This window comes from Pinus tabuliformis, chromosome 2_1 (assembly GCF_031772625.1).
Source record: "Pinus tabuliformis cultivar Carrire ecotype Pingquan chromosome 2_1, CPIR1, whole genome shotgun sequence".
NCBI classification, from domain to species: Eukaryota; Viridiplantae; Streptophyta; class Pinopsida; order Pinales; family Pinaceae; genus Pinus; species Pinus tabuliformis.
Genome location: NC_142299.1, coordinates 991,764,104 through 992,052,461, shown reverse-complemented (window position 1 = coordinate 992,052,461; position 288,358 = coordinate 991,764,104). Strand labels below are relative to the sequence as shown.

Here is a 288,358-nt window from a genome sequence, read left to right as displayed (position 1 = left end):
CCGGTTTTCCAGAGCGCGGGTCCCGCTTTTGTCCTTTAGCACTTTTTGTTTCTTCGCTCGCAGTTCTTCGGCTCCCAACGCGACCGAGTGCTTAAGGCTCTTCCATTTTTGCCCTATTTGCCCAGCGTAAAGTGCTAATCACGCATCAAAATCGCCTCCTTTTCCCGATCCGGGGCTCCCAGGGGCTACTTTGACCTCCTGCGCAGTCTCCATGGGCCTTGGTCAGCGCGCTTTGACCGAGGTCCTCGTCATTTTACGTTGGTGGCCATTGCCACTGGTTCAAGGCGTTTTTGATCGCTGTTTTGGAATTTTCAATGATTTGTTCAACTCGATACAGTCAAGGTTCTGGACAGTCTTTTGTGGATTCGATTCGGATCAAAGAACCTGAAGTTAAAGGCTCCTTCAAGTTTGTTCTCACCCTTGATTTAGTTAGACATCTTCCTTGAATATAATAGACTCCTTCCTTGAGATAGTTCCCTTGAATGGTTCCTTGATCAAGTGCTTGAGATTGCCTTTTACTTCCTTCTTCACCAGAGCTTTGATTCCATGTTAGAAAATCAGAAAGGCAGAAATATTTTCTTGTTCTTGATAATTACTTGTGATTTTTCTTATTGTTACGATTCTTTATATATTAGTTACTTTTAGTTCATCAAGCAATTACCAAAGCAGCAACACATGAAACAATAGACACCAGATGTAGGCACATGCCAGGGCAAAACCCCCTTTGAGGGGAAAACCCATTCAAGATAATTCTTCCTTTCAATAGTGTTCTTTAAGACTCTTCACCCTAGGCCAAGACCAGACCTTCCCTCCACACCAAGTCAGCCTCCCAGAATTTTGACTTCTTTCTAGAAACTTCGACTAGGTAGTAGCTTACGACAACTGGAAGCTTCCGACAATAGTGAAACTTGGAAGACTTCGATCTCCCAATCCAGGACACAAAATAGAGAAAGAGAAACATCAAAATTCTGATTTTCCTTCTCTCCTTAGACTTCCCCAAACTCACATTCACTCGGCTCTCTAGTAGCAGACTTTACACCTTTTCCCATCTACAAGATATTTTCACACTTCTTCCCAACTACTAGAGAATTCAAACTTATGTGTGAGAATGATACTCCAAATGAATTCGATGAGCTTCCTTTTATAGGCTTCATGTGGGGTTGAATAGGGTCCTTAGGCTGACTTGATATTCCTCTAGGCCGACATGGTGTGGAGGTTACACAATTCATATTTGACTCAATACTTAACCTTTTTACATGATTCAACAGCCCAAGAAGGATCTCTTTAAATGTACAATGACTCTATAGACTCAGAATAAATACTAAAAGTTCTCAATGGGAATTTGACTTAAAATAGGGTGACCCAAGCATGAAACCCATGCTTTAATAAGTCACAATAATAATAATAAAATTTATTTTCTTTATTCTTTTGACAAGTACATTACATGATGACTCAAGTACATTATTGAAGACCATACATAGTTACATTTTCCAATAGGATTACGATGAGAACAAATTTGTTATGCTTCCTCATGAAGAGCTAATTATAAAATTTGGTGAGGATATGGAAGAAAATAAAGTTTTATGGTGTAAAGAGTTGGATACCAATTAAGAAAGCCAAAAAATTGCCATATTGGCATGTTAAAAGAATATTCCTCGGGTTGGCAAATGTTACACCTTACAATGAATTCAAGAGAAGTTTCCTCAATTAGCAAGAGAATTGGTGGAGACCAACAACTTATAAAAAGAGAGGTTTAATCTAGAAAAGACTCAAAGGTTGATTGAGTCGTTAAGTGAAGGAGACATGTTAAGACAATTTATCCTAAAAAATTGATTATGAATGTGTGAATCACATTGTTAGCTTTGGTGTGTATTACAATGATAATTTAGTAGTGTTATTGAATGTGCATATCTTAATTGCATAATTCCAATAGTGTGATCCAAGCACATGCCTATGAGTTTAGGTGTGCAAAACTTAGATGGATAACTAAAAAAATTGCTATAATGTTAGCATGACAATCATAATTTGTCATTATTTTCTTTCTCTTTTGCCTCATGATCTTCCTTACAATTATACAATAGTGTATTGTTAGGTACAAACATATAAGGTGCATAACACTTTGTATACCATTGATTTTGTTATTCATGCACATATCTCTAATTGTATTTGGGTTAGTGTAATTAATTTCATTCCTTTGGATTATAGTTGGTGTTAGTGATATACATATTTTCCTTAGTTAATATTAAGATTCATGTATGTTCATAAATCATTATTATTCGAGATAATTCATATTTGATATTCTACCCAAATATTTATGATTATGCATATGAATATCTATGAATTATTTTTTCATATTCTTTGATTTTTTAGTAATTTTCCTTGTCAAGGTTTTTAGTTTGTGTTTGCAAGTAAATACATTACAATTGTTTTTGACACAAAACACATTGGGATCACAATGTCTTAGCATACTTTCAAGAATGTAGTTGGTTGAAGAATTTTTTGAGCCAAAGTTTCAATAGTTACAATCCACATGCTTTAACCAACAAACAACTTTCCTTTGGCAATATCAAGGTATGGATAATGATAGATTTTCAATCATGAGCACTAATAATAAAAGTAAAGAATGGCTCTAAAATGACAACTTAAACCTTCTATCATTATGCCTCTACGGTCCTTTTCTATAAATATCATAATTAATTAATAAATATTATCCCATCTCAAATATTATATTAGAAGCCCATATAAGTAAGGCCAAGTTTCCTCTTTCATATAAAGAAAATATAATATTAGAAGTCATAAATGAGGCCAATACTCTAAATGCTAGATTACAACAAGAATAGTAGTAATGCATTAATATTAGGGCATTTGCAAAAGCCAACTAAAATATATGAATGTCCTCCTGGTAGTATATAAGTGAGGAATAACAAATAGTATCTCATTACCCATGCCAAAAGCATGCCATAATAGAAAATTCAAGATGATACTAACATAAAAACACAAATATGCATATGAGAAAAAAGCATTATGTGCCATTAGGCAATTCCAACATCTATATCATGACAAAAGACCAAATAATAAATGAACTATATGTCAAATAAGGCATCATATATAGAAAGAAACATGGCTATATGCCCTCAATATTTTTATTTCTAGTCCCATCCTTAATCCATCGAGAAATGTTGTCCTTTAGCTTCACTTTGCATTCACAATGTTCTGACATTGGCTATTATATGTGATATGCATATCTCATCAAAAGCAATATATTCATATTAAAATAGAATTATATTAAACCTTGAAAAACAAGGATTCAAGAATACTCCACCACAAATTTTAGATCTATATCTCATAGTGGATGGGCCCATAACACACACACAACTTTCTCTTTTCAAATATTTGATATATGCCACAATTATAGTAGTGTTTATATTGTAATAGAATGTGAACCACCATAATTTCACATAAAATGAACAAGAGATTTCTACTAATTAACAATAATAGATATTGGATGTTCATGAATATAAACAATATTTTCCATATATTATGCCATTGAACATATCAAGGATATCCCCATACTTCATATGGATGGTTGAATATTGGAAAATGTAATGAATTATAGTAAATTTCATATTGAGCAATAACAAACATGAATACCAAGCATTGTTGTTGTTAAGAAGATCATATTTGACCACTACCCATTATAATCATGAACGAAAGAAGAACATAATCATAGATCCTTTGATCATTAAGTCCTGTGAATTAGCTCATTTTATTTGAATTGACTAGATTCAAAGGAAAGTTCGCTAACAGATCATCAGTTCAAGTTAGTAGAATCCCTCTAGGTTAGGAGCACATGTACCATAATAGAATAAATGTCCTCAGACACACAAATTTTATAAATAAGGAAAATAAAACTACACAACAATATGCAAGAGGTTACACACAATCACTCAACACTCTTGCAAGAGGAGAACAACAAGCTTTAAATAAGCCTGTGACCTAAACTAATTTAGTTATGGATCACTTGTTTCATGTGACAAGTGTCATTTACATTTAATGTAATCCTAACAATTCTCTTAACAAATTTCCTAATTTAATTCCTAAATAATGACACCTTTCTAGATGTAAAATCTATTATAACAAATAGATATTCTAAGAAGACTCTGTGACTCTAAATAATTAAATAAATATTCTAAGAAGGCTCTAAATAATTAAATATTAATTTATGTACTTTGGATCATATATTTAACATTCCCCCCTTTGATCCAAAAGTACAACAACGTATACCAAGTTCTTCCCTAAAATTAGTAAATTGATCATGCCAAGTGGTTTTGTGAAAATATCTAAGATCTGGTCTTCTAAAGGACAATATATCGGTTTGATGACATCCTTTGCAACAAGTGTCCTAATGAAATGATAATTTGTGTCAACATGCTTTGTTTTGGAATGGAAAACTAGGTTTTTTGCAAGTTCTATGGCTGACTGATTGTCGATGAATAAAGATGTAGCTTTTGCTTGAGGAACACCTAAATCCTGCAAAACACTGCACAATTAAACAATCTCATATGTTGCTTCCCAAACTGATATATATTCTTCTTCCATCAAAGAAGTTACCACTGTGGCTTGCTTCTTACAACTCCAAGAAACTACTGCTAACCCCATGTTCATAAAATAAGTTGATGTTGATGCCCAATCATCCATACTTCCAGCAAAATATGCATCTGAATATCTACCAAGTACAAAATTCTTAGTCATTTTGTAAAGAAGACCAAAATCTTTCATACCCTGGATATATCTAAGAACCCTTTTTTTTGCATTCCAACAACTTTCCCTTGGTTCATGCATAAATCGTGAAAGAATACTAACTACATAAGATAATTTTGGACGAGTGGTTCTCAAATGATCAAGTTGCCAATCAATTATCTGTAAGTTGTACTGTTTACTAATTTTGAACGTTTGAAGATTTGCACCAATGGGGTGAGAACATACTTGCAACCTTGCATTCCAAATATTTTCAGTAGCTCAGATGCATATTTTCTTTGACTAATGAAAATTTTATTTGGATGTTGGAATACTTCAACTCCAAGATAACAATGAAGTAGTCCTAGATTAGTCATCTTGAATCTAGCCTATAATTTCGTCTTCACCTACATAATATGATCATTGTTGTTCCCAATAATGATTAAGTCATCCACATACATAACTAGAATCACCAAATTTTTACCCTATTGGTAGACATATAAGGTATCATCTAACTCATTATGTTTAAATCCAACCTTGTGAAGATACTCATCCATTTTTTCATACCAATCCCATGGAGTTTGTTTCAACCCATATAAAACCTTGATTAATTTGCAAACTTTGTGTCCTTGTTCTTCGAGATCAAAACCTGGAGGTTGAGTCATATAAAAATTTTCCTACAATTCTCCATTGATGAAGGAACTTTTGACATCCAATTGATGTGTTTTCTAACCTTTTTGAGTTGACAATGCAAACACCAATCTGATGGTGTTCCATTTCATTGTAGGTGCAATTTTTTCCTCATAACTAATTTCTTCTTGTTGTGCAAAACCCTTAGCAACAAGTCTTGCCTTATATTTGTCGAATTCTCTATTTGGGTTATGCTTGATTGGATAAACCCATTTGAATCCAATGGGTTTCACATTTTTAGGACAATCAACAAGTTTCCAAGTATTATTTTCCATCATTGACCTATATTCTTAAATCATTGATTTTTTCCATTCTACATGTTTTGCTACCTCTTTGAATGTGGAGGGATTAGTGAAATCATCTTTGACTAAGGCAAAAAAAAATTCTTTTCTTTGTGAACTTATTATTCCTGTTTTGTTTTGTTTATCCAACATGACATCCTTTAAAACTTGAATGGCCCATTTAGGAATTTGATGTTGAATTATTTGTGGATCTAAATGATCACCATCATTATAAATTGAATTGATATAATTAGAGGTTCTTCAATCATCTAAAGGTTCAAGGGGTGGAGATTCATTGTTAGATGAACTAATTCTAGAAGATTTAGATGAACTGCTAGAAGATCCAGATGAAGCAGGTGAATTGGATGAATCATTTTCTGAAGAAGGTCATTCAATCTTATACCAATGTTGTGTACTTGGTTGATTTTGCATTATGATTTTCTTTTTATCACCCCAAATTTCCAATTTTTGTAGAAGGCTTTTTATCTCTATGGCACTCTTGCCTTCAGTTTCATCAAATATAGCATCTCGACTGACAATCAACTTTCCATTGGATAGAAGACGATATCCCTTCTTTTCATCATAATTTCTAATCAATGTACACTTCAAACTTCAAGAATCAAGCTTAGTTCACTTTTCTTTTGGAAATAAGGCATAACATATTGAAACAAAAAATCCGAGATGTTTGACTCAAGGTTTGAAACCAAACCATGCTTCATATTGTGTAATTCCATCCAAAGAAGCAGTGGGAGACATGTTCCTTAAGTATAATATTGTATGTATTGCTTTTTCCCAATATGAAGGACTTATATTTTTTAAATTTAGCATAGATCTCACCATCCCTAATATGGTGTGATTCGTTCTTTCTACTATTATGTTCCGTTGTGGAGTGTAGACATTTGTAAATTTTATTTTGATACCATTGTCCCTGCAATAAGCTTGGAATTCATCAGAAGTGAATTCCCCTCCATTATTTTTCCTGAGAGTGTTAATTTTTTCTTTAAATTCATCTTTCAAAAATAAAACCAAGTCATTCTACTGAAATCATCAATGAACAGTAAAAATTATTTACAACCTCCTAGAGAAGCTTGCAGAGGTACACAAATGTGATTGTGAACCAATTGCAAACACATGTTCACACACCATGAACTTGTTGGAAAAATATCTCGAGTTTGTTTCTCGTAAATGCAAGCTTCACATCTTGCATTTTATTTCTTAAAAGTTGAAATCCCTTTAACCATTCCCTGATTTTGAAGTTGAGAGAGACTTTCTAAGTTTAAATACCCATATCTAACATGCCATAACCTTATAGGTGAAATACCTAAACTTATTGCTCTTGCAAAATCAAACTTCCATGGAATGATTGTTCCTTTCATCCTTAGAACTTTTCCATCTTCATATCTAGTCATGATTGTCTTCAAGTTCTATATGATGGAATTGATTTTCACTAAGCCATCTTCCATAATGACTTGATGTCTTGCTTGTCAAATCATGATTAATGACAACATATTCTTCTTGAATGTTGGCACATACCAAACATTCGATATTAGCTTTTCTCCAATGCCAAGAAGATAAAATTTTACTGTACCTTTTCCAAAAGGAGTATGTGTCATATCATTTGCTAGAAATTTTGAATTGATTTGACACTATTGAAATGTCCAAAAAAGGTCACATCGAAAAGTCATATGTTGTGTAGCCCCTGTATCTAAGATCCAAACATCTTCATAATCACTTTTAAGATATGTGGAGACCTATAAGACTGTTGATTCTGAACTTTGAAGTGTAGTAACGACATATTCTAAAGCATCATCCTCTTGATCATTAGCAAACTGTACCAAATGTTGTTGAAACTTCAGGTATTTTTCAATAGGAGTTTGGGAATTTTTAGCACAATGACGAGCTTTGTTGCATCGTCTAGAAACAACTTGATTGAAATCTTTTTCGATGCCTTAACTTTGTCCTCTGCCTTGATTTCTTCCTTAACTTTGTCTTTTTCCTTGATTTTGTCCTCTACCTTGATTGTTGTCTCTATAGGAATTGTTGTCTCTACTTTGACTGCGACCATGACCTTGTCCTTTGTATGCTCATTGATTTTGATTGTTGTGCCCTCTGATTTTCATTTAACTTCCTCTTACTTTGGAAATTTCATTTGAAGATTTAATCGTGCTAGCTTCTGTAAAAAAATACATCTTCTCCAATCTGTTTCTTCTTTCTAAAAGTTTTGTCATGTTGAGATCAAATTTTGATTTCTCTAGCTTTCCGGTCATCTGTGAAGTTTCCAAGAAATGACTATATGAAGAAGGCAAACCAAAAATCAAAATAGTAGTCATGAAGTTATCTTCTATCTCTTGAAAACCAACCTTTACTATTTCCTTCTTGATGTTCTTTAGTCTCGAAATGTACTCAAGTACATCTTCCCCTTCTGCCAGTTTATATTGAAGCAGTTTCAATTGAAGATCAACTTTCTTTGACTCTAGTTGTGTATCAAATGAATCTTTAAACATTTTCCATGGAAACCATGCATCAAAAGCATTTCCTGTATGAATATACATTTCATCCTTAATTGAAGATTTACTTAAAGCTAATTCCTTTGCATTTTTGGAAAATAAATTTACCAGCTTGGGCATTGTAAAGATAAATGTAAATCATGTACCACAAAAAGAAAAAGAGATAACCCACCACACATCAAGGCTTGGCCTTGACCCTCGTATAATAGTTTGAAAAATAAAAATTGATTGAGTTTTATAATTGACTCAAGTAATTTTTTTTGCATTTTTACAATAAGACTTTCAAAATTTAGCTCTCTACCTATATTATTTCAAAATTTAACTCTCTGCTTATGTTATTTCTTTATAAATATAAATATGGAAGAAATATTTTTTAAATTCCAACACAGTAAAATAATTACTTCGAGTTACAATGAAAAATGAAAACACATACCCTTCCCCCTTCTTCCTCCTTTGTTTTACAAAATAATGGGTTTAAACTTTTGGTAGAAATAAAATTTCAAAACTTAACATTACCATTACCTCTTGAAATGGATAGCCCACCGACTTCTCATTTGCCCAAACTGCGCACAAAACATAATTTCCTTTGCTATATCCTCGAAAGTAGATACATTCGGGTCATTCCACGTCAGGTTGTAAATCCAAACTATGTTTTCACTGAAAACGTCATCAACATGCAGACCCATACATTCAAAAGAGAAGATAATTCAACGATTGGATCATGAAACGAGCATAGAGTCTGTCAGAAATGATTGAGATCAACATGCAGCTGCTGCAAACGCTTCTACCAACAAACGTTTCTGCAAACTATTGAGCACAAATCGAAACCATAATCAAGCCCCTGAATATTTCGGTTAGCAACAGCATGGATGCTATCAACGCCAAACTCAATTCATTAAAAATTGAGGTTCGGAAATGGGAAAGGAAAAAAAAAGGATTTATTCCAGGAACTGATTGACATAGATTGTGCTATAAGGTGATTAAATGACCTGTTAGATTTCTCTGAGATTACTAAGAAGAAAATGTTGGATTTAGAATCGAGAAAGAGCCAGATCCTTAGGAGGAATGGAGGTTGAAGAGCAGGGCTAATTGGGTGGCCGAAGGAGACAAGAACACCAGATTATTTCATAGACATGCATCCAAAAGGAGGAAGGATAATGCCATTTAGGGCATCAGGGATGAAGAAGTAAATTATGTCACTTCACAAAAGGAAAAACTTTTCAAAACAGATGGAGTTCATTCAACACATTCCTCGTATATTTGAAGCATAGGATAGTGACTATCTGAGGAGTCCGACCACAAAAGAAGAATTGACAGAGGTCTTGAAGGCATATGCCAAGGAAAAAAGCCCCGACCCAGATGGCTGGTAGGTGGAACTTTTTATACCATTTTTCTAGATTTTATGATTACCAATCTTCTGATTACAAATCTTCTGGAAGTGGCAGAGGAATCACATACTCTTTGTTCGATTTCTGTTTCTATTAATGCAATGTTTATTACTCTTATTTCAAAGATTCCCGAGCCTTCTACTTTTACGGATTACATGCCCATCTCACTATGTAATTCTGTATACAAAATGATTTCCAAAATTACTGCCAACTCTGTCGAAGCACATATCTCCGGAGCAATTTGGTTTTCTTGACCAGAGACAGATTCAAGATGTTGTTGCAATCACGCAAGAATGTCTACACTACATTAAGTCCTGGATCTGGTGAAAGCATATGATAGTGTGGACTGGGAATTTTTACGATTAATTCTCCATAAGACTGGGCTCTGGGTTCAGGTTGTAGATTGGATTATGGGATGTGTAATCTCGGCGAATTTTATGGTTATTATAAATGGTCTCCCTTCAGATTTTTTTTAAGGCATCGAGGGGTCTGTGCTTTGTCTCCTCTTTTATTCTTACTTGTTATGGACGGATTGAGCAGGTGGATTGGTGATGCCCACTCTATGAGTTTTATTAAGGGTTGTAAGTTGTCTAGACGAATCATCATTTGACATTTGATGTTCATGGACAATGTACTCTTCTATGGAGAGGTCTCTGTTACAGAATGGCACACTTTTGACCAGATTCTTATTTCTTTTGGGGAGGTTTCGGGGTTATTCATGAAAAAGGACAAATCAACTTTGATATTGGCTTCCAAAGACGAAGCTGTGATCAACAAGATCTCTCGTATCTTTGAGGTAAAGATGATCCCTATGGATGAAGGTTTTCGATACATTGGCTTCGTGTTGAAACCTAACAATTATAGAAATCATGATTGGGATTGGCTTATTAGAAATTTTGAAAATAAATTGTCTTTGTAGACGATTAAATGGCTCTCCTGTGTGGGGCAGGAGATTGATTTTAATTAAGTCAGTTTTACAAAATATTTTAGTGTTTTGGATGCATCTCTACATGCTTCCTAATGAAGTCGTTCATAAAATAGATGCTATCATTGCCAAGCTCCTTTGGGCTGGGCCTCGTCAGCTGAGGAAGATTCACCTTGTACGTTTGGCTATGATTTCACAAAAGGTGGAGGCAGGCGGATGGGGTATTAAGGATACTGAAGGTTTTAGCTTTTAGCAGGGCATTATTTAGCAGTGCATTATTGATTAAGAATTTATGGATGGCATTGAACGACAATGGTTTATGGCAACAAATCATCAGTGAGAAATATCTTAAAAACAAAATTTTTGAATTGTGGATCAAAGATGGAGCATAGATTAAAAAAAACAAAGAAAATCAGCATCATATATTTGGCGGAGTATGATGCTTGGAAGCCTGAGATGGAAGGTAGGTTCGAGTGCAAAGATAGAGATTGGATTGGATTGGATGCGATAAAAGTTTGGTTGGTAATCATACACTATCTGCCCCTCTTCTTCGACATTTATATGATATTGGTATTTTATTTCTTAATCATATTTATGTGGACTGTAATACATTTTCTAATTTTCACTCATGGCTCAAGGTTGGTGAGATTGGAATTATAGGGCTTTTAGTTGCAGAATGGGAAAACTACATTTTACGGTTAAGTTTGGCTGGCAATTTTTTTTCAGAGCATGGGGATCAATTGATTTGGAATGGCCGCATTATTTAGGGTCAGAGTTCAGTGAAAGAACTATATAACATGGTTTCTCCGGTTTATAACTTGTTGGATAACATGATATGGTTTCAGAAATCATGGAAGTGGGATATTTCCTGAAAACTTAAATGTTTTTGTTAGTTGGGTTTACATGAGAATCTCTTGAAAAGAGGTTTTTTGGTACCGGGGAGATGTGTAATTTGCATGTCTGACTCTGAGGATGTGGGTCATCTATTCCTTAGTGGTTGCTTCACAACTTCGGTGTGGTTTGGGGTCATTTAATTATTTAATCTTGATGTGGTTTGGGTTAAGAGCTTGATTGAAGAATGTCTCTCACACTGGTTCAGAGAATTCAAGGAATATTGCACGTTTACATTTTATATTTTTTTGGGGGGCATATGGAGATGTTGTAATTCCAAGATACTTGATCAGGATGTTGCAGATGTGAGAGGAACAGTTATGAAAATTGTTTCATATTTTGAAGAGAGTGGCTTTAGAGAAAATCAATAAGTTAAGAGATCGTTCCAGTATAAGGAGGTGTGGCATAGCTTCTTTATTCGTTTTTTATGGGGCTTCAACAAAAAGGATATGTGGATGTGGTGCTTATATTGTAGTGTGGTCTGATAAGTATTATCATTTTTAGTGTATATGGCGTTGGTACCAATAGTCATGTCAAACTTATTGCTCTGGGGCGAGTCCTTATTTATGCCAAATAATTGGATATTTAAGAGCTTAATGTGTATGGGAATTCAAAAAAATCATTGACTGGGTATTAAGGCTTTCACATTTGGATCTGCCTTCTCTTTCAAATAAGATGTGATGTATTAGAACCGAGAAAAAACCTTCCTGAAATTTCTTTTGTTCACATTTTCAGAGAGCAGAACCAGGTTGCGTACTACCTGTCAAAGGAAGGAATTTCGACAGCATCGGGCGAGATCAAATTTTCCGCTTTTGACTATGGCACTCTGAAAAACTTGGAAAGTATCATCATCATATAAAAATCATAGAGCTTGTCCACCGGGTCATTGATGATACATGTTTTGTTTTTTTTGTTGATCCTCAGATCACGATTTACATGTCATTGAAAGAAGTATGATCCATTTTTGTTATAGAATGAATCTAATGATGATAGATTATAGTTTATATTATAAAGTTTTCATGAGATATGAGGGATAAATAAGCAGATATAATGTTAAAATAGTTTTTTTTTTTTTTTCTAAGAGATTTTGTGGAGATAATGTGGGGAGAATAGTGACAAAAATATGAATTCGTAATTATTTTTATCAATAAAAAATTATTGTTTTTTTTTAAAAGAAGAAAAAAAAAAGTGGAAAAAAAAGTTTAAAAAAAAATTGGGCTTGGAGTATGTGCTAAAACTGTTTTTGCTTGGGTAAGAGTTAGTTTTAGATAACGAAATGTGTTTTTGGTTGGGTAAGAGTTAGTCTTAGATAACGAAACATTTGGCAGAGTGAAAACCTGCCCCTTTACGAACCACCAACCATTTATTTCAGGTGGCATGGTTTTCCTTGAATAAGGGTGATGAGTCAGTCTGCATTAGCAGATAAGAACTAGAGATGACTGTCCTCACTATTGATTTGCCACTCACTATTGATTTGACAATTGAATTATGATAGATTTTTCCACCTATAAATAATAATAATAAAAGAAGATCAAAACCTAAATCAGAAAACTAACACAGGATTTTCAAATTTGGTTTTGGATGCAAAGGCTGATTTGAATGGGCCAGACAATAATCAAATGTCGCAATGCATAAATAATGCCTATTAGGTGAAAGCACTGTCCATGCACTTCTCTTGGCGGCTTTCACACAATTGCTTCTCCTCCATACAATGCTTCACGGGCCTCTACAGTACCTCGGCTATGCTCTGATGTGGGACTCGCTTATCTTCCGAGTGGTTACTGTGGAAATACTCAACGCAGATTTCCTATCGTCAAATGATCAAAGTCGTTGGGGTCGATTTTGTTTTCGTGGTCTGTATCAAATTCATCAAAAACAGGGTTGTAAAGAGCTCAACTTGCCGCCCCCAGCAAGTGGAAGCTCTCCAAAGCCTCAATTCAACTCCCACAGCTTTCAGTACGCCATTGGTTGCAGTCAAAAACTATTTTCTCACAATGTTTGCTGCTTTTCAAAATAATCGGACATCACATAAAACAAAAGAGCGACTTGCAGATTTTCATACAACAGGATATGTATATATACATACTTGCAAAAATATATATATATATATATAATTTCAATTATTTTGGGTTTTATTAATATTTTTTTAGAGTATATATAGTTGAAATTACAACAGGATATACACAGAAGTATTTTAGATTTTCATGTTACTGGATATATATATGGGGAAAACCCAAAATAATTGAAATTTTATGATATATTTTATAGATTTTCATATATGTATATATATATATGCAGATTTATATATATATTTAAAAAAAAAATTAAAATAATTAAAATTTTATGACCAGAATTTTAATATCCAGATTTAAAATCTGAAATTAATAACCGAAATTGAAAAATATTTTATTTAACTAGAAATTTTAATAATAAGCTTATCCATAACTGTCGTCCAATTTGATGAGCTCCAAAAAAAAGGAGAAAACCCAATATAAATGAAATTTTATGACAAGAACTCTAATATCTAGATCTAAGATCTGAAATGAATAACTGAAATTCAAAAATATTTTCCTTAACTAGAAATTTTAATAATAAACATACCCATAACTGGTGCAATAATAAACATACCCATAACTGGTGCAATTTGAGGGAGTTTTCCTTGAGTTTTTAATGCTGGAATCTCCTTCTCATGCCAACTACATCATTGTCACTGTGGCTCTAATACCACAATAATAGCAAAAGTGTCTGCCCCACACAAATTTTATTAATAAGGAAAAAAAATAGATAATAATATGCCACAACTTCCATACAATTACTCAACACTCTTGCCAATAGAAAGATATATGTTTGCATCTTAAATCAATTTAGGTATGGATCACTTGTTTCAAGTGACAAGTATCCATTTAACAATTTTCTTAACAAATTTCGTAATTTAATTCTTAAATAATGACACATTTTTTTTATTGTCAAATCTATTTGTTATATTCTAAGAAGACTCTATGAGTCTAAATAATTAAATACATATTCTAAGAAAGTTCTAAATAATTAAATATCAATTTATGTCCGTTGGATCATATATCTAACATACTATTGCACCATTTACTTTAAGTATCATTCACAAATGTGAAGAAGCACTTAAAGAGTTTCCTACTCAACTTTTCTATTGAAATATATATATATATATATATATATATATATATATATATATATATTTATCGAGCATCGAGTTGAATCCAATTGACCATATGGTGTTTGCCACAATTGTTTAATCGTATATTACAACAAAATGAAATTTAAATAATCTTCAAAGTTATTTTTCTTGAGTTTTGAGTTAGGAGGACTCCTTCACAAGTTCCTATGATTCTTTCTCATGCCTCAACTTTCAAGGATTCATGAAAAAATAGTCATTTTTTACTCAATCTCTTAAATACATGGATTTTTTTTTTATCTTTTAATGATTCCAAGTGTTTTATGAATAATTTAAAGTTGATGTCTCCTTTATTTGCTATGTAAGTTGATGGTAAAAATATCATGTTAATAATTCTATGATTGAGTATCCATAGTGCATTCAATATAAATATATGTACAAAATCGTTAACCGTCAAGCTAGCTTGTCATCCCTAATCTTAGGGATTAAGCCTTCCACAATAGGACAAAAGATTCAGACTCTAACAAAGAAAATATTCATCCATCAAGACAAAGTTCTTAAAATGGTTGAGCTATTTTATTTGGCTATATCTCATCTTGCTTTCAAGAAGATGACCCTACAAAGTGTTGTTGAGGTACAATCAACTTCGTCAAGTAATTATTATTATCAAGAGCCACTCTTGTGTTGTATGGGCCAATTTTTTCAAAAAATAATGAATTGTGACATAAGTCATAACAATAACTATAATATATAATTATAACTTGTAATAATATTTTATAAAGTGTCACTATGTAAAATTTATCTCTTAAATTGTTTATAGCAATGTTCTTTGCTATATATATGCCAATTTCAGTAGTAATGTCATATATAAAATTAACTTGATGATTATATACTCTTAATCATGTGTGCCATAACATGCCCCATATTTAAACATAAAAAGAAAAAAAAAAGACGAGACAACATGTGAGCTTTGACATGAACCTCTAGATAATCAAAATTTTGCTCAAAATTCTTGCATTTGCAATTTGAGCAACTACTTCGATTTTGCAGGTTAATAACTTACAAAAAACAAGTTTTAGTGTAGTTAATCCTTAGCAACTATATTAATAATTGTGATGAGTCCATGGGGCATTGAATAGACGGTGATGGGGTGTATTGTTAAGGCACTCTATGATGTGAAGGTCACTAGTTCAAACTTTGTGGGAAAAAAATCATTCATGTTAAAGGTTGGTGTGGCCCAAGCAAGGTGCGATCCCTGGGTAATTTTGATGACTTAGATGCCTCTAGGTCACAATTTCTCAAGCCAAAGGTTAAACATCCATTCGTCTCAAGATTCACACAACTTAGCAAAAAAAAAATGTTATGAAGTGTTGTGTGCATTAGCATTGTAATGTGTTAATTTTAGTTAACAATGGTATGTTCTATGCTTAGCACAATTACTTCAATGTTCCTTTAGTATCCCAATGGAAATTTCCAATTTAGTTTTCCAATAACAATCACATTAACCACAAATCACATTGACAGTAACTGCAGATAGAACATAAAATAAAATGCAGGAGACAAACCAGAACAAGAACACACTAGGTTTGGTGGTTACTAGGGAAAAACCCCAATGTGGAGAAAACCCTTTGATCAATTCTTCTTATTATTATATCGAATGTTCAGTAGAGAGAGAGAGAGTACAAAAAGTCAAAATTGACTTGTCAAATCAAAGTCAAAATAGGCCTGATAAAATCTGCAGTCAAACTCAGCCCTAACTAGAAAGTCAAAGATGATCAACACAACAATCAAACTTCTCCTTTGAAGCTTGGTCAAAGGAAGCTAAACTCGGCCTCCAGCAGTGGTCAAATTCAACCCAAAATAGTCATAAAATCCGTGGTCCAACTTGGTCAAACTTATGTTCAAACATGTCTACGATCAACGCAAGTCAAATTACTCCTTTTGCCTCAGTTTTAGTGGCAAAAAATGCGGCGTTCTGGGATAGAAAATCATCCTGAAAATAAAAGTCAAAGGATGCCTAGAAAGTCAAAGTTAATATCAATCAATGCTGGTCAAACTGCAAAAAATTATGAAATTTTCGGCCTTGTAATTCTGTCAAGAAATTCAACCTCCTTTACCACACTTGTGAGAGAGAGAGAATGCCTAATAGTTGTACAAACCAATGAGAGAAGGAGAGAGAAGAATGTGTGAGTGATGATGATGCCAAATGAGGTGATAGGTCACTTGTATTTATACAAGTCGTTGAGGATGAAGTCATATGTCTCTTGGGCTTCATGAGCCTACATGATGATGTAGCCGACCTTGACAATTTACACATGTGTGGGCATAAATTCAAAAACAAACTTCTCCTTGTCCAAATTAGATGATCTTTAGATCAATTTTGGTCCTCTCGAAAAGAGGAATTTAATGCAATCATCATCTCCATCAAGTGAGTTGTCTAAAGTGGAATTTGGCCCTAGTTTCCAATTTTAACACTCCCTCTCAACTAGGGAGAATTCCACCTGCCAATCGATCCATCATCATCGATCATCATGCCATCATGTCGTCATGAACCATCTTTGTATATCATCTCATCTCTACTCTGCTGAACAATGATATGAATAATGAAGTGTAACAACCCTGGTAAAAAATTCATGTAAAATTTAATAAAAGTAAAATAAGACCTTGGTCATGGGACACATATTCCAAGTTGAATGTTGGCTAGAAACATAGTGATGGGTATCACTTGTGATTAATTAATGGCTATGGAAATTGCCAAAGACAATGGCTAAGGCTTTGGAAAGACGAAATAACATTTATTTATGAAAATAATGGAAATTAGGAGAAAATGAAGGTGAAAGGTCACAAGTTGCATGTGAGGAGGAAAATGAAGGAAAACAATGGAAAAATGAAGAAAACGAAGGCCTCATTAATAAAAAGGCTTCTAAAGATCAGTTCATGGCTTTTGATCAGTCCAATTTTGGAGCTCTCATTTTCTTTCTCTCTCTCTCATACTCTTGGACACTTAGAGTTTTCTTGGAGCACCCTTGGAGGAGTGTGGCATACTTGGGATTTGGAGAAAGAATGCAAATGAAAAGAAGGAAAGCGCAAGAGGACATCAGGATCAGCAGCTATAAGGGATTTAGGTACCGAGTTGCATGTATGATTTCCTTGCTAGTTTTGGCATGCGTGGCATATGTATGTAATTATTTGGTTATGATCTGTCATTGGCATGGAGGATTGCTTGGATTGAAAATGGTTTTGTCTAGCCTTGCCATTTCCTAGATAACCATGGTGTTGTGGGTTTTACTTTTGTTTTCTGGTTAGTTTTCTTGTGCCTTTGGATGTGGGTTGAGTTATTAGTTCCTGGAAGCCTTGGTTGGACAAACGCTCTGGAAGCCCTGTAACAACTTGGGTTGAGCTACTAGTCTTGGAATCCTTGGTTGGAAAAACGCTCTGGAATCCCTTGGTGAGTTGAGTTACTAGTCCTGGAACCCCTGGTTGGACAAACGGTTTGGAAGCCCGCTGACAACTATGGGTTGAGTTATTAGTCTTGGAAGCCCTGGTTGGAATAAACGCTTTGGAGCCTTGGATGACTTCGGTAGAGATCAATCTGGTGATGGTTATTAATGTTCAAATGTGAGGTGGAATCACTGGTTGAGGGTTTCAGGTGGTTTGGACTTTGGAAGCCTTGGATTGTTTTGGGTTGATTTGTTTTATGAGATCCCATATTCATGCTTGGAATATGGCACGAGGGTGACTAGCTGAAAGAAAGATTTGGTTCAACCTAGTCTACCGCTGGGTGGTTCATGGAAGTCCGATATCTGGTCAGCCTATGCAATCATCAATAATATATCTCTTTCTATTTGGTATTTTATGGGTAAATATACTTGTTTATATGTGGCTATTATATCCTTGATATTTATGTTGGTTATATGTTGGTTATGAATGAGCTTTATGACAGTGAAAATGTATGTCTCTCATCATGTTTTGGTTAATCACTGAATGTACAATGAATATGTGGCTTAATAGAAGGTAATGTAGTTATTGTGATGAGGAAACAATTCTTCTTAGTGATTATCATATAAGCTTGAGACCCCTATGTTAAAATTTGTTGTTTAAACCTGTTGGATGCATATTTGTGACATGTTTGACGATATATTTGTCATGGCTAGTAGGGGTCCAATCAAGTCGTTGTTCAAGTATTTGCATATGTATCATTGTTTCGATATTATTTTTCATTTCTGGAAGTTTCATGGAGTTCTGGGCATTTACCTTAGTCATGACCCTGAAAAAGTGGCACAAAATCTGGAGTCATTAGCAAAAAACTACCTGGAAAAGTCCTCAATCACATGCATGCCTTAATGTGGGAGCGACTAGAGGGTCCTCATTGCATGAATACCCATGTCAAGGGAGCGACCAAGGATTTAATGCAACAAAATGTCAGTTGCCTCAGGGGCTGGTCACCTGGATGGGTTGGATGGATCCTAGGGGTTCAGTTTCATGTGTAGAAGGTCAAGTTGGTTGTGTTCCGTCTGTTCCACTTCCTTAACTATTGCATAGGGAGTTGAATCATATCATAGTAACTCTTCATCACATGTTTACCTCGGTTGGCTGATTAGTTGGGTAGAGGTGGGAGGAGGGTCTTACAGAGTGGTACCAGAGCATGGTTCACCCCTTTGACTTGATGGGCAGTGTGTTGGTCATGCATTCATGTCGGTTGCATATATGTGTTTCTTATTCTTGTAGTCTATTTGCTTGTTGCATATGCATGGTGTTGGTCATGGTTACAGTGATGTTGCCATTTGGAAGTTGATGGGGTTGTTTTTGTATGTGGTCGTCATGAATGTATGTTAGTTGTGCATTGATTATGCATGTTAGTGCTTATATATCGCTATGCATACATTGATGTGGTTGTAGTCTTCATGCATGAGGTCATAACATGTGGTTGGTATGGTCATGCATTGATGACTGGATAATGATTGAAATGATGAATAAATGTTGATATATATATATATATATATATATATATATATATATATATATATATATATATATGTTGTGCTAATCTAGTTGGTATTGCAGACGAGATATCCTTCCCTAAACTACACTGAGGTACGTTGGTTTATTTATATTTTGCTTTAGCTGACATGATATACCTTGCAGGAAGAGAAATAACAAAGATGACTAGCAAGATGGTAGACTACTATACCTGAGACTCTCCCTATGGATCAGATGGGCAACGTGGTATTGGGCATTCTTCTAACTTAAAAGACACATTGAGAAGTTTGAAGGCAGAGATAAGAAGTTGTAAATCATATAATGATGGAATCATGCAGGCACATGAGAAACAAGAAAAGGTTAATGATGTGTTGTAGTACTCAACAACCCCCCATTTAAATTTTATTTTAGCCATATAATAAAATTATGGGGACCCTTTTTGCATTGCATGTAGGCTTTGAGTGTGATTACTTCATTTCAAGTCTAATTTGCCTTTTATTTACACTTGTTTTATTTTTATATTTTGCCTAAGTTGGATTAAGTTTGTTTGTTAATAAACTTTGTAAATAAGTTTTTCTAAACATCTTAGATTAATGAATAAAACATAGCCCCCGAGACCAAGATCTTCATTATTATTATTAGTGACTATATTTTCCAAATAGTGGCTTTGGCTTATATTATAAAGCAAATGTGTTATTTTTATAAAGTGGTTGCGACATATCGGAATGATATCGGAAGATCCCTCTTTAAATCCCCGATATCATAAGTCCTAAGCTCATTTATAAAGTGGTTGTAGTTTGTTGGAGAAAGGACCCATATACCACATAATCCTCCTCTGCTCCCGTATATCGGAGATTTATTATGTGTCATATGATCTTCGATCTCCAATTTCCACTAATTCCGATCGTTGATATCCCTAAAGGCCTATGATCTTTGATATACGATAATCCAATGTGCTTCCAACCTCCGACTTCCTATAACCATTCACCTCTGATCTCCAATCTCCAACATACTATTCGCTCTGATATCCGGACCTAATATGTGTATTAACGTTGATTAATAAGAATATCGTGTTCGCTTGTATAATCAGAACAATTGTAAAACCTCCAATATTAAACTGTTGATATTCTGGACCCAATATAGTTATTACAATGAGTTTAATTATGATTTCACATCTGCTACATATCAGAGCTACCTAATATCGCAAATATTTTGTGTTGTCTCATTTCAAAAGTTGTGATGAGATTTTCTCCGATACCACTCAGCTCTGCCACGTGTCACTCCTACTCTGGTCACTATTATTATTATTATTATAAAATTCCACTTAATTAAAATTAAAAGGTATTAGCATAATTAAAAGTCATATGTGTATTGAGCTTTTGTTATTTTTAATGGCTAATTTCGATTTCTCTGTTACAAGGAAACACTTGGGCCAAATCGAATAGATCATTTGATCAACAACCACTCAACCACATGTCGAGATCCAAAGAAAAATAAACAAAGGAAGTCAAAGCAAAAGCCTAAATGAAGACTAATACCATGAAGAGCATGATCTTGTCGGGCAATCTACTCAATGGTTATCAACAAAAAATAAATCGAACTCAACAACAAGCTACACTGGGAACTTTATCAAACAAAGGCGATCTAGATTTTTCCTATGATTCAACAAGAAGTATACACCTAATTTAATTGCTTTTATTATTATCTCGGTTGTTGAGAGATACATGGAGTTGTTGTTATTTTCACGATTTCACCTTAAGCTTTGTATAAATACAATCTCCTCGACAAGAACAAAGGGGATTCAAATCCGAAAGAAAAGAGGCAGAGTAATGCTTGGGCTTACAACCTATTTGTAAGGAGGGAGTTTGTGATTCATTTACACTATTGTAGTGAGAGTCGATCCATCTTTGCAGGCAAGGAATCGAGTTTAGAGGCAACAAACGACTTGCACTATTGTAACTCTCTATTGTTTTCTGTAACTTGATTCATCTTTATAATAATATTTATTTCTGTAATTGGTTGCATAGCACTACTGCTTGCTCTGTTATTGGAAGTAAATGCTTTAATTTTCAGATATCATTTCTGGTGTATGAGTATGTATGTGGCTTTTCAGCACTACTGTTGACTGTTTATTGAAATGCTCATTTAGAATATGGTCAAGTTATCTTGCAAGGTTAATCAGAAATGAGATTCGAAATTGAACTTGTATAAGGACAGACCTTTATCTCCTTGAGTTGCTAGCTATCTAATAGTTTAATCTTATAGATGTCCTGCTTCATACATGTCATGTATTTGAACTATTTCAATATTGTGGCATGAATATTTTGGTCCTTATGCATATGTTGTATTAGGAGTTGGAGTTATTTACAGTTAAGTGTCTAGTAACTACTTATTATGCATTTATTTGTTCTAATTGCTTTAACAAGGATTAGATCTTGTGAACTATTTCCTTGGTCTAGTTCCTTCATTTTATTTCAATTCCTATACGCTTCTTTTCTCATCCTTTTAGCTTTCTCTTGATTGAGAGAAGGACTAATGTTTCCTTCAATCAAGATAGGTCTAGGATTAGGTACATCTTAGATTATACTTTGCATTTAGTTCTATTTTCTGCATTATAGAAGTCCCTCATACAAGGGAAAATTTTAGTTTTGGCTTCGTTGAGCCCTAGATCAACTTAATGATCATTTTCTTGCCTGATCAACAAGAAGATTGATCTAATGTCTCTTCTCTATTGGTAGGTGAAAGTCATATTTTAAGCTAGTGTAGATAGAGAGAAGGAAATTGGGCCTGGTTTATCTAGTAGGAACCACCATTTCAACGGAAAAAGGGCTACTCTAAGTTCTCGACTAGGTGGTCTCCCTTATAATGTTGTAGGCAGAGATTTTCGAGCCTTCAACATTTTTGGCGCTAGAAGGAGGGCCAATGAATTGTTTTTCTATTTAATATGGACCCATGTAAAATACTTCCTTGGAGTTGCTTTATTGGACCTCATCCAAAAACCACTCCAGTAAAGGCAGTCAAGATCCTGTCTCAGGTAAAATATAATGGTAAGACATCTTCTTTTAATCATCTCCTTCAATTTATCTTAAGTTGCAATAATTTCAATATTGACGAAGATATTATTGGCATAATCTTTACTCTAACTTTGATGAGAAAAGCCAAAGGCTGGTGCTTGTCACTTCTAGTTGCCTCTATACGTAGTTGAGACGAATTTTCGAAGATTTTCCTTCACGCATTTCAGGAATATGACTACGAAAAGGTGTGTGATCAGTTAAAAGAATTGCATAGGATGGAAGGTGAGACTTTGGATATGTTTTATGTTAGATTTAAATTAACTTTAATGCAGTTTCAGTCCAAAGATTTTCCTCCTCAGTTCCAATTGATTGGATGGTTTAGGCATTTAGTGTCTCTATCTTGTAATAAATATCATGAATAAGAAAGTATAGCATTTGTTGATAGTGATACACTTGCTCAAAATGAAAATTTCTATTCTTCACAAATATAATTACAAATGATAATGCCAAATTTACATAATGTTGATCAAGTAGAATTTCAACAAAATGCACAAGCTATTAGCAACAATCAACAACAACTAAATCAACCAGAGAATGTCGATAATGCACAGTCTACTACTGAAATTAATTCACAATCGGCTAATAATAAATTGCAAATGATGGAGTAGCTCAGCAATTTGCAAATCGATCAAATATATGAAGAATTTGAATTGTCTATTTTGGAAAATTAGAAATCATCTACGCATAGAGAAACCTTCAGGTATATATCTTCAACTTCCTATTTTTCTCTCTACCCATATATCTTTAACAATATTAGTTTAATTCATAATCAATCAACAATTCCTTTGGATACAGATTTAGTATTAGAAAACAAAGGAACTGATTTTAATAATGAATTATTAATTTCTGATATTGGTAGAGAAAATTTAATCAATAGTTCAATTAATAAATCTGAATATTCTCTTAACTCGAATCACTTACCTGGTTCCAAAATATTTAATTCAGAGGAAAATAACACTTATGAAGTTACTTATGATGATAACTTGGAAAATGAAAACACTCAACTTCTTTTCTCTTCGGAAATGATTTTGTCTAATTCCTTAGGTGAATCTATTTTTGAAGATAAAAAGAATTTTAATCAAGGATTTATTCCGATCCATTCTAATTTTCAAACATTCAATCATCCTATTAATTTTGGCATTCAAGAACCTAACCCAATTTTTGACTCCTATGATAATGAAATGTCATTTTTGCATCATAAGCTTGAAATCCTCCCATTCCTGCAAAAGAAAGCAAACAATGAGTTTAATTTTATAATTTCTATTGATTGCTCATGGGAAACGAATCTTCGCAAATGAATCCCAGCCATGTTGTACCATTACTTGTAACATTAATGTAAACTTGAATCCGCTCTGTTTTCAGTTCCCTCGATTTGAATTTATTTTTCTTTTGAATCTCATTTTTGAATTTCTGAGCACATTGTACTGGTATTTTGAATATTCAAACTCTAGATACTCATCAGGTGCATTAATAAGCATATATGAATATCAATTCAAGAGTTTTAGGCAAGGACATGAGTTTCTTTTTATTTTGAAATTTTATTTGTTCATGCTTGACCAATTTATTTCTGATTTTCAAATAAGTTCATCACAAATTTTGACACCTGAGAGTGCACCATTTCATTCTGACCAGCAATGGGACACTTATGGAAACCTTTTAAATGTTCATCTTTTCGTTATTGATCCATTTGAAAAATATCTAGAATTTCCAGTGCGCAATAATATTTATGACTTTGCTAGTGTTCGGCAAGCTTCAATAATTAAAAATGTAACATTCAAGTCTCACATGATGTTTCTTCGAACTTCGAACTTCTTCCAATCATTCGCTAACATTCATTCTATTTTTTATTGTCCTGTAAACATTTGGTTGGAAGAATTTCAAGGTAAGAATTTTGTATTTATTTCGCTAAATTTGTTAATTGTGCATAATAGGCTGAAATTTTCTTTTTATAATTTATTTTTAGCTTTACTCCTATTGTTTGACCTGTACATACATGTAGGAATTAAAATGAGAAAATTGTTACATTGGAAGTATGACTATACCTAGTCATGTTTCCTTTCATTCAGTTAGCAATAGGAATAGATTAGATTAGATTAGATTACTTTTATGTTTGCATTTATTTCATTATTTCAGATTTTCAATAAGTAATGAATCCAAGTTTTTCTTGGCATCTCTTTTCATTTTCTCGCAAAATGTCTTCAAACATGTTGAAGTTCTTATATAGTCAGATCATATACACTTGTGATGTGTTTAATTGCATTTCTTTTGCAAAACTTCATTGCTTTCGTAATGAAAACACATATCAAGAAGTTTCAAGGAATTACTATGACTTGGCAATTTTGGATTCACAGGTATCTCTGAAGGCTTATTTTATCACTTTGATCCTCCAATGAAAATTTGAAGTGGATATGATTAATAATTCATTACTTAGTATTTTAAATTGAATAAATTATGGTTTTGGGCCAATGAAAATTACATTCAAAGCCACTTTTTCATGCTTTTACTTCCAATTAAAATAAGATGTTACTTTGGCTGGAAGAAAACCTTTTTCTCAGGTAAGATCAAACAAATTCTCCAATGGTATGTTTCATATGCCCATTCTCATCCTTTTATTTTCTGCATTTTTTCCTTTTGCTTGAATTCCTTGTTTCTATTTTCCCTTCCAGTCATATTCCCTTATCCTTGTCTCCTATGTTTCATAGGTTTTCATTGGTTTGAGGATTTATTTATTTTTTTAGTAAAATCAGTTAGGAAGAACAGTCGATGAGTTTCATGAAGTTTCCTCTTCCATTTCTTGTTTCTGATTTTTTTTCTGATTGATGGTATTTTTCTTAAAACAAAACAATATTTAAAGAATTTCAATTTAAACTTGTAGAACGGGATTTGTAAAAGGAGAAAGTCCCCATAAATGCACATCAATGAGTTATCATTTAATAAGCTTCAATTAACAAATTTCTTTACAAGATAAAATCTCTAATCTTGACATATTTTTTATATATTGTAAAAAATTTGCGCAAAGTTCATTATCCCGGTTGGCTTCCATACTAATTTGCTAACATTTGGTGCTTGCTTTTTTTATTTCATTTTCACACAACCATATGTATATATCAGAGTGTTTTCTGTTTGTTGAAGTAACATTTCTTTTGTTTTTATACTTGAGCTCTATTTCCATCCTTGTGATCCAACGAAATTCATTCCAAAAAGAAGATTATTAAAAGAAACATCATTATGCTATCTTTCAGATTTTCACTTCACTATAATCTCTAACTACTTAATCATCATTTTGCTAAATGATCTCTAAACTTAACACTTTAAGGGTTAATTCTATCATATGATAAGATATAACATATTTAGCTACTAAAGTAACAAAGTTAATCAATAAAAGTTTAGCATCTTATGACTCTTCCTATCATCCCGATCTCTCAAGGAGTGGATTTGTCTCCCCATCCATTAATAAAATATTTTTAGAGTGTAATTCAAAAATAATAAAAGACTTGAAAGATAAAGGGTCTCACCAAGAGCCAGCCTACCATGATCATAGGCACTGGTTACCAAGCCAGGATAATGACTTGTAGCCAAATGGTTATAAGGCAGGATGTCTCATCACGAGGCGACCTGTTCGCTATTATTAGTACTGGTGTATGGCATTGTCAATATCTAGTCACCAAGCCAAGACAATGACTTTCAAAGTAAAATAAATAAATAAATAAATTATTACTTATTCCTCTAAAGTATAAACTAATGGATGGGATATTGATACTTCCAAGGGTTAAAAGGTGACCTTGTCGAGGCTATGGATACATGCTGACAGCAGTGGCACCACCTGTGACATTCGAGTATATCTTTAAGATGAACTCATAAATAAACTTTGTTTTCTTGAGTTCAAGATAACATCTATACATAGTTTTCTAAAGTATGATTATACTCTTATATCTAATACAAAAGATTTTATGCAGATGTTGAATTCTAAATGGTTTTTACAAAGATATTTTTAAAATGAAAAGTTGAATCCTAGCATATTATCTTTATTCTTTTTTCTTTGAACTTCCTTGGTATTTGCCCAGAGATAATTGTTTCGCCCAATGTGTTGCCAATTGTTGTAGTATTCAACAACACCTCATTTAATTTTTATTTTAGCTATATAATAAAATTATGGGGACCCTTTTCGCATTGCATGTATATTTTGAGTTTGATTACTTCATTTCAAGTCTAATTTGTCTTTTATTTACACTTGTTTTATTTTTAAATTTTGCCTAAGTTGGATTAAGTTTGTTTGTTAATAAACTTTGTAAATAATTTTTTCTAAACATCTTATATTAATGAATAAAACGTAGCCCTCGAGACCATGATCTTCATTATTATTATTAGTGACTATATTTTCTAGATAGCGGCTTTGGCTTTTATTATAAAGCGGATGTGTTCCTTTTATAAAGTGGCTATGACATATCGAAATGATACAGAAGATCCCTTTCTAAATCCCCAATATCATAAGTCCTAATCTCATTTATAAAGTGGTTGTATTTTTTTGGAGAAATGACCCATATACCACGTAATCCTCCTCCGCTCTCGTATATCGGAGAATCCTTATTAGAGCTTTGTTATGTGTCACGACTTAAAGTTCCGATAACCATTCACCTTCGATCTCTTATCTCCGATTTCCACTTCTTCCGATCACCGATATCTCTAAAGGCCTCTGATCTCCGATATACAATAATCCAATGTGCTTCCGACCTCCGACTTCCGATAACCATTCACCTCCAATCTCTGACATGCTATTCACTCCAATATCTAGACTCGATATGTGTATTAACGTTGACTAATAAGAATATCGTGTCCACTTGTCTAATCGGAAAAATTGTAGAACCTTTGATATTCTGAACCCGATAAACTTATTACAATGAGTTTAATTATGATTTCGCATCCACTACATATCAGAGTGACCCAATATCACAAATATTTTGTGTTGTCTCATTTCAAAAGTTGCGATGATATTTTCTCTCATAACACCCAAATCTTGCCACGTGTCACTCTTACTCTGGTCACTTTAATTATTATTATTAAATGCCACTTAATTAAAATTAAAAGGTCTTAGGGCATAATTAAAAGTCATGTGTATTGAGTTTTTGTTATTTTTAATGGCTAATTTTGATTTCTCTATTACAGGGGAATGCTTGGGCCAAATCAAATAGATCATTCGATCAAAAACCACTCAACCACATGTTGAGATCCAAAACAAAATAAATAAAGGAAGTCAAAGAAAAATCCTAAACGAAGACTAATACCGTGAAGAGCATGATCTTGTCGGGAAATCTGCTTAGTGGTTATCAACAGAAAATGAATCGAACTCAATAACAAGCTACACTTGGCACTTTATCAAACAAAGGCGATCTACATTTTACCTGTGATTCAACAAGAAGTAGACACCTAATTTAATCACTTTTATTATTATCTCGGTTGTTGAGAGATACATGGAGTTGTTGTTATTTTCATGATTTCACCTTAAACTTTGTATAAATACAATCTCCTCGAAAGGAACATAGGGGGATTCAAATCCGAATGAAAAGAGGCATAGTAATTCTTGGGCTTACAACTTGTTTGTAAGGAGGGATTTTGTGATTCATTTACACTATTGTAGTGAGAGTCGATCCATCATTGCAGGTAGGGAATCGAGTTAAAGGCAAAAAAAGACTTGCACTACTATAACTCTCTATTGTTTTATGTAACTTGATTCATTTTTATAATAATATTTATTTTTGTAATTGGTTGCATAGCACTACTGCTTGCTCTGTTTTTGAAAGTAAATGCTTCAATTTCTAGATATCATTTCTAGTGTATGAGTATGTATGTGGCTTTTCAGCACTATTGTTGATTGTTTATTGAAATGCTCATTTAGAATCTAGTCAAGTTATCTTGCAGGGTTAATCAGAAATGAGATTCGAAACTGGAACTTGTATAAGGACAAACCTTTATCTCCTTGAGTTGCTAGCTATCTAACAATTTAATCTTATAGATGTCCTGCTTCATACATGTCATGTATCTGAACTATTTCAGTATTGTGGCATGAATCTTTTGGTCCTTATGTGTATGTTGTATTAGGAGTTGGAATTATTTACAGTTAAGTGTCTAGTAACTACTTATTAGGCATTTAGTTGTTCATAATTGTTTTAACAAGGATTAGGTCATGTGAACTATTTCCCTGGTCTAGTTCCTTCATTTTATTTCAATTCCTATACGATTATTTTCTCATCCTTTTATCTTGCTCTTCATTGAGAGAAGGACTAATCCTTCCTTTAATCGAGATAGTTCTAAGATTAGATACATCTTAGATTATACTTTGCATTTAGTTCTACTTTATGCATTCTAGAAGTCCCCTCATACAGGGGAAAACTTTAGTTGTGGCTTGGCTGAGCCCCAGATCAGCTTAAGGATCATTTTCTTTCCTGATCAACAAGAAGACTTATCTGATGTCTCTTCTCTATTGGTAGGAGAAAGTCATATTTTAAGCCAGTGGAGATAGAGAGAAGGTAATTGGGCCTATTTTAACTAATCGGAACCACCATTTCAACGGAAAAGAAGCTGCTCTAAGTTCATGTCCGAGTGGTCTCCCTTATAATGTTGTAGGCAGAGATTTTCAAGCCTTCAACATGTTGTAATCCTTCAGAGTTCGTTACAGCTACAGAGACAGGGACCACTTTGGATCAGCTATGGATAGGAGGACAGAACTAATGGGGCATATGGCAATAGGTCTCATGGTGGGTACATGTCAGATAGAGATGACACGATCAAATATGGAAAGTTCTTTGATACTCCGGATAAGAGACGTGATTGACACAAGTGATATTCTAGTTTTGGTTCTGACAGATATCATGGTCATCATCGTTATCATCCTTACAGGAGAATTCATAGGGTATATTTTCCGGATGAGTTCAAGAAAGCAAAACCACTTACATTCGATGGGGAAGTGAAGAAAACACATGATGCAGAAGCATGGTTTATTGGAATGAATAAGTTCTTCAGATTGCACGATTATTCAGAGACATGAAGGCCAAAATAACTACATTCAGTCTTAAAGATAAAACAAATATTTGGTGGAAATATGTAAAGAACGTCATAGATATTTATGAGGAGGATTTGACATGGAGTGAATTTGAGAAACTATTTAGGGAGAAGTATCTATCGAAAAGGTACTATGACGACAGGGCAAAATAGTTTTATGAGCCAAGGATAGGCTCTATGAATGATGAGGAGTACACTAGCATATTTTTAGAGTTGTTGAGGTATGTGCCTTACCTCAAGGAGGAGAAAGAAAAGATTCAAAGATTCATCAATTGGTTTCCGATAACAATCAAATACATGATTGAGTTTGATGATAATTCAAAGACATTCCTCGCTAAGAGGGAGTGTTGATTTATGGTAGCATCAGATGTTCTCTAAGCCTCAAAATTTGTAGGGAGGTTAGGGAACATGTATTCCAGAATACCCAGAAATCGCTTTGGGAAATTCCACCCAGAGACCATTTTATTAAAATAATTAATTATTTTTAATGGATGCCTAAGTCTAAACATAGGAAATTAAAATAATTAAATGGTATTAATTAAACTAGGGGTGAAACTTTTAGAAGAAGATGAGGATCAAGTCAAAATGATCTGAGCCATTGATTAGAATCTAATCTAGGTTTCTGATTAATCAACAAGAATATTATAACAAGAGGTTTGATGGGCATTTGGAAAACACATCAAATGAGATCAAGAGATCGATTTCTCAAGAGAGCAGCGCAACAGTTGGCTGAGAAGTCATCAATAAGATTTCTTGCAGTGAGGGGTAGGGATAGTTTTCCGGTTGGAGAGTTTCCTGATCCAGGGATACATTGTAGAGAAGGCAGAGAGAGATCCAGAAGAGGTAGCGCAGTGCCATGTAGAGGCAGTAAAGATCTTCAGAGGGAGTCTGAGAATCAATTGGGAAGTCGAGCTCCAGAGCCAGAAGTCGGGGTGTGAGACCGAAGGGCCAAAGGAATGAAATTCCAGACAACAGAAGATATGTGGAAGAGGTGATGCGGACCCTAGAGAGGCTGACGTGGATCTACGTAGGCTAACACAAAGGTTGCGCAGAACCAGCGTGGGTCTAGCCATCCAGGGCTTGGATCAGTGTCAATTCACCAGTGATAGTGTGAGGTATTTCTCACTAATTTCTCTGCCAGTCAAATTCTTTGTATCAGATAGCCAGTAAGGCATCCAAATATTGTATTCATAAACTATTGCATAATAATACAAACCCTCAATTGCTGCACCAATTTTCCCGCATTGGTTTTTTCCAGGGACATTTGTCCAAAAATAACGATGTCACTTGTGTGTGTTGTATCTTCTTACACAATTCTTGTTTCCGCATATTATATATGTTGTGAAGGCTGTAGTTGTATTTATTTCAATGTTTACTATGTAATACTGTAAATAACTTGTAAGAGAATTAGCAAGCAGGAGAAATAACGTCAGATTGTTGCAGTAGGGATTTGGGTCACCAAATTTTCACATGGTATCAGAGGGAAAGTGAAGCAAGAGAGCAAACCAGAAGAGCCCAACGTTGAAGAGAAGGAGGGAGATCGAAGTGCTACATAGGAAGAATATCGAATCCCTAGAGGGATTGCGCAGTCCAAGCCATGAGGGCAAGATTCTCGAGGAAAATATCTCTCTAAGTGAGTTGACAGAGAGGTAATATTTCTAGTTTGTGATTTTTCAGTGGCAGAGGACGTAGCGCAATAGTAGATCCAGTGTTGAATAGTATTCAGGTGGGACGCATTTTTCTACAGCAATTGTTGGGACAGAAAAACATTAGAAGAAGGAAGAAGACATTTTTTGAGGGAATTTCTTCCTCAGTGAATTCTGAGCCAAAGAATTATATTTCTCAATTGTTGAGCAACAGTATCAAGGAGCGGATCTACTAACTCCAACAGGGAGTGTGTAGGCCAGCCTAGCAGCTGCGTAGAGGAGAGAGGGAGTAATTCGAATTTTTATTGGCAGAGATGGAAGCTAATGGGATAAGAGATCAAGATCGATTGGACGGAGCATCCAACTATGTGATCTGGAAGGCTAGTATCACTTGTCTTCCAGATGAGAATGATCTCAAAGCCTATGTCGACAGTTTGGTAGCTGAACCTGCTGATGTAGATCCACTCAAGAAGTACAAGGCTGAGATTACGAAGGCCAGGCGGTTGATCCTCAATGGCGCGAGGGATCACATGTATATCACATTAATGGCAAAGGGATGACCAAAGAGGTGTGATGCATTGGCTAAGTTGTATCAAGGATCTTCCGAGCAATGGAAGATGTACTTGGAGGAGAAAATGAGATCTGCGAGGATGCAAAAGGGGGAACACATTGATTTGTTCCTATCAAAGCTTCAGGAAGTCCGAGATCAGTTGGAAGTTGTAGGTTCATCACCTCAGCCTACATAGATGGTGAGGTTGGCCCTGAATTCAGTCTCAAAAGAATGGCAAGTATTTTTCCAAAGTATCCTTGACAAATATAAATTGTCGGATTGGGAATGGATGTGGGCCACTCTTCAATAGGAAGAGGTGAGGTGAGACTTAGTCAAGTGCAAACTTGATGGAAGTAGTAGCAGTGGGACGAAGCCCAAGGAGGAGGAGGAGAATGCATCCCTTGCATCAAAGGGGCACTAGGAGCAGCGGAGGCGGAAGAAGGACGTCTCAAAGATCAAATGTTTCTGGTGTGGTGAATTTGGTCACTATGTTACATAGTGTCCTCTCAAGAAGAAGGAGAATGACAAGAAACATGATCCACAGGCTGCAACCACAAAGATTGAGGAGGAGGAGTTTTCCATGATTGCCCAGATACCTCCAGGGGAGAAGTGGGGTGATCTAGTACTGTAGTTCGAAAGAACTAAAGATGGGCATGATCCTTGAGCAGTCCACCTCTTGGATCAAGACCTTGCTACAGGAGCCCATAATCAGCAGTAACAAGATGGACCAGTGTTAGGTGGTGCAGTCAGGTGCCAAAGTGACAAATACATTGGCTAGTAGCTGTCAGCTACTAAGCAACGCAGAGCTAGTGTTGGCAACAGTGCAGTTGGCATAGAGAAGAGTCAACAGTAGTGTAGAGACTTCAGTGACAATGCAAAGGTTAGCATCAGTCAGAACTCAGACGAAGGATGCATCATACTGAACACAATTGGTTCAATATTTTGGATGTTTTTTTAGTTACAGTTGTTGCAGAAGGCAACAACAGCAGTTGGAGCAGAGTTGCAGTGCAGATGCAGTTGGCAGCATCATGCAGAGTCAACAACAACATGAATGCAGCATTTTCACAGTAGTTGGTGGGCGGTGATGTTAGACATCAGCAACGCAAAGGGAGATGTTACATATTCATGGTGATGCTTCAATAGGTTGCATTACTAGAGCACATTCCTCACTAAGAGGGAGTGTTTATTTCTGGAGGCATCAGATGTGCTTTAAGCCTCAAAATTTGCAGGGAGGCTAGGACATATGTATTCCAGAATACCCAGGAATTATTTTGGGAAATTTTACCTGGAAACAACTTTATTAAAGTATTCAATTATTTTTAATGGATGCCTAAGTCTAAACTTAGGAAATTAAAATAATTAAAGTGCATTAATTAAACTGGAGGTGAAACTTCTAGAAGAATACGAGGATCAATTCAAAATCATCTGAGCCATTGATTAGAATCTTGTCTGGGTTTTTGATTGATCAACGAGAGGATTATAAGAAGAGGCTTGATGGGCATTTGGAAAACACATCGAGTGAGATCAAGAGAGCAGAGCAATAGTTGTCAAAGAAGTCATCGAGGATATTTCTTGTGGTGAGGGGCAGGGATATTTTTCTGGTTGGAGAGTTTCCTAACCTGGGGATACATTGTAGAGAAGGTAGAGAGAGATCCAGAAGAGGAAATGCAGAGCTTCAAAGGGAGTCTGAGATTCAGCTCGGAAGTTGAGTTCCAGAGACAGAAGCCGGGGTGTGAGACCGGAGGTCCAGAGGAACGAAGTTACAAACAACAAAATATATATGGAAGAGGTGAGGTAGACCCCAGAGTGGCTGACGTAGATCTGTGTAGGCTGACACAAAGGCTGCACAAAGCCAACGTAGGGCCTGGATCAGTGTCGGTTCACCAATGATAGTGTGAGGTATTTCTCACTAATTTCTCTTCCAGTCAGATTCTCTGTATCGGATAGCTAGTAAGGCATCCAAAGATTGTATTCATAAACTACTGCATAATAATACAAACCCTCAGCTGTTGCACCAGTTTTCCCGCATTGGTTTTTTTTGGGGACAATTGTCCAAAAACAATGGTGTCACTTGTGTGTGTTATTTCTTATTACTTAATTCTTGTTTCCGCATATTATTTATGTTGTGAAGGTTGCAGTTGTATTTATTTCTATGTTTACTACGTAATACTATAAATAACTTGTAAGAGAGTTAGCAAGTAGGAGAAATAACATCAGATTGTTGCAGTAGGGATTTGAGTCACCATATTTTCACAAGGTATAGGTATAGGTACAGGTGCAGGTACATGTGCACAGGATGTGGACTATTGTCTCACAGCATATGACTTGATAAAATTTAGGGACAGGATATATGTGTCAGATGATAGTGAGCTCAAGAAGCTTACCTTGAGAGGGTTTCATGTGAAACCATATTCAGGTCACCCGGGATATTAGAACACATTGAAAACAGTGAAGAAGTTCTACTACTGGACGAACTTGAAGAAAGAACTGGTAGATTTTGTGGCTAGATGCTTGGATTTTCAATAGGTAAAGGAAAAATATAAGCATCCAGGTGGGTTACTATAAACGATCTCAATTCTATAGTGGAAATGGGAAGTAATATCCATGGACTTCATCACAAGTTTACTGAGGACATATAGACAACATGACTTAATTATGGGTGTTGTGGACATGTTGATCAAGGTAGCGCACTTCCTTCCAGTGAAGTCTACTTATTCAGGTAATGATGTAGCACAGGTATTCATCAGGGATATAGTGAGTTTGGATGGTGTACCAAAGAAGATCATATCAGGCAATGATGTCAAGTTCTCTTCTAGGTTCTGGAAATATTTATTTGCAGGTTTGGCTACAGAGTTGGCCTTTAGCACAACTTATCATCCAGAAAAAGATTGATAGACAGAGAGGGTCAATAGGATATTGGAGGATATGTTGAGGATGTATGTGATGCATTAGCAGCGAAAGTGGGAAGAGTATCTTCCACTGGCAGAGTTTGCCTACAACAATGGGTATCAGGAGTCTTTGAGGATGAATCTATTTGAGGCATTGTATTGGCGGAATTGTAATACTCCCATCAGTTGGAGTGATCTAGTTAACAAGGTGTTGATTGGACTGGACATGTTGACAGAGATGGAACATGAAATGTAGGTAATAAAGAAGAATATGAAGGCAGCACAAGATAGTCATAAATTTATGCAGATCGGAATAGGTTGTTTAAGGAGTTTCAATTTGGGGAACATGTGTACTTGCGCATCAAGCCCAAGAAGATCTCCTTGAGGATTGGATCATGTGCTAAGTTGGCAACTCGGTTTTGTGGACCTTTCAATATTATTGAGAGGATTGGAATAGTAGCTTATCGACTTCACTGCCTCCGACAGTGAAAGTCCATGATGTTTTCCATGTGTCATTTCTTAAAAAGTATGTTAAATATGTTGATCATATAATTTACTAGTATGTATTGCAAGTGGAGCCAGAAGGAGAATTCCAACCAGAACCTCAGTTTATATTGTAGAGAAAGATGCTCATGCTTTGGAATCGATCAATCGAGCAGGTTAAAGTGCAGTGGAAGCACTTTGGGCCCAATGAAGCTACATGGGAGATGGCAGATCAAATGCAGACTATGTATACGTCTTTATTCACTGGTTAAGCGAATGTTTGAAATATGTTTGGTATATGTTTTTGTGTATGTACATGTGTATATGGATGTAAATACCGCCACGAGTTTTGTTATAAATCTCCAATAAGTGGTATGGGTGTCATGTCAGTATGGCTTTCATGTTGTTATGTTGTCATGTTGGTTTGCTTATTAGCAGGTTGATCATTGTAAATACTGCAACGAGCTAAGTTATAAAGATCCAAGGGAATATGTTTTGTTTACATCAGTTTTGTGGTTGTAGGTGTCGTTGAACATCGAGGACGTTGTTCCCCTAAGAGGGAGGGTTTTGTAACAACCCTGGTAAAAAATTCATGTAAAAATTAATAAAGGTAAAATAAGATCTTGGTTATGGGACACATATTCCAAGATGAATGTTGTGAATAAACATAGTGATTTGGATCACTTGTGATTAATTAATGGCTATGGAAATTGGAAAAGGAAATGGCTAAGGCTTTGGAAAGGAAAAATAGAATTTATTTATGAAAATAATGGAAATTAGGAGAAAAGGAAGGTGAAAGGTCACAATTTGCATGTGAGGAGGAAAATGAAGGAAAATAATGGAGAAATGAAGAAAATAGAGGCATCATTAATAAAAAGGCTTATGAGGATCAATTCATGGCTTTTGATCGGTTGAATTTTGGAACTCTCATTTTCTCTCTCTCTCTCATACTCTTGGACACTTAGAGTTTTCTTGGAGCACTCTTGGAGGAGTGTGGCATACTTGGGATTTGGAGCAAGAAGGTAGAGGAAAAGAAGGAAAACGTAAGAGGACATTGGGATCAACAACTACAACGATTTTTCTTGCAGGTACCGAGTTGCATGTGTGATTTCCTTGCTATTTATGGCATGCATTGAATATGCATGTGGTTATTTGGTTATGATTTTTCATTGGCATGGAGGATTGTCTGGATTGACAATGGTTTTGCCTAGCCTTTCCATTTCTTGGATAGCCATGGTGCTCTGGGTTTTACTTTTGTTTTCATGTTGGTTTTCTTGTGTCTTTTCCCATGGGTTGAGTTATTAGTTCCTAGAAGCCTTAGTTGAAAAACGCTCTATAAGCCCTATAAAATCTTGGGTTGAGTTACTAGTCTTGGAAGCCTTGGTTAGACAAATGATATGGAAGCCCTGGTTGGAAAAACTCTCTGGAAGCCCGACGATAGTTATGGGTTAAGTTACTAGTCCTAGAAACCCTGGTTGGAGCAAACACTGTGGAGCCTTGGACGGCTTTGGTAGAGACCAATCTGGTGATGGTTAGCGATGTCCGAATTTGAGGTGGAATCATTGGTTGAGGGTTGAGGTGGATTGGCCTCCGGAAAACCTGGATGGTTTTGGATTGATTTCATTTATGAAATCCCACATTCATGCTTGGAATATGGCACAATGATTACTTACTAAAAGAAAGGTTTGGTTCAGCCTAGTCTATGGTCGGGTGGTTCGTGGAAGTCCCATACCTAGTCGACCTATGCAATCATCAATAAGAGCTCTATTTCTCCTTGGTATTTTATGGGTAAATATACTTGTTTATATGTGGCTTATATGGTTGTTATATCCTTGATATTTCTATCAGTTATATGCTGGTTATGAATGAGTTTTATGACAATGAAAATATATGGCTCTCATCATGTTTTGGTTATCCACTGAATGTACAATGAATATGTGGCTTAATAGATGGTAATGCAATTATTATAGTGAGGCAACAATTCTTCTTAGTGATTCTTAGATCAGCTTGAAACCCCTATGTTGAGATATGTCGTTAAACCTGTAGGATGCATATTTGTGACATGTTTGATGAAATGTTTGTCATGGCGAGTAGGGGTCTAGTCAAGTCCTTTTTTAAGTATTTGCATATGTATCATTGTTTCGATGTTATTTTTCATTTCTGGAAGTTTCATGAAGTTTTGGGCAGTGGCCCGAGTCCTGGCCCTAAAAAGGTGGCACAGAATCCAGAGTCACTGCAATAGAACTACCTGGAAAATTCCCTAGTCCCACACATGCCCTGTTATGGGAGTGACTGGAGGGTACGAGTCACATGCATGCCCATGTCAAGGGAGTGAATGAGGCTTTAATGTAGCAAAATGTTAGTTCTATCATGTGCTAGTCACCTAGATGGGTTGGATGGCTACTGAGGGTTTTGTTGGATGTGTAGAAGGTTAGGTTGGTTGTGCTCTTTCGGTTCTACTTACTTAAATGTTGCATAGGGAGTTGAATCATACCATAGTAACTCTTCATCACATGTTTACCCCTGTTGACCAGTTACTTGGGTAGATGTTGGAGGAGGGTGTTACATGAAGAAGAATCGATCGAGAGTGAGTCACAAGACCTTACCACTCTCCACTGAGAAAAGTCAGTGCAGATGTAGAACCTCAATCAAAGTTGATCCCAGATCAAGTTGTTGAACACCGTGTATCTTATACATAGGGATTACGACAGCACATGATGAGTCCATTAGTAGTGATATGGAACCTATCCACTTTTTCCAACTCATTGGCCAGATGAGAGGTACTTCCCATGAGTCTTATACTTCATGGGTAGGATGTATGTTAGGGCATCAACAGGGGAAGGTGAACCACTTGTCCTACTCATATGCCATAGGATAAGGTGAACCACTCATCCTATGCATATGTCAATCATAGTGGAAGGTGAACCACTCACCCTACACACATGTGTCATCCATCGTAGGGGAAGGTGAACCACTCACCCTACACACATGTCAACCATCATGGGGTATCAGAGGGGAGGGTGAACCACACACTCCATACACAACGCACCAATAGGGGAAGGTGAACAACTCACCCTATAGTCTCTCATAGCTCCAATAAGTACCCCAAGCCCCCAAGATCTCCCAGAGCTCAATGCCCAAATCAAGCGAGAACCTCATTGGAGGGTCTTTCCATGACTCCAAGTCTCTCTTGGAAGGTTAATAATTTTACCTTCCCTAAGGGCTTTGTGAGAATGTCTGCAACATGCTCATCAATCTTGATGTGTTGGAGCCTTATTTCTCCCCATTGTACCATATCCCAGATAAAGTGGTACTTGATATCAATGTGCTTGGAGCAGTCGTGGAACACAGGATTCTCTGAAAGGCAAATCCCACTCTGGTTGTCACAGAATATCACAGTGGTGTCCAACACATGCTCAAACGACTCACTAAAGAGCTTCCTCCACCAAAAAATCTCACAATGGGCCATACTAGTTGCAATGTATTCGACCTCGGCGATGCTTAGAGAAACCGATTTCTGCTTCCTGCTCATCCAATAAATTGAAGCAAACTCCAATGAGAATAAACATCCAAACTTTCTTTTACGATCCACCACACTTCCAGCCCAATCAACATCAGTATAACCATGTAGCCTCAAATTCCCAATAGTGTATCTTAGTCCATAGTTGATTGTGCCACAGAGATATCTCAAGAGATTCTTAGCAACGATCCAATGTATGTGATGAGGCTCAACCATAAATTGACTCAACATATTCACAACAAAGCATGTGTCAAGAAGAAATTTTACCAAGAACATCACGTCCCCCACAAGTTGTCTATATTCAGAAGGGTTTTCCAATTTGGGCCAACAACACTACCACGTAGCTTCTTGAAGTTGAGTTTCATCGAAGTAGACACAAACTTGCAATCCACCATCCCACGTCTCTTGAGAAATTTCACAATGTATTTTCCTTGAGAAAGGAAAATCTCACGTGGATTTTTCCATACCTCCAAGCCTAAGAAGTAGTGCATCAGTCCTAGGTCCTTCATCTTGAACTCGAAAACCAACTCCCTCTTGCATTAATAAATGAGAGGTTTTGCACCTATCAGAAAGAGATCATCTATATAAAGGACCAAAATGAAAGGAATGTCCTTTTCAACCTTGAATTATAGGTTAGGATCAACATCGCTCCTCGTAAATCCCAACCTCATAAGATAGCTATCAATCCTCTCATACCGAACCCTAAGGGCTTTCTTCAAATTGCATACGTGTGTCCTTCAATCTTGTACTTCGAACCCCTGAGGTCATTCCAAGTAGGCTTCCTCTTTAAGCGAGCTATGCAAGAAAGCAGTCTTAACGTCCATTTGATGTTGGTTCCATCCTTGAGCGGCTGAAAGAGTAATAATATATCATATAGTGGTATATCAGGAAACCGATGCAAATATTTTGTCATAGTCCACTCTTTCCTTTTGAGAGAAGCCTCGAGCAATGAACCTTGTCTTGTATTTCTTAGCACTCCCATCTGCTCCATGTTTGATTTTGTATAGCCATTTTGAGGTGACCACGGACTTGTCCTTCGGTCTAGGCACCACATCCCAAACATCATTTTTCATGATAGATTCATACTCTTCTTTCATCGCATCCTTCCAGACTTGGTGATTTACAACTTCTTTAAATGTGCATGGCTCAATGTGAAAAATAGTACTCATAGTAGCTAAGTTCCCTTTGTACCTGTTCGACATATTACTTTCATGAAATGTCCCTCTTAGAGAAATATGTCTTTTCTAAGCATCTTTTAGAGTATCTTTTAGACACAAAGTCATTTCCTTGAGGTAGAGGGATAACCAGGAGGTGGAGGTTCATATGTCGGAGGTTCATACTGTTTTTCTGCAGCATCATCATTATTCTTCCTTGGAATGGGGAGATCCCTAGCTTTCCCAAGGGCAGTGTCTTCATCGAAGGTAAAATCATGGCTTACTTCCACATCTCTTTAACCAGACACATAGATTCTATATGCCTTTGAATTTTCATTGTAGCCCACAAATGTACCTTTCTTTCCAGATTCTTCCAACTTGTTTCTTTTCTCTTTAGGCACACGAAAATATACAAGACAACCAAATATTCTAAAATGAGAAACATTAGGTTTCTTACTAGAGAATACCTCCTAGGGAGTTTTTGTAGAGGCTATAACCACCCTCCAAAATTTTGGCCTACACTTAATTTCGGAGCCTCCCTTGGGAGCTTCTCTTGATGACTATGCACCCTCAGGTTCACTCCGTGAGCCTGTGGGAGACTTTGCATCTGCCTTGCTCGTTCATTCCACCCAAGTTTCTGCATGTTAGTGTTTAATCCATGCTTGAGACCATGTTCTGGTTATGCTCAAGGTCTTCACTTCGTGTGTACTTGTTTTTTTCGCTATGAAAGCATCTTTCGCACTCACACATAGAGTCACATTCACTGTCGCACAAGCGTCGTAATGGTCGATCAATGATCAATCACAAGTGTCGTGCTTGTCGCTTGCACTATTGATCAGTCATGTTGAACATGTGTGTCTGGATGTTTTGAGTCGTTTCATCGTCGAGTCATCGTTTGAGTCGTTTCATCGTTTGAGTCATTTTGTTTCATCCTCCTATCTGACAGTCATCATCCCACCATCGACTCGATCAACTTTCACTTGGAACATAACAGAAGCACCAAGCAAGTATTTCCAAGCTACACTGATCGCAAGAAATCCAATCAGCTTTCATGCTGACCACCCAGACGGTCGGACTCGACAGCCACCCCGGGACTCACTCCCCTCAAAAATTGTGCAGAGGCTATTGACTTTGCCCATTCTGCTGACTGAGTAAATTGTGCAGACAAACTGGACAGACGCCAAGTTCCTATCCCTGTCTCCCTCAGAAAATTGCGTAGTTTTCCCAGTCAGTCCTCCCGACAGCCGACCGACTGCTCATCCAGGAAATTGCGCAGCTTTCATGAGCAGACCTTCCAATAGATAGCAACCCGCTTAGCTCAGAAACTGCGCAGAGATGATCATCAAGCCAACCTGTCAGTTGTAGTGCAGTTTTCCTCACCAGTAGCTCCTAACAGCAGACTGCCAGCTCCCTCCAAGAATTGCGCAGTTTCTACTGTCAAGCACCTAGCAGCTGACTGCATGTTCCCATTGGGAATTGCGCAGTTTCTGCTACCAGTGACCCAACAACCAACTACCAGTTCCCTCTGGGAATTGCACAGTTTTGACTGCCAGGCTCTCGGCCAATTCCTTCCAAAAACTATGCAATTTATGTCTATCGATCCTCTTTGCAACCTGACTTATTCCTCCAGAAAATTACCAAATTTTCCTTCCAACCCTTACTGCCCGCTTGTTCCGAAAACTGTGCAGATTTTGCCTACCTTGCCTTCCTATAGCCCAAACTATCCCTCCCAAAATTTGCACAATTTTTCCTTCCAGCCGAGTCGAACCTTGCGGACAGTCATTGTTGACTTGGATTTCCCATCGTCATCACTAAGTGACTCTTGCACAATTTTCATCAGCAATGCCTAGAGCCATCATCTCGCTTCGCAACCTTGCTACCTCTCTCGGTCACCTGCATCCGAGATGATCATATGTCATGGTAGACTAGGAGGTTTTTGGATTTGATGTCATCTCGTCATGAGTGATTGTTGGCACAGGTACACTAACAAACATGGCGCGACAATGAAAGGGATGAATGAAGGGAGCACATGCAGAAGGACAAGTTCACCAATGGATGAACGAATGATGCATGCGAAGAGATGTTCGTCTGAATGCATACTCATGCAAAGATGTGTTTGCAGATGGACGGGTGAGAAAACATGCAAGATGTGCTCACGGACGGACAAACGAACGAGCATGCACCTTTCGCAAATAGATGAGCCTGTCAAGCCTTCCAACATGCAAACAAGGAACAACGTGCCAAAGCATCATCAAGCTAAACAAAGACCATCGAAGACTCCATACACTTTGCCATGTGAAGGTGAATATGCACTACACCATGAAGACATCCATCACCTAACAAAATTGTAGCTCGACATGCACTCCAGCAGCAGCGCGAATGTACCATCATTATCATGTCGAGTCATGTCATGAGTCATTTCACCCACATCTCTACTATGGATTATGTTTTCGATCAATGTAATGTAACGTGGAAGTCCAAGAGACCCACTTGTTGTACAAAGAGTCATGCAAATTCAAAAAGTCATGGAAGTCAAACAGTCATAAGGGTATTTGAACAACCACAAGAGTCAGTTTCACCCTTGGCTATAAATACCCCCCTCATTTGTACATGAAAGGACTTTTCACCTCAGCTCCTCCCACATAGCCAAGAGAGTCTGTAATCTTTTCTTTGAGGAGTAAGTAGTGGCTCCAATGCCCCACTCATAGGGTTAGTGATGTATGGTGTAATGATGTGTCTTGGAACTTTCACTTAATTCAAAATCCTGCTAGCAGGCCAGCACGTTTTCACACATGTATTGTAACTGTTGTAAAACTAATCTTGAACACTTGTAATGCATGTTGGTTTACCCTGTGTTGAACACTTGAACTATTTCACTTGTTGTAATACATAATCTGTTAATGGAAATGTGTTGCATATCATGTTAACGTTGTCTCGCCCATGGTGGCTATCTCCCCGGACATCAAACAGACCTTTCCGATAAAGCTTGCTATAACAATTGTTGCACCCGTTGTGACTGCCGCATCCGTGTGGACTACTCCTCTGGAAGCTGTGCATGTCCTGTTGTGTTGTGTGTTCCTAGTCGAGTTGGGAATTCATCCCAACCAACTTGGGACTCACTCTCACCCTCTCCCCTTACAGTGAAAGAACCATTGACACAAGTACACTAGAATTCACTAGGCATGTAAACCTCACTTCTTGAAGGAAAAGCAGACCACTCTCTTGTGCTGACAAGCAAGAGTTGAGGCAAACCCTTAAGATAATGGCAACTGGGCCATCATACCAGATGGGACTCCCACACTAAACGATGTGAGGTCTATTTGGGACTTCATATAGGGATGATCCCATGAATGTTGGCGGGTCCAACACCATCAACATTTCTGGGGCTACAAGGAGGGGAGCCAATTGTATATGGATGAACATCCCCTCACACTCATTCATAAACCATCTGGTCAAGGTAGTAGCTCGCACTCCCTCTCACCTACACGTGACTCTGTAGTTGGTTACTCCTCACCTCCCAGGATTGAACACGAGATTTTGTATCATCAACTTTGCTCTATCCATCCCATCACTTGCCAGTTCGCGAAAGCAGTCAAATTTATCCTAGGCATACAACATCTTTCGTATGCATTAAGGAAGCCAAAATCCACTCCCACAGGAGTTGTTGTATCATCAGTGGAAGAAGTAGTCCTTGCCACACTTAAAGGTCTGGAAGAAGCTATTGAAGATGAAGAGGAACCTCTGGTCTTCCGGCAAGGCGAACAAGACTCTTTTGTGATCTTGGGATTAGACTCTGGTACAGGAGGCGGGGGTGGAGACAAAGCGATAGACTCAGAGACGGAACCATAAGACTCTGAAAGAGAGGAAGAGGGTGAAGAGGAAGAAGAGATGGCTGACCTAAATATTGAATGGATGACTCAGTGACCATTGGCTCTCCAGGCTGTTTTGCACAAGATGTCGAACTGAGCGGAGATAATGAACATCAAGTTCAACCCTGACAGTGCGATGAAGGTGGAAGACCACTTAGAAAACTTCTACCTACAGCTGCAGACCCTTGAGGTACGGTTTGACGACGTAGCATGTAGATTTTTCCCATGTACCTTGGATGGTCGCGCAGTTGCATGGTATCACAACCTTCCACTGAACTCTATACAAAACTGGGGTGCATTCAAACGCATGTTCCTTGAGAAGTTCGTTGACGACAAAACCCCAGCCATGCTACTTAAAGATTTGGGAAGCCTCAAGATGGAGGGAAAATAAAAAGTAAAAGTATTCAATCGGAGGTTTACACTTATCCTAAACAAGTTTGCAGCGGACACTAATCCTCATGACTCCATCATTGTTGATTACTACACGTTCTCACTACCAACCAACATTTTGTAGTTTTCCAAGTGAGTTGCGAAACCAATAGTCTTGGAAAGCTGTGAAGAGGCTACTGTTGTTGAAAAAGACCTGCGCGCAATCAGAGTCATCAAGGATGAAGAATCAACGAAGGAATCCAAGGATGCGAGCAGGAAGCCCCAAGCAATGGTGAGAAAGGGTAGTGAAAAGGAAGCAACCGATAATGAGACCCTCACTCGCCTTGTCAAGAACTTGACTACGGAAGTGTCCGAGCTCAAACAACGGAAAACAAACACATTTGCAAGCAGCCATCTGCCCAGACAAAGACAGGCGAGTAGCTCATCAAGAAACAACTAGTTTGCTTCAAAAACTGCGCAGAAGCCTGTGTTCCAAATTGAACAATGCGCAGATCCTAAGTTTTGTTCCTTCCACAAAGAGCACCACCCAGAGAACTCTTGTTCGGACTGGAAGCGATTCATTAGATCTATCTTCAGTCATACACTCAATGCGGAAAGAAATATGCAGGAGCAGCCATAAGAAATTGATGATGACGAAGAGGTTGCACCTAATGAAGCATCAAGTTCTGGGCATGTGATAAATGCATATTGTGCTTGTAAGTAATGTCGAAGACGAATGCCGAGAAGCAACCCCAAAAGCAAAATGATCGTTACAATCTTAGGAGTAAAGGGGCTCCCCCCACACTTGGGGAAATGCAAGAGAAGGTGAGACTAATGAGGAAGGTCGATCCACCGGCCGCCCCAAAGTAGAAAACAATAAGCAAGTTCAGGAAGACAGCGGCAAACAAGAGTACATCCATGAGAAGCAAGCTTCAAAACACTTCCCCGAATAACACAAACATTCGTTACACCCCGTAAACCTCGGTGAGTCTACCACCTGTAGACTATAACATTGTTGATGACATGAAGAAAACTCGAGCGAACATCAGTTTTTTCAAGTTAGCCAAGGTCTAGAGTCAACGAGATATCCTGCTACGTGCAATAGGACAAACAACAATGGAAAATGCAACCTCTATCGGCAAGGGAGCAAGCACACCTCTCGAATCACTTTCCACTGTGATTAATACACTCCAGATGGAAGAAGAAAACTCAGGTTGCCCCCCATTCCTACTTTTATTTCAAGTTTTTAACTACAATGTTCACAACTGCTTGGTTGATTCTGGTGCGGCAACCAATGTCATGATGCTCTCCATCGCTAGGAAGATCAATGCTCAATGGAGCGAGACATCCAGGTGAATTATCCAACTTGATCGGACATCAATACCAGCCATTGGTGAATTGCAAGACATGATCATCTGATTATCTCATGATAGTCGAGTCCACCAATGCATCAACATAGTCGTTGTGGACATACCATAGGCATATGGTCTATTACTCAGTAGAGACTAGTCCAGCAAGCTAGATGGATATTTTTCTACAGACTAGTCTCACATGTGGCTTCCGTACAAGGGAAAATGCAACCAAATCCGGGTGTTATCTGAGAGGTATATGAAACACAATTTCACTCCCCTTAACGGCGAGAACGAACCATTGGCCTTCGCAGAACTCATGTTTGGCAACTGCCTTCTAGAAACAACACTCGAGTGTTATCCTGCATGGCCAGCTCCAACCTCATCAGACACATAGTTGGGACTCCTTCCTTGCCCAACTAATGGTAATGAAACATGTACAATTCATTGTACTAATAGTTGCAGTAGTAGCAGCAGCAGTAGTAGCATCAGTACAAGCATGTCAAACGGTCCGTGTATAAACAAGTTGTGGGCCATGGATTTTGATGAATCAAAAACATATGATGGCTCAAGGATCGGGTATAGCTCAGTTGCCCAAAACAACAAAAAATGCATGACTTCAAGCTATTTGAGGTTCAAATGCACAAACAACATCGCTGAGCACGAAGCACTCGTGTTGGGATTACCAAGAACCCTCAGCCTCAACATGGTCGCACTCAAAGTAGCACTACACTTCGCGAACAATGTTGATACTTTCAAGAACATAACAATTGATGAAGGTAAGCACGAGAAATCTCTGAAAACTGCAGCTAAGGGAAAGAAAGGCAACCCCATCCCCGAGGGGTTGGGTTCTATCAACAAGCTCTATGATTTGCAAAACTTTGGTCAAGGACCAAGAAATAGTAGAACCCACAAGCACGCCACTACGAACGAACAAAGCAACCTGGGGACCAGTCACAATTTGAAGATGGTGAATCTTGGTACAAACTGCGTGCCACAGTAGTGGTTAGCTTTTGACCACCTGATCAAACAGTACCAGGATGTGTCCACGAGGGTAGATGACGACCTGAGTACATACGACACGCAAATAACCCAACACGGGATTCCAGGTAAAGGAGGAGCCAAACCATTGTAGCAAAATTTAGGTAAAACACATATGTCGTTTGAACTCCTTATACAGAAAGAATTGACTAAATTGTTGGATGTTTGGGTTACTTGCAAATTTCATTATCATACTTGGGTTTCTAATTTAAATTCCGCACATAAGAAATCCGGGAAAATCCGCTTATGCATTGATTTCAGGAACTTGAACCGTTCCCAGAATAAAAACAACTACCCTGTTCCATCATCCGAGCCTATGTTGTATGCAGTACCTGAAGCAGTGGTGTTGTCTTCACTTGAAGGTTTCTTCGAATACCACCAGGTTCCGGTAGCAAAGCCCGATGGACTTACACTGGTCCACGAGAATCTTGGCCCACACACATATCATCTGCAATCACTTGATGGGAGGATTGACAACCTTCCTGTCAACGGCCAAGATCTCAAGCATTACTTTCAGTAGGTCGGGCCGCGCCCGTGCCATGTACATAGTCTGCTTGCTTCTTGTTGTTTTCATCTTGTTTGCTTTGCTTATTATCTTTGTTTTTACTTTGTTTAATTCTACTTATTATTTTTGTTTACGTTTGTTTTGTCTGCTTGGTATATTACTATTTTTGTTTCCGGAAATAAGTGTTACTGACTACTACGTTCTGGATTTTGAATAGAGTATGTGGCTGAAATTTGAGGAGACTTGTGACACTACAACACTTGGCTAGTCTTGTGTCTGCCTTCTCTATGCTTGGTTGAAACCTTTGGCCGATGGAGTCTTAACGGAAAATACAAACCATCTGCAAGGGAAGTTTTGGTCCAACCATGAACCTATGTCCACACTGGGAAGCCCCATGCATGTACTCAGCCTTCTATGCTGTGTGTTCAAGCTCATCCAACTAGTATAAACGAAGAAGGGGAAAATCTATACAATCAAACCTATGTCAGGGTCGTACATGCTTCTCTGAAGGAACAACCTCTTCTTCTCTAAATAAGTTGAGATCCCTCTTCTGCCCCAAAAATAAATAAGTGCCTATGCACAGTCCTCTTGAAAAATACAAAGGCAAAAGAAGAGAAAGGATTCCTGCACAGAGAGGTGAAGCATGCAACTCCACTGGGGTACTGTCCAGGCTCGCTGGAAGTGAAGCAATGTGTGTGTTCCTGCGTGACTCCGTCGGGGTACTGTCCAGGCCTACTGGCAACAGAGCAACACCAGAGATGAAAACTTGTACTCTGAAAATATTCAACTCGAGAGCTAAACTACCCTTCCCAGATTTGAAACACTGAGATCCAAGCTGAACTTTTGATTTTGTTTGATTGAGTTTGCAAAGGGTGAACCATGTATGTCCATGGGGTAAGTGGGGAAGCCAAATTAACCCGTGCAGCGATTCAATACTCCCCGAAAGACCAAGGCCCTGTGCTATCAATGAACCAAAACAGAGAAGCTGGAGTTCTACCAGTGTGTCACCAAGTGTTGTAGCGGCTACAAACACCCTAAAAAAATTTGGCCCACAACTAATTTCGGAGCCTCACTTGGGAGTTTCGCTTGATGACTATGCACCCTCAGGTTCACTTTGTGAGCCCATGGGAGTCTTTGCATTCGCCTTGCTTGTTCATTCCACCTAATTTTCTGCATGTTGGTGTCTAAGTCATGCTTGCGACCATGTTTTGGTTATGCTCAAGGTCTTTGCTTCGTGTGTACTTGTTGTGTTCACTATGAAAGCATCTGTCGCACTCACACACGGAGTCACATTCACTGTCACACAAGCATCGTCACGATCGATCAACAATCAATCATGAGTGTCACGCTTGTCGCTTGCACTATCGGTTAGTCATGTTGAACATGTGTGTCTAGATGTTTTGAGTTGTTTCGTCGTCGAGTCATGTGAGTGTGTGTTTGCATGATCACCTATGCATCTTTCAATCGTTCACACACTTAATCATTTTGCTGAAGTTATGACGACCATGTCAGGCCAGGCAGTAACTCCTCAAAGAAAAATTGATTCGTATATCTTATTCCTTCAGGTTGGTCTTCATTATATACATGAGGGAGAGACTGTTCACTTCATCTCCTGATGACTGTTCATATTACATATTTATTTATTTACATTATATTCACCCAATCCTAATGATTAGGTGTCAAAATTCCCCCCCTTAATATGAAGGGATGTTGGTGAGTCCAAGCATCATTCTGAATCGTTCAAGCTTTTCTCTTCCAAGCGCTTTGGTGAAGATGTCTGCAATTTTCTCATTAGTGGAACAATGACGAAGATGGATTGTTTTGGCCTCAACATGATGTTGAATCAGATGATATTTAGTATTGATATGCCTCGTTCGATCATGGAACTTTGGGTTCTTGGCCAACTTTATTGCAGAGGTATTGTCAATCATGAGTGGAGTTGATTGTACTTGTTTTACCTGCAAATCTTCAAGAATTTTCCTGAGCCACACAATTTATTTTGTTGCTTCAGCTGCTGCCACGTATTCTGCTTCTGTTGTAGAATCTGCCGGAACTGATTGTTTGTGTGATCTCCAGGAGACAACTCCTGATCCAAGACTCATAGCATATCTTGAAGTAGATACCCCAGTTTCTTTGTCTCCATCGAAGTCTGAGTCAGAGTATCCAATCAAGCTGAAGCCGTCCACCTGTGTATACTTGATTCCAAAGTCTTGAGTTCCCTTCAAGTACCTTAGAACTCTTTTTGCAGCAGACCAATTTCCCTCACAAGGCTTTTGCATAAACCTGGAGAGGATTCCAACAACAAGCGAAATGTCTGGTCTGGTAGTAGTTAGGTAGTTGAGACTTCCTACAAGCTGTCTATACTTTGTTGCATCCTCAAATTCTTTTCCTTCAATAGATTTGAGCTTTAAGTTTTGTTCCATTGGAGTAGTAAGAGGATTTCATTCTGTCATGCCAAACCTATTCAACAAATCTCCAATGTATTTCTTTTGAGAAAGAAATATGGACTTCGGATGTTGGGTTACTTCAATACCAAGATAGTAATGAACATAGCCCAAATCAGTCATTTCAAAACTTTCCCCAATTCCTTCTTTATGGATGCAATGTAGCTTTCATTGTTCCCTGTCATTAAAAGATCATCTACATATACCACAAGATATACAATTGCTTTGCCAACTTTCTTGACAAATAAAGTTGCATCATCAAGATCATAATGTTTGAAATTGAGTTTCAGAAGATGCTCTGTTAGTTTTTCATACCAGGCTCGCGGTGCTTGTTTGAGGCCATACAAGGACTTCACAAGTTTGCATACTTTATGTTCATGTCCTTTCACAGCAAATCCTTCAGGCTGGGACATAAAAACATTCTCTTTTAGATCTCCATTCAAGAAAGCAGTTTTTACATCCATTTGATGGACTTTCCAACCGTTCTGAGTTGCTAGGGCAAAGAGTGTCCGGATGGTAGCCCATTTTGCTGTGAGGGAAAAAGTCTCCTCATAATCGACCCCTTCCTTCTGTGCAAAACCTTTTGCCACAAGCCTAGCTTTGTGCTTGTCAAGTGCACCATCAGCTTTATACTTGTTCTTGTAGACCCACTTGCAGCCAATTGGTTTGATTCCTAATGGAGGATCAACCAGCTTCCAAGTGTCGTTCTTTATGAGGGCATCATACTCCTTTTGCATTGCTTCTTTCCATTCATCATGAGAAGCAGCTTCTTTGAAGGAAGTTGGTTCAAAATCTGTAGACAAGTTCAATTCATAATCATAAGAAACATCCATATCAACAGGTGAATTAGAGTCATCTACATCACCTCCATTTTGCCGGTTTGAATTTCTAGTTCATGTCTTTCCAACCTCATCAGGATGAACACTTTCAAGTGTCTTTGTCAACAACTTTGGGGGACCTTTCTCAAATGGTCCAGGCTACTCCGTTGATTGAGTTGGGACTGAATCAAGATTGAGTCTCCCAATTCTATCAATCACATCACTTAAAGCATCATCCGTTGTTGGATTTTCATGCGGGGGAGAGTGTTCTTCAGAAGAAGATTCCACATGTTGATCTAATATAGGAATCCCCCCTTCAAGGTGTGGAATCTGATAATCAAATTCTTAAAATGATTTCGCTTTTGCGAATCTATCCAAGTGATCAAGTTGTCGCTCAACAACATTGTCAATTTTGGATGATTCAAGAAAAATTACATCTCTAGATACAACAAACATTTTATTTACTTCATCATAGAGACGGTATGCTTTGGAGGTATTTGAATACCCCAGGAAGATACACTTACGACTTCTTGCACCAAGTTTGTTTCTATGTACCTTTAGTATCAAGGCATAACAGGTGGAACCAAAGACCCTGAGATGCTTTACCGAAGGAACATGTCCATACCACATTTCATATGGAGTCTTGTTTCTAATAGCATTAGATGGACATCTATTCTTTATATATGCAACACATAGAACAACATCAGCCCAAAACATTATCTTTACATTTTTGAAGAAGAGCATGGATCGTACCATATTTAAGATTTTCCTATTCATTCTTTCAGCTACACCATTCTGTTGGGGATTATAAGGTACAAATTTTTGATGTTTGATCCCATGTTGGCGAAGATAGTTTTCAAATTCATTTGATGTGTATTCTTTTCCATTATCAGTGCGAATAGACCCAATATGAGATTGTGAATCATTTTCAATCCATTTATGAAAGTTCTTGAATGTTTGAAAAGCATCATATTTTTTCTTCAATAAATAAACCCAACACATTCTGGTGTAGTCATCAATAAATGTCATCATATATTTATTTCCATTTGCAGAAGGAACAGGCATTGAACCACATAAATCTGAATGAATGAGTTCAAGTTTTCTATGTGCTCTTGAATGTGAACCATGAAAAGCTTGTTTGCTATGATTTCCTAGAATACTAGCATCACATTGCTTAAATTTCCTAGGAATCGTAGGCAAACCAACAACACCATTTTTCTTCAACAAGCGGAGGTTGTCATAGTTAAAATGTACAAATCTAGCATGATATAATAAACTTGATGGAAGTGTACCTTCTTCATAATGAGAATTGTATGAGAAATGTTGTGCACGAGCAGAGGTACCTTGCAACTTGATAAGCCTTTCTTCTTCTATTCCCCTCATGACAAGTGAGTGGTCAGATGCTTTTCTCACCTCAAGCTTGCCATCAAACATATGAATGGAGTGACCTTGCTAGCGGATGTGAACCAAGGACAACAAGTTTCTCTTCAGTTGTGGGAGATATAGAACATGGTGCAAAAGAAAGTCTGGAAGACCAGGCAATTTAAGCCTAATTGTGCCAAGCCCTGATGGCTTGATTTTTGATTGGTTTGCAAAGTATACTGCTCCATCAACATTGTCAATAAATTCTTCAAAAAAATCTTTTCTAAGAGTCACGTGGCAAGTTGCTCCTGAATCAAGCAACCAATCATTTTTCCAAGAAGCAAGTGAAGCATTAAATAAATCTTCATTTACTCCAATATTACATTGTGCCACAACATAATGAGTAGATTCAGGTGCTTTACCTTTGTCTGTATCATCAATTTTACCTTTATGTTGGTTTCTTTGCTGCTCAATTTTGTCCCATGGTAACTTGCATGTAGAGGCATCATGTGATCCATTTCTTTTGCAACGTATGCAGTGCAAATCTGTCTTTTCTCCTTGAGAGTGTCTGCCCCCCTACCTCTGAAATATCTTCCTCTTCCTCTTCGACTACCTCTTCCTCTGGAAGAATCTTTAGCATGATTTTTTTCTTTATGAGCAAGGCACACAACCTCTTCAGACGATTCAGGGGCTGTTTTCTTTCCAAAAGCTTTCTCTCTTTCAGCAAACTTTTTCACAAGAGAGTCAAAGGTGATATCTTTGAGATTTCCATTTGCTTGCAATGACTCAAGATAATTGGAGTAAGTAGAATAAAGTGCCTTGAGAAAAGCGATAAGAGGAATATCCAATTCAACCTTAGTGGATTTGATAAAATGCATTATAGACTTTACTTCAGATGCAAGAGTAAGAGAATCATTATTTTGCAGTTCAAGAGTGAAGAGTTTAATCATGAGTTGAACAACTTCAAGTGCAAAATGTGAGTCATAGAGTTATTTCAGCTTTTGTAAGGCTTCAGAAGCAGTTGGAGAAATATGGCGACTCACCTCTTCATTTATAGATGTTGCGATTAATGCATAAGCTTTGTTGTTCTTGTTTTCCCAAATGACGAGCTCTTTGTCTGATGTAGGTTGTCTGGCTCCTTGTCTCCGTCTCCAACACACACTCCTTTCCACAACTCATTGAAAATGAGTGTGTGTTTTATCATCCAGGACCACTCAGGATAGTTCTCTTTGCCAATGAGAACTATTCCCACGATGGATATGATTGAATGCATACTGTAACAAAAAAACTTCTGCTACAAAACTCTTACTCTTAATGGGAAAAAAATATAGTTCTGATATGACTGGACAGAAAACTCAACTTGACAGCAAATGTCAATACTCAAGACATATATATCGGCACTATTCAAAATATATATTAGTTTCTTTTTACATTGATCACCCAATGTAGCCCTTTGAAAAAAAGTTTAACACACAACGGAGATTTTAAAATATGCTCAAAATCAAGGCTCAACTCACATCATAGGACAACACTTCAAAGGTAGCGTACCAAAACAGTTCAATATGCCATGTATATTCAACGCATGGCTCAACTCACATACGCATTTAACATATTTTACATGCCATGAACAGCATACCAAAACAACGTTCAACGTATGGCATTAATCACATTTTACAAGCCATGAACAGCATACCAAAACAGCGTTAATACAATGCCAAAAACCTCAGCGTTATAGTACCAGCGTGAAGATGCTAGCCAACCATTCACAATTCCATGCCAGCGTTAATATAATGCCAAAAACTTCAACACATTGGATACCATGTCAGCGTAAATACAATGATAGCAAGTCGGACCAGCTTTACAATGAAATCACCATATCAGCATATCTTGTCATGTAAAATCGATTTAAAATAAAAATCATACCCCTAGATCTTTAGTCATAAATTCTGTGGATATAGAATTAGGTTTCTGGCAAGGGAAGGCGAAGCAGTTACGAAACATAACCTGATCTCTAAATCTTTAGAATTTTTTTCGGCTTTCACCACAGGATTAGATTTCTTGATCTCCAGATGCCCGGCCTCCTTGTAATCAAACGAGCATCCATGCTTGTCCGAATATCGGTGCAAAGAACAGAAAACATAACCGCACTCACACTTGAAACCCGTCAATCCCACACGCTTCCTGCAAGATTGGCATCGGTTCGGAGCCCTCACCGGCTCTTCGGAAGACACAGAATTCCCATCATCTGAGGATGACCCAACAACTTCAGCAAGGTTTCGAAGGGTATAAAGGATATTTTATTCGGAGCTGCATTCTCTAGGCGTTCACCACAAGGGTTCATTCAACGCAGAGAAACAAAGGGCGGAATGGTTATGCGTTAGACAGTGGCAGCGATTATGCGTTAGATAGTGGCAGCGACTACAGAGTGGCGGCGACTGTGGAGGGGACAGAGAGCGCAGTAGACAGTGGACAGAGAGCAGTTGGCAGAAGGGAGTTACAACTATTTTGGGAGCTCGCTCTGATACCATGTCAAGCCAGGCAGTAACTCCTCAAAGCAAAATTGATTTGTATATCTTATTCCTTCAGGTTGGTATTCATTATATACATGAGGGAGAGACTGTTCACTTCATCTCCCGATGACTGTTCATATTACTTATTTATTTATTTACATTATATTCACCCAATCCTGATGATTAGGTGTCAACAGACCAGACTCCCCTCTAATAGCCGGACCATCACCCCGCCATCGACTCGATCGACTGTCACCTAGAACAGCGCAGAAGCACCAAGCAAGTCTTTCCAAGTTGCGTTGATCACAAGCAATCCAATCAGCTTTCAAGTTGACCACACAGACAATCGGAGTCGGCAGCCACCCTGATATTGACTACCCTAAAAAGTTGCGAAGACGCTACTAACCTTGCCCGCTCTGCTGACTGAGGAAATTACGCAGACAGGCCGGACAGACTCCAAGTACCCGTCTCTGTCTCCCTCGGAAAATTGCGTAGTTTTCCCAGTCAGTCCTCCCGAAAGTCAACCAGCTACGCATCAAGGAAATTGCACAGTTTTCATGAGCAGGACTTCTGCTAGATAGAAATCTGCTCAACTCAGAAATTACGCAGAGATGATCAGCAGGCCAGCCTGTCGGACTTAGTGCAGTTTTCCTCACCAACAGCTCCTAGCAGCAGACTGCCAGTTCCCTCCAGGAATTGCACAATTTCTACTGCCAAGCACCCAACAGTTGAATGCTTGTTCCCCTTGGTAATTGTGCAATTTCTAGTGCCAATAACCCAGCAACCAACTGCCAGTTCCCTTTAGGAATTGCGCAGTTTTGACTACCACGCTCCCGGCGAGTTCCTCCCAAAAACTGTGCAATTTCTGCCTGCTGATACTCCTTGTAACCTCGCCTGTTCCTCCACACAATTACGCAAATTTTGCCTTCCATCCCCTATTACCCGCTCGTTCCTGAAACTGTGCAGATTCTGCCTACCTTTCCTTCCTACAACCCGGATTGCCCCTCACAAAATTTGCACAATTTTTCCTTCCATCCGAGCCGGACCTCGCGGATAGTCACTGTCGACTTGGATTTCCCATCTTCATCACTCAGTGACTCTTGCGTAGTTTCATCAGCAGTGCCCGAAGCCATGATCCCTCTTTGCAACCTTGTTGCCTCTCCTGGTCACTTGCATCTAAAATGACCATATGTCATGGTAGACTAGGAGGATTTTGGATTTGATGTCATCTCGTCATGAATGACTACTAGAACGGGTACACTAACAAACATGACGCGACAATGAAAGGGATGAACGAAGGGAGCACATGCAGAAGGATAGGTTCACCAACGGACGAATGAACGATGCATGCGAAGAGATGTGTTCGCGAACGGATAATCATGCAAAGATGTGTTCACAGACGGATGGACAAGCAAACATGCAAGATGTGCTCATGGACGGATGAACGGACGAACATGCACCTATTGTGAACAGATGAGCCTATCAAGCCTTCCAACATGCAAGCAAGAAACACCGTGCCAAAGCATCATCGATCGAAACAAATACCATCGAAAACTCCACACACTTTTCCATGCGGAGGTGAAAATGTGCTACACCATGAAGTCATCCATCACCTAGTAGCATTGTAGCTCGACATGCACTCCAACAGCAGCACGAATGTACCAGCACTATCATGTCGAGTCATGTCATGAGTCATGTTTCCCACATCTCTACTATGGGCTAAGTTGTCAATCAATTTCATGTAACGTGGAAGTCCAAGAGACCCACTTGTTGTACAAAGAGTCATGCAAAGTCAAAAAGTCATGGAAGTCAAATAGTCATGAGTGTAGTCGAAAAACCACAAGGTTCAGTTTCACCCTTGGCTATAAATACCCCCCTCATTTGTACATGAAAGGAATTTTCACCTCAACTCCTCCCACATAGCCAAGAGAGTCTATAATCTTTTCTTTGAGGAGTAAGTAGTGGCTCCAACGCCCCGCTCATGGGGTTAGTGATGTATGGTGTAATGATGTGTCTTGGAACTTTCGCTTAATTCAAAAGCCTGCTAACAAGCCAGCACGTTTTCACACATGTATTGTAACTGTTGTAAGACTAATCTTGAACACTTGTAATGCATGTTTCTTTAACCTGTGTTGAACACTTGAACTATTTCACTTTTTGTAATACATAATCTGTTAATGGAAATGTGTTGTATATGTTGTTAACGTTGTCTCGCCTGTGGTGGCTATCTCCCCGGAAATCAGACAAACCTTTCGCATAAAGATTTCTGTAACAATCATTTTACTCGTTCGGACTCATCCATTGAGTGTTGTACGTGTTATCTTACCTTGTGTGTTGTGACTGCCGCATCCGTGTGGACTGCTCCTCTGGAAGTTGTGCACGTCCTATTGTGTTGTGTGTTCCTAGCCGAGTTGGGACTTCATCCCAACCAACTTGGGACTCACTCTCACCCTCTCCCCTTACAGTGAAAGAACCATTGACACAAGTACACTAGCATTCACCAAGCACACAAACCTCACTTCTCGAAGGCAAGCAAACCACTCTCCTGTGCTGACAAGCAAGAGTTGAGGCAAATCCTTAAGACAATGGCAACCAGACCATCATACCGGATGGGACTCCCACACCAAACGGTGTGAGTTCTAGTTGGGACTTCATACCGGGGTGATCCCCTAAATTTTGGCGGGTCCAACACCGTCAACAGGAGTCTTGAAATCCAACGCTTGATGCGGGCTCCTATTTTGAACATACATGACAATGTTGGAAACTTCTCCCCATAAAAACTTTGGTAGACCTTGATCATGGAGCATGGAACATGTGGCTTCCATGATTGTTCAATTATTCCTTTCAGTAACTCCATTTTTCTCAGGAGTGTATGGAACGGTTGTCTCCCTATCAATGCTAGCCTCCCTGCAAAATTCATTGAATTCATTGGATTCATATTTGATTCCATTTCCGGTCCTCAATATTTTGATATTCTTCCTTGTTTGATTCTCCACCAAGGATTTTAAAGAACGAAACCATTTGACCACTTCATCGTTCTTCTTCAAGAAGTAGATCCATGTTTTGTGAGAAAACTCATCCACAAAAATTGCATAATATAAGTATCCTCCCAATTATGTTCCAGGAAACATACCAGATAGGTCAGAATGGACCAATTGAAGAATATCGGTAGTTTGGATTTGACTTGAAGGAATGGTCTAGACTCCCTATAAGTTTCCCAGGTGCACAACCCTGACAAACTCCTTCATGGTTCATGGTCAAATCCGGCATACCTGTGACCATCTTCCTTACCCTAGGTAGGCTTTGTAATGAAGGTGGGAAAATATCCAGTGCCATAAATGCGATTGAAGTGAAGCATCACAAGTTAAGGCTCCCAAAGGACTTCCTCCAACTTGATAGAGACCATAAACCCCAAATCCACGTGTAAATGCATCTTTAGGGTTTATTTTCCAAATACGTACCTTTTCATCAATGAATGCTACCTTGAAGCCTTTATCTTCCATCGCATAAATAGACACCAAGTTATCCTTTAGTTTGGGTACATACATACTTCTTGTAAATGAATTGTTTGACCTTGATTCAAGTGAAGAGTGACAGTACCTATCCCTTTCACATGGTAGGTGGCATTGTCTCCAAGTATGATCTCCAAATTAGTTTTCTTTTCAATCAAATTTGAGAGGGCCTCTTTGTACCCAGTGAAGTGCCTTGATGATCCACTATCAATCAACCAATTATCTGGAGGAGAGGCAGTAGATAGAGCAGAAATAAGATAAAACTCATTTTATTTTTCTACAACATTACTTTCCTCATATCCGAAAATTTTCATCCTTTTGGTAGGTCGACCATTTCCTAATCGAGCAATGGGAGAATTCCTCTTTCATTTATTGTTGAACTTGTTATTCCTTTGATTTCCATTGCCTTTGAAACTATTGTTGTTTTTATTATCGTCATCCCTTGGATAATTCTTCTTGCGAGGACAATCTCTAGCATAGTGGCCAAACCTATTACAATTGTAGCACCTTCCTTTCCTTCCTTCTTTGAATCCTTGCTTGAATCCTTGAACCTGTCTCCTTATACCAACATTATTTTTCCTCTTAGAATGAACAAAGAAAGAAGTAGGTTCATTTCCATTTGAATGCTTATCTCTCTCCATCATTCTCGTCTCCTCTTGAGTGCATCTAGCCAATAATTCATCGAAACTAGGAATTATTTCATCGTTGAGAATGGTGGTGTTTAACACATCCCATACTCTTGAAATACCTCCAAGTGCAATGAGAGTGAGCTCCCTGTGAGTAATAACTTCTCCAATAGATATTAGGTCATTCTTGATTTGTGTTATTCTCATAAAGTAGGATTGGATAAACTCAGGTTAATCCATCTTGATGTCCTTCATCTTGTTCTTGAGAAAGAAGATTTGATTTGCATTGTTTACTTTGAACATTCCAACCAGCTTATCATACATCTCCTTAGATGTTCCCAAATCAGAAATATAGGCAACCAAATTCTTTTGAATGGAGTCTATGATAATTGTTTTAGCTTTGAACTCAACTTTCTTATACTTTGCCTTTGCAGCAGTCGATGCATTTGAAGGAGACTCCACCACTCTTCCTTGCACATAGTCCATGACATCATGCTCTTCCAAAGTTAGGTCCAAAGTCATCTTCCATGCATGATAGTCATATTTTTCATTGAGCGTGTTCTCAGTCTTGAAGTAGGATGAAGAATCCATTGAAACTTGTCCAATAAATCTCTCTTAGTGATTGCTTTTCTCTCTCTTGCTTGGGCTTTGTATTCACCTGTGCTTTGATACCATGTTAACATTGGTATGTTCTATGCTTATCACAATTACTTCAATGTCCCTTTAGCGGCCCAATGGAAATTTCCAATTTATTTTTCCAATAGTAATCACATTAACCCTAAATCACATTGACAGTAACTGTAGATAGAACATAAAATAAAATGCAGAAGATAAACCAAGACAAGAGGACACCAAATTTGGCGGATGCCGGGGAAAAAGCTAATGTGGGGAAAAACCTTTGATCAATTCTTCTCAATATTATATGAAATGTTCAGTAGACAGAGAGAGTACAAAAATTCAAAATTGACTTGCCAAGTCAAAGTCAAAACAACCCTAACAAATCTGCAGTCAAAATCACCCTAACCAGAAATTCAAAGATGGTCAATGCAACAATCAAACTTCTCCTTTGAAGCTCAGTTAAAGGCAGTCAAACTCGACCTCCAACAATAGTCAAAGTTAGCCCAAAACAGTCATAAAATCTGCGGTCAAATTTTGTCAACCTAAACTCAAACTTGCGGTCAAACAGGCCTGCGATCAACACAGGTCAAAGTCCTTTTGCCTCAATTTCTGTGCCAAAAAATGAGGTCTGCTGAGACAAAAAATCACCCTAAAAATTGAGTCAAGGGATGCCCAAGAAGTCAAAGTCAACACTGGTCAAACTACTGAAAAGTCTGAAATTTTCGGCCATATAATTTTGTCCAGAAATTCGACCTCCTTTGCCACACATGAGAGAGAGAGAGAGAATGCCCAATAGTTGACGAACTAATGAGAGAAGGAGAGAAGAATGTGTGAGTGATGATGCTGCCAAATGAGGTGAGAGGTCACTTGTATTCCTACAAGTTGTTGAGGGTGAAGTGACATGTCTCTTGGGATTCATGAGCCTATATGATGATGTGGCCGACCTTTGGCAATTTACACATGTGTGGGCATAAATTCAAAAACACACTTCTGCTTGTCCAAATTAGATGATCTTTAGATCAATTTTGGTCCTCTCGAAAAGAGGAATCCAATGCAGTCATCATCTCCATCAAATGAGCCATCTAAAGTGAAATTTGGCCTTAGTTTCAAATTTTAACATTATGTATGTTCAGTAGCGAGAGAGTACAAAAATCAAAATTAACTTGCCAAATCAAAGACAAAACGACCCTGACAAATCTGCAAGCAACTGCAGTCAAAATCAACCCTAACCACAAATTCAAAGATGGTCAACGCAACAATCAAACTTCTCCTTTGAAGCTCAATCAAAGGCATTGAAACTCGGCCTCCAACAACAGTCAAAGTCAAACCAAAACAATCATAAAATTTGTGGTCAAACTTGGTCAACCTGAAGTCAAACTTGTAGTCAAACAGGCATGTGATCAACACAGGTCAAAGTCATGCTTCTGCCTCATTTTCTGTGCCAAAATATGTGGCCTGCTGAGACAAAAAATCACCCTAAAATTTGAGTCTAGGGATGCCCAGGAAATCAAAGTCAACACTGGTCAAACTGCAAAAAAGTCTGAAATTTTCGGCCCTGTAATTCTGTCTAGAAATTCGACCTCCTTCGCCACACATGAGAGAGAGAGAGAGAGAGAGAATTCCCAATAGTTGTACGAACCAATGAGATAAGGGGAGAAGAATGTGTGAGTGATGATGCTACCAAATGAGGTGAGAGGTCACTTGTATTTATACAAGTTGTTGAGGGTAAAGTGACATGTCTCTTTGGCTTCATGAGCCTACATGATGATGTCGCCGACCTTGACAATTTACACGTGTGGGCATAAATTCAAAAACACACTTCTACTTGTCCAAATTAGATGATCTTTAGATCAATTTTAGTGCTCTTGAAAAGAGGAATTCAATGCAATCAACACCTCCATCAAATGAGACATCTAAAGTGAAATTTGGCCCTAGTTCCCAATTTTAACATTATGTATGTTTAGTAGAGAGAGAGAGTACAACAATTAAAAATTGACTTGCCAAATCTAAGTCAAAACAACCCTGACAAATCTGCAGTCAACTGCAGTGAAACTCAACCCTAACCAGAAATTCAAAGGTGGTCAATGCAACAATCAAACTTCTCCTTTGAAGCTCAGTCAAAGGCAGTCAAACTCGACCTCCAATAGTAGTCAAAGTCAACCCAAAACAGTCATAAAATCTGTGGTCAAACTTGGTTAACTTGAAGTCAAACTTGCGGTCAAACAGGCCTGCGATCAACACAGGTCAAAGTCCTCTTTTTTCCTTAGTTTCTATGCCAAAAAATGCGGCCTGATAAAACAAAAAATCACCCTGAAAATTGAGTCAAGGGATGCCCAGGAAGTCAAAGTCAACACTGGTCAAACTGTTGAAAAGTCTGAAATTTTTGGCCCTATGATTTTGTCCAGAAATTCGACCTCCTTTGCCACACATGAGAGAGAGAGAGAATGCCCAATAGTTGTACGAACCAATGAGAGAAGGAGAGAAGAATGTGTGAGTGATGACGTTGCCAAATGAGGTGAGAGGTCACTTATATTTATACAAGTTGTCGAGGGTGAAGTGACATGTCTCTTGGGCTTCATGAGCCTACATGATGATGTGGCTAACCTTGACAATTTATACATGTGTGGGAATAAATTCAAAAACACACTTCTGCTTGTCCAAATTAGATGATCTTTAGATCAATTTTAGTGCTCTCGAAAAGAAGAATTCAAATGCAATCATCAGCGCCATCAAATGAGCTATCTAAAGTGAAATTTAGCTCTAGTTTCCAGTTTTAACATTATGTATGTTCAGTAGAGAGAGAGAGTACAACAATTAAAAATTGACTTGCCAAATCAAAGTCAAAACAACCCTGACAAATCTGTTGTCAACTGCAGTCAAACTCAACCCTAACTAGAAATTCAAAGATGGTCAACGCAACAATCAAACTTCTCCTTTGAAGCTCAGTCAAAGATATTCAAACTCGGCCTCCAACAACAGTCAAAGACAACCCAAAACAGTCATAAAATATGGGGTCAAACTTGCTCAACCTGAAGTCAAACTTGCGGTCAAACAGGCCTGCGATCAATAGAGGTCAAACTCCTGCTTTTGCCTCAGTTTCTGTGCCAAAAAATGCAGCCTACTACGACAAAAAATCACCTTGAAAATTGAGTCAAGGGATGCCCAAGAATTCAAACTCAACACTAGTCAAACTGCAGAAAAGTCTGAAATTTTCGGCCCTGTAATTTTGTCCAGAAATTCTACATCCTTTGCCACACGTGAGAGAGAGAGAATGCCCAATAGTTGTATGAACCAATGAGAGAAGGAGAGAAGAATGTGTGAGTGATGATGCTACCAAATGAGGTGAGAGGTCACTTGTATTTATACAAGTTGTTGAGGGTGAAGTGACATGTCTCTTGGGCTTTATGAGCCTACATGATGATGTGGATGACCTTGACAATTTGCACGTGTGGGCATAAATTCAAAAACACACTTCTGCGTGTCCAATTTAGATGATCTTTAGATCAATTTTGGTCCTCTCGAAAAGAGGAATTCAATGCAATAATCATCTCCATAAAATGAGTTATCTAAAGTAAAATTTGGCCCTAGTTTCCAATTTTGACATTATGTATGTTCAGTAGAGAGAGTGAGTACAAAAATTCAAAATTGACTTACCAAATCAAAGTCTAAACAACCCTGACAAATTTGTAGTCAACTGCAGTCAAACTTAAACCCTAACCAAAAATTCAAAGATGGTCAATGCAAAAATCAAAATCCTTTGAAGCTCAGTCAAAGGCAGTCAAACTCGGACTCCAATAGCAGTGAAAGTCAGCCCAAAACAGTCATAAAATCTGCGGTCAAACAGGGGTGTGATCAACACAGGTCAAAGTCATGCTTTTGCCTCAGTTTCTGTGACAAAAGATGCGGCCTGCTAAGACAAAAAATCACCCTATAAATTGAGTCAAGGGATTCCCACGAAGTCAAAGTTAACACTGGTCAAACTGTTGAAAAGTCTGAAATTTTCGGCCCTGTAATTATGTCTAGAAATTCGACCTCTTTTGCCACACGTGAGAGAGAGAGAGAGAGAATGCCCAATAGTTGTACGAACCAATGAGAGAGGGAGAGAAGAATATGTGAGTGATGATGCTGCCAAATGAGGTGAGAGGTCACTTGTATTTATACAAGTTGTTGAGGGTGAAGTGACATGTCTCTTAGGCTTCATGAGCCTACATGATGATGTGGCCGACCTTGACAATTTACACATGTGTGGGCATAAATTCAAAAACACACTTCTGCTTGTCCAAATTAGATGATCTTTAGATCAATTTTGGTCCTCTCGAAAAGACGAATTCAATGCAATCATCATCTCCACCAAATGAGCTATCTAAAGTGAAATTTGGCCCTAGTTTCCAATTTTAACATTATGTATGTTCAGTAGAGAGAGAGAGTACAAAAATTCAAAACTGACTTTCCAAATCAAAGTCAAAACAACCCTGACAAATATGCAGTCAACTGCAATCAAACTCAACCCTAACCAGAAATTCAAAGATGGTCAACGCAATAATAAAACTTCTCCTTTGAAGCTCAGTGAAAGGCAGCCAAACTCGGCCTCCAATAGTAGTCAAAGTCATCCCAAAAATTTCTTAAACTCTGCAGTCAAACTTGGTCAACCTAAAGTCAAACTTGCTATCAAAAGGGCATGCGATCAACACAGGTCAAAGTCCTGCTTTTGCCTCAGTTTATGTGCCAAAAAATGCAGCCTGCTGAGACAAAAAATCACCCTGAAAATTGAGTCAAGGAATGCCCAAGAATTCAAAGTCAACACTGGTCAAACTGCATAAAAGTCTGAAATTTTATGCCCTGTAATTCGACCTCCTTTGCCACACGTGAGAGAGAGAGAATGCCCAATAGTTGTACGAACCAATGAGAGAAGGAGAAAAGAATGTGTGAGTGATGATGTTGCCAAATGAGGTGAGAGGTCACTTGTATTTATACAAGTTGTTGAGGGTGAAGTGACATGTCTCTTGGGATTCATGAGGCTACATGATGATGTGACCGACCTTGACAATTTACACATGTGTGGGCATAAATTCAAAAACACACTTCTGCTTGTCCAAATTAAATGATCTTTAGATCAATTTTGGTCCTCTCGAAAAGAGGAATTCAATGCAATAATCATATCCATCAAATGAGATATCTAAAGTGAAATTTGGCCCCAGTTTCCAATTTTAACATTATGTATGTGATGACCTACCATGATAATCTTTAGTTTGAGAACCAATTTTTGTATCTTTTACATTTTGTATATATTCAATTACCTATTTTGACCATATGGGCCTATGAGTCTACATATGAATGCCCAAATGGCATCCCATGATCATCTCAAGCTACAACAAAATCGGCTCTAACACCACTTAGAAAATATCATAATTGAAAATCACTTGTTAACAAGTAAAATAGAAATATATTGATAAATAGTAAAACAAACTATGATACAATAATACATAAAATTTTGTACATCTATATATAGTACATTAAATGACATGTCGCATCATGTTATTATTTATATTACAACTATCAACAGATGACTACTAAGGAACGTCTCTTCCAAGTTTCCTCATTGCAATGTATCTCTATCATAGGAAAGAGAGACCTAGAAGTGAAATAAGCGATTTGAAGTTCTACACATGTAGCCTAAATTTCTAAAAGTTCCTTCGCACCATTCCATAGGATTAACACCACAAAAAGCATTGGGGATTCTACTACAATCCAATCCTCACAAGCCCACAACACCCTTCGACACCCACCCACCCTTTACACCAAGCCCCTTTCCTTTCAAATGGTAATAACAATCCATTCCTTACTAAACACAAATCCATTAGTGAATATGAAATAGTGCAACCTAGTTTTCATTGCCAAGCTATGGTCAAGTGTCATCAATTCTAAAACTTCATAGTATTTCAAATGCAATGTCCTATTTTAACATATCCATTTATCCTTTCAATATCTTGCACCCCTACATTTAATCAAACGTGTATGTTTTAATTTTTATTTTTATAAACCAAGTTAGACCTCATAGGGAAACTCAATTGATGTTTTTCCCACTCGTGGCTATCAACTCTAGTAAATCCATAGGTGTATACTAGTGCACCTAACATAGCGTTGCGGGGTAACGATCCCCCCCCCCCTTGAACCCACTCCCAAAGCATGCTCCCTTCAGGGGCGAATATCGGGAGCACGCTCTCTAAAAAATATCGCAAGTAAAAGTGACATTCTCATTTATCTTTCATTTTCATCGTTTTACTTAAATTTTTAACATTGTCGTGAAATGATTCAGGATGTTTGAGAGTGGTTCTGACCTCATTGGATTTCATATGGAGAAAGTAGAATTTTAGATCTCACTCAAAATCCAGTAGACTTGTCACTTTTTCAGGATTTCAGGATTTGGGGGATTGCAATGTTTCCATTGGATTTTGTCATGTATTAGGGTATGGAGCTCGTATTTAATCAAGAGCATCAATCCCTCTATGTACCTTGATGTTAGTGACATTGGTTGTCGAACTCCTCTATCATGACCCTATTAAAACGTACCTATCACTCAAACAAAATCTTGACTTTACATGTTATGTTTTTTCTATCTTATGTTAATGCTTAGAGGATTATATAAATGACAAAGACCCCAAGATATGCAATGATTTTGATGATATGTAGGTATTTGTTGTAGCATGATTTGTTTGGATGCCACAGACCATCTAGAGCATGTTTGTTGACATATTTTCAGTTCATAGATGGATTTCACTCTATGTTATTTTGGTTATGTGCACCCTTAAATGCTATATAAATCAAAACTTGTAACTTGTAGACATGTGGTTGATGAATATTGTAACTACTAAATGATTGATGTTATATGGTTTAATCCATGTTTTTATGCTTTGTATAACTAATTCATCATTTTACTTGTTTTTGTTTGTTGAAATTTCTAAGTCTAACCTGTTAGAAATTCTTCCTGCACTATCTGGTTTATTTCACCTACTTGTTTAATTACTTAACAAGTTATTTAACCATATAAATACTGAAAATAAACAAAAGTACAGTCTCAACCATCTACAGATCATCAACTGAAAGAATAGACAAACACACAAGGGACACCGTTATTTTTGGACAATTGTCCTCGAAAAAACCCAACTTGGGAAAACCGGTGTAGCAGTTCTGAGGGTTTTATTATTAAGTAGCTTTCTTGAGTACAACTAGGGTGCCAAACTGACTCACCCAATAGATAAATCAATCTAGTAGTAATACCTCTCCTTGGAAGCAGATATTCAGCAAGTCTGTTCCACGAAAACTCTCCAACACCTCTCTGAGGCTCTGCGTCAGCCCTCCTGGCCTCTGCATTAGCCTAGAACACTCTGCGTCAGCCTTCTGATGCTCTGCGCATACTCTCTGGCCCTATGCATCACTCACGCAGGCCCTGGTAGTCTTTGCGCAATCCCTTTGGCCCTTTGCGTGGCTCTTGTTAGCTCTGTGTAGCCTTCTCTGCCTCAGTGTTGATCCATAGGCACTATCTCTACCTCTCCGTTGTGCACTCACTACCCCTTGCTGCGACTCTAATCATTGGTTTGATTTCTCTCAGGAAACCTCGCTCTAGAAAATTGAATTGACTGATCAATCTTGGTGCATCTCCAATTGACCCTCAAGCCTCCTCTTATACTTTTTTTGTTGAATCTTCAACGACCGAGATTAAATCTCTAATCAACGGCTAAGATTACATTTGGCTTGATACATGTCATTTAGACCCTTCTCACCCAATTTTATGTTGATACCCATTAATATTTTTATTTTCCTAAGTTTAGACTTAGGAACCCATTAAAAATATTAATTATTTTAATATCTCTCTAACCGGGCGAAATTTCCCAAAACCATTTCTGGGTCTTGGATATCTCATGTACTTTAGCCTCTCCACCAAATTTCATGTATAGATCACATCCGATGCTACCCCAAATCAACACTCACTCTTAGCGAAAAATGTGCTCTAGTAATGCTCCACCACTGAACATCACCCTAATCATCCGGCACCGATACCTGTGCTGATGCTTGGCCTGCTGCCCAACATCCTCTACACTACTTCCTCTTGTATTGTTGCCCATGGATCTGCCACTACCACTGCTACATCTGTATTGCATCTCCCTCTGCATCCGTGTTGCTGCTAGTCTTTCCTCCCATCACTGCATCTACACTGCAACTCTCTCTCATCATGCAACATCGTGCTGCCCATAGCACTACCACTGCTAATTGTTCACTGCAACTCAGTTATTGAGAAGTAGGTAACTAATCTACCCAACTACGGACATCCTTGTCACGCTAGAAGCCCTCCTGATGTTGAAGCTCCCTCTGCTGCTATCATGTGCTCCCTTTGCTGCCTCTGTGCTTCTGCAACAACTCTATGCCTCTCGCACTACTGCAAACACCTCTGTGCCTGTCTGCACTGCTACAACCCTCACTGTGCTACCACAGATCCCTACACTCTAGCATTGTTCTGCCACTCCATCCGCATCTTTCTTCTACCAACATCAGTCATCCTGCTACTGTCACTTGAGGCTCCTATAGCTGGATACGATCCAAGAGTTTGGGTACCTCACGGATCCTGCCCCATCTCTTCTGCAGTCCTCCTGACTACAACTCGATGTCATCCCACCTCTTCTGTAGAGGTGCATGAGTACTCATGGCACAGTCGTCATTCGTCTCTACTTCCTTCTCTGCCTTAACCGGCATTACCTTGGAGTTAGAAGCCTCTCCCTTATTCTTCTTCCTAGGACACTGGGTTGCATAATGACCCAGCTCCCCACAATGGAAGCACTTTATCTTGGACATGTTCATCTTCTTCCTCTTCCCTTGTTGTCCCACAGATACCAAAGTTGTATCCTCTTCCTCCTCTTTCTTAACTCGGCCTCCTTTGCTGCTACTTTCCACCTTGGTCAGTCCTCTGATTTATTCTTGGCGAAGAGTTGCCCACATCTCTTCCCAACCTGGAAGATTTGCTCTGTCCAAAATGCTTTGGACGAATATCTCCCACTTCTCGGAGACTGCGTTCATGGCGGTCCTCACCATGAACTCCTGATTTGGCATGGCCCATATGGAAGTAAGTTGGTCCTGAATCTCTTGCAACCTGCTGAGGAATAGATCCATTTGCTCCCCCTTCTGCATCTGATACGACCACAGTTGATTCTCCAATAGCATCCTCCTCTACACGGAAGTTCCTTAATACAATGTTGTCAAGGTATCCCACATCTCCTTTGTCGTATTCTTCTAAGCAATATGCTGAACTACATGATCCTTGACCCCATCAAGGATTATGCACTTTGCCTTGGCCATTGCATCTTCATACCTTTCGTTATTATCTAGGTCAATTGGGATAGCCACGGTTCTCAAGGCGATGGCCTTCATGTGATGTCTATCCAAAACAGACATGATCTTGGCCTTCCAGATGACAAAGTTGGATGCTCCGTCCAACCTGTCATGATCCCTCAGTGTGTTCATTGCCATCTCTGCTCTTCTCTTCAACTCCCTCTCAGTCTCGACTTCCCTCCTGGAAGTTCTCCCTTAGACTCCCTCTGAGTCTCGATTTCCCTCCTGGAAATCCTCTCCTCGACTCCCTCTAAGTCTCTATTTCCATCTAGAAATCCTCTCCTCGACTCCCTCTGAGTCTCGATTTCCCTCTGAAAATCCTCTTGCCAACTATCGAACCGCTCCTCTAATCCCCTACAACACTAATCTGGATTTCTTAGCTAGAAATATGCCTAAGTAGCGACTCCCTCTACCTTGGTCCTGTCCTGTTAGGTATTGTTCTGCTTCGACAGCAACAACACACCACCAGCCTCACAATCCACAATCTGCCCACATCTCCTAGGCCCTAGCAGCGGAAGAAACTGAGCCACTTAGCTCTGCGCAATCCCGGCAAGGCTGAATCGCTCTATTGGCCAACTATGTCACTCCTACCTGGCTGAGCAGGATGACATGGCTCTTCATGAGCCTCTTCTGCCTCTCACTGCTTTTGTGTTGGCCCTCTCTCTGCCTCGAACTGATGACACAGGCCCTCTGCATCACTCCTTCTTTGTTGCTTTCTGCTTAGAAAGAACTTCTGTCTCTCAGGACAGTTGTTTCTGCTGCAAATTTTTTGATTTAGTTGGTGCCTTTAGCTCTCCTGTGATCTACAATGCTCCAATACCATGTTGAAATTTCTAAGTCTAACCTATTAGAAATTCTTCCTAGACTATATGGTTTATTTCACCTACTTGTTTAATTACTTAACAAGTTATTTAACCATATAAATACTGAAAATAAACACAAGTATAGTCTTAACCATCTACAGATCATCAACTAAAAGAATAGACAAACACACAAGCGACACCGTTATTTTTGGACAATTGTCCCTGGAAAAACCCAACTTGGGAAAATTGGTGCAGCAGTTCAGAGGGCTTTATTATTAAGTAGCTTTCTTGAGTAAAACTAGGGTGCAAAACTGGCTCACCCAACAAATAAATCAATTTGGCAGTAATACCTTTCTTCGGAAGCAGATATTCAGCAATTCTGCTCCATGAAAAGTCTCCAACGCCTCTTTGAGGCTTTGTGTCAGCCCTCCTAGCCTATGCATCTGCCTGGAACCCTCTGCATCAACCTTCTGAGGCTCTGCGCAGACTCTCTGGCCCTCTGCATCACTCACGTAGGCCCTGGTAGCCTCTGCGCAATCCCTCTGAACCTCTACGTGGCTCCTGCTGGCTTTGCATAGCCTTCTCTCCCTCAACGTTGATCCTTAGGCACTATCTCTACCTCTCTGTTATGCACTCACTACCCCTCGCTACAACTATGATCACTGATTCAATTTCTCTCAACAAACCCCGCTCCAGAAAATCAAATTGACTGATCAATCTTGGTGTATCTCCAACTGACCCTCAAGCATCTTCTTATATTTTTTCTGTTGAGTCTTCAACGACCGAGATTAAATCTCTAATCAATGGCTAAGATTAGATTTGGCTTGATCCATGTCATTTAGAACCTTCTCACCCAGTTTTATATTAATACCCATTAATATTTTTATTTTCCTAAGTTTAGACTTAGGAACCCATTAAAAATATTAATTATTTTAATATCTCTCTAACCGGGTGGAATTTCCCCAAACCATTTCTAGGTCTTGGAAATCTCATGTGTTTTAGCCTCTCCACCAAATTTCATGGCTAGAGCACATCCGCTGCTAACCCAAATCAACATTGTTGACATATATGAATCAAAATATATAAAAATATATCTTACATAAAAATTCACTCCCAAACCGGAGGTTTTGAAAGTGTCACTCCCTGCTCCCGCTCCCAAGTAACCTCGGCCTAACCTAGGGGGATTCAAACAAGACACCTTCCAACACAATGTTTGCAGCAATTGAATGAGACAACTCCTAGGGTTGTTGAGCATATATGTTATTTAGATGTTCCAGTTAATCTCATATAATTTCTTAGTGTTATAACAGTAGAAGGGATCCCCATAATTCCAATAAGTTATTTCCAAACAAGATCTAAAATGTCAATTTGTGTTCTAATAAATTATATGCTCAAATTGCTCTACACCACTCAAGAAAGGCATTCTTGTTAGAAGTTGGGAGGTGGTGGGATGAATTAATCCTCTGTAATCTAGCAATGGTTGGAACTTTTTATCATACAGATTACCCCAAATTTGGAACCCTCTTCTGAACATCCTTTTATGCATTAAATTAAGAAGACCAACCAATCATTGTTGAAATTCATTACTATCTAAATATGTTTTTTGGTGACATGTAGTTCCATTTTTAGGAATGTGAAAATTTCCCTATAGCTATTTGGATGGTCTCTTTAATGTGTTTGACAAAGGCACAAAAATTATATAAGAGGGGAGCAAGTGCATTTTGTAAAATGGGGTGAGACAATGATTCTTAGGATGGGTTGCTTTATTAATGCTTCCACTTCAAGGAGAATTATATCTATTGTAATGAAATGTCTTGGTTATTCTTCTCATTTCTTTGTGATATATGATTATATACATGATCTATTTTGTTATAACGAGTTCTTGCTTCAAGTTACTAAATACATGTGGGTTCAATTTTTCACATGGTATTAGGGCCATGTATTTTGGTCCTAGGAAATCCAAGTGCTTTTTGTTGTAATTTCTAAGTCTGACACGTCAAAAATTCCTACTACATTATCTGGTTTATTTCACCTACTTGTTTATTCCTTAACAAGTTATTTAACCATATAAATATTGAAAATAAACACAAATGTAGTCTCAACTCATATACAGATCATCAACTAAAATAATAGACAAACACACAAGGGACACGATTATTTTTGGACAATCATCCCCAGAAAAACCCAATGCGGGAAAACCGGTGCAACAGTTCTGAAGGTTTTATTATTAAGCATCTTTCTTGAGTACAACTAGGGTGCCAAACTGACTCACCCAACAGAGATTTCTACACAGCAGTAATACCTCTTGTCGGAGGCAGATATTCAACAAGTATGCCCCACGAAAATCCTTTTTGGCGCTTCCTCTTAGCTCTGCTAGCCACATCGTCACTCCTGAACCCTCTGCGCCAACCTTCTACCTCTCTGCGTCGGCTTTCTGGCATTTTGCGTTACCCACGCAGGCCCCTCAGCCTCTGCGCAGTCTCTAGCTGCCTCTGCGTGGCTCTTGTTGCCTCTGCGTAGCTCTGACTGCTTCTGCATAGCCTTTCCAAGCTTTGTGCTAACCCTCAGGCACTATCTATGCCTCTCTGCTATGTACTCACTACCCCTCGCTACAACTCAGATCACTTGTTCGAATTTTCTCAGCGAACCCCGCTCCAAAAAATCAAACTGACTGATCAACTTGGTATATTTCGAACTGACCCTCAAGTCTCCTCTTATACTTTTCCTGTTGAGTCTTCAACAGTCGAGATTAAGTCTCTAATCAACAGCGAAGATTAGATTTGTCTTGATCCATGTCATTTAGAACCTTCTCACCCAGTTTTATATTAATACCCATTAATATTTTAATTTTCCTAAGTTTAGACTTACGAACCCCATTAAAAATATTAATTATTTTAATATCTCTCTAACCAGGCGGATTTTCCTCAAACAATTTCTAGGTCTTGGAGGTCTCATGTGCTTTAGCCTCTCCACCAATTTTCATGGCTAGAGCACATCCGATGCTACCCCAAATCAACACTCCATCTTAGCAAGGAATGTGCTCTAGTAATGCTCCACCACTGAACATCACCCTTATCCTCTCGCACCAGTACATGTGTTGATGCTTGGCCTACTGCCCAACATCCACTGGACTGCTACCTCCTATACTGTTGCCCAACATCCACTGCACTGTTGCGTCCTATACTATTGCCCATGGCTCTACCACTGCCACTGCTACATATGTACTGCAACTCCCTCTGCATCCATGCTTTTGTTGGTCCTTTCTCCCAACACTGCAACTCTCTCTCAAATGCTGCATCATGTTGTCCATAGCACTACCATTGCTAACTGTTGCATTGCAACTCAGTTACCGAGAAGTAAGTAACTGATCTACCCAACTATTGACATCGTTGTCAGCCCGGAAGCCAACTGATGTTGAAGCTACCTCTACTGCTATCTAGTGCTCCCTCTACACTGCTGCAAACACCTTTGTGCCTCTTGTACTGCTGCAACCACTATGTGCCTCTTGCACTGCTACAACTCCCACTGCACTACCACAAACCTCTACATTCTAGCACTGCCATGTCGCTCCATCTGTATCTTGCTTCTACTGACATCCGTCATCCTGCTACTGTCATTCGGGGCTCCCGTAGCTGGATATGATCCAAGAGTTTGGGTACCTCAAGGATCTTGCCCCTCATCTTTTGTAGTCCTCCTGACTACAGCTCGATGTCACCCCACCTCTTCTCTAGAGGTGCATGAACACTCATGGCACAGTGGTCATCAATCTCGACTTCTTTCTCCACCTTAACCGGAGCTGCCTTAGAGTCAGAGGCCTCTCCCTTATTCTTTTTCCTGGGACACTGGGTTGCATATTGACCCAGCTCCCCACAATGGAAGCACTTGACCTTGGAGATGTCCTTCTTCCTCTTCCCTTGTTGTCCCGCAGATGCCAAAGCCGCATCCTCCTATTTCTTGATTCGACCTCCTTGTTGCTACGTCCCGCCTTGGTCAACTGCATGATCTCTTCTTGGCAAAGAGATGCCCACATCTATTCCCATCCTGGAAGATCAGCTCTGCCCAAAATGCTTTGGACAAATGTCTCCCAATCCTCAAAGACTGCATTCAGGGTGGTCCTCACCATGAACTCCTGATCCGGTGTGGCCCCTATGGAAGTAAGTTGGTCCTGAATCTCTTGCAATCTGCTGAGGTATAGATCTATCTACTCTCCCTTCTGCATCTGATACGACCACAACTAATTCTCCAACAGCATCTTCCTCTGCATAGAAGTGCCCTGATACAATGTCGTCAAGGTATCCCACATCTCCTTTGTCGTGTTCTTCTCGGCAATATGCAGTATTACATGATCCTTGACCCCATCAAAGATTATGCACTTTGCCTTCGCCATTGCATCCTCATACCTTTCATTATCAGCTGGGTCGACTGGGATAACCACGGTTCTCAAGGCAAAGCCCTTGATGCGATGTTTATCCAAAACAGATAAGATCCTGGCCTTCCAGATGAAAAAGTTGGAGGCCCTGTCCAACCTATCATGATCCCTCGGTCTGTTCATTGCCATCTCCGCTCCTTTTCTAGACTCCCTCTAAGTCTCGACTTCCCTCCTGGAAGTTCTCTCCTAGACTCCCTCTGAGTCTCAATTTCCCTGCTGGAAATCTTCCCGCCAACTATCGATCCGATCCTCTTTGCAACTACAACTCAAATCGAAATCCGTCAAGGTAGCGACTCCCTCTACCTTGGTTCTGTCTCGTTAGGTATTGTTTTGCTTCGACAGCAACAACACCCCACCAGCTTCCTAATCCATAATCTGGCCACAGCTCCCTATGCCCCAGCAACTGAAGAAACCGAGCCTTCCAGCTCTGCGCAATCCCGACAAGGCTGAATCGCTCCTTTGGCCAACTCCGTCACTCCTACCTGGCTGAGCAGGATGACGTGGCTCTTCATGAGCCTCTTCTGCCTCTCACTGCTTTTGCGTTGGCCCTCTCTCTGGCTCGAAATGATGATGCAGACCCTCTGCATCACTCCTTCTCTACTGCTTTCTGCTTAGGAGTAGCTCTGTCTCTCGAGACAGTTGCTACTGTTGCAAATACTTCTAATTATCTTGGTGCCTTCATTCCTCCTGTGATCTACAATGCTCTGATACCATGTTGTAATTTTTAAGTCTGACACATCAGAAATCCCTATTGCATTATTTGGTTTATTTCACCTACATGTTTATTCCTTAACAAGTTATTTAACCATATAAATACTGAAAATAAACACAAATGCAATCTCAACTCATACACAGATCATCAACTGAAATAATAAACAAACACACAAGGGACACGGTGATTTTTGGACAATTGTCCCCGTTAAAACCTAATGCAGGAAAACCGGTGCAACTGTTCTTAGGGTTTTATTATTAAGCAGCTTTCTTGAGTACAACTAGGGTGCCAAACTGGCTCACCCAACAGAGATTTCTACATGACAGTGATACCTCTTCTCAGAGGCAGATATTCAGCAAGTCTACCCCACGAAATTTCTTCTGGTGCTTGCTCTCGGCTCTGCGTCAGCTCTGGTAGCCACAACATCACTCTTGAACCCTCTGCGTCGGCCTCCTGCCTCTCTACGTCGACTTTATGGCCTTATGTGTCACCCACGCAGGCCCCTCAGCCTCTGCGCAGTCTATAGTTGCCTTTGTGTGGCTCCTACTGCCTCTACATAGCTCTGACTGCCTCTGCGCTGACCCTCAGGCACTATCTCTACCTCTCTGCTATGTACTCACTGCCCTTCACTGTAACTCAGATCACTTATTCAAATTTTCTCAATAAACCCCGCTCCAGAAAATCGAACTGACTAATCAATCTTGGTGTATTTCCAACTGACCCTCAAGCCTCCTCCTATACTTTTCCTACTGAGTCTTCGACGTTCGAGATTAAGTCCCTAATCAATAGCTAAGATTATATTTGGTTTGATCCATGTCATTTAGAACATTCTCACCCAGCGTTATATTAATACCCATTAATATTTTAATTTTCCTAAGTTTAGACTTAGGAACCCTATTAAAACTATTAATTATTTTAATATCTCTCTAACTGGGTGGAATTTCCTCAAACCATTTCTGGGTCTTGGAGATCTCATGTGCTTTAGCCTCTCCACCAAATTTCATGGCTAGAGCACATCCGCTAATACCCCAAATCAACACTTTTGTCTTGGAAACATTGAGAATTTCTAAAGGGTTCCACAACTTTGTGAGAAGCATGAAGTGGAGACGAGAAGATAAACCCACCATGGTAGTTGAGAGAATGATAGGGGATTGATAAAGATGTGAATGATTCAAATGATGGTCGAGCCCAATATTGCAAGTGTTTCCGCAAAGGGGTTGGAATGCTAACTTTTGGGGAACTGGGGAAAAGATGTTGAAAGGAGCTGCTGAGTATGCAACAAGTGATTCCAAAGATGCAAATGGAGATTGCCCAATGTGATATTGCAAGTAAATGACTTGTAAAAATGGTTGAGAGGACAAGTTTCGTAGGAGACTTAGTAACCATGTTTCAAATTTAATATATTAAAGAGAAGTATTGAAAACATCAGTATTATTAAATCTAGTTTATAGTAACATGATGTTATAATTTTAAGAATGTGAAATATCTAAGTATCTGAAAAGTTCCTTTAAAGTCTGTTTAAGGAAGCATAGAAATTGTATGAACGAAAGTTGGGTGCATTATATTGGAAAAGAAAGAATCGATAAGAGGGCATGCTCTTTGTGGGTTGCACTATTCCGTATATCTTTGGGTCTAATGTAATAACATGTATTATCATTAATAAATAATTTGGGGATATTAATAAATATAGGTTTTCTAATAAATATGAAGATATAATGACCATTATATTAAAACAATTGATTTATTATATTATTCAATTAACTAATAATAATGAATTATATGCTTCTATTAATAATAAAATCAGTGGTTTGACTTTGATCCTCAGGTCAAAATTAGCCGTTGCAATATAGCCGTTGGAGTCTCTGCACACTCTATTTAATCAAGCTAAGCCAGATCAGTTCTTCAACTTGTCCTGACGATGAACCACACTGGTTGGTTCGAAACGCGTCGACAAAAGATTGATTATGTGATTTTGCCGAAGGTTATCTAGACATGTATTATCATTTTCTCATATCTATGTATTTGCCTCTGGTTTTATACCATGTCCATAATATATTTAAATTTTGAACAGATTCCATCATGATAGAAAATAAAAACTTGATATAAATGCAAAATCCCATCCATTATTATGCCCTTTATATTCCCTATGACATTCCTTGCCTAACTCATAAGAGACTACCTCCAATGTCTACGATCACAAAGCTTGAGATTTTGAACGAAGTAGCCCCTCCAATCACACCACAAAAATCAAAGTTCTGATATGCCACCAAAATGAAAAATCAGCAGCTTCACATTATGAGGACATTTCAAGTGGTTTCACCCCTATTATTCATGTCTATCACCCGTCCTAACCCTTGGTCTAAATCTTAACATTACTTGTCACTGCAATTATAAGCTCTAAAATACCATCTACATTAACAATCAACCACCTTGTAACCTAAGAAGTCTAACAAAGAAGGCATATTAGACCAAGAGGAAGAATCATCATTTGTTTAACCACGAATTAAAATAAATGCATATGCAAGACTGCGAGATCTCAATTCATTTTAAGAAAGAAAACAAAATGACGAATGCATAGTGCGACCCAAATAACAAATGCTAAATCACATTGTCATAACAGCATGCATGTATTATCATTGAGTCTAATGTAATGATATGTATTATCATTTTCTCATATCTATGTATTTACCTCTGGTTTTAGTCCATGTTCATAATATGTTTAAATTTTGAACAACTTTCATCATGATAGAAAAGAAAAACTTGATATAAATGCAAAATCACATCCATTACTATGCGCTTTATATTCCCTAGGACATTCCTTGCCTAACTCATAAGGGACTACCTCCAATGTCTACCATCACAAAGCTTGAGATTTGAATGAAGTAGCTCCTCCAATCACACCACAAAAATCAAAGCTTTGATATGCCACCAAAATGAAAAATCGGCATCTTCACATTATGAGGACATTTCAAGTGGTTTCACCCCTATTATTCATGTCTATCACCCGTCCTAACCCTTGGTCTAAATCTTAACATTACTTTTCACTGCAACTATAAGCTCTAAAATACCATCTACATAAAAAATCGGCCACCTAAGAAGTCTAACAAAGAGGGCATATTAGACCAAGAGGAAGAATCATCATGTATTTAACTAAGAATTAAAATAAATGCATATGCAAGACTGCAAGATCTCAATTCATTTTAAGAAACAAAACAAAATGATGAATGCATAGTGCGACCCAAATAACAAATGTTAAATCACATTGTCATAACAACATGCATGTCTCTAAAATCATGGTAAGACAGAGGGGCTTATGTTGAGCTCCCATGGAGGTACATATGTAATAAAGAAGGCATATTAACAATATAGAGAGCATACAAGAAATTGGTAAACACAACCAATAAAGACATAAGAACTATGAAAAAAACTTATTGAGCAAATGGAAGAGGGTAGATGGCCTAAGGTTGTTTTTAGTAACAGATTGTGCAACAGACCAATTACCAAAAAAAAAAAAAAAACACTAAAACTTTGATGCAACAAAATAACAAATGGTTTAGTAAATGGAGTATTTGTTTGAACGCGTGTCCCATAAACAACAAAGAGATAAAATCTTTTGTTATGGATAAGTTCCACAAGCGTACTTGGGATAAAGAACTAGGAAGAAAGAAAAAAATACTATATTGAAGTGTTTAATTGTGTTTAATCCCACTCATAGTCATCAACCAAAAGCATACATAGAGGCCAATATCTCTTGGAGAGCCAAAATTCTTATTGCTCAGTTAAGGACTAATTCTCATCAACTCCGTTGTGAAACAAGGCGCTGGAAAAGGCCAAAAAAAAGTGTTGGAAGAAAGAGTATGCATTTTTTGTTCTTCTGGAAAAGTGGAAACAAAAAAACATTTCATTTTAGAATGTGAGGCCTTCAAAGACAACAAGGAAGGTTATACAGATATGTTTGGCAGCTAGCTCTTGGGATAATCTATTTAGCGAGGGGTTTGTCGAGAAATTGAGAGCATTTATTGTGAAGCTTCACGAAAAAAGGGCTGAATACATCAAGCAGATGAACAAGCAATCTATCCCATAGGCTATCTTTAGCCTCGTGGACGTTAAAATAATTTCTTTCTTTCTCCTTCTCTTCCTCAATGTGGAGGGTGCCTAACATAAGTAGGAAACATCATCAGCAAAATTGAATTTAGTAAGATCGATTCAATTATTCTGTCCATAAATATTCAGAGCCAACCTCTTTTAAGACAAATTTCGGCTGTATGCATGAGTAATAATGCTATATAATGACGTACGCCATAAATCGGGTTTCTTTCTGATATTAAAGTGGAGCTTTTCAATTCATGAAGTGGTATGAAAATTAAACAAATATTGCCATAGTTCTGTAAATATAGATGAAAAACTAATCAACCATGTGAAGCAATGTTTATTACCAAGACAAAAACCCAGTTAAGTGAAAATCAAGTTCTCTTGCAATCTATAACGTACGGTATTTATTACTATGCTTGCTTCCAAGACATTTCATACATCATGTTTTGGAAGACATAATAATGGAGAAACGAAATAAATATCAAGACAGAACCACAAGAAGTCGACTGAAATACCTTATAAGGGATGCTAATGGAAAATAAGTACACCATTTTATGAGTAACATGTATATATTCCATCGAGTTATTTTGTAATAATAAATCAAAAGTGATCCCATCCAGACATGAACATAAATATGTTCTAATATATAGATGTATCTTATCAATTTAGATATTTATTGAACCATTCTAGCATTTTCACATGAGCCTCTTCCGCATTCTTTACAGCAACTTCATCATTCTCATCGTATCTTACAGTCCAACCATGAGCAACCCCGGGATAAATTTTGACAAAGCTATCTACCTGCAACAAGCAACAGGCTAAAGAGTTACCCAAGTATGTTCATCTAACAACCCAGGGGAAGAAAGAAGCATTTTCTGCACAAAAGGAGAAAGACAATGTTGAATGTAACAAATAAAAGCAATGCCTTTGATGACAATAGTTCATTTAAGGGAAAATGTCCAACATAACAAGGATAACATGAAAGAATCCATATAGGTAAAAAAATATACAAGTGATATTGAATAAGCGAGTTGATACAATAGTATGTCACATTGTATATAAACATACATTGAATAGACATGCCTTCTAGAGATGTTCCCTTTGAATACATTATTACTGTTAGTGTTCTATGAACTTATGTTTGTTACATTGTCTTCCCTTTCAAGGATATTTTTTCCTCAAAGTATTCAAAACCTGTCTTTGTTCTTGCATGTAATGCTTTCCCTAATGCTATGCTCCCAATGTCTCATACTAAAAGAAACAAGGCAGTACGCTTTTTGAAATGCTAGACATAATTGTCATATTGTTGAAAGCTTACTCCACCCTAGTTCAATCTTCTGTGGAACTCTGTTTACAGGGTTCATGAATAGAACTTAATATATTGTGATTCCAAGAATCATTGATTGAATTACATTAAAATTGATCTTCTTTGGAATATAGGTTAAATATTTTCCCTGTTTAGAGCAAAAGTGACAGTTCCTGTGATTAGGGGATGTGGAAAAGGTTTCCTTGTAACTTGAATTTTCTTTATCATAATTTTAGTTTTTATTAATTCACTTTTGGTATTATATCTTCTACATACAGTTTTATCATTTTGTTGATCATTGAAATTATATTGGTAGAAACACTTTGATTTGTTAAGGTTTACTATATCCCATGTTTGTACTTAAACATTTGAAAATATCCCAAAATCAACTGGAAACGACACTGTTTCCTTGTTGATCAAAGAACATTTGTTGGTAAGTTGTTCCACTTTTTCTTGTTGCATCCTCTCTTTTTTTATTAGCTTCTTGATTTGCACAAGCAAGCTTTGACTATGATTTCTGAGAGAAGAAATTCCTTCAATTTTCTTTGGTAGATCATTGATGAATTTCTTTTTGAGATCTTGATTTTTCTGTTGAAATTGCTTTTAAGATTGATATCTTGTTACTTCACATTTTAATTTATCAATTTATGTAATGAAAATTTGATTTGAATAAGCAGGCAAAGACTATTATCCTTAAGATGAGAATTTTCTTTACCTTTATTCACCAAAACCTGGTCAAAATTTTCTTGGAGTGCCTGCATCTTCTAAAGTGACCTTTGATTATATTGAAGGATCACCTCTGGTTTATCTTTCAAATCTAAAACCAAAATTGTGTTTGTCATAACTTGAGCATACAGATTCAGATGGCACTGACAGTTCAGGGGTCCCTTTACAGTGACAGTTTCCATAAAAATACCCTTGAGCTTAGGTTTTAAGTTTTGGTCTTGAATGAGGAAATTGGCAAAAAAACAGCTTTTAGAGTATGAGACCATTGTCTCTACCTACAACCTGGTTAGATGAAACTTGGACAATAAGGAATTTGGGCAAGCACGATAAAACTATTTCATGGATGAATTCTGGGTGAAATTGTAAAAATTGGGCTAAATTCTCTATTCTGGGACACTCTTTGACATTTTAGAAGCGTATTTTCAGGAAAAGTGACCCAAGACCGCACTGTGGAAAAATTATTTCAAGCCAACAACTGGTTATTTCAATAATCTAGGAAACCTTGTCCATGTAGAAATTTTGTTTTACACTTATTTCATCCAAGGATAAGTATTGCAAAAAGTGATCAGTTGTCATTTCTCAAAAGAGGCAAAACCTATTCCAAACGAGAATAGTGAGCAAGATTCAGTTTCAAGAAAGTTACTCCTGATTTTTCCAGAAAATGAGAAGAACAGAGCCTGCAGGACTGATTTGACAAAAAATTGTCAATATACATCAGTTCTAGATTACATTTAAAACCTCTAAAAAGTTGTATATGATGAAAGGTTGTCTAATGATGTGTCACATGAACACTTCCATGGATACAACATTGTATTAGAGAGAGTAAAGACACATTCAAAGATTAAGATCCTTAAAGAAGAAAGATTGAAAATACACATCATCCATAAGAGCACAAGGACAATGTTGTGAGAGTGGATGTCAATATTGTTGATTTCTGGTAGCATCAGATGTGCTCTAAGCCTCAAAATTTGCAGGGAGGCTAGGACGCATGTATTCCAAAATACCCAAAAATCATTTTGAGAAATTCCACCAGGAAACAGTTTTATTAAAATAATTAATTATTTTTTATGGATGCCTAAGTTTAAACTTAGGAAATTAAAATAATTAAAGGGTACTAATTAAACTGGGAGTGAAACTGCTAGAAGAAGACGAGGATCAAGTCAAAATGATCTAAGCCATTGATCAGAATCTAATCTAGGCCGTTGATTGATCAACAAGAGGATTATAAGAAGAGGCTTGATGGGCATTTGGAAAACACATCAAGTGAAATCAAGAAATCGATTTCTCAAGAGAGCACCGCAGCAATTGTCGGAGAAGTCATTCAAGAGATTTCTTGCAGTGAGGAGCAGGGATAGATTTTTGGTTGGAGAGTTTCCTGATCCATGGATACATTGCAGAGAAGGCAGAGAGAGCTCCAGAAGAGGCAGCGCAGTGCCACACAGAGCTTCAAAGGGACTCTGAGATTCAGCTGGGAAGTCGAGTTCTAGAGCCAGAAGCCGAGGTGTGAGACCGGAGGGCCAGAGGAATGAAGTTCCAGACAACAGGAGATCCGTGGAAGAGGTGACACAGACCCTAGAGAGGCTGACGCAGAGTCAGCGTGGGGCCAACTATCCAGGGCCTGGATCAGTGTTGTTTAGCCAATGATAGTGTGAGGTATTTCTCACTAATTACACTACCAATCAGATTCTCTATATTCGATAGCCAGTGAGACATATCCAAAGATTGTATTCAGAAACTACTGCATAATAATACAAACCCTCAGCTGCTGCAACGGTTTTCCCGCATTGGGTTTTTCTAGGGACATTTGTCCAAAAATAACAATGTCACTTGCGTGTGCTAATTCTTTCTTGCTCAGTTCTTGTTTCCGCATATTATTTAAGTTGTGAAGGCTGCAATGGTATTTATGTCGATGTTTACCGTATAACACTGTAAATAACTTGATTCAGTAGGAGAAATACAATCAGTTGTTGCAGTAGTGATTCGGGGTTTCCGAATTTTCACATGGTATCAAAGCGCAGGTGTGTTGAATTTTCTAAGTCTACTAGTTAGAAACCTTCCACGCACTTTACTGATTTATTCCTACCTATTTGTTCCGTTACTTAACAAGTTATTTACAAAGTAAATACTGAAAATAAACACTAGTGCGTTCTCAAAATATTACAGATCATCAACTGAAGGAAACAGAAACAATCACACCAAATGACACTGTTATTTTTGGAACAATGTCCCTGGAAAAACCCAATGCGAGAAAACCGGTGCAGTGATTTGAGGGTTTTCCTACTAAGTAATTTAAGAGTACAATCTGGGTTCCAAACCCGACTTACCCAACAGAGAATTTCCTTGGCAGTAGTACCTCTCAGTCTAAGACAAGTGTCTCGGTTGAAACCCTGGATAAACCTTCCGGCAACTCCTTAGCTCCAATATGCCCCAGAAACCCTATCGTTTGCCTTTCTGGACTACGCCAGCCTCTCTCTGCCCAGCGCTGGCCCTACGTCACCCTGAATGAGTCTGCGTCAGCCTCAGGAGGCCCTGCGTCAACCTTCTGGTCCTTTGCGTCAACAACGCTGGCCTCTCTGAAGCACTACGCAACTCTTGGCTGCCTCTGTGTGAGCCCTAGCTGCTACTGCGTCACTTTCTCTGGCTCATGCGCTGCTCTCCCAGCACTATCTCTGCCTCTCTATCTCTCTGTACTCAATGCCCCTCAGCTACAACTCCAAACACTAATTCTATCTCTCTTAGCAAACCCTGCTCTAAAGAATAGAATGACTGATCATCTGGTGTGTTCTCCAAGTGACCCTCAAGCCTCCTCTTATACTTTTCTCGTTGACATATCAACAGCCGAGATTAAGTCCCTAATCAACGGCTAAGATTAGATCTGACTTGATCCATGTCTTTTGGACCATTCTAATACAATTTTATATTAATTCACATTAGTATTTTAATTTCCCTAAGTTTAGACTTAGGGACTCCACTAAAAATATTAATTATTTTAATATCTCCTGAACTGTTTAGAATTTGCCCAAACCCTTTATGGGTATTGGAGATCTCATGTGCCCCAACCTCTCTACCAAATTTCGTGGCTAGAGCACATCCGATGCTACCCCAAATCAACATTCCCTCTTAGCGAGGACTGTGCTCTAGTAATACTCTTCACTGAGCATTACTCTGATCATCCAACATCGGTCCCTGTGCTGATGCTAGGCCTGCTGCCCACCATCCTCTACACTGTTATATCCTGCACTGTTGCCCATGGTTCTGCCACTACCATTGTTGCATCTATACGACAACTCCCTCTGCATCCGTGCTGCCAATGGTCCTTTCTCCCAACACTGCATCCGCACTGCAACTCCTCTCATCATGTTGCATTGTGCTACCCAGCTTCACTGCAACTCAGTTACTGAGAAGTAAGTAACTGATCTCCCAACTCTAACCTTTTTGTTGGGCTAGAGACCCTCCTGATGCTGAAGCTCCCTCTACCGCTGACAAGTGCTCCCTCTCTGACCTCTGCGCTGCTGCAACAACTCCCTGCATCTCGCACCGTTGCACCCCTCTCTGTGCCATCCTGCACTGGTGCAACACTCCTGTGCCTCTCGCACTGCTGCAGCCTACTAGCCTCACGCTGTCTCGGGACTCTTGCACTGTATCTCTCTCTGTTGCTCCATCCGCATCCATCTCTACCCACATCATCTAGTCCTGCTACTCCTCTTCGGGGCTCCCGTAGCAAGGTCTCATCCAAGAAGCTAGGTGCCTCAAGGATCTTGCCCCTCATCGCCTGTAGTATGCCTGACTACAGCTCGATGTCTCCCTACTTCCGCTCAAGTGGTGCGTGTGCACTCATGGCACAGTCATCGTCTGTCAATACTTCCTTCTCTGCCCTTGTTGGCGTTGCCTTAGTCTCGGAAGGCTCTCCCTTACTCTTCTTCCTTGGGCACTGGGTCGCATAATGACCCAGCCCCCCATGGTGGAAGCACTTGATCTTGGACAGATCCTTCTTCTTCCGCTTTTCTTGCTTTCCCTCAGATGCTAGGGCAACATCCTCCTCCTCTTGCTTGACTCTGATCCCCTTGCCACTGCTTCCCACCTTTGACTGTCATATGATCTCTTCTTGGCGAAGCGCCGCCCACATCTCATTCCAAGGTGGAAGTGTCCCTTTGCCCAGTATACTCTAGACAAATACCTCCCAGTCTTCTGAGACATCATTCAGGGTTGTCCTTACCATCAATCTCTGATCCGGCGCGGCTTCTATCGCAGTCAACTGATCTCGGATCTCATTCAATCCTCCGAGGAAGGTGTCAATCGGTTCTCCCTTCTTCATCTGATATGACCTCAACTGATTCTCTAGTAACATTCTTCTCTACACAGAATTATGCTGGTACAATTTCTTTAGGGTCTCCCACATCTCATTTGTCGTTTCCTTCTCGGCAATGTGTTGTACTACATGGTCCTTGACCCCATCTAGGATGATGCTCTTGGCCCTCGCCATTGCCTCCTCGTACTTGTCGTTCTCAGCTGGGTTGACCGGGATAGCTATCGTCTTCAAGGCGAAGTGCTTGACACGATTTCTGTCAAGTACGGATAAGATTCTAGCCTTCTAGACTGCGAAGTTTGACGCTCCGTCCAGCCTATCCTAGTCTCTTACTCCATGTAGTGCCATGATGCTCTTCTACTTCCCTCCTAGAAGTTCTCGATGAGACTCCCTCTGAGTCTCGATTTCTCTCCTGGAAATCCTTCTGTCGATGTCGAGATGCCCCCTACTCTGATCGTCTGTGCAACCGCACCATTGATCCGGATTTCTTGACTAGAAACCCTCGGTAGCAACTCCCTCCCCTTGGCCTTGCCTTATCAGGTGTTGTTCTGACTACAGTACCTCACCAGCTCCACTCTGCAACTTTCCCACAACCTCCTAAACCCCAGCAACCTGAAGGTGAGAGCTCCTAGGCTCTGCTCAATCCCGACACCAGCAACCCAGCCTCCTCAGCCAACTATGTTAGCCCTCCTAGCCTCTACATGGCTCTGCGTGAGTCTCCCTTTTCCACCCTTAGCCTCTGCATTGCCTCTTCTTGGCTCACCCTTGATGACACAGGCACTGCGTCACCCTTCCCTTGTTGCTGCTCCGCTAGAAATAGCTTTTGTCACCTCGGGACAGCTGTTTTTTGCTGCTATTGCTCCGCTCGGCTGATGTCCTCAGTTCTCCTCTGATCTGCAACCACGCTCTGATACCATGTTGAAGTTTCTAAGTCTACCAGTTAGAAACCCTCCATGCACTTTACTGATTTATTCCTACCTACTTGTCCCGTTACTTAACAAGTTATTTACAAAGTAAATACTGAAAATAAATACTAATGCATACTCAACATATTATAGATCATCGACTGAAGGAAACAGAAACAATCACACCAAATGACACCGTTATTTTTAGACCAATGTCCCCGGAAAAACCCAATGGAAAACCGATGCAGCGATCTGAGGGTTTTCTTATTAAGCAATTTCAGAGTACAATCTGGGTGCCAAATCCGGCTTACCCAACAGAGAATTTCCTTGGCAATAGTACCTCTCAATGTGAGACAAATGTCCCGGCTGAAACCCCGGATAAACCTTCCGGCAGCTCCTCAGCCCCAATCTGCCCTAGAAACCCCAGTGTCTGCCTTTTTGGACTGCGTCAGCCTCTCTCTGCCCAGTGCTAGCCCTGCGTCACCCTGAATGGGTCTGCGTCAACCTTCTGGCCCTCTGCGTCAGCAACGCTGGCCTCTCTAAAGCACTGCGCAACTCCTGGCTGCCTCTGCGTGGCCCTGCGTGAGCCCTAGCTGCTACTGTGTCACTCTCTCTAGCTCCTGCACTGCTCTCCCAGCACTATCTCTGCCTCTCTGTCTCTCTATACTCAATGCCCCTCAGCTGCAACTCCGATCACTAATTCTATCTCTCTTAGCAAACCCCGCTCTAGAGAATAGAATGACTGATCATCTGGTGTGTTCTCCAAGTGACCCTCAAGCCTCCTCTTATACTTTTCTCGTTGACATATCAACAGCCGAAATTAAGTCCCTAATCAACGGCTAAGATTAGATCTGACTTGATTCGTGTCTTTTGGACCATTCTAACACAGTTTTATCTTAATTCACATTAATATTTTAATTTCCCTAAGTTTAGACTTAGGGACTCCATTAAAAATATTAATTATTTTAATATCTCCTGAACTATTTAGACTCTGCCCAAACCCTTTTTGGGTATTGGAGATCTCATGTTCCCCAACCTCTCCACCAAATTTTGTGGCTAGAGCATATCCGATGCTATCCCAAATCAACAAGGTGAAGCAAGAGAGTAGACCGAAAGAACCTAGCGTTGATGATTAGGAGGGATATCGAAGTGTTGCGTAGGCAGCAGATCGAATCCCCGGAAGGATTGTGGAGTCCAAGCCAGGAGGTAAAGATTCTTGAGGAAAATCTCTCTCTGAGTGAGTTGACAGAGAGGTAAGATTTCTAGTTCGTGATTTGTCAGTGGCAGAGGGAGCAGCGCAGTAGCAGATCCAAAGCTGAGAAGTCTTCAGGTGAGACACAGTTTTCTGTAGCAATTGCTGGGGCAGAAAAACGTCAGAAGAAGGAAGGAGACACCTTTTGAGGGAATTTCTTCCTCAGAGAATTCCTAACCAGGGAATTCGATTTCTCAATTGTTGAGCAGCAGTAGAAAGGAGCAGAGCTACGAACTCCAGCAGGGAGTGTGTAGGCCAACCTAGCAGCAGCGCAAAGGAGAGAGGAGGCAGTTTGACATTTTGTTTGCAAAGATGGCAGCTAATGGGCTGAGAGATCAAGATCGGTTGGATGGAGCATCCAACTATGTGATTTGGAAGGCTAGGATCTCCTGCCTTCTGGATGAGCATAATCTCAAAGCCTATGTCGATAGTGTGGTAGCTAAACCTACAGATGCGGATCCACTCAAGAAGTACAACGCTGAAATGGCGAAGGCCAAGCAATTGATCCTCGATGGAGTGAGGGATCATGTTGCATGTCACATTACTGGCAAAGGGACTACCAAGGGGATGTGAGATGCCTTGGCTATGTTGTATCAGGAATCTTCCAAGCAATGGAAGATGTACTTGGAGGAGAAAATGAGATCCACGAGGATGCAGAAGGGGGAACGCATTGATCCGTTCCTATCGAAGCTTCAAGAGGTTCAAGACTCATTTGCAATTATAGGATCAGCGCCTCAACCCACCGAGATGTTGAGGTTGGCCTTGAATTCAGTCTCAGAAGAATGGCAAGTGTTTGTCCAGAGTATGCTGGGCAAAGAGATTGTCGAATTGGGAAGGGATGTGGGCCACTCTTTCACAAGTAGAGTTGAGGCGAGACTTAGTCAATTGCAAACTTGATAGCAGCAACAGCAGTGGGACGAAGCCCAATGAGGAGGAATAGAATGCAGCCCTTGCATCAAAGGGGCAGCAGGATAAGCAGAGGCGGAAGGACATCTCAAAGATCAAATGTTTCCGATGTGGTGAATTTGGTCACTACGCTACACAGTGTCCTCTCAAGAAGAAGGACAAGGACGAGAAACATGATCTGCAGGCTGCAACTACTAAGATCGAGGAGGAGGAGTTTGCCATGATTACCCAGATACCTCCAGGGGAGAGGTGGGGTGATCTAGTACTGTAGTTCGAAAGAATTATAGATGGGCAGGATCCTTGAGGAGTCCACCTCTTGGATCAATACCTTGCTACAGGAGCCCATATTAGAAGTATCAGGATGGACCAGTGTCAGTTTGTGCAGAGGAGTGTCAGAGTGACAGTTGCAGTAGCTAGGAGCGCCAGAGACTAAGCAGCGCAGAGCAGAGTTGGCAACAATGCAATTGGCACAGTGCAGAGTCAGCAGCAACACAGAGACTTCAAAGGGTCAGTGCAGAGACTAGCAGCAGTCAGAACTCCAGCAACAGATGCATCATGTTGAACACTTGTTCAGTATTTTGGATGTTTTTCCGTTGCAATTGTTGCAGAAGGCAGTAGCAGCAGTTGGAGCAGAGTTGCAGTGCAGATGAAGTTGGCAGCAGCATGCAGAGTCAGCAACAGTGCAGATGAAGTTGGCAGCAGCATGCAGAGTCAGCAGTAGCACAGATGCAACATTTGCGCAGTAGTTGGTGGGCAGTGATGTCAGACATCAGCGACGCAGAGGGAGATGTTACAAAGTCAGGGTGATGCTTCAGCAGGTTGCATTACTAGAGCACATTCCTCGCTAAGAGGGAGTGTTGATTTCTGGTAGCATCGGATGTGCTCTAAGCCTCAAAATTAGCAGGAAGGCTAGGACACATGTATTCCAGAATACCCAGAAATTGTTTTGGAATATTCCACCTGGAGACAATTTTATTAAAATAATTAAATATTTTTAATGGATGCCTAAGTCTAAACTTAGGAAATTAAAATAATTAAAGGGTATTAATTAAACTGAGGTTGAGACTTCTAGAAGAAGACGAGGATCAAGTCAAAATGATCTCAGCCATCGATTATAATCTAATCTGGGTCGTTGATTGATCAACGAGAGGAATATAAGAATAGGCTCGATGGGCATTTGGAAAACACATTGAGTGAGATCAAGAAATCGATTTCTCAAGAGAGCAGTGCAGCAGTTGCCGGAGAAGTCATCGAGGAGATTTCTTGCAGTGAGGGGCAGGGATAGTTTTCTGGTTGGAGAGTTTCCTGATCCGGGGATACATTGCAGAGAAAGCAAAGAGAGATCTAGAAGAGGCAACGCAGTGCCACGCAGAGGGAGTTTGAGATTTAGCTGGGAAGTCGAGTTCCAGAGCCAGAAGCCGGGGTGTGAGGCCGGAGAGCCAGAGGAATGAAGTTCCAGACAGCAGAAGATCCGTGGAAGAGGTTGCACAGACCCCAGAGAGGTTGATGCAGAGGTTGCGCAAAGCCAGCGTTGGGCTTGCCATCCAGGGCCTAGATTAGTGTCGGTTAGCCAGTGATATTGTGAGGTATTTCTCACTAATTTCTCTACCAGTGAGATTCTCTGTATCTGATAGCCAGTAAGGCATCCAAAGATTGTATTCAAAAACTATTGCATAATAATACAAACCCTCAGTCGTTGCACCTGTTTTCCCACATTAGGTTTTTCCGGTGACATTTGTCCAAAAATAACGGTGTCACTTGTGTGTGCTATTTCTTTCTTGCTCAGTTCTTGTTTCCACATATTATTTAAGTTGTGAAGGCTACAGTTGTATTTGTTTCGATGTTTATTGTATAATACTGTAAATAACTTGATTCAGTAGGAGAAATATAATCAGTTGTTGCAGTAGTGATTCGGGGTTTCCGAATTTTCACAAATATAGGAAATGTTAGATAGAATCCAATGAGCACAGAAACTTGATGGAACCTCAAGATCTTGTGGAAACAATGAGGAGTTTAAGGGTTGAAATCCAATGTTTCCAAGCAGACAATGCAAGAATGATCAAATCTCGAGAGGCAAAACCATATGAATGCTATACTAGTTCCAAGTTTGACTCAAATACAAAGACCATTGCGGCATGGACATGGATCTAACAATGCTAGAGGAAGTAGAGATATCTCAAGAAGGGCATCTCATAGAAGATCCCGTGTATCAAGAAAAGGACACAAAGAATCAGGGAGAACCCCTGGAGATAAGCATATCATCCCTCTTCAACTAAATAATACTTGTAAAGATCCATTGAGCAACTTGGATGTATCTCCAATTAGACACTAAGGAGGCATGACAGACAGATTGCAAGGAGAACTTTGTATGGTTAAACCATCTATTTTCAATGGCAAAAATAAGTTTGGACAAGATGTTGAAGCTTGGTTATTGAGGATGAGAAAGTATTTCTAGTTACTACCAAGGAAACATGAAAGATAAAATTTCCACTTATAATTTACAAGGAAGGCTTCTATATAGTGGGGATCATGACTGGCAAGTAAAGAGGATCAATGAAAAAAATTGAATGTAGATAGTTAAAGAAATACTTTCAACAAAAGTATCTTTGTAAATAAGTTACAATACCATGAAAGGAAGATACATGAGTTCCATGACCTTAAGCCAAGAAACATGACAATGGATGGATACGTAAAAAATTAATGGAACCACCAAACATGTCAAGTAGATCAAAGATGAGGATGAATGCCAACCAAGCTGGGAGTGTTGGAGCGCAATGGAGCATAAGAGTTTCTTCAGCTGCATTTCTCTCCCTCTTGTTGTCGTGAACCAAAGTACCAGTAGTCGTATTGAGAAAGTGCCATGGTGCGAGGCAGCGCCTCCTTGCATTTACTTGCGATTCAATCAAAGGCTCCAAAAGTCCTCGTCTGCAACAAATTGACCCTCCTTTTGTTGTGGTATATCTATAACATCAGTGTTCATAGGAAGGCTGGTGCAATGGGTGAGCCATCAAGCGAGGTTTTTATCCTCTGCAATAGTACCTTCAAACGGATCTGTTTCTTGGATGTCGGAGTCAAGGGTTTTCTTTTCTCAAGATTTTGTGCCCCGTTATCCCCAAATCAGAGTTGATCAAGTTGTGATATGGGATATGTTTTTCATATGGCGGTTTCCTTTTGTATATGATGGGGGTCTTCAGATCTGTGTAAAAAACTAGATCATCTTACACCCAGATCTGGCCAAAAGACACGGCGGGAGTGGGGACATTTTGCAGTGGTCGAGTCTAGCTTGTCGTAAGGGGTTGTTTTCTTACATAACGCTCATTCCCCAGAATCTGGGGCGGCCAAAGGACCAGTATATAGCAGATCTGAAACAATATATGGATATGGCCTATGATACTAATAAACCTCAGAACTTGTCTCTACATCTGCCCTTCTATGGGTCTCCTCTAAGTTTGTTAGATCCATATTTGGACAAAATCTAGGAAAAAAGAGAAAAATACCATATCTTTGTTAAAAATCTAAATGGGAAGGCCATGATGGACCAGGGCACAGATCTCGTGAAACAACTGAAGCAAAGCATATAAAATGATTTAGGAATACCAACAACACATCAAGTATTGATATATGAAGAAAAAGTGCTACAGGACTCCGTGAAAATTTCAAGTCTAAAATCCTATTGCAACAACTAGAATTAATTCTTCTAATTGTTAATTAATTTAACAATTTATTTGCTATGGCAAATATCAAATAAATCACTCTGCAACCTTCACAAATAAAACTGTAGAAAATAATAGCGTTGGAAACTAATAAATACTTTAGCGCACACACATAAAATTGACACAATTATTTTTGGACAAATGTCCTCGGAAAAAACAGAATGTGGGAAAACCGGTGGAGCGGCAGAGGGTTTTTATTATTATGTAGTAGTGAAATTATCCGAGTACAATATGGACGTCGAAAACTGGTAAACTTGCAGAGAAAATATTAGCAAAAATAATTTGAGGGAAATTAACCTCACTCCGAGCAATTCCGGCACTCGACTATCCCTGAAAAGCAAGTCATCCACCTAGCCCTGCGCAGGCCCCGCGTCACCTCTGCGTAATTCCTCAAACACTACAACTTGGAATTTCTGCAAATCAAGTTGTTCTGCCTGCTACTGACTGGGAAACTATTTCTCCGACACTCTAGAAATGTCTTTTGGCCTCTGGAACTGATAACCAGCTTCACCCTAGCAAAATCGAACTACCCTCTGAAGCTTCTGCGCTGCCTCTGTGCAGCCTCCTAGAGAAATTTCGGCCTCTCTGCAATGTACTCATCAGATTTGGAGAAATCTTCCTCCGGCTTCATTGTTCCTACCCCTCTCTGTCTCTCCTTCACTTCTAAATCTCTAACTCTTCCGGCACCAACTGCTCTCTAGAAAAATCGATCTCTATGTGTGTGTGTTCTCCATTCACCCATCAACTTCTTCTTATAATTTTCTGTTGGACCTCCAACAGCCAAGATTAAAACTTAATCAAGGGCCAAGATCATATCGGAGTCAATCCGTGTGAGTTTCTAGATAATTCACACCTTATCTCAATTAAGTCTAATTAATTAATCCCTTTTCCTAAGTTTAGACTTAGGAAATAATTAAAAATAGGCCACTAATCTAATTGAGACACTTCAAGGTGGAATTTCCATATACGATTTTTGGGTTATGGAGAACTCCTATGTTTTAGCCTCTCCACAAAGTTTCGAGCCTAGAACACCTCCGATGCTACAAAGACTAATAGATTCCCTCCAACTGAAAGATTATGACACGGCAAAGGATTAAACCATAATATTAAATCTGACGTTGTGGGGGGGTTATACAACTTTCATAACCCTAATGCAAATACTAGAAACCCTAATGGATCTATCTCGTTCAAGGATGCACTCAAAGGGAAGATTCTTGCTCCAACCAATCAACTCCAAGATTTGTCAGGACCTTACATTGTCGAGAAAATGAACAAGGTACTAGCTATGGATGTAAAACCGCAGGGGTAAAATCATACTTCCCTGATCTACAAACTAAGGCATTAATATTTTAGTTTAATGGTTTCTGGTCGAGACTAGAAGACTTATATTAGTGGGTGTTCTCTTCTTGGACAACAAACTGTGATCTCTACTTATGTTGTAAAGGCTTCTTCAAAGTACAATTTGACACAAGACAAGATATGGAAAAAGTTTTAAATGAAGGGCCATGGTTTTGGGGTAGAGTCGGGCTTTTTTTTACCCCAAGGTTCCTAGAGTTTAATGCTACAAGCATGGTCGTAACAATGATGTCGATTTGGGTGATGTTGCCAAACCTCCCCTTCCTTTTTGGCACCATCAGGTCTTGGAGGCTATTGGAAATACTTTGGGCAAAAACAAAAAAAAAATGGATCTGGACAAAACATCAAAAGGTATCTTTACATTTGCAAGGATATGTGTAGAGATTGACCTTAGCAAAGGTTTTCCTGATCGTTTTCTTATCAAACATGAAAACTTCCAGTGGACACAGGTGTTAGATTATGAGAATATGACATTCAAATGTCGAACTTGTTTTCAAACAAGGCACTTGCAGAATACCTTCCCTCAAGCAAAAAAGGCCCCAAGAAAGAAAAAGAGGCAAGCCCCTGAGCCTGTTACCCACTACCTATGGGTAGCATGCAGAGGAGAAAATTTTCTCCTAGATGGTCTTTAGCCAGCAACCAATAGCCCCTTGCAACCACCGAATAACTCGATGTGCCACTATCTCCGCCAGTTGAGCCAACCATGTGGTCCCTCACCCATTTGTTATGATTATATGTTTGAAGGTGAGCCTCCCGACCCCAAAGGTATGACTTTTCATTGGTTTAGATGAGTAATTTTGTTTACTTATCATGGACACTTGGGCATGGAGTGGTGGGGGGATTTGGCGGAAAGAGTCGGCTAGGTTTGTACTCTTATCTCCTATGCCAGATTTGATGGTTAGCCTTGTATCCTAGTCCTGTGAGATCTTCTTTACTGGCCATTAGCTTTAGGGTTGGCACCACATGGGAAACCCTGATTTTGGTTGTGTGGTATCACTTCCCGACACCATATACATCACTCCCTTCAACTCATTTTAACCTCATTCATCACTTTTCCCATCTGAGTCAACATGTGTCCACTGGGTCCACATAGGGTTAGTCTCCCCCTCCCCTTGTCCACACCTTGGGTCAGGCTTGGAACGATGCCCGGAGGTTGGTGTAGCTAAAAAGAAAAGAAAAAGCATAATTTGGCCACTTACAACAGGAAATGTACCAAAAAATGCAAAAGATGGTTGGGACATACAAATTTAGCATGTGGGCAAAAGCCAAACATGAGCTCTACCCCTCATTCATCGCCATCCAGTGTTATCAGAACCGGTGGAACCAGTCGGTCCGACCATTTTTGGCCCAAAACCAATCTGAACTGGAATAGGTCGGTTCGGTACCAAACCGACCGGTTCCGTGTAGAAAAGTTTTGCCTTTTATTTTTTATTTTTTATTTTTTAGTTGGTTGGCCCACTTCTTACTCTCCCCTAGGCTAGCCTAATATTCAAGCCTATGGCCCTAGTATTGTTATGCAATTCATGGTAATGTTAAATTCTTAAAGTAAAAGTGACATTCTCCTTAAATTTTTATTTTCATCCTTTTACTTAAATTTTTAACATTACCATGAAATGACTCAGGATGTTTGAGAGTGGTTCCAACCTCATTGGATTTCATATGGAGAAAGTAGAATTTTAGATTTCACTCAAAATCCAGCAGACTTAACAATTTTTCAGGATTTCAAGATTGGGGGGATTGCAACGTTTCCATTGGATTTTGTCATGTACGAGGGTATGGAACTAGTATTTAATAAAGAGCACCAAGCCCTCTATGTACTTTGATGTTAGTGGCATTGGTTTTCGAACTCCTGTATCATGACTCTACTAAAAATGTACCCATCACTCAAACAAAATCTTGACATGAAATGCTACGTTTTTTCTATCTTATTTTAATGCCTACATGGTTATATTGATGGCGAAGACCCCAATATAGGCAATGATTTTGATGATATGTAGGCATTTTTTGTAGCATGATTTTTTTGGATGCTAGAGGCCATCTAGAGCATATTTGTTGATGTATTTTCAGTTCATAGATGGATTGCACTCGATGCTATTTTGGTTATGTGCACCCATACATGCTATGTAAATGAGAACTTTTGCAGATTTGTGTATAAATGGTTTGGATTCATATGGATGCACTTGAATATATATGTTTTTCTTTAAAATATGAATATTTTATATGTTTTTGGTAAACCGGTTTTTTTCTAGCTTTTTACCAGTTCCTAGTCCACAAAGATTTCGGTTTGATTCTGATAACATTGTCGCCATCACCGTAGTTCCTATGGGACCTAGACGAGCCTCCTCCATCATTAAGGAACCCATGATTGTCCCAACCCCTGGCAGGAAATGAAATGCCCCACCTCAAAAAGGGATTTCTACTACTACATCATGCTCTCATCCCCTGGAGCCCCGAGCAATTATGAAGAAAAATCAATCAAAGGCAAAAGGCATATGAAGAAAGGTGGAAAAACAAAGGTCGAGGTAACTCATGAACCACGACTTGCTCCCTCCTACACTCATATACCTAGGTGTGGGCTTCCCTTATTATAGTTACCCTTGTACCATGGCATGTGGCTTGGAGCATTCCCCTGACCCCCACTCTGTTCCATCGCTATATCATTTGCCACCTACCACCTGATGGATGTACCATGGACATGTCACCCCCTTTAAAGGTCGAAACAACCTAATAGGGTCCTTGAATAACCCCTTTATTGAGCTTGGAGACAATTGTACATGCCAAAGCCCACTATGGAAGGGCATGCCACCATGAAGTGCCCCATTGATTTCATGAATTGTAAGCTCTTTTACATGATTATTTTAATGATTTGTTGTATTGGAGGGCAAGGGGAGGCATTGGATCTAAAGCAGGATTACAGGTGGGTCTCTATTTGGGCTTGGTCTCCCTATACAGGGTCCTAGCCTTCTATAGAGCCACATTGGCACTTGTAGGGTGAGCGTTGAGAGCCATGGGCCTCCACCATAACAGAGAGTACTTCATGGATCCCCAACAACACTCATTTATTGTTTGTGTTCCACCTTTTGAATGACGGTGATGAACCTCGTTCATTATGCCCAGCGGTCTCCACACTTGCACCATACACTTGACAGATGTTCTAGGGTCCAGATGAAGATGTGTCCCACTGCAGGAGACAACGGGAGGGCTTTTGTCATCATCCTAGCCCTTACAGATGGTTTACAGGCATTTTCAATTCACTTCGAGACCCATGAGGATGTTCTTGTGCCCCCACACCCACTTGGGAGCACCACAGTGACTTGCTTGGAAAACAAAGGGCCAACCCCTTGTCCACTATGTTTGAAGTCCATTCTCTCACCATGGCACACTTTGGCCTTCATTAGGCCTTTTCAATAGCCCAACGACTCATTATTTTGATTATTCTACTTTCTTGAGAGGCTTATTTTTAGGTTATTGAGCTATCTTGGTCGACTTGTCACCAAGGGATGTTATTATTGCACATTATTTTATTATTTGAGCTTAATTAGGCCAAATAGGCAAATTGAATCCATTAGAGATGGTATAAATTAATGAGAGGTGATCCATTTCTCTTAATCACTTGGATTTGGGTCTAGTAGCTACTTGGAGAATTTCGCATTCCCTTTTGGAGAACGAGTTTGGTTTCATGAATGAATTTTGATGTTTCGATTCTATCTTCATGGCCTTGGAGCTTCATTATTGGCATAATTTGATGATTGGATATAGTCACTGTACATGTAAGTGATCTTTTTCATGTTTATTCTTGTTATTTACTGTCACATGAATGTTGCGAGGATTTTCGCTATATAGGTCTGAAATTCACTGCTACTCTATGTGAAATGGTGGAAATTTTGGTCTTTTGAAGTGTTGCATACATTGCATGTGTCATGTATCAATTATTGCATATCGAAGTATAAAATCTTCCGGCAGCTGCTCTCATGCCCTAATTGTCATGCGAAGTTGTCTAGAAGTTTCCTTGATTGGGTATAGTCTCTCCAAATCACAAGTTCACCTTGACTCCATCTCTCCCAAAGGCAAGACATTGATCCAACCATTGGAGGTCACTTAAAAGAATGTTTTTCTCGCCTCCTTCTCTTTCTAGACCTAGCCTTATAGGTCTCCTAGGGCATCAATCAACTTCCATTCTAGCCATCCAATCACCTCGATTTTTGGTCCACTACTGTGTTAGGGTTTTGTCTAGAGGTCCTCCAAGTTTGAAGCAAATCCGATGGTGGAATCCCGAGATATAACAAGCCCTAGCTGCGAGACCAATTCTTGCCCTAGATTGACTTGGGTTAGTATCCACATTAGGATCATTGCATACAAATCTCAAAAGAAAATTAGCCCTTTGATCCTGTTCCCTACTCTAATTAGGTCGAGTACCACATTGGATGATCAACTCCACACCCTTAACCTAGTTTTGGGTCCACTTGGCTCTTTGTGGTCCTGCAACTTTATAAGTTCAACTCCACAAGGATTACATAGAAGCCTCCTATCCTCAAGGATCCCTTGGTATAGTAAGCCCCTTGTTAAGGCATATCTCCCAAACCTAGGCCCAAGAATCCTCTTAGCCCTTCCTAGAGAGCCCATCACCTTGCTTTCAAAGCAAGAAAGCTATCTAATTGAGCCTCTCTTGTGAATAGGCATTAGGAATCACTCCTTATCCTCTTATTGATCCATTCATCTAGTGATTCCCCTTATACTGGGTCTCCTCCCATCGGTGAAAGTCTGTAAAGAGCATGGAGCCTTCGCTGAGGTGACAATGGGCTATCACTCCGTTGTTGCCCCTTGACCTAGTAGTTGCTTTATAGGATCCCCTCCTAGGACCCCTGCTAGTTTAAGTGGTAAGATTTTGGGGTCGTTGCCAGGGAAACGATACATGTGACATATTTCCCTTATGAAATCATTGACATATCATTATTGGGAACTCCATTGGAACAACAAAGCCCTAGTTCTCCATTGAAATTCAAAGTTAATGCTTGTAGGGTGAAGCGAGCATCTATCAAGGCATTTTAATTCACCCTAGCGACTCCATTTTAATCCTAATATGCAAAATCATGAAAAATGACCTGTTGTCAAGAAGAGAGTGCCCGTGGCTCTCCATTTGCAAAACTCAATGATAAAAAACTACAAGAAATTGTGGACCAATATGTTGAGTTTTGTGAAGATTTATTGGAGAACATGGATAAAGAATTCATGCTCTAGTTTCATGGAGCAACGAAAAACGATTCTACACAACAATGTGTGCTTATGAGAAGGATCCTAGCCATCCCTTTGAATTTGCCAACTAAACTTGTGCTTTAAATATTTTCACTGATCTTATCAATGAAAAATATTACAATCAATCACAAAGTCCCATAGAATGTAATCAATTCAGTGATCAGGGTGACCTTGAAGAAAATCCAAGCATGGAGGATCATCATGGAAGTAGGGAATATATGGACGAATGGAATCAATCTAAAGAAGATCGCGATAAGGACCTTCAAGTTAAGGATTGAGAAGGTACATGGCATGAGTGAAAGCCCTATTAAAGCCCATGAGGATGAACACGATGAAGTGGGGACTTTCATTCAAGAACGGGTGCTTGAGGATATGAATATTGTAGCTCCCTGTGAAGATGACATTTTTGATTTCTTATGCATTAATGAGGCAAAATGGGATATGGGCAACCATCATTTTGACAATGACCCTATTTATGATACTGACATAGAAAATGAGGCTGAAATTGATTCTCTTTTCCTCCGGGACATCACTCATAATGATATGACTACTCACACCATTGAAAAGGACGATCATTGTTTATTCGAAATAGTGGGCCCCATTTATGACATCAATGATGACACTATTAGTTTCTGTAGCATCGGAGGTGTTCTAGTCTCGAAACTTTGTGGAGAGGCTAAAACGCAAGGGCTCTCCATAACCCAAAACTTGTTTCTAAAAATTCCACCTAGAAGTGTCTCAATTAGATTATTAACCTATTTTTAATTATTCCCTAAGTCTAAATTTAGGAAAAGGAGTTAATTAATCATAATTAATTGAGATAATCTGTGAATCATCTAGAAACTCACACGGATCGACAAGGAACTAGTTTGGGACCTTCATTAAGTATTAATCTTTGTCGTTGGAGGTCCAACAAAAGATTATAAGAAGTCGATGGGTAGATGGAGAACTTACTTGTGGAGTTCGATTTCCTTGGAGAGTTTTATTTTTCTAAAAGGCCAGCAGTTGTTGGAAGAGTTCGATCTTCAGAACGAAGCAGAGACAATGAGGGGCAGGGACAGTGAGCTAGAGGAAGTTTTTCAGATCCGATGAAGTGCATTGCAGAGAGGCAGAAAGAACCACAGTGAGGCTGACGTCGGGGCTACACAAAAGCCTCTAGAGGCAATTCGATTTTGTTGGAGAGAAGTTGTGTTTTAGTTCCAGAGGCCGGGAAAGTGTTCTAGAAGGTCGGCGAGACAATTTCTCAACCCGTGGCAAACAGGACGGCTAGAGAAGCAGTTGATTTAGGCATAGCATTGAAAGGACTGCACAAGGGTGATGCAGGCCTGCGCAAAGGTTGTTTGGACGGCTCACTTGGAGTTGCAGTCAAAGTCCGGATCGCTAGTGGGAGTGAGGAAAATTCCTTACAATATTCTTGTCAGTATTTTCATTGTGGGATAGCCAATTTTCGGCATCCAGATTGTACTCGGAATTTCTCACTACATAATAATAATAATAATAAAAACCTGTTGATTTAGGGTAGCATCGAATGTTCTCTAGCCATGAAAGTTGGTGGAGAGGCTAAAGCACATGAGATCTACAAGACCCAGAAATGGTTTTGGGAAATTCCACCTTGTTAGAGAGATATTAAAATAATTAATATTTTTAATGGAGTTCCCAAGTCTAAACTTAGGAAAATTAAAATATTAATGGGTATTAATATAAAACTGGGTGAGAATGTTCTAAATGACATGGATCAAGCCAAATCTAATCTTAGCCATTGATTATAGATTTAATCTCGACCGTTGAAGACTCAACAGAAAAAGTATAAGAGGAGGCTTGAGGGTCAGTTGGAGATACACCAAAATTGATTAGTCAGTTCGATTTTCTAGAGCGGAGTTTGCTGAGAGAAATCGAACAAGTGATCAGAGTTGCAGTGAGGGGGAGTGAGTGCATAGCAGAGAGGCAGAGATAGTGCCGAAGGACCAACGCAGAGGCAAAAGAGGCTACGCAGAGCCAACAGGAGCCACGCAGAGGGCCAGAGTGACTGCACAGAGGCTACCAGGGCCTGCATGGGTGATGCAGAAGGCCAAAGAGCCAGCGCAAAGCAGCAGAAAGCTGATGCAGGGGGCTTCTGAGTGACGCAGAGGCCAGGAGGGCTGATGTAGAGCTTCAGAGAAGCGTCGAAGAGATTTTTGTGGAGCAGACTTGCTAAATATCTGCTTCCGAAGAGAGGTATTACTGCCAGATTGATTTCTCTATTGGGTGAGCCAGTTTGGCACCCTAGTTGTACTCAAGAAAGTTGCTTAATAATAAAACCCTCAGAACTGTTGCACCAGTTTTCCCAAGTTGGGTTTTTCCAAGGACGATTGTCCAAAAATAACGGTGTCCCTTGTGTGTTTGTCTGTTATTTTCAGTTGATGATCTGTAGATGGTTGAGACTGCATTTGTGTTTATTTTCAGTATTTATATGGTTAAATAACTTGTTAAGAAATAAACAAGTAGGTGAAATAAACCAGATAGTGCCAGAAGAATTTCTAATGGGTTAGACTTAGAAATTTCAACAAAACCCTCAGTTATTGCACCGGTTTTCCCAAGTTGAGTTTTCCGGGGACATTTGTCCAAAAATAATTGTGTCAATTTTATGTGTGCACTAGAATATTTCTCAATTTCCAACGCTATTTTTCCACAATTTTATTTGTGAAGGTTGCAATGTGATTTATTCAATATTTGTCGTAGCAAATAAATTGTTAAATTAATTAACAATTAGAAGAATAATTTCCACCTGCCACAATAGGATTTCAGACTTGAAATTTTCACATGGTATCAGAGCATGATTGATCAAACAGAGAAGCTCAGAAGCGGAGGCAAAAATTCGTTGTTCAGGACGAATTTCTAGAGGTTGCGCAGAGCCTAAGCCAAGTAGTTTGAATTGTTGGGCAGATCAATTTTTCAGTGCAAATTGGCAGAAAATTTCGGCTTGCTAGGTTCAGTGATTCCAACAAGTAGAGGGAGCAACAGCAGCTCAAATTTTCGCTGAGCAGATTCCTTGTTTGGGCGCAAAGGGTTTTGCAGCAGTTTGTAGAAGCAGAATCAGCGCTGGGTGGAAGAGAAATAGCACGCACAAAGGGAAAATTTATCTCAGGGGATCTCGAGATTTAGAGATCTAAATTTTTGCAGTTGCAAATTGGCAGTAGTTGTGAGCAGAGTTTCTCACTCCAGAAGGGAGTGCGTGTAGCAGACCCAGAAACCGAGCAAACAGAACGAGGGATATTTTCGAGCAAATTCAGAGATGGCCACAGCTAGGCTTAGAGATCAGGATAGGTTGGAGGGAGCCTCCAACTATGTCATCTTGAAGGCTAGGATGTCCTTCCTTCTGAATGAATATGGCCTGAAAGCCTATGTGGAGAATGTGGTAGCAGTACCCCAGGATGTCGATCAGCTCAAGGAGTACAGAAAGGAAATGGTGAAGGCGAAGCAAATGATTTTGGATGGAGTCCGAGATCATCTAGTCTCACATGTGGTAGACAATGGTACGACCAAGGAGATGTGGGATGCTCTCTCCGAGCTATTTTAGAGTTCTTCCAAGCAGCGAAAGATGTTTCTCCAGGAGAAGTTGAGGAGCATAAGGATGCAAAAGGGCGAGAGCATAGATGGCTTCCTCACCTGGATTCAGGAAGTTCGAGATCAACTATCAGTCATTGGGGAGGCACCCGAACCCACAGAGCTTGTACGGTTTGCACTAAATAGTGTCTCAGATGACTGGCAAGTGTTTGTCCAAAGTATCTTGGGCAAAGACACATTGCATAAATGGGATAGGATGTGGTCTAATCTACAGCAAGAGGAGTTGAGGCGGGCTCTAGTGAAGAGTACCATCAGCGGTAGTAGCAGCAAGGGCGTGAAGGGTGAGAAGGAAGAAGAAAATGTGGCCCTAGCATCTAAGGGTCCCAGTTAAAGGCAGGGGGGAAAGAAGAAGAAGAAGGACATGTCAAAGGTCAAGTGCTTCAGTTGTGGTGAGTCCGAGCACTACAGTACGCAATGTCCTCTCCAGAAGAAGGCCAAGCAGGAGAAGTAGGACCAAGCAGCAGCGTCAGCTGAGATTTATAAGTTGTTCGCTAGGCTGGAGGAAGATTCCGCAATGTTTGTAGCTATACCTCTAGGAGAGAGGAGGGGTGATCTAGAGCTTTAGTCCTAGAGCAGCACAGACATGGGTAGGTTCCATTGAGGTGTCCTCCTCATGGATCATTACCTTGCTACCAGAGCCCACAGTATTTAGTAGCAGGATGCAACATTGTCAGTTGATGAAGTCAAATTTCGGAGTGACAGTTAGAGACTAGTTGCAGTCAGAAGTTGAGGAGCGCAATGCAGTGTTGATAGCAATGCAGAGTAAGCAGCAACGCAAATTCTTTAGTGGACAATGTAGTAGCTAGTAACAGTTAGAACTCGGAGACAGATGCATCATACTGAACACAGTTGATTCAGTATTTAGGATGCTTCTCAGTTGCAGTAGTTGCAGTTGCAGCAACAATAGTTGAGAGGGAGTTGCGATGCAGTGTGGAGAGCCTAAAACACAGGGGTTCTCCATAACCGAGAAATCATTTCTGGAAATTCCACCTAGAAGTGTCTCAATTAGATTATTAACCTATTTTTAATTATTTCCCAAGTCTAAACTTAGGAAAAGGCATTAATTAATCAAAATTAATTGAGATAAGGTGTGAATCATCTAAAAACTAAAACGGACCGACAGGGAATTAATTTGGGCCCTTGATTAAGTTTTAATCTTGGTCGTTGGAGATCTGACAGAAGATTAGAAGAAGTCGGTGGGTAGATGGAGAACTTACTTATGGAGTTCGATTTCCTTGGAGAGTTCGATTTTTCCAAAGATCCAACAGTTGTCAAAAGAGTTCGAGCTTCAAAAGGACGCAGAGACAGTGAGGGGCAGGGACAGTGAGCCAAAGGAAGTTTTCCATATCCGGTGAAGTGCATTACAGAGAGGCAAAAAGAGCCACAGTGATGTTGAACGCAAGGGTTGCGGAGAAGCCTCTAGAGGCAATTCGATTTTGCTGGAGAGAAGTTGGATTTTAGTTCCAAAGGCTGGGAAAGCGTTCCAGAAGGCCGAAGAGAGATTCTCAGCCACTGGCAAATAGGATGGCTACATGAGTAGCTGATTCATGCAGAGCGTGGAAAGAACTGCAAGGGTGACGCAGGCTTGCGCTGAGGCTGTTTGGACAACTCACTTGGAGCTACAATCAAAGCCCAGATTGCTAATGGGGGTGAGGAAAATTCCTCACAATATTTTTGCCAGTAGTTTCCATAGTTTTAAAAAACAGCCGTTTCGAAACGGAAACGGCCGAGTTGGTCCGTTCCATTGCCCTCCGGAGTGACTCGGTACAAAAAACAGCTCGGTTGGCCGAGTCAGCCATGACTCGGCCGAGTCATTGAATGACTCGGCGGAGTCATTGAATGACTCGGCGGAGTGACTCGGTACAAAAAACGGCTCGGTTGGCCGAGTCAGCCATGACTCGGCCGAGTCATGGCTGACTCGGCCAACTCGGCCGTTTCCCATACTGACTCGGCCAACTGGGCCGTTTCCCGTACTGACTCGGCCGAATCACAAACAGCGGCCCGTAACCCACTAAAACAGCGATTTAACATTATTTTAATGAAATTTTAAGGGGTTTGCTGATTGGTTTGGACTTCAAGGTGTTTTATGAATTAGCTAAATGTTATTTGGGGTCCATTTCCCCCTCCCAAACCCTATTTAACACACTCAAATGCTCTCTACTATTGATATGCTATTCAAATTTCATGGTAATGTTAAATTCTTAAAGTAAAAGTGACATTCTCCTTAATCTTCATTTTCATCCTTTTACTTAAATTTTTAACATTACCATGAAATGACTCAGGATGTTTGAGAGTGGTTTCAGCTTCATTGGATTTCATAAGGAGAAAGTAGAATTTTAGATTTCATTCAAAATCGAGCAGACTTATCAGTTTTTCAGGATTTCAGGATTGGAGGATTGCAATGTTTCCATTGAATTTTGTCATGTATTAGGGTATGGAACTCGTATTTAATCAAGAGCACCAATCCCTCTATGTACCTTGATGTTAGTGACATTGGTTGTCGAACTCCTCTGGGATTCGCTCCCAAACTAGGAGCTTCTAAAAATGTCGCTCCCGCTCCCGTTTTCGCTCCTGCTCCAAAGTAACACAAAGAAGAGAAACTGTTTGGATCAAAAACGGTTACATGATCTAGTTTATGTCCAATACAACCTCCGGCTCAGACGAAACCATTTGCTGAACAAAAGACCTGATTCAGATCCCATTGTGTTGGAAGACATTGATCCAGCAGAGTTTGATCCTGATGAGGATCTTGATTTAGATTTAGATATCGAGACATCAGTTGAACTTGAACCTGTTGTTCAGTTGAATGCAGATCCCAATCCACAAGCCTCAATCTCATAGCCAGCAAGGACTCCAGTTGTAGGTGCTTCCTCTGCTCAGCCACGACAGAAGCGCAGCCGCATATCTACTCTATCTCAGCTTGCATCTGCTGCAGTTGCACAGCCTGCTAGTGGTACCACTTCTACAGTTGCAGTTGGAGATGATGATGATGATGAGGAGCCATGGGGCCTCTTGTCTGACTCTGATGATGATCCACAGATTGATCGACATGATCTTGGCTCCTCTAGCAGTAGCTACTAGCCAGTAGTTGTAGTACTAGTACTGGAGTCTGGTCACAGTTTACTTTTGTTGTAGAGGCCATTTCTAGCCTCCTTGGTTATGTGTTTTTTGTTTTGAGTCTTTGATCATGTATGACAGTTGACTATGTATTGCCATTGGGTACCATTTTGATATAATGGATTGGTTCATGAGCCTACTTTGATCATATGTTGTCTTCCATCTATATTATAATGGAGTGTGTTTGGAAACATGAATGAAAATCTTTAAAATTATGTTTAAAATATTTAAAATTATGTTTTTTTATAAAAAAAAAAAATATTTATTGTATTTTTTACGACCGAGTCATTGAAATCGAGCCGGCCGAGTCATTACCGTTTCGGAGTCGGAGTCGGAGTCGATCCTCGGCCGAGTCGGAGTCGGAGTCGGAGTTTTAAAACTATGGTAGTTTCTTTGCAGGATAGCCATTTTCGGCATCCAGATTGTACTCATAATTTCTCATTGCTGCGTAATAATAAAATCCCTGAGTTGCTGCACCAGTTTTCCCAAGTTGGGTTTTTCCGGAGACATTTGTCAAAAAATAATTGTGTCAATTTTATGCATGTGTGCTAAAATATTTCTCAATTTCTAGAACTATTTTTCTACAATTTTATTTGTGAAGGTTGCAGTGTGATTTATTCAGTATTGTCGTAGCAAATAAATTGTTAAATTAATTAACAATTAGAAGACTAGTTTTCAGTTGCTGCAATAGGATTTCAGACTTGAAATTTTCACATACACTAACAAAGGCCTTGCTTTCCCATGCCTTCTCCAGGATCCCAATAGCATAGCTACATTATCCATGAACCCTCACCTTAGCCATTATCACAATTATTGATGATCACTTTTCCTCTCCTAAGTATGATGCTAAGGAAGAACTATCCATTAGATGTATTCCTCCTTCCCCCTCATACCCTCAAGATTGTGAATATGATTATCATGAGTAACCAACTTGTTGTGTCTCCCCTTGTCGTCGGTCTCCCTTTCCTTCCAATCATGACCCTATGGTGGTCATAAAGCATGATATTAATGATGGGGACCATAATGGGGATGATATGCCTGAGGCTGCTATCCATAAGAGGTCTATGAGCTTACTTGTTGATATCTCCATCTTTTGATTGGAAGAAAGGATCTTGTGGAATAGATTGCATCCTTTGGCTCCCTCTCCCCTCGTGGTACTCCACGCATGGTCATTTCATTTTCCCGGATCCTGCCCTTGTGACCTTCCATGTTGTCATTCCTACCCCTCCCTTTGGATTTGTTGCATGCATAAGCAGAAGGGTAATTGTTTTCATATTGACTAGATGACATGTTGGTTGCATTGGGTCTATGATTACACTTAGTATTTGGGTAATGTAACATGCATGTTACGGTAGGATGCATTGCATGTTGATTTTCTCATTACAACTAACATCATATGATATTATCATCATAGATTAGCTACATTTTTTTTATTTTATTCTTGATTTTATGGCCTAATATTAAGTATGGGTGATCATAAGACACCACAAAAACATGTTTCCCCGTGTGCTCAGTCTTTGATAAGTGCAGGTAACAGGTCTATGCTCCCAAGAGATTGTTGGTGTTCTCAAGAGCTCCTGTTCGAGTACATTCATGCACCCTTCTGAGAGCTCATGTCCCAGTTGGAGCCAGATGTTACCCACTACCTGTGGGTTGTATGCATAGGAGAAAATTTTCTCCTAGATGGTCTTCAGTCTGAAACCAACAGCCCCTTATAGCCACAGATAGCTCAATGTGCCACTATTTCCGCCACCTGAGCCAACCATGTGGTCCCTCACCCATCTGTTATGATCATATGTTTGAAGGTGGGCCTCAAGACCCCAAAGGCATGACTTTTCATTGATTTAGTTGAGTAATTTTGTTTACTTATCATGGACACTTTTGGGCACAGATTCATGGGGGGATTCGGTGGAAAGAGTGGGTTAGGTTTGTACTCTGGTCTCCTATGCTCGATTTGGTGGTTAGCCTTGTATCCTAGTCTTGTGGGATCTCCTTTACTGGCCATCAGCTTAGGGCTGGCACCACGTTGGAAATCCTAATTTTGGTTGCATGGTCCAACTTCCCGACACCATATACATCACTCCCTTCTACTCATTTTAACCCCATTCATCACGTTTCCATCCAGGTCCACATGTGTCCACTGGGTTCACATAGGGTTAGCCTCCCCCTCCCCTTGTCCACACTTTGGGTCAGGCTTGGAATGATGCCCGGAGGTTGATGCAGTTAAAAAGAAAAAAAAAACATAATTTGGCCACTTACAACAGGAAATGTACCACAAAATACAAAAGATGGCCAGGGCATACAAATTTAGCATGTGGGCAAAAGTCAAACATGAACTATACCCCTCATTCGTGGCCATCACCCAAGTTCCTATGGGCCCTAGATGAGCCCCCTCCATCTTTAAGGAACCCATGATTGTCCCAACCACTAGCGGGCAATGAAATGCTCCACCTAAAAAAGGGGTGTCTACTACTACATCCTAAACATCATGGTCTCATCCCTTGGAGCCCCGAGAAGTTATGAAGAAAAATCAATCAAAGGCAAAAGGCATATGAAGAAGGGTCGAAAAACAAAGGTCAGGGTAACTCGTGAACCACGATTTGTTCCCTCCTACACTCATATACCCAAGTGTGGGCTTCCCTTATTATAGCTACCCTTATACCATGGCATGTGACTTGGAGCATTGTCTTGACCACCACTCTATTCCATCACTATATCATTTGCCACCTGATGGATGTACCATGGACGTGTCACCCCCTTTAAAGGTTGAAACCACCTAATAGGTTCCTTGATTCACCCCCTTATTGAGCTTGAAGACACTTGTACATGCCAAAGCACGCTATGGAACAACATGCCACCATGAAGTGCCCCATTGATTCCATGAATAGTAAGTTGTTTTACTTTATTATTCTAATGATTTATTGTATTGGAGGGCAAGGGGATGCATTGGATCTTATGCAGGATTACAGGTGGGTCTCCATTTGGGGCTTGGCCTCCTTATATGGGGGTCCTAGCCCTCCAAAGCAGTGTTGTTAAAATCGCGATAAAATCGCGATTTTTTCACCTTGCCGATCAAATCGCGATTTTTATACGAAAAAATCGCCTACTTTTTTTTTGCCGATTTTTACTGAAAAAATCGCGCTTTTTTCAAAAAATCGCGATTTTTTCGAAAAAAGCGCGATTTTTAACGAAAAAATCGTGGGGGCTCAGGACAGCATAGTTTTATAACTTTTTTTGGGTTTTTTCATGCAATGTTTTTTGAAAGAAACAAATAATTTTTGAGGGGGTAGCTTAATGATCAAGTCTAGGCCCTAGTATGGATATGCTATTCATGGTAATGTTAAATTCTTAAAGTAAAAGTGACATTTTCCTTAATCTTCATTTTCACCCTTTTACTTAAATTTTTAACATTACCATGAAATGACTCAGGATGTTTGAGAGTGGTTCCAGCCTCATTGGATTTCATATGGAGAAAGTAGAATTTTAGATTTCATTTAAAATTCAGCAGACTTATCAGTTTTTCAGGATTTCAGGATTGGGAGATTGTAATGTTTCCAGGTGACACCAACTGCCCGGGTTACCCCTGCCACCAGTAGAGGACGTGGTCTACCTCCTATAGCTCCTACTTCTAGTTCTTCAACGTCTAGAGCACATCAGACTCCACTGCCATTTCCACCTGCACGGGCACCAGCATCTACATCTAGAGGGAAAGGGAAAGCTGTGGCATTTTCTCGCAAGAGGGGCAGAGGAAATCAATAGGATTAGACTTTCATTTTATTGTATATGACATTATGACATGATGAGATACATTATCATATTTTTTGTTGATATTTTGAGGCTGAGTTGGGACTCAGGAGTCAGGACTTACTATTCAGGACATGATTCAATGTTATGTGTGATTTTAACGCTAGAAATGATATTAAACATCTTATATATTAGTTTTTTTATCATATTTATGTGTCAATGTATTTATTTTATGTTGTAGATGGTTTAGATATTAAAAAAATTGAAAAAAAAATGAATATTTTTGTACCAAACGATTTTTTCCCGCTTTTTTCCGATTTTTTCCCGATTTTTCCGATTCGTTCCCCGCGCCGATTTAATCCCGATCGCGCTTTTAACAACACTGCTCCAAAGGGCCACATTGGCACTTGTAGGGCGAGCGTTGAGAGCCATGGGCCTCCACCATAGCAGAGAGTATTTCATGGATCCCTAGCACCACTCATTGATTGCTCGTGTTCCACCTTTTGAATGAGGATGATGCACCTGGTTCACCATATCCAGCCGGCTCCACACTTGCACCATACACTTGGAAAATGTTCCAGGGTCTAGATGAAGATGTGTCTCATTGTAGGAGAAAAAGGGAGGGCTTATGTCATCATCCTAGCCCTAAAATATGCTTTACAGGCATTTTCGATCCAATTGGAGACCCATGAGGATGTCCTTATGCCCTCACACCCACTTGGGAGCACCACAGTGACTTGCTTAAAAATCAAGGGGCCAACCCCTTGTCCACTATGTTTGGAGTCCGTTCTCTCACCATGGCACACTTTGGACTTCATTAGACCTTCTCAATGGCGCAACGTGTAATATTCTTAATGGAATTAAGGAGTGAATAACTGAAGCATGAACTAGAAAACGACCAAAAATTTTAACACACAAGGCACCAAAACACCCAATACAAATTTTAGAACAACAACTAAGCCATTTTATTAAAAAAATGGAATAAATGGGAGTACAATAACAAGGAACAAGTGCACCTGGGCTTGCATAAGCAAGCTTAAGCAAACCCAGATGAGAAAGATGCCCCAATGAGTAGAAACTTCGACCCCAAAACTGCCTTTGCATTGCCTAGAAATTGTGCCATTGCTGCTATCTAAAAATGGTTTGAATCCCCTGCTGGAATGCTCGAATTGGCCTGAAATCGTTGTTGTAGCCTCCTCTTACTTTTCCCCGCAAGACCCAAAAAGGAATTGGTCCCAATCGTTCACACCGGAAAACCCACAAAATGGTGCAAACTACCAGAGGAGTAATAAAACACAATGCTGAACAAAATGGGATTTTGGACCTGAATACTACCCGGAAAACTATGTAAATTTAACTAGGACATCTCCTCCAAATACCCATAAAACCCAGAAACGTTTGGGCCCAATTCCAACATTCCAAAATTACCCCCAAATAGAATGAGCTCCTCCCTTTGCCGAGAAATTCGTACCATCTAGAATTTTGCTGCAAATGCCCACCAAAAAAAGTTGATAAACCCCTCCAATAATTCTCCTGATGTCCCCTAGCATAATTCACCCCCAATTCCGGTCTATCCTCCACAACGAATGTTGCTCCACTAGTGACTGTGCAGGCCCCTAGTGAGGACTTTTGCACATGCCTAGGAAGATAATTTCGGCCTGAAGTGCTGCCACCAAATCACCCTGTAAGTCCCCTGAAAAATGTTGCCAAATACTCAAGAGGTGGGCCTCTAATTTTACTGGAACAATCTTTGATCTGTAGCTCCCCCCCTCGCACATGTGCATGGTCTTTTCGTATGCCCCACTCTGCATCCAAAATAACACAATTTCACCTGTACAATCCCTCTGGTACAGCCTCAGATGTATAGCAATGCTCCCCTAGGGTGGCACTCGAAGTCCACCGAAGGAGTTGAGATTTCCCTACGGAAATCTCGTTTGTTGAACAACACTCTGTTGACCCAGCTAAACAGCTTGAGCAAACAATAGTTTAGATGTCAAATGAGCAAAAGTCCCCAAAATGAGTGCTCCACCTTCCATTTATAATTTTTGCCCCCTTCTCTTTCCTTGTGGGCTCCACCCAACGAATTTCCTTTTTCCTCCTTCTCTCTCCAAGTCGAGCTCTCCAAGGGGTGTGTATTCCCTCATGGAGTGGCCCCCACCTTCCACTAGCTCCACGATTATCCTTTTTCTCTAAGGGGGTCACTTTCTTTACCCAAAAATTAAAACTTCTTTTGATTTATCCAGCTTTCTAAGTTTTAATGCCAAAATATCTCCCAAATGCTAAAATTGCAAAAATGGAAATTCTTCTTAAAAAAATTAATTAATTAGGGATATTACAGGCCTTCCTACCAAAAATTGTTTGTCCTCAAGCTATGCCTGAACAAGCACCCTCACAGTCAATTAACCCAAACAATCACTGCAAACAATACTGGAGTCCCAATTGTGCCATCGAGTCATCCCAGATCTTTGAACTGTCTTGCCATGGGGAAATCCCTTGACACCGGGATCCCAAGCCATCCTAATCAACACGACACATCCCTCGCTCCCCTCACTGCCCAACCCGGCATGGTCACCAGACACCCTATGCATATCGTCGCTAAGTATAGCGTCATGGTAGAATAAAATCCCTATCATCTCCTCATGAAACTGCTCTACTGAATAGTCCCTCTTGTGCAGTTCAAGAGTTGACTCTTGAAGATGCAATCCAATCCCTGTGGGACTGAGTCCTCGTCCCCCTGAGCTTCCCCTAATCTCCTCCTGCTGACCACCCTGCCATACTGGTGTAGTCCCACACACCATCAACAAATCACTAAAACCCAATGGTCAATCTAGATGACCTTCCCCTGAAGAAACCAGCTCACCTCTACGAGAAGTTGAACTGCTAAGCCTTGCTATACCAAAATCCCCTGCCCGTCGCAGAATGAACCTATCCTGCTGACATTGTGACACCCCGGTCATGCCCAACTGCTCAATATGCTCGTACCGGATCCTCCTCTCCAGTAAAGTTCGACCACTATACCTATCACGATCAACGTTATGCCCAACCTGCCCGTCGCAGAATGAAGCTATCCTGCTGACATCATGACACCTTGGTCATGCCCGACTGCTCAATATGCTCGTACCGGATCCTCCTCTCCAATAACGTTTGACCATTATACCTATCACGATCAACGTTATGCCCAACCTACAAGGGCAACTCAGCAATGCTCAAGTCCACCACTCCACGGCTAGCCTCGATCCATAGCGGCAACTTGTCTCGCCATATGATGCATGTCTCAACAACTCCCCATGTGTTAGCCTAGGAAGGCATTGGATCACCCTCCATTGTAACCCTGCCCATCAAGTAGTGGAGTGATCCACTCACCAATCGGGTCCCTAGATCCCCCAACCATACTAGGATCTCACAACTCCCACTCCTCACAGGTTGCCGCTACGAAGCACTGCGACCCGCTAGAGCCCAACCAACCCTCCTCTCTGACCCCAGTATGTCTACCATAGGTGGACCCCAAGTATCAAGAATTTCTCCCAAAGATGCCAACCAATCCTTCCCATAGTTTTAAAAATCAACCGGCTTGAACCAGAAAATGGTCAAACCGGCCAGTTCATTGGACGACCATGTCAAATCAGCCAAAAAACCCGATTGAGGAGTCCATTTCGCCCAAATTTCACAAAAACCAAACGGAACTAGTCGGTTCCATCATAAACCGGCCGGTTTATTCCCAGGGTAGCTATAAACCCCACAGAATGCAGTTTTGTCAGTCTTGAAGTTGTTTTGAAGGAAATTTGGGGTTGTTTTCCTCCAAAAATAGTCCCTCCAAGAAAAGCCTGCCTACCCTCTCACTTTACTGACACATTTCAACCCTAGAAATGTTGGCAATTAATGGTAATGTTAAATTCTTAAAGTAAAAGGAAAGGATGAAAATGAAAAATAAAGGAAATGTCACTTTTACTTAAATTTTTAACATTACCATGAAATGACTCAGGATGTTTGAGAGTGGTTTCAACCTTGTTGGATTTCATATGGAGAAACAAGAATTTTAGATTTCACTCGAAATTCAGCAAACTTAATAGTTTTCAGGATTTCTTGGTTTGGGGGTTTGCAATGTTTCCATTTTATTCTATCATGCGTGAGGGTATGAGATTGGCATTTGATCAAGAGCATGAAGCCCTTTAAGAACCTTGATGTCGATGGCATTGATTGTTGAACTTTGTTGATGTTGTTGGTATTGATTGTTGAACTCATCTACCATGGCCTTAACAAGAATGTACCCTTCACTCAAAGGAAAACAACTGGTTAGGCATGCTAATCTTTTTCTACCACATTATAAGGTTGGGAGATGAACCCTTCACTCAAACCAAAATCATTGGTTAGGCATGTTAAACCTTTTCAATTTCTATCACATTATCAGGTTGAGCAATCCAAGTCTGAAGACTTTGAGCTAGATGATGTTTATGTATCTCGTTGATGATCCCATTTCTAGTAGCGTTGAATTAATGATGAGTTTCATGTGTGACCATGTTGATCAGTGATTTGTAGTTTTCATGTCTATTTTTGCTACTACTGCTACTACTATTAAAGTTGTAGAGGAGTTTTAGGAGTCCTCAAACTCTAAGCCATATTATTTATGCAGCTCATGTTGATGATCTCTTGTTTAGTAGTGGTGATGAGTTTGATCATGATGAGGAGTGATCATGTTGTTGATCACTGATATGTAGACTTGTAGTAGGTCAGTGGCCCCATAGCTTAGAGCATTGTTTTCGGACCCTAGAGGCCATTTAGAGCCTCATTTATTATGTATTTTCTTGCTGATATGTATTGCACTCGATGCCATTTTGATATATTTACCTTTACATGGTATATAGATGAGAAAACCTTGCATATTTTGTCTCTATTGGTTTTAAATCTTAAAAATAGTTTTTTTATTAAAAACTAATTATTTCATGTATTTTTTAAAAGACCAGCATTGAGATCTGACCAGACAAGGTTTGAAACTCGGTTTATTAGGTGGACAAGTTTGGTCACTGGTTCCATTTTTTAAAACTATGATCTTGCCCCTGTCAGCCCATACAGTGAAATCCGTTATCCCAACTATTGATGATACGCCTGGACACTGCTCAGGGTCTGGACACCCTCCTATAGACGAAATCTACCATCCACTATCCCTCGAGCTCCTATAATGCCTCAGACTGTCTCTCCCAAAGTGCATCATGCAACTCCCTCACAATCACCTCCCCAAGTGTAAGCCCAGAGGTGGAACATATGTTGCCTCGGCAATAAGCCACGCGATCCCTAACCCTATATTCGTAAGCTCGTTGTGATATTCCCACTTAGCAATATTGCTAAGGGAAATATCAATATTTCCCAATTTTGTCTTATTTCACGATTGCACTAAGGAGATGTGGGTTCAGAGGTCCCACATGAATTTTGGGATTAAGTGGGGGCCCAAACATTAGGAAGGAAGGGAAATATTATGGCTCTAATGAAGTTGTGGGGGCCACCCCATGGAGAATTACAGTCCACATGTGGAAGACACTCTCATTGGAGCGAAGTTGGTGGGGGAAATTCAAGTTGGGCCCACATGGGCATCTTGGAGGCTCCTTGATAGATAGAGCAAGAGGCACTCATTTTGGTCATTCATTCATCTACTCAAAAACTTGTTTGACATAGCACGCTTGAGCGGAAGTCAAGTTTGTAAGTGTTGTTTACCACACGAGTGTCTCCGAGCGGAGATCTCAACCCTTGCTTCGATCGACTTCGAGTGCCAGCGTAAGGAGGGAGTTCCATCCTTTTCCAATTGTTCCAGTAGTGGGAGTATGAGTTTGTGTGGGGGAGACACTAGTAGCAGCGCAGGGACTGCGCAGTGCTTGGAGGAGACACACTTGGGAGTTGAGGAGTGAAGGGAGTTTGGGCCTAAAACTTGAGGTGGAGTCTGGGGAAGCATTTTGGGGCCTTTTCCAGCATTTTGGCAAAGCAACAAACGCATCGTTTGCTACAGGTTACATCTTCTGCTTGTGGAGGAAGACCAAGCATTTGGGGTCAATTTTGGAGCTTCAAAACTAGGACAAACCCTTTCTAGGTTTTTGACAAGGACCTCAGAAATAATTTGGCAGAATTTTCTGGGCAGATTTGAGGGGTCAAACAGGGGTCCCAATTCAGCCAGTAACTAGAGGAGCTAGGGGAAATTTGGGCCAAAATTCCGAGGTCAACATTTGGCCAATTCATTCGTGGGTTTTTGTGGGTTATTGGTGGATAGGCCGAGGTTAATTTCCCGAAACTTTCTAAGCACCAAAGGAGGCCCTAGCGGCTATTATTTCCAACCAACCGTGTAGTTTTCACTGGGACAACACAAAATTTGTTGGGGACAGCCATATTGCATGTTAGAGTAGCTGACTTCATCACCTGGATATTGTTAGCCTTGAGCAAGCCTAGGTGCATGCTTTTTGATTTTACCTTTGTACCCAGCAATTATATTAATAAAATGGCCCAGCACAACGCAGTCTATGGAGATTTCTAGTTGTTTGATGTGTTGTAAATTTTTGTATATGTTTTTACTATGTTTGCTTTGTTTATCATTGTAAGTTTCCATTAGAAATATTACAGTGGTATCAAAGCATGATTTTGGCCATCTATGGGTCTAAATCACACAAATGCTCTAGTGTTATTGTGGACTAGAATTTTAGAGGCTAAAACACTAGTCCCACATTATTCTCCGGATTGAACTTATGCCCAAAAATGTCTCAGCTAGAGTAATTTGAAAATGTTACTAGGAGCATCGAGAGACTGGCGAGGCTTCTCGAAGAGTGGCTGTCAGTGAGAAGAAACAGTGGTTAACGACCCGCATATGAAGAAAATAAGAGGTGCATGATTGTTGAACGAAATGCTAGCAGCAATACTGCAGAGACGAAGATGGGAGGCGGAGGTAGTAATGAGATGAGAGAGAACATACCCCTGGAGGAGAGAGTTCATCTAGATACGTTCCAATCGGTTGAGCATGAGGCTAATGGCATGCAAGAGGAGCATGAGGATACACTTAGTGTGACACAGTAGCTACCCCTGTTGGAGTTTCCTTTGGTAGCCCCAGTAGATAGATTGGAGGAGTGAGTTGAGTACACATCGATTGATGAGGCATCCCGGTCTATGACAAAGCTTCAGAACAGCAGCCACCTACAGCTGACTGATGAGCATGTCTTGCAAGTTGGGTTGTCTATGGAGGAGCAGTTGGAGGCTCATGTCGATCCCACGAGGAGGAAAATGTGCAACCATCCTTTAGGCTAGCCATTGATGAGGGGCAACATAGAGACCACACGTTGGGATTCCAACACAATTCGCTTCAGAGGCGCACTGACAGGATCTAAAGCGTTATCAGCCCACCCCTACGCATTGGATTGAGAGAGCCTGAGTTGTCTAGACATACTAGAGGGGATGACCAGATAGCAGCACTATTGGGTCATCCTTGCCCATTGGAGAGAGGGAGAAGGAGCTACCTAGCTAGATCTCATGTGTTGACCTGGATAGCGAGGTGAGACGATCGGAGCTGCACAAGGTGCAACATCTGCATGTCAGGGTTGTTCTATGTGGGGGAGTACGTGCATTCGATCCCTCTCTTGGGGTTGGATGGCGAGAGATTCTGAGTTGTTACCCGGTGGAGTGGATTGGACTCATGGAGATGGTTATAGTTTGGAGTAAAACTCAGTGGGAACTCTTAGACACAGAGGGCACTGGAGGCCCAAGCTGGCATTGAGATCCAGGTGGAGCTCCCTATCCGATATCAGACATGCAGGATGGCTATGGAATTGATGAGGTAGTCGACCCAGTGACTGAGCACATACATTCCCTATGGGAATTCTAGTCGGCATTAGTAGACAGGCGATTTGTGAGCAGGCTCCATGGATTGTATTGGCATCATGGTTGCGCATGCGGTCGCAAGATGATTAACATTCTCTAGCAGGAATTGGTGGGAGGACGTGGCATGGGTAGGCCACCGGACCACGCATTGTATGGAGGCCATGTTCTCCCATTGGGGTATTGGGAATAGGAGTCACTAAGGATCGGCACAACAGAGATATCCCCTCTAGCAGGTGTGGAGTTACGCCGCTCAGGATTACCAGGGCAGATGAGGAGGTGTAGATCACTTCGTGGCAGGTGTACTAGCAACGTGGCGGTTGCAAGGCCACATATGGGATTCCTTATGGTACATGGGGGCATGGCATTGAGCGTTGGTATCCAGTGGGGCATGGAGTTGTGCCACAAAGTTTATCGTTATGCAAAGGAGTGTAGGGGTATGTACTTGTGTGCAGCTGGGCATGATGGTGCACAACAGGCCGTCAGAGTGTTGCTGCCAGAGAGATCTCCTGACGAGGGCACCAGGCACACCATTGGGTTTGGCACACTCATATTTGGAGAACGGGTTGATCACAGGGCCGACCGTGAGCCTCCATTTATCACTTTCCAACATTGCATACTGACACAGGGGACTTGGATATCATCTCTTGATGCTCTCATCACGAGCAACAGGACCCATGAGGTTCATCGGAGACAATTGGACGGGACTTAGTATATTGGGAGAGAGGCTTTCCAATTGTGGAATATGGTTAGGACGCGAGTTGGTGGATGTAGGCTTGGGGGTAGTCCGATCTCCTGCAAAGGTAGCACTTGCACCACCCTTGAGTCCACACTCAGGGTGATACATGATCGCCTTTTGGTGAGACATTCCGAGGTGTCTCTAGAGCATCTACAGAAGTTGGTGGACCTTGCTTACAAGGGGATGTTTGGACTCTATGCAGTATTGGAGAGCACTTTTAGGAGGCAAGACGATAGATCTCACTGTGTGGTATAGTCGGCACAGGGTTGTGTCGCACACACCAGATTAGTTCATGATGTATGGAATTCATATATTGATTGCACGCAAGGGCCTGAGACATGGTACAGGTTGGTACCATTAGCTGTCAGGACTATGCCGCAATCGTTCTGGTTGTGGAATTCAGGGGTTTGGTTGGTCAATTGGACACTCTGTTTTGTGGTGAGTGGGATCAGGACGAGGGATGACCAAGCTCACCCTTGGTTTGACATGTGGGGAAGCATTGAGGCCTTGATTGTATGGCAAGGTTGGTTTTCCTTGTTATCGCTACGAATCAGGGTGAGTGTTGGATGGGTAGGAGGTGACATCATGGATGTGCTTGGCCTAGATGCATTGGGACTCCATAGATGTTTTGTCGTCAGGTCCCAGGAGAGGTGGATACAAGGCAGACTGTCATGATCAGAGTTGCGCAGTGACAGCATAGTGGCACCTTTTTTAGACTAACATGGGATTCAGGAATCATAGGACTTGGCAGTACAGCTACCCTTGGGGATGAGTTGATTTCTACTGGGGAAGATCATTCAGATCTTCCATTGGGCTTTGGTGACTCGTTGATGGCATGGGGGACTTGGCATGGCAGGTGGGCGAGCAGGATGATATTAGGAGAAGCTCATGTGAGCAAGACACTATCTCTGCAAGGATTGGGTAGCATCTTTGAGAGTATACTCATGGAGTGCATGGGATGACCTATGTGGTAGGACAAGTTCACAAGGAGTTGAGCATAATGCCACATTATCATGATCCCCTACTCATTGATAGTATACAGAGGACTTCTGATACTTATACCGGGCGAGGTAGTGAGTGGAGAGAGGGGAGCTTCAGGTGGGAGTCGGGACAGGATGGCTTGAAATCATGGTATTGAGGGATTCTTTCATGTCAGGGCAGTGCAGAGGTCAAGGACGAAGCAGTGGTGCATCCGGGACCCTAGCACATTTTTGCAGTGACAATGGGGAGCAACAACTAGGGAGAGCATTGTTCGGAAGCTACTTAATGACAAGCAATGTTTTGGCAGGGAGGACTATGATATTCCCACTTAGCAATGTTGCTAGTGGAAATATCAATCTTGCCCAATTTTGTCTTATTTCATGATTGCACTTAGAAGATGTGGGTTCAGAGGTCCCACATGAATTTTGGGATTAAGTGGGGGCCCAAACATTAGGAAGCAAGGGAAATATTGCGGCTCTAGTGGAGCGTGGGGGCCACCCCATGGAGAATTACGGCCCACATGTGGAAGACACTCTCATTGGAGCGAAGTTGGTGGGGGGGAGCCGAGCTGGGCCCACATGGGCATCTTGGAGGCTCTTTGATAAATAGAGCAAGAGGCACTCATTTTGGTCATTCATTCATCTATTCAGAAACTTGTCTTTGACATAGCACACTTGAGCGAAAGCCAAGTCTATAAGTGTTGTTTAGCACACGAGTGTCTCCGAGCGGAGATCTCAACCCTTGCTTCGGTGGACTTTGAGTGCTAGCCCAAGGAGGGAGTTCCATCCTTTTCTAATTGTTCCAGCAGTGGGAGTGCGAGTTTGTGTGGAGGAGACATTAGCAGCAGCGCAGGGACTGCGCAGTGCTTGGAGGAGACACTTGGGAGTTGAGGAGTGAAGGGAGTTTGGGCCTAAAACTTGAGGTGGAGTCTGAGGAAGTGTTTTGGGGCCTTTTCCAGCATTTTGGCGGAGCAGCAAACGCAACATTTGCTACAGGTTACATCTTCTGCTTGTGGAGGAGGGCCAAGCATTTGGGGTCAATTTTGGAGCGTCAAAACTAGGACAAACCCTTTCTGGGTTTATCTGGATTTTTGACAAGGACCTCAGAAATAATTTGGCAGAATTTTTTGTGCATATTTGAGGGGTCAAACAGGGATCCCAATTCAGCCAGCAACTAGAGGAGCTAGGGGAAATTTGAGCCAAAATTCCGTGGTCAACATTTGGCTAATTCCTTCGTGGGTTCTTGTGGGTTAGTGGTGGATAGGCTGGGGTTAATTTCCCGGAATTTTCTGAGCACCAGAGGACCTAACGACTATTATTTGCATCCAGCGATGCAGTTTTCACTGGGACAACGGAGAGATTGTTGGGGACAACCATATCGCATATTAGAGCAGCTGATTTCATCACTTGGATATTGTTAGCTTGCCTTGAGCAAGCCCAGGTCCATGCTTTCTAATTTTACCTTTGTACCTGGTATATTAATAAAATGGCCCAGCACAGCGCAGTTTATGGAGATTTTTGGTTGTTTGATGTGCTGTAAATTTTTGTATATGTTTTTACTATGTTTGTTTTGTTTATCATTGTAAATTTCCATTAAGAATATTACACTCATGCATCCACCAAATGTCTCAACTGGAGAGTCTCCTCCCCGCCCATGACACGCGGTGTCTCATCCAACCACCTAGGGTGGGCCTCCCATGTCCTACTGCCTAAACGGAGAGCATCGAGGGGTAGCAACCAAACGCTCTGCGAATGTGAGCAACACTGGAGGATGATGGTTGGGTAGGTCCCCAAGGGTATGATCGAGAGTCTGCAGGGATACTGAAGAGTAATCGTATGGATGACCCTCTCTCCACCTCGGATCTGGTGATAACCCCCTCAAAGACCTATCTTCGCTAAACATGGTGTCCCTAGATTCTCAACAATGTCCTCATCAATCCTAGGTAAGCTGCATCCAATGGTACACCTAATGTCCCTGTCCATAAGTCTCCCTGAAGGCAATGCTCCAAGAGCTTGTTGTGCCGCATCATGTGTCACAACATACCACCAAGTATCACCACACTCCTCGGCATGCCACTATATCCCACAACTTGTCCCCGTACACCACTAGATACCCATGGCTACTACTATACCATCCTGTAGTGTCTCGTGTCCTGTCGGTGTCACTGCACCTGTCACTCCCCCCGTGTACTCAATGTGATGTAAGACACTCCCACTCCACAACACAATCCAACACACTATGACACACCATCATGCATCTCCATGGCCACCTGCAGACCACTGCTCAACACTAGATGCTCCTACGCATCCCTGGATGTGATGGCCCAAAGTTGTGTCAATATGCATTGGCCCGCACCTGACTGACATCATCACCTCCACCATCGCATCACCAAACCCTCTGATGAATGGATCTCCCCTCCAAATCCTCCCTAAGGGACCCAAGAAGTGAATCTCTCTAGGTATCAATAGTGATGCCACCACTACTCTGCTCCTCTGTGTCCTCTGTGCCCCACACAAATGTGGAGAATCCCCAACTCTGTACAAGGCACTGTTTGGTGGCCTACCAATGCCACCTCCTCCAACAAACTCGGGCCAGAGTATGTTGATCATCTTGTGATCCCATGTACAACCATCATACCAAGACAACCCAAGGAGTCTGCCCATAAACTAGTTGGCCATTGGTGCTGACCCAAACTCCCCTAGCGAATGCATGTGCTCAGTCACTGGGTCGACTACCTCATCAATGCCATAACCATCATGTATGTCTAATATCGGATAGGAAGCCCCACCTGGATCCCAATGCCAACCTGGGCCTCCAGTACCCTCGGTGTCTGAGAGCTCCCACTGAGCTTTACTCCAGACTACGACCATCTCCATGAGTCCAGCCCACTCCACCGAGTACCAACTCAGAATCTCTCGCCATCCAACCCCAAGAAAGGGATCGAATGCATGAACCCCCGCACATAGAAAAAGACCTCCATCCTACGAGTGTTGCACCCTGCGCAGCTCATGTCGCCTCATCTCACCATCTTGGTCAACACCCAAAATCTATCGAGGTGACTCTGCCTCTCCCTCTCCAATGCGCATAGGCAACCCACTAGTGCTACAAGCCCCATCTATGTATGTTTGAAGAGGGTTGCTCCGATGCTCTAATGTGCACTCTAGCTGGACCATTAGGGAATCCAATTGTTCCCCAACCTGAGTTAGTTTGGCCGCTGACTTGGCACAAACCTCTTGCATGACCTTCAACTCCTAGTTCTGTTGCAAAATATCCTCTCACACTATCGTGGCCTTCTTCTTCAATGCTAGAAGGTCAACCCGAACTAATGAAACTGTTATGGGCGACCATCATCTAATACCACTGTATCCCCTGGCACCTCATTAATGGTGGACATGACTCCTAGTACCTTGTCAATCTGTTGTGCACTGCTATCACCTGAAAACTCAGACACGGCTCTGGACACCTCACCAATCGATATCTCAACAACGAATGGCACCTCCTCAATAGTGAACACCTATGTGTCTCTGGGCACCTCGTCAATGGATGGCCATATGGGTGTATGCTCTACTTTCTCCTCTAAGATGTCAACCAGAGCGGTCAAGGGAGTCTCCAACAAGGGTGACTCCTGCATCACACTAGGTGTATCTACGTGCTCCCCACAATCTTGTGTGCCCTCAACCTCCTCCTAAACCTCTTGATATCTAAAGCCAGGTCTCCACCAACAATAACACCCCCTAGTCTCACCATCAAACGAGCCTTGTCTTGTCTGCTCCTTTTGAGGAGATCTGGTGCCTTGATTCTGTCGACTCTCCCCACATGGTGTAGATGGTTGCACCCCCATGACCTGTGTACCTCTAGTGTCTCTATTATAAGGATGGGGATGGATTTGGTCTATCACCTTCCTCAATTGGCCCAACCTCTCATCAGTCCAACGGATTCCACCCTAGAATTCCTGCATACTGAATCTCCCTTGAGCCATGGGTTGTGTATGGTTTAACCCCTCACTATGCATACATGCCCAAATCTCCCATGATCTAGATGGCTACCCCACAGCTGGTCAAGATCATCGCTCTAATACCACTGTAATATTCCGAATGGAATTAAACAGTGAATAACTTAAGCATGAACTAGAAAACGACCAAAAATTTTAATACACAAGGCACCAAAACACCCAACACATTTTAGAACAACAGTTGGGCCATTTTATTAAAAATCTAGAATAAATGGGAGTATAGTAGCAAGGAACGAGTGCACCTCGGCTTGCATAAGCAAGTTGAAGCAAACCCAGGTGAGAAAGATGCCCCAATGAGTAGAAACTTTGACCCCCAAATTGCCTCTGCGCTGCCCAGAAATTTTGCCACTGCTACTATCTGAAAATGGTTCAAATCCCCTGCTGGAATGCCCGGATTGCCCTGAAATTGTTGTTTTAGCCTCCTCTAAATTTTCCCCACAAGACCCAGAAAGGAATTGGTCCCAATCCTTCCCACCAGAAAACCCACAAAATGGTGCAAACTACAAGAGAAGTAATAAAACGCACTGCTGAACAAAATGGGATTTCGGGCCTGAATACTACCCGAAAAATTCTGCAAATATAACCAGGACCTCTCCTCCAAATACCCATAAAAACCCAAAAAGCTTTAGGCCTAATTCCAACCTTCCAAAATTACCCCCAAAGAGAGTGAGCTCCTCCCTTTGTTGGGAAATTCGTACCACCCAAAATTCTGCTGCAAATGACCACCAAAAATAGCTAATAAACCCCTCCAATAATTCTCCTGATGTCCCCTAGCACAATTCACCCCCAACTCCGGAATATCCTCCACAACAAATGATGCTCCACTAGCGACTGTGCAGGCCCCCCAGTCAGCCACTTTTGTGCATGCCCAAGAAGATAATTTCGGCCTGAAGTGATGCCACCAAATCAGCCTGTAAGTCCCTGCAAAAATGCTGCCAAATACTTAGAAGATGCGCCTCTAATTTTCCTAGAACAATCTCTGATTTGTAGCTCTCTCCCCCAAATGTGCGTGGTCTTTTCCTACACCCCAGTCTACATCTAGAATAGCATGAATTCACCTGTAGAATCCCTCTGGTACAACTTCATATGTATAGAAATGCTCCCCTAGGCTGGCACTCAAAGTCCAACGAAGAAGAAGGAGATGAGATTTCCCTGCGGAAATCTCGTGTGCTAAACAACACTCTGTTGACCCAGCTAAATAGCTTGAGCAAACAATAGTTTAGATGTCAAATGAGCAAAAGTCCCCAAAATAAGTGCTCCACCTTCTATTTACAATTTATGCCCCCTTCTCTTTCCTTGTGGGCTCCACCCAACGAATTTCATTTTTCCTCCTCTCTCCAAGTCAAGCTCTACAAGCGGTGCGTATTCCCTCATGGAGTGGCCGCCACCTTCCACTAGCTCCACGATTTTCCTTTTTCTCTAAGTGGGTCCCTTTCTTTACCCAAAGATTAAATCTTCTTTTGATTTATCCCCCTTTCTAAGTTTTAATGCCAAAATATCTCCCAATTGCTAAAATTGCAAAAATGGAAATTCTTCTTAACAAAATTAATTAATTGGGGATATTACACAACTCATTATTTTGATTATTCTGCCCTCTTGAAAAGCTTATTTTTATGTTATTGTGGTATCTTGGTGGGCTTGTCACCAAGGGATGTTATTATTGCACATTATTTTATTATTTGGGCTTAATTAGGCCAAATAGGCAAATCGAACTCATTAGAAATGGTATAAATTAATGAGAGGTGATTCATTTCTCTCATCATCACTTGGATTTGGGTTTAGTAGCTACTTGGAGAATTTTGCATTCCCTTTTAGAGGACGAGTTTGGTTTCATGGATGAATTTTAATGTTTGGATTCTATTTTCTTAGTCTTGGAGCTTCATTATTGGCATGATTTATGATTGGATATACTCATTGCATATGTAAGTGATATTTTTCATGTTTATTCTTGTTATTTACTTTGTCACATGAATGTTGCTGGGATTTTCGTTATATAGGTCTGAAATTTACTACTACTCTATGCGAAATGGTAGAAATTTTGGTTTTTTGAAGCGTTGCATACATTGCATGTGTCATGTATGAATGGGTGAATGTTCCTAGAGGCTATCTTTGTTGAAAACACCTTGACAAGTTATCAATTATTGCATATTGAAGTATAAAATCTTCTGGCCGCTACTCTCATGCCCTAATTTCCATGTGAAGTTGTCTAGAAGTCTCCTTGATTGGGTATAGTCTCTCCAAATCACAAATTCACCTTGACTCCATCTCTCCCAAAGGCAAGGCACTGATCCAACCATTGGTGGTCACTTAAAAGAATATTTTCTTGCCTCCTCCTCTTTCTAGGCCTAGCCCTATAGATCTCGTAGGGCATCAATCGAATTCCATTGTATCCATAAAATCACCTTGATTTTAAGTCCACTAATACGCTAGAGTTTTGTCTAGAGGTCCTCCAAGTTTGAAGCAAATTCGATGGTGGAATTTCGAGACATAACAAGCCCTAGCTGCGAGACCAATTCTTGCCCTAGATTGACTTGGGTTAGCGTCCTCATTAGGATCATTGCATACAAATCTCAAAAGAAAATTAGTCCTTTGACCATATTCCCTACCCTAATTATGTCAAGCACCTCATTGGATGATCAACTCCACACCCTTTACCTAGTTTTGGGTCCACTTGGCCCTCTGTGGTCTTTAACTCCACAAGTATTACATATAAGCCTCCTATCCCCGGGGATCCCTTGGCCTAGGAAGCCCCTTGTTAAGGCATATCTCCCAAACCTAAGCCCAAGAATCCTCTTAGCCCTTCCTAGAGAGCCCATCACCTTGCTTTCAAAGCAAGCAAGCTATCTAATTGAGCCTTTCTTGTGAATAGGCATTAGGAATCACTCCTTATCCTCTTATTGATCCATTCATCTAGTGATTCCCCTTACATCGGGTCTCCTCCCATCGATGAAAGTCCGTAAAGAGCAAGGAGCCTTAGCTGAGGTGACAGTGGGCTATCGCTCTGTTGTTGCCCCTTGACCTCGTAGTTGCTCTATAGGATCCCCTCCTAGGACCCCTGCTAATTTGAGCGGTAACATTGCCAAGGGGATGGTAGTTTCTTGACTCTTCAGTAGACGAGCCCGAGCAAAATACTCCAAAAACAGAAGCACAAACTCAATCTGGCAGCTAATTGAATGGCAAAATAGGGGATCAATCAAGAACAGTGGATCTTAGCCAGAAGGATACTAAATCAACAAAGATCATAGTACTAGAGCAGCAGAAAGTGGAAACACTCACTGAAAAGGAATCAGGAGGCATAAAGAGATCCCATGCATCTAAGAGCTCAGACTCAGACAAAGACGTTCCCCCGAAGGTAGATGGTAATCAACTAGCAATAGTAACAGTCGCTCCCAATCAAGGAGTCTAACAAAAGTTGGAAATAAAGAAAGGCAAAATGGGGAAGCTAAGTGATTTTTATCCCAGTTAGCCTCGAAAATTATGTAATTTTTTATAGTTTCTTCTTCTTATTGTGCATCAGCCGACAGGATGACATGATCAAATGCTTATGAGCATCTGCTGAATGTATTTTTGTTACTTGTTTTCAGGTTGAATAAAAATATAATTTTTTCTTCGGGAAAAAAATAGATCAAAGATGAGATGTAATTAACATAATTATATATAAATAACTAGGAACGAAATAAAACTATAATAATAGTAAAGCTAAGAGACATAACATAACTAAGGACATGATGTAACTAAAGGGACATGATCATTGAAGCATTGTGACTGGTCAATGCCTATAAGTATACCATCATATGGCATTGTGTCATTGTTCGACCTATCATATCTTATTTAATTATTTACTTGTTGTCCTTTATGGATTTCAATTCATTTTCCTTCTCATGGTGGATATTCAGTTAATGAACTATCATTCATTACATTGGTATTAGAGCCAAGTCTAATTCCAACCTTTAGCTACAGTTCTTATTAGACCCTGTCTAATCCAACATTTGGCCACACTCAAGTTTTAAGGGTTTCTTAGATCCGAGTCTTTGACTAAAATCAAGGTCTTGGCCACTAAGAGTTCAAAATTTTCGTTGAATAATAAATAATCCGCTAAAAAAGAAAAATTTAAGGAAAAGCAAAACTGGAAAATCAAAAACTTAAAATAAAAGAAAGAAGATAAGGAAGAATTATCAAGAAGCATAACCTTAAAAAAAAAAAGATTGAAATAGACGAAGGACCATTCCATTGCCAATTATCAATTCCAAGAAAAATAATTACTAACAATATTTTATCAAGTGTTCTTACTAAGCCACCATCGCCATTGATAACAATGGTCTGAGTTCGCGATCGAATACAAATTACTGAAACTTAGAATTATATCTATCACCAAAACCTAAGGATAGCGAGTTAGCTATTGTATGAATCTTACCTAAAAAATAGTAATTCATATGCATTCATTGGTTTGAATTGGAATGGGATGTCGTTCACTAGAATATAACTTTGGCTACTAACTTTACACAATATTTCCGACCATTAAAATTTGAATTGATCCACATGATGATAATAATGGGCAAGTCATCTTGTGGCCCACCCTCCATATCATACATGCATGTGATGAATGGAATCAACACTTTCAATGACTTGCATTCCCCATAACTTGCACTACACCCAAGAGCCCCCATCATCTGATTTTGGACCCATATATATTTGATGAGTGGGGCGACTCTTACCTATTTACAGCTCTTCGAGACCTCCAATCACACCTATACCCCCACATTTTTATGAATACCTATGAATCATCAGATCAAAACATTGGAAGAAAATCTTGACCATGTGTTGCCTTTTGCACATCCTCCTTTCAGTCAAGTTTGAGAGGATGGAGCAAGGTTTTTGTTAAAAATTTTAAGTATTACTCGTTAGAAATTTTATCTGTATTCTTCTAGTTTATTTCTCCTACTTGTTAATTACCAACAAGTTATTTAAACATATAAACATTGAAATAAACACAATACAGTCTCAACCATCTATAGATCAACAGCTGAAAGAAATAGCAAACACACAAGTGACACCATTATTTTTGGACAACTCGTTCCCAGAAAAACACAACTTGGGAAAACCAGTGCAGCAATTCTGAGGGTTTATTTATTATGCAGTCTATCCTTGAGTACAACTGGGTGCCAAACTGGCTCACCCGACAGAGAAAAATAACCGGCAGTAATACCTCTCTATTCGGAAGCAGATATTCAGAAAATTTGCCCCACGAAACCCTCTCCAGCACCACTGAAGCATTGCGTCAACCCTCCTGGCCTCTGCGTCAGCCCTCTGAGGCACTGTGCAGCCTCTACGGCCTTCTATATCACTCCTGCTGCCCTCTGCGTGGATGACGCAGACCCTTTTGGCCTCTACGTTGTCTCTGTTGGGCTCTGCGTGGCCTGCTCTGGCTTCTGCATCTACCTTTCTGCCTCTGCACTGGTCTCTCGACACTATCTCTGCCTCTCTATCCAGTACTCACTACCCCTCGCTGCAAACTGATCACTGATTCGACTTTACTTAGCAACCCTGCTCTAGTAAATCGAATCATTGATCACTCTGGTGTGTTCTCCAACTGACCCTCAAGCCTCCTCTTATACTTTCCCTGTTGGTCCTTCAACGGCCGAGATTACATCTCTAATCAACGGCTAAGATTAGACTTGGCTTGATCCATGTCATTTGGAACCTTCTAACCTAGTTTTATATTAATACCCATTAATATTTTATTTTTCCTAAGTTTAGACTTAGGAACTCCATTAAAAATATTAATTATTTTAATATCTGCTAAACCGGGTAGAATCTGCCCAAACCATTTCTGGGTCTTGGAGATCTCATGTGCTTTAGCCTCCACCAATTTTCATGGCTAGAGCACATCCGATGCTACCCCAAATCAACACTCCCTCTTAGCGAGGATTATGCTCTAGTAATACTCCACACTGAGCATCACTTTGATTATACAGCATTGGTACTTATGTTGATGCTAGGCCTCCCCACCCAACATCCTCTGCACTACTGCATCCTGTACTGTTGCCCATGGCTCTACCACTGCCAGTCTGCCACTACTGCATCCATACGGCAGCTCCCTCTGCATCTGTGTTGCTGCTGGTCCTTTCTCCCAACACTACATCTGCACTGCAACCCCCTCTCATCATGTTGCATCGTGCTACTGCTAACCGCTACTGCACTACAACTCAGTTACTGAGAAGTAAGTAACTGATCCACCCAACTACTGACATCCCTGTCAAGCTAGAAACACTCCCGATGTTGAAGCTCTCTCTGCCGCTATCAAGTGCTCCCTCTACTACCTCTGCGCTATTGCAACAACTCCCTGCCTCTCGCACCGCTGCAAACCTCTTTGTGCCATCCTGCACTGTTGCAACCTCCTCTGTGCCTCTCGCACTGCTGTAGCCTGCTAGCTCTGCACTGCTCGGGACTTGTACACTGTAGGACTCTCCATCGTTTCATCTGCATTCGTTTCTACCGACATCCGTCAATCCTGCTACTCTCTCTTCGGGGCTCCCGTAGCAAGGTATAATCCAAGAGGTTGGGTACCTCAAGGATCCTACCCCTCATCGCCTGTAGTCTTCCTGACTACAGCTCGATGTCTCCCCACCTCTTCTCTAGAGGTACATGAGCACTCATGGCACAATCGTCATCCTCCTCTACCTCCTTTTCCGCCTTCGTTGGCGCTACCTTGGAGTCAGACGCCTCTCCCTTGTTCTTCTTCCTCGGACATTGGTTCGCATAATGACCCAGTTCCCCACAGTTGAAGCACTTAATCTTGGAGAGGTCCTTTTTCTTCCTCTTCTCCTACTTCCCTGTAGATGCCAAAGTTGCATCCTCTTCCTCTTCCTTCTTGATCCGGACTCCTTTGCTGCTACTTCCCGTCTTGGACAGTCGTATGATCTCTTCTTGGCGAAGAGCCGCCCACAATTCTTCCCAATCTGGAAGATTTGCCCTGCCTAGAATGCTCTGGACAAATGTCTCCCACTCCTCAGAGACTGTGTTTAGGGCGGTCCTCACCAACAATTCCTGATCCAACGTGGCCCCTATGGAAGTCAGTTGGTCTCGGATCTCCTTCAATCTCCCAAGCAAGTGATCTATCTGCTCCCCCTTCTGCATCTAGTATGACCGCAGCTGATTCTCAAGTAACATCTTCCTCTGCACGGGAGTATGCTGGTACAATGTCTTCAAGGTGTCCCACGTTTCCTTTGTCATCTCCTTCTCAACAATATGTTGGACCACATGATCCTTGACCCCATCAAGGATGATGCATTTCGCCTTGGCCATTGCCTCCTCGTACTTCTCATTATCAGTCGGGTCAACTGGGATAGCCATTGTTCTCAAGGCATAGGCCTTGATGCGATTTCTATCTAGAATGGACAGGATCTTGGCCTTCCAAGACCATAAAGTTGGATAACCCATCCAACCTGTCCTGATCCCTTAGTCCATTCATGGCCATTTCTCTGCTCTTCCTTTCGACCCCTCCGAGTCTCTACTTCCCTCTGGAAGTTTTCTCTTCGACTCCCTCTGAGTCACTACTTCCAGTCTGGAAGTTTTCTGCTCAGTTTCCCTTCGGGAAATCCACCTGCCAACCGTCGAGTCGCACCTCTCTGATCTCCTGTGCACCTGCAACACTAATCTGGATTCCTTGGCTAGAAATCTACCTTGGTAGCAACTCCCTGTACCTTGGTTTTTCCCTGTTAGGTATTGTTCTATCTCGGCGGCAACAACGCCCCACCAGCTTCACTCCTCACAATCTGCCCACAGCTTCCTATGCCCCAGCAACTGAAGGACTGAGCCTCTAGGCTCTGCGCAATCCCAACACTAGCTGAAATGCTCCCCTAGCCAACTACGTCAACCCTCCTATTCTCTACGTGGCTCTGCGTGAGCCTTTTCTGCCCTCCTCAGCCTCTGCGCTGGCCTCTCTCTGGCCCGGATTGATGACGTAGTCCCTCTGCGTCAACCCTTCTTTTGTCGCTTTCTGCAAGGAACAGCTTCTGTCACTCGGGACAACTCTTTCTGCCGCAAATGCTCTAACTTCAGTTGATGCCTTCATCTCTCCTGTGATCTACAACCACGCTCTTATACCATGTTGAAATTTCTAAGTCTAACCGTTAGAAATTTTATCTATATTCTTCTGGTTTATTTCTCCTACTTGTTAATTACAAACAAGTTATTTAAACATATAAACATCGAAATAAACACAATATAGTCTCAACCATCTACAGATCAACAGCTAAAAGAAATAGCAAACACACAAGTGACACTGTTATTTTTGGACAACTCGTCCCCGGAAAAACCCAACTTGGAAAAATCGGTGCAGCAATTCTAAGGATTATTTATTATGCAGTATATCCTCGAGTACAACTAGGTGCCAAACTGGCTCACCCGACAGAGAAAATAATCGACAGTAATACCTCTCTATTCGGAAGCAGATATTCAAAAAATCTGCCCCACGAAACCCTCTCCAGCACAACTGAAGCACTACATCAGCCCTCCTAGCCTCTGCGTCAGCCTCAAAACCCTCTGCGTCAGCGCTCTGAGGTACTGTGCAGCCTCTACGGCCTTCTGCGTCACTCCTACTACCCTCTACATGGATGACGCAGGCCCTTCTGGCCTCTGCGTTGTCTCAGCTAGCCTCTGCGTGGCCTGCTCTGGTTTATGCGTCTGCCTATCTGCCTCTGCGCTGGTCTCTCGGCACTATCTCTGCCTCTCAGTCCAATACTCACTGCCCCTCGCTGCAAACTGATCACTAATTCGACTTTTCTTAGCAAACACTGCTCTAGAAAATCGAATGACTGATCACTCTGGTGTATTCTCTCACTGACCCTCAAGCCTCCTCTTATACTTTTCCTGTTGGTCCTTCAACGGTTGAGATTACATCTCTAATCAACAGCTAAGATTAGATTTGTTTTGATCCATGCCATTTAGGACCTTCTAACCCAGTTTTATATTAATACCCATTAATATTTTATTTTTCCTAAGTTTAGACTTAGGAAGTCCATTAAAAATATTAATTATTTTAATATCTCCTAAAGTAGGTAGAATTTGCATGATGGAGGCTTTTTCAAAGGCACATTTCAGCATGAGATTCCATTAGGGTACACCTAACACATTTAAGGCATGGTTGAAGTCAAGGTCCAAGACCACATGGTTGGAGAATGTGAGCAAGAAGCGGGCCCTAAAAGATGAATTCCCTACCTTAGGAAGTGTCCAAGGTATGACATAGGTAAAGTTAAGGGTCAAACACAATGCAATGAGTGTTGATTTTTAAAGAGTTCTCCAAACTAATAATTGATTCTTATGATTATTTCTTACCTTACATTCTTTGATCATCTTAAATCAATTACACAAAGAACTTCAACAAGAGAACAATAAGCCAGTAGGATCACAAAGAGAGCCACACAAGGACACATTATTTTTCCCTAGGAAAACCAACATGGGAAAAACCCAGCGACCTTTTCAATAGAAAAATCTTCAATTCAATATAGATACATCTTATTCAACAACTAGGTCAAACCTGGTCTCCTAGTCAAGTCAACTGACCAAAGAAACATGCTTTGTTCTGCCCAAAAACATAATTTCGCCCTTCCTGATTCATCAACTCATTCCTGCACCTCAGAAATTTCGGCCTATCCGTCTCATAATATGCTTGAGGAGTTTGCTTCTTTCTTGCCTTCTTCACATACCCAAACATAAGAATATGCCTCAAAATTTCACTACCTCAGACCTTTGTTCTTGCCTCAGACTTAACACCTCGGAAGATGTGAGTTGCTTGGCTTTGAGAGGGACGAAGGAATGCCTTTATATAGGTTTTCTTAGAGGTCGAACGGGTGTGACTTAGCTAGAGTCAACCTGAACTTTTTAAGAGGGCGACTTGACTAGAAGGAGGTCGAATTCATCCTTTAGGAGTCTAAAATTCATTTCTTATTTTTTTTCTAGCATGAAGAACATGCTTGCAAATACAATAAGGACTCAATTATACATTATGAAGATTGATCATAGTTACAAAAATCAACACTCCCTCTTAACTAGGGAGGTATTCATAATGATTATCTAGATGTTCTCATGTTGACAACTTCTCTATGAAAAGGTTATAACAAAATCATCATCAACCTTGTTAGCATCTCTGACATCATCAACATCATCTCGTTAGCATCTCTAACATCATCATCATCATCAATATCAGCATCAACTAGTTGGAATCTTTAACATTATCATCATCAACTAGTAGCCACAACTAGTCGGTACTCCTGACATATGGCATAAATTTAGCATCATCTAATTTACCATAATTTGGTCAACTGTGACACATGGTCAACCAACAACATCAACAAGTTACCATAATCTGGTCAACAACTGTGACACATGGTACATCTTTAGCATCAACTAGTCACCATGATTTTGGTCGATGCCTCTGACCCATGGTATATTGACTAGTCTTGATTCACCATCATCCTAAACAATCTCTATGACTAGTGGTGAAAACTTAGGGACACACTCAATTTATTTGAGTAATCTAGTCCCAAATCCAAAGGCCTCATTCTAGACCATGATGTTAAATGAGCTCACTCTACCTATTTGGAGAGTAATCTGAGCTTGATGTTGAAAGGGCAACCCACTCAACTGAGTGATCCTGGGCCTCTATGACCATTCTTCCTAATCTAGTCAACAGACATGACACAGAAAGACCCTGCTTGCAAATACAGTAAGGACTCAATTATACATTATGAAGACTGATCATAGTTACAAAAATCAACACTCCCTCTTAACTAGGGAGGTATTCATAATGATTATCTAGATGTTCTCATGTTGACAGATTTTCTCTATGAAAAGGTTATAACAAAATCATCATCAATACCAGCATCAACTAGTTGGAATCTCTAACATTGTCAGCATCAACTAGTAGCCACAACTAGTCGGTACTCCTGACATATGGCATAACATTTAGCATCATCTAATTTACCATAATCTGGTCAACAATTGTGACACATGATCAACCAACAACATCAACAAGTTACCATAATCTGGTCAACAATTGTGACACATGGTCAACCAACAACATCAACAAGTTACCATAATCTGGTCAATAACTGTGACACGTGGTACATCTTTAGCATCAACTAGCCACCATGATTTTGGTCGACGCCTCTGACCCATGGTATACTAACTAGTCTTGGTTCACCATCATCCTGAACAATCTCTTTGACTAGTGGTGAAACCTTAGGGACACACTCAATTCATTTGAGTAATCTGGTCCCAAATCCAAAGGCCTCATTCTAGGCCATGATGTTAAATGAACTCACTCTACCTATTTGGAGAGTAATCTGAGCTTGATGTTGAAAGGGCACCCACTCAATTGAGTGATCCTGAGCCTCTAGGACCATTCTTCCTAATCTAGTCAACATACATGACACAGGAAGAATGATTGCCCTTTGTCAGACCATTCTCCCTAATCTTATCATACTTGACACAGGGAGAATGTTTGTCCATGAAGTTATCATGTCAACAATCTCTCTCACTGAGAGGTATAGGATCATGACTGTCCTCTGATGTTGCTACATCATCACTCCCTCTTGCTGAGAGAGACATAATCACTTCAAGCTTGCCTTAGGACAATCTGCTTGATAATACTGGAGCCATACTGCTCTCTTCCTGTACCATGTCTTGGTACTAGATCTCAAGGTGCCTTGACCTATCATCATGTTGTCACCTGCACCTAATCAACCAATCCTGCAAGCTGGAGCTATGCTGCTATGCCATTCAAGTTGCAACATACTCGGCCTCTAAGTGCAACAAATGTCTGTTTCCTGCTCATCCACGAGATCAAAGCCCAAATTGAAGCGATATACAAACTCATTATGTTTTCAACACTCCTTTCCCAATTTGAATTTGTGAATCCTTGAAACTTCCAAAGTCATACTGCTTCAACTCAAACTTTTACGGATTGTGATATACTCTACTTCTGCAGTGTTGAGTGCGACGAAATTTTGCTTCCTGCTTGTTCAAGAAAATCATAGCGGAGCTCAAACTAAAGCATCCTCTTGAAGCACTCTTCCTATCATCTGCACTCCTTGCCTAGTCAGACTTTGTATATCCCTGCAGTTGTACATTACTGTTTGAGTCATATCTCAAACCATAACCGACTGTTCCATGACCAATTGTACCATGTTGGTACTTCAACATGTTGAGCTATTTACCTTGGCTCAACTGATCTGCTTCCTTATCTTGATCCATCATCTTGGCTACTTTAAGGTTACCCTAATTGGGTATTCTTTCTGGAATAGATCCTGCCATGGCAATCTAGTTGCTCCCTCTGCCAATGATGCTATGAATCAACTATCTAATCAGGATCCTTCACTTTGAATCTAGAGATCAACTCCCTTTGAATATAAGGCAAGGGTTCCTAAGAAGGCCTTCACTGCTTCCCCCTTTTGGTCAATGTTGCTCCTTCTAACACAAGAGCTCTTCTGCTTTCATCAGAAAAACAAATCATTAAGGATCAACCTTGATCCATCAATCCAAGTGTGTCAAATTTGAGGAACCTATACAAAGCCTTCTTTCTGCTTACAAGTATAAGACTTCATCATGTACCTCACATGCTTGAGGTAGTTTTGATGTACACTTCTTCCTTCATCAACAAAGTCAATCTCTACATCTGTCTGATGTAGTTTTCAATTGAAATCATAGAAATAAAAACTTTTAATAGAAGTGTACCTGACAAAATGTCCTCTCATATTCTTCTTCTCTCTTACTGAGGTAATCCTTCGCTTTGTACTTCTTGTCAACCGATCCTAATTTGTTTTGGAAGTCACCACTAACTTCTTTTTGACATTGATCAAGGCATTCTTCCATCTTGTTGATATGTTTGCTCCCTCTAAGTCCAAATCTTGTCTAGTACAATATCTCTCATCACAGATCCCTATTTCTGGGAGAGTCTTCTTGTCACAACTTTGCTTTGTTCTTCCATTTATTGCCAAAGCCTTGGTAGCCTTCATTATGTACATACAATCCTCATTAGGAGATTATGGAAGAACAATTTCAACCAAGTAAAAAATTCAAAGACAAGAGACTAACTACTATTATCTCGGCACTAGAAAAAAAAAATCAACTTTGTCAACCAAATAATTTCCTTATATTCCTTTCACTTAGAAAGGAACTTTAAGAACTACATACTTGTACCAAAGAGACATATTTTACACAAGCCCACACAAGAGTTTAATTCAACTCATCTTCAGAATGCAAAGCATTCTTGGCAGTGGCACAAATGCAAATTTGTTCATTCTTTCTTTAACACAAAGTCTTCAATGAATATTGTTAGAAATCTTCACAAGGACCTGAGATTTTAACTATAATGGTTCTGTCTTGAGATGCATTCCCAAACTATAGCACGGTCTTATCCCAAATTGTTTGTACTTGGGATTGAGGGAGATACACTTTCAATTCTCAGAAAAAACAAAATTTCTGAAATAATACATACCTTGCAATGCAATCAAACTTCGGTGGCTTTCATTTTGACTAAACCCATTACCTTTTGATATTCCATGGTCTTAGTTCTTGTCCTTTAGAGACTTTTTCAGCCTTGTAACAGACCAAATAATTTCATTTTATGAGAAGTAATGAACATTAGTGCCTTCTATGTATTTGAAAACGATAGGTCGTTCTCACTAGATATAACAAGGCATATCAATCAATATTAAAAATATGAACGCCTCTAGTTGACTTTAATTACTAAGCCTTAGTCACCTTCTTGACATAGTCAAAATCATTCGTCCTTAGTCACCTTCTTGACATAGTCAAAATCATTGGTCCTTAGTCAAAATACTTTTTATGCTCAGGACTTCTCAATATATGCTCAACAAACAAATCGAATTGGATGTGGATTTTCAGAGAGGTCACTTGGATTTCTTTTATATGTGACAGAGCTATCTTGGTCCCTTAGACAGAGGTCGATCTGAAATATAACATTTCTGAGATTTTCGGTCCTAGTCATAGAGGCTTGGACTTCTAGTATAGCGCATCTTTCATTACAAACTTATGTCCTCAAAATCGTCTTCAAAAACGGCGACCAAAATAAGAATTGTAGGCACACTTTTAGATATGGTCCTAAGTTCTTCTCCAAAGGCTTATTGAAGAGGTTATGAGACTTGGTTTGAGATTAAGTTTGGGTCTTTATGAAGTTGTGACAATAATAATCCTTCGACCTACTGAGGCATTTTCTGAGAGACCTAAAGTAACATCGGCCCACTGAAATTCTATCAGAGAAACTGGGCTTCATTTGAACTAGGCTAGTTTGAAATAGGGTTGCTCTTCCATCATGGTGTTGATTTTTTCTAGTTGCAAGGGGGCTAGAACAATTTTCTTCCAGATAACTACTTCCAATGATACAAGTTAACTTCTTTAGAGCATTCAAAACATCAAGCAGTGATACTTAAGAAAATTTCAACCATTTAAATCAATAGAGAAGCAGAGATCACAATGAAACAATAATACAAGAGACACCAAAAAAAATTTGGGACAAAACCCCACAAGGGGGAAAACCCAGTATCCAACTAGTTTGTACATCAGAGAATTCCAGTCAAAGGTCAACCATTGACCATATTAACTGCCCAGTCAAATCAAGTCAAAGGACAGAGATAGAATCAATATTTTGCTCACTGGTCAATACTGGTAAAGGGGTCGAATTTCGGCCTACAGTCGCTGGTCAAAGGGCCAAAATTCGGTCCCGCAATTCCATGGAAAAGCTCGGTCAATTCTTTGACTTGCAGTTAAAGCACAGTCAATGCCTAGAAACATCTTCATAGATTTGATCAAAAGTTGGTCAATGATGCAAGGAATATTCAACCTTCAACCACACATGGAGATTTGGTCAAACCACAATAGACGAATGCAAGTCAACATTGGTCAATGCAAAGAACAAAAAGTCAACTTTGCTTGGTCAAAACAATCTTCTTCCTCCTTCGCACGTGTGAACAAAATCCTCGTAGAATAGGTCCAAATTATGTGTGATGTGTTTATCAAATGGAGTGAACCTTTTGTCAATATATAGGCGTTCAACTGGAGGGGTTTTGACCAAGGGTCAAACCCCTTCATGAGGTGGGGTCGACCAAACAAACTGGGGCTAACTTGGACATTAGAAACCAATTAATTTCTCCTTTAACTTTCATGATGAAAATACCTACCATAGCTACAATTTTTCCAACACATGGCACTGATACCATGTTCATTTTTAAAGAGTTCTTCAAACTGAAAATTGGTTCTTATTATTGTTTCTTATCTTACATTCTTTGATCATCATAAATCAATTACATAGAGAACCTCAACAATAGAACAATATGCCAGTAAGATGACAAAGAGACAACCACACAAGGACACATTATTTTACCCTAGGAAAACCCATACAGGAAAAGCCCAACAACCTTTTCAATAGAGAAATCTTCAATTCAACAAAGATACATCTTAGTTAACAACTAGGTCAAACCTGGTCCATCCTCCTAGACAAGTCAACTAGCCCAAGAAACATGCTTTGTTTTGCCCAAGGACAGAATTTTGTCCTTCTTCCTCATTCATCAACGCATTCTTGCACCTTAGAAATTCTAGCTTATTTGCTCATAATGTGTTTCAAGAGTTTGCTTCTTTCTTGCCTTCTTCACATACCCAAACATAAGAATATTCCTCATAATTTCACTACCTCAAGCCTTTGTTCTTGCCTCGGACTTCGCTCCTCAAACGATGTCAGTTGCTTCGCTTTGTGAGGGATGAAGTGGTACCTTTATATAGGTTTTCTTGGAGGTTGAATGGGTGCGACTTAACTGGAGCCAACCTAAACTTTTTAATGGTCTGACTTCATCTGTTAGGAGTCAAAAATTCATTTTTTTTCTAGCACAAAGAACATGCTTGCAAATACAAAACTATGAGAATATGAAGTTTTCATACCCATAGCATGTGTCCCCGAGTTGGAGCCAAATGTTTCCATTCAAGAAAGCCCCCTAGAGACACTCTTAGTTGGGTGTGATATGTTGTTGTTTTGATAAAATTTCTACTCATTAGCATGGACCTATTATTCTTCAGTCATTAGTTGCATTCATGTGTTCATTAGCGATTCACATACAATGGTATATCAATACCTATGCTCTCAATCTCATATTTGCTAGATGATATCACATGTTGCTTCAGTTATTAGTTGGGATGTTTTCCCATTGAACGACTTCCATTACCTAGAAATGGTGTTATGGATTTAACTATTTGATTAGATGTTAGCATTAGATGGATGTTTTGTCACTTTTAACTTAGAAAAGATGTTACCTTATTACTATTTCTAACCATCCTGAGACATAATTGCTTTTAGATAAGTGTGCCTTTGTCTAGACCACTAGGTACTACTCGGAAGTCAAGGTGGGTAGTGTAGTCATCTCCCTTCCACACTTAACATTTTACATTAAATATTCTTACACTTCCATCCCATCAATAAAAATAAATATTCTCATAACCTATGGTTAAGTTACCAAAGATCATCAAAAAAAGGATCATGAAGAAACATAAATAAAAAATGCAAGCATCAAAAATTCAAATCAAGCCAAATAAAAGGCTAAAGAGGTGAGGAGCAAAATAAGTTAAACAAAGAAAATACTTCATCATGCACCCCCCATCCACCCCTATCCCCAACTTTTCAAGTCCTAAGAGCATAATTTTATCTAAAGGAAAAAGGACTTGGAAAAAAATTAAATCAAATGAAAAATAAAGAAAGGGGAAGTGCATGTAGGTCGAAGTATTAAATGTGAAAATTCCTAATCTGGAATCCCTACTGCAGCAAACTGATGTTACTTCTCCTACTTGATTAAATCATACAAGTTATTTATTGTCTTCTACGGTAAATTTCGAAGTAAATACATCTGCAGCCTTCACTTAATTTACATATATGCGGAAACAAAATATTGAGCAAGAAAGAAAAATACAACACATAGGACACAATTATTTTTGGACAAATAGTCCCTGGAAAAACCCAATGCAGGAAAACCGGTGCAACAGCTTTGAGGGTTTATTATTATTAAGCAGTAGCAAAATCTGAATACATCACTGAATACCTCACAGGGTCATTCAGTTATAGAGAGAAATATTGGCAGAAGCTTTGTGAGTTTACCTCACACAATCACTAAGACAAGTCCCGGCTATTCCGATTGCTGGATGAGGTGCCCCTAGCAAGCACTGTGCTAGCTCTGCGCTGCCTCTATGGTGTCCCAGCGTCAACCCTTCCAGGTACTGCGTCACCCAGTTGGTAATTCGATCAGTGGCCCAGAGTCACTACTCTCAGCCTCCCGGTCTCACACCCTGGCTTCTGACTGCTGAAACTAGCCCTCTGCTCTGATTTTTGACTTTCTCTCTTTGCCTCCGCGTCATTTCTGCGTGGCCCTCCTGGCCCTGCATTAAGGCTTCTAGATCACTCACTGCCTCTCTCTGTTGATGTATCTCCGACTAAGAATCTCTCTCTCCGGAAGCTGCTATCCCTGCCCCTCAACTGCAAGAGATTTCCTTAATCGATTTTTCCTCCTGAGAACTTCTCACTTCAGAAAATCGATTTTCTCTATCTCTCTGTGTGTTTTCCAAATGACCCTCAAGCCCCTTCTTATATCTTCTTGTTGGACAACCAACGGCCTAGATTAAAACATAATCAAAGGCTCAGATCGTTTTGACTTGATCCATAGCTTTTTCTAGAAGTTTCACCCCTGATTAGATTAATACCCATTAAAATTTTTATTGTCCTAGGTTTAGACTTAGGAACCCCATTAAAAATATTAATTATTTTAATAAAATCACTTCTGGGTGGAATTTCCCAAAACGTTTTCTAGGTTCTTTGGAATACCTGTGCCTAAGCCTCCCTGCAAAATTTGAGGCTTAAACCACATCCGATGCTACCCCAAATCAACATTAAAGGCTCTTTCTCATAAGACTGCAAATGAATGAAGACTCCTAACCATATTTTAGTTAGCTAGTTGGACCATAATTACACCCTCAACATCATGTATGACTTTCGAAGCTAATCCGTATGTTACTTTTACATCCCCTTTCATAAAAAATAACATCATCCACCTACCTTAACTTAGAGAACTTGGGAAAAACCTTGTGTTCTAGCCCAAAGAAATGTGTAACGAGGGTAAAAGTTGTTCCCTTGGTTAATTTTAAAGTAATTTGGTAACATTGTTTAAGTTATTTGTCTTTATTTTATCTTTGTTAACATCTAACCATTAGTTAAAACTCAATGTATTATTAAAATTTGAAACTATGCATTGGCAATCATATTAATCAACACGGATAAATACACATTGCTTCATCATCTCCAAATGTCTACATCAACATTATTTGAAGACTTATTTCTAAATGTACAAGGTTTTGCTAGCACTTGCATGAGGAATATTTCCCTTATCCATGTTTGAAGGCTTATTTCTAGATGTACAAGGTTTTGTTAGCACTTGCATAAGGAATATTTCCCTTATCCATGTTCATATTTAGAAAAAATATTTGATGTTAAATTTAACTAATTGGTCAAATGAAGAGAACTACTTTCAATTATTAGATTTCTACAGGTTTCAAAAAAGGGATTCAACCACTTTATTATTTTGTAGATCTTTAAGAAAAATGGTACAACTATTTTGTCCATTTTTATTTCTTTTATTTTGTATCTTATCAATGTGGACAAAGGTTAGTTAGGAAACCACTTATATTTTCCCATTATTTTCGAGAGCACATGGAATTATAATTGTTGGATTAGAGGCCTTCTTCTCTTATAAAAGGAAGGCACTCCACCTCATTAGGGGGAGATTTCGAGATAATTAAAAAATATATATCTTTGTCAAATTGTCTGTTTTCATTTCATTTCATCTTATTTTGCATTAAATTTTTTCTCTTGTCCATTTACTTGGATCCAGAGTTGCGGGGGAGCGCCCCCCCCCTCGAACCCGCTCCCAATCTGCGCACCGGGAGGGAGCGGCTCGAGAGCGCACTTCCAAAATCGCTCCCAAACAGGAGTGATTTCGGGAGCGCGCTCCCAACTAAAAAAAATTCGCTCCCTGCCAATTTTGGGAGCGCTGTTGGGAGCGTCGCTCCCGAAGCGAAATTAACAACCCGGGAGCGATCGCTGCCGACCTTTAAAAAATCGCTTCGGGAGCGAATCGAGCGGCGCCGGCAGAACAACAACAACAACAACAACAACAACAAAATATATATATATATATATGTGTATATATATATAAATATATATATTATCAATTTATTTATTTTTTATTGTTTTAAAAGCCCAATGGGCCAAAAAACATTTCATTATCACTTGAATGAGTTGAGAAGAGTTGGAGAGCAAGAGCAAAGGAGCGAAGAGCAAGGAGCAAGCCTGCAACGAGGTAAGTAACTTAGTAATTTAGTTAGTTTAGTTAGTTTAATTTAGTTAGGTAGTAATTTAGTTAGTTTAATTTAATTTATTTAGTTTATTAACCTTATTTAGTTTAAAAATCATGAATCTAAATTAAATTAATAAATTAAATTTATTAATCTAAATAAATTAAATTAATTTGCAGATTCAAAAGCCTACAAATACCAAACACCATGGACCTAGCTATATTTCTTGGCATTTTCCTCTTCTTGGTCCCTTTTATGGTTATTATGGTGCTGGAGAGTAGGAAACGGAGAGGCCAAACTGAAAAGGGGGATGAAGAAGCTGGAGAAAGTCGAATTGATGAAAACCCCAGTGAGGACGAGCTGGAGGAGGGTGAACATGACCCTCAAAAAACTAAACAAGACCAAACCCCATTGTGGAAATATGTTAACAAGGCTAAAACAGGGAGAGGGGGTGGAACCACTAAATTTCATTGCCCCCATTGCAACAATGATTACACAGGTTCATACACCCGTGCTAGAAGACACCTCTACGGGAAAAGGCCATGGGATGGAGACAAACAAATAGGAATCAAAACTTGTCCAGCGGTGTCAGCAACGGATAGAGCCAAATACATAAGGGAAGAGGAGGAAGCCCAATACAAATCAAAAAAATCAAGGGGTTTCTTTGAACGAAGCTCACATTCACAAAGAACTCCTTCAGCATCCTCCCAAGGCAGTGGATATGGAGGCACAAGGTCATCAGCTTTAAGGCGTAGAACCATATCAGATTTCCTTGATGAGGGGTGTAGGAATGATGTGGATTCAAAGGTTTACAGGTTTCTTGATGAGGGGTGTAGGAATGATGTGGGATACCATTCAATGTTCTTCGCTCACCTTATTGGCATGAAATGGTTTCTGTCGTAAATGATGCCCCTAAAGGATACAAGAGCCCTGGGTATGACAAGGCAAGAACCGTTGGCCTTGATTATGAAAAAGCAAAAAGATTATGAAAAAACAAAAATATCACATTCTTTGAATAGAATGACAAGTTCTTGGACTGACCATGGGGTGTCCATTGTATCTGATGGATGGAAAAATATAAAAGGCAAGCCATTGATAAGTGTTCTTGCTGTGTCTGTTAATGGTCCCATCTTTCTAACTGCACATGATTACTCAGACAAGTTCAGGACCGCCATCAACATTGCAGAAGCATTACTTGAAACAATTGACCGTATTGGGCCATACAATGTCATCCAAGTCATCACTGATAATGCTCCTAATTGTAAGGCAGCGGGAGCAATTATTGAGGATAAATACTCCAACATATTTTGGTCTGGATGTTTGGTTCACACATTGAACCTTTTGATGCATGATGTTGTCAAGAACAAAAATGCACAATACCAATGGATTGGTGATTTGTACAAGAAAGGCAAACAAATGATAAAATTTATTACAAATCATAGCAATACCCATGGCCTTTTCCGCAGTCACTCGAGATTGGAGTTGTTGAAGATTGCGAAGGCCAGATTTGATAGCTATTACCTCACCTTCAGGCGCCTTTTGAAGGTAAGAGAGTCATTGGCTAGCATGGTATCAAGTCCACATTGGCAGGTATTAAAGGAAAGGGCTACAAATGCGGCTGACAGGCGAGGTTTTGAACTGGTGGAGGAGGCCGCTCTTGATGGTCAGTTTTGGACAAGTGTGAGGCAAGTATTGGATTTCACCAAGCCCATTTATCACATGATTCGGTTTGCAAATACAGACAAACCAGTGATTGGTGAGGTGTATGAGCAGATGGATACCATGTTGGGGCAAATAAAATATATTGTTCATAACAGAGATCCCGACTTGTACAAACTGATTTACGATCGCCCATCATTGGGCGATCCAATTGCCCAATGATGGCGAATCTAGACCAGTCCTCAAGCAATAAGAAAATACACTGATCTGAACTTTGGTGGCTCTGATACCACATATTGAAAATGAAATTAACTCAGACAAATAGATAAAGCACACATAAAAACCAGACATAAAATATTGGCGGAAAAAGGCTGAAGCCTCATGCTTCTCTCTCACATTTTCATTCATTTTTCTCTAATAATTGAATATAGTGTTACAAATAAATAGATGAGAGATAGTGTTCTCAAGATAGTGCGTTCTATCTTAGACACTTTTGGTTGAGATAATTTCTCCTTTGGTTGAGATAATTTCTCACCAGACACACACCAATATAGGAGTTACCTAAACTAACTCCTATCTTAGAGGAACAACCCAAGAGTTAGGCACAAATTCCTAACTTGGAATATTTAATTAATTTATTTATTTTTGGATTTATTATTGTTTTATGAGAGAGGCTAACAGTGTGAACGGTGGAATAGACTTAATCTTCCACTACATTGCTTGGCGTATATCCTTACGCCAAAATACTACTCTGCATCTTGGTTGGGCCAACCTACACCAGGGGGTGGGATTAGGACCAAACCCCATTTAGATGCAGAGATAACTAGAGGATATTTGGAAGCATTAGAGAAGTTGATACCTTACAGGGAGGAATGTGCAGCTGTGTGCCTTGAAATAGGCAAATACTTCAGTGGCATTGGTTTGTATGGTAACTTCCATGCAATGGACGACAGAGATAGATTTGATACTCTCACATGGTGGGAAACATATGGCGGCGAGGGACTTTTTCCAAAATTGGCAAAAAAAGTTCTTTCACAGGTTGTAAATACTTCTTCTGCAGAGAGGTGTTGGAGCACCTATAGCTACATACATAATGTGAAAAGAAACAGACTCAATGAAAACCGAGCAGAAAGCTTGGTTTACGTGCACTACAACTTGAGGTTGTTGAGTCATTACTGTGATCGGGCTTATGAGGATCCCACATATAATATTTGGGACAATCACCCAAAGGATGACAATTTGGAGGATGGCATTGTACATCTTGAAGAACTGGAAGAGGAACTTGTAAGGGATGAAGATGAAGCAGTTGCAGCAGCCATGCCACCTCCACCTCCACCATCCAGTAGCAGTGCTCGAGGTCCGAGTCTTGTTCCTTTGCTGTCGCCACCTCCATCTACACCCTCACGTGGAGGTTCTAGTTCTAGTTGTCGGTCTGTGCAGGAGACTCCTAGAAGACCACCACGACCTGCTTATACTCCTGGAGACTCTCGTGGCAAGGGCCACATGTAGATTTACAGCTTACTTGTCTTTTTTAGTTCTATTAGACTTTAGTTTTCATAACTGTTGAGTTTTGAGTCATTGACTCTTGACTATTGACTCTTTCATATCATAATGATATTTTTTGTAAACAATATATCATTGTGACAATGAAAATTTGAAGTTTGAAGTTGGGCCTTGGCAATTATAACTCATTGGTAATGATTGTGAATTATGAATATGATGCTTCGTGAAAGACTAAAGTTGTTTCATTTCATTTCATTATTCATGTTTCATTTTATAAATTTATAACATTTCATATCATGTTAACAGTTAGAAGTTAGGACTTAGAAATATCTAAGATATTACTTCTTGTAACGGTTAAACTTAGCTTACAAGTACAACTTTGGTGATCAATGATGATAAATGTTATTGAATTTTCAATTTTGAAAGCTTGAAGTTGAAACTTTAAGATTGAATTTGATGAATCATGATTCACGAGACTCAATATGTTGCAGTTGTAATATGTATTTTACTAACTTGTGGACATGGTTGATGACGATTATAATTTCTAGATGATTGATGTGATATGGTTCAATGATCAATCTATGTTTTTTTATGTTTTTTATGTCTAATTCATCATTCTACATGTTTTTGTTGACATATATGTATCAAAAATTAAAAAACATAAAATATATATATATTTTTAAAAAATCGCTCCCGAATTCGCTCCCAAACTGGGAGCTTCTGAAAATGGTCGCTCCCGCTCCCATTTTCGCTCCCGCTCCCGCTCCCAAGCAACATTGCTTGGATCCATTTTATTTAAAATACTTAAAAAGGTTACCTTTAGGAATCTTTCTAATATTTAATTTTTGGCTCTAAGCAAATTTGTTTTCATTAGACAGTTATTTTCCCTGTTACTAGATTTAACGTTTTTTTCTAGAAAAAACATGTTTATAAGTGATTTCAAGATTGCTACTCCCACTCCATCCATAAGTGGACATGGATTGTGGAATATTCATCTCAACAGATCATATGAGGATAAGGAATCAATCCAACACATGATTGTAGAAGCATCAAATTTAACATCTTCAAATCAGTTACGCAAATATTTCCCATTATTTAAATTTTTACCTTAGGTCCTTAAATCTTCTTTAGATTTTAATTAAATTTATTTTGCAATTAGAAATTGGGAATTTTTTTTAAATCATATATTTTAAATAAATATTGTTTTATTTTACTAAATTATTTTAATTTTGCAATGAATGATTTTTTCTTGTTTTTTTGTTAGATATTTAGTAATTTGGAATTCCATTTTTCTTAGTTAGAACTTAGTATTTAATAAAATTTTATTTTATTTTATAGTTTACACACTAATTCACATGACACGACACGAGACACAGAGGACATATAAATACGAGTATTCAACACAAGATACATCAACCTCGGAAACAGGACACAGGGGACAGGTTTTATATATATACATATAAAATATTGAAATATAGGGTCTGATCCATATTTTAAAAAAATTGGAACATCTACAGATATGAATTGTGATGATATCTATTTAGTAATTTACTAATTCAGTATTTACAATTTTACAATTTTAGAACTAGTTAGTTTATTAATTTACTACATCAATGATGTTCACAGTTCAATGTTCATTGTTCATGTTATTAACAATTGTTCAAGCACATAAGAAACTAGAAATTTAGAAATATCATGATTGATAAAATAAAACTAGAAATTTAGAAGTAGAACTTAGATATTAAAACCATAAATTGCAGATTTTTCATTAAGTCATCAAAATCAAAATGTATTACATAGATACCGAGGGAATGCCACTGGAAAATACAAAATAGAGTAGATACAAAATAGGTAGGAATATCATAGCTCGTCAGTGGTATTGGTCATGACTCACTAGTCACGACTCTATCAATAGTCCAAGTCCTCCTCCATGTCATAATCACCATCACTACCACTGCCATCTGACTCTGCTCCATCCTCCTCCTCTATGCCCAATCCAAGATCTCTTGTTGCATTTGTTGGTGTGGAGGATGACCCCTCAAGAGATTCATCATCAAAAGTGATTGGCTCTAGCATTGGGTCATTAGGGTCCATGTTGGCTAACGCCTCACGAACAAACACGAAATTGATAGGAAAAATGAAAAAAAATCAAGACGTGGCGCGTTTTACTTTGGGATTTTAGTGGGACACATGTCCTAAAATCAGGACATGTTAGGGCATGTATCTGACATGGCCCAAACATGTGTCCCGATGGGTCATGTCATGTCCGACACACAAAAGACAAGATTCAGGACCCCTAATGACGTGTCCTATGACTTAGTTTACACACACACACACACATATATATATATATAGATATATATATATATATATATATATATATATAGATATTAGAGAGAAAGAGAGAGACCCAAAAAAATAGGCCTTCATCTGCAATCATTTAGATCTCATCTAGGATTATTTTTTTTAATTAATTTAAATATATACTTTATTTAGTTTAATTAAACGTTAAAATTAGTTCCTTTGTACAATCATAAGTTGAAATTATTTTTCTTTAGTTTATTTAACTTAATTAATTAAATTAGCAGTGAACAATTTTTTTAGGTTTCATTTACTTAAATGTTTAATAACTTTTTCTAGTTAGTATTTAATTTAGATTACACTTATTTTATAGATTAAATTGAATAATGTGAAAAAAAATCATAAAAATAAAATAAAAAGGATGTCAATGCTGTTAAATTGTATTCTCTTCTAGATAAGAGTAGGTAAAAAAAAAATTAGCTGATATACAAAATGGGAATAGTTCTATTAACGAGTTCTCATTTGCTACACCATTGAACTTGAAACATAAACTTGGAAATAATAGGAACAAATAAATCTGCATGCACTAAACAAACTGCCAATTGAGCCAATTCATATACCTCTGGTTTTGCAGACAGAATTGCTTCAAACTGCTGTACAAGTGCAGGTGGACTGGTTTTGTCATTTTCAGCCCCCAGTATTGCAAGTGGTGTTTTAACCGCTGTTGCAAATCATACACCCATTTGTTAATTTTTAAAGCCTTATTTTAAGTTAAAGAACAAAAACAAACTAAGGATATCTAACTCCACCTGTGAAAGATGAGGAAACAAAGATAAAAGATGGGCAAGTTAATGCCCATGTAGTGGTTTACCCAAAAGACTTGGCCCAGCTTACAGAGAGACATTGCAATGAGATTTATATCCATACCTTCGATATCATCAACTGTTACAAATGAAGGATGTAATAATACTCCTGCTTTCAGAACCTCTCCCTTAGATAACTCCACCACCGGCTTGGCTGCCATTATGTTTAACAGAAGTGTTAGTTTTCTTCAGTAGAGTCACTACATCTATGCCCATACCTATATCTGCTAGAATGCATTTCTGAGGAGATGCATCTAATTTCATAGCATCAAGGATCTTACAAGTGAACATCTATACAGGCTCTCTGTGCATACAAAGTCCACCATGATGTAAAGCATCTTTCAAATCCAGTCTAATTTTCATAATCACTATACACAGAGGGATGCAATGGAAGCAGTTCTCACCTCCCCAGCAAAAGCCAGCTGCACCAATAGTAGATATGCCTCTGCCTTTCAAAACCTCTATAACTTTGGTAGAGTCCTCAAATCCCTTGGCCTAAAGAAGCATAAAAGCAGCTAATCAACATGGCATTCCCATTTTTGGTGAACAGTGAGGTAAATCTAAGATATTGAAAGATTAAAAATGAGCAACAAGGGTATTTTGTAATTCAAGAAACTAATTTGAGCCATTCAACGTATTTCCAAATAATGTATCTTGAAAGTTTGAAATACCACAGGTACTCGTTTCATGTGCCAAAATTTAAGATTACAAATAAAATAAAGTCAGTCAAAAAGCATTACTGGCCCATGATTTTTAATCCAATCTTGAAACCCAGCAAAAAGATTTTCACCACTCCCTGGTATGAATGGATCTCCATAAAAGAAATCAGGAACAACCACAAAGTATCCAGCTGCTGCTACTTTGTCAGCAAGCTTCCTATAGCCATCCCACAAGACAGACTAAAAATCAGTTTTTCAATATGAAATTTTCATAAAATACTCACTAGTTTCTAGAAAGATATCAGTTTGTTGCATTAATGAATACACATACAAGCAGGGTAGAATCACCGCACTAAGTAGAATTGCTAAAGAAGTATAAAAAAATCTGAAGTCTGCAAAAATTACATTGAAATTGGAATTTGCTTGTAGATATTGGTCAGGAAATATTGGAGAAAGAAAAATACAAGAGGCGAGATGTTTTCTCGTTATAGAAGGCGGCATTTAATACATAAATGGACATGATTCATGTATCTCCCAGAACATACAGAAGTACATCTTACCATCTACCTGAGTTAATTAACCTTTTCACCTTATTTAACTAAACTAACCTAAGTTATATTCCAATATAACTTTATCTAGAATTATAACATTTATCTATTTACATAAGTTACCAGTAGTCATTCTATTCTATTACCCCACATTAATGACCAATTCATAACTTTTACACCAAGTTTGTTATGAGACTTTATAAATTTATCCTTTGACAAAATCTCAATGAAAAGATCAGCTTGCTGATCGTGAGAAGGACAATACAAAAGAGTTCTATCTCGCTGTTCTGCATCTTGTCTCATACAAAGTGACGATGAATCCCTACATGCTTTGTCTTCAACTGGTAAATTGGATTTTTCACCAGCTTCAGTACTCCCTAATTTTTACAGTAGAGAGGGGTTATTCCATTCTGCTGGACTCCTCTATCTGCAAGCATCGTCCTAAGCCATTCTACCTCACAAATTTGATACTGCAACTACATTCTGCTTCTTGCTAGTCAACAAAATCATACATAAACTTGAATTGAGCACATAACCTAAAGCAGACATCCAGTTATCTGATGATCCTACAAAACATAAATCATTTTCTTTCGTTTTATTTAAATTTACTAGCTTGCTAAAATTTGCATGTCCTTCTAGCTAGTAAAACCCTTGGAGAAAAGAATTTAATTTAGACTTTAACCAAGAGATAGGTTATCTGTTTTTGGTGCTTTATTTACCACATTTTACACGAGCATATTTAGTTTCTGTGTGCAGAAATGCAGGAACATGCTGTTGTCATAAAATTTCAGATTGCAGATTTCAACAAAAAGGTACTCAACAAGACTTCATACTCCTAGTAAGTACTATATTTTAGCCTTTTTTAGCTCATATCTCATTATATAACTTTTTTCTTTCATTTGTAGTTCAAATTTAATTGTTTAAGTCTTTAAAAGTTAAATTAGTAGCTGGAACATTTTTGTAGGTGAATATCCAAGGGGTTTGACCAAAGGATCACCAAAAATGAATTTCTAGCTTGTTGGAAATTCAATTTTGCAACAAGTTGAAGGCTTAAAGTCGTTCTAAATTGACCAATATTTAGTATTTTACCTTTCTCACCCCTAGATCCAAGATCTAGAAGTGTTTACGCATTTTTTTGGGAGGCTTCTTGTTGATTTTTCCACAAATCCTAAGAATCAGGTTTGAGCCTAAGATAACGATTACAAACACACTCAAATGCCACAACACTTCTACTTTTCACAGCGGAACAACTAATAGCAGTGAATCAACTAGTACACAAGACAATTTATAACCCACAACTTGTTATATTACAAACTTTAATACAACAATCTTAGGGCTCCCATACCAGGGATCATGGCCCTTACAATCAGCCCTAATACAAGACACAACTAGGGCTTGGTGTCAACAACTATGACCACCAATCTTTCCCTGAACAAAGTACACTTGACTTACTTTCTGAAGGTGCGCATACAGTCCTTTCAGTTCACATACCTTGAACATATCTAGCGTGTACTTTGTCTCCCTTCTGCTGATCACTGCAACTTCTGCCCCTTCAGAAAGCTTGCATCTCCAGCTCAACAAACTACCACTATCAACCCTCCTGCTGCTCCAAGAGTGACTGAACTTTGGCCAACACAAGTCTGCCCACTAGCTGCTCCTTTGCTTCTCAAAAACACCAGCACATAGGGACTTAACAACTGCCCTTTTCTTGCCTCTCTGCTGCTCCAAAGAAGACCAGAATTAGGGCTTGGAGGCTGCCCCAATGTTGCATGAAGCGGGGACACGGAAGCATCATTTTCCAAAAATCTAGGAAGCGAAGCGTCTCAGAAGCATCTACTATATATATATATATATATATATATATTATTTTGCATTTATATTAAAAAAAAACATCCAAAATACCAAATTAGTTGTAGAAGATATGGAAGCATGCATATTTGTACATAAATCAAGATAGATATGGCATCCATTGTACATTAATGATTAATTATTCAAGCATCAACCATTTAGATGCATCAACCATCTAGAATCTAGATTCTTCTCCTCTTGTCTAGCCTTTGCCTCTACCTCGATTGTCTAGGGATATTAGTCAACATTGCCCAATTTTGATCAAACTACCTAATCCAAGCCTTAAAATATGGTAGAAAAAGCTTAACATGCTTGATCAATGATTTTGACTTGATTGAAAGGTAATTTTTTGCTAAGGGCATGACAAAGGAGTTCAACAATTAACACCACCAACACTAGGGTACATATAGGGCTTGGTGCTCTTGATTAAATGCTAATCACATACCCTCATACATGATATAATCTAATGAAATGCCACAATCCCATTGATCCTGAATTCCTGAAAATTGTTAAGTTTGCTGAATTTTGAATAGGATATGAAATTCTATTTTCTCCATATGAAGTCCAATGACGCTGCAACCACTCTCAAACATCCTGAGTCATTTCATGGTAATGTTACAAATTTAAGTAAAATGATGAAAATGAAAAATAAAGGAGAATGTGGAGAAAATAGCATCTAGGAAGCATCTAAGGAGCATCAAGGGAGCACCTTGGGAGTGCCCGAGAAGCCCCAACCCAACTTGAGTCAAAGAAAAAATAAAATAAAAATATTTAGAACCCTGTGGAACTGCTAGTCTCCTTTCGGATCCGCTTGGGATCCGTACCCGATTCACCACAAATCCGAGGAGGATCCATCATCGGATCCGCAGTTCGGTAATCCGGAACCACGGATCAGGCCGGCACGGTTCCAAATTTCTAGGAACCGTCTTCGTCAGCCTGATCCGGGGTTCTGAAATTCCAAACCGCGGATCCGTATGGGACGTGATTCTTGGTTTGGATCCTTGGGGGGGGGGGGGGCGTTTCATGCAACACTAGGCTACCCTCTTATCACTGAAGTTGTCCTCTTGCAACCGACTGAACTAGAGCACAATAACAAGCCCTCTTATCATCTATTCTCCACCCTTGAGATCTCTGAACTAGCAAATAAGATGCCCTCTTAACAGTAACAAGCTTGCCCTTGTTCACCGTACTAGGGCACTCCAAACTGCCACTTATAGACCTCCAAACCTCTGCACTTAGGCTGCTTCAGAACTGTCCAAAACCAGACCCTACATCACCTAGCATTCATCAACTTAAGAGACAAATACATACCTTTTAGGACGTCTAACACAGTCCTGAACTTGCTTGTTGTTCTGTGCACAAACTGAGGCACTCGGCCCTCTTTTAGGGGTCCTGAAGCAGCTACGGGAGTGCCCTAAACTCGGACTCAAACAGACCTCTCAAACCTGTGTTGTTCCCATCATTCAGACCCTCATCTCCTGCGCTAGTCCACTAGGGTATGCAGCCCTCCTTCCTACAAGAAACTAGGCCTTATGATCCTCTAATACACAACTCACAGAGATCTCGACCCTCTCCTTAAAACCAGAACTATGTGGCCTGCTACAATGAGAACATGTGCCCAAAACCTCATACAAACTCGGCCAACCTCCTCTTCCTATCTCGGCCTAACCAGATCTCAAGAGAAAACACAAAACTCGTCCTCCCCTTCACGTTGGATTAGCTCCTTAGATCTGCAGCCAGATCAGGTTTATCTATTCACTTGATGAATGCCCTTGGATGTGTGTTCAAATGAGGCCTCCTTCACTCTTATTTATATATTTCCATGGTGCAATGACTAACCCTCCAAAGGGCAGCTTTCAAGCCTAGCCAACTTGAACATAATGTCATTAACCCAACTCATATAAATAAAAATTGTTTTCCTCATTTGACCAAAGCCTCCATGGTTTCTTTAGGTCCCCCTTGCTCCATTAAGGGTGCTCCGCATCCAACAATGAATAAACCATCAAAATCTCCTCTTGGTTTTGCGCCCACAACTTTGGGTGCAAAACCCACTGCTTGGGTACACTTGCCCACAAAGCCCATGTGGGTCAAACTTCTCCCAAACCCTGTACCCTAGAGTGTGGGAGTACCTCCCAAGCTACACAAATCAACACTTCTCAAGGGGTTGGCTTGTTAATTTTTGCATTTTCTACAAAAATTACAGGCCTGCTAAAAATAGGACAGCAAGTAATTTTACAAAGGAACCCCCCTAAATGATTGTTTAATCATTGTAACACTTACATATTCAGTTAAGATATTTTTAGTACAACAAGATTGACTATTTACACGCCATATTTAATGCAATCTTAAGTGTCTTGACTTGCCATTAGTACTTTTACTTGCAAATTTGCAGACCTGTCAAACAAGACAGCAAGCAAAAGTGTTTAAAAACTCATCTAACTACATCAAATCATAGAATATATCAATTTTTTTGTTAGTATATTTTTAGTACACTAATTTCGACTATTTACTGTTAGATTTCATCAAGTTTTAAACTTTTAGCGTACTTATGGACTGATTTAGTTAAATCTATCTTGCAGATTTTTATATTAAGCCAGCAAGACAACACATAAAATTCCTCCTTTCAGGCATGAGAACCCATTATAACGCACCAGTCTTGTAGCAGTTGGTTGAAGCTAGTTCATAGGAAGCCTTCCATAGTCTTGTTGTAGGATTTGGGGTTTAAGGACTGGGGACTTAAGACAAGGTGACAATGGATCTCTTTCATGTCTATGCCGACCATAGCGCATTGTACAATCTTCATCAATCCACTAAATGGAGCAGTTAACAGGTCTAAACCACATATCCATCTAAGAGGTCGATGAAGATTCCAAGCAACATTGGTCTGAATGTGAAAAAATCTGGAATGCCTCTGATATCACAAATGAAGACAAACAAATGGCCCAGTTTGGCACAACCTTCTGAAAAAGAGCCCTAACTTGGTTTATGAACTATACTGTGAATCACAGGAAGTTAAAAGAAGTTATCAAAAGTAGGTTCCTTACTTTCTTTAAAGTTCAAGACTTTAAACATCTGGCAGCTCAAAAGTGAAGCGATAAAATAGCAATCAGGGGAAATACCTCACAAGTACAATAAAAGATTAAGGATCTATTTAGACAGATTCCTTATTTCATCGACAAACAACTATTGGTGAAATGGTATGTATCAAGTTTATAGCAAAGGACCATTGTGCATGCAGGACATGTACAGGCCTTGAAGAAGATACAACATATAGAGATAGATTGCAACCAGCCATGAACTTCCATGTTAACGGAGAAAAGATTGGAAGAAAAAATGGAGATCCTTCAGTAATCATTAAAGAATTTACCTGTCAGATGAACTGTGCTCTAGTGCACTATTTGTTCAAATGAAGGCCATACAAAATATTATAGTAAATATAATGACCCATTGGATAGAGAAATGGATGTTCGTTGAGTACAAGCTAAAATTTACTATGAAATTTGTCAATTTCTAATAGGTCACAGTACAAGGGATTGTCCTCACAACTTAAAAAATGTCAAGTCCACGTGATGTGCTATATGTGAGGAGAACGGCCACTCGACACAAGTGTCAAATAAATGGTCAAAATAAGCCTACTTACCATCCAGTATGCCATAAACAGGCAACTGACTAGAACATTGATCAAGGAAATCCAAAATGAATATCAAGGCCACTAAAGAGGTGTTTATCAAGGCAAAGGAGGTTACAGAAGAGGCAAATTTGGCAAAAGAGGTCAAGGACATGGTTAGGGAATATCTTAGTGCTTTGTTTGTTGGAAAGATAAACATATCAGCCCATACTATCCCATCAAGGATAGGATCAACTTGAAGTTTTGTAACATATGTTGAGCGGGCGACCACTCATTAGAAAACTATCCCATTGTACTTGAAAAAGTGATGAATAAAAGAATTTTGAACATACTACACATTGTGCAAAAACATGAAGGGATTTAATCAAAGAATTTACATGTTACAACGTTCAGAGTGGGTCGAGAAAACTACATGCATAAAGAAACACCAATTCAATAGGCGTAAAACAAAAACATTTATCCAAATCCAAACGAAGGCAAGTAATGCAAGAAGCACTCAACTTCTTAAAGAACAATGAGAATGATAAATATGTGAGAAATGAGGGAAGACATTAGAACACAACAATCATTAAATGCATTGCCTTGGACAAACTTTTAGTCCAGGCAGAGAAGGGAACTTGTCTGTGGAGTGATTTTCCTCACAGACTAAGAAGATTTCTGTAAGGTTCAATGGACATTCATTCCTAGGGTGCCTCCTTGTGCATCTAGGGCATAAGATGGCTAATGAAAGAAAAACAGTGAGTTGGTTGACTACATGAACTTCTAAATATATTAAAGGAGTATCAGGAAGATTAATGGTCCTATAAGAACCTTAAGAAGTTGTCCCAATATAAATATCGTACTGACTACAACTCCCAAGTTGACGTCAAAATTGATGACTAGATGGTATGCCAAGTCATCATCAACCTTGGATCACAAGTCAACATCCTTCCATGAGATACATGGCTAAAACATGGAAGACCTCCACTTTCGCCTACAATGAATTATTTAAATTTGGTGGACTACAGTTTTATAGAACCAATTAGAACCTTAGAGAACACGGACACGCTTATAATGGGAATTCTTATTATGGTCAACTCTGAGGTTGTCAACCTAGTCGAGGGTATCCCTGCATATCCTACATTAGTTGGACAACCTTAGGGGCATAACATGAAAGCCACTCTCTCTAAAATTAAACTCAATGGAAATGGAGAAATGATTATCATGTCTGTTACCCACCAGCCTGTGGGAAAACCCCACAAGATACTTTTTCCTCAAATTTGATCCAGTTTGCCAACCAATAGCCCCAGACTGATCCACAGATAGGCACTCACAGTTGCCTCACATCCACTCTCTAGTCAACGTTTCTTTCATCTAGCCAATTCACTTGATGAAGGTGGGTTTTCAGATATCATGTACGCAAATCATTTAATGGTTTCAGGCATTCTAGTGTGGAGCAAAATTGGATAATTGACCATTTTTTTTTGCACCCTTGTTCCCCTGCTTCACATTGGTGGTTATCTCCCACCCCTAGTCCAATATAACACTATCTAGGATGAACAAGAATAGGAGGCCTCCACTAATGTAGTGTCCCCAATTTTGATTTTTCATCCGAGGGAGTTAATGGAGTTTATTGGGGAGGTGCTAAGCATAGCACAATTTTGTAAATTTGGCATTGGAGACATTTCTGGCATATGGGACTTAGGAGGGATAGAAAATTAATTTGCTAGTGGAATGTGGGGGCCACACCTACAAGAAATACGCACCACTTGGAGAGAAAATCGAATTGCTAATGGAAGGAGGTTGAAATATTGGATGGAGGGACCCACATGAGGAGGGAAGGAAAAATTATAAATAGAAGGAGCATAGAAGCTATTGGGGTCTTTTTTTTCACTCATCTACTTCCTTTGTTGCTCAAGTTGTTTAGCTGGGTCACAAGTGTTGCTTAGCACAGAGTTCTCCAAGGGGAGAATTCACCCTTCTTTAGGTGGACTTCGAGTACCACCCTAGGGAGGTAAATTTGTTGCTACATTTGAAGGAAGGCTTGTGCAATTTTGGGAGCGTCTTTCAGCCATTCCCCTTAGCTAATTCGTGCTCCAGGGAGGACGCAGTAGAGAAACTCATACCACATACTTCAGCTATTTTCCAGGGGGTGTTAGTAGGGAGAAATTTAGAGAATTTACTCCAGGTGAAGACTAAGCTTTGTGGAGAATTTTGGGGCTAGAGATTGCTACTTTTGAGAGGAACGAACTTATCTTCCTAGGACCTGCATAAGGGGGTCACTGGACAACATTTTTGTGGAGCTAATTTCAGCTATCTTGTGTAGGGATTTGATGTGAAACTTCCTCCCAACATCCAGGAAAACTTCCTTTATCATTCCTATTGAAGATTGAGGAGAAATAAGAAGGATTTCGACATATTTCATCATTGGGGGACGCAGTCTTTGTTCAAGAGGGCGTAGTGCCAAAATAGGACAATTTTGGAAGGTCGGAATTAGCCAAAACCCTTTCTAGGTTTTTGTGGGTTTGTTGAGAGGAGTCCGGGGTTAAATTTGCAGAATTTTCCGGGCAGTATTCAGGCCAGAAATCCCCTTTTTGTCCAGCAGTATGGTTTATGATTTAGCCAATAATTACACCATTTTGTGGGTTTTTCGGGTGGTTGGTTTGGGGAGGATTCCTTTCTGGGTTTGGATGAATATTTTTGGGAGAAGCTACAGTTGCATTTTCATGTGATTCTAGGCATCATAGAGGGCCATTCTCAGCATTTCTAGTGCAGCAGCAGTTGCCAATTTCTGGGTTTGCGCAAAAGGATATTGGGCCGATGTTTCTTAGCTCTTGGGGTCATATCCTCCACTTGGGTTTGCTCCAGCTTGCTTATGCAAGCTTCGGTGCACTTGTTCCTTGCTATATGTACTCCTTACAACTCATAATTTAATAAAATGGCTTAACTTATTTGCCCAGCTTCTTGGTGTTTTTGATGGTGCATGTGTGTATATGATTTTATTTGCTATAGCCTAGTTCATGTGTCTGTTATTAGCTGTAAATTTCAATTTAGAACATTACAATGGTATCAGAGCATGATCTTGGCCCAGGTGTGGGTAACTAGTGAGATCATGGGAGATTTGGGCATGTATGCATAGTGACAGGTTACACCATACACCACCCATGGCTCAAGGGAGATTCAGTATGCAAGAATTCTGGGGTGGAATCCACTAGAACGATGAGAGGTTGGCTTAGTTAAGGAAGGTGTCAGAACAGATCCATCCTTGTCCTTACAACAAAGACACTAGAGGTGCACAAGCTGTGGGAGTACAGCCATCTACACCATGTGGGGTAAGTCGACAGTCCTATTAGACCATGTAAAGAAATGACCCCCGAACTTTAAGTCATCAAGCTCTGCTTCATTGATGCACTCATCAAGGGAGTCCATCCAACTCAGCCATACTTGGGACACCAAGTCTCCTCGAAAGGAGAAGGCAAGACAGGGACAGCTAGAGGGTGAGACCAAGGGGCGCTTTTGTTGGTGGAGACCTAGCTATAGATATCAGGAGCCTGAGGAGGAGGTTGAGCATGAGGTTGAGGGCACACCAGATTGTAGGGAGCACATAGATACACCCAGTGTGACGCAAGAGTCATCCTCGTTGGAGACTCCCTTGACCACTTTGGTTGATATCTTAGTGGAGAGAGTAGAGCATACATCAATAGCGCCATCCATTGATGAGGTGACTGGGGGTGTGTCCATGTTTTTGGGTGAGATCAGCACACAGTAGATGGGGGAGGTGCCAGGAGACGTATCCCCCCTTGATGGGGCACTAGGAGATACAGAGGTATTAGATGATGGTCGACCACAACAGTTCCATCAGTTTCAGGTCGACCTTCTAGCATTAAAAGGAAGGTCGCGTCAGTGCAAGAGGCTATTCTGCAGCAGAACAAGGAGTTGGAGGGCATGAGAGCAGTTTGTGCCGACTCCATGGCGAAATTGACTCACGTTGGGGAGAAATTGGATTCCCTACTAGTGCAACTAGAGTGCACGTTGGAGCGTGAGAGCAACCCTCTTCAGGCATACATAGACGGGGTTTGCAGCACTGCTAATTTACCTTTGCCCATTAGAGAGGGAAAAATAGAGCTACCAAGTCAAATTTCATGTGTTGACCAGGATAGCGAGAGGATGGCGAGGTTGCATGCCAACCTCTGTCCACAATAAATCTACCCTTCAAACTTCAAAGAGTCTTCAATGAGGCTGCTTAAAGATTTTCAATGATTGCTCCAAAGATCTCCTTCACAAGCTCAGGTCTAAAGCATCATTAACAAATCTCTACAAGCCAAGCTTCTCATGTTGAAATTTCTGAGTATTACCCGTTAGAAATTTTATCTGTATTCTCTGGTTTATTTTGCCTACTTGTTTAATTACTAACAAGTTATTTAACCATATAAACACTGAAATAAACACAATACAGTCTCAACCATCTACAGATCAACAGCTGGAAGAAATACACAAACACACAAGGGACACCGTTATTTTTGGACAACCATCCACAGAAAAACCCAACTTGGGAAAACCGTTGTAGCAATTCTGAGGGTTTTATTATTAAGCCTCTTTTCTTGAGTACATTGGGTGCCGAACTGGCTCACTCGACAGAGAAAATAATCTGGTAGTAATACCTCTCTTCGAAGCAAATATTTTGAAAGTTTGCTCCACGAAACCCTCTCCAGCACCTCTCTGAAGCACTGCATCAGCCCTCTTGGCCTCTACGTCAGCCCTCTAAGGCTTTATGCAGCCTCTCTGGCCCTCTGCGTCACTTCTGAAGCCTCTGCGTCAGTCACACAGGCCCTTCTGGCCTCTGCGCAATCACTGCTGGCCTCTGTGTGGCTCCCTCTGGCTCTGCGTCTGCCTCTCTGCCTCTGCGTTGGTCTTCCGGCACTATCTCTGCCTCTCTGCCTTGCACTCACTGCCCCTCGCTACAATACTGATCACTAATTCGATTTCTCTTAGCAAACCCCACTCTAGAAAATCGAATTGACTGATCACTCTGGTGTATCTCCAACTGACCCTCAAGCCTCCTCTTATACTTTTTATGTTGAGTCTTCAACGGCCGAGATTACATCTCTAATCAACGGCTAAGATTAGATTTGGCTTGATCCATGTCATTTAGAACCTTCTAACCCAGTTTTATATTAATACCCATTAATAGTTTTATTTTCCTAAGTTTAGACTTAGGAACCCATTAAAAATAATAATTATTTTAATATCTCCTTCACCGGGCAGAATTTCCCCAAACCATTTTTGGGTCTTGGAACCCTCCTGATGTTGAAGCTCTCTTTGTCGCTATCTTGTGTTGCCTCTGCATTGTTGCAACACCTTTGTGCCTCTCGCACTGCTGCAAACACCTTTGTGCCTTCCTGTACTGCTGCAACCTCCTCTCCGCTGCCTGGGACTACTGCACGCTAGCACTCTCTGTCGCTCCATCCGCATCCGCTTCTACTGACATCCGCCATCCTGCTACTGTCTCTTCGGGGCTCCCGTAGCTGGATATGATCCAAGAGTTTGGGTACCTCAAGGATCCTGGCCCTCATCACCTATAGTCCTCCTGAATACAGCTCGATGTCTCCCCACCTCTTCTCTAGAGGTACATGAGCACTCATGGCACAATCATCATCATCATCTACCTCCTTTTCCGCCTTCGCTAGCGCTGCCTTGGAGTCAGACGCCTCTCCCTTATTCTTCCTCCTCGGACATTGGGTTGCATAATGGCCCAGCTCCCCACAGTTGAAGCACTTAACCTTAGAGAGGTCCTTTTTCTTCCTCTTCCCTTGTTGCCCCGTAGATGCCAGAGCTACATCCTCTTCCTCTTCTTTCTTGACCCAAGTTCCTTTATTGTTGCTTCCCGCCTTGGCCAGCCGTTTGATCTCTTCTTAACGAAGAGTTGCCCACAATTCTACCCATCCTGGAAGATTCGCTCTGCCCAAAATACTTTGGACAAATGTCTCCCACTCCTCGAAGACTGCGTTCAGGGCGGTCCTCACCATTAACTCTTGATCTGGCGTGGCCCCTATGGATGTCAATTGGTCCCAGATCTCTTGCAACCTACTGAGGAAGTGATCTATCTACTCCCTCTTCTGCATCTAGTACGACCGCAGTTGATTCTCCAGTAGCATCTTCCTTTGCACGGAAGTGCCTTGATACAATGTCGTCAAGGTGTCCCACATTTCCTTTGTCGTATTCTTCTCGACAATATGTTGAACCACATGATCCTTGACCCCATTAAGGATTATCCATTTCGCCTTGGCCATCGCATCCTCGTACCTTTCGTTATCAACTCGGTCGACTGGGATAGCCACGGTTCTCAAGGCGAAGGCCTTGATGCGATGTTTATCCAGAACAGACAACATCCTAACCTCCCAGATAACAAAGTTGGACGCCCCGTCCAGCCTATCCTGATCCCTCACTCCATTCATGGCCATCTCTCTGCTCTTCTTTTCGACTCCTCTGAGTCTCTACTTCCCTCCTGGAATTTCTCTACTAGACTCCCTCTGAGTCTCGATTTCCCTCCTGGAAATCCTCCTACCAACAGTCGAATCGCACCTCTCTGATCTCCTATGCTCCCGCAACACTGATCTAGACATCTTGGCTAGAAATCCGCCTACGTAGCAACTCCCTTTACCTTGGTTCTATCCCGTTAGGTAATGTTTTGCCTTGACAGCAACAGCACCTCCTCCTCCACGTCAACTCTTTTCTGCTGCTTTTTGCCTAGGAACAGTTTCTCTCACTCAGGACAGTTGTTTCTACTACAAATTCTCTAATTTATTTGGCGCCTTCAACTCTCCTGTGATCTGCAACGCTCTGATACCATGTTGAAATTTCTAAGTATTACTCGTTAGAAATTTTATCTGTATTCTCTAGTTTATTTCGCCTACTTGTTTAATTACTAACAAGTTATTTAACCATATAAACACTGAAATAAACACAATACAGCCTCAACCATCGACAGATCAACAGCTGAAAGAAATAGACAAACACACAAGGGACACCATTAGTTTTGGGCAATCGTCCCCGGAAAAACCCAACTTGGGAAAATCGATGCAGTAGTTCTGAGGGTTTTATTATTAAGAAGCTTTTCTTGAGTACACTGGGTGTCGAACTGGCTCACTCGACAGAGAAAATAATCTGGCAGTAATACCTCTCTTCGGAAGCAGATATTCTGAAAGTCTGCTCCACAAAACCCTCTCCAGCACCTCTCTGAAGCACTGCATCAGCCCTCTAAGGCTTTGTTCAACCTCTCTGGCCCTCTACGTCACTTATGAAGCCTTTGTGTCAATCACGCAGGCCCTTCTGGCCTCTACACAGTCACTACTGGCCTCTATGTGGCTCCCTCTAGCTCTGCGTTTGCCTCTCTGCCTCTGCATTGGTCTTCTGACACTATCTTTGCCTCTCTGCCTTTGCACTCACTGCCCCTCGCTGCAATACTAATCACTAGTTTGATTTCTCTTAGCAAACCCCGCTCTAGAAAATCAAACTGACTGATCACTTTGGTGTATCTCCAACTGACCCTCAAGCCTCCTCTTATACTTTTTCTGTTGAGTCTTCAACGGCCGAAATTACATCTCTAATCAATGGCTAAGATTAGATTTGGCTTGATCCATGTCATTTGATACTTTTTAACCCAATTTTATATTAATACCCACTACTTTTATTTTGCTAAGTTTAAAGTTAGGAACCCATTAAAAATATTAATTATTTGAATATCTCTTTCACCGGGCAGAATTTCCCCAAACCATTTCTAGGTCTTGAAGATGTCATGTGCTTTAGCCTCTCCACCAATTTTCATGGCTAGAGCACATCCGATGCTACCCCAAATCAACATCTCACAGGTTTGAGGCACTACTAGGCTTACATCACTGTTGTTGTGTAGGAGGAGATTCTAACAATGCCACATTCACTATCCAAAAAATATAATCATACTTGAAGTTGCTTCAACATATTATGAGCCACTATGTCACCCTCTATCCAAGCCACTGTCTGCACCTTAACTCGAGGTCCTATTGATACCTTTGTCCAACTGTCCAAGCCTTTGTGTATACCTCTGCCCGAGACCTTAGTTTGATCCTGCAATAGGTGACTGCTGGTCCAAAGAAAAAATCAGTCACACACGGGTCTTAGAGGCTTCAATTTCAAGTCTGAAAATCACAGAGTTGCAGGTCAAATATACAGATCCGAAAATCACAATAGTTGCAGGTCAAATACAGGTCTGTAAATCACAGAATTTCAGTTCTGAAAATCACAGAATTGCAGGTCCGAAAATCACAGAAGATAGCCACCGAAGTTTGTTTCTTGAGATTTAAATGATAACCCAATCACAGAAAATTAGCACAAACATTATTCTCCTTCTTACATGTTGTGAATTGTTCTTGTTCGTCTGTGATGCTCACCGAGATCCTGTGATGTTGACCAAAAATTCTGTGTTAGAAATGAGGGTCTGCAGTCTCTATTTATACACATTTTGTTGCTTGAATGAAGGGACACGTCTCTGTATGGAGGCTGACTTGTGTCCTTGAACATAGGTCGGCTCAATGTCAAAAATATATTTTTTTAACTTGAAAATTCAATATCTCACAAACTATTGGGAGTTTCGGGGCAAGGGCTCATTGGAAAGAGGAAAAAATCCTCTTTAAGATGGTTTAGGTCCCATGATGAAAGGTTGCTTTCAAGGTGTCAAAAAATATCTTTCTTTGCGACTGTTTTTGAATCTTTTTGTAGTGCAGACCATGGCATGACCGTTTTGGAATTTTTAGTGAAGAATATAGGGACTAGAATTTAAGGGCTTTTTCATTGTCATGGCTCCAACTATATCACTATATTATTTCCATGTCATCATATCGTCCTCCATGTCATCATATGTCACCAAGTGCTTTAAGTGAGGTCTCCACTTGTTATGTCTTCAATTATGTCATCATATGTCATCAAGTGATCTCCAAGTCCTTCATGTCATATCTCCAACCATTTTCCATGTCACCAAATGTAATGTCATCAAATGTGATGTGTTGTCATTGTTCTTCAATAGAGTTAGTTAGGGCAAGGGCTTGTATATAAGGATTAGGGCTCCATACATTGTCATTAGGATTGGGCATCCTTATCAATCAAGAAGAGCTTGTCATCGTGAGCAAGGACATCATCATGGTTTTAGGGCTTTATCATCAAGAGCAAGGATATGATAATATACATGAGGTTATGGCATCTTCATGATTAGCTCAAGGACATCTACGGCACTATGATCAAAGGGAATCTAGGGCAACATCATAGCTCACAAGAATTTGCCATCACGAACAATGCCATATTGACATCAATGACAACCTTGATTAACAATCTCCCCCTTTGTCATTGATGGCAATATTCTTGCCCTTCCAACATTCTCTCCCCCTTTGACATCAATGGAAAACGGGGTGCCCAAGTACTCCCCCTATCAAGCTACTTCTTGACATGTTGCTTCATCGTATTTTCTTCATCAATGATAGTTCTTCATGATGGATATATTGCTCTCCCTATCTCTTCTTTAATGAACTTGCTCCCCCTAAGCCTTTGCATGCCTTCATGGAAATGGATGAGGTAGATGATCAACCAACTCCCCCTACCTGCATAAACTCCTCTAGCTCTTCTTTTTGCCCAAGTCAAGAAAGATTGTTGCCTTGTGATCAAGTGGAAGACATCTTCACAATTTCATGATTTTCTTCAATGGAGTTACTCCCAAGAGATGATCAATCAGGATTGTCCATGTGTGTCTCATCAAGGATTTCATAGGGCTTTTCACGGATAGCTTCTGCAAGAATAGTCAAGAATCACAAGCTCCCCCTAACTGTATGGTCTCCTTTTGGCAGAGTCTCACCATCAAATGTTTGAAATATCAAGGATGACTTCATCAAATCAACAACATGTGTTGTTGGCTGGAGTGTTCAAGAGACTTCTGGATTCAATTTGCTTCCTTCTCCATACTTGTGTAACTTTCTTCTCTGGCATGGTTCTAGATTGTGTAGGGGCCCAAATCAAGTTACAATCACGTGCCATATGACCAATGTTATGACAACTGAAGCACTCCATCTTATCATGAATGAGAAATCATGACTTCTTCTTGCAAAATTGTTTCAAGGAGATTGATAGGGACCATTATACATGTCTTTGTGATATGCCCTACAATCTTTTGCGACGTGCCCAAAGTTTGTACAAGAAGAGCAATAACCAACTAATATACTCTGGTACCTAGAGATGAAGATTTCCTGTATGTACTTTTGAAGTCTGCAAGTCTTCTTGGAATAGGATTTCTTCCATTGTTGTCTTGACCCTTCTCCTTGCCTTTGTTGGAACTGGAAGCATCAACATTTCTACCTGGCTTCCTCACATCCTTTTCGATTGAAGCATTATCATTCTTGCCTGAGGATTCACCTGCATAACCAAGACCTGATTTATCGAGGGGAGACCTTTGATGACTTAGGATGTCATCTAGAGTTTGAGAGCTTTTCAAGTTCTTATTCAGCAAGTCAACTTCCTTTTTAAGAAAGAAAATTTCTTCCTTCATTTTCTTGCATTCTTCATCCTTCTTTGATAGAATGATCTCCATTTATTCCTTCATCTTGGTTGCTTCACATGATTGGGGCTTAAGAGAAGTGATTTCTGATCTTAACTTTGTGATGTCATCATCCTTTTCTTCTAGTTGGAATATCATGGTGTTTCTCTCCTTTTCTGCTTCATCAACTTGTCCTTCTATGAATGTCAAAGCTTCCATCACCTTCTTAGCTCCTTGTGCTTGTTTCCTTGCTTCTTCTAGTTGAGATCTAAGGGAGGAGACCTCTTCCTTATATTGACCAATCTCTGCTTCAAGTTTGTTGAAGTTCTTGAATCTTTGTTCAAGGTGGCTTGACAAAGTTTCTTCCCTTTTCTTTGCCTTATCCAATTGATTTGTCATGGATATGACTTCTTCATGATGCTTTCTTTTGTTTTGATGAAATTCCTCCTTAAGTTTGGTGAGATCCTCATCTCTTTCTTGTACTTGAAGCTTGAAAAGGTCAACTTCCTTCCTTGCCTTGTCATGGTCACCATCTTGCGCTTTCTTCTTAAGTTCCTCATTTTCCTTTTTCAAATTGTTAATCTCTTTTGTGGCAGCTATAAGTTTAGTCAGGGGATCTTCTTCAAAGTCTTCTTTGTTTTCTTCTTCTTCTAGATCTTCTTTGGCCTTGATGTCATCATTCTTATTTTCAACTTCCTTGATGGGTTCTGGATTTCCTTCTTGCTTTTCATCATATTTTTTACTAGAGGTCATGTTCAATGCTCCTTTTAAGTGAAGGTCATCCATATATCTTTTGCTTACGAACATTTTTCGAAATTGGCCTTTATAGAATTTGGTAGCCCATTCAAAATTGTCTCCATTGCTCTTGTATTGTACTCCTTGGATTCACCATCCATCGTGTTATCAGTAATCATTGATTCCCATACTCCAACGGCTTGAGCCATTAAGAAATTTTTCATTCTTACCTTCCATACATCAAAGTTTCCATTGAACACTAGAACTTTCTCAATTTGATTGTCTTCAGTTTTCATGGTTGAGGAAGAGACATCTTTAGGAGGATTGGAGGCATTCTTCCTTGGCTTTGCCATTTTTGTTCTAAGGATCAACCTTCAAGTTGTTAGGCTTTGAGTGAAGGTACTGCCTTTGATTCCAATTGTTGGAAATACTGAGAGGGGGGTGAATCAGTGTTTCTTTTCAATTGTTATTTTTACCAGTTAGATCGCTTATATTTAGAACACAAAATGAACAATAAGAATAAATGCTTTTATTAATTTCTTCTTTATAATAAATCAAGTACAAGATATGTAGGGCTCCAACCCTAGATGAAGACAATGATCTTCAATATCCCAGGTTCCAACTTGTATATTGCCAAGCACCGACTTGGATTTCCAAGGCTCCAACCTTGTCAATTTTGAGGCACCAACCTCAAGGGCTCCAACCCTATATCTGGTTCAGGCTCCAACCCTATCCTCCAAGGCACCAACCTTGTCTTTTCGAGGCTCCAACCTCTCAGGCTCCAACCCTCAGCGTCACTTTGTCAAGATATGTTTGGTTATACTTCATGGCTCCCAATGTCTTCTACAACGAGCCCTGTCAATCTTCGCTTAGTCTTCACTTTGGTCTCCATGTTACATCATCAATGACAACCTTGATCTCTTAGAAGGTGTCACCACTGTGCTTCATCGTACCCAAGCAATTTCTTCAAGTCACCTCATGATGAATTTGATCATGCATCAATGTCTTCCAAAAATGCCTTCAAGTTCAACAAGTGTCTTCTAGAGTTCTTGAACAATGCTCCCAACAAGATAACTTCACAAGCTCTTCAATAGGTGCTCCAAGATGACTTCAAAGTCTCTTCACTACACTGCTTCACAAGGTTATTCAATGCTCTAGTTGTCTTGCATGCAAACCTCTGTCCACAATAAATCTACCCTTCAAACTTTAAAGAGTCCTCAATGAGGCTGCTTAAAGATCTTCAATGACTGCTCCAAAGATCTCCTTCACAATCTCAGTTCTGAAGCATCATTAATAATTCTCTACAAGCCAAACTTCTCACAGGTTTGAGGCACTACTAGGCTTCCATCACTGCTGCTGTCCAGGAGAAGATTCCAACAATGCCACATTCACTATCCAAAGAATATAATCATACCTGAAGCTACTTCAACATATTCCAAGCCACTGTGTCACCCTCTATCCAAGCCACTGTCTGCACCTTAACTGAGGTCCTATTGATACCTCTGTCCAACTGTCCGAGCCTTTGTGTATACCTCTGCCCGAGCCCTTAGTCTGATCCTGCAATAGGTGACTTCTGGTCCAAAGAAAAAATCAGTCACACACAGGTCTTAGACGCTTCAATTTCAGGTCCAAAAATCACAGAGTTGCAGGTCAAATATACAGGCCCGAAAATCACAGTAGTTGCAGGTCAAAGACAGGTCCGAAAATCACAGAATTTCAGTTCTGAAAATCACAGAAGATAGCCACCAAATTTTGTTTCTTGAGATTTAAATGATAACCCAATCACAGAAAATTAGCACAAACATTATTCTCCTTCTTACACGTTGTGAACTGTTCTTGTTCTTCTGTGATGCTCACCAAGATCCTGTGATGTTGACCGAAAATTCTGTGTTAGAAATGAGGGTCTGAAGTCTCTATTTATACACATTTTGTTGCTTGAATGAAGGGACGCGTCTCTGTATGCAGGCCGACTTGTGTCCTTGAACATAGGTCGGCTCAATGTCAAAAATATAATTTTTTAACTTGAAAATTCAATATCTCACAAACTATTGGGAGTTTCGGGGCAAGTAAGGGCTCATTGGAAAGAGGAAAAATTCCTCTTTAAGATGGTTTAGGTCCCATGATGAAAGGTTGCATCTAACGTGTCAAAAAATATCTTTCTTTGTGACTGTTTTTGAATTTTTTGTAGTGCAGACCATGGGATGACTGTTTTGGAATTTTTAGTGAAGAATATAGGGACTAGAATTTAAGGGCTTTTTCATTGTCATGACTCCAACTATGTCATTATATTATTTCCATGTCATCATGTGGTCCTCCATGTCATCATATGTCACCAAGTGCTTTAAGTGAGGTCTCCACTTGTCATGTCTTCAATTATGTCATCATATGTCATCAAGTGATCTCCAAGTCCTTCATGTCATATCTTCAACCATTTTCCATGTCACCAAATGTAACGTCATCAAATGTAATGTGTTGTCATTGTTCTTCAATAGAGTTAGTTAGGGCAAGGGCTTGTATATAAGGATTAGGGCTCCATAAATTGTCATTAGGATTACGCATCTTTATCAATCAAGAAGAGCTTGTCATCATGAGAAAGGACATCATCATGGTTTTAGGGCTTTAACATCAAGAGCAAGGATATGATAATATGCATGAGGTTATGGCATCTTCATGGTTAGTTCAAGGACATCTAGGGCACTATGATCAAAGGGAATCTAGGGCAACATCATAGCTCACAAGAATTTGCCATCACGAACAATGCCATATTGACATCAATGACAACCTTGATTAACAAGATCTCTGTTAACTTATGGTATTCTTTACGGTCCATTTGGCATCAATAAAGAACACATGAACAACTATTATTACAGGTGAAACAAAATATATAGGTACTCATGAACAGCAAAAGAATATCTAATTTCATTCATCGATCAAGGATTACCAATAGCTCCTTCACTCCACTTGAAATGTTCAAACAGAAAAAGATGGGCTCAACAAATAAGGAACTTTCAGACTGGAATGCAAGTAAAACTAGGAGATATGTATTATGGAAAACAAGGATGAAAATAGTCAAACATCACTTTGCTTATACCAAAATAGAGTCGAGCCAATTTTAGAAAAATCCTCGTAGAAATACAGCTTTGATTTATCTGAAATCATATATATGAAAGAATACAACAAGGACATGACAAAAAGTCCATATCCACATTGGAGCACTTTAATTTTTAAGGCAAGCAAAAGCTATTTTGTGATCATTATTCATAATCTCTAATGTCCCAGAGTACAAATAAGACCAGGTCAAAGACAGCTTCATAGGTTAAGCCAGCATGAAAGTTATAGAGTGCCAAAGTTTTCCAGACAACAAGACCTGTCGTTTACAAAAATACAGTCAATTGATAAATTAGGAAGTGACGTACATTTCATTAAAATCTGGAGGAAACCTAATTCTATTCATCAGGTGCAATTCTCTATCAACTTTAGAGACAAGCTGCGAAACACTGTAATGTGGTCAAGAGGAATCTCTTGATTGTATTTACCTCGTCCATTTATTCTGTGTGGATGGCATTTTTTATTTTTCAACCATCATAATCCAAGCTCTAAAATATCGCATGTGTCTAGCCAGTTCAAGATTGTCCAATCTCTCCGAACACTTTATCTTATAATTTTTTGGCAAAGAGTTTCAGATCAGCATACCTGTGTAGTTAATGCATTCTCTACTTCTAAAATAATTATGCTTAAAGAAGGCATTTAGTTTTCATTTTCCTTGGAAAACAAGAGATTTAAACAGAAAGCAATTAATTCACCTTAGAAAGGCACCTTAACCGTGAAAGATTGATGTAGATATTCACTGCAGAGTTTAACCTAGTTATAGGAGGTTGTAAAGTACACTAGAATGCACAGCGTAAAACTTTAGTCAATCGGAATCAAATTATACCTAAGATTTGGAGCCTCGAATCCTGCAACAATACAAAAGACAGACACAGAGCATTAATGTCAGCCAAAAGACATAATGAAAATTACATTTTACTATTACTAATAAGTTCCATTGTATTTCTTAACCATGCATTTCATAGTACTGACTCCTAAAGGGTCGTGAGGTATGCTTCCTTAGACTATTCAGCATATAGTGTAATAGTCCTAAAGAATGGAACAGTAGAAATCTGATTTACAAGAAACATGGCTGTCAGCTTGGAGACATTGAAAATTAAAATTTAACATCATTAATTACTTCCATTGAATCTCTAAACTATCGAGCACACAGTTCGAAGGAAGCATAAAGGATGTTCTTCTAAGCTATTTTTCATGAAGTTCCTAGGATGAAAAACATTACAGACAGATCACTCCATTTACACAAAAGTATCACACTATCTTTTGGACTTCAAGACAGTACTTTTGGTATAGTTTAAGCATATATCAATATCGAGAAAGAGAACTGCAATTGCCCTAACTATACACATTAGTAATTGATTTTTGATTCATGGAAATAGAATTATGCTGTAGCTACAAAACTAATATCAGGTCCAACAGATCCAATCATGCAAGAATGACACAAGTCGATAACACTGGATAATCATTTTCAAAATTCATACTACATAGTGTGATTCTCTCGCTGCATTCATGTCATTGTGAATACATGCCCTTCTATCATTGAATCACTTCTCTGAATATAATGCTAGGCACTGTTATACATCTATGATCTGACATATACGTCAATTATTTCAGTACATGTTAATAAGTAATTATTATGTGTTGGGTTAAAACCCAATTGTCATGTCCTCTTAAGGCGTATAATAACTGTTAGACACATGTTCCCTACTATTTGGAACTTCAACTATCTCGTCTATTCAATATGGTTTTTATTTGGCTGATAAATTTGTATAGCTTCTTAATTAATTTTATCTATATCGTAATGTAGGTATTATGGAACCTTGTAACTACTGATGTGCATATTACAAGGGGTATCAACGATTCCCGAATCCCCCTATTAACTGCTTATAGGCTTGCCAGCTGTCTCCCTCAATCCTCTCCACGAGATTTCAAATTGAAAAAGAAAGAGTCTTTTGGGCTTATGCTAGATCCTAGGTATTACTCACGAGGGCTACTTTATTTGGTCAATGTTACCCCTTATACTAGCAGGGATACCCATACATTCATGCAGCATTTTTCACACCATTATAAGCCCAAGGCCATGTAACGACCATATTAGGCCAGATATCAAGTATCCTAGACCTTGTTGGGCCAGACCATCGCCAATCCCTTTGAGTTCATCCTTGTTGCTTTCATCCTGAATAGGATTGGAGGACCTTTGATGAACTTATATTAGGACTCATGATTTTAGAGGAGCCTTGCTTTTGTAGGGGTGATCACAAGTGTAGGAACTGGTCTAGCCCATGTCAGGTGCACCTTTGTCTCTCCACAAGGTTACAGGTCCTAAAAGTCAATAAGTCCGTTATGAACAAAGTTCATAAGTGCATCAGAATACTCAAAAGATCTGAAATATATAAATATCCATGATAGTACAATATATTTATATAGAAAATATGAGATGGTGATTGTTACAAAAGAGGGCCCGCTTAAATACTTAGGCAGGTGCCCCTTTATGAATGGTCATGTCCTTAGAGACATGCATCTTCTATACTAATCACTAGTTAATTAATCATTATTATATATATTTATATTATTTTATTCATAACATTGTCTTCCTCTTCAGAAAGATTTGTCCTCAAAGCTTATTGTTGACAAGGAGTGTCATTTGTTTCTTGTCTTGTAATATGTTCGCATCCTTACAAATTCTTGGAGTTGTCATCTTCATTGATACGAGATGATAAGATTCTCTAAGTCATAAACAAAATTGTTGAACTACGAAGGGATCTAACCATCCTAAATTAATCTTATGTGGAATCTTGCGGTTACTGGATACTTTGTGTGAATTTTTATCACAAGACTGAATTGCACTGACATTAGTAGTCTTCAGAACATAAGTTCATTGTTTCGGTTCTGAGTGATACAGATTTGTAGATTGGTTGAGATGTTTTCTTTTATGATTTGGGTGTCGATAAGGAGTTCTTGTGATTTGATTTCCCCTTATTCTGTTTGTGGTGATTCCTTGATTTACTTGAAGTATTTGATTTCCTTTATGTAGTGAAGTAGCTTGGTTAAACACTGGATCTTCACTTGAATTTTTCGTCGTTTGAACTGCAAACTCTAATTACGATTTCACTTTAGCTAGTTTGTCATCTTCTTGAGTTGTGATATTCACTAGATCCATATTCGTTTCTTTTTCTTCAACTTGGATTGTTACGTCTGAAGACTTCGATACTTCTTTCGTGATAAATTCTTCTGGTTTGTTTTCAATGATTTCTTATCATTTTTAGGTTTCTTAATTTGAGTGAGTAGACTTTGATTATGATTTCTGAGACGTAAGAGTTCTTCAATTTCTGATTCATCAACCTTATTTTCAATGTTTTTGTTGATTTTTGGGTAGCATTGGATGTGCTCTAACTCTGAAATCTTGTGGAGGGGCTAGAACACATGAGATTTCCAGACCCAAAAATCGTTTGGAGAAATTCCGCCCGAAGTATATGTTATTCAAATAATTAATTTTTTTTAATGGTGCCTAAGTTAATACTTAGGAAATTAAAATAATTAAAGTGAATTAATGTAAATATGGGTGAGAAGCTTCTAAGTGACGAGGATCAAGTCTAATTTATTCTTGGTCGTCGATTAGAGATTAGATCACAGTCGTTGATTTCTCAACAGGAAAAGTATAAAGGAAGGCTTGGGGTCAGTTGGAGAACACACACAGTGAGAGCAGCACTTGAGCTAGATCGAAATTATGGGGCGTGGTTTGCTGAGAATTTCGGAGTAAGTTTCTAGTGCAGAGAGGGGCAGTTCGGCAGTGGGACTTTCGTCCAAGGCCGAGAATACATAGCAAAGAGGCAACACAGCGCCAGGGAGCAATGTTGCACAAAGCGGAAGCGTTTTTTGGAAGCGGGGACGCCGAAGCGTCATTTTCCAAAAATCTAGGAAGCGAAGCGTCCGCGGAAGCGTCTGCTATATATATATATATATATATATATTTATATTTTTTTGCATTTATACTCAAAACAAACATCCCAAATACCAAATTAATTGTAGAAGACATGAAAACATGCATATTTTTGCATAAATCAAGCTAGATATAACATCCATTGTACATTAATGATCTAGAATCTAGATTCTTCTCCTCTTGTCTAGCCTTTGCCTCTACCTCAATTGTCTAGGGATATTAGTCAACATTGCCCAATTTTGATCAAACTACCTAATTCAAGACTTAAAATATGGTAGAAAAAGCTTAACATGTTTGATCGATGATTTTGACTTGATTGAAAGGTGATTTCTTGCTAAGGGCGTGCCGCGTGACAAAGGAGTTCAACAATTAACACCACCAACACTAGGGTACATATGGGGCATGGTGCTCTTGATTAAATGCTAATCGCATACCTTCATACTTGATATAATCTAATGAAATGCCACAATCCCATTGATCCTGAATTCCTGAAAACTGTTAAGTCTACTGAATTTTGAATAGGATATGAAATTCTATTTTCTCCATATGAAGTCCAATGAGGTTGGAACCATTCTCAAACATCCTGAGTCATTTCATGGTAATGTTAAAAATTTAAGTAAAAGGATGAAAATGAAAAATAAAGGAGAATGTCACTTTTACTTTAAGAATTTAACATTACCATGAGGGAGCATCTGCTATATTTATATTTTTTTTGCCTTCATTCGTCACCCTAACCCAAGGTGGACCCACCCCCAACAAGCAAACTCACCTAAAATTAAAAAAAAAAAATTTGAAAAAAAAAACGATTTTCTAAACGCTTTTCCGGAAGCTTTTCTGGAAGCGTACACTTCCTCCTCCGAAGCGCCACGCTTCCGACGCCCAAAGCATCGTACGAATCGCGCTTCGGCGCTTCCGTACAGCACTTCCAAATTTCCAGGAAGTGGCTAAAAAAGCCGAAGCGCCGCTTCCGGCAAAGCTTCCTAGGCGCTTCTGTACGGGACGCGCTTCGGGGCTTGGAACCGGGGGGGGCTGCCAAAGAGAGACAGCGCAGCTCTAGGAGGGTGACGTAGAGGCTAGAGGACTGACGCGGTCACTTAGAAGCAGCGCTAGGTTTCCGTGAGGCAAATTGGGCATCAATTCAACAAATCGATTTCTGATCCGGGAAGGCTCACTAGGAGGGTGACGCAATTCCAGCGTAGAGTTGGGAGCAACCATCACTGCACAACACTAGGGACAGCGCAGTCACCTGTGGGGTTTGTTCATCCAGTTGTTGGATCCGCCAAAATATCTGTCTCCGGATAGAGGTACTTTTGTCAGGTTTATTCTCTGTTGGGTGAGCCGGATTTGGCACCCTAGTTGTATTCAGAAATCTGCATAATAATAAAACCCTCATATCTGCTGCACCGGTTTTCCCACATTGGGTTTTTCCGGGGACGTTTAGTCCAAAAATAAGTGTGTCCTTTGTGTGGTTGTCTCATTTATTTTGCAGCACTTGATCTGTATTTTGGTGTAGGTTGTAGTGTATTTGCATTAATATTTCCTTAATATTTCTCAAAATAACTTGTTAAAATGAAGAATACAAGTAGGTAATGCAAATCAGTTTACTGCAGTAGGATTTCGGGTTTGTTAGATTCAGAAATTTTCACATGGTATCAGAGCAATTGCAAATCAAGGAGGACTGAAGCCATCAGCGAAAGGACAGAGGAAAATATGTGTGTGAAGATAGTTGTCCTGAGAGATAGCACAGTTTCAAGCCAAAAGAGCAGAGGAGGGTGACGTCATCACCAAGGCAGGCTCACGCAGAGCCTGCGCCAGCCTATTTGGGTGATATTGTTGCTGCAGAGGGCAGCACAATGGTTACTGGGCCAACGCAGATTCTATTGAGTCTCATTTTTTTTGTTGTCGTGGCTAGAGGTGTAACGCAGATTTCATCTGGAGTTGCTGGTGGGGTGCTAATTCTATTGGTGCAGAACAGTACCTAGTGGGGCATAAGCAAAGTAAAGGGAATCAATTCCTCAAAAGATTTATTGCCAAGAAATTTAGATCTAGTGCTGAGCAACAGCAAAGAGAGATTAGAGAGGGGCGGTTCAACAGTGGTTGGCAGAAGGATTTCCGTGAAGGAAATGTTGAAATTTCTAAGTATTACCCGTTAGAAATTGTATCTGTATTCTCTAGTTTATTTCACCTACTTGTTTAATCACTAACAAGTTATTTAACCATATAAACACTAAAATAAACACAATACAGTCTCAACCATCTACAGATCAGCAACTAAAAGAAATGAACAAACACTCAAGCGACATCGTTATTTTTGGACAATCGTCCCCGGAAAAACCCAACTTGGGAAAACCGGTGCAGCAGTTTTGAGGTTTTTTATTATTAAGCAGCTTTTCTGAGTACACTGGGTGCTAAACTAGCTCACCCGACAGAGATAAAAAATCTGGCAGTAACACCTCTCTTCGAAAGCAGATATTCTAAACGACTGCCCCACGAAACCCTCTCCGGCGCAATCTGAAGCATTGTGTCAGCCCTCCTAGCCTCTGCGTCAGCCTAAAACCCTTTGCGTTAGCCCTCTGAGGCTCTGCGCAACCTCTTTGGCCTTCTGCGTCACTCCTGCAACCTCTACGTGGATGACGCAAGCCCTTCTGGCCTCTATGCAGTCCCTGCTAGCTTCTAGTGGCTCCCTCTGGCTCTGCGTTTGCCTCTCTGCTTCTGTGTTGGTCTTCCGGCATTAACTCTGCCTCTCTGCCTCGTACTCACTGCCCCTCGCTGCAACTCTGATCACTGATTCGATTTCTCTTAGCAAACCCTGCTCTAGAAAATCAAATGACTAATCACTCTGGTGTATCTCCAATTGACCCTCAAGCCTCCTCTTATACTTTTTTTGTTGAGTCTTCAACGGCCGAGATTACATCTCTAATCAACGGCTAAGATTAGGTTTGGCTTGATCCATGTCATTTAGAACCTTCTAACCCAGTTTTATATTAATACCCATTAGTATTTTTATTTTCCTAAGTTTATACTTAGGAACCCATTAAAAATATTAATTATTTTAATATCTCCTTCACCGGGTAGAATTTCCCCAAACCATTTCTGGGTCTTGGAGATCTCATGTGCTTTAGCCTCTCCACCAATTTTCATGGCTAGAGCACATCCGATGCTACCCCAAATCAACAGGAAATCAAAATTCAGAGGGAGCTTATTCCTTAGAGGATTTCTAGCACCAAAGAAATCCAGATCCGAGTTTTGATGGGGCAGCAACAAAAGAGGGAGAAGAGAACCAATGCGATATTCATTTGAGCAGAGATGGTCGTTAACGAACAGAGAGATCAGGACAGGTTGGATGGAGCATCCAACTTCTTCATCTGGAAGGCCAGGATCCTGGCAGTTTTGGATAAAAATCGCATCAAGGATTATGCCTTGGGGACAGTTGTTGTTCCGGTTGTTGATCCTCTCAAGAAGTATGAGGATGTTAGAGAATCTAGGGCAGAGTAGTTTTATGATGATTCTCCAAGACTTGATAACAATTTGTGAAGTCTTTTTACTTTTCTTGTTAACTTATTCTGCTTCTTCTTATTATTAGTGCATATGTGTGTGATTCATCAAACTGCTATCAAAACAAAATAACAAGAACACAGAATTTGGCTCTCTGCCAGGGACAAACCATCTCCACTCTTGAGAGGAAAACCCTTTGTAAGATTTCTCTTATTGAAGCTTCTTATTTGAACAACTGCCAAACCCTAGACCCTTGACTAGGATATCCTCCAAGCATAAGTCAAATCCTTCCTCTTTCTGCACTATAACTTCCGGCACATGGACCTCTGTCTTCCAGCACTTCTGCTCCTTCTTTCGGCACTTCATTCTTCCTTCTATAGTAAGTAGATCTTCTAGGAGAGATACTTCTACTTAGTGATATCCTTCACCTAAGGATACTCACTTCTTCTTTAGATCATCTGAGTTCCCTTTTGATGCATGGTAGTAGGCTGAGTGTGACAGCACTGCAGCCCTAGTCTTCGCACGTGGGAGGGTCCTAGCTGTAGGTATATGGCTCCTTCTATCTTCGCTTGAGGTCCTTCTCTTTTCGCTTCGATGGGAGGCCTTGTAAGCCTATTTAGAAGCCCAAACAATGATAAACTTGAGACTGTTATATTGTTGCTGCTGTGACTACAAAGACGGCTTTGTTCCTCGCACGTGTGACCGGTTTTTACCTTAGAAACAGTCCCTTTGACTGTGGCCTTTACTTCTCCTTTGTTGCACTAGAGGATTCTTAAACTGTCTTTTCTTTCACCTTTACTCAACTATCCTTCTTCGCTAATTTCAAAGCTTCATTATGCGTTGTATGAGGAGTGGACACCTCTATAAATAGAGGTATGTCCCTCTTTAGGCCGACTTGACTGTCTTTTAGGCCGACTTGACTGTCTTTTAGGCCAACTTGACTGTCACACTTAAATTCATCTTTTATTCATCGTTTTGCTGCTTGGAGACTTTGTTGATGCTAGGAGAGGATTTGACTTATCTTGGAGGTGTTCCCATGACCTTGTACATTGACTTACTTGATGTAACATGCCCTCAATGGGTCTTATCATAATTACATTTTGACTTTGACTTTCTAGAAGCACAAAAATGTGCTTGACCTATTTTCAATGAGCAAGAAACTCATTGACAATAATTTCTCTTTTCTTGAATAAATACAAATATCAAAATTACATTTATGAAGACCTAGCCTAGTTACATTTCCTTCAACACTCCCTCTTAACTAGGGAGGTATTCATACAATATTACAAGGTGTTTGGAAATTTTCAATCTTGAAGAATTCACATAAGAGAAACCGGATTTGCAATCCATCTGTTATAGCATCATATTCATCAGCATTGTCATAGTGCAAGGCCTTGACTAACAGCTCCATCTCTTTACGAGACCATGAGCTACAATGCTGGCGAGACCAATGATTTATAGACACCTTCATCATTGTCTCTCAAGGTACATACCCACTCGGGTGTTCACCGAGTATGACCTTCATGACTATTCTTATCTTGGGTTCCCAGCCCTCAAAGAATATTGGTCCTCTTGCCTACTCTTGTCTTAGATGCCCTACACATCCTCAAAGAGTATCAGATGCCAAATGATTACCTAATCCTCCCATTCTTTCTTCCCAAGTGAAGACAAGAATGTTGTGTCTATCTTGTGTCTACATTTCCATTCATGGCCTTCATCTAGACTTACAGTTGTTAGTCCTAGTCTAGTGCATGACCCATGAAATGGAAAACACAATTGTCACTCCTTTGTAATCAGGGGTGATTCAAAAACTCCCTCTTGATCAGGGACTTGTCAGAGCTCCCTCTTAACTGGGGACTCTTTCCTTCATCAACAGCTTCTTCTTCGTGGGTCCTTCAGCTGCTTGATCTCCTTCCTTTCTTGATGTCATGAAGTCTTCGATCGAACTTCTTCTAGGTAGGGCACCATCCATCGATCACTTTCCTTCTTGGTTTGTCATGTCATTGCTTCGTGGAAAGTGACTATCAGATTTTTCTTGTCATCTTGGCTACTCCTTTGTCATCTTGTCCATGCTTCGGAATACCCTCCTCATGGATGCTTCATAGTACTTGCTAGGTTACATGCTTTGACCTAGTATCCCATCATGACTTCATCCTGATATTGCTTCAACATTGCCTCTTTTGTTGGATGGCTTCTTCATCACGACATCTCTGTAGAGTAGAATCAGTTATCTGCACCTTTTGTATCTCCAAGGCCTTCATAGGTGTCAAGGGTCCTTTCTTCCTTTATCAGAGTTGTCCTGCCTTCTTTCGGGAGATATCTTCAAGGCATTTTGTCAGATAGTGATTCCCAGTGATCATGGTGTTCTTCACATGCTTGATCTCTTTCTTCATTTGCTTCTTCTCAGATAGATAGGTCAACCATCTAATGCTTCTAGTGAGAGCATTTCTTCATTGCTTGCTTTCTTGGACTTGTCAGCATTTCTTCTTGCTTCTTAGTCAGCAATCTTATGTTCCTTATGTGAGCATATTCTTTTGTTGACCTTCATTGCATCGTGGTACATGCCTTTGAGTATGTTTTGGTGAAAGAGATTCTTTCATGCTTGATCATGTTATAGAACTATACCCATGACACAATAATATACAAATGATAACATAACTTAAACTTTGACTCATGTATACCTCATCTTGATTCTCCTTTGATCATCCTTTGGTGTGGCCCTTCTTGCTTCATCTTAGCTTGCCTGCATATCATCCTTTTCTTGAATCCCATGAATGGGATTCCCAATGAGACATCTTCCTTGGTTCATGAACCTTCTTTCGAAGATTCCATCATAGGATCTTAAGGATCCTAGCCTTGCAATGTTTCCTTCCTTTGATGACGTAGGTCTTCTAAGATTCTTATCATGATCAAGTTTTCTTTCATCATGTATGAGGTCCTATACTAGGTATGCTTCTTCTACATGAATACCTTGAGCTATTTTTGCCATGCTCCTATATTCTAGAAGATATTTCTACTTATGCATTTTTGTTCTTATCGTAAATGCTACATCTACATGAGTATCTAGAACTCTATGTACATCATGTTGCTAGATTCTAGAGGATGCTTCTAGCCATGCAATTTTATTCCTACATGCTCCTATCCTACTCAAAACTTTGAAAGAAGTCTAGAAGTAAAGAGTTTGACCTAGTCATAGTAGAGATCCAGAGGATCTTCCTTCTTTTGCTTCTTTCCTTCTTCTTTCACCTCTTGAGTTATGTGAGCTTCTTCCCTCTTCCTTTTATGATTGTTGTCCTTCTTAAGTTTAGGAAAATCCCTTTTGTAGTGTCCATATTCTTGGCATCCAAAACATTGGATCTTGGACATGTCTTTGTTGTTTGTTCTTCGTGGACCAAACTTGCCAAATTTACCCTTTCTTTTGGCCATGGTAGCAAATGCTTGCTCCTTTGATCCCAAATCTTCTTTTGCCTTAAGTTTGGTTTCCTCTGTCCTGCATAGAGACCACATTTCACTGAGAGTGGTTGCTTCCTTCTTGGCATATATGCTTGATGTGAAGTTTCCCCACTCCTCAGGTAAAGCATTGAGTACTACAATTTTCATCTCTCTGTCAGACATGACTTCCCCAAGCTCTTGAAGTTGATCTCTCATTTCAGAGATTTTCATGAAGTAGGGAGCTATTCCTTCCTTTGTTATCTTCATCTTGTATAATTCATTCCTCAAAGATATTACTTCTTCAGTGGTGGATATCGAGAATAGCTCTACTAGCTTATCATAAATTTCTTTCGATGTCTCAAACTTGGAGACATAGGGAATGAGAGAGTCTTTGATTGATTCTATCAGAATCCTTTGAGCTCTTGTCTCATCCTTATTGTGCTTGGCTAAGGCTTGAGTCTGCTCCTTAGCAGGGATAGTGATATTCCCTTTGACAAGTTCTAGGAGTTCATTCTCCTTGAAAAGTAGATCAGTGATCTTCTTCCATGCAAGAAAGTTATTGGTCCCTACCAATTTATTGCTTTCCTTGCAAAAAGATATTGATGTATATTCATAAGGGGACATGTACTTACTTGATAGATTTTGAGATGTAATGGAATTGATTCCTCCTTGAAGGCTTGGTGGCTTGATGTAGGTCCTACTCCAATCTGCTCTTCTTTGTAGGTGCCTTTATGTAAGGCTCTTCTTGTCCTTAAAGTGATTGAGACTTCTAGGCTTGATGCTTCAACTTTGTAGATGCTTTCCCTTGATGAGTGTTCTTGAGTTGCCCTATCCTTGATGTGTCACCTTAGCTCTAATACCATGTTAGAGAATCTAGGGCAAAGTAGTGTTGTGATGATTCTTCGAGACTTGATAACAATTTGTGAAGTCTTTTTACTTTTCTTGTTAACTTATTTTTCTTCTTATTATTATTAGTGCATATGTGTGTGCTTCATCAAACTGCGATCAAAACAAAATAACAAGAACACAGAATTTGGCTCTCTGCCAGGGACAAACCCTCTCCACTCTTGAGAGGAAAACCCTTTGTAAGATTTCTCTTATTGAAGCTTCTTATTTGAACAATTGCCAAACCCTAGACCCTTGACTAGGATATCCTCCAAGCATAAGTCAAATCCTTCCTCTTTCTGCACTATAACTTTCGGCACATGGACCTCTGTCTTTCGGCACTTCTACTCCTTCCAGCACTTCATTCTTCCTTCTATAGTAAGTAGATCTTCTAGGAGAGATACTTCTGCTTAGTGATATCCTTCACCTGAGGATACTCACTTCTTCTTTAGAATATCCGAGTTCCCTTTTGATGCATGATAGTAGGCTGAGTGTGACAGCACTGCAGCCCTAGTCTTCGCACGTGGGAGGATCCTAGCTGTAGGTATGTTGACCACTACCGGTCAACTGCCCATAGCAGTACACCCCCTTTTCTTTGCAAAAAGGGTAGCGCTTGATCGACATGTCCGTGCCATTCTACAGTCATCGACAGCTTGATCAATTTATGTTGTAAACCCAGTCTGCATGTATAAATTGTAAATAATCTTAGCAGATATGAGTCATGTCTGTAAATTGCCTAGGTGGACCTAATTTTCTAAGTGATAATCTACGTTCCGGAAGGTTTTTTGTCTCACCGATCCATGATCGGCAAAGTTTTCCTTCAGCCTAACCCCAAAGCCGGGATGGATTTTGTCATTAGAATCTTAGGAGAATCCTAGTGTGTTAATCTACTAGATTATAGTTGTGTCGCAGAACTGGGTGGTTTATGAGGGTCTATGTCAAATGGGTTCTCCACCCTTGGGATGTAAAGTTGTAAAAGTCATGATGTAAAGTGTCTTGAGGGTTAAGAAATGTTTTAATCCCCTCATAAGTCCTAAGTCCTAGGTCCTAGGTGATTTTTCCAAAAAGCTAAGTTCGAGGATCCATTTAAAAATAGTTTAAAAAATTAAAAAAATAAATAAAAAATAAAAAAAATAAAGTAAAAACCCTAAAAATAATAAAATAATAATATTTTGAGTAAATAAATGCAGAATTTCAATTTTTTAATACATTAAAAATTCGACGGATGAGATTAAGAGATATCCTGATCCTCATCGATGGTCGAGATAATTTTTGACGTGGATCACTCGAACTAGCTGTTGGGAGTTTTTCCTTTAAATAGGGTGCTAGGGGTCATTTGAGATCAGTCGATCTTGGAGTCTTGTGCTGAAGAAGCTCTCTTGTAAACTTTTCTGGTGCTAATAAAGAAAGACTTTGGGGTTAAAATCTTGCTGGTGTTACTCTCTGGAAGTGCTATGAGCTATTTTATTTTCTGCATATTTTGATTTTCAGCCATTAGTAACAGCTTATTATAGAGTATTGTTGAGCACAGGTATCTTGTTCACTTGCTAGGGTTTGAATGGTATTAGGTTTTCTGAAGTAATGGCAGGTATCTCCATTGCTTTTTGAGATCTAGTACTATTTTTCTCTCTTTATTGATGGTTGAAGTGAGCTGTGCAGGAAACCCTTATTGAAGAAGACCAGTGGGTGTTTGGGGAAGTTCTCGGCTGAACCAGCCAACTCCCGCAAGCATTTTCTTGCAGAGCCCAGCTAGTTTTGATCCTGGGTTTATCATTTAGTTTATTTTTCTGAATTGCATGAGAGATTTTCTGAAGTTCTTCATAGTAAATCTGAAATTTTCGATAATATTACTGCTGGTTACTGATCAATCTGGCTGTTTAAGAGTCAAGAGTTGTAAATACTGTTTAGATCATCTAGGGTTTTAATTTTGTTTTATGCACATATTATTTTTAGCGATTTTTCGTTTCAGGTTTGCAGGGTTTCTGAAGCACCCGAGGGTTTATCAACGCTGCACAGCTGCCGGGCCTGCGTTCTATGCTCTCTCTCTCACCCTCATCCTTCCCCTTGTCCATCATCGAAATCCGTATCCAATCATCATTGCTGCCTTCTTAAGTTACCCAAGCGCTACTATAAACTGCTGTGCGCAGTCTCCATCTGAATTCTTCCCCACGCAGTTTCTATTTGAGTGCTAAATCCCTGCGTGTAGCTGCCGTTTTGCACCCCTCTGCCTGCTCGTTGTCATCCTTGCAGTCTTACGCTGCCTCAACCCTCCCTATCAGCGTAATAAACCTCACTTTTCTGTTTGTCAGTAAGCCTTTCACGCAGACATCATCATTGCTTCCCTTGCGTAGCTGCTTCCTGCGGCTCTATCTCCTCAACGCCTGTCTACCTGCGCGAAGAAAAAAAAAAGCGTCGAGGTTCTCTGCCCGTCCAGCACGTCGGCCTCCAACCTGCATTGCAAACAAGCAAACTCCGCCGTCAGATTCAGGCATTCTACACGGGCCAGTGGCTCTCACGTCGTTTCCCCTCCGCGTGGACCCTGCAAAACTCTTCGTGCTGCGTGAACTGAGTTTCATCGTCCCTCTCCGCCATTCTCCGCTGCCCACTGTTCGATTTTCCACCCCTGCAATCCGCTGTTGCATTCTCCGCCGTCAAGCAGGATCAACCTCAAACTCGTCCGTCAATTTCATCTGCACGAGGTGGTAAGTTCTTCTCGGGTTTATATTTCGACGAGCTAAGGTCAGTGCACATGTAATTTTTAGGATTTCGTTTGATGTTCTTTTCTTTATTTTTGTATGCGTTTCATATGGTAAGAATTAGCTCAGTTATCGTTTAGCTTAGTTTTAATTTTCTTTTAAATAAAAAAAATATATATATAAAAAAGGAAGGGGTTATCATTTTTATTTTTAATAGATTTCTTTTTAGGTTTAGTTTTAGTTTAAGTTTAGTTTAAGTTCTTAGCTTTATTCTTATATTTTTTAATTCTGAATCTTTAAAAAATATCAAAATCAATTTCTGTTTTAAATTAGATTTTATTTTTTATAAAATCATAAAAAATAAAATATATATATATATATATATATAATTTTAAAATCAATAAACAATATATAAAAATATAAAAAGATATAAAAGTTTCTTTTTTTTCCTAGAGTTTGGATTTCTTGATTTAGTCTTTAATTTTCTTTGGAAAATCATAAAAATACTTTAGAAATATTTTGCCAGATTCGATCTTGGGTCTATTTTCTTTGCTAAGGCTAAAATTTTTGATGTGGAATGAATGATTATCATTTTATGTGAGTTGGCATGCTACATGAATATGATATCTGGTTAATGTTCATAATTGTGTGGTTGTTTAAAGCATTTATCTTTTCGAAATTTTTAATCGCTGGATATCGTTATTGAGCTTTAATCATTATAAGAACATTGTGGTTTTACTGGATATCTTGCATCGTTCAAGTTATTTGATGATAAATGATTGTTGTACATGGTTTACATCTCTGCAACATCTAGTAAATAATCGTTTAAACATCAAACCCACAAGGCACTGGTCTTTTAACTTAACAAAATCAATTTAGTGCTTGTTTCTTCGTGTCTCCCAACCCAACTGGTCGACAGTTGGTCTTCATCACCTCATAGGGTCTACCCCCCTTAGCCGCGGGAGACAGGCTTAAACGGAGAGATCGGGGATCAGAGTGACAGCCCCCGGTCTGAGCGTTGTCGTGTCAATCTGTGCGACAACAAGGTATATGGCTCCTTCTATCTTCGCTTGAGGTCCTTCTCTTTTCGCTTCGATGGGAGGCCTTGTAAGCCTATTTAGAATCCCAAACAATGATAAACTTGAGATTGTTATATTGCTGTTGCTGTGACCGCAGAGATGGCTCTGTTCCTCGCACATGTGACTGGTTTTTACCTTAGAAACAGTCCCTTTGACTGCGGCTTTTACTTCTTCTCCTTCGCTACACTAGAGGCTTCTTAAACTGTCTTTTCTTTCACCTTTACTCGACTATCCTTCTTCGCTAATTTCAAAGCTTCATTATGCGTTGTATGAGGAGTAGACAGCCTCTATAAATAGAGGTTTGTCCCTCCTCTTTAGGCCGACTTGACTATCACACTTAAATTCATATTTTATTCATCGTTTTGCTGCTTGGAGACTTCGTTGATGCTAGGAGAGGATTTGACTTATCTTGGAGGTGTTCCCGTGACCTTGTACATTGACTTACTTGATATAACATGCCCTCAAAGGGTATTATCATAATTACATTTTGACTTTGACTTTCTAGAAGCACAAAAATGTGCTTGACCTATTTTCAATGAGCAAGAAACTCATTAACAATAATTTCTCTTTTCTTGAATAAATACAAATATCAAAATTACATTTATGAAGACCTAGCCTAGTTACATTTCCTTCAACAGAGGAGGCTCAAGCAAAAGCAAAGTGCATGATCTTGGATGAGGTCAAGGATCATGTGATCCCACATATTGCTGAGAAAGACACAACAAGGGAAATGTGGGAGGCCTTGACCACATTGTACGAGGGAACTTCCGTTCAGCGGAAGATGTTGCTTGAGAGTCAGCTGAGACAGTTTCAGATGCATAAGGGAGAAGAAATCGATCCCTTCCTTCTCAGGTTGCAAAGGATCCATGACCAGCTAACTTTCGTAGGGGCTACACCAGATGTTGAATTTATGGTCAAGACTGCCCTGAATGCAGTCACTAAAGACTGGGAAACCTTTTTCCAAAGCATCTTGGGCAGGGCTTCTCTTCCCAGTTGGGAGGAGATGTGGGCAGCTCTTCAACAGGAAGAAATCAGACGATTGACCAAGGCAGGAAGCAACAGCAAAGGGGTCAGAATCAAGAAGGAGGAAGAGGAGGATGCGGCTCTCGCATCAGCAAGACAGCAAGGGCAGCAGAAATGAAAGGACATATCCAAAGTCAGATGCTTCAGATGTGGAGAAATGGGTCATTTCACCACGCAGTGCCCTCAGAAGAAGAAGGGCAAAGAAGAGAAGTCTGACTCAAAGGCTACTCCAGCGCAAGCTGACAAAGAGGACGATGATGATTGCGCCATGAGTGCTCATGCACCTCTAGAGAAGAGGTGGGGCGATATTGAGCTGTAGTCGGGAGGACTACATAGAGGGCAGGATCCTTGAGGTGCCCAAACTCTTGGATCACATATGGCTACGGGAGCCCTTAATGACAGTAGCAGAATGATGGGAGTCAGTTGGTGCGAGGGATGATGGAGCAACAGTGGCAGAGCTAGAGTGCCAAAGTCTGAAGCAGCACAGTGGAGTGTTGCAGCAGTGTGGAAGGCACAGAGCAGATACAACAGCAGTGCAGTAGCATCAGAGGGTCAGCACAGATTAGCAGCAGAGGTAGCTTCAGCATCAAGGGGCATCCAGACTGACCAACATGTCAGCTTTTGGGTGGATTTTCAGTTGCTTACTTCTCAGCAACTGAGTTGCAGTGCAACAATTAGCAGTGGCAGTGCTATGGGCAGCATGATGCAGCATATTGAGAGGGAGCTGCAGTATAGATGCAGCAGTGACAGTGGCAATGTCATGGGCAGCAGTACAAATTGCAGCAGCACAGTGGATGAAGGGCAATAGGTCGAGCATCAGTAGCGCAGAGGACCGATGCCATTGATCAGTGTGATACTTTTGCTGGGAAGTATTGCTAGAGCACATTCCTCACTAAAAGGTTGTGTTGATTTTTGGGTAGCATCGGATGTGCTCTAGCTTCGAAATCTTGTGGAGGGGCTAGAACACATGAGATCTCCAAGACCCAGAAATCGTTTGGAGAAATTCCACCCAGAGTACATGTTATTCAAATAATTAATTATTTTTAATGGTGCCTAAGTTAAAACTTAGGAAATTAAAATAATTACAATGAATTAATGTAAATATGGGTGACAAGCTTCTAAGTGACGAGGATCAAGTCTAATTTATTCTTAGTCGTTGATTAGAGATTAGATAACGGTCATTGATTTCTCAACAGGAAAAGTATAAAGGAAGGCTTGGGGTCAATTGGAGAACACACACAGTGAGAGCAACACTTGAGCTAAATCGAAATTCTGGGGCGTGGTTTGCTGAGAATTTCGAAGTAAGTTTCTAGTGTAGAGAGGGGCAAGTTCGGCAGTGGGACTTTCGTCCAAGGCCGAGAATACATAGTAGAGAGGCAGCACAGCACCAGGGAGAGACAGCAGCTCTAGGAGGGTGACGCAGAGGCTAGAGGGCTGACGCAGTCACTTAGAGGCAGCGCTGGGGTTTCTGTGAGGCAGATCGAGCATCAGTTCAGCAGATCGATTTTTGAGCCGGGAAGGCTCACTGGGAGGGTGACGCAATTCCAGCGCAGAGATGGGAGCAGCCATCGTTGCACAACACTGGGGACAATGCAATCACCTGTGGGGTTTGTTCATCCAATTGTTGGATCTGCCAAAATATCTGTCTCCGGATAGAGGTACTTCTACCGAGTTTATTCTCTGTTGGGTGAGCCAAATTTGGCACCCTAGTTGTATTCAGAAATCTGCATAATAATAAAACCCTCATATCTGTTGCATCGGTTTTCCCACATTGGGTTTTTCCGGGGACGTTTAGTCCAAAAATAAGTGTCCTTTGTGTGGTTGTCTCATTTATTTTTCAATACTTGATCTGTATATTGGTGTAGGTTGCAGTGTATTTGCATTAATATTTTCTGAATATTTCTGAAAATAACTTGTTAAAATGAAGAATACAAGTAGGTAATGCAAATCAGTTTACTGCAGTAGGATTTCTGGTTTGTTAGATTCAGAAATTTTCACAGTTTTGACGTTCAATATTTTCATCTTTTAAACCCTTGATTTGTTATAATAACCTTTGATTAAGGGTTTTTAAGCACAAATTTTCTTCTTCATTCTCTAATATATTCTCGTTGAATTTCTTCTCGACACATTCATTTTCTTCTAATTTTTCTTTGCATCTTTGGACTTCTTCACCTTTGTAAGTAATTTTTTACTATGGTCCCTTGGACGCAAAATTTCCTCGTCCTTTTCCTTTGACACGTTGAATAACATATCTTCGAGGTCTTTATGTTTCATTTTTGATATCTCAATTTTTTGTTTAAGTTTTTTGAGTCCTTCCTCTAGTGTTTTCATTCACATCATCTCATTACTTTGACGTCCTTCCGTACTAAAAAATTTGCCAGATGTTGAACAACATATTTAGCAATTTGTATGAATCCACAAATACATAATTTATGTTTCAAAAAACAGACATATAGTCCAAAATGTTGTCGCACATGTGGAACTCATCTTTCGCTTCTCCTTTTCTTTTTCCTTTTAATAATATAATACCCTCTTTTACTGATATTCGAAGGTTTATTATTGCCCTTTCCAATCCAAGTATTTTAAAACTTCTAAATACTTTAAATGAATTGTCTTCATAGTATAACCCCTTATATATATAATTCAAATAATATAAATATATATGTTTCCTTTTCCCAATTCTATTGAGTATTTTGTTGACTTCCCCTTGAATAATGATAATACCTTTAATTTATTTTATTTTTTTTAACTTCAATTTAAAACTTTTTAATTTAGTAACTTCCTTTTCAAGTTGTATATGATATTTATATAGTTTTGTTTCATACAACGATGGCTCAAATTCATTCAATAAATTGACAGAAAACTTCATGTTGGAATCAAGATTGTCATTACACCAAAACCCACAGGTGTTGGTAAACCGACGCATCGCCAAATTTAATGGATCCACGAGAGGTGGTTAAGCCATGTTGCGAAACACACGGGGAGCGCTGGATTATCCAATGCCCAACAAACTCCCCCCCAACACGAACCGGGTGTGATTCAAACTCGAGACCTTTGGCTCTGATACCAGTTGGTGGAATCACGATTGTCGTTACACCAAAACCCGCAGGTGTTAGTAAATGGACGCATCGCCAGAGTTAACAAATCCACGAGAGGCGATTAAGCCATGTCGCAAAACACACAGGGAGCGTTGGATTATCCAATGCACAACACTTCAACCTTAGATGACTTTAGTTTAATTACTAAATAACGGACGGCTTAATTATCAAGGGTCGCACTGTTTTGAAATTGGTTGCCTCCTCCTCGAGTTAGATAAGGACAAGATTGAAACCAAAGATTCTCCACGACATAGTAATCTATAGGTTTTACTATGCATTCATTTGCTAGGGTAATGGTCATACGATTTGTGGCACTGGCTGGTATATTGGCGACTGTGGCAATGGTCGGTAGTTGCAGCAATAATGTGACTGAGCTACAACGAAAATTGAACTTCAATTCATTAATAACAAAATATTAAAAATTGTTTACATGCAGAATGGAAATAAATTATCTTGGGCGATGGTAGTTTATCTGTAATATAATGACCCATCTCGAATTATGTGCAAAATGAAATATTAGCATGCATACGAGGCATGCATATGATAGCTACATATGCATGTATTGCATTAGTATGCATACTAATTGAATACCTACCTCAAAAGAAAATTTAAGTTATATTTATGAGTAAATTAATAAAATAACATAAATAAATTATATTTATAAACAAATGTTATAAAATCATAATTATAACTAAATTAATAAAGAAATGTAGTTAAAGTCATACTCACTTAAGAATTCACTCCATTGTTTTTTCCTAGCATTCAAGTCCCTTTGAGTAAATAAGTATTGCAAACTTTGGTGGTCGCTTTTGAGCACAAAGCTTCTCCCTACAAGGTAGTGTCTCCATATCTTTAAAAGTAGTACTATAGCGGCCAATTCTAAATCATGTGTAGCATAAGTTCTTCATGAGACTTTAACTTCCTTGAGGCATACACTATTACTCCTCTATCTTGCATTAATACTGCGCCTAATCCTTGCTTGCATGCATTCGTACATACAGTAAAATCTTTGTCCATTTCAGGCACTCACAAGGTTGGTGCACTGGTCAACAATCATTTAGGTTCAGAGAATGCTCTGTGACATTCCTCGGTCCACTCATACCTAACTCCTTTATGCTAGAGGGTTGTGATAAGCTTTGCAATTTTGGAGAATCCTTCTACAAACCTTCAAATGTAATTGGATCAACCCATAAAGCTTTGCACTTCAGGCACATTTTTTGGTATCGGCCACTCCATGATTGCTTTTACCTTCTCAAGATCTACTGAGATTCCTTCACCAGATATAATATGACCTAGGTAATGAATCTTCTTTTGAAAGGAGGAACACTTGGATTGCTTTCCATATAACTGGTGTTCCCTGAGGCAAGATAATACTATCCACAAATATTCTTCACGCTCTTTCTATTTTTTGGAGTAGATAAGAATATCATCTAAGCAGACTTGTACAAAATGGTCAAGATATTTACGGAAAACACTATTCATAAGGTTCATGAATATTGTTGGTGCATTGGTCAACCCAAATGGTACCACAGTGAACTTATAATGTCTGAAGCGTGTTCGGAATGCAGTCTTAGAAACATTAGTGTCTTTAATTCTTAGTTGATGATAACATGACCGTAGATCGATTTTTGAAAAGACAGAAGCTCCTTTCATTTGGTCGAAGAGGTCATCAATTTGAGGCATTGGATACAGATTCTTCATTGTAGCTCAATTTAAGCCTATATAGTCTATGCATAGTCGTAAGGAACCATCCTTCTTCTTAACAAAAATTATAGGTGCACCCGAAGGCGAGGTACTAGGTCCGATGTGTCCTATATCCAGTAGTTCCTTCAGCTGGATTTCTAACTCTTGAAGTTCCGGAGCTATCATTCTATAGGGTGTTTTAGAGATTGGTTTTGTACCAGGTTTTAATCCTATTGTGAGATCAAGCTCCCTTACAAGAGGTAATCCTGGTAGTTCCTTTGGAAAAACATCAGAAAATTTAGATAACGCCGAATATTGCTCTCAAGACAATCTTTTCTCCTTGCTTACTTCCTGAACTACATATACCCGACATCCTTTTCTTAAGCAATGCTTCATTTGCATTGCGGAGATGAAGCATAAAGATACCTTCCTCTTAATACCTTGGATTTGGATCATCTCTCCTTCGTCATTTATCCAAAGAATTATTTTCTCATAACAGTATACCCAAGCTTGATGAGCTTCTAACCAATCCATCCCTATGATATGAAAACATTTGTAATGTTCCTAAACAAGGAAATTAAGTGATAAACACAACAAGAAAATAGTCCAACAATCAAAAAAACGAAGTACACATCAAGCACCCATGAAAACGCTAGAAATAGAGAATAGTTGGGCCATTTTATTAATTCTTCAAGGGAAAATACAATTATAAAATAGAATGGTGCACCTGGGCTTGTCTCTAAGGACAAGCGTGACAAAACCCAGGTGAGCAAATGTTGATCTGAAGGCTGCCCAACTGTTGCACCAAAAATTGATCTGCGCTGCCCAGAAACTGCACTATTTGCTAGAATCGAAGGGCTGGAATCACTGCTTCTCGTGCTCAGAAAATTATAAGATTTCAACTCCCGAATCCTCAGCCAAAACCCAAGAAGGGTTTGGCCTAGTTTAGACTTCTGAAATTCGACCCCCAAGGTGCCCAACCTTTGCTGCAACTGCAAAACTTGGCCTACTGGAATGAAGTTGTAAAACAATTCGGAAACTGCCCCAAATCACTGAGATGAGCCCTCCTATGAATCTCCTTCCTTCCCAGTTGTGATTTTGGGTTGTAGCTCTTCCCCTCAAGACCCACGTGTTGCCTGGACTGGCCCTCTGCGTTGTCCTCCAACACTGGAATTCGAACTGCTTGTTTGTTGCACTCTCTTGTTCCAAAACTCCTCCTGAGTGTTGACCCAATGATGTCCTTCAAATTCCCTAGTTTCTTCGGCTAATGGCGGGCCCAATGAAGCTTAGCGTCAAAAATTGGCACAATATGATTACTCAAAATGTCTAAGATTTATCTATCATATTAGATGAAGAATTCACATGCCTATCAAATTCAACGTCAAAGGATGTTTGGTACATTGATAACGAGGCTTCAGCTCATATAACTAGAGTACGAGAACATTTCTCGAGCTATCGAGAAGAACAAATGGACTTCCAAATAACTATGGGAAATAGAATGAAATGTACTCCAGTAGGGAGAGGCACCATAGCTTTTCAAACAGAAGCAAGGACCAACATCCGAGCCACCAATGTTCTGCATGTGCCAGGATCAAGAATGAACTTAATTTCAGTGTCCCAGTTACAAGACAAGGGATATGATGTATATGTCAAGCATCCAAGCGGGAAGAAGAAAAAGCAAATTGGGATTCGAACCAATAAGTTGTATAGGCTGCAGCTCGAATCACCAATGGCACTAATAGATAGCAACTGTAATGGTGAGGAGTGAAATGAATTATGGCACAGGCGAATGGGGCACCTACACCATGGAGCACTGAGGATGCTCAGAGAGACTGTTACAGGGGTACCAGTCCTTAGTAGTGAACATGATGACTTGTGCAAAGGATGTGTGCTAGGAAAGTACGCTAAAGCAGCTTTTTCCAGAAGTAGCAATAGAGCAGAGTGTGTATTAGGATTAAATCACTTAGATATTTGTGGTCCTATGTCCACAAGGGTAGTTAGTGGTGACGAATACTTCGTCACATTTATCGATGATCACTCCAGAAAAACCTGGATCTATTTCTTAAAGACCAAGGATGAGGTCTTTGATCGTTTCCGAGAGTTTAAGGCTCTTGTTGAAAATATGACAGGAAAGAAGATAAAGGTATTACGATCAGAAAAAGGTGGAGAATATACAGACAAAGACTTCACAGACTTTTGCGCAAAGGAGGGCATCAAAGAGAGTAGACCGAGGGTTAACTCCGACTCCGACTCGATATCGACTCGACCGGTTTGATTTCAATGACTCGATCTTTGTAAAAAATACATTAAATATTTATTTTTTTATAAAAAGCATAATTTTAAAGATTTTCATTCATGTTTCCAAACACAAAGCTTTAGAATATAGAGAGAAGACAACATATGATCAAAGTAGGCTCATGAATATATCCATTGTATCAAAATGGCACCTAGTGCACTGTTCAATACAAAGTTCATACTTAGCCACCAATGCCAGGATTCTTTTCTGCCTTAGTCTAAGGACAATCACTAGACTACAACAACAATAATACCAATTCTCTGCCCCTAATGAAGTCTCAAAACCCTTGATTTAATTCTGGTCAAGCTCCAGAACAATCAGAGGTAAATATGTATTTATTAGTCCATTGCCAGAACGTTTTCCTTTTTAAAAACATTGTATGGCTCAATGCATTCTTTCAGTTTTCTAATTCATGCCACTAGGATAACCATACTTCGGCCTAGTAATTTTCAAAACTTTCTCACAGTGATAGATTACTTTAGGGCTATAAATATGCAATAAACAACAACCCAACCATTGATATGTAGGAGGTGAAACAACCTTTGACAAATGTGCTTCAGGATTTTTGTCAAAGAGCCCAGCCGACCGAGTTGTTAACCAATCCGGCCGAGTCATTACCGAGTCGGCCGAGTCGATCGAGTCAATGACTGGCTCGGTAACAACCCAGCCAGTCGTTCTGTTTCGGCCACCGAGCCGACCCAAACAGGCATTGGCTCAGTCTAACTCGGCCGAGTTGGAGTCGACTCGATCGTTTTTTGAAACAATGGAGTGGACAGCTCCATATGATCCGGAGCAGAATGGAGTATCAAAATGGAAGAACAGAACTATTGTTGGGGCAGCCAAAGCTATGTTGTATGATCAGGATCTACCTAGGTATCTATGGGCAGAAGCTTGCAACACAAAAGTATATATCCAGAATAGAACTCCTCATAAAGCATTAGGGAAGAGAATGCCTGAAAGAGTTTTCATAGGGAAGAAGCTGGAAGTCAATCATCTCAGGATATTCGAAAGCGTGGCTTATTGTCACATTCCAGACGAGAAGCGCAGTAAACTGGATCAGACTACAGAAAAGGGGTATCTCGTAGGATACAGCGAGACCTCAAAGGCATATAGAATCTACATTCCTGGCAACAGGAAGATTGTAATAAGACGGGATGCAAAGTTCATGGAAGACAGAGCTTTTAGGAAATCTCGTGAGATGCCTGCAGAAGATCAAAGAGGAGATGTTCCGTTAGTCCAAGAGCAGCAGGGGCAGCAAGAAGGATAGGCAAGAGGACATACACTTGGATCGAGTACAGTGACCAGCACCAGTATCTCCTCAAAAGGGGGAAATGCAGATGCTTCAGAACAGACGGAACAACAGGATCGGGAGGAAGAATTGGTTGAGCCTCCTACCACCAGTGGTAGAACTAGCAAAGAAGTACGGCAGACACTGAGGGACGCAAAGGAGTTTGTTGGAACTCCTAGAGCTAAGAAGAGGCAGCGTAGACAACCAGATAGATACCAAGCATTGGTAGCTCAGGTTGAAGAACCCTCTAGCTTTCAGGAAATTGTTCAACACCAAGTATGGGTGAATGCCATGGTGGAAGAATACAACTCCATCTTGACAAATGATGTCTGAGAAGTAGTACCTAGACCAGAAGATAGATCAGTGGTAGGATAACGATGGATCTACAAGATCAAGTATGTTGCAGATGGCAACATGGAGAAGTACAAGGCAAGGTTTGTGGCAAATGGGTATGCTCAAAAAGAAGGAATAGACTATTAAGAGACCTTCGCCCCAGTTGCTCGATACACCTCTATCAAATCTGTTATATCCCTAGCAGCCCAAATGGGATGGGGGATTCACTAGATAGATGTCAAGACAACATTCTTGAACGGAGTGATAGAAGAGGAAGTGTATATAGAACAGCGCAAAGGCTTCGAAACTCATGAGAAGAAATCTCATGTTTGCATGTTAAAGAAAGCCTTGTACGGGCTCAAGCAAGCACCCAGAGCATGGTATGGTCGGATTGATAGTTACTTGCAGCAATTGGGATTTGTCAAGAGTGATGCTAATCCCAATCTCTACTATTTGTTGGTAGAGAATGAGCCACTTATTCTGGTATTATATGTAGATGACTTGTTCCTAATTGGGTCATCCAAGCTCATCCAGGATTGCAAGAAGAATCTTGAAGCCGAATTCGACATGAAGGACTTGGGATTGATGCATTATTTTCTGGGGTTGGAAGTTTGGCAAAAGAATGGGGAGATCTTCCTTGGACAAGGAAGGTACGCTACAGAAATTCTGAAGAGATTCAGAATGCAGGATTACCAACCCATGGCTACTCCCATGATCACCAACTAGAAGAAAATAGATGCATCAGAAGACAAAGAAGTAGATCCCACCTTGTACAGGCAGCTCATTGGGTCACTTATGTATTTGGTCAACACTAGAGCAGACATTTATTTTGTTGTCAACACTCTTAGTCAGTTCATGGTGGAACCAAAATGGGTGCATTGGGCAACAACAAGACACATTCTTAGGTATGTACTTGGAACAGTCAGATACGAGTTGAAGTACTCCAGAGGGGAGGACGTCAGTTTGAATGGGTTCACTGATGCAGATTGGGCAGGTAATTCAGTAGACTGAAAAAGTACCTCGGGTACTACTTCAGTTTTGGAACAGGGATGATATCTTGGTGCAGCATGAAATAGAAATTGATAGCACTGAGTTCAGCTGAAGCAGAATATATGCTAGCCAACACAACTACATGCGAAGCCATATGGCTCAGGAAATTGCTTGTGATCTTATTCAGAAAAAGGATGGAAGCGACCAAGGTTTACTGTGATAATCAGAGTTGTATCAAACTCTCCGAGAATCCAGTATTTCATGATCGGTCGAAACATATAGATATTTGTTGTCACTTTATCAGAGATTGTGTTCAGCGTGGGGCAGTACAGCTACAGTGTGTCCCCACAGGAGAGCAAGTGGCCGATATACTCACAAAGGCTCTCGGAAGAGCTAAGTTCACTCAGTTCAAAGAACAAATGGGTATGGTTGAAAATTTGTTTTAGTAGCAGTAGCAGTTTGCAGTGCAGGGAAGTTGGCAGTGCCAGTGCCAGTGCCAGCACCAGCACAGATGCAGACATTCAAAGGGAGTTGTAATACAGATGTAGCATTGGCAGTGGCAGTGTCAAAAGCAGCAGTACAGTTGCAGCAGCAGCGCAGTAGTTGGTGGACAACATGTCAGACATCAGCAGCGCAGAGGACGATGCTTCAGAGTTAGAGCAGTATGCAGTAGCAGTATATTGCTAGAGCACATTCCTCACTAAGAGGGAGTGTTGATTTGGGGTAGCATTGGATGTGCTCCAAGCCTCAGATTTTGCAAGGAGGAGGCTTGGGCACATGCATTCCAAAGAACCTAGAAACCGTTTTGGGAAATTCCACCCAGAGACAATTATATTAAAATAATTAATATTTTTAATGGGGTTCATAAGTCTAAACTTAAGAAAATTAAAATATTAATGGGTATTAATCTAATTGTGGGTGAATCTTCTAGAAAAAGACAAAGATCAAGTCAAAACGATCTAAGGCTTTGATTAGGAGTTAATCTAGGCCGTTGGTTGTCCAACAGGAAGATATAAGAAGGGGCTTGAGGGTCATTCGGAATATACACCAAAGGCAGATACTCAATTGCCCGAGTAAGATCGATTTTCTCACTAGTCGAAGTTCGGCAAGAGAAAATCAAATCAGAGGGAGAGTTGCAGGTGGAAGAGAGAGAGAGGGTGATGTCAGGAGTGCAAGGGAAGAAGACACAGAGCAGAGGGAGGACAACGCAGAAGGTGTGACGCAGGCAAAGACAACGCAGGGGCAGCTTGACGTTGGAACTGCGTGAGCCAGTCTGACGTTGGGATAGCATGGGAAAGTTTGACGCTGGGACACAATGAGACATAGAGGGAAGAAGAGAACTTCTCCTGGATCAGAAACGTGCCAGGAAACGTCTCTAAAATTTCTCACAAAGAATCTTATTCTATTCTTCTAATTGTAAATTGTACATGAGATTTTCGCTGAAGAAGAATAATAAAACCCTCATCTGCTGCACCGGTTTTCCCACATTAGGTTTTTTCGGGGACGATTGTCCAAAAATAATTGTGTCATTGTGGTTGTATTTGTGCCAGTTTATTTCCTTACATTTACTTTCAGCAATGTTTTAATTGTGAAGGCTGCAGTAGAATATATTTCGATATTTGCCGTAAGAATATTGTAGATAACTTATTTCTGAGGTAATAAGTAGAAGAAATAATATTAATCACTGCAGTAGGATTTCTGTTTAGAAATTTTCACAACACTTAGGGCAGATTTTCCTATGTGCTCACTGAGTTTTATTGTTGGTTCCTAAAGCTTATATCAGATCATAGGGTGTAAAAAATAGTGTTAATGGGTTTACACACCACCTACAACCTAAAGCTCATCTCTCCACCAAAAGACTCTTTGAGAAGCTTTGCAAGTGGCACTTAGGGCAAATTTACCTATGTGCTCACTGATTTTTATTATTGATTTCTAAAGTTTATATCAGATCATAGGGTGTAAAAATTAGTGCTAAATAGTCTACACACCACCTGCAACCCAAAGCTCATCTTTAATCACTAAAAGAACCTTTGAGAAACTTCACTAGACCCCATCCTTCACTTCGCAACAACATCCCTTCGGGTAGTGGTGATATCCCCACGAGAATCTTCGAGGGGAAGGAACCATCATTCAAGATCTATGGGTGAAAAGTGAGACTTTTTGAGATAAAACATGACAACCCATATCGACCCACATAGATAAATCTATGTCTATCAATGAGGAAGGATGTGTTGACAAGCTAAAAATAGTGTAAATAGTCCCCATAGAAACATATCAACAATTCATAGAGGAACATGGGGATTCAAGATAAGAAAAGACTCCAAAAGTTAAGAATGCAACAAATGGCCATGTTTATTGCACTGTAGAAAAAGTCGCGATAAAATCAGCAAAGTCCGGTTTTTTGGCGATTTTTTCAAAGAAGAAAAAATCGTGATTTTATCGAAAAAGTCGAGATTTTATTGGGAATCGAACCAAAAAATCGTGAAGCCCGCCCAGGCCGCGAATAAGTGAGGGAAAAGGCTGAAAATCACACTCATTTTTCACTCTTCTTTCTGCGATTCACCTGTGTGAAAAGAGGAGATGTTTGTTATTGTCCAAGAGGAAGAGATTTACTAGTTTTGTGGTGTGGATTTGGAGATTTGTCCACTGCTTAACGTGAAAGACTCAAGGTGTTGATTTGTTGATGCCAGGTATGTACTTTAATTTCTCGCTTTGTCTTTGTTACACAAATGGCTTCTTAAATCTTTCTATTAGTTTGCTTTTAGCTTATTTTTGCTAAGAAATTTGAATCAAAACATTGTTTAGAATCTAGATTGAATCAAAACTTCAAAATGTTTAGATTGTTTACATGTTTCAACTTTCAAGAATCAAAAATTCAAACCCTTGTTTAGTGAATCTAAGTGTGTTCAAGTGAGTGAGAAGAGGCATTTAAAATTTAAAATCAACAATTATATTTGTGTTTGCTTTTTATGTGATGGGCAATTTTTAAATTTTTTCAATTTTTTTTGTGCCCTAGGTTCCAATTCAAGTTCAAAGTTTCAAACAAAATGTCGAGGAATTTGGACCCTATGTGGGAATATGGTGAACCTGATCCTATACCCGAAAGTGGGGGATCAATAAACAATATTTGTCTTGCAAGTTGTGTGGCAAGCATATGTCAGGGGGTGTCAACAGATTAAAATTCCATCTGGGGCAAATTCCAAGGCAAAATATAGAACTTTGCCAAAAAGTAACTCTAGAAATCATCCGGAGGGCCATTAAATCACTGCACGATAAAGAAAATGCAAAGACAACAGGGCATAGGAAAAGGCAAAGCCATTCCCTATTCCCATAAAAAGGACAGAGGATCTCAGTGACTAATTAGTTTATGACATGTAGATGACTCGTGACATAGATTTATTATATTTTTTGTTGATATTTTGACTTTTGAGAGTTGAGACTAAGTCGGGACTTAAGATTCGGGACTTGATTCACTATTTTGATATGTGATGTAGCACTAGACTTCATATACATATTATATATTAGCTTTCTTTTCATGTTTATGTGGAAATACATTTCTTTGATGTTGTAGATACTTTAGACGCTAAAAAATAAAAAATAAATAATAAAAAATGAATATTTGTGTATTTTTTAATTTTGCCGAGTTTTTGCCAATTTTTTCAAAAATCTCCCGACTTTAACGACTTTTTCAATTTTTAGACCCTCGTTGATTTAATCCCAAGGTTGACTTTTTCCACATTGGTTTATTGCTACAAAATCAAATCTAAGATCGATAGTCGCCCACAAGGATTAGAGTAAAAGGAAGCCCTGAGATATGGAAAGCATCATGAATGGTCCATGTATTCTCAACCATATCAAAATTAATAGTTCACAAGCCCTCACAATATTAAGGCACATCAATGGGAGGAGGAACTTAGGATGCCACAAATGACCTAGAACACTCCCACCAAATCAAATCCACGACTCAATTGGTCCTACAAGAACTTAAGGAGATTCAAAGGGAAAAGGATCGAGGACCTATAGATGGTTAAGCCCTAGTTGGTCCTACATGAACTTACGGAGATTCAAGGAGAAAAGGCTCAAGAACCTATAGATGGTTAAGACTCAGTTGGTCCTACATGAACTTAAGGAGATACAAAGGGAAAAGGCTCAAGGATCTATGACTGGTTAAGCCTCAATTGACCCTACAAGAACTTAAGGAGATTCAAAAGGAAAAGCGTCAAGGACTTGTGACCAGTTAAGACTTCACCTGCCAACAAATATCAACATCCTATAATTGATCAAAAAGGGTTTCCCCAACAATGTCAAGAATTGTAGCACCACCAAGGAAGATCAACAATGGAGGCTAAACCTGCTAATCAAGATCAATTATCCATATTAAATCTATGAGACATTCACCCCTAAAGAATCCAAATCAGCCAATGACACAAAGATGTACCCTAGTAGTCCCATCACCAAATATTTGCAACCTGTGAGACCCTGCCATGTGTTCAGATTTGTTATCACAAAATCTAGAACCTTCATGCAAAGCTTTTCATAAGAGGCTAAGTAAGTGTAACGTGGATGTTTTACCACTATCACCTAGGCAATCACTTCCCTCTCTTTAGTGAAGGAAGGATCCAACACAAGGTATCCTTCCCTAATAACTTCAAGGAATCCTTAAGCAAGAAGTAATCAAGTATAAGGCTTCCTATATTAGCTACTCACAACACCGCCACGTAATAAGATGTTCAAAGTGAGAACTACATGGTTCATTCAAAGCAATTCCTAGATTTTAGAGTACAAAGTTTCCAAGACAAATTATGATATTTAGAAAGATAAGATAGGTCAAAGAGGGTACCCCAACCACTACAAAAGAAAAAGAAAAAAAATTATCGTTGTTGAAAACCTTGTTTCAAAGATAGTAAACTATTAATAATGACTATTAGGAAGATACAATGGTGGGAACCACATAAAGGCACATTCAAGAATTAAAAACCTTGGAAGAATGTTTCCAATAAAAGTACATGGGAAGAGGGCTCAATGTTAGGAAGATACAATGGTGGGAACCACATAAAGGCACATTCAAGAATTAAAAACCTTGGAAGAATGTTTCCAATAAAAGTACATGGGAAGAGGGCTCAATGTCCCCTAGTGCCATCACCTAAAGAATAAGAGGAGAAGTTGCTATCCACATAGTCAACACTCACAAAATGTATCTCTCCTACTAGTTGAAGTCAAAGAAAAGAAATTCTAGTGGAAGACTATCCAAAAGAGCTAGAAGAGTGGCATTATGGCATGTCGCACTCACTAGAAGATGTATCCCTCTACTAAAATCTAGGAGGGAAAGGATATCTACTAGAATAGGAGTTGTCTTGAGGCTAAACTCAACATTGTTGCAAGGGTCTCGCATGTGAGATTGGATGTCCCCAGGGATTTCAAAAGTTTGGAAGATAACGTGGTGTTTCTCTCTACATGCCTCTTGGTGCCTTTATTTGTGAGCACCAAAAACATAGTGATTATCTTGGTGTTGAAAAGTGTAACTAGGTTCAATCTTCATAATGACATGTAATTATGATTTTATGTAATGAGATGTAAAGAAGAAAAGTAAATTTATTGTATTGCTTGCTTCATGGGTTTCATGAGCAAGAGATTTTATTTTTAAGTCAAGACTCCCATTGAGAGTCTTTAGGAATTATTTGTCATCTAGTCATAAAACGATAGAGTCATTGTCATGTGATGAAGTCATGTTACACTTTGTATAGAGTCAAACTTGTCTATGTAAAGAATCCTCCAAGACCTTGTCACTTATCCTCTTCAAATCGGCCTACAACGATGGAAAAACTTGCTAGAAGAAGTGGGCCTAACCTCTAGTGATCATGTCGGCCTAAAGGACATGTGTTGAGGTGTATAAATAGCCACACTCGGCCTCACTTAGAGGCAAGAAACTCGACATACATTCGGTGAAGAGAAGTACGAAGAAAGAGGCTACAAAGAGAAGTGCGAAGAAGGGAGAAGGAGGATTAAGTGCGAAGAAGGGAGAAGGAGGATTCTTCTGGGCATAGCGAAGGAAGATTCTTCTGGGCATAATGAAGAAGGTTTCTTCTAGGTCAACGAAGAAGGTTTCTTCAAGGTCAGTGAAGGAGTATTTCTTCTGGGCAAAGCGAAGAAGAGTTTCTTCTGGGCATAACGAAGGAAGGTTCTAGGGATAGCGAAGGGAGGATTCTTCTGGGGTCAGTGAAGGAAAGGCTCTTCTGGGGTACTGAGATAAAGATCTAGACTAGAGACCGAGATTCTCTAGAGGAAGCTAGTGAGATCATAGAGACTGAGATTCTCTAGGAGAAGTCGAGAAGAAGCAAAGTGAAGGATAGAGACCGAGTTTCTCTAGAAGGAGCTGAGGAGAGAAATTCAAGATCAAGAAGAAAGTCGAGAAAGGGAAGAGGCAGAGCATCAAGGTTGGTGACAAGGTTCTTGGGAGGATACTAGAGTCAAGGGTCTTTGTCATGGTCTTGGTACTCATCAATTGAAGATCTCGAAGAAGAATTTTGATCGCGTTTTCCTCTCAAAATGTGAGAGGTTTTGGCCCTGGCTGACAAGCCTACATACTATGTCACTTGTCTTTTATTGTGCATATTGGTAATTTTCTTGATGAAAAGAACACAATAATAACATAACGAAGAAAAGACTATAAGCTAAGAAGTAAAAGTATATCACAAGAAATTATCAAGCAGAGAAATCTTTTAACTATTCATGCCCTAGATTTCTCAACATGGTATCAAAGCTTAGGTGTTGAAGTCAAGAAGGGGCATTCAAAGCAAGTAGACACACGAGAATCGAGCTTCAAAGAAGGATCAAAGCAAGTCAAAGAACACCAAGCAAGAAATCAAGATCTACCAAAATCCTAGATCGAAGAAATATACTCTAGCAAGAATCTTGAAATTATCTTCAAGAAGGAAGCAAGAAGAAAGACTGAAACCCTAGAAGCACTTCAAAGATCATCAATCATACATCACCAAAGAAGTGGAAGCTCTTCAAATCTAAGGAAGGTTAGATCGAAAGGCAATCTTCTCTCTATTGAAGCAAGGATCTCATTTGGAAAAAGATCATCCTAAAGAAGGCAGTCTTCCCTCACCGAAGTAAGAACCTTCTTAAAAGGATCATCTGAAGCAACAAGTTCATCATCAAGTTGAAGATTTTATCTTCACAAGTAAGTACCTTTTTTTATTATAATCTAATCTAGTAAAAATGACTTCATATTTCAAGGAGAACCATAAATCGGTTGGGATATCAAACTTCCTTGCATGGAAAAGAAGGATAGACATAGTCCTCGAAGTAAATGAAGTCATTGATCATGTCCATGGAAAGGTCTCCAAGCCATCCGAAGAACAAGCATTATCTGAATACATGGAAAGGGATCTAAAGGCTCAAAAGATTCTTAAGGAATCTATCAAAGATCCTCTCATTTCCAATGTAGCCGAGCTGGAGACATCTAAAGAAATATATGATAAGCTAGTAGAACTTTTCTCTGAAAGCACGATAGAAAAGACCATATCACTTAGATCTTATCTATATAAATTAAAGGTGTCAAAGGATAAAGGGATATCGTCATGCCTTTCAAAAGCATCTCAAATAAAAGGTCAATTGTAGGATCTAGGAGAGATGGTATCTGATAAAGAAATGATCTTCGTTATTCTAAATGCATTCACTGATGAACAAGGTAACCTCATATCTACTAAGGAAGAGGAAGCTATCCCATTCATCAAATTATGGTCTCTCTGCAAGGCAAAAGAAGACAGGTTGAAGAGAGAAAGCGACAAAAGATCAAATAGAAGGGATCAATTAGTGACAAAAGGAAAAGGGAAATTTGGAAAGTTTGGTCCTTCAAAGAAAAGGAAGAACATGGCTAAGATAAGATGTTATGCATGTCAGGAACTTGGGCACTATAAAAGAGATTGTCCTAAACATAAGAAGGACAAGAAGGATAGGGAAGAAGCCCATATTATCGAGGAAGGGAAAGAACCTGAGACAAAGAAGCTTAAGAAGGAAGAAGCAAAAGATCTCTACTATGACCAAGATGATCTTCTTCACTAAAAGGTACTTTCCACTTGTAATTTATGGATAGAAGAAAGTGTAAATAAGATAGGATGCATCAGATCAGAAAATAGCATCGTGATAGAAGCATTAGGTATAAGAGCTTGTGACAAGGGAAGCATAAATAATGTCTGGAAGAAATTCTATTGAGTACAAAGAATAAGAGCCCTTGGAAACCTCATTGAAATCTCAAATAATACTTATAGAAAGAAGTAGATGTCATCATCGACTGGGATCATCATACAATAATCAATGAGGAAACATATGTTGGGTGAGGATATGAAAGATCCTCAAGTTTCTCCAATGGAATCCTTATCAGAGGATTCATCGATCTAGAAAGAAAGCAAATGTTTGATCAAGAATTCCAACTCATGGGATTCAAGGAATGATGGTATGATGACATAACAATGAAGCAGGATAAAATTCTTTCGTTCAAATGAAGCTGCTACAAGAAGTCTAGATGACCGAAAGGAAAGATGAGGTATGCTTACATAAGATAGTATGAAAGTCATGTCATATGGTTGCAGGTAATATGGATTAATATTTCCATATTGGGAAACATGATCAAAAGAAGAAAGGATCTCCTCCTCTGAAAGATTGCAGAAAAGCATAAGTCACACTAGATGAAATCAACATAATATGTTCTCATATGAATCATGAGGAATCTAACTACAATTGAGGAACTCTGATTAGAAGCTCCTAGGAATGAAGTGTGAAAAGAAAGGAAGAGATCGTTAAATATGCAACAAAGGTAGAAGGCATTCAACATCTGACCAAGAAGAATTGACTAGAATATCTCCCAGAAATATATGAAAACTCTGATATGAGTCGGAAAAAGATGGAGACCCTTTACAATGAATATATTTAGGAGATGTGTCAATCTGCATGCAAGATGCTAATACCTACAGAAAGATGTCATGAAGAAAGACCACCACAAAGGTAATTTTGATTTAATTGTTCGTTCCTTATTTTGAACTAATATCTAGATGGGCTTATGTAGGACCGCCAAAGGGAAATCTGTGGATGACTTCCAAGAGGACCATATAGAAGGATGTAAGATCCTTTCGGAAAATATGGCATAAAATAAAGCAGCATGACATGAAGCAAAGCCAGATGGAAAACTGATGGATCACTTTCTGATGAAATGAGGACATGGCTAACTCATGGATGAAAGTGATGGATGGTCGGTGCCTTATGTAGAAGTCCCCAAAAGATGAAGACTCCATGACAAAAGAAATTTATGACATCGAAGGAAAGAGGAGTTCTTCAAGCAACTGGTTGTCCCATCATCTCCACCTGAGAAGCTGTTGTAGGTCCCTAATTAAGAGGGAGCCTGGAAAGTTTCTTACTTGGAAGAAACTTGGAAATTCCTAAGCCAAGAGGGAGCTTAGGTACATTCCTTTTGTAGGAATGAGTACATTCCTTTATTGGAATATGTCCTCCCTATTTGAGAGGGAGAGATAGACACGTCATTCTGGTCTTCACCTGGGAAGACAAAATGGAGGATTGGGTAATCATTTGGCATTTGATACTCTTTGAGGATGAGATAGGGCATCCAATAGAAGAGTAGTGGTGGAGGACCGAGAAGAGTAGTGGTGGAGAACCGAGATTATTTGAGGGTTGGGGAGTACAAGATAAGAATAGTCCTCATGGAACACACCCTGAGTACCCGAGTAGGGGATGTTCCGAGAGAGACAATGATGAGAGTGTCTATAAATCATTGGTCTCGCCAGCATTGAGCTCAGATCTTGTGGAGAGATGGAGTTGTTAGTCAAGGCCTTGCTATGTAACAATGCTAGTTGATATGATGCTATACAAATGAGTTACCAATCCGAATTCTTCTTATGAGAAATTCTTCAGATTGAGAATGTCCAAGTACCATTATGAATACCTCCCTAGTTAAGAGGGAGTGTTGAAAAGTGTAACTAGGTTCGGTCTTCATAATGACATGTAATTATGATTTTATGTAATGAGATGTAAAGAAGAAAAATAAATTTATTGTATTGCTTGCTTCATGGGTTTCATGAGAAAGAGATTTTATTTTTAAGTCAAGACTCCCATTGAGAGTCTTTAGGAATTATTTGTCATCTAGTCATAAAATGATAGAGTCATTGTCATGTAATGAAGTCATGTTACACTTTGTATAGAGTCAAACTTGTCTATGTAAAGTATCCTCCAAGACCTTGTCACTTATCCTCTTCAAGTCGGCCTACAACAATGGAAAAACTTGCTAGAAGAAATCGGCCTAACCTCTAGTGATCATATCGACCTAAAGGACATGTGTTGAGGTGTATAAATAGGCACACTCGGCCTCACTTAGAGGCAAGAAACTCGACTTACATCCGGTGAAGAGAAGTGTGAAGAAAGAGGCTACAAAGAGAAGTGCGAAGAAGGGGGAAGAAGGATTCTTCTGGGCATAGCGAAGGAGGATTCTTTTGGGCATAGTGAAGAAGGTTTCTTCTGGGTCAGCGAAGAAGGTTTCTTTTGGGTCAACGAAGGAGTATTTCTTCTGGGCAAAGCATAGAAGAGTTTCTTTTGGGCATAACAAAGGAAGGTTTCTTCTGGGGAAAGCAAAGGGAGGATTCTTCTAGGGTCAGTGAAGGAAAGGCTCTTCTGGGGTACCGAGATAAAGATCTAGACTAGAGACCGAGAGTTCAAGATCATGAAGAAAGTAGAGAAAGGGAAGAGGCAGAACATCAAGGTTGGTGACAAGGTTCTTGGGAGGAATCAGGATACTAGAGTCAAGGGTCTTTGTCATGGTCTTGGTACTCATCAATTGAAGATCTAGAAGAAGAATTTTGATCAGGTTTTCCTCTCAAAAGGTGAGAGGTTTTAGCCCTAGCTGTCAAGCCTACATACTGTGTCACTTGTCTTTTATTGTGCATACTGGTAATTGCCTTGATGAAAAGAACACAATAATAACATAACAAAGAAAAGGCAATAAGTTAAGAAGTAAAAGTATATCACAAGCAATTATCAAGCAGAGAAATCGTTGGACTATTCATGCCCTAGATTTCTCAACACTCGGTAGTGTCCAAAGTACGAGGTAGCCTAAGTGAGAAATCATATCAACCTCATATATCATGATAATGCCAAAAATAAGTGCTAACTCTACCTAAAGTAGCCCCTAGGTGAAGCACTCCAACTCAAGAGAGTAAATGAGCCCATTGTAGTACCAAAGATAGCTCAATAAGTATGCCTCTTCCTAGGAACAGGTCTATGATAAAGATAACACCTAGCTTGCTTGAAAATAGTAGTATGTACCAGAGAATCTCCCATAATACATCCCTCTTTGATAGAATAATCCCTGATAAAGATAACATGTTGGTTTCCCAAAATAACACCCAAAAGGCACTTCCATGCAATAGCAAAAACTTAACCTTCCTCTCAAAGTCGACGTGTACTTCTCTAGGTCAAATATAACACAGATGAGACCATCAATGGTACATGCAAACCTCCTATTTTCAAATGTCAAAAAAATAAAACCTTCCTTTTATTAAAGGGGTCATTGATAAGATTTAATAATTAATTTTATTTTATTCTTATTTATTTATATTTTAATCTAAATATTCCACTTTATATATTAAAATATTATTTCATAAAACATTTTATTCCAATTAATTAAATATTATTTTATTCTTATTTATTTATATTTTAATCTAGATATTTGGCTTGATATATTAAAATATTATTTCATAAAACATTTTATTCCAAAAGTCCAATTCAACATTCTAATTTTTTTTTCAAAATTAGTTGTTTTATTATAACCATTAAAAATATATCTATTTAATCTGGTGCCATGATCTGATTCTCCATCTTGTTTTGATGATGAACCACAAAAGATGGTTCGAAACGCATTGACAAAATATTACCAATATGATGAATACTGGAAAAATTCTCAACAAAATAAAACCTTGTGCTCATCTCCTGATCTCCTCGAAGGGTATCCAAATCTCAATCCAAATCTACTTTGAGATTTCAAGAAAGATAAAAAAAATTTAAAATACAAATGTTCCAAAATTGTAAAGCTTGAAAATTTGAAAGTGCCCATCTACAAAAATGAATATTGGCCCTAAAATGTGTCATATGTAACTAAAAAAATCAATTTAGAAATAGCTAAAAGTATCAGAATCAAGATTCTAAAAGTGTACATCTAACTGTCCTCATCCTCCCATGCATCCTCCATAATCCGAATATTATATCCAAAAATATAACAAAAACCCTACTAAAGATAGCACAACATGCACTATCCTCCTGGAATATAAAACTCAAAATCTCCACACAATTATACAATGCAACTCTAGAAAAACATCTGGTTGGTCTAAAGATATGCAATAATGTACCTATTGGCCAAGGTAGTCACAAACTGTCGATAGCAAATACTGATCTCACCCCATGTTATATCCACAAATATGTGTTGGCCTTAACACCCGAATTTGTGTTTCTATTCCAATACGCTGAAAATCTACCAATTCACTATTGTTAATATGTTTATCAATGTCATAGTGTTGCCTTTCTCTCTGAAGTGAAATGTTTCTCCTCTTTGGAATGTAGCAAACCATCCATCCTTAGTGAACACAATAAATAGGCCTCATTCATACATACGAAGTTAATAGCTCATGTTAAAATATCTCATACTAATCTGGAACATGGGCATTGTTAAGTGAGGTTCAAAATTTTCAATCTATAAATCGAGTTAGCATAAGTGCCTTTAAATTTTTGTTAGAAAAACCTTGAATTTATAATTCATGTTTTGTAATTTGAATATGTGAATAATCTGATCCATTAAAAGCAACATATATTCATCTTAATCCCTAATTTATTAAGCAAATGGAGAAATCGTATAAAATCTGAGTGCAAGAGTTAAGATAGATATATGCTAAATTTCAGAGGTCAATATTTCCTATTTCATTATATTAAAGTTACCCACGAATCACACACCTGAAGTCGTATAAAATCTGTGTGCAACCTTCTTGTTGCTTACTTAAGATAGATATATGCTAAATTTCAGAGGTCAATATTTCCTATTTCATTATATTAAAGTTACCCACGAATCACACACCTCCTCTGCACTGGGTTGTCACAGTAACCGGATTTTCTTTTATGCAACGAGGATGCATGCACCTGAAAGGAAAGGTCATTTCAATAACAGAGATCAAGTCCTTGAGACTGTTCATCATCAACTTGATCGTGATATGAATTTATGCAAACAAGTTATCTGTGCTAGTCATAGATATTTGGGGCCGAGACAGTTTGGTATAAAAGCCTAAACAAGGCCTCTAGTAAAGACTTCTACAGATCAATAAGTGAATATTCTGTAAGATGTCAAAGAGTAATAAGAAAGAATTCCTTGTTAGTCTCTAAACAAAACTATAAGAGGTGCCCCCCAAAGCAAAGTAGGTTATCACTAAATAGGTGGTATTGCCCCTTAATAAGATGAGATTCCTCCATCAAAATGATTGCACATGGAACTTTAAGAACAGATACTCAGATGGCAAACATTAAAATGCTACTGAAGAGAGTGACATCCAGCGCAATCCAAAGCAGTGACAATATACTGAGTAAATAAAACCCTGATATTATCCAGTACAGTCCAAAGCAGTGGCAATAGCATCTAATAGAGTTCGGAAACAAACAAAAAACCAGCCAACAAAAATAGAATTGATGATTCAAATTAACTGACCAAAGACGTCGGAGATAAGAATGACGCCCGCCTTCGCGTCGGGAGCAGCGGTAACATAGGCTGACAGATGTTGGAATGTCTCCACCCGTCCAATACCCACAGCTGGATCTAGTTGAGGAGCCGACTCGCAGCACTGAATACCTGCCATGTCTCAATATCTTATTATTTCACCTTTCACTATGTTCTATTTTTTAGACGGGCAGATTTATATTGACAGGGCTTTTGTATATAATAGAGTCTAGAGTATTCTGTTTTTTTTAATATAGAAATAGTCCAATTTAGAAAGAAAAAAAATAGAGTCTAGAGTATTCTCCGGCGTTCAATTTCACGGGCCTGGTCAAAACACACGAACGATAATTTAAAAAATATTAAAATATTAAAAATAAATGCATTTTCCATTGTAATTTGGTGATATAAAAAATATTAAAATATAAAAAATAAATGCATTTTCCATTGTAATGTGGTGATATAATTTCAAACAATATTGTGATTTAAAAAATAATTTTGAAGTGAACATTACTAAATAATTTGGATAAAACCATTGAGTGTTTTTTGTTATTTAAAAAATAATTTTTTATTAAAACTATTATAATTTAATTGTCAAATTGATAACGGATAATTATGTGTAAATGTAATATGACTTATCACTGTTATTTAAGGTTAACCATGTCACTTGGAATTATCTTATTGGTGGTCTCTGAAAAAAGCATGCCACTTGGAATTATCTTATTAATGGTCCCTGAGAGAGCGATGTTTTACCCTTGCAATTTGGTCATGGTTTGTTAACCTTGTTTCTCACTCACAAGTGAAAAAATGATTTTTTTTTGACAATTTTATTAGAATAACTTTAAACCTTATTGAATTTGAATAAAACTCAAAAGCAATAACACTCAATATATATAATATATGGTAGTTTTTTACCCTGGATACCTCTAAATTATAGGTTGTTAATTTTATTTCTCAGTTGAAATAATGATTTTTTTACAATTTTAATATAATAATTTTAAACCTTATTAAATTTGAATAATCCTCAAAAACAATAACACTTAAATATTAAAATAATATATAGAAATATTTTACATAATAAAATATATATTTCTTAGTTACAAATGAAATAATGAATTTTTTACAATTTTAATATAATAATTTTAAACCTCGTTAAATTTGAATAATCCTCAAAACCAATAACACTCAAATATTAAAATAATATATACAAATATTTTACATATAAAAAATAAAATAAAAAAATCATTAAAAAGATCACAAATTGAAATTCCCATAAATATTGACCTAAAAATATGAATTATTAAAATTAATATCATTATAAAATTTAAAATAATTATTTAACATTTAAAAACACAATTCTAATCATAATTATTTAAACATTAAAAACATACCAATCATACAACGCAAAGTCCTTCCATGCATTCTCTAGAATTTGTATGTACACCACTAAATTCATTTTAATAAATCGAAAATGACTTTCTATTTTTCGATCTCCATACATTCATTCATTTTAAGATTCCAAAATGACTTTTTATCAAACTCAAATGTTATATTCAGATGACACCTATTTTAAATAATACATCACGAATGACGTCACAAATTAGCATTTATTGAATGGTTATAGGTGGCTACATGTGTATGGACGGTTATAATTGGCTATAACTAATAGTAAGTATAATAATAAATTAATGGTAATGGTTACGTGTTTATACATAAAAGAGTTTCTTATTAAAAAATTCAAAAAGAGGTTTAATACTACAAATGAATACGCACAAGATGTGCACATGCACCGTGTAATATTTAACTATTCAAATTATTTTAATTTAATTTTTATAATATTTATATTTATATATATATATATATATATATATATATATATAATTATTTTTTTAGATGAATATTAATTTTTTTGTCTTTTTATTAATAAAGATATTTCATGTATATTCTCGTCAATAGCATAATATGATTTTTTTAATTTTAATTTACGTATCAAGTTAAATTAAGTGAAGGGTGAGATCTAGTTTTAATGGAAGAGAGAAAGAAAATTATTTTAACATTCACAAGGCTAAAGATAGCCTATGGGACAGATTGCTTCTTCATCTCATTGATGTATTTGGCCATTTTCCTGTGAAGCCTCACAATAAACGCTCCCAGCGTTTTGACAAACCCCTCACTAAATAGAAGCCCAAAAAGAGTTTGAGTGGTTTTCCAGTCTCATAACTCTACCTCTCTACACCTATTGTGAAAAGCATAAAATGTTTTCCAACCCCCCAAAGTTCTTTTCTTTCTAAGGCCATCCCAGTTTAGATTTTTGTTGAAGTCAATTATGAGGTATTTGTAATCTGCAACTTCTTCGAGAATGTCGCCTTCAAAGTAGAACTTATATTGGTTATGTTTTCTTTTTTTAGAGAAAACCACCACTTTTGTTTTGCTAATATTGACTTACATCCCCACCCTTCTACAAAAATGCTCAAGGGATAGTAAGTGCTCTTGCAAACCAAGCAAAAATTTAGCAATCAGAATAAGGTCATCTACATACAAAAGAAGCCTTGTAACAAACTTGCCCAAATGGATATTGTGAAAAAATATGAATCTGCACATTAGAAATCCTACTGCAATCACTGGTTTAACATCTCCTACTTGTTATTTCATTCAATAAGTTATTTAATTATTTAAACACTACTGCAGACTACACTAACATACCAATCATAAATTGAAATAGATACGAGACAAACACGCAAGGGACACCGTTATTTTTGGACAAACGTCCCCAGAAAAACCCAATGAGGGAAAATCAATGCAGCAGCTCTGAGGGTTTTCTATTATTAAGCAGTAGTTCTGAATAGAACTCTGGATGCCCTCTCGGCTACCCAGTTACAGAGATAAAATATACTAGCAGAAACCTAAGTGAGATTACCTCACTTTACCCGGCAAAATCCCTCTGATGTGGCAACTGGACTGACTATCCCTAGCTACAACTGCGTTGCCCCTTCGCAGTAGCTGTGTGGGCCTGCGTGGAGCACTCTAAGACTCTGCATCAGCTCTATGCTGCCTCCTCTACCTCTTGGAGCTCTGACATCAGCGTTCTCAGTTGATCCTACTGCTCCCTGGCTGAATTCGAACTTTTGCAGGAGGGCAGCTCTTCCCCTGCGTTGGCACTGCGTCAAGCAATGTGTGGGACCTCCTGGCCCAATGTCAGCCGCACTGGTTTGCGTTGCCTCCTCTGGCTTATCTCTACCTCTCTTTGTTGCGTATTCGGGGTCTCAGAGAAGATCCTCCAACCCCAACTATCCTTGCCCCTCTGCTGCAAAGCAAATCACATGTTTGACTTTCTCAGCAAACCTTGCCCCATAAAAATCAAACTGACTGGTCACTCGGTGTGTCTCCAACTAACCTCTTATGCTTTTCATGTTGATGAATCAACTGTCGAGATTAAGTCTCTAATCAACGGCTATGATTAAAACAGACTTGATCCTCGCCTCTTAGAAGCTTATCACCCATATTTTTATTAATACCCATTAATATTTTTATTTTCCTAAGTTTAGACTTAGGAACCCCATTAAAAATATTAATTATTTTAATAACTCACAATCCGGGTGGAATTTCTCCAAACGATTTATGGGCCTTAGAGATTTCATGTATTCTAGCTCCTCCACAAAATTTTGGAGCTAGAGCACATCCGATGCTACCCAAAATCATCACTCCCTCTTAGCGAGGAATGTGTTTTAGCAATACTTCCCAATAGAAGCATCACATTGATCCATGACATCGGTCCTTTGTGTTGTTGATGCTTGGCCTGCTACCCTTCATCCACTGCATTGTTGCATCATGTACTCCTGCCCGTGACATTGGCACTGTCACTGCTACATTTCTACTACAACTCCCTCTCAAAATGCTGAATCATGCTGCCCATAGCACTGCCACTACCAATTGTTGCACTGCAACTCAGTTGCCGAGAAGTAAGCAACTAAAAATTCTCCCAAAAACTAACATGCTAGTCAATATGGATGCCTCGTGATGCTGAAGTTACCTTTGTTGCTAATCTGTGTTGACCCTCTGCTTCTACTGCGTTGCTGCAATCTGCTATGTGCCTCTCGCACTGCTGCAACCTCCATTGCACTGCTTCAAACTTTGTCATTCTAGCTCTGCCACTCTTGCTCCATCACACCTCATACCAACTGACACCTGTCATTCTGCTACTTTCATTAAGGGCTCCCGTAGTCGTATGTGACCCAAGAGTTTGGGCACCTCAATGATCTTGCCCCTGTGTAGTCCCCCCCACTACAATTCCATGTCACCCCACCTCTTCTCCAGAGGCGCATGAGCACTCATGGCACAATCGTCATCCTCACCTTCCTTATCATCTTTCGCTAGAGCAGCCTTTGAATCAGAAGCCTCTTCCTTGCCCTTCTTCAAGGGGCACTGAGTGGCGAAATGTCCTAGTTCCCCACACCTGAAGCATCTGACCTTGGATATATCATTATACTTCATTTTCTATTTCCCTTGTTGTCTTGATGATGCGAGAGTTACATCTTCCTCCTCCTCCTTCTTGACCCAGGCTCCTTGTCGCTAGTCCCTGCCTTGGTCAGCCTCTTGATCTCTTCATGTCGAAGAGCTGCCCACATTTCCTCCCAACTGGGGAGAGAAGCTTTGCCCAAGATACTATGGACAAATGTCTCCTAGTCTTTGGTGACTGCATTTAGGGCAGTCCTAACCATGAACTCAGGATCTAGTGTAGACCCCACGAAAGTCAGCTAGTCTCGAATCCCTTGCAACCTGAGGAGGAAGGGATCGATCTCTTCTCCCTTCTGCATCTAGTATTGTCTTAATTGGTTCTCAGGAGCATCTTTTTTTGAACAGAAGTCCCCCCATACAAGGTGGTCAAAGCCTCCCACATCTCCCTTATTGTTTCTTTCTCAATAATGTGTGGGACCACATGATCTTTGACCTGTCTAGAATCATGCATTTGGCCTTCACTTGGGCCTCCTCGTACTTCTTCAACGGATCAGTGTCGACCGAAACAACAATTACCTTCAAGGCATAGTCCTTGATGCGATTCTTGTCCAAGACTATCAGGATCATGGCCTTCCAGATGACAAAGTTGGATGCTCCATCCAATCTATCCTGATCCCTTAGTCCATTGACTGCCATCTCTGCTAAAGAAATATAGGATTGCTTCTCTTCTCCCTCTCCTGCTGCTAATCCAACAAGACTCGAATATGGATTTCTTTGGCACTAGAAATCCTGTAAGGAACAACCTCCTCTAGACTCCCTCTTTGTCCTGGTTTCCTTCATGGAAATCCTCCCGCCAAATGTCAAATCACTCCTCTCCAATCATCCTTTGCTAATGCAACCCAGATCTAGATGTCTTTGGCTAGAAATTTGTGAAGGTGGTAAATCCCTCTACCTCGGCTTTATCTCCATAGACATTGTTATGCACTAACAGCAACAACGTCCCACCAGCTCCTCAAATCGAATCTACTTCGCTCCTCCAACCCATTCAACTGATTGATTTGAGACTCTCAGGCTCTACGCTGGCCCAGAGAGCTGACGCAGTCACTGTGTGAGCTCCTCTCGGGTATTGTGTCACCCTCTATAGGCTCTAAATGTTGATGTAGGCACTGTGTGAGCCTCTGCATCACTTCTGTAGCTCTGTGTCACTCCTTCAGCTGCTCCTCTCCCTCTAAAACATCGTTGTCACTCGGGACAGTTGCTTCTCTACAACAAATTCACTGGATCACCCGGTTGATGTCTTCTGTGTCCTATGATCTGTAATGCTCTGATACCATGTGAAAATTTCTAATTCTACACATCAGAAATCCTACTGCAATCATTGGTTTAACATCTCCTACTTGTTATTTCATTCAACAAGTTATTTAATTATTTAAACATTGATGAAAAACACTATTGCATACTACATTGACATATAGATCATAAACTGAAATAGATACGAGACAAACACACGAGGGACACCATTATTTTTGGACAAACGTCGCCAAAAAAACCCAATGTGGGAAAATCGGTGCAACAACTCTGAGGGTTTTCTATTATTAAGCAGTAGTTCTGAATACAACTCTGGATGCCCTCTCGGCTATCCAGTTACAGAGATAAAATATATTGGCAGAAACCTAAGTGATATTACCTCATTTTACTTGGAAAAATCCCTCCGATCTGGCAACTGGACTGACTATCCCCGCTACAATTGCGTTGCCCCTTCACAGTAGCTACGTGGGCCTACGTGGAGCACTTTGAGACTCTACGTCAACTCTACGCTGCCTCCTCTTTCTCCTCGAGCTCTGACGTCAGCCTTCTCGATTGATCCTACTGCTCCCCGCTAAATTCGAACTTCTGCATGAGGGCAACTCTTCCCCTGTGTTGGCATTGCGTCAAGCAATGTGTGGGCCCTCTTGGCCCAACGTCAACCTCAATGGTCTACGCTGCCTCCTCTGGCTTATCTCTGCCTCTCTCTGCTAAGTATTCGGGGTCCCAAAGAAGATCCTCCAACCCCAACTATCCCTACCCCTCTGTTGCAACTCAAATCACCTTTTCAACTTTCTCAACAAACCTCGCCCCAGAAAAATCAAATTGATTGATCACTCGGTGTGTCTCCAACTGACCCTCAAGCCTCCTCTTATACTTTTCTTGTTGATGAATCAACGACCGAGATTAAGTCCCTAATCAACGGCTAAAATTAAAACATACTTGATCCTCTCCTCTTAGAAGCTTCTCACCCATTTTCTTATTAATACCCATTAATATTTTTATTTTCCTAAATTTAGACTTAGGAACCCCATTAAAAATATTAATTATTTGAATAACTCACAATCCAGGTGGAATTTCTCCAAACGATTTATGGGTCTTGGAGATCTCATGTATTCTAGCCCCTCCACAAAATTCAGAGTTAGAGCACATCTGATGCTACCCAAAATCAACAAATACCATCACCCCCTTGCAAATTTAACCACTCCCCAAGCTTGTCCATATATAAACCAAAAAGTGTAGGAGAAAATGGGAAACCTTGCTTGACCCCGATATCGCTTCTAAAACTTTCAGAAATGTCTGCTAAAGTTCTAATTTTGACTTTTACCTCTTCATACATCCTATACATAGCTGCTCTCAAATGTTTAGGAACCCCATGTTCCTACATCTGTGCCAAATCTTATCCCTAGGAACCGTGTTAAACGCTTTTCTAAAATCAACAAAGCAACAAAAGACTTCTTCCTTTTTCTCCCAATTTTTTTCAATGATGTGCCTTAAATTTATAAGATGATCAACTATGGAATGTTTAGGTCTAAAACCTACTTTCTGTTTTGCACATTTATCTCTTTTTTCTGCCTACTTGTTGATTTTATTTTCTAGCATGCTTCCAAATAACTTTGTAAAGAAGGGTTTTATCATTATGGTCATATAATTAGAGGGATTATTGACGTCACCGGTCTTGAAAAGAGGTATTGCCAGACTAGTTGTCCAATCTGTGGGGAACCCCTGTTGTATGATATTGTTGAAAATTTTTGTAAAGTGAGGTGCAAGAATCTTTGAGGCCCACTTTAGATACTCTGCTTGGAGTTTAGCAAAGTATTTTGCTTTTCCAACACCCAACTTCTTGATACCCATCTCTACCTCTTGCATTGTGAAGAGTTCAGTATTAGTGTTGACCAAGGAGGGAGGGTCAACCATGAGATCCTACTCATAGAGTTATATTGCATAGTCAAACTGTTTATAAGTTGTAATACTATTTTTAGTTTGCATATTTCTCCGTTGGAGCTCCTGCCAAAATAATTTGGGGTTACCTTTCCTAAGGAAGGTTAGTTCTTCCCCCCCTTGAAACCATGAAATCAATTTTTTTCTTTCTTAATATCTGCTTGTAAGCTTTGAGCTTTATGTTATCCTTGTTTGACTCTTTCCACATTCTCCTTGCCTTTTTGCATTCCTCGTCAAACCAAGCATTAACCAGAAAGCAATTTGTTTCAGACTTCTTAATTTTTGCTATTTTGCATTTTGCGAGTGTGTTTTGAATTAAATGTGTTAATTTGTGACTATGAAGGTTGTGAATGGGCATTTTCTCCTTCTCAAAGAGCCTCTCTAGCATCATTTTGAAGGTATTACAATTTTATGGAGTCAAAACAATTCTTTCCTTAGAGAGATTTTGTTGAACACGCTGAGTTTTTTACTCTAATTGTTTCTTTCCAGTCCAAGAGAAACTTAAATAAATTGGTTTGGATTTTCATGCGAGAATCTCAACCCACCTTCAGTGGACTTCGAGTGCCAACACAAGGAGGAGATCTAGACTACATGGTGGAGTTGTTCTAGTGGTTTGTTCAGGCAATTTGTGGGATTATTGCAGCAGACTGGGTGCAGTAAAGGGAATACACACTCCCTGGGAGAGTTGTTTGTGGAGCAGCGTATTTGTGGGCTTTCTGGGGGAGCATTGGGCCAATTTTGCTTAAGATTTGGAGTGCTAGCGGGGCACATTTTCTCTAGAGTTGTTGTTGTAACCTTCTCCCCATCCCGGGAGTTGTTGTTGTAACCTTCTCCCCATCCCGGGAGTTGTTGTTGTAACCTTCTCCCCATCTTGGGAGTTGTGTGGGTCTACACAAAGGTTATTTTAGGATACACATGGTAGTTGGGTGGTTGCATATTTGGAGAGTTGAAGGGAGCTGGGATTTGTGGAGGCATTCAAAGGAAGTTACTGACATTTATCATCATTCTTGGAGGGGTTGAAAGGTGATATTGTCAAGTGGGGTGAATTACCCAACAGTTGGAGGAGCACAAGGAAATTGGGGCAAATTCGGAAGGTTAGATGTTAGGTCCCTATAATACTAGTGATTACCCCATTACTATTGTAGTTGTATCCCTTATTAATATTTTTGTGCCCCTATTGTCCCCATATTGTTATTACTGTGCCCCATAGAATCCCTCTATTGTTATTTTTGTGCCTTTATATTATTATTGTTAGGTCGGTTGGGTTATATTGTGACTCCTTAGACTCCTATATATAGAAAGGAGGTTTTGTCATTTGAATCATAAAAGAATCATTCATTTGTGTAATGTAAAGGAGGTTGCCCCCTCGGAGAGGCTAAATTCTAAGGCGTTGATCTATCTTTTCTATCTTTTTGTGAGTTGGTTTCATAACATTTGGTATAAGAGCTTTGAATTCTAGGGTTTTGTTGCTCCAAATAGGTCATCGTGGCATTTTCGCTATATATATATATATATATATATATATATATTTTGCGACATTTTAGAAGTGAAAAAAAAAACCATTTGAGACGAAATCGCATTGAACCTCGGGTCCGAATTTCAAAGCTTTTCGCGCTATATTTGCGAAGATATGATCTGAGGAAGTTGGTTTTTTTGCAGACTCCTAAATTGCATTCCAAACAGGTGACCTGGGGAAAATCGTCATAACTTTCTCTCTGAGCATCGGATTGAAATTTCGTAAGGAGGTACAAAAAGAGAATGGATTGTAGTTTCTTGTGTATATTTTTCAGAGCCAAAGGTCGAAACAGGGACATGTGGCATGTCGTACAAGTTCGCTCTACTAAACTAGCCTATAATCAGGTCACTGTGGGAGATTTAGCATAATTCTTCCTTGGAGAATCCAATTTGGATCAGACTGGTGGCATTAGAAAGAGGACACAGAGGGCTACTGCAAATTGCAATTTCAGAACTGGATGATCCAAAATTACAGAGATACATCAGAGGCAATATCGAGCTCCTACAAAGTGAAAAAAGGTGTGTAGATTTTTTTAAATTTTTGCTTAAGCTTGATTTGAAAAATTATTTTGAAGGAATTCAAAGGGCATAGTAGAGCATTATTATCGGTAACTGATGCCCTGAGGAAAGAAAATGAAAACACCTAGTAAACAACCTGAAAGCTCTAGCATGACTCATGAAGAAGAGGAAGAAATGCTACATGATATATCAAAATTACAAGACCAAGTGCAACGAATGTCACTCTCACAAAAGCTAATAGAAGCTAAGATAAATGGCGTGGAATCTAAGATGAAGGGTGTGGAAGCTAAGATGAATGGCGTGGAATCTAAGATGAAGGGTGTGGAAGCTAAGATGAATGGCGTGGAAGCTAAGATGGACGATTTGAAGATAGATTTGAAGACAGACATGGCAGATTTGAAGATAGATTTGATAAATTTTCTACAAGAAATACTTACTAATGGCGAAAGGGTAGTAAAGGAAACTCATGATGCGAACAAAAGAAATGTTAATCATGATTTCATAGACTCTAATGTTGGATTGAAGACCCACCATATTCCAAAAATCGATATGAGGAAGTTTGATGGCAAGGATCCCGCAACATGGATATTATAGATGGAGCAATTTTCGATCTCAATAATGTGCAAAACACACAAAAGGTACGTATTGCAACTTTATATTTGGAACCAAATCAGTTTGTATGGTATCAATGGCTTTGCTCTCGTAAACAAATTATCACTTGGGAAATTTTTACAGAAGAATTGACAGCACATTATGAGGATACAAAAAGCAACACTTTTTTTAGCCAATTGATAAGTCTCAAACAAAAAGGTTCAATAATGGAGCACATTGAGGAGTTCCAAAAATTGAACATAAGGGTAAAAAATATTCCAGAGGAGCATAGGATTGCTATGTTCATAGGGACTTTAAAGGATAACATCCAACATGATGTTCACCTTTGGGAACCTGATTCATTAGAGAAGGCATTCAGGTTAGCAAGAAAAATGGAAAGCAAAATTATGGCACCCAGAAAGCATATCACTCACAACTAAAAAGATGGAAGTGTTGTTGCCCCTAGTCTTCCACAACCTATAAGGTTGACACCACAACAATTGGAAAAAAAAAGAGCAAAAGGCCTTTGTTACAGTTGTGATAACAAATACACTAAAGGTCATAAGTGTGCTAAGAAGAAATTATTCTACATAGATTGTGAACAGGAAGAAGAAAATGAACAAGAAAGGCCAAAAGAAGAGGATATACTCCAGGAAAAAAGCCTAGATAAAGAAGAAATGAATCCGACCATATCTTGTAATGCATTGGCGGGAATTACCATTCCTCAAACCATCAAGATAGAAGGACAAATCAAGAAGAAAAAGGTAATAGTGTTGATTGATCCAGGAAGTAATCAGCTCTAACGGTATGACAAAGCTTCTAAAAAAGGAACAAAGAGGTGTAATTGCACAATTATGTTGGCTAGATGTTTCCACATCGAATCATATATTTCTCCAGATCTCCAAAAAGCCTTGGACAATCATTCCAAAGTATTTGAGACTCCCAAAGGTCTCCCACCTATTCGTGATCATGATCATGCTATTCATCTGATTCCAGGATGTGTTCCTCCAAACATCAGGCCGTACAGATATCCCTATGCCCAAAAGAGTGAAATTGAACGTATGGTTACAGAAATTCTAGAGGTTGGTATAATTCACCCTAGTCAAAGTTCTTTCTCTGCTCCAGTAGTATTGGTGCACAAGAAGGATGGATCATGGCGCATGTGTCCGGATTATAGGGAGCTCAACAAGCTCACTATTAAAGATAAGTTTCCCATTCTTATCATTGATGAATTACTGGATGAATTGCATGGATCAATTTACTTCACCAAGTTGTATCTTCATTCAGGATATCATCAAATCAGAATGAAGACTGAAGACATTCCAAAAACAACATTTAGAACTCATGAGGGTCATTATGAATTTTTGGTCATGCCTTTTGGCCTTACCAATGCACCTTCTACATTTCAAGGTTTGATGAATTCCGTTTTCAAACCCTTCCTTAGAAAATTTGTGTTAGTATTTTTTGATGATATACTAATCTACAACAAGTCTTGGAAGGATCATGTTGAACATGTTGACATGGTGCTACAACTATTGGAGGAGAAACAATTATATGCAAAAAGATCCAAATGTTTCTTTGGAGTACAAGAGGTGGAATATATGGGTCATATCGTATCTCATGAAGGAGTTAAGGTAGACCCTAGCAAAATTAAAGCCATTAAGGAATGGAAAATCCCCACATCCATAAAGCATCTGCGAGGATTTCTCGGGTTGATTGGGTATTATCACAAGTTTGTTAAGAATTATGGGAGAATAGCAGCACCTCTAACAACATTATTGAAGAAAGATGCATTTTCATGGACTCCAGAAGCAATAAAGGCCTTCGAACATCTTAAAGAGGCAATGTGCCAAGCACCGGTCTTAGCTACACCGGACTTCACAAAAACCTTTATTGTGGAATGTGATGCTTCAGGGAATGGAATTGGTGCTGTTTTAATGCAAGATGAAGATCCATTGCTTTTGAAAGTCGTCCAAGCAAGGGAAAGTTTTTACACAAAGCTATTTATGAGAAGGAAATGTTGGCAATACTACATGCACTTAAGAAATGGCGACCCTACCTAATGGGAAGACACTTCAAGGTAAAAACGGATCATGATAGCCTTAAATACTTTTTAGAACAAAGATTATCATCTGAAGAGAAACAAAAGTGGGTCACAAAGATGTTGGGTTATGACTTTGAAATCATTTACAAAAAATGGAAGCAAAATGTGGTGGCAGATGCACTCTTAAGAAAGGATGAGGATGTGGAAGCATTGTTGTGCGCCATTTCTATTATCCAACCAGATTGGATAAACGAAGCAAGGGAGGAATGGAAGAATGATGAAGAAGTATGGGCACTTATTCGAAAGTTACAACAAGATTCCAGTACATCTGATACATTTAACTGGCGAAATGATTTGTTATGGTACAAAGATTGCTTATACCTCTGTAAGAATTCCCAACTCAAACAAAAGATTCTTATGGAACTGCACACTTCTCCCTTAGGAGGGTGCTCAGGATTTTTAAAAACTGACCACAGGGTTAAGAAGGAATTTTTTTGGGATGGCCTTAAATCGGATATTCAAAATTTTGTGGCAGAATGTTTGGTTTTCCAACAAAATAAAGTTGAAACAATTAAGACCCCGGGTCTATTAGAACCTTTATCCATTCCAAGCCAACGTTGGGAGGAGGTTTCAATGGATTTCATCATAGGTTTACCCAAGTCTGAGGGAAAGAGTGTCATCATGGTGGTAGTTGACAGAGTTACCTAGTATGCACACTTTTGTGCATTATCACATCCATTTAAAGCCAGTGCAGTTTCTACTGCATTTATGGAAACAATTCAAAAGCTACATGGAAACCCAAAGATTATTGCAAGTGACAGAGATCCCATTTTCACTAGAAATTTTTGGACAGAATTATTTTCTCGTCTCGATACTCAGTTAGCTCATAGCTAATCTTATCATCCTCAATCTGATGGGCAAGCTGAGATAGGAAACAAATGTTTGGAAGGATATCTTCATTGCTTTGTATCTGATAAATAGACAAAATTGGTCAAATGGTTGCCTCTGGCTAAATGGTGGTATAACACTTCCTTCCATACAGCAACAAAAATGATCCCATTTATGGCACTTTATGGATATCATCCACCATCCATCACATCATATTTAAGAGAAAATTCTAAGGTTCAAGCAGTGGAACATCACATCGAGCATCAACAACAAGTCCTCCAACTCTTAAAGGATAACCTCGTGTTGGCGCAGAATAGAATGAAACAACAGGCAGATCGACATCGCAGCGAAAGAAGTTTTGATGTAGGTGATTGGGTATTCCTACGGCTACAACCATATAAACAAATGTCCCTCAAGCAAGCTAAGAAGGATAATAAATTATCACCAAAGTATTATGGTCTGTATAAGGTGTTGCAAAATATTAGTACTATGGCATACAAATTGGAGCTTCCTACAACTTCTCGAGTGCACCCAGTTTTCCATGTTTCATAATTAAAGAAGGTTATAGGCGACAAGCTCCCAGTTCAAACAATATTGCCAGAACTTGACGAGGAAGGAAAAATTATATTGGAACGAAAAGCAGTCACAGAAACAAGAACTCGACAGCTACGAAATCAATCAATTTTAGAGTATCTCATCAAGTGGAAGAACTTATCCGCTGAAGATTCCACATGGGAGGATGAGAATTTTATACAGAAGCATCCAGAACTACTCAAGCGTTGAGGACAACACTTTTTTGAAGGAGAGGGGCATGTTAGGTCCCTATAATATTAGTGATTACCCCATTACTATTGTAGTTGTATCCCTTATTAATATTGTTGTGCCCCTATTGTCCCCATATTGTTATTACTGTGCGCTATAGAATCCCTCTATTGTTATTTTTGTGCCATTATATTATTATTGTTAGGTCGGCTAGGTTATATTGTGACTCCTTAGACTCCTATATATAGAAAGGAGGTTTTGTCGTTTGAATCATAAAAGAATCATTCATTTGTGTAATGTAAAGGAGGTTGCCCCCTCGAAGAGGCTGAATTCTAAGGCGTTGATCTATCTTTTCTATCTTTTTGTGAGCTGGTTTCAGACTGGGTGCCGTAAAGGGAATACACACTCCCTGGGAGAGTTGTTTGTGGAGCAGCGTATTTGTGGGCTTTCTAGGGGAGCATTGGGCCAATTTTGCTGAAGATTTGGAATGCTAGTGGGGCACATTTTCTCTGGAGTTGTTGTTGTAACCTTCTCCCCATCTCGAGAGTTGTGTGGGTCTGCACAAAGGTTATTTCAGGATACACATGGTAGTTGGGTGGTTGCATATTTGGAGACTTGAAGGGAGCTGGGATTTTTGGAGGCATCCGAAGGAAGTTACTAAAATTTATCATCATTCTTGGAGGGGTTTAAAGGTGATATTGTCAAGTGGGGTGAATTACCCAACAGTTGGAGGAGCACAAGGAAATTGGGGCAAATTCAGAAGGTTAGAATTAGACCCAACCCTTTCTGGGTCTTTCTGGGTTTATTGAGGAGAGGCTATGATTAATTTGGCAGAATTTTTGGAGCAGTTTAGGGGCCTCAAATAGGGACCTCATTCCAACCAGCAGTGCATATTTCTAGGCAACGCAGAGCATAGAGGAAGAGTCATTCTCTAGCAATTAGGCATCTTGCTTTCTCACCTAGGCTTTGTCCAACTTGCCTTTGGCAAGCCAAGGAGCACTTGTTCCTACCCATTGTACTCCTACAATTACATATAATAAAATGGCTCAACTTCTTTGGAGTAAATCATGGTTGTGTTGATATTTATGTTGTGTTTTTCGTTTTTGGTTGCATGTGATCATTTTATCACTTGATGTTTCTATTTAGGAATATTACAATGGTATCAGAACTCATAGTCTTGGCTCAGCCTGTGGGAGAAGCCTTCAGTCTATGGCACCAGAGGACAGGCATAATATCACGTACAAGAGGCAGAGGTATAGAAGCAAAGAAAGATAGCTACAGATTACCCCTGATCCAGAAACCCTTGAGCTAGAGGTTGAGGGGCCAAATATAGGGGACAATTAGAATGACAAAGTGAGTAAAGAGGAGGAATTTTCCCAACACCTCTTGAAGGATATCCACGACTTCTCTAGGGGTATAGATGAGTTGAGGTAGCATAACAACACTAACAACAAGAGCAAGGGCATTCAGGGAGATATCCATTTTGGGTGAGGGTTTAGGTACCTTGCACCACCAAGAAACAAACCCACCCAACGCACCTCATTTCTCTAACACACCACCCAGGTCGATTATCCCTACATTTTTAGCATCGGGTGTTGGAGGGTTGCAGGGGCAGGAGGACATGCCCATGGGAGACTATTTTGTGGAGTACTAGTCCTGTGGGGTTGATTTCAGAGAGGCCATTACCTTCAAAGACTTCTGACAACTTAAGGGCAACAATAGGAGCAAGGGGCATAGTGGAGGAGGCTACACATATGGCACTGATTTGTAGTGAATGGTGGAAAGGTTATTCCTTCCAACCTTTGATGGCTCGACTAAGAACTTATCCAAGGCATGGGTTGGGAATATGGATGTCTATGTCTAGCTTTACCAGATGATAGAGGTGGAGGCAATCAAGATTGCCACCCTACACTTGGAGGGAGAGGCCCATGATTGGTGGTTCCATGGGTTGACCACAATGGGGCATGCAAGAGTTACAACCTATGAGGATTTCACACAGAGGGTGCTAGAATGCTTTGAAAGGAGAGACTCAGAGGAGTACTTTGGAGAGTTGACGCAACTTAAGCAGACTGATAGTGTGGAGACATGTAACTTTGAGTTTTTAAGGATATTCGTGATGATGTCATATTTATCAGAGGCTAGCAGGGCCTTTTTATTTTTGGAGGGATTAGCAAAGCCACTGAGGGGCTTGTTGAGGTTCAAAAACCCTGCCACTTTGTAGGATGAAATAAATAGAACCCAGTATTTGCAGGATGCTCTTCCCAAGACCAGAGCACAAGTACCCATCAGACTGGTATTCCAGTAGAGGGTACGAGACACTAGACCCCCACCATAGCGAGATATTTAAGGGCATGGGCAACTGGATGTTGAGGCCAGCAGGGACATCAGTAGGAGGAAGTTGCGCTTCACTTGCTAGGAGCCATGGGCACCACGGCACCTGTTTACCAAGGGTGGCACAGTTCATAGAGGTATTTTTTGATAGTGAGTCAGAGGATGATGCAGAGCAAGAGGTAGGAATTTGTGATGATGAGCCACAAGTGACAGAAGGAGGTGGAGAGCCACCACCCCCACCAGGAGGAGCACCCTTCTTGCCTGTAACAAGGGTTATCGCTTCAATTTGGGGAGCGTTGAAGTACCTTACTTTGAGGATTAGGGGCACGGTGCAAGGATATTGTGTTTTGTGTTGGATGTGGAGCCTGATTATCTTCTTTATTCAGAGGTATCGCCGCATTGGACCCCAGTTCGTAATGTGGTGGCAACATTTCCTGTACAATGTACGCCACCAGGGGGGTCCACGGGGGCGACAACGATTATTTTGAGCCCACCCCCTTGGCAGGGGATTGAGGGCAGCGCCCCTGAAGCTAAAAATAGATGTAAAATTGCCTTGTAAAATGTTGTATTTTCGTAGTCAATATGGGTCGTTCATTAGGGGAAGATCTTACGGTAGAAGTTATGTTTAATTTAGGGTTTTTTGCCCTAGAAGGAAACCCATCGCTATATATGAGGAAATTGTATTGCATCGATGTAGATCTGTATTCTGAGTAAGAAAAAGAGAGGAGATTGTGTGAGAGTGAAGAGGGAATTACAATGGATCTATTGTAGGTTGTATATTTTCAGTTTGCTAGATAATATAAAAGGAAGGATTGGCTGTTTCTCCGTGGACGTAGCCCAAATTGGGCGAACCACATATATCTGTGTCTCTCTTGTTTTATGTGTTTATATTTCTGCAATATAATTTATGTGTTCTATTGCTCTGTAATACATAATTTACTAACAAATGGTATCAAAGCTGAAGGTCTATTTGGCTGATAAAGTCGCAGGAGAGAAGGGTTCCTGGTTCGAGTGGGAGCAATGGCAGAAGATGGTAGGTTTAGGGTCGAAAAATTTTACAGCCAAAACTACTAGCTGTGGAAGATGCAGATGGAAGATTATCTGTATCAGAAAGATCTGTACCTACCATTAAGTGGAAAGAGAAAGAAAATGACGAGTATGATAGACACAGAATGGGATATTGTCGACAGAAAGGCACTTGGAACAAAACGACTGTGCCTAGCGACGTCAATAGCGTTTAATATTTCAAAGGAAACGACAACAAAAGGTTTAATGTCAGCATTGGCCAAATTATATGAAAAACCCTCGGCCTCAAATAAGGTATTTCTTATGAAGCGTTTATTTAATATGAAGATGTTAGAAGGTGGATCTGTTGTTGATCATTTAAATGAATTTAATACAGTTACTAGTCAGTTAAGTTCTGTAGGGGTAACTTTTGATGATGAAGTTATGGCTCTGTTATTTCTGTCCTCATTGCCAGAAAGTTGGAATGGTTTAGTTATGGGCATTAGTAACTTTGTCTCTGGATCTAGTACTTTAAAGTTTGATGATGTTGTCGGTGCAATCCTAAGTGAGGAAATGCGACGGAAAAGCTCCGGTGAGAAATCAGGTAATACTTTGACTACAGAGACTAGGGGAAGAAAAATGGAAAGAGGAAAGAGCCCAGGATATCGCAGTAAGTCAAGGAAACGCAGATCCAAGTCTAAATCGGGGATAGTGTGCTAGAAATGCGGGAAGAAAGGACACCTAAAGAAAGATTGCAAGTCTCGGAAGGGAAAAGAAGGGGATGCGCAACAAGAAAACAATCATCAAGTGAATGTGATAGGCGATGTGTTGCAAGATGCTTTGATTCCTTCATTAGAAAATATTATTGATGCCTGGGTGGTAGATTCAGGGGCCTCATTCCATGCGAAAACCTGATAGGAAACATTTTCATGATTATGTTCAAGGATATTTTGGATAGGTATGATTGGGTGATGATAAACCCTGTAAAATCATTGGAATGGGTATAATTTTCATAAAACAACAGAACAGAAATCAATGGCTATTGAAGGAGGTAAGGCATGTTCCAGATCTGAAGAAAAATTTGATTTCAATAGGGCAGTTGGGAGGTGAAGGTTGTGTGACTACTTTTATAGATAAAACCTAGAAGGTCACTAAAGGAACCCTGGTAATAGCAAAAGGAGAAAAGGTTGGTACATTGTATTTATGCAATGGTATTTCTAATTATGTTCATGCTTTAACCTCTTCAGGAGAAGATACGACATTGTGGCATCATAGGCTTGGGCACATGAGTGAGAAGGGGATGTAGATTTGTTACACTAAAAAATGTCACCATGACTATTTACAGTTAGTATGGCTCTATCAACAGTCATGCTACCCTCTTAAGCAAGTCTTATGCCTCTGCTCTCCATGTCAAACTCCAAAAAAGAGAGAAAGTCTTTCTAAATGTATTTGTCTCTGGGGACGCAGGTTCTCTCAACCTTACCTGCGGGTACGCACCCAATGTTCACAAAAGCTGCGTCTTTGGACGCTCTGTATGTAAAGGGGCAGGTGCGTCCCCCTGTAAAGGTTAAAATGCGCAAGTTTCATCTTTAAAAAGTCACTTGTGGTCATTTCTAGAGCATTCTAGAAGGTTGTTCGACGTGTATTGAGCGCCTCCAGATGGTTCATGCACTCCTACCAAAGAGGAACTTATCCCATCAATAGGGAGCTATCCCATCCAAAGAGGGGATTATCCCATTGATGGTGGACCTGATTAACTTCCTCTTGAGCACTATAAATACAGGCATTGGGCCAGAAGGAGAGGAGGTTGAAAGCTATACATTTCTAAGGGTAAATGCTGCAGGAATTAGGACTCCCATTTAGAAGCTTGTGAGGAGAGATTGCCATCTTTGCTTGTTCTATTTGGAAGTGGGTGAGCTTTGTCAAAGTAAAGGAGAACTCTTGATGGACCCTGGGAGGGACTTGCACAACACCAAGGCTCAGGTTGTATTTGTTCCTTTTGTTACCTATTAATGCAAATGAGTCCATTCTTCTCAATAACTTGTTATTTATGAGTTGTTTCATGTACTCCTTGGTCTATGTGTTAAATATGTTTTATTCTATGAGATTATCAAGCGCTATTTAATCGTTTGATTGTTAGTGTATGCAGGTTTCAAAGTGAAGGAGGAGCTCATCCGGATCAGCGGAGCTGGACTGCTACAACAGCGTTGGATTACAGGTAGGATCTAAACACTTGATTTCTCGTATAGTAAATGCATGTTTAGAGAAGGATTGCTCTTGTTTGTCTTGTTTGTCACTAGAGAGTCTTAGGCTCCTAGGGAGGTTGGTTGTGTCCGCACAATCGACTCTTTCCGCCTGACAAATTGGCGACTCCACTGGGGACTCCATTGATGTGAAAAGTCTTTTCCTTTGTGTGAACTTTGCTCTGAGAAAATTGGTTTATTTTTCTGGTTTTGGCTCTGTGACTTTGTCTCTGGGTGGGTTAGCTTAGGATTAGATTCATTTTGGTTTTTCTTGAGTTTTTCAGTAGGACGCACCCTCTAAGTGTTGCACAGTGCGTCCCTGGACGCACTGTTGCTGTGTGCACAGAGCGGGCCCGCACCTGTTCTAACGGGTCGCCTGCGTCCCCTGCTAAAATTTGAGAAAATTCCATTTTTTGCATTTTTACTCTTAGATTTTGTTTTTTCTTAGTTTTTACTGCCCAAATTCATTAGTCCCTTGTCAAAGATCTTCACCTGAACTTGTTTCGATAGCATTGAGTGTTTTAGTGGATTTCATCGAAGTGTAAGCCCTAGGGTTTGATTTTTGAGTAGGTCTTGTAGTGACTTTGGCGGTAGAAGTTGTCAAGCCTTAGATCTCTCTGGTTTTGTCAGCGTTCTAAGAAGTCAGACCTGTCATAAAGTCTACCTGTGAGAGCAACTTACCATTGAGTTGTCTCTTTGGGCAAATTTCGAAGTGCTTGTTGATTGAGTCTTGAATTCCATTTTACAAAAAGAACAAAAAGATTTGAGTTTTGTTTTGACTAGTCTTTTGATTCTGCATTAGCTGGTCCTTGATTTGATTTTGGTCAAGTAAAACAACCTAGAATCATCTTTGTGAGCTTTTGCCTTGTTAGGATTGCTTAGAGTAATTTCCCTTTTGATTTGCTTGTGAGTCAAGTTTTCATAGATTTTATAGCTTTAAGATTGTTTTTTGTTAAGATAGGCTTATATGCTTTATTAAAAAGAGAAAATACAAAAACATCTCCTTTGAAAAGTTTTGTTTCAAGTAGCTTTGAAAAGTTTTGAAAGAAAAAGAGTTTTTCGTGCACGTAAGGAGTGGTCATGTTTGTATGCTTGAAAAGATAAAGAGAATTGTTTCTTTGATTGTCTTTTCTAAGGAAGTGGTTTTCTATAAAATTTGCATCTCTCAACTCTCTTAGTTAAGAATTTCATTGAAAAAGGAAAGTAGCGTAAATCATCTTAGGTGCATCTTTGTAGTGGTTTGAGTCGAGTCTACACACCATTGGTTTCACTTCCGCTACCTTTTGTCTTTAAGAAAAACCATAAAATTAACGCTTAAAGTAAAATCGACGTAGTAACTTTTATTTACTAGGGCTCTGAAACACCAATTTAGATCAGGCTAGTGTCTTGGAGTAGGTGAGTAATTAACTCTCCAAGACAACAAAACCAAACAAGTAGCTTATCTTGTGATAGAATAAATCCAATTGTCTCATTTGTACTCTGGGAAAGCTCCTCTTAAAGGAGAAGCACGAGCTCGTGTCCGAACCAGTGAGGGGATCAATCCCCCCTCGTTGGGAACGACGCCAGACACGCACGTATTACAAACGGTAAACCTCGGATTAACCATTGTCGAGGAGCCAGGGGTCACTTGTCGGTAAACCTTGGATTATTGTCAAGGAGCCGGCAAGGGGATTGAGCTTGCTACTCTGCCCTTGCGTGCTGTCGGAGTTTAGACTGTTCCCCCAGGTGCATTTGTTGCGGTTGGTAACCTTAGTGACCATTATCTTTAGGATTCTACCGAGGTGACGGTGGAGGGAAGGTCCCACTGTACCTGGAGCAGACGTCGGCTAGACTCACTTGGATTTTCTGGGGGGTTCACTTCACTCGAGACGGTTAAAGTGGAGGAACTTGGTCCAGTCTATTCATTAAGCAGGTTGCCGGGGTAACTGTTCCACCCGCCACTTCTGTACTGAATCCAGCGATGTTGGGCTTCATCACCAACTAGCGCTTTCGGTCTGGAAGGCTACTGTTTGTGCTTGGTTTGACGCCCTAGATTCTTTAGGCGTGTGATTCAAATTTGTTTGGTTCTTTAGAGACTTTAGGTGGTTTGATTTGAAATTTTATTTTGTTTTCGTGTGTAGTAGTTAAAAGTTTTTAGCTGTGGCGGAATTACCGAGACAGTCCCGTAGACTTCGGGGCCAGTCTCCTGAAGTTGTTTCTGTGGCCAATTGTTGAGAAGATCCCGTAGGCTTAGGGGATCACCTCCTCGAGACGACCCAGGTAATCTAGAAGGTTTAAAGGTCCTTGTAACTCCTCCTAGTGGCAGTAGAGTAGGTTCACCTGAAGAAGGAGAATCTTCCTTGGTAGTCCATTCAGATTACCAAGGCTTAGAGACAGGTTATAATCCCGAAGCTGTTACAGTTTCTGAGCTTGTTGGTAGTTTTTCGTCTGCTAGTGATACAGGCGAAGAACCAGAAATATCTGAACCTGTTACTCCGACTTCTAGTGTTCCTGATTCACCGAGAATAGAAAGAATTATCACCGAAAATCTTCCTACTGGTTTGATTGCTATCGAAGAACTTGCTCCAGAGGAAGAAATAGGCGTCTCTAACCTTGAAGATCAACTTACTATTGATCTAAGGGAGCGTGAATCCATCTTTTACAGTCCTCCTAGAAGTACTACTTGGTACCTTTCGTTAACCAATTATTTAGACAACTTTGGGCTAGGTTTTTCTACACCTCGTACTCCTTTTCCACCTGGAGGTATTCATACTCCTGTAAATATGTCTGGTCAGTCGTCCGTGTTTACTCAAAGTCCTGAATCTTTCTTACATGGCGGTCCTTCTGTTCCCACTGGGTATCAATCTCTTTCTGGTACCTTTGCGGGGGCATCTCCTCAACCCGTTGATCATGGGTTATTAGTTGGAAACAGTGGTAATATACCATTGGGTGTAGGAGACATTTACATGATGTCAGGTTCAGTTCCCGTTTCCCAACCTCAAGGTGGCCAATTACCGCCTGGGGGGCAGCCTCAGTTAATGCCTGGGGGGCAACCTCAAGGTACATCATTTGTGTCTGGGGGGCAACCTCAAGGTCAGTACGCGCCTATGGGGCAATACATACCTCAAGGTCAACCCCAGCCTCAATATGTACCCCAAGGTCAACCTCAGTATCAATATCAACCTCAAGGATGGCAACCTCAAGGATGGCAACCCCAAGGGTATCAACCCCAAGGGTATCAACCTCAAGGGTACCAACCTCAAGGTCAAGGTCAACCCCAGTATCCGTATTTACCTCAAGGTTATCAACCTCAAGGTCAATACTCAGGTCAAGGTTATCAACCACCTCAAGGTCAATCATATGGTCAAGGTATGGGAACTGCACCTTACAATTATCAATCCTATCCTCAATCCGGCTATGGATCTCAGTATCCTCAACCTGTTACGGGTCAATACCCTGGAATGTTAGTGTGGGATCCGTCACAGGGTCAACAAGTGTTGCAGCCAAGTATACAGTTGGTACCTCAAGCTGGACAACCCGTAGTTTCTGGTCCACCCCAGCAACCGCAACCTGTCCAGTCAAGTGTTCAAACTTCTGTAACTTCGGTAGTTACTCAGCCGCCAATTGCACCTAGTACTCCATCTCAAACGGCTGCTGCAACTACCGCCACATCTACCATACTTACTTCTGGAGTATCGACGGCTCCGGTTTCTACTGTCTCTGTAACCACTCCTCAGACATCTTTACCGTTGTCTGGATCTACGATTCAAACCACGGTCCAGATGCCTGCAGGCCAGCCTGGTATAAGTACGGTTGTCACTACTCAACCTCAATTTGTTCACCAACCGTACCAGGGACAGTACCAACCTGGGCAAGCTGTCCAACAACCGGTTTACCAGTATCAACCGTATCCTGGGTACACTTATCAACAACCTCAACAACCCCAGTACGGTCCGGTTAATCCTGGTTTTCCAGGAGGATATAATATCCCAAATGCGACTCCTGTTCCTAGTTATCCTGGATATCCTCCTCCTGGGGCGGTATTGTGACCCAGAGTTTTAGAGATCCTAACCGGCAGTTACCGTTTATCGCAACTTTGGATTTACCAGACTTGACGCGCCTAACGAACGATCCAATTCAATATCTTCCGTTCTGGCCGCCAATGCCAAATAAGTTGCCCAGCGATATACCCAAGTTCGAAGGTAAGTCTGGAGAGGATCCGTCCAATCACGTGATGACTTACCACCTCTGGTGTGCTTCAAATTCTATCTCGGATGATTCGATCCGCTTACGTCTTTTCCAGCGTACACTCATTGGTCTCGCGGCCAAGTGGTACATTGAGTTACCACGGGCCTCTTTTTACAATTTTAGCCAGTTAGCTACCTCGTTCTTAACTCACTTTCAGTTGCCGGTCAGATACGATAACGGCACGGAGTTATTAACTTCACTAAAACAATCAACGTCCACGTATATTTCTGATCACATTCATGAGTGGAGACGTCGAAGAAGGCTAGTGAAAGTTTTTATCCCGGACCAAATCTTAGCTGAATGGTTTGTTAAATCATTATTACCGAAGATTACTGAAGATGTAGCTAAGGCCGGAGTAGTTACTGAGGAGCAAGTCATTGCTCAGGCGCAATACCTTGACTTAGTTTACACTCAGTCGGGTACGTTACACGAGAAGATTCCGGATCTTCCAAAGTCGAATCAAATCGCTGCTGCTCCTTCGGGATCTCATGCCGCTGATGGTATGATTGGTATCGTGAATACAAAGAGCAAGAAGAAGTCTTCCAAGGCTTCAACTACTCCTATTATCACTTTGCCTGATTCCCCGACAGGAGAGTCTTCTCCTGAACTTACCGCCGATATTCACGCTGTAGAGTCATCTACGGCCAAATCAAAAAACGGCGGAAAGAAGAAAGGAAAGAAGAAGGCTAAAGCAGACAAGGCTCCGAAGGAGAAAACAGAAAAGTCGGAAACCAATGACGAAAAGCGCAAACCTCGATATCCTTGTCTTATTTGTGAAGAGGATCATTTTACGAGAGATTGCCCTCATCGGGCCGAGGTTGTGAAAATAGTCAAAGGTTCTCCCACTCCTGCTGTGTTAAAAAATCCATTTCCGGAGCAGGAGAATAAGATGATAGGTTCTTCCTCGAATGCCAGTGAAGAACCCATTTTGATGATGTCTCATGTGAGGATTGCGACTCGATCGCAAGATTATGGTAGTAAGAATCCTGTTGATGGTAAGGAAGCAGAATCTTCTCACTCTAACCCATCAACCTCAGCTCCTGGTTCCGATCCACTACAGATCGAGAAACCTAACCCGGACTTAGTAATTAAACCGCCCGCCAAGGGTGTACTTCGAAGGTCTGCTTTCAATCCACATGCGAGAGCAGCCCAGAATTACAACATTGTTGAGGACTTAGCTGTTTCACCCTCAGCAATGTCGGCGTTAGAAGTGCTGCAATCATGCCCAGCACAACGAAAATTACTTTTGTCGGCTATAGGAGCTGTTGATGTTCAGGACCCGAATCTAATAATCTTCGATCTAGAAAATAGTACACCGCGTCTCCCCCATCAAATGGCTTTCCAAATTCCAGTGATAGTAAAAAACAGGCCTATTCATAGGACTGTGATTGATGAGGGAGCTTCTACGTGTATTATGTCGATTCAATGTTGGAGATCCCTTGGTTCTCCTTCGTTGAACCAATCCCCCACCATCCTTAAGGCCTTTGATGGCCGTGGGTTCCGTCCGTTTGGTATTCTACAGGAATTGCCTATAGGGGTAGAAGGTAAAACCGTTAGTCTGGATGTGGAAGTGGTTGATGCCCCTCTAGACTACAACCTTCTTTTGGGTCGAAGTTGGTCATATGCTATGACAGCGGTCGTTTCATCGGTCTTCAGAGTAATTAAGTTTCCACATAACGGTAAGATCGTGACTATTGATCAGCTGACATACTTTTCATCCGACCCAGCCTCTTCAGAGAGTATCCAGCATGTCGGTAAGACGACAATCCCTTATAGGGACGTTGGTGTAGGTTTAGTTAAGGATTCCGGTTTACTGGGAACTTTTCCTCTCCCTCCACTCAGCGTAGAACCTTCATTTGCAACAATTCATATGATTACATCAGAAAACATTATTTATGATGATCCTTGGATTGTCCCATCTGACTCTGAGATAGACTCATTCGGTGATGCTATGCCTTTGAGTCCATATGAAATTGCTTATGAAGCTGTCATGTCTTTTACCGACTCTCGTTCAACCGAGATCGACCAAATGAATGTGGTCAGTGAAGAATCACTTTTCACCTCAACCTTAGAACGGATAGCGTTTCCCGAAGTCGTGTCATCTGACGAACAACTTCGCGAAATCCTAAGTGTAGACGATCTACCATGGGAAGATCTCCATCACAGATCTTCGTTTTTACCTAAGGATGATGCATTTGAAAATGATTTTTCATCTATCTTTACCGCTGAATATGTCAAAGACGCTCAGGATCCAACGAAACATTCTGATTCAGAGTTGAATTTAGGGAATATTTCTCGTACTATTCCCATTGATATTTCAGTGAAGCCCGGAATTGAGGAGAACATTCATATAGGTGCCGCATGTACAGAAGATGAAATCCAAACTTACAAGGCCCTATTCCAAGAATTCCGCGATGTGTTTGCCTGGTCTTACGAGGAAATGCCGGGAATCGATCCTGCCATTGTTGTTCATGAAATAAAGACCTACCCGGATGCTAAACCCGTCCGGCAACGGTTGCGTCAGATTCACCCTCGAAAAGCGGCTGCGATTAAAGCAGAAGTCGAAAAGCTGTTGAAAGCAGGTTTCATTTATCCGATCCCGTTAACGGATTGGGTATCGAATATTGTTCCGGTCAACAAGAAACAAGGAACAATAAGAATCTGTATCGACTATAGGGATATCAATCGAGCTTGTCCAAAAGACAACTATCCTACGCCTTATATCGATCAAATTATTGATGATTGTGCCGGAAGTGAAATGTTTTCCTTCATGGATGGTTTTTCGGGCTATAATCAAATCAATATTCTACCTGCCGACCAACCAAAAACGGCATTCATTTGTCCATGGGGGACATTTGCTTATTGCAAATTACCTTTTGGGCTTAAGAATGCCGGGGCCACTTTTCAACGGGCGATGTCTTACGCATTTCATGACATCAAGCACATTGTGCAACCGTATCTCGATGATTTGCCTGCTCATTCTTTACATCGAGCTGATCACCTTGTCCACTTACGAGCAATCTTTATGAGGTGTAGGCATTATCGAATTCGGTTGAATCCCCACAAGTGTGTTTTCTGTATAGAAACAGGTCGATTGCTGGGATTTGTTGTTTCAAAAGCCGGCATTCGCGTCGATCCCTCGAAAGTCGAAGCTATCATCAAATTGCCTCCTCCTTCGAGTTTGCGCCAACTCCAAAGTTTGCAAGGGAAAGCGAACTTTTTACGCCGATTCATCCCAAACTACGCCGAGGTCACTAAAGGTTTTACACGGTTGTTGAAACAGAACGCTCAATTCTTTTGGGACGAGATTGCCCAACAATCTTTTGATGCACTTAAACACGCGTTGACCCATGCACCGTTGTTGCATCCTCCCAACTACAACCAGGACTACTTCTTATACCTCGCAGCTTCGCATTCCACCATTGGAATGGTGTTAGTTCAAGAAGATGAATTCGGAGCGGAACATGTGATATATTATCTCAGTAGGACCTTAAATCCCACTGAGCTAAAATATTCGCATGTGGAGAAATTGGCCCTGGCAGCCGTTCAAGCTGTCCAGCGTTTTCGTCACTACATTCTTCTCCGTAAAACTACAGTTATTTCGGATTGCAACCCTATGATTTACATTTTGACAAAACAACTGCTAGGGGGCAAGTACTCTAAATGGATCGTTATCCTGCAAGAGTTCGACTTGGAGTTCGAGAAGTCCAAGTCTAAGAAATCCTTAGTTTTTGCGGAATTGATGTGTGATTTCCCGCGTACTGACACAGAGACTGTGGCAGAGGAGTCCATTGCGGACGAATCTTTGTTTCTTATCAGTACTTTAGATCCGTGGTACGGGGATATAATCATCTATCTCCAAACCCAAACCTTTCGGCCTGAAGCTTCAAAGGCGGAACGTCGAAAAATTCGGTTTCAATCCCAGCAATACAAAATTATTGGAGATACACTTTATCGCCGGGGGCAGACTTAGTTTTTCGACGTTGTTTAACTCACGAAGAGGCTGAGAGGGTTTTGAATGATTGTCACTCTGGAGCATGTGGCGGTCATATGTCTGGGTATGCCACAGCTCAGAAGGTGTTGCGCGCTGGTTACTTCTGGCCATCTATGTTTAAAGATTGTATCATTGCAGTCCGGAAGTGCCACAACTGCCAAGTGTTTGATCGAAAGATGCGCGCACCACCTGCTCCTCTCCACCCTATAATTGCCGTTGGTCCATTCGCCAAATGGGGTATCGACTTTATTACTTGTAACCCTCACTCGGCCGGGGGGCATGCGTATATCATCCTCGCGGTTGATTATTTCACTAAATGGGCCGAGGCGATGCCTACATTCGACGCAAGCGGCAAAACAGCTGCAGTTTTCGTATTCAATCATATTATAACTAGGTTTGGTGTCCCACAAGCAATCATTACTGACCATGGGAGCCATTTTCGAAACATCATGATGACTGAGCTTACAAGCCAGCTTGGTTTGCGCCACGATAGCTCTACTCCTTATTATCCGCAAGCCAACGGTTTGGTTGAGTCTATCAACAAAGTTCTGGTTATCATGATCCGACGAACCATTGGTATTCATCGGTCGAATTGGCACAACATGTTATTTTCGGCGCTATGGGCATACCGAACCTCAGTGAAAACTTCAACAGGGTTCACTCCTTTCCAGCTAGTTTATGGCTTGGAAGCTGTGTTACCCATTGAATGCGAAATCCCATCACTTCAAATGGCTGTCGAATTACTCCCAGCTACTTCCGAAGAGGAGAAACGTTTATTGTACTTAGCTAAATTAGATGAGACTCGACGTGACGCTGCATTGGCAATCGAGACTCACGCAAAGCGAATGAAAGCTCAGTATGATAGAAATGTGACCCCTCGAAGTTTTTCGGAGGGAGACCTAGTGCTATTATATGATCAAGCTAACGATAAGCTAGGTGCTGGAAAATTCGTTCCTATGTGGCATGGACCCTATATTGTAAAGCGAAAGCTAGCAAAAGGGGCTTATGAGCTGGTAGATTTTGATGGGGACTCTTTGGGTAAACCCAGAAATGGACTTTACCTAAAGAGGTATTATGCTTAAATGGTGGGTATGGAGAAGTTTTAGTTAGGTTAGGTTTTCTTTCTAGCTAGTATGTTTGTTAGTTAGTCAGTGTGCTTAGCTTAGCGAGTGTGTTTTTCGTCGTTATTCTGGCTTATCTTGGTTTTACTCTTGATATTGCAGATGTCGACGCCTCTCCAAACATACATTGGATTTGCTGATGGTGCTTGTCGTAGTACACGGAATATCTCTTCCGCAGCTTGGGTTATCTATTCACCCTCTGACGAGTTAGTTTCTATGCATGGGGTAAGCCTCGGTCAAACAACGAACAACATTGCAGAATACAGTGCAGTGGTTGAATTATTATCCGAATCTATTTCATTTGGAATTCGACGTTTGATAGTGAGGTTAGATTCTGAACTTGTTGTATTACAGCTTAATAGAGTTTATGCCATTAGAAATCCTGTGTTATTAAGGTTGTTTTTGAGAGTGCGTCTCTTGGAACGTGAATTTGATTACATTGAATATCAGCATATTCCAAGGTCTTTAAATACATTAGCAGATGCAATTGCTTCTCGAGTGTTGGACAGACATTTACGATAATCATGCAAGTAAATTTAAAAACATTTCATCACATATGTTAAACAAGATAAGCCGGTAATAGTGATATATATATAGATAGGAGTGTGTCAAAAAATATACATCGTCTTCGATCATAGGTTGAAAAACACCTTATGATCGGCAAAAATGATAAAGTACAAAAAGTCAAAAATGTCACATGTGTCTACAAAGTGACTAGCCAATCACTGGTGGTGCTCCCTATACGACACCACTGCACGGGCTACCTTACGCAAAAATCTCCTAAACGGTCCAGGGACTGCGACTACATAGCGCTGAAGTCTGATAGGAATATCATCCATAGTAGTCTCAGGCATATCCGCCGTCAGACGCTCTAGATCATGCTCCAACTCAGCTAGTGTCTCTGCAGCCGCGTCCTGTGGGGCCGGTACCGGTGCAACTGGATGTCTCCTCTCAAAAGGCCGGAGGTTGGCTGGGCGCTGTGGACCAACATCTGCATTTTGAAAATTTTTACTGTCAGTTTTGAGACGATATATATAAAAAACAAAAAAAAAATACATAATTTGAAAACTTGTGAAAAATAAAGTACCTCTGTCATCCCATTGTTCTCCCTGTGGAAGAACCATGTCCGGATCACCTCGAAAATCTACTCCGGCATACGGAAAGTCCTGGATCGAAAAAACCTGGTCCTCTAACCAGTGAAAATAACTATCAGAGAATCGAACAACCGCCGCGCCCTCGTCAGGATGCCGGGCCATCACCGCAACCCATCGTACCAGCTTTGGCTCCCGAGGACCCAAGATATCAACAGTGAGTTGCTGAGGGATCAGCATCGGAACTCTCTCTAAGGCAAAGCTCACGACTAAAGGCCCATATCCAAAATTTTTCAGTCGTCCGTTCTTTGCCTTAGTCAGTTGGCTCTTCATATTAGCCGACACAGCATCACACCAGTTGAAAATGGTGCCTTGGTAACAGTCAATCGCCATCCGCATTTGGGACCCGGAAGCAATATGTAAAGCGGCCGCGCCGCAAATTCTGGTAACCGTGAAAGCTATAACTTTGAGTTCACGCAGAGAGATGTGTTTGATTTCCACGCCTTTCGCATGGTGTGCATTGGGTGTGCACCAATCTTCCCGGAGACTAGCAAGGGATTGGCCACCCGGCCTAGTCCCGGCTAGATTGAGTTGCTCGCCTCTATTTGGCAAGCCAGTGAGAAAGTATACATCAGAGGGCTCTATCTCGAGCTGGTGCCCTCCTATGTAAAAGCATTTCTCTTGAACGTTCCATCTCTCAACCAGCCATTCTAAGAATCTCACCTGAGCCCTCATGCCAGGTATGGCCCAGTATTTATATAGCCCGCATGCTTTTAGGGCATCAATGGAAGGTTGATGTTCAATTGCAGCTAAATCAACGTCCTCGTGCTCTCTTTCTCTCCAATCCAACATGGTGAGTGCCCTACACACCAAGAAACAATGATTAGAATTAATTTGGGGAAATTTGAATGGTTGTTTGTGAGGATTGGGGTTTCAAATTCCGCATTCCACGGAGGACGCACCCCGCGTTTAGAACACAGGGCGTCCGGACGCAGCTGGCCTGAAGGTGGGCTGCGTCCCCCGACCATTTTCCTGTATAGGAAAAAGTCGGGGGACGCAGGTCACCCGAAGGGCACCTGCGTCCACCGCAGAGCGCATTTTGAAACCTAAACCCCCCCAAAAAACAAAACTAAAACCTAAAATACAATTTTAATCGGATGAAATTGAAGAGTAGGATGTTGTAAAATACCTGGAAGAGACGGCGTTCGATTCTGACGGTCGGATTTTCCGCAGCGACCACGGGAAGTTTCTTGCCAAAAGCCCTTTTTTCAACCTCAACAGTAAAATGGTAAAAATGACATGGTAAAAAGTCTTTTTATAGGTTTTTTGGATGAATTTGTTCATTTTTCACCATGGAAGGATGTTTTTCGATGTATTTTTGCCTATCTTAAACAGGTATGAGTAATGTGTTGTTTTTGTGCAGGACAAAGGGACTTAGAGGGAAAATTGTCATTTTTCACGAACCAAAATATCAGAGTCATCTTTTAAGCCCTTTTCTGACTCCTAAAAAATGAAAAGATTGCCGAGCGTTTCTTTTACACTCGTTAAAACGGAATTAAAAGACGGTCCCCTTATAGCTCTTTTCTGACCGTAAAATCAGGAAAAGATTGCCGGGTTTTTGTCGTTTCAAACTCGATACGGAAATAAAACGACGTGTCCTTGATCGCTTTTTACTTTTCAGGTCAGTGACACTAATTATGAAAGTACTCCTTGGTCGCAAGATCAAGCGGTTCCCCCAGGAGACAAATCTACGAAAAAGTTCAACTTGGAGTCTTCTTAAGTTTTTCAGACTCTCTAAAATTGAAAAACGCCGAGTTTCTCCTATACTGGGCTCGTTAAACATTTCACAGTAAAGGACCTGTTCAATTACAAACAGGAACGAACCACTCCTTCCTAGGGTTCGAATCAAAACTAGGTTGGACTCATCCGAAGGATGAGCTTATAATCAAGCATATGTTATCCTCCTCAAGCTTGTTAAAAATAAAGAGGTACTTGCCAGAAATGGTGGGGAAAAAGAGAGAAGAATGAGCCTATTTGTTACCTTTTGTCTCAGAAGAAACTTTATTACCACTCTTGAACACGACACTTTTCATTCACCTGGGTTGGGAAATCCTTTACCTCACAGTTGATCAAACCACTTTGAAAGTCTTCAGCCGGGTTCCGGGGATTAACTTTGAGTTATTCAGCACCAAGCCATCTGTCGTGTCGTTATGTGTTCAAGAGGTCTGCAAGCAAAACTTTCATCTGCAAAATACTTGTCATCCATTTGACCATCCCTGAGTCAGTCCTTACAGCAACATTTCTTCAACTTGAACAATGATTTCGTGTTGCGGGCTTGCCTGCAACGGGTCGCTTTCTATCGACATCAGCACATTATCTAGAGAGATGACTTAGAAATCGTCAGTACCTTGAAGTCTGCATGCATCAATGGCAGGTTTCTCGCCTTTGACGTCAGTTTACATCATTGACTTTCGATCAAAGGATTCCGTGAAATGTTCGACATCAACTCATTCATTCACATCTCATGGATTGTACTGGGTACTTTGAGAACCATTGACATTACTGGTGGTCTCTCTCACGCTTGTTAACAGTTTACATCATCGACTGGTAATCAAGTGGTTTCTACCATGTTCGACATCAACTCATTTATTCGCATGGCTAGAATCGTACCAATTCGAGAAGTAGAAATGAAGACCCTGGATCTAGTTTCCACCATCCAGGCTGCGAGGAGTTTTGTATTCATTATCTAAGTAGACTAATCATAAACAGATGGCTGCGCCCATACTGTGTCTACAAAAGTCTATGATTATGATGTACTGCAAGATCATTCCTGTATCAGAGTAGTTAGTCTGTTAGTTAAAGTTTTAATCTGAGTATGGGAATGCCTACCTCAGTGATGATATAATCTTATACATGTATTTTGTGTTGAAAATTGCAGGTTCTGACCAGGCTCTCCACGAGATAATCCTTGAAATGATAAAGCGCTTCACCCTTCCTAGATAATACAAAACCCTAATCTACTTCAGGCTTCGCACTTTAGGGGGCAATCTGTTACACTAAAAAATGTCACCATGACTATTTACAGTTAGTATGGCTCTATCAACAGTCATGCTACCCTCTTAAGCAAGTCTTATGCCTCTGCTCTCCATGTCAAACTCCAAAAAAGAGAGAAAGTCTTTCTAAATGTATTTATCTCTGGGGACGCAGGTTCTCTCAACCTTACCTGCGGGTACGCACCCAATGTTCACAAAAGCTGCGTCTTTGGACGCTCTGTATGTAAAGGGGCAGGTGCGTCCCCCTGTAAAGGTTAAAATGCGCAAGTTTCATCTTTAAAAAGTCACTTGTGGTCATTTCTAGAGCATTCTAGAAGGTTGTTCGACGTGTATTGAGCGCCTCCAGATGGTTCATGCACTCCTACCAAAGAGGAACTTATCCCATCAATAGGGGAGCTATCCCATCCAAAGAGGGGATTATCCCATTGATGGTGGACCTGATTAACTTCCTCTTGAGCACTATAAATACAGGCATTGGGCCAGAAGGAGAGGAGGTTGAAAGCTATACATTTCTAAGGGTAAATGCTGCAGGTTTTAGGACTCCCATTTAGAAGCTTGTGAGGAGAGATTGCCATCTTTGCTTGTTCTATTTGGAAGTGGGTGAGCTTTGTCAAAGTAAAGGAGAACTCTTGATGGACCCTGGGAGGGACTTGCACAACACCAAGGCTCAGGTTGTATTTGTTCCTTTTGTTACCTATTAATGCAAATGAGTCCATTCTTCTCAATAACTTGTTATTTATGAGTTGTTTCATGTACTCCTTGGTCTATGTGTTAAATATGTTTTATTATATGAGATTATCAAGTGCTATTTAATCGTTTGATTGTTAGTGTATGCAGGTTTCAAAGTGAAGGAGGAGCTCATCCGGATCAGCGGAGCTAGACTGCTACAACAGCGTTGGATTACAGGTAGGATCTAAACACTTGATTTCCCGTATAGTAAATGCATGTTTAGAGAAGGATTGCTCTTGTTTGTCTTGTTTGTCACTAGAGAGTCTTAGGCTCCTAGGGAGGTTGGTTGTGTCCGCACAATCGACTCTTTCTGCCTGACAAGATTCTTCACTCAAGAAATTTGTTGCCATGTTTGAAGCATGTTGATTTAAAATTCTGCGAGAATTGTGTTTATGGAAAATAGAAGAGAGTGAGATTCCTCAGAGTTGGGAAAGAAAAGAAAAGTGAAAAATTAGAGCTTGTGCATACAAATGTATGGGCACCTGCTCAGGTATCATCTCTCGGTGGCTCTCGTTATTATGTTACTTTTATTAATGATGCAACTAGAAAAACTTGGATTTATTGTATTCGAAGTAAATCTGATGTATTTGATACTTTCAAGAAATGGAAATATTTGGTTGAAAATGAGACAGGAAAAAGGTTAAAGTGTCTTAGATCAGACAATGGAGGTGAATATTTCAGCAAAGAGTTTGATAGGTTCAGAGAATGGAATTCGCAGAGAGAAGACAGTTCCAGGAATACCACAAGAAAATGGTGTGTCAGAAAGGATGAACAAGACAATCATGGAGCATGCAAGGTGCATGAGATTGCATGCAGGATTGCCTTTACAATTTTGGGCAGATGTTGTAGATATTATTGTTTATCTAATAAACAGAGGGCCTTCAAGTTCCTTGGATGGTGGTATTCCAGATGAGGCATGGATAGGTAAAAAGGTAAACTACTCATTTTTAAAGACTTTTGGTTGTGAAGCCTTTATCCACATTAATAAAGAAAATAGAACAAATCTTGAGGCAAAATCAAAGAAATGTAAATTTATTGGATATGGTGTTAATGATTTTGGTTATTGCTTTTATGATTATGAAAAACACAAAATCAAAGAAGCAGAGATGTCATATTCAATTAAAAGGTTTTGTATAAGGATCAGATGTAGGAAAAGAAACAAGAAAAAGAAAACAAAGAATACACAGTGCTTGATGAGATCACAGAAAAATTGAAGGTGCCTGAAAATCATAATGATCAACAGCCAAAACAACAAAAACAACAACAAGCACCTCAAACACTTGAAAGTGGTGTTAGAAGATCTACTAGGATAAGTAGACCCCCTGAACGATAATCTCCTTCATTATATTATGTATTGTTGACTGATTCTAGTGAACTAGAATGTTATGAAGAAGCAGTGCAAGAAGAAACTAGGAAGAAGTGGGAGCAAGCCATGAAAGAAGAGATGGACTTCTTAGCACATAACCAGACTTGGGACTTAGTCAGGTTGCCTACAGGTAAAACAACATTGTAGAATAAATGGGTTTACAGGTTGAAGGAAGAAGATGGAGGTAGAAAAAGGTATAAAGCTAGACTTGTGGTGAAGGGGTTTGCACAAAAAAAGGGTATAGACTTTGATGATATATTTTCTCTTGTTGTTAAAATGACTTCAATCAGAACTATTTTAAGTCTAGTAGCAGCTGAAGATTTGCATCTTAAGCAGTTAGATGTAAAGACAACCTTTCTCCATGGGGATTTGGAGGAAGAGATATATATGCAACAACCACAAGTATATGAGGTAAAAGGGAAGGAGAAACTAGTGTGCAGGTTGAAGAAGAGCTTGCATGGCTTAAAACAAGCTCCAAGGCAGTGGTATCTAAAGTTTGATAGATTTATGTCTGAACAAGGTTATAGTAGATGTCACTCTGATAATCGTGTTTATCTCAAAAGGCAAAATGATGATAACTATATTATATTGTTATTGTATGTAGATGACATGCTTGTTGTAGGTTCTAACATGCAGGAAATAAATGTGCTCAAAAGAAAATTGGCAAACTCATTTGCAATGAAGGATTTGGGTGTTGCAAAACAAATCCTTGGTATGAGAATAACTAGAGACAGGAAGAATAAAAAATTAACATTTTCTCAGAGTGAGTACATAGAAAAGGTGTTGAAAATATTTAATATGCAGAATGCAAAACCAGTTAGTATACCTTTGGCTAGCCATTTCAAACTAAGTAAGGAGGTGTGTCCCAAGACTCAGGAAGAAATGACTTATATGTCTAAAATTCCATATGCATCAACAGTCGGAAGCTTAATGTATGCAATGTTCTACACAAGGCCTGATATTGCACATGCAATGGGAGTTGTAAGCAGGTACATGAACAATCCAGGAAAAGAACATTGGATGGTGGTGAAGTGGATTCTCAGGTATTGGAGAGGTACCACAAGTCAAACATTCTGCTTTGGTGGTTCAAACGTTGCTCTACAAGGATATGTTGATGCAGATACGGCGGGTGATAGAGATAACAGGAGGAGCACAACATGGTATGTGTTTACTGTAGGTGGAACAACTGTCAGTTGGGTTTCAAAACTGCAAAGTGTTGTTGCACTCTCAACAACAGAAGCAGAGTATGTTGTTTCTACCGAGGCTAGTAAAGAAATGATTTGGTTACAAAGGTTTCTGGATGAATTGGGTAAGAAGCAGGAGTTGGACAGGTTATACAGTGACAGCCAGAGTGCCATACATCTTGCAAATAACTTTGCATTTCATTCCAAGACTAAACATATACAGTTCAAGTACCATTTCATACGGCCAGTGTTGGAAGATGGACAGTTGAAGTTGGAAAAGATACACACTAGCCAGAATCCTGTAGATATGTTATCAAAAGTTGTAACCAGGGAGAAATTGAGATTCTGCTCAGTTTCAATTGGTCTTCAAGTATGATGAAGAAGATGAGAAACAACCAGGTCCAAAGTGGAGACATTGTCCAACAAGTGAAGTAGCGATGGTGTTGTTATAATCAGTCTCCAAGTGGGAGATTCTTGGGTGTGGAGCCTGATTATCTTCTTCATTCAAAGGTATCGTTGCATTGCCCGTAAAATGTACACCGTCAGGGAGGTCTTGGGGGGGGGGGGGTGCATGGTGATGATTATTTGGAGCCCCCCCGGCAGGGGATCGGGGGCAGCACCCCTGAAGCTAAAAATAGATGTAAAATTGCCTTGTAAAATTTTGTAATTTCGTAGTCAATCTGGGCCGTTCATTAGGCAGAGATATTACGGTAGAAGTTATGTTTAATTTAGGGTTTTTTTCCCTATAAGGCAACCCCTCACTATATATGAGGGAATTGTATTGCGTCTATGTAGATCTGTATTATGAGTAAGAAAGAGAGAGGAGATTGTGTGAGAGTGAAGAGGGAATTACAACAGATCTGCTCTAGGTTGTATCTTTTCAGTTTGCTGGATAATATAAAAGGAAGGACTGGTTGTTTCTCCGTGGACGTAGCGCAAATTGGGTGAACCACATATATATGTGTCTCTCTTGTTTTATGTGTTTATATATCTGCAATATATTTTATGTGTTCCATTGCTATGTAATATATAATTTACTAACATTTCGGTGTTGGTAGATAATGGAGCTACCCACAATTTCGTAGATGCCCAGATGGTGAAGAAGAGGGGTATACACACAGAGTCCTTTGGGGGATTCTCGGTCTTGGTGTTGAGAGATCGTACCATGCAGTGTACTAGATACGTCCTCAGGATGATAGTGGTGATGGGGAACTATTCTAAGATATACCATTTCTTTTTGGTTGATTTTCTAGACACCAATGTGGTGCTTGGTGTGCAGTGGTTGTATTCTCTTGGGCACATTACCACTGACTCGCTTAAATTGGAGATGGAGTTTGCGAGACCTGATGGGAAGATGGTTTTGTTGAGAGGCATGCACTCATACCCCCCACAAACAATGTCAACGCATAGGATGGAGGCATACTTGAGGCATGTGGATATAGAGTGGGTTGTGGAGCTCGGGATATCTAATGCAGGGGAAAGCCCCAACCACCACACCCAGACATCCAGGCCATTCTAGACAGGTACTCAACAATGTTTTGAGACATTCCGCTAGGACGACCACCTGATAGAGGGCTTGAGCACATTACTGAGTTAGAGCCAGGGGTGCATGCAATTATCACGACCCCATACAGACATCCCATGGCCTATCATAATGAAATTGAGCAGGCTATTCATGACTTGTTGGCATTGGGGCACATCAAGCTCAACTCTAGTCCCTTCGCTTCATCAGTTGTCTTGGTGAAGAAGAAGGATGGCATGCTGAGGATGTGCATCGACTATAGAGCCCTTAACAAGAAGACGTTGAAGAACAAATACCCCATCCCCCACATAGATGAGATTAGAGGAGCCAAGTACTTCTCTAAGGTAGATTTGTGTTGAGGGTACCATCAGATTCTAATAAGAAATCAGGATATCCCCAAGACAACATTCAAGTGTCACTATGGCCATTTCAAGTTCTTATTTATTCCTTTTGGGCTGACCAATGCTCTTGCTACCTTTCAGCCCTGCATGAAACACATGTTTTGCAAGCAACTATGCAAATTTGTATTGGTGTTCTTTGACGATATATTGATCTACAACAAGACATGGGAGGAGCACCTGCAACATCTTGAGGAGGTGCTTCATATTTTGGAGGGACAACAGTTCTATGCAAAGTTGTCCAAGTGTGATTTTGGGCTGACCAAGATGCTCTACTTGGGGCATATCCTTGGAAAGGATGGAGTGTGGGTGCACAAGGAGAATATTAGAGCCATTCGGGACTTGCCATTTCCCCAGAATGTGACCGAGCTGAGGAGATTTGTGGGCATTTGCACATATTACAGGAAATTTGTAAAGGGCTTCTCACAGTAGGCAACACCCCTCACAGATTTGAGCAAGAAGGGAGCAGCCACATGATCTGACAAGGCGCAAGAAACATTTGAGCACCTCAAGGAGGTGATGAGCAGTTGCCCAGTGTTGGCTCTACCCAATTTTACATAGCCATTCAACTTGGAGTGTGATGCATCAGGGGAGGGCATTGGTGATATGCTGTCATAGGGAGGCCACCCTATAGCTTTGGAGAGTCGAAAGCTCCTTAGTCACGAGAGGTTGTACTCAATATATGACAAGGAGATGTTGGGCATCATGCATGATTGGCCAAGTTCCGACAAGACTTGGTGGGTAATAAGTTCAGAGTGAAGACTGATCATAACAGTTTTTGTCGCATTCTAGGACAGAAGGGCCTCAACGATAGACAATAGAAGTGGGTCAATAGAATTTAGGCCTACAATTTTGACATAGAGTATGTGAAGGGAAAGCATAACGTGGTGGTAAATGCCCTATTCAACAAACCTATGACACTTTCCCTCATGAGAATTTGTCATGATTGGAAAGCACAGTTGTTGGTGGAGTACTCCAAGGATTGACAAGCGTGTGAGATCTTGGAGGGTACCCATAGGGATGAGTGCTACCGTGTGATGGAGGATGTCATTTACTACAAGGGGAAACTTTATTTGGTTCTTAGTTCATAATTAAGGGAGAGGATTCTCCATGCAGTGGATGATTCACCACTTTCAAGACATCAAGGGTTCCTGAAGACTTACAGGACACTCAGGGAGTGCTTCACTTGGAATGGCCTCAAGGGTGACATGTTGAGACATGTGTAGGAGTGTGAGGCCTACTAGAGGAACACGGGGGAGTTGACCCATCCTGTTGGGCTACTACAGGCGCTCCCCATTCCAGAGGGGAAATGGAAAGCATCTCAATGGACTTCATCACAGGACTTCCCATGGTGCAAGGTTGTGATTGCATATACGTAGTGGTGGACAGGTTGATGAAGTATGCCCATTTCTTTGCTATCCCCACCAGGTACTCTGCTTCACATGTTGAAGAGTTATTCTTCATAGAGATCTTCCAGTTGCATGGTCTTCCCAAGGCCATTATTAGTGACAGGGATAGTTGCTTCAGGGGGGCATTTTGGCAAGAGCTCTTGAGACTGGTGGTCACTAAGCTCACTCCCTGTACCATTTACCACCCTCAGATGGATGGACAGACCGAGATAGTCAACAAGTGGCTGGAGGGATATTTGCGGAACTACATGATAGGGCAACATTGAGCGTGGATGAAGTGGTTGCACCTAGGGGAGTATTGCTATAATACTACCTACCATATGTCCATCAATATGTCCCCTTTCTTTGGTTTGTATCAGTATGATGTTTTATCTTTTGTTGACATTTTTTTTGGAGACAACAGGGCTCCAAGGGCTAAGGATTAGATTTAGGAGAGCCAAGACATCCTCAAGGCTCTCAAGGACAACCTACAGGTTGCCCAAAATCAGTAGAAATTATATGCGCACAAGCATAGGGTCGAGAGGCACTTTGAGGTGGGAGACTTAGTCTTTTTGTTCCTACAACCATATAGGCAGTCCACACTGAAGCAGAAGGGGGCCGCGAAGTTAGAGATGCATTTTTATGGGCCCTATAGGGTGATTAAGCGGATTAGAGAGGTGACCTATGAGTTGGAGCTTTCGCCTGGAAGCAAGGTGCACAATATCTTTCATGTTTCATGCCTCGAGAAGGTATTGGGACAACATGTGACTGCAACCATAAAGCTACCCCCACTGGATGATGAGAGTCACTTGGTTCTTGAAACTGAGGGTATTTCGGATACCAGGGAAGGAAAATTGTCAAGTAGGACTATCAGAGAGTATTTGGTGTGATGGAGGAATTTACCAAATGAGGATGCCACATGGGAGGGGGAGCATATTTTGCAGCACCTCGCAACAGTTGCTTGGGGGCTATTATTTAAGTCTGCAAGTGTTGTTTAGCACATGATATTTTCATGCGAGAATCCCAACCTATCTTCGGTGGACTTCGAGTGCTAGCCCAAGGAGGGGATCTTGATTACATGGTGGAGTTGTTCCAGTGGTTTGTTCAGGCAATTCGTGGGATTATTGTGGAGGATTGGGCATAGTAAAGGGAATACACACTCCTTGGGAAAGTTGTTTGTGGAGCAACGTATTTGTGGGCTTTCCGGGAGTGCATTAGGCCAATTTTGCTAAAGATTTAGAGTGTTGGTGGGGCATATTTTCTCTGGAGTTTTTGTTGTAACCTTCTCCCCATCTCAGGAGTTGCATGGGCCTACGCAAAGTCTATTTATGGCTACATGTGGTAGTTGGGGTTGAATATTTGGAGAGTTGAAGGGAGTTGGGATTTGTGGGGGCATCTGAAGGAATTTTGCTAGCATTTATCATCATTTTTGCAAGGGTTGAGAGGTGATATTGTCAGGTGGGTCGAATTACCCAACAGTTGGAGGAGCACAAGGAAATTGGGGCAATTTCAAAAGGTTGGAATTAGACCCAACCCTTTTTGGGTCTTTCTGGGTTTATTAAGGAGAGGCCAAGATTAATTTGGCAGAATTTTTGGAGCAGTCTATGGGCCTCAAACAGAGACCCCGTTCCAACTAACAATGCATATTTCCAGGCAATGTAGAGCATAGAGGAAGAGTCATTCTTGAGCAATTAGGCAACTTGCTTTCTCACACATGGTTTGTCCAGCTTACCTTTGGCAACCCCAGGTGCACTTGTTCCTACCCATTGCATTCCTACCATTACATATAATAAAATGGCCCAGCTATTGAAATCCTGATTATCACATATTACAAATGCTACGACGTAGGCAATTTGAATGGCCACAATGGGTATGAGATAAAAAAAATTAACAGAGTTCGTCCTCCAGGTAATTTGGCAAATTGTTCATGAAGGTGCAATCTTGGTAGTTATGATGAGATCCAGGGTTGGAATTTAGATACTTCATTACTCTTTAAACAAATATATATTTTTTTAAGTTTTAGATCTTTATACTTTCCAAAACTTTATATTTAAAATTTTGTCTTTGAAAAATAAGGTTTTGATGACAAATAAACCCTTACCAATAAAATTTTGAATAAAACATTGCCTTTTAATAATACAATTATATGGATCAAAGAGATTTAGAACAGTCGGTGAAGGAGCGTGCTGTTAAGGCGCTCCGTAAGCAAAGGTCACCGGTTCTTCTAGTCTCCCCGATACCAAAAAATCAAGAACAGTTTCCACTGGTGCGGCTCAGGCAAGGTGCGATCCTCGGGTGACTTTGATGGCTTAGACGCCCCTGAGTCATGGCCTCTCAGCCACAAGGTAAGAGTGATTAAGGTGCGATCCCCGGGTGACTTTGATGACTTAGACGCCCCTGAGTCGTGGCCTCTCAGCCACATGGTAAGAGTGATTTTCAGGATTCACCCACTTGTCAACCAAAAAAAATAATACAATTATATGGAATTACCTTTCTTCATTTAAATTTTGTTTTGGAGTTTTATTACATAGTAAGATTTCCAAAATAGAAAATGTAAAATTGATTAAAACCCATTACGTTTAGAATTTTGTTTTGGAATTTTATTGCATAGTAAAATTTTAAAAATAAAAAATGTAAAATTGATTAAAATCCACTCGAGTTAACACTCTACATACATTTAACCAACAAAAAAGAATATACACAAAGCAAACTAAGCACATTTTTGAATGATTTAATGGCCTCCATCCAACCACTAAGGTATTAAGGCCTCGTTGAGACGGAGGAGACGTAAGCCCACATGGAGTGCAATGATTTTAGTGTAGCACAAATCGATGTAACAAACCTTGATTTTACAAAGCACGAAAAGTTTGGTATACACATGATTCTTCAATTGCACATCCCATCCATGATGCTCTGAGTGTGTAGTCACTTCCTTGCGCATTTTTTTAAAGAATATTTTTTTTCTCGGCAAAGCTAGCTAATCTTTTATATTATATACAGGTAAACTTTACATTCAAAAAGACAGGCTGCCCAGGGCCAACTGTGGCGCCTTGGGTAGCTGTGCTTGACTCAGAATTCGCCCTCGCAGGGGCAACACTTCCAGTTTATACCAAAACACATGACACAGAGATGTTCCCAGGTAGTAACAAAACGGCCCGCGCAGGGGCATCCAACAAAAAGACGCATAACAGACTTTGCCTGGCCTACTGCCCATACTATAGTAAACGTGAACATGAACAGGAACTGAAAGGAAATAAACATAGATATTTAGCATAATCCAGAAACCAGCCGAGACCCCTAACCTATACCAGACCTGAGAGAGAGAGATGCATGCCCGAGAGTGCCTCTGGGAATTAATCTTCAGGTTTTTCCTCAATAATTCTGCACCAGCCTTGGCCTTCTGGGACGCCTGCCCACATTGCCATAGGATCCTGCGCGGGGGCCGACAGCTCTTGCTCTTGAGGTCGGGTTGGGGCTTGCTGAAGCTCCTTCTCTGAATTACCCTCTGCATTTGATGGCTGCACCACTGGGCGTCTCTCCCTATTGCCCTCTGGAAGTACCTCAGCGGAGACCGGTTGCGGTCCTTCTTCATTCTCCTCAGGAACCTTTGTAAAAAGAACTGAGATGTGTGCGTTAATGCCCGCATTATCCCGCGAGCTTCCCAGGGTAAAAATGACTGAACCGAACGCTGGAAGCATGGGCGCTCCATCATTGGAGCTGCCGGCCTCCAAAAACTGACTGGCTGGAATTGGTGTGGCTCCCGCCCTCCTATAGCAATAGCAGCAGCAGCAGTGATGGTGGACATCCGCTGCAGGGGGTCGTGAAGACTCACCACGCCCAGTACCTCTTCTACACGGCATTCTTTCACGCAGTCGCACCATGGATTCAACGACGCCCTCAGCTTGTTCCAGAGCAGTGCTTGAGGGCCTGCTGTTACTGCGTTCACTCCCAATTGAGTGCTGTCCCCAAATTGACTCGAGGCAGAGCTCAACTGTACACAAACAAAGCCCAGGATAAACAAGCAGGGAGCAAACCTCGTCCGAATGAATGTCGTCGCTCTCAGCATCAAAGGCGCAATACTTTCCCTCAGAGATCTGAGTAGCTTGCTCGGCACTCTGAGCCCATAACAACAACATTCCATCCCTCTTAAACCGGCTAACATTCCCTTGGATTTTGCCCGCATTGAATGCTCTCTGCAGGCTCGCCATCGTTCCCAGCGTCCTCATTAAGGACTTCACTATGCTTCTCCCGTCTTAACATCTCGGCGGCGAGGGGCATTAAAGTCCTTTGTCCATCACGTGGCGACACATGCTGGGCATGTGGCTCCCCATATCCTGGCTCGATGACACCCGCATCCGGGGATTTTTTTAAAGAATATTACAAAGTTGGAGATTTGGAAATATATCAATCAATTTCACTGACAATCTCCATTGATACATTAGTTGAAGATTATAAATTCTCCAATGTAAAGTGTCAAATCAATTTAGATCATACATTTTAGTAGATGAGAAAGGCACAAGGACATGCAACATTGCCTTACTCCATACTCCATCAATAAATGGATGGATATGACACCATGACTGGCCCAAGTCCAAATAAAACACAATTTGATATACATTATTAAAAACTTTTTCGAAAAATAATAACCCATAAAAAATACTTTTGGTAAATTTCAGAACAAATCAAGAAACACTGTTATATGGAATTTTTAAACCTTAAATATTACCAAAATACATTGTGACAAACATTTTATCAACACCGTTATATAGAATTTTTAAACATCAAATATTACCAAAATACATTGTTACAGACATTTTACCAATCAAATTCCAACCGTGATGGGATTTACAATTAAAAATGTAACATTTAAAAACATTTATTATTATTATTAAACATAACTATTTAAAATGAAACTTCAAATTGGATGGAGAAAAAAAAATCGTTTTGACACGGTTCTTACAAACGTTTTCATTAGGAAAAAATCTTATTATGGCCTTTTTTTTATTAACATTCAATTTTTTTTTTTTATAAATCATGCTTTCCAAAAAGTTATATATATATATATATATATATATATATATATATATATATATATATATTTATTTATTTATATTTTATTTTTATCTTTTTGATTATAGTGTGGGAAAACTTATCATAATTCAATTGTCAAATCAGCAGTGGAAAACTTATCATAACTCAGTTGTCAAACCAGCGGTGAAGATAACCATTTTGTCTTCTGGCTACTATCCGCTCATACACGTTGACTCATCACTGTTATTCAAGGAAAACCACGCCACTAATGCAGGCTGACTTGTCATCGTTATTCAAAGAAAACCAAGCGAAGTGGGATAACCTGCTCATGGTTTGTAATGGGCAAACTTTCGCTCTTGCCAGATGCCTTTGGGTCTTGGGTCGTTAACCTTTGTTCCTTATGCCCGGGCAAGACGAGCTCTTAGCCAAACAAAAGCACTTTTCCGACATACATCAGGGCCTAAAAAAAAACTTTATGATTTAAAAATATTTTTATATCGTCATTCCAATTTTTTATATATATCAAAAAATGTTTTATAAAATAGATATGAAAGGTATTACAAATTATTAACGATTAATTATTAATGCAGCGATATAAATCAAATGATTGTTAAATATTCATAAAAAATAAAATATTTATCTTATAATATACTTTACATTATTAAAATTGAAAACTAATAAAAAATATTTTCATTTGGAAATATTTTTAAATCATTAATTGAAAAAAATTAATATAGGCATAAACATATATACATTTGAAAAAAAACATGTAATAAGATTCTTAACTATGAAGATTCACACCCATTTTATTATGGAGATTTATGGAGATTTTTAAATATAACATTATTTTTAATTACTCAATTTAATGAAAAACGTTAAAAATGCATAACTACTTTTAAGATAAATCTCGACCTTGAGATATATATATATATATAACAAGATTTTTAATCAAGGAGATTCACCCCACTTTACTATAGAGATTCTTAACAGCTTTGTTACAATACCTTGGGCCAATATCATGGCTTATCTACATCACATCTCCAAAAACCTTCCATAGTCAACATATTTTTAGATTGCCATGGGGGTAGCCAAATTGGCAATGGCCTATTATGAAAACCATGAGATTCAAGATTCAAATCCCCATGGTTCAAGCCAACAAAAATATATTGCATTAATTTTATTTTATAACATTTTTTTTAATTAAATTGAAAATAAAAAAGGGCATAACTAACTGCCTTTTGGAGACACAACTCTCGAGATTAGTGTCTCCTATAGGTTGATGCCTACAATATTGTAGCATAGGGGATTGGTGTCCCTTGTAAGCTCGTGCCTAAAAATCTTGCGCATAGGGGATTGGTGTCTCCCGTAGGCTTGTGCCTACAAATCTTGCAGTAGAGGGGATTGGTATCTCATATAGGTTGGTGTCTACAAATTTTGCATATGTAGGTTGGTGCCTACAAAGGTTTGTTATAAATAATTTTTTATTTATATCTTGTGTTCCACATGTGAGACTTTTTTGTTATGATTCATCGTTGTTTAAATAAGTAAGAAATCGTCTTATACTAACTCACCCCTACATTGTCTCAATATGAATGTGAGATCAACAAGTGGCATCAAAGTAGGTTTCTTTGGAAGCGTACCAACCATTGAAAGGGATATCTCAAAGGGAGCATAGCCACTCATGAAGGTTATTTCACAATAGATATTCATTATTCAATAAAACAAATTATTGTTTGGAGGGTAAGGATGAGGACTTGCCTAATGTCTCTTTGTTTTGACATTTGGAAATATGTAGTGGATAGTTATAAAGTGCCAACAACTTCTCCATCTTGGCAAGATGGTAAGAAGATTCTTGTAAATAATGTAAAAAGCCACGACGCCATCTTGTGTGTCCTATTAGAATATGAATTTGTCAAAATAATGCATTATGAATTTACAAAAGACATTTGGGACAAACTTTAAAATAACTACGAAGGAGAAGACGAGGTGAAGAGGGAAAATCTTCAAACCCATAGAAGAGAGTTTGAGAGCTTGAAGATGAATTATGAAGAAGATATTGCAACCTATTTCCTTTGTGTGGATGAGATTGTAAATACTATCAAAGAACTTGGTGAAGAAGTTAAGGATCCAATGATTATACAAAAAATTTTGAGATCTCCCACCTTAATATTTGATGCAAAGGTCTAAGTTGTTGTAGAAATGAAGGACCTAGAAAATATAAAGACAAATGAGCTACATGGGGTTCACAATGCATTTGAAATAAGGATAGAAAAAAAGGAACTCAAATCTAAAGGAAGTAGTGTTATGTGGAAAATTCTCTTCTGCAAGCACTCCCTAGATCTAGTAGCAAGATATAGAAACAAGAAGGGAAAAAAGATCTATGTTTTCCTTAGAGAAATTAGAATATGGAAGAAAGACCTACCTGGAATCTGTAGTAAGTCCTCCTCTTCTCCTTGCTTGTAAGCTCCAACTCTAGCTCCAAGTGTTATAAATGGAACCTGCAAAATGACTAAAACAAGCAAGAGAACTACAATATCCACATAACATAAACTAATGTCTCTAATTAATGAGTCAAAAGGCATTGAAATACATAAGCATCAACATGATACAAGTATAGGAAAACAAAGTGCTTTTTGTATTAATAAATGAAGGAGAGAGTTACAACCATTTATAGATGCTTGACTTTGTAGATGTCTCCCCAATTGTCTTGTCCTTCCTTGCCACAAAGCAAACCTTCAACTTCAACCCTAATGCATCAATGGATGATGATTCCTTAAGCTCAAAGTAGCAACATGAGGGCACTAGTAATCTCCAAAATCCAAACCAGATGTAACAACCCCTGGTTGATTTCCTATGTAAATAAATAAAAATAATAACCATGGTCACAGGACACGTATTCCAAGTTGAATGTTGGCCAAAACATAATGATGGGGATCACTGGTGATTAATAAATGACTATGGAAATTGGCAAAGGCAAAGTGGCATTTATTTATGAAAAATAATGGAAAATAGGAGAAAAGGAAGGTGAAAGGTCACAAAATTGCATGAGGAGGAAAATGAAGCAAAAATAAAGGAAAATGAAGAAAATAGAAGCCTCAATGATAAAAAGGCTTATGAGGATCAGTTCACAACTTTTGTGAGTTCAACCTTTTGTCAATTTAATCTTTGGCACTCTCATTTTGTTCTCTCTCTCTCACACCCTTGCACACTTAGAGAAATCTTGGAGCATTGTTGGAGCATGCTTGGAGCACTCAAGTTTTTATTAGATTTAGACAAAGAAGACAAAGGAAAGTGGGAAAGCATAAGGGAACAGAGAGATCAACAATTATAAGGGGATTTCTTTGCAGGTATCAAGTTGCATGTATGTTTTCCTTTCTAGTTTTTGCATGCATGGTATATGCATGTGGTTATTTCGTTATGATCTATCATTGACTTGGAGGATTGTCTGGATTGATAGTGGTTTTGCCTAGCCTTGTCATTTCCTGGATAGACATGGTGTTGTGTGATCCAGGTGGATGTTGGTGGCCACCCACCTATCCCAATTGGACCCCCACAATTGTCTCTTTCAGTTTTTCAGTTTCCTTAATTGTAGCAAAATTTACTATTTTTGGCAGTTTTTCGAGTCCTAAACTTCTAGAGCCGTTTTGAGGCCCTAAACGCCGTTTTTTTTTGGGAAATCGGGAGCAACATGGGTTACAAACTATTGTTTCTCACTCAAAAGTTGTAGTCATCGGATAGATCTGTCTAGCGAGGTATTGTGCATGTCAAATGGAGATCGTATGCCAAAGTTACGACCCCGGGAAGTTGATGTACCAATTTACCCAAACAGGGCCCATAGTTTGGTGCTTCATCTCCTAGGGTTAGGTTTTCAGATGTTTAAGGTTTTCCATTGTTTCTCAACAATAAATAGGCCTTTGAGCCTCATTATAACACAATTCAAAGGCATGTAGCCACCACATCTCTTCTCAATGATAAGCTACCATCGCCTTAACTGGTTTATTTCAATTTTTGTTTGTAAGCATATTTCAGTATTTTACATTAATGAAATGAAGTATTATTTCTTATGCATCTCTGTATTTATGGTTATATCTATAATTTGTTGCGTTCCTGCATAAATCTGGATTAGTGTTATCAGAGCTTTGTTTTTCTTTGCATGTCCTCAACGAGGTCGGGATATAAGGAGTTAGGGCTTGAATTGGTCAAACCTTTGCAAGACCAGCCTCGCAAATCCCGACGGCCTCCCATGGCGAATGAAAAGAAAGACGAGGGGGTAGGAGATCCTATCAAAATCTTGCTCAAAGAATCCCTCGAGTGACAAAGGAACGTGATGATGGAAAACTTTGCCCAAATCCTTCAACGGCTACCCAAGGGCAATGCATCTACTTCCAGCAACTACTTTGGAAACGCCACACCCTTTAAGGTACAAGTTAACTTTGAAATCCCCATATTTGAGGGTCAGATAGATGCAAATGTCGTAGATAAATGGTTAAATCTGCTAGAAGGGTATTTTTTTGTTCATGATTTTTCCAGTCGGGAAAAGATTACTTTTGCTCTTCTCAAAGCAGCCCCCCACGTCAAGGATTGGTGTAAGCCTACTATGAGGAGAAGGATGAAAGTACGAACTCACTGTTTTCAGCCGCACCCACTTGGAATTTGTTCTGGGATGCAATTAGGGAACAATACTACCCGGTTAAAAGCTATGAGGATAAATACATAAAGTGGACCACGTTGTAGCAGGGAAGGGACCAAGATGTGTCAGAGTTCACAAATATTTTTCATACCCTTCGCACAAAGTTGGGTATCAAGGATTTTGAGTTGCATTTGGTACTCAAATACCATGACTGCCTACACAGGTACATCCAGGATGAGTTGGAGTTCCTGGACATATCCTCGCTTGGCATAGCATACCGATACGCTGTCAAGATCGAGCAGAAGTTTAAACAAAATAAGCGAGACTTTGGATCTGCGAATCCAAAGAATAAAGGAAAAAGCCAAGGTGGGGTGACCCAAGACAACCCTTCGAAGCCGCAAGAAAAGAACAACACCACGAAGCCAAAGAAGGGCATAGGAAAGTGGTGTGAGTTCCATAAGAGTCCCACTCATAACAGAAGTGAGTGTCAGACCAAGCAGTTGTTGGTGGCCGAGTTGAAGGCTTCAAAATCAGATGCATGTTCCAACCATGAGTTAGAACCCAACAAGGGGAATGACAAAGGGAAGAAAACCATTGATGTGGAGCCCAGAGCCACTGTTGTCACTGCCAAGGTCCAGAAGAATGAACCCGAAGATCCAGAGGAGGGGGAGTGTCTTTTCCACTCACAATTGTGGGTGAAGGGTTTGCCGCTGCAATTCATTGTCGACAATGGCAGCCAAAAGAACCTCATTTCAGTAGAGGTCGTGAAGCGACTGGTGTTGAGTTGCGTTATTCTTTCCACGACTAGCCCACATAGTGAATCAAAGGGTTAGAGGGGGGGGTGGAGCCCCACCTTCGTTGTGCCAATTGCGCAGCAGGTGGGTGGCAGCCCCCCTTGTCTAGGTCAGCGCTCTGGGATTTTTTTTTTTGGACCCTATATTAGGTTGGGTGGACCTACCTATGGTTTTGTGCATGATTTTCGCACATGGTTTTGGACGCAATGGTTTTCGGTCCATGGTATTGGATGCTTATGCATGTATAAATATGTATTGTAACATTGAAAGGAACATAATGAAAAATCAAGCTGGTAGTCTCGGTTTTGGGATCCAGGGGAAAATCTCTGTGTATATGTGTCTTGTGTTATGCTCTCGCATTGTTTATTTTTTGTGTTTTAGAATTCATATGCAGGTAATTTCTGTACAGGGTTAAAACCTACATTTGGTATCAGAGCTGTTTTGGCTTCAAGGGGACGCCTTTGTTGCTGAGGGGTTTTGCTTGGGCCTGTGGTAGACCCCGTTCAGTGGGAGATTTGTAGGATCGATTTTGGTGGTGAAAGAAGATGGCGAGCAGTGGAAAGATAGAGATTGATAAATTTAATGGTTAGAGTTTTGAGTTGTTGAAACTCGAGATGGAGGATCTCTTGGTGGACCCGAAGACCGCAATCCACTGATCTTTATCCACCAAGAGATCCTCAGATTCAGTATTGTTGAATGTATCAGGGGAAGCTACGGTGAAGGCTTTATGAGACAAGTTAGGGACTTTGTACCAATCTAAGTCTTTGGTGAATAAACTGTTCCTACGGAAAAAGTTGTATAACCTAAGGATGAAAGATGGAGACTCGGTGATAGAGCATCTGAATTCGTTTAATACTGTGGTAAGTCAGTGATCGTCTGTTGATATTAAAATTTCAGATGAAGATAAGTGCATCAGTTTGTTTTGTTCTCTATCAGATTTGTGGGATAGTCTGGTTATTGCAATAGGTAGCAATGCAACTACCTTGCAGTTTGATGAACTAGTCTCATCCTTGCTGATGGAGGAAATGAGACAGAAAAACATGGAGAGCTAAAATGGTGATGCCTTGTTTGTACGAGGATGGTCCCATAATAGAAACAAAAATAAGTCATAGAGTGGGAGATCTAAATCTATAGGGAGATCTAAATCTCCAAGAAAACCTGTAAAGGTGGTGTGCTGGAAATGCGGAAAGGAAGGGCACTACAAAAGGGACTGTAATCTAAAGCTCCTGATAAAGGAAAGGGATCTGAGGATGCTCCTTCTGCAGAGGCGAAAACCACCTTAGATGAAGGTGGGGATGTGTACTTGGCTTTTTCAAGTACACATGTAGATCATGAGGCATGGTTGATTGAATCAGGTGCATCCTTTCACTTCACTCCCCATAGAGAGTGGTTCTCTGAGTATAAGAAATACGATGGTGGTGACGTCTTCTTATGGGATGAGAGGAAGGCTAGACTCGTTGGTCGCGGAAAAGTAAAGTTGAAGTTGCAAGGTGGAAGGGTTAGAACACTTCTGGGTATATTCCTGCATTGGCCATAAATCTGATTTCTGTAAGCAAGCTAGATGATGCAGGTGTAAAAATAGTGTTTGAGAAGGATACCTGCAAGATGGTTCGGGGAGCACTGGTATTGATGCGGGGAGTTTGGATTGGAACTCTGTACAAGCTGCAAGGTAGCACTGTTGTTGATGGGTGCAATAGTTTTGTGGTTCCTGAAAGTGGAGCAGAAAATCTAGTGGTATCTGGAGAGAAAACCGTGTTGTGGCATCAAAGGCTTGGACATATTGGAGAGAAGGGCCTTCAAATACTTCATGGTAAAGGTATGGTAGAAGGTATGAGTAATAGCTCTCTGGATTTTGATTTCTGTGAAAATTGTGTATATGGGAAGCAAAATCGGGTGAGTTTCCACTCTGGTGGTAAGAGGGCGAAACAGATATTAGAGCTTATGCACAGTGATGTGTTCGGACCTGTGAAGGTTCCATCATTGAGTAAGTTTGTGTACTATGTATCATTTATAGATGACTTCTCAAGGAATACATGGATATATTTCCTTAAGAAGAAATCTAAAGTCTTTGATAGGTTTAAAGAATTTAAGTCTCTGGTGGAAAACCAGACAGATAAGAAGATAAAGGTGCGGAGGACAAATAACGGTGGAGAGTTTTGTAGAAAGGAATTTGAAGAATTCTCTAAGAAGTGTGGTATACCACGGCAGAAGACTACTCCATATACACCTCAGCAAAATGGAGTTGCAGAAAGAATAAACAAGATGTTGATGGAAAGGGTAAGAAGCATGCTCAGTGGTGGTGGGTTAGGACAGGAATTCTGGGCAGAGGCGGTGGAGACAACATGTTACCTGGTCAACAGATCACATTCATCAATGTTGGAGGATAAAACTCCACAAGAGGTATGGATTGGTAAGAAACCCTCTCTTTCATATATGAGGGTATTTGGATGTGGTGCATATGTACATGTTCCAAAGAAGAAATGAACCAAGTTGGATAGTAAATATGAAAATTGCATCTTTATTGGGTAAAATGATGGTTTAAAGGGTTATAAGCTTTGGAACCTAGTAACAAGTAAGGTTGTGTATAGTTGAGATGTGGTGTTCAGAGAGGTAAAAGATGTTATTAAACATGAAGTCCAACCAAAAGAACTTGAGAAGATAGAGTTTTAGCTAAAGGAGGAAGAATCAGACTCTACAACAAAGGAGGAATCAGAAGATGAAGAGCCACAAACTCCGGGTGTGAGAAGATCAGTTCGAGAAAGAAGGTGGCCAGAAAGGTATAGTCCATCTGCGTTCTGTTCAAATTTTGCTTTATCTATTACTGATGATGATCCCAAAACTGTGAAGGAAGCAGTAGATTCAGAGGATGGAAAACTTTGAAAAGAGGCCATGGTTGATGAAATGGCATCTTTGCACAAAAATGAGGCTTGGGATCTGGTGGAGTTGCCGGCTGGAAGGAAACCCATTGGTAGCAAATGGGTGTTCAAGAAGAAGATAAATGCATAAGGAAAGGTGGATAAATACAAATCTCGGTTGGTAGCAAAAGGTTATTCCCAAGTGCTGGGAATTGATTTTGGTGATATTTTTCTCCTGTTGCCAATATAGCTTCTATTGGATTACTTTTATCTGTTGCTATTGTTGTTGCTTTTGATTTCGAGGTAGAACAGATGGATGTGAAGACAACATTTCTTCACGGGCATCTGGAAGAAGATATCTACATGAAGCAACCTGAAGGCTTTGCAGTGAAGGGTAAGAAAGAATTGTTATGCAAGTTAAAGAAGTCTCTGTATGGGTTAAAATAGTCACCAAGGATGTGGTATCAGAAATTTGATACATTTATACGGGGACTTGGCTTCACCAGAAGTAAAGCAGATCACTGTGTGTATTTTAAATTAATTGGTGACCATGTTATTTATCTGGTCTTGTATGTGGATGATATGTTGATGGTTGGAAATGACAAAGAAATTATCCAGGATTTGAAGACCCAATTGTCCTCCAAATTCGACATGAAAAATCTTGGTGCTGCAAACTATATTTTGGGCATGGAAATTAAAAGAGATCGGGCAAAGAGGAAGCACTGGTTAAACCATAAGAAGTATGTCGAGACAATATTGTAGAGGTTTAATATGCAAGATAGTAAATCGGTGAAGGTTCCTATTCCTGTAGGTGTAAAGTTATCCACTGAACAGTGTCCCAAGACACAAGAAGAGGAAGAGGATATGTCCCGTGTTCCATATGCAAGTGAAGTTGGTAGCTTGATGTATGTGATGGTCTGTACTAGACCAGACATTGCACATGCAGTGGGAGTATTGAACAGGTTTATGTCAAAACCAGGGAAGGAGCATTGGACAATAGTGAAGCGGGTTTTCAGGTATTTGCGTGGCACTAGTGCTTATGGTTTGTGCTACCAAGGAAGACCAGGATTGCACAGAGTTTTGGGTATTCATGGCTTTGTTGATGCGGACTGGGTTGGAGATATGGATCATAGAAGATCTACAAGTTGGTATGTGTTTAACCTATTTGTAGGTGCAGTCAGTTGGATGAGTAAGAAACAATTTGTAGTGGCACTATCAACTATAGAGGCAAAATACATGGCAACCACCCATGCAAGAAAGGAAGCAGTTTGGTTGTAGAGATTGTGTTCAAGTATGGGGTTAGTACAGGGAGCTATAAGGATAGATTGTCACAGCCAAAGTGCAATTTTCTTGGCAAATAACCCTGCTTACCATTCAAAGACAAAGCACATTGATGTTCAGTATCCCTTTGTGAGGGATATGATAGAAGAAAAAAAGGTGTTGTTGGTAAAGGTCGACACTTTGAAGAATATTGCAGATGCATTGACAAAATCTGTGAGCTCTGAGAAGTTCTGTTGGTGTAGAGAAACAATGGGCTTTGCAGTGTTGGATAAATGACTAAGCTCTCTTGTGGCCCCTTGTGGAAAGAAAACAACAAGTGGGAGAATGTTGGGTTGTGTTGTTCTTTCCACGACTAGCTAACGTAGTGAATCGGGGGGGATTTGAGGGGGGTAGGTAGCCCCTTTCTATGGGGTTCGGGGCAACGTCTCGGGAATTTTTTTTTTGGACCCTATCTTAGGTTGGGCGGACCTACTTATGGTTTTGTGCATGATTTTCACACATGGTTTTGGACGCGATGGTTTTCGGTCCATGGTATTGGATGCTTCGACATGTATAAATATGTATTGTAACATTGAAAGGAACATAATGAAAAATCAAGCTGGTAGTCCCGGTTTGGGATCCAGGGGAAAGTCTCTATGTGTATGTGTTTTATGTGTTATGCTCTCGCATTGTTTATTTTCTGTGTTTTAGAATTCGTATACAGGTAATTTTTGTACAGGGTTAAAATGTACAACTGGGACTACCAACCATACCACACCTGCAACCGTACAACATCGGGTGGCTTCACCAAGGACGAGATCTCCGAGTCCGCCAGCAGTGCCACCTTCCCTACTATTATAGACATATTTGGGCACTGCAACCCCAATCATACATGTCCATAAACCAAGGGCTTCTAAGTCCCTAAAAGTGTTGTTTCATACCCTAAAGGAGAAATGTCAGCTGATTACATCATCTCCCGTAAGTTTTCCATGAAAAACCACTCAGAACTGGTCAAAGCAGGACCATACAGACTGCCCAGTGCAAAGGGTGCGATGCATCTCACCTGCCACATGCAAAAAGTGCGATGCATACTAGAAAGCCCTTCTGTAGGGTGCGATGAGTGAGAGCAGACAAATGGCACAAGTAGTTTGCTAGGTGGAGACCCTGAGAATCTTCTAGAAGCTGCTCATTTGACACTTGCCTCCCTGAATTCGCCCAAGGATGAGTAAGAGATCATGAAATATCCAAGTGGAACCAAGAACTATAAGAGAGATGACACTAATCAAAATCCCAGAAGCTGACTCACCCCCTGCAAATATCTATAAATTGATCCCTCATCCCAGAGATCCAGAGGTTGGAATTTGGTAATATGCAAAGAGGTGTTGCTGGTTTCTCTTGGAAGACATTGTTGGGTGATCTTGCTTTGTGTGAGGTGAAGAGGGCTTTCAAGCTGGGAGGATGGCGTTGGGTCAGACCAAGTGGTTGTAATCCTCTCTTCTACTACTTTTACTAATAAAGCTATTTGAGTTTTCCTCCATATTCTTGTGTATCTCTAAATATTGTGTTGATATATGCATTTGTATGGTCAATAGATATCTGATCCTATATTGTTTACAGTGAAAGATATCTATGCTTTGATGGTATTATGCTGCTGTGAATCTACAGGTGCTCTTTGAAGTGGGACAAGTAAGGAAGCAGTGGCGAGATTCTGTCAAAGGGGGAAGGAAACAAGCAAGGAACCAAGTGGAAGACTAAGGTTGGTATTCTCTGCTTCTTTCTCATCTCTCTCTCGTAAAGGAAAAATAAGTGACTTTAATCTGTTTGTTTCTAAGATAGCTACCCATCTTAGTGGGACTAGCAGCTCTGAATAGACACTAGATTTCCCAATAACACCTACAACATCAAGCCCTTCACAGATGAGGTATTGTGTGATGTTGCACCATTTGATGTTTGTGATGTATCATTATGCCAACCATACTTGTGGAAGTGACATGTTCTGTATGATTCAAGGCCTCACGCTGTTATTATTTCTTTGTGTAATACATTATACAGGATACCAGAGGTAGCCCCACCTACCGCCACTTCTTTGATCTCTGCTAAGAAAGGCAGTAAGATCATCTCCCAGACTAGGAAGTTTATTTTCTATCTGGTTCGCCCTGAAAGCAAGGGGAATATCGTAGCCACATCCATGGCCCCCAGGAAGGGTTCCACCACGCAGCAGAAGCAGGTGGATACGGTCATGAAAGAAGACAGGAACATCTTCTCCTCACCCACAGGGGTACCATTGAACTGTCAGGTCAAGCATTCATTCGATCTGACTCCCAGAGCACCTCTACCCAACGAGCTAATATATTTCTGCTCCATTGTGGAAAATGCCAAGTACAAGCAACGACATGATCAACATTGGGGGCCACACAAGTTTCAGGTGGGCAATAAAGTCTGATTGCACTTGTATAAAGAACGCCTTACAAGAGCCCATCAGAAGCTCAGGCCACTTCGATGTGGTCCTTACACCATTACCAAGGCTGTGGGAAACAATGATTTGGCACACAACATTCCCCCATTCCTTGGCTTGCACCGAGTGTTCAATGTGGATCACCCTCGACCATGCTTCCCAACTCACCAGGGACCAAGTTCAGCAGAAGTTTTCCCATCTCATGGAGGCACCCAATGCAATGGGGACCATTGCTTCCTAAGGGGGGAGGAATGATCCAGGTGGATGTTGGTGGCCACCCACCTATCCCACTTGGACCCCCACAACTGTCTCTTTTAGTTTTTCAGTTTCCTTAATTGTAGCACAATTTACTATTTTTGGCAGTTTTTTCGGGTCCTGAACTTCCGGAGCCGTTTTGAGGCTCTAAACGACGTTTTTTGGGGAAAAATCATAGTAGCATGGGCCATATATGATTGTTTCTCACTCAAAATTTGTAGTCCCTGGATATATCTTTCTAACGTGGGATTTTACACATCAAACAAAGATCGTATGCCGAAGTTACAACCTCGGGAAGTTGATGTACCAACTTATCCAAATGGGGCCCATAGTTTGGCGCTTCATCTCCTAGGGTTAGGTTTTTGGATGTTTAAGGTTTTCGATTGTTTCTCAACAATAAATAGGCCTTTGAGCCTCATTGTAACACAATTCAGAGGCATGTAGCCACCACACTCTTCTCAGAGATAAGCTACCATTGCCCTAGCTGGTTTATTTTCATTTCTGTTTGTAAGCATATTTCAATATTTTACATTAATGAAATAGAGTATTATTTCTGCTGCATCTATGTATTTATGGTTATATCTGTAATTTGTTGCGTTCCTGCATAAATCCAGATCATTGTGGGTTTTCCACTTGTTGTTTTTGATTGGTGCTCAGGTTCCTTATGGCTGTGGGTTGAGTTACTAATTCCTGGAGTTGTTGGTTGAAACAAACACTCTGGAGCCTTGGAAAAACTTGGGTTGAGTTACTAGTCCTAGATCCTTGGTTGGACAAATGCTCTGGAGCCCTGGAAGGATGTGGGTTGAGTTATTAGTTCTTGGAGCCGTGATTGGGAAAAATGCTATGGAGTGCTGGACAACTTGGGTGGAGATTGATTTGGTCTTCGTTGGTGATGTCCGACTGTAAGGTGGAATCACTAGTTGAGGGTTGAGGTGGTTTGACCTCTGGAAGCCCTAGTTTGGTTTTGTTTGGTTTATTCCATGAGATCCCACTTTCACGCTTAGAATATGGCGCGGGGGTGATTGGCTAAAAGAGAGATTTGGTTCATCCCAATCTATGGTCATGTGGTACGTGGAAGTCCCTGACTTGGTTGAATTTTGCATATGTTAATGGGAGCTCTTTTCATCTTGTCTTTCCATAAGTAATTGTACTTGTTATTATGTGGCTTTGATGGTTGTTTTATCATGGTGTATATGTTGTTCATTTGTTTGTTATATACTCGTTATATGATGTATTTTGGTTATGGCTCTTGATGTGTTTTGATTTGTCGAATGAATGGTTAATGAATACATGAGCTAATAGATGTTATTGCAACTATTATGAGATGACAATATGTTAGAAAATTGGAAAGGCAGAAAGATTTTCTCTTGTTTGATAATTACTTGTGATTTTTTTAAGTTCTTATTGTCTTTCTTATGTTCTTTTATTTTAGTTCATCAAGAAATTGCCAAAACCAAAACACAAATATGAAAAACACCAGTTGTAGGCACTCAGCCAGGGCTAAAACCCCTATATAGGGGAAAACCCAGTAAAAAAAATCTTCCTTCAATAATTAAAATTGAGACAAACCAAGACCGTAGACCAATTGACCTTCCTCCTCCACCAAGGCAGCCTTCCAAAATGATTCAATAACCTTCAATAGTCTATTCCTGTCAAACAAATTCAACCCAACAACAATCTATAATTTCAACTTCCCAACCACAAAATTTTGACCCCCAACAACAGAATTTTGGCCTAGCAACAAAACAAAAATTTCGACCCTTCCAGCAGAGTAGTATCTTCACATGCGTGTGTGTGTGTGAGAGACAATTTTGACTTCTTATGCTTGAGATAGACCCCCTTCTCTTTCGCTAGCCCCCTTTTTACCTTCTTCCTTGAATTTCACACTTTTTACTGCCCCAACAATTTCATATCAAACTTGGTGAGTGAGTGTTGCAAATGAGGTCAAGTTTTTGCCTTGATATAATAGTTTTTCCCCTCAGTTTATGCCGACTTGTCTAGTTAGAGGCTGACATGGTGGAGGAGACCTAGAATACCTAATTTACATGAACATAAATTTCTTTCTTGACAAATATATCCCAAGCAGGGTTCTTTACTTTGTGACATGGACAAGGATACTTGACATAAACCCTATAAGTCTTCAATGGAGACTTTTACCTAAAAACAATTGACCCAAGCATGAAACCCATACTTTAATATGTCAGTTTATTTAATAATAAAATTTATTTTTCTTTCTTTTGATAAATAAATTACATCATGACTCAAATACAATTATGAAGTCCGACACTAGTGACATTCTTCAACGATGCCTCTTAACTAGGGAGGTATTCATAATTACAAATATATATAGGTACATGGAAGATCTCCAAAATGAACTACGAAGATTTAAAGCACAAACAATGTTGCAGACTAGATACCTGACTAGGGTAATCTATCCTGGTTGGAGGAAGATGGACTCAAGCTTTCAGGCACTCTAGGTACCATCAGGCTTACTTGCTAACCATCAACCCATGGATTTGGGTGCATATCCAGGTTCGAAGCTCCATGACCAATGCCACCCTCCCTCTTTAGGATCTAGACATCAACACATAAGCCAGCCTGATGTCCTCCCAAGAATCCTCTATTAGATGCTTCATCTCTGCCTAATAAACTAGGTATATCCATTTGTCCAAGCATGATTCCCAAGTGTTCATCCCTCTTTATGGATATATTTACCTGTTCAAACACAAACCCCAATCAACAATAAACTTTCAAATATACATATACAAGTAAACACAAATCTTCGGGGTTTTCAATGATCTTGATGCCACTTAATTATTCATATTCAAATATTCGGAAGCTTTTCTTCTTTCATTTCTTCAGCAACACCAAGACATCCTCAATACATTGCATATCTATTCATTCTTTGATTTCTTCTACAAGGTATCCATCATGACTCATAATATGCCCTCCCTCTCAATTAGGGAGATGTACTATTTTCTTCTAACCCTGCTCCCTCTTAACTTAGGGATATCAACAATTTCTTCTTCTATAACATCGGAGAAGCTTCAACATTTGATGACTTTCATCAAGGTCATCTTGATCATCATCATCCTTATAGCTTCCTTCATCATGCTCCTCATTATTTTTTAATTAAGAATATCTCCAACATCTTGAAGATTATGTACCTACAAAACTTTAATAGCAAGTACAACCAAATACATATAGAAGCACGAGGTTAACTATGTCAAATTCTTGTAATGGAAGCATCAAAGAATTTATACTTTAGACATCAAATACCTAAACCTAGTTAGGTTTATAATTGATAAGAGACACATCTATTTGCATACTATACTTCAACTTCTTACTAGAGTTTTGTGACAAACCCTAGATTCCATTTCGAGACACAATACCTTAGATAGCAAATCAAATAATAATCCAATCACAATACTATACATCTAAGGTTTCAATAATATATTCTATGATAGACTCTACTAGGGTTTGTTCCAAACATATCAACAATGATTCAAGTCCTAGAAAATCAATTTCTACTAGGGTTTTGTTACAAACCCTAAAATTCACAAAACAAAACATGAGTATCAATAAGAATACTTGCATATACATAAATAGGATGTCAGAATCATGCACTAACATATCACAACAAAATCTAGTAGTTAAACCCAAGACACAAACATTATTACATTAAAGTTAGATATACAATCATTTTGACTAGGCTAGGATTTTGATCCGACGAGTACACACCTAAGGTTTCATTCCTAGGATCTTATTATAGACATTACAAGGTTTTTCTCATTAACCCTAATTCACTAAACCCTAAATATCTAGGTTTTTAATACATATCTTAGACATTAACAATAAATCCTAAAGAGCTAGGGTTTCTATCATAACAATACCAAAACCTAAACATCAAAATAATAGAAATTCTAGATTTCATAAACAACCCTAAGTAGACTAGGGTTTCATAATCAATATTGACATACCCTTAGCAACAATAGGCTAGGGTTTTATAGTGAACCCTAAAGGTTAGGGTTACACAAGAATTATCAAATAATATTATGAGAGTAGATTCAATCTAATGATTAATTATCCTAACAAGAATCTTTGTGATTTAAAACCCTAGACATAACGATGTCAGTAATGAAAAAAAAATCAAAAGAAGAATGATCATACCTTTTATATGAAGAGAACTGTATAACAAAGCTTATAGTCTAAGGCATACCTTTGATTTGTTTCTTAACAAACCTTGTAGGACATAAAATCTTGATAGTATTCAGTAGAACTTCTTCCATGCTTCAAGTCTATCCTTTAAATTCTCCTCCATAACCCTTGAGAAATCAACAAGCTTTCCTAACCAAGGAAAATATAAAGAGAAAGGTTAATAACATACATTACAAACACGTCTTGATTTGAGGAGGAAACCAAACATGAAAGGATAAAACAAAGAATATGATACTTATCTTTTGGTAAAACGGTGGAGGTTCCCTCTTAAACCAATTATTTTGAGGGATACCTACAACCTTATCAAAATAATTTAAAAATGTTCTAACAAGACATGTTAGACCTATAAACTCTAGAAATCAAAGCATAAAGGAAAAAAATTCTAAACTAAAGATATAAGGATATGTGAGGGATATAACTCCCTAAGAGTCTTTGGAAAATAGATATTTGATTTCAGATTCTTCAATCTTGTTTCTCCTAGGTGGAGCTTCATCAACAACATTCGATGTTCTCTTTCTCTCTTCTTGTTCCTTGGATCCTCAGGATAATGACTTTTGTAATGACCCATCTTGTGACAATTGTAACATTCAATCTTGGATAGGTAAACCTTCTTCTTTGGTCCTTTGAACTTCTTGAAGGTTCCTTTCTTCTTATGATAAGCATAATAAGCATTAGAGATGTTTTCTTCTTCATCCTCCTTCTTGTTGATTACTAATGATACTTGAGCTTGAGCTTCTTCTTGACTACATGCATTCCACATTTGCTCAAATGTTGGTGTATCCTTCCAAATGTTAAATCCCGATGCAGAGGCACTCCAATATTGTGGTAGTCCTAGAAGAGCAGTAATTACGAGCGCTTTTTCTGGGACAACTTCATCTATTGCTTGGAGTTCATCTCTAATTCTAGATATCCTTATAAAGTATGATGATACAATATGATCTTTTGTCATCTTAATAGTCCTTAATTCATTCTTGAGGCTTGCTACTTGATCATTGTTCTTGATGGTGAATAATTTGGAGAGAGCCTCATACATTTCTTGAACGAAATTTATGTTGGATATATATGGAATTAGGTTGTTCTTAACTCCATATATTATTAGGTTCATAGCCAATATTTCTGTTTTTTTGAACTTTTCTTTCTTTTCTTCACTCGATTCAATTGTAGGCTTCTTGATTTTTCCTTGAACAAGATTCAAAACTTTGTTCTTTTAGAGGATGAGGTCTATCCTCTTTTTCCATGCCCTATATCTGGAGGCACCTTCTACTTTATTTTCTCCCTTCATTGAGTTTGAGACAGTTCCTGTAGATAGTATACTTATCTCTTTTATATGATCCCCTTTTCTTTAATCACCTTTCCTTGATCTCCTTGTCCTCAATATATCTTTCAAACTGCCTTTTTCTTCTCTTCTTCACCTTAGCTTTGGTACCATGTTAGAAAATTAGGAAGGCATACATATTTTCTCTCGTTTGATAATTACTTGTGATTTATTTGAGTTCTTATTATCTTTCTTACGTTCTTTTATTTTATTCGTCAAGCAATTACCAAAACCAAAACACGAAGATCAAGGACACTAGATGTAGGCACTCATCCAAGGCTAAAACCCCTATATAGGGGAAAACCCAGGCAAGAACTTTTCCTTCAGTAATTCAAATTGAGACAGACCAAGACCCTAGACCAATAGACCTTCCTCCTCCACCAATTCAACCTTCCAGAATGATTCAGTGACCTTCAAGAGTCTCTTCTTGTCCAGTAGCTTCAACCCAATAACAATCCATAATTTTAACTTCCGACCTACAAAATTTTGACCCCCAACAACAAAATTTAAGCACAACAACATAACAAAAGTTTTTACCCTTCCAACAACTTAGTAGCTTAACACGCACACATGTGTGTGTGTGTGTGTGTGAGAGAGAGAGAGAGAGAGAGAGAGAGAGAGAGAGAGAGAGAGAGAGAGAGAGAGAGATAATTTTGACTTCTTTTGCTTGAGATAGACCTCCTTCTCCTTTGCTAGCCCTTTTTTCACCTTCTTCCTTGAATTTCACACTTTTTACTGCCCCAACAATTGCAAAATCTAACTTGGTGAGTGAGTGCTACAAATGATGCCGAGTTGCTGATTTTATATAGTAGTTTCTAACCCCCATTTTAGGTTGACTTGGTGGAGGAGGCCTAGAAGACCTAATTTCCATGAAAATATTATTCTTTCTTGAGAAATAAATCCGAAGAAGGGTTCTTTACATTATGGCATGGACAAGGACACTTGAAATAAACCCTGGAAGTCTTCAATGGGGACTTTGACCTAAAAACAATTGACCCAAGCGTGAAACCATGCTTTAATAAGTCAATTTATTTAATAATAAAATTTCTTTTTCTTTCTTTTGATAAATAAATTACATCATGACTCAAATACAATTATGAAGACCGACACTAGTTACATTCTTCAACACATTAGACCTTCTTAACTATTCTCAGATAAGTGTCAGACCCCTATGTTTAAATATGCATTCATGACTTGTAGATTACATGTTCGCCATATGTTTGATGAAATGAATGTCATGGTTAGGTCTGATTAAGTCAAGTCCTTGATCAAATTTTGTATGAATAACTTTGTCCTTCTATCATTATTGATTCTGAAAAGTCTCAGTGAGTTCTGGGTAGTGGTCTGGAGGCTCACCTGGAATTTAGGCTTAGAATTTGGGACCGCATGATCTAAACTTGACATTTTAGGTTTCAATCGCATGGATGCGGGCTTGTGCATATGGGTTGAAGCTTCCAACCACATGGAGGGCTTGCTATGGTAGCAGTTGGGGACCCAGGTTAGAGAAAATGGTGTCCAACTCAGGTTTTGGTCACATGGGGTGGTTAATCAGCCTCTGAGTGACCTATAACCCCTGTAGAATGTTATGATTTATCATTTTGTCTTCCACAGTCATCCCCACTTCCTTAATGGGACCTAGGAGGTCATGTCATGTCATAGTATCTCCTCCTTTCATGTTTACCCTAGCAAGATGGTGAAATTGGGTAGATATGGGAGGGGTGGGTTACTCCAAACTCTATGGGATGCAATGAATTTATGTGATGAATAAAATATATATAAAATAATACAAATAATGTAAACAATAATAATAATAAATAATGATTAATTAATTAGTAATTAGTTAATGAAGAGGTATGTTCCTAAGGACATGACCGTTGGTGAAGAGGTATCTGCCTAGGTATATAAGTAGGCCCTCACCCTCATTGTAATCATCTCATCACTTCTTTTATATAATATTTAATATACAATTAATTGCCCTACAATGGATGTCTTTGTCTTTGAAGTATTATGAAGATTACTTTTGTGTATACGAACTTAGTTCATTACATTGGTATCAATGTTGTTCAATCCTCCGGCCGCTCAACAGTTGCACAGAGCGAGTCTGATTCGGCCTTTGGCCATCAACCTTGCGTCAACATTGTTGTAGAATGTTATGATTTATCATTTTGTCTTCCACAGTCAGCCCCACTTCCTTAATGGGACCTAGGAGGTCATGTCATGTCATAGTATCTCCTCCTTTCATGTTTACCCTAGCAAGATGGTGAAATTGGGTAGATATGGGAGGGGTGGGTTACTCCAAACTCTATGGGATGCAATGAATTTATGTTATGAATAATATATATATAAAATAATACAAATAATGTAAACAATAATAATAATAAATAATGATTAATTAATTAATAATTAGTTAATGAATAGGTATGTCCCTAAGGACATGACCGTTGGTGAAGAGGTATCTGCCTAGGTACATAAGTAGGCCCTCACCCTCATTGTAATCATCTCATCACTTCTTTTATATAATATTTAATATACAATTAATTTCCCTACAATGGATGTCTTTGTCTTTGAAGTATTATGAAGATTACTTTTGTGTATACGAACTTAGTTCGTTACATTGGTATCAATGTTGTTCAATCCTCTGGCCGCTCAACCGTTGCAGAGAGCGAGTCTGATTCGGCCTTTGGCCATAGGGTCTCTGCCATTAACTCGCGCAAACCAACTGATGGACAGTCGCGTCTACTATTGCTCCCGCACTTTTGACTGACATGTAGCACCCGATTACAGTCCAACCATCTCCGATAACCATTGCCTAATTTCCTTTTTGTCGTTGCCACAATCAGACACGAAGTGTAGACTAATTGATACAACCCCGCCGGCTGACCCTGTCTCCACCACCACAATTGTTAGCTCTGCCATCATCTGTGTACCAGTCTTCAACCACCAAATTTCTCCAACCATACATTAGTACAACAATCGATTCAAGTTATCTCAGGCCGTTATTTGAACTTTTGTACATTCATCATTACAACTAAAATCAGGGGTTGTGTTTGTGCCTAAACACTACTTCACTGTACCCTCTAAGTTCTAAATTCTAACCATCTACCCTGAGTCATTAAACTCGAGAAAGGACAAATCAAGGATGTGACAACAAAGAAGGGCCACGACAATCCCAAAAAACCCGTCTCTGTTACACAACATTTTGTCACTGTCCTGTACTCCCCGTTATTTGATTCTGGAGGACCTCTACAGTGAACCCCGCATGCTTTTCCTTCATGGAGAAACTCCCATTATGTCCCTCTCCACGAGAAGATCATTTCCCTTTTGCACCATTTCCCTTGAAACTTCTGTTTTGCCCAGTTTACAAGACTGACGCTAATGGCCTTTGTCTCCCCTGCGTCGATGTGCAGAGAATAGCACTACTCCTAACGCCAACTGGAGCAACTGGGCTGTGTCTCAGTCATGTCGGTCCCATTATGGAAAGTTTTTTAAATTAGAGCCGAACATTCCAGCTCTATAAGCTTCGTAATGGAAGTCTGGTAAATGGTTTGGCCGGATGGGGTCGAGGATGACAGTTTGGGCTCCTTTCCCCTATAATGATGGAACTACCTCAAGGGATAAGTCCTTCTACCATGAGAAGAGGATCCCTCTTGCATCCATATTTTCTATATAAACCTCCCTTCTTCCCTAGCACAAACTAGTTGCAGCGATAGTTAGAGTGTTGGCCGAGTGTGAGTATACTGTTTTGATTAGACAAGCAAGCTATTACTAGTTATAGCCATCTAGTTGTGTGAGGGAGAAGTGTGTTTGGTTTGGAGTGAAGTCTAAAGGGAAGAGCCTTTAAACTATTGTTGTTTGAAGCCATCATGGAATGCTAGCAGAAGTGTGTCGGAACCTGGTCTTGTAAGAGGAAGAATGCAACGTCGAGATGAATGGTTGTAATCTCTCTTTGATATTAATATATGAAACTATCGATTGATTTCCTACATGTTTTGTAATATTACATATTCGTGTCTTGATGCTTCTTGACTCATTAATTAGGTTGAATTGAAATTTGTCTATTATTATGTTTGTATGTTGTTGTTGTTTACTTGTTTCAAGAGCTTGAAGAAGGAAGCAAGAGATTGCTGGAGCGAGCAAGCGAGGACATCATCAAGCAGGATAAGCGACCAAGAGGCAGGCCCTCTTGATTGATTCTAACCTAAGGAAATCTTCCATAGAATGTATCTGTTGTGGCTAGACCCATTATCGGGCTACAAGAATTCGTTCGCTTTCGCACTTATAATTTTACTTCACAACAAATTGGCTAGAAGAAATGCCTGGCATCGATCTTAGCATTGTGGTGCATGAAGTACCAACGTATCTGCATGCAAAGCCTGTTCGCCAATGGCTTTTCCCGGTGCACCCTAGGAAGGCCGCTGCTATTAAGGGTGAAGTTGAAAAGCTTCTCAAAACTGGGCTCATCTATCCCATCCCCCTTAGACACTGGTGTCCAATATTGTCCCGGTGACTAAAAAACAAGGCACGATTTGCATTTGCATGGATTATCGAGATCTTAATCGTGCTTGTCCTAAAGACAACTATTCTACTCCCTTCATTGATCAAATCATTGATGAATGTGCTGAGAGCGAGATCTTTTCCTTTATGGATGGTTTTTGTTGGGTTGTGTTATATTCTTTCCACGAGTAGCCCACGTAGTTAACTGGGGGGTTAGAAGGGGGGCGGAGCCGCCCCTTCGTTGCACCGATTGTGTAGCAGGGGGAGTCACATGGGGTTTGAGGGGTGCAGATAACCCCACCCTATGGGTTCCGGGGCACCGTCCTAGGAAATTTTGTTTTTGGACCCTATATTAGGTTGGCCAGACCTACCTATGGTTTTGGATGCGATGGTTTTCGGTCCATGGTTTTGGACGCGATGGTTTTCCGTCCATGTTATTGGATACTTCGGCATGTATAAATATGTATTGTAACATTGAAAGGAACATAATGAAAAATCAAGCTGGTAGTCCCGATTTTTGGATCCAGGGAAAAATCTTTGTGTATATGTGTTTTATGTGTTATGCTCTCGCATTGTTTATTTTCCGTGTTTTAGAATTCGAATGCAGGTAATTTCTGTACGGGGTTAAAACCTACATTTTGGTATCGAAGCTGTTTTGGCTTCAAGGGGATGCCTTTGTTGCTGAGGGGTTTCGCTCGGGCCTGTGGTAAACCCTGTTCAGTGGGAGATCGATTCTGGTGGTGAAAGAAGATGGCGAGCAGTGGAAAGATAGAGATCAAAAAATTTAATGGTCAGAGTTTTGAGTTGTGGAAACTCAAGATGGAGGATCTGTCGGTGGATAAAGATGAGTGGATCGTGTTAGATCCAAGTACTAAACCAACAGGAGTGTCCGATGAATAATGGAAGAAGTTAGATCGGAAGGCAAAGAGCACAATACGATTGTGTGTCTCAGATTCAATATTGCTGAATGTATCAAGGGAAGCTACGGCTAAGGCCTAGGGACTTTGTACCAATCTAAGTCTCTGGTGAATAAATTGTTCCTGTGGAAAAAGCTGTATAACCTGAGGATGAAAGATGGAGACTCGGTGACAAAGCATTTGAACGCATTTAATACTGTGGTAAGTCAGTTATCATCTGTTGATATTAAAATTTCAGATGAAGATAAGTGCATCAATTTGTTGTGTTCTCTACCAGATTCGTGGGATAGTCTGGTTATTGCAATAGGTAGAAATACAAATGCCTTGGAGTTTGATGAAATAGTATCATCCTTGCTGATGGAGGAAATGAGACAGAAAAATATGGAGAGCCAGAATGGTGATGCCTTCTGTGTACGAGGATGATCCTAGAATAGAAACAAAAATAAGTCATCGAGTGGGAGGTATAAATCTAGAGTGAGATCTAAATCTCTAGGAAAACCTGTAAAGGTGGTGTGCTGGAAATGCGGAAAGGAAGGGCACTACAAAAGGGATTGTAAATCTAAAGCTCCTGATAAAGGAAAGGGATCTAATGATTCTCCTTTTGCAGAGGCAAAAACCACCTCAGATGAAGGTGGGGATGTGTACTTGGCTTCTTCAAGTACGCATGTATATCATGAGGCATGGTTGATTGACTCAGGTGCATCCTTTCACTTCACTCCCCATAGAGAGTGGTTCTGCGAGTATGAGAAATATGATGGTGGTGATGTCTTCTTGGGGGATGATAGGAAGGCTAGAATCATTGGTCATGGAAAAGTAAAGTTGAAGTTGCAAGGTGGAAGGAGTAGAACACTTCCAGGTGTTCTGCATATTCCTGCATTAGCCAGAAATCTTATTTCTGTAAGCATGCTAGATGATGCATGTGTAAAAACAGTGTTCGAGAAGGATACCTGCAAGATGGTTCAGGGGGCACTGGTATTGATGCGGGGAGTTCGAATTGGAACTCTATACAAGCTGCAAGGTAGCACTGTTGTTGATGGGTGCAACAGTTCCGTGGTTCGTGAAAGTGGAGTAGAAAACCTAGTGGTCTCTAGAGAGAAGACCGTGTTGTGGCATCAAAGGCTTGGACATATTGGAGAGAAGGGCCTTCGAATACTTCATGGTAAAGGTATGAGTAATAGCTCTCTGGATTTTGATTTCTGTGAAAATTGTGTATATGGGAAGCAAAATCGGGTGAGTTTCCGCTCTGGTGGTAAGAGGGCGAAACAGATATTAGAGCTTGTGCACAGTGATGTGTTCGGACCTGTGAAGGTTCCATCACCGAGTAAGTTGTGTACTATGTATCATTTATATATGACTTCTCAAGGAATACATGGATATATTTCCTTAAGAAGAAATCTAAAGTCTTTGATAGGTTTAAAGAATTTAAGTCTCTGGTGGAAAACCACACAGATAAGAAGATAAAGGTGCGGAGGACAGATAACGGTGGAGAGTTTTGTAGAAAGGAATTTGAAGAATTCTCTAAGAAGTGTGGTATACCACGGCAGAAGACTACTCCATATACACCTCAGCAAAATGGAGTTGCAGAAAGAATAAACAAGATGTTGAAGGAAAGGGTAAGAAGCATGCTCAGTGGTGGTGGGTTAGGACAGGAATTCTGGGCAGAGGCGGTGGAGACAACATGTTACCTGGTCAACAGATCACCTTCATCAATGTTGGAGGATAAAACTCCACAAGAGGTATGGATTGGTAAGAAACCCTCTCTTTCATATCTGAGGGTATTTGGATGTGATGCATATGTACATGTTCCAAAGGAGAAATGAACCAAGTTGTATAGTAAATTTGAAAAGTGCATCTTTATTGGGTAAAAGGATGGTTTAAAGGGTTATAAGCTTTGGAACCTAGTAACAAGGGAGGTTGTGTACAACTGAGATGTGGTGTTCAGAGAGGTGAAAGATGTTATTAAACATGAAATCCAACCCAAGGAACCTGAGAAGATAGAGTTTGAGCTAAAGGAGGAAGAATCAGACTCTACAGTAGAGGAGGAATCAGAAGATGAAGAGCCGCAAACTCCGAGCATGAGAAGATCAGTTCGAGAAAGAAGGCAGCCAGAAAGGTATAGTCCATCTGCTTTCAGTTCAAATTTTTCTTTATCTATTACTGATCATGATCTCAGAACTATGAAGGAAGCAGTAGATTCAGAGGATGTAAAACTCTGGAAAGAGGCCATGGTTGATGAAATGACATCTTTGCACAAAAATGAGGCTTCGGATCCGGTGGAGTTGCCAGCTGGAAGGAAACCCATTGGCAGCAAATGGGTGTTCAAGAAGAAGACAAATGTAGAAGGAAAGGTGGAGAAATACAAAGCTCGGTTGGTAGAAAAAGGTTATTCCCAGGTGTCGGGAATTGATTTTGGTGATATTTTTTCTCCTGTTGCCAAGGTAACTTCTATTAGATTACTTTTATCTGTTGCAGCTGCTTTTGATTTTGAGGTAGAATAGATGGATGTGAAGGCAACATTTATTCACGGTGATCTGGAAGAGGAGATCTACATGAAGCAACTTGAAGGCTTTGCAGTGAAGGGTAAGAAAGAACTGGTATGCAAGTTGAAGAAGTCTCTGTATGGGTTAAAACAGTCACCAAGGATGTGGTATCAAAAATTTGATACATTTATACGGGGACTTGGCTTCACCAGAAGCAAAGCAGATCACTGTGTGTATTTTAAATTAATTGGTGACCGTGTTATTTATCTGGTCTTGTATGTGGATGATATGTTGTTGGTTGGAAATGACAAAGAAATTATCCAGGATTTGAAGATCCATTTGTCCTCTAAATTCGACATGCAAGATCTTGGTGTTGTAAACTATATTTTGGGCATAGAAATTAAAAGAGATAAGTCAAAGAGGAAGCTCTGGTTAAAATAGAGGAAGTATGTCGAGACAATATTGTAGAGGTTTAATATGCAAGATAGTAGATCGGTGAAGGTTCATATTGTTGTAGGTGTAAAGTTATCTGCTGAACAGTGTCCCAAGGCACAAGAAGAGGAAGAGGACATGTCCCGTCTTCCATATGCAAGTGTAGTCGGTAGCCTGATGTATGAGATGTTTTGTACTAGGCCAGACATTGCACATGTAGTGGGAGTATTGAGCAGGTTTATGTCAAAATCAGGGAAGGAGCACTGGACAGCAATGAAGCGGGTTTTCAGGTATTTGCATGGCACTAGTGATTATGGTTTGTGCTACCAAGGAAGACCAGGATTAGACAGAGTGTTGGATATTCGTGGCTTTGTTGATGCAGACTGGGCTGAAGATTTGGATCAGAGAAGATACACAAGTGGGTATGTGTTTAACCTATTTGGAGGTGTAGTCAGTTGGATGAGTAAGAAACAATCTGTAGTGGCACTATCAACTACAGAGGCAGAATACATGGAAACCACTCATGCAAGCAAGGAAGCAGTTTGGTTGTAGAGATTGTGTTCATGTATGGGGTTAGTACAGGGAGCTATAAGGATAGACTGTGACAACCAAAGTGCAATTTTATTGGAAAAGAATCTTGCATATCATTCAAAGACAAATCACATTGATGTTCAATATCACTTTTGAGGGATATGATAGAAGACAAAAAGGTGTTGTTGGTAAAGGTGGAAACTTTGAAGAATACTGCAGATGCATTGACAAAATCTACGAGCTCTGAGAAGTTCTCTTGGTGTAGAGAAACAATGGGCGTTGCAGAGCTGGATAAATGACTAAGCTCTCTTGTGGCCCCCTATGGAAAGAAAACAACAAGTGGAAGAATGTTGGGTTGTGTTATATTCTTTCCACGACTAGCCCACGTAGTTAACTCGGGGGTTAGAAGGGGGGCGGAGCCCCCCCTTTGTTGCGCCAATTGCGTAGTGGGGGGAGTCACAGGGGGTTTGAGGGGTGCAAGTAACCGCACTTTATGGGGTCCAGGGCAGCACCCCGAAAAACTTTGTTTTTGGACCCTATATTAGGTTGGGCGGACCTACCTATGGTTTTGTGCATGATTTTTCACACATGGTTTTGGACGCGATGGTTTTCGGTCCATGGTATTGGATGCTTCGGCATGTATAAATATGTATTATAACATTGAAAGGAACATAATGAAAAATCAAGCTGGTAGTCCCAGTTTTGGGATCCAGGGGAAAATCTCTGTGTATATGTGTTTTGTGTGTTATGCTCTCACATTGTTTATTTTCCATGTTTTAGAATTCGTATGCAGGTAATTTCTGTACAAGGTTAAAACCTATAGTTTTTCTGGTTATAAACAGATCACTATCGCATCGTCCGACCAAGAGAAGACAACCTTTATTTGCCGATGGGGTATGTTTGCATACAAGAAGCTCCCTTTCAGCCTAAAAAATGTTGGAGCCACATTGCAACGGGCAATGTCCTATTCGTTTCATGATATTTTCAACATTGTCCAGCCTTACTTGGATGATCTTCCTGCCCATTATCGTAAGCGCCAAGACCACCCAGACCATCTTAGACAGATTTTTCTACACTGCAGACACTATAACATTCGGTTAAATCCACACAAATGTGTTTTTTGCATGGAATCAGGATGACTCCTTGGATTTATCGTCTCTAAGGATGAAATTCGACTGGATCCGTTAAAAGTCGAGGCCATTGTAAATTTACCTCCTCCATCTTCACTTTACCAACTCCAGATCCTGCAAGGAAAGGCCAACTTTCTTCGTCGTTTTATACCCAACTATGCTAGGCTAGCTACAATATTTACCCGGTTGCTCAAACAAGGAACACCCTTTGCATGGGAAGAGGTGGCCCAAAAATCTTTTGATGATCTTAAGGCCGTCATCATAAATGCTCCTTTGTTGCATCCATTGGACTATTATCGAGATTACTTCCTCTACCTAGTCGCAGCCCCTAGCACCATTGCTATGGTGTTGGTCCAAGACAACGACGAAGGAAGTGAACATGTGATCTACTACCTTAGTCAGAATCTCCTCGACATTGAAATACGTTATGCACATGTCGAGAAGTTGGCTTTGGCTGTCGTTCAGGCTGTTCAATGTTTTCGGCACTACATTCTTTTACGTACAACTACGGTGATTTCTAAATGCAACCCTATGACCTATATCCTGAATCATTAGTTTCTAGGGGGCAAGTATTCTAAATGGATCGTTATTCTGCAAGAATTTGATTTGGTCTTCACTATGGCCAAATCTAAGAAGTCACTTGTTTTCACCGAATTGATTTGTTCCCTTCCCTCTAAAGCTCTCCCTGCTGGTGTAGATGAACGACTCCCAGATGAGGCCCTTTTCCTAATTAGCACCCTTGGTCCATGGTACGGTGATATCATCGTGTATCTCCAAGCCTCCACATTCCAGTTTGCATTGACCAAGGATGATCGTCGAAGTATTTGACATCATTCCCAACCCTACCGTATTATTGGTGATACTTTATACTGTGTCGGTGTTGATTCTATTCTTTACCGATGCCTTACGGTCGAGGAAGCTGAAAGAGCTCTCAATTATTGCCACTCGGGGGCATGTGGTGGTCATATGTCTCTTTATGTTATAGCTTAGAAAATCCTTCGCGCTGGTTATTTCTGGCCGTCTATCTTCAAAGACTGCATTCTTGCTGTTCGCAAGTGTCACGAATTCCAAATTTACCAACACAAGATGCACGCCCCACCTGCTCACCTACACCCTGTCATTACTGTTGGTCCCTTTGCCAAATGGGGCATCGATTATATGACATGTAACCCTTGTTCAGGCAGGGGCATGGCTATATTATTGTTGTTGTGGATTATTTCACGAAATGGGCCGAAGCGATGCCTACATATTCGACAGATGGTAAGACGACGACTTAATTTCTTTTTAACCATGTTATTCCAGGTTTGGTGTACCCGAAGCCATTGTCACATACCATGGCTCCCATTTCAGAGATTACATGATGGTAGAACTGACATTTGCATTGGGCTTGCACCACGATGGCTCGACCCCATATTACCCTCAGGCCAATGGCCAAGTTGAAGCCGTGAACAAGGTTTTGGTCACCATGCTTCAACGTACTATTGGGATGCACAAGTCAAATTGGCATCTCATGCTTTTTCAACTCTGTGGGCCTACCGAACTTCAACCAAAGACGCAACTGGGTTCACACCATTCCAACTGGTCTATGGTCTGGAAGCAACATTGCTGATCGAATGTGAGATTCCTTCACTCAAGTTAGCTGTTGAACTCCTCCCCAAAACATCACCTCAAGAAGAATGCCTCTTATATTTAGAACGACTGGACGAGACTCACCATCTTGCTGCCTTGGTCATCGAAGCACAAAAGAAACGGATCAAATGCCATTTCGATTAGTTGGCCTCCCCTCGCGCCTTCTCTAAGGGTGATTTGGTCTTGCTATATGACCAAGCTAATGATAAGCTGGGGGCAAGCAAGTTCGAACCTATGTGGCATGGGCCCTATATTGTAAAACATGTTTTGCAGAAAGGAGCCTATGAGCTTATTGATTATGAAGGAAATCCTCTCAATAAGCCCCGAAACGGGCTTTACCTCAAAAAGTACTATGCTTAGGACATCTTACATGGTTACTTATGTACATTAGTGTGAGATTCATTTTTGTACAACGTGGTTTTGTGTGATAGTTCTCAAACAACTTTCTTGTTTAATGCTTTTCTTGCTTTACAGATGTCTACAACTCCTCACGTTGGTTTCGCCGGTGGTGCTTGCCAAAGTACCCAGAACCTATCATCCACGACATGGGCTATCTACAACCCTAATGATGATTTGATTGATCTTCAAGGTATCTGCCTAGGTCGTATAACCAACAACATTGCTGAATACAGTGCAGTCATCGAATTGTTCTCAGAAGCCATCGCTCTGGGCATCAGAGAATTGGTTGTCAGCCTGGATTAACAGCTTGTCGTCCTTCAACTCAACGGGTAATATTCCATCAAGAACCCTCAAATATTACGAATGTATCTCCGTATCCGTCTATTGGAAAGACATTTTGATTATATTACATATCATCATATTCCTAGACGTATGAATACATTAACAGATGCACTAGCTAATTACGTGTTGGATAGACATTTGCGAAACATGTGAAAGATAAGACAAACCATTTGTACCATAATAGATAGGAAAATAAAACATGTATATATGTGAGAATGTTTGATACATCATAACCAAAAAATAATATGTATGTCTATAGTAACATCGACGGCTCGCAGGCCTCATACATCCGTGGCACGCAAGCGTAAAAAAATATGTAAGTATAGGACCTTGGAACTACTCAATATGGTAGTCATGATAGCACGAGACAGCTCGTGCAACACGACTCAGTAATCAGCGAATCTGATCTGAGACTCCCACTGTGTGTCTCTAGTACTGCCGAGGCATGTCTCATATCTGAGCATACTTCGGGATACCATGAGTCAACCCATCGAGGTTCCTCGCGATATCCTCCTCTTTATCACTCCCTTCCTGATAAGGGGTGACAACATCGATGGGGCGAGGTATGCGCCTGGCTATCAGGGGCATCTCGGCTGGCCGCTCTGGTCCAACATCTGCATAGACAAGAGAAATGTTATAATCATGCATATACCAAAAAAAAAAAAACATCAAAATCAAAAATTTGATTTTTTTTACCTTCGTCATCGAAGTCCTCTCCTTCTGGGAAGGGCATATCTGGGTCTCCATAGAAATCAGTGCCGCTGTACGGCCAGTCCTCCACGACTATTTTCTGTTGTCGTAACCATGAGAAGAATGCTGGTTGGTATGACATATGCTTAACCCTAGTGATCCTGGGCATCAAACGACTCCAGCGAGCCATCCATGGATCACGTGGCGCAAGAGGATCAACCTCAGTCAATTGATACTGGAACAGTGGCACTCGTTCTAGGAAGAAAGTCACAAGTACTGATCCGAAGCCAAATTGCTTTAGATTCCCCGCCTTGGCCTTGGACAACTGGCGCTTGATGTTCATCTTCATGGCCTCTGCCCAGTTGAAGACCATAGGAGCTGTGCAGTCAATAGCATAAAGGAACTTTGACTTGTTAGTCTCATGTTCCACCTAGGACCCCGCCACTCTGTTGATAGTCAACAAAAGCACCCTCAGTGTCAGATCCCGCACACTGGAAATCTCTATCTTCCCACTCTTGGATTTCAGGGCCTTAGGACAATGTTCGGCAAGTAGGGAAGATATGATTGCCCTGACCGAACGTGACCCATACAAGTTCACTGGCTCACCTCTGCGAGACAGTCCAGTGATGAAGTAGATATCTGAAGTTGTCAACTCCAACTCCTAGTCCCCAATGACAAAAATCTCATGATTGATGTCCCAAATACTTATCAAGTATCGAAGCAACTCGGGCTGGGCCCACATCCCTGGTGTAAGGAAAAATTTGAGGAGCCCGCAAGCCCTCAAAGCCTCTAAGAAATTTGGATTATTCAATTCCCGGGTGTCAACATCTTCGTGTTCTCTTTCCTTCCAATCCACCATTTTCGGCAATTTCTCTCCTGTAAAAGCCATTTATTTGAGTCAATCATCAATTTTGGCACATAAAATTCAAGTTTTAATGGTTACTTTTTTAGAAAAGAGGATTTTTCCCTATCCACAGTGCCAACGCGCATGTTTTAGAAACAGTCGCACCGGTAGACACTGATGGTTATGCAAATAACCCTCGGTCGACGCGATCCCATGCCCGGAAATCGCGCTAACCGAGGGCGATTTTTTTTTTTGCTCAAAATCCTCCCTAAAAATCCTAAAAAATGGCTAAAAACAGAAATGAATGGCATGAAAATGGAGCTCAGGGCTTCAGCTATTACGTGGAACTGACGACTCGTTGATTGACCTCCCGGATCTCCCATAATCTAGTCCAAAAAAACTAGGGAAAAAGTGGGTAAAAAGTCTTCACTGCAAAGGTAAAATGTAAATGGTAAAAATATATTTACTTTTCCCCTTTTTATTCATTTTTTCACGAAAATATCAGGCTTTGTACCTATTTTACCTCAAGGACTTGATAATACACTTTGACTTACTTGTGTAGCGACAGGTGATGGATGTTCGACGATGGCAACGAGTCACATTTCAGCTCTTTTCTTGACTCGTTAAACTCATATGAAAAGATTGTGTTTCCCTTTTTAACTCATTAAAGAGAATAAAAATGGGGGGTCCGCTTTCAACTCTTTTCCGAACCTTTAAAAGCGAAAAGATGGCCGAGCCCTTGTCATTTCGAACTCGTTAATGGATGCGAAATGTCGTGCCTCCAGTATAAGTTTACCCCTTTTTTGGGCTGGGAGGCACTATTTATGAGAAAGGTACTCCTTGACTGCAATGGTCAAGTGGTTCTCTCAAGTATTATTTTCTACTTTTTCGGGCTCGAGAGCCACAAATGTATGAAAAGAGACCATGTGGAGTTTTATTTTACGTGTCTTTTCAAACTCTCTAAACATGAAAAAGATACTGAGTTACACCTTTGTCAAACTCGTTAAACTATTGAAAGACATCGGATTCGTCAGCATGACGAACATGAGATTCTCCTTCCTAGGGCTCGTTAAACTTACTAGGTTGGATTCGTCCGAAGGATGAACTTACAGTGCAAGCATATGCTATCCCCTTCAAGCTTGCGATTAAAAAATAATTGGGGTACTTGCCAGAAATGGTGGGGGAAAATTTGGAAATCTATTAGTCATGTCGACAACTTATTCTTGAACATGACACTCTTTGCTTCGTGTCGGGTTGGGACATCCTCCTTTACATCCTTGACCTTCCTAGGTTTGGGCCATTTATTTTGCCTTCCATTTGATCTTTGCCACGTCATTATGACCACCGATCCCATGGATACAAAAGCTGCCAAACTTCTAGTTGTGTCGCCGATATGTTCAAGAGTTGTCCTTCTGCAATTACACTTACCTCTGGTTCTCTGTATCATCTAAAATCATTTTACATCCTCTCGTCTCGCGTCGATGATGTGGGATTCATTATGGCCCTCCTTCGACATGGTTGCTTTCCGTCGACTTCGACTCATTATTCGGGAAGTTGACCGAGAGACTCCCTTCCAGTACCTTAGAGCTTGCATGCCCTAATGGAAAGTTCTTCGCACTCGATGACAAGTTCACATCATTGGCTTTCAATCGAGTGATTTCACAGGTGTTCGACTTCAGTTCCTGTATTCACATTCCGTGAATTGTGCTGATAGTACCTTGAGGGCCATTGTCATTATTGGTGGTTTCTCTCACACTTGTTAACAATTTACATCATTGACTGGTAATCAAGCGACTTTCTAGCATGTTCAACGTCAACACATCTATTCGCATGCTAGGATTTGTACTTTGATCAGGTTGTGTTGGAGCGCAAGACCCTAGACTCAGATCACAAAAGTCCAAGTTGTGAAGTGGTGTGACATGGTTATGATGATATGCATGTCTCTTTCAGATGGTTGGCTGCGACTAGACCATGACTTATCATATGTGATCCTTCTCATAATTGGATGGATGCGACCATACAATGTTTCGTTATGATCCTCTTTAATGGATGGTTGCACCCATACCTGGATCCATTTACATGATCATTCCTTGGATGGCTGCATCGATGCCATGATTCATGTATCATTTGATTGAGATCTCAGTTTATGTATATGTATCTATAGTTTCTTGCAGGTTTTCTGATAGTAGCCCAGTTCCTTGCACTGATTTATAAATCATTTCATCCCTCACTCCAGTTCGGCCTTCACGCTTGAGGGGGCATTTTTTACACAACATTTTGTCACTGTTCCTGTACTCCCTGTTCCTTGATCCTGGAGGACCTCTACAGTGAACCCCGCATGCATTGCCTTGATGGAGAAGCTCCCATTATGTCCCTCTCCATGAGAAGATGATTTCCCTTTTGCACCATTTCCCCTGAAACTTCTGTTTTGCCCAGTTTACAAGACCGACGCTAATGGCCTTTGTATCCCCCGCACCGATGTGCAGAGATTAGCATTACTCCTTGTGTCAACCGGAGCGATTGGGCTGTGTCTCAGTCACGCTGGTCCTGTTATGGAATGTTTTTTAAATTAGAGTCGAAGCTTCGAGCTCTAGAAGCTTCCTAACAAAAGTCTGGTAAATGGTTTTGCCAGATGGGGTTGAGGATGACAGTTTGGGCTCCTTTCCCCTATAATGATGGAAGTACCTCAAGGATTAAGTCCTTCTCCCATGCGAAGAGGATCCCTCTCCCATCCATATTTCCTATATAAACCTCCCTTCTTTGCAAGCACAAACTAGTTGCAGTGATAGTTAGAGTGTTGGATGAGTGTGGGCATACTATTTTGAGTAGAAAAGCAAGATATTACTAGTTGTATCCATCTAGTTGTGTGAGGGAGAAGTGTGTTTGTTTTGGAGTGAGGTCTAAAGGGAAGAGCCTTTAAACTATTGTTGTTTGAAGCCATCATGGAATGCTAGCAGAAGTGTGTGGGACCCTGGTGTTGTCAGAGGAAGACTGTGACGTCAAGACGAATGGTTGTAATCTCTCTTTGATATTAATATATGCAACTATCAATTGATTTCCTACATTTTTTGTAATATTACAT

The 288,358-nt window shown here is 39.9% G+C and overlaps 1 protein-coding gene across 1 annotated transcript; it reads right to left on the bottom strand.

The window, feature by feature from the left end:
- Positions 1-78,847: 78,847 nt before the first annotated feature.
- Positions 78,848-209,146, bottom strand: LOC149203967 (endo-1,3;1,4-beta-D-glucanase-like). The gene is made up of 7 exons (XM_089403634.1): positions 208,898-209,146; positions 169,733-169,754; positions 148,590-148,725; positions 148,254-148,344; positions 147,914-148,003; positions 147,607-147,707; positions 78,848-79,159 (listed from the first exon to the last, which is right to left on the bottom strand). The coding sequence occupies exons 1-7, from the start codon at positions 209,043-209,045 to the stop codon at positions 79,019-79,021; spliced, it is 729 nt and encodes a 242-aa protein (XP_089259760.1). The 5' UTR covers positions 209,046-209,146; the 3' UTR covers positions 78,848-79,018.
- Between the last annotated feature and the right edge of the window lie 79,212 nt (positions 209,147-288,358).

Bases quoted from the DNA above. Each gene is read 5' to 3' on its own strand.
- LOC149203967 (XM_089403634.1), bottom strand. From the start codon at position 209,045: ATGGCAGGTATTCAGTGCTGCGAGTCGGCTCCTCAACTAGATCCAGCT. The intron at 169,755-208,897 runs GTCAGTTAATTT...GTATTGTTGCAG, and splicing joins TCTTATCTCCGACGTCTTTG to GATTCGAGGCTCCAAATCTT. The intron at 148,726-169,732 runs GTATAATTTGAT...GGATGGCTATAG, and splicing joins TTCGAGGCTCCAAATCTTAG to GAAGCTTGCTGACAAAGTAG.